General features: G+C 41.3%; 11 protein-coding genes and 3 long non-coding RNA genes across 24 annotated transcripts in view; 2 read left to right on the top strand and 12 right to left on the bottom strand.

Annotated features, from left to right (window-relative positions):
* Positions 1 to 14685: 14685 nt before the first annotated feature.
* Positions 14686 to 25226, bottom strand: LOC147252370 (uncharacterized). Of its 3 annotated transcripts, XR_015118841.1 has the most exons (5): positions 24096 to 25226; positions 21222 to 21334; positions 20354 to 20481; positions 20136 to 20223; positions 16751 to 16791 (listed from the first exon to the last, which is right to left on the bottom strand). It is a non-coding gene; the product is annotated as an uncharacterized LOC147252370 (long non-coding RNA). The 3 variants fall into 3 exon arrangements; XR_015118842.1 differs by lacking the exons at positions 16751 to 16791; positions 24096 to 25226 and adding an exon at positions 14686 to 14762 and having other exon boundaries at positions 21222 to 21651; XR_015118840.1 differs by lacking the exon at positions 24096 to 25226 and having other exon boundaries at positions 21222 to 21651.
* Positions 25227 to 25448: 222 nt separating this feature from the next.
* sp3a (sp3a transcription factor) lies at positions 25449 to 33298 on the bottom strand. The gene is made up of 6 exons (XM_086221300.1): positions 33107 to 33298; positions 32606 to 32700; positions 29813 to 31067; positions 28409 to 28595; positions 28125 to 28321; positions 25449 to 26546 (listed from the first exon to the last, which is right to left on the bottom strand). Exons 1-6 carry the CDS (start codon positions 33111 to 33113, stop codon positions 26254 to 26256), a joined length of 2034 nt encoding a protein of 677 aa, XP_086077426.1. The 5' UTR covers positions 33114 to 33298; the 3' UTR covers positions 25449 to 26253.
* A 6718-nt stretch (positions 33299 to 40016) lies between these two features.
* LOC147252368 (obg-like ATPase 1) lies at positions 40017 to 82562 on the bottom strand. Its single transcript, XM_086221141.1, has 11 exons — positions 82548 to 82562; positions 82306 to 82397; positions 77536 to 77679; positions 75365 to 75492; positions 62492 to 62667; positions 59228 to 59308; positions 58780 to 58877; positions 47196 to 47336; positions 46562 to 46658; positions 42968 to 43090; positions 40017 to 40431 (listed from the first exon to the last, which is right to left on the bottom strand). The coding sequence occupies exons 1-11, from the start codon at positions 82560 to 82562 to the stop codon at positions 40330 to 40332; spliced, it is 1197 nt and encodes a 398-aa protein (XP_086077267.1). The 3' UTR covers positions 40017 to 40329.
* A 3052-nt stretch (positions 82563 to 85614) lies between these two features.
* Positions 85615 to 88096, top strand: sp9 (sp9 transcription factor). 2 transcript variants are annotated; one of them, XM_086220645.1, is made up of 2 exons: positions 85615 to 85751; positions 86226 to 88096. In XM_086220645.1, the coding sequence occupies exons 1-2, from the start codon at positions 85731 to 85733 to the stop codon at positions 87522 to 87524; spliced, it is 1320 nt and encodes a 439-aa protein (XP_086076771.1). In that variant the 5' UTR covers positions 85615 to 85730; the 3' UTR covers positions 87525 to 88096. The 2 variants fall into 2 exon arrangements, with proteins under 2 accessions (XP_086076771.1, XP_086076772.1); XM_086220646.1 differs by having other exon boundaries at positions 85631 to 85774.
* Positions 88097 to 89566: 1470 nt separating this feature from the next.
* On the bottom strand, positions 89567 to 95734 carry cirsr (corepressor of RBPJ and splicing regulator). Its single transcript, XM_086220640.1, has 10 exons — positions 95459 to 95734; positions 94018 to 94112; positions 93813 to 93886; positions 93667 to 93680; positions 93481 to 93533; positions 93306 to 93354; positions 92755 to 92875; positions 91608 to 91714; positions 91235 to 91320; positions 89567 to 90907 (listed from the first exon to the last, which is right to left on the bottom strand). Exons 1-10 carry the CDS (start codon positions 95528 to 95530, stop codon positions 89974 to 89976), a joined length of 1605 nt encoding a protein of 534 aa, XP_086076766.1. The 5' UTR covers positions 95531 to 95734; the 3' UTR covers positions 89567 to 89973.
* scrn3 (secernin 3) lies at positions 95301 to 101412 on the top strand. Of its 4 annotated transcripts, none has more exons than XM_086220643.1 (8): positions 95301 to 95361; positions 97105 to 97305; positions 97410 to 97591; positions 97723 to 97922; positions 99729 to 99941; positions 100022 to 100184; positions 100258 to 100441; positions 100524 to 101411. In XM_086220643.1, the coding sequence occupies exons 2-8, from the start codon at positions 97150 to 97152 to the stop codon at positions 100683 to 100685; spliced, it is 1260 nt and encodes a 419-aa protein (XP_086076769.1). In that variant the 5' UTR covers positions 95301 to 95361; positions 97105 to 97149; the 3' UTR covers positions 100686 to 101411. The 4 variants fall into 4 exon arrangements, with proteins under 4 accessions (XP_086076769.1, XP_086076770.1, XP_086076768.1 ...); XM_086220644.1 differs by having other exon boundaries at positions 95345 to 95361; positions 97133 to 97305; positions 100524 to 101412; XM_086220642.1 differs by lacking the exon at positions 95301 to 95361 and adding an exon at positions 96817 to 96966 and having other exon boundaries at positions 97133 to 97305.
* On the bottom strand, positions 100872 to 111160 carry gpr155a (G protein-coupled receptor 155a). The gene is made up of 16 exons (XM_086220639.1): positions 110928 to 111160; positions 110246 to 110674; positions 108663 to 109062; positions 108164 to 108332; positions 107834 to 107989; positions 106570 to 106653; positions 106345 to 106465; positions 106149 to 106233; positions 105703 to 105793; positions 105413 to 105614; positions 103753 to 103848; positions 103496 to 103626; positions 103084 to 103179; positions 102929 to 102993; positions 102702 to 102842; positions 100872 to 102530 (listed from the first exon to the last, which is right to left on the bottom strand). The coding sequence occupies exons 2-16, from the start codon at positions 110664 to 110666 to the stop codon at positions 102335 to 102337; spliced, it is 2454 nt and encodes an 817-aa protein (XP_086076765.1). The 5' UTR covers positions 110667 to 110674; positions 110928 to 111160; the 3' UTR covers positions 100872 to 102334.
* A 954-nt stretch (positions 111161 to 112114) lies between these two features.
* On the bottom strand, positions 112115 to 122712 carry LOC147252363 (acetylcholine receptor subunit alpha-like). The gene is made up of 9 exons (XM_086221299.1): positions 122587 to 122712; positions 120728 to 120870; positions 120597 to 120641; positions 118672 to 118781; positions 118070 to 118265; positions 116570 to 116807; positions 114065 to 114288; positions 113712 to 113948; positions 112115 to 113602 (listed from the first exon to the last, which is right to left on the bottom strand). The coding sequence occupies exons 1-9, from the start codon at positions 122627 to 122629 to the stop codon at positions 113474 to 113476; spliced, it is 1365 nt and encodes a 454-aa protein (XP_086077425.1). The 5' UTR covers positions 122630 to 122712; the 3' UTR covers positions 112115 to 113473.
* Positions 122713 to 127711: 4999 nt separating this feature from the next.
* chn1 (chimerin 1) lies at positions 127712 to 137133 on the bottom strand. Its single transcript, XM_086220638.1, has 7 exons — positions 136463 to 137133; positions 134967 to 135051; positions 131704 to 131877; positions 130375 to 130452; positions 129598 to 129735; positions 128578 to 128683; positions 127712 to 128476 (listed from the first exon to the last, which is right to left on the bottom strand). Exons 1-7 carry the CDS (start codon positions 136712 to 136714, stop codon positions 128305 to 128307), a joined length of 1005 nt encoding a protein of 334 aa, XP_086076764.1. The 5' UTR covers positions 136715 to 137133; the 3' UTR covers positions 127712 to 128304.
* A 20793-nt stretch (positions 137134 to 157926) lies between these two features.
* Positions 157927 to 164701, bottom strand: LOC147252361 (uncharacterized). Of its 3 annotated transcripts, none has more exons than XM_086221297.1 (6): positions 164633 to 164701; positions 160530 to 160861; positions 159997 to 160080; positions 158677 to 158739; positions 158455 to 158586; positions 157927 to 158370 (listed from the first exon to the last, which is right to left on the bottom strand). In XM_086221297.1, the coding sequence occupies exons 2-6, from the start codon at positions 160792 to 160794 to the stop codon at positions 158093 to 158095; spliced, it is 822 nt and encodes a 273-aa protein (XP_086077423.1). In that variant the 5' UTR covers positions 160795 to 160861; positions 164633 to 164701; the 3' UTR covers positions 157927 to 158092. The 3 variants fall into 3 exon arrangements, with proteins under 3 accessions (XP_086077423.1, XP_086077422.1, XP_086077424.1); XM_086221296.1 differs by lacking the exon at positions 164633 to 164701 and adding an exon at positions 164243 to 164555; XM_086221298.1 differs by lacking the exon at positions 164633 to 164701 and adding an exon at positions 163062 to 163128.
* Positions 164702 to 168767: 4066 nt separating this feature from the next.
* Positions 168768 to 188056, bottom strand: atf2 (activating transcription factor 2). 2 transcript variants are annotated; one of them, XM_086220636.1, is made up of 12 exons: positions 188009 to 188056; positions 187342 to 187414; positions 185233 to 185329; positions 185020 to 185138; positions 184810 to 184935; positions 182301 to 182479; positions 180895 to 181009; positions 178896 to 178988; positions 176514 to 176747; positions 175354 to 175560; positions 172923 to 173028; positions 168768 to 170492 (listed from the first exon to the last, which is right to left on the bottom strand). In XM_086220636.1, the coding sequence occupies exons 2-12, from the start codon at positions 187387 to 187389 to the stop codon at positions 170263 to 170265; spliced, it is 1554 nt and encodes a 517-aa protein (XP_086076762.1). In that variant the 5' UTR covers positions 187390 to 187414; positions 188009 to 188056; the 3' UTR covers positions 168768 to 170262. The 2 variants fall into 2 exon arrangements, with proteins under 2 accessions (XP_086076762.1, XP_086076763.1); XM_086220637.1 differs by lacking the exon at positions 188009 to 188056 and adding an exon at positions 187644 to 187993.
* A 922-nt stretch (positions 188057 to 188978) lies between these two features.
* atp5mc3a (ATP synthase membrane subunit c locus 3a) lies at positions 188979 to 191351 on the bottom strand. Of its 2 annotated transcripts, none has more exons than XM_086220634.1 (5): positions 191298 to 191351; positions 191006 to 191102; positions 190184 to 190258; positions 189649 to 189839; positions 188979 to 189541 (listed from the first exon to the last, which is right to left on the bottom strand). In XM_086220634.1, the coding sequence occupies exons 2-5, from the start codon at positions 191042 to 191044 to the stop codon at positions 189427 to 189429; spliced, it is 420 nt and encodes a 139-aa protein (XP_086076760.1). In that variant the 5' UTR covers positions 191045 to 191102; positions 191298 to 191351; the 3' UTR covers positions 188979 to 189426. The 2 variants fall into 2 exon arrangements, with proteins under 2 accessions (XP_086076760.1, XP_086076761.1); XM_086220635.1 differs by having other exon boundaries at positions 191210 to 191310.
* Positions 191352 to 210019: 18668 nt separating this feature from the next.
* LOC147252357 (uncharacterized) overlaps positions 210020 to 243793 on the bottom strand; it is a 71659-nt gene continuing 37885 nt past the window's right edge. Inside the window, exons 3-4 of the long non-coding RNA XR_015118751.1 lie at positions 213502 to 213632; positions 210020 to 210301 (exon numbers count right to left, since the gene is read on the bottom strand). This is a non-coding gene — a long non-coding RNA (uncharacterized LOC147252357). The remainder of the gene's footprint in view (positions 210302 to 213501; positions 213633 to 243793) is intronic.
* On the bottom strand, positions 227033 to 230904 carry LOC147252358 (uncharacterized). Its single transcript, XR_015118799.1, has 3 exons — positions 230817 to 230904; positions 227769 to 227979; positions 227033 to 227060 (listed from the first exon to the last, which is right to left on the bottom strand). It is a non-coding gene; the product is annotated as an uncharacterized LOC147252358 (long non-coding RNA).

The raw sequence follows: 243793 nt of genomic DNA, 5'->3' as shown, positions 1-243793 counted from the left end.
AAACAACCAACAACAACACTGCGCTTAATTGCATTACTATCTGGAAGGCAGAAAATATGCAGAGCGAAAAAACATATAGCAACGTGAGGGAACTGCTAATTAGTCCGATATTTGGTTCGCATTACCAAAGACCGTATTACGCTGCGCAAAGATAGCAGGCACAAGAGAGAGCGGGCGCTGTGTTCTTGAAACGGTAATCAAACAAAGACAGATGTAGAGACAAACAGTGGAAGGAAAGTTTGGAGTAATTGTTCATCTGTGCCCAGAGCTGTTTCTTCTTCTTCTTCTTCTTCTTCTTCTTCTTCTTCTTCTTCGTCACTCAGGGATTATGATTGTTATATATAGTGATTCACCTCCATAGGTGTCAGGTATCAGATATCTCTGACCACAATGCCTGCTGATAAGGTTAATAAAAACACTCCTACATGTGTAGCAGCTGAAATATCCGTGATGGAGTATTGTGCTGCTTATACAAAAGATCATATTTACAAATCAGCTCAATAGAATGTGGGCCCCAGAAGCCTGCCATTTTCTCTCTCAGCCAGGTTCAAAGCACAATGAGGCTCAGTTTCATCTCACAATTTGAAAGTTTATTCAGACTTTGAAGCAGTCATTATAAAAAGATACCTTTGTCCCACACAATAACACTTAAAATGGCCTTTTGGTTGCAATTTTCACACGACACAATGGGAAATTATGTCAAGGCAGGAAAAGAAAATTCTTTTATAATGAATAATACATTTAGTGATTGCAAATAATTGCCTTTAGTGGCTTATTTGGCTTAGGTCGGGGAGGGTGACTCCTTTACAACTAATATAAGGATCTGAACCCTCACCCTCACTGATGAGGCCTATTCACGGCTCCACGGCCCTGCACCCACCCACCCCGCAAGCTCCTTATGTGATGAGGAGCGTGTTGTTAAAGTTTCAAAGCAATGATTTTACACAATGATATTCTTCCCTCAGCAGGAGGCAGCGGGCCGATGCTGCTTCTGTCCTCAGCATGGAGGGACCCCAGGTGTAGAACCACACTGCTGGGAAAGCGTTCTAAACATTCAAAGAACTCTACTTCTCCCTCGGGGTAGGGGTTGAGCTCTCAGAATTAGCCTGCTTCAGTTTGATTTGGTCAATTGCTTTTTTCTTCACTGACCTTAAACACCTTTCTCCTTCTAACTGGGTGAAAAGCTCCTAAAACCAAAGTGGGACCAGTTGCGTATCAGAATCCCCCTGGATTTAAGCTCATCTTCCTATAATACCAAGTTCTATGTACAGCTGACATTTAGGCCAAGCTTACAATCATCAAGGCTTACTTTTCAGGTTCTCACTCCATATCTCAAACACGGTCCTTCCTGGATGCTGCTTGTCACGTCTCTCTGTGCTGCCTGCAGTTTGAACCCCCCCCCCCCCCCCCGTTATTGTTTTAATGTGTTACACTGAATATTCTGCTTGTACAGCTGGTCCTGGCAGTGGCTAAGTCTAACCTCTGGCTTAACACAACAGTAATACCTGCACTAATATTAATAAAAGTATTGAATTTAACTCTCTGAACAGCCCGTTCCACATAATGTGTACTTTTCATACTTAAAATATATTTGTTGCTACAGCTTTGCTATTTTTACTTGAATAATAATGCAGCACTGTAACAGTTGATGAGGGATTTCAACACAACTAATAATATTTCTTTCCCTATTGCTTGTGAATACAGCCAGGGAAAGATTTCTAATTTAATTCATGGGCATATTGTCATTAGTGGGAAAGGGATCCTCCTGTGGTGTATTTGTTGGATGAATATATGAGGGCCAGGTCAATGAATGAATTCCAACATCTGTCGGGAGGATGCAACTGTTCTCCAGTTTGTTCCACCTCACACTGTGCTGTGTGTGTCTGTCTGAGAGCGAAACACAAACTTCATTCGAACATGAGTTGCTAAAAAAAACAGGACAAAAAAAAAAAACAGGACAAAAAAAAACAACCCAACAACAACCGAGGTTTCCATGCCTCATCAATGTCTGTTTAGCTCAACTGAAAAATTGCAGTGATCTTGAAGCAATTTTTGGAAATAAATAGAGGAGGCACACGCGCACACACACACACACGCGCGCGCGCGCATACACACGCGCGCATACACACACACACACACACACACACACACACACACACACACACACACACACACACACAGCGTAACATGAAGCTTTCTCCAAACAGAGTTTCAAAACAAAAACACTTGATCTGTTTTCGCCTGTTTTGTGGCCTCTTCCCACTCGGCTGTTACAGAGGGAAAAAAAAAGACCTTTATGGATTATTAGCAGTGTTCTGACTGTTGGTGGAAAACAAAAATATAGAAATAATTGTTCACATTGTCTTGCATTTGAAAGGAGATACCAAGGGAAATCATCAAGAGAACAAAAAAGCAAAACAAAAATCAGGATGCTGCAATAATTAGGTGAGGGTATCCAGTACTCTCTCATGGAATCTATCAGTGACCACCATGTCTGGGCTTTGACCTGCTGTTGCTGCAGAAATCTCCAGCAAACAACGCTGGAGAAATGAGACTCCCATTATGGTCAGCTCACCGGTCCCTGGATTCAAAACAAGAAAGCTGACCACCATGCAGAAGCAAAAGCACCTAATTATGGTAGATTAGTCCAAAAATTTATATTCACCATACCATTGTGAGACTTACGGCTTTTTATCCGTTTTAAACAATTATTATCTTTTTTTTTTTTACTTGTTGGTGAATATCATTGTCTGCTAGACTCAGAGGTTCGGGGCCCGTCCACACCAAGAGGGAAAAACACACTCAAGTGGGTTCATCAAGGACGCCACGATCACTTGAGTCAGAACGATTATTAAACCATCAATTCCTAGTTATTGCTCTAGGCGCGGACGGTCCTTTGACTCATGTTTATATCAGTAAGTACACAGCAGGAAGGAAATTTAGCTGGACCAATGGTGATTCTCCTTTTTGACACATTTTCATGATTCGTCAACCATACCATCAGACAAACCTGCGAGGGGAGGCCACCGTGCTGGATAGATTTTTTATTAATGATTAATAATATCCACTAGCTTGCTATTAACCTTGAATTTTTTTTATTGCAAGATTTTTAATTCCATTCTGCAGACGCTCTTTCGGGAGATTGTCTTAACAAAACTTCAAATCGTCACATTGTCCTCTGTAAGGGAGGAGTGTGAGGGGCAGAGAAGAAGGGAAACGATGAGAGGAGCAAATTTTTGTCGTTGCACTTGGAAAAAAACGGGGAAATGTCAAGAAAAAGTGGAAATGATGGGAAAAGTCCAAGTAAATCAGAGGAGGAGGATTTTTTTTCTCCAATTTATTACTTTTTGAGGATAAAGTCGAAACGCAGAAGAAAGCCAACTCCTGCCCATACAGAGAGTCCTGGAGAAACTGACCACATGAGCTGTTCGATGTAGTCACAAAAGGACAACTTTAATCTCAAAATGGCAAATTGATAAAAATTTGATCCTTATTCTTGAAATGCACTATGAAAAAAAAACCTTTCGCCTCTGAATTAGTTTGGCTTCATTCTCAACATTTCCACTTTTTTTTTTTTTTCAAAGCGCAGGATGAAACCCCTGCCTCTCTTTTTTGCTCGTATCCCTCACCCCAATATTATAGTTTTAGCACCCATCCTGCAGTAATTGTTATTTCATGCACATCTCTGTGACTGATGTTACGTACGTTGATGTATGTTAGGAATTTGCCCACATGGACGCTAAGAGGGGTTGCACGGTGGTGCAGTGGTCAGCACTGTGGCCTCACAGCAAGAAGGTTCCGGGTTCGAGTCCCGGCTCGGGCACGGGATCTTTCTGTGTGGAGTCTGCATGTTCTCCCCGTGTCTGCGTGGGTTCTCTCTTGTACTCTGGCTTCTTCCCACCGTCCAAAAACATCAAGAGAGGACGAGGCTGATTGATACTCTAAATTGACCGTAGGTGTGACTGTGAATGGTTGTTCGTCTCTGTATGTTGGCCCTGCGATGGACTGGCGACCTGTCCAGGGTGAACCCCGCCTCTCGCCCGTTGACGCTGGGATAGGCTCCAGCCCCCCACGACCCTTAATGTGTAGGAATAAGCGGAAGATGACGATGGATGGATGGATGGACACTAAGAGCTAACTCCCCACTAGCTGATTAGCATTAGCGTGGCTCAGTGGTTAGTAAGAGGTTGATATCCGAATTCTCAGTTTTAGCAAATCTTTCTTTGAGGGGTTCCAGCCCAGTTAGGATGTTCCGCTGTGTTTGCAGGGATTTTCTGCAGGCACTCATAAGTGGATGACTGAGAGTTGAGAGCTCCAGCTGGTTGCAGGATGGGCGAAACACGGAGGATGAGTTTCGTCAAAATCTACGGTAAAGATCTTCTAATAAACAGAACTCATACAATTATAACATGAGTGGCGTACGCAAGATCTGAAACGACAATTTTGACTCCATAACATAAAGGAGATCATTTCACATTTATCAGGGAATCCTCCATCCTTCATGTCAGACATTCAGCTAGAAACTAGAAGATACTTCACTTGAAATTAAGGAAGAATGTTTTTCTTGAATACCCAGTATGAGGATATTTTTCAACTGATTCGGCCGGGAGATAATTGAAAGATGTCAGTGTTACCTGTTTATAAATCAAGTATATATATATATATATATATGTACACACACACACACACACACATATATATAATTGTGTATATACTTATAGATATTCAGTAATGTTGTAATAAACTTCCAAACATTTAGAAAAGTCCAGTAATCATATATTTTAAACATTGTTTTCTACAACACATACATACACATTAAAAAACTTAATATAAATGAAACTTTCATACATAACAATGACCAATAGCTGCTGATGAATTAATCATTGCATGCATTCCTAGTTGAAACACTGCAGGTACAAATACAACTATAGACAAACGTCACTTCCAATTGTACCAGTGTGTGATGAGAGTGTGATTGGTACTATTTCTGCTGGGGGTCAATAAAATATTTCTGATTGTGATAAAGGTTCCTTGAGGAAATATTAGTGAAGAAGAAATGGTTTCATCTGTTTGTGGATTTACACAAATCAAACATGATTTCTAAGAGGATTAAAATAATGGCTGGTGAGGGTGCAGCAAGGTGGAAAGTTTTGCAGTTCATATACAGTTCATGTCGTCACCATAGGAGCCGGCACTTAGCCTAATAGGACTAGTGCCCCAGCAGCACGCAATTAAATGTCTCCATGCAAAATGAGCACTCAGGTCATGTTTAATGGGCAGAGAGCTAATAAAGGCTGGGCTGAGCAGGCGGAGAGGTAACTCAGCCTACAGCAGCAGCACAAAGGTGTTGCAAAGACAAGAGCGGGGCGAGCTGCCGAACACCATTTAGACCCCATCAGGGACCCTATCATCCTCCTCGACAGAGCTCGCGTCTCACTGGCAGCAATGCAGTTGCACACCAAGTGATTTATGACGACTCAAGTGTGAATACATATCTTTGTAGCCGATGTAAACACGTGCAGTTATGAATGTGTTATTTGCTTTAGCCGCGATGCCACTGATGTTGGTCATCAGCAGGACGTGTGGAACTCGTTTTTTTTTTTTCAGTGACTTATCATAGCAAAGACACAACATGACATAAACCCTTGAGGCGACGCTTTGCTTTTAATGGAGAAAGATGAAAATATCAATACCAGCTCATTTAAAAAAAAAAAGTGTTTTGTTGCCCACTTACTTATACTTAATTGATTTTAACAGCCGCATGGGACACGTAGCAAGAAATCAATGGAGGGGCCAAGTTAAGTGACTGCATGACAGCTCATATTGTGGTCAATTCAACGTAGTCTAATCTGAAAGGACAGTAATCCCAATAGGACAAGCAGGAGAAATTAATAGTACAGCTGACAGACACCTCACCTCCCTCCACAACAGCAATACTGAGCTGTCGAGCAAGAAAACACGAGATGGACTGGAATAAATTCTCCTGGTAAATGTTATTACAAACAATATGACGAGAGAGAGGGAAGAGCAATCGGCGTCGACTGACCATTCTGCGAACCGTTTATCAGCTTGAAATGCTATTTCATGCATTAATACTCCACAAACTGAATCCCCACACACACCCCCTAACCAGTACAGAGCCCTAGGATTTATAATTACCAGTCAACTAAGCAGTAGCCTGTGGCCCCCGCTGACACACCACTTCCTTTTACTTCCCTGACTGTGAGCCCGTCTCAGGGCCCCTGCAGGTTCAGAGACAAGGCTGTCAGGATAATGTGATCAAGGTGAATGCAGCCTGAGAGAAGCTAAATCGTGGCTGGTGGATGACATTCTTTGATTTTTAACCATTACAGAGTTTTCATAAAGCTGCAGTCAATTTATTTTATTTATTCTAATGAAGAGCATTAGGAGTGCCATAGTGTGCTGCACTGCACATTGATCGCCTCGTTAATCACACTTTGCAGACACTCGCAAATCAAGTTCTAACAGCAAGCACTGAATCAAGTGCAATGAAGCATAAGCTCCTTCACAATTTATGATCTTTCAAATTGCATCTTTTCAACCATTAAATTGCAAGATACCATAAATTTTTATCCTCTCTTCTTCAGTCCTGGTATTGATTCTGTCGTGTGAAAAATAGAGGAGTAGTAAATTCAAGGCAGTTAGACAGAATTTAAGCCTCGTCTTCAGAAAGGAAACTGAATGGCACAAGGAAGGTTGTTAATTTGCCGCCGAGAACAAATATCAGGAGTGATCAAAATTTAAAAGTCCAGCAGGGGTTTCGCAGATGTGGCTCCGATGGGTTTCATTCCTCTGCAACCTTGAACTCCTTTACTTTACTGGCTCTGAAATGCCAATGCACCTTCAGGGTCTTTTACCTACCATTCTTTAAGATTAGGTACCTGATGTGCTGAAGAATTAGAATTTAGTCCTTTCTGTAGATGAAAATGACAATATCCCCTAAAGGCGCGCAGGAGAATAAAAAAAAGGAAATTGTGCAAAACTTCACGGAAGTAGAAGAAATCCATATATGATACAACACATATACCATGTCAGTGCTTCACTTTCTTTTCTCACCTTGAAAAACAGCGAAATTTGAAACTGAAATACCCACAAACTCCTCTCCTAAGATGCAGCACTTAGCGAGGTCATTATATTTAACCTGTGGAAATCTAAAACGGGTCTTACGTGCCACATACTGTTTTCAGAAAATGGCATAATTGTTCTTGGATTGCATCTCACTCACACCAAGCTGCAAGGAACACTTGTCAAACAATACAGTCAAATTGGTTCTTTGTGATTGGGCATGTTGAGCGTCTATCCAGTACATTATAAGTCTAGGAAAAGAATCAGACATACCATGAAAGAGTCTCAATTACTCTGATAAGAAGTAAAGGAGAGCCGAGAAAACCAGTCAACAGTTTCCCAAAGTGACGGCTTAACCTCTTCACATCCGTGCGGGGATCAACTCTTAAGTTATGATTGGAAGGCATTCCTGCTGTTACATGTGGAAGTGAAATAATGAGGCTGCAATAAAACAGGAAAGTTCCATGTCAGACACATCTCTATGTCTTACGTGTGTTTTATTGTTGCCCACGCCAGTGTGCATCTTTAATCTGTCCGTCCAAAGATCGAGCCAAAATATTGGGCACTGACATCTTGTGCCGATGATGTCATTAAGAAGCCGAGTTTGCAAAGGGGAGATCAGGTACGGCGGTTATGGAGTTGGCAAAATGAAGTGTGTGCAACATTCCAGTTGAACTTGGAAGTCAGAATTTCAACTGGAACGCCCCCCCCCGATTTCCTGCTGGGAACCTCTGAATTGACAAAAGAACCCCAAGATCCAAATTCATTTTGTGGTGTTTACATGGCGATTACCATTTTGGAATCTTTGAGTCAAATTCTGTTCCATTAAATCAGTCAAGCATTTGGTATTTTAGCTGCAGGCATCTTGCTCTGAAGTTTACGCGTGCAAAATACAGAGTCAAATGTTTTTATTTAACTGCTTTTGCTAACAGCTGAGATGAAAATCACGTCTTGTTTTTTAAAAAAATGTTCCCTACTTCTGCTGGAAGGCAGCCAGCTCGGGTGTGATGCCACTCCCAGTTCTGACCTTGGAGTTCCGAGGTAAATCGAACGCGGTATAAGGATGCACCCATATATCGGCCATGTATCAACCGATAGCTGTCTTACTGTGTCCCACTGGCTAATCTTCAAATAATATAATATTGTTCTGATGACTTTTACCCTGGCAATAAGAACAGCATCAACAATTTAGTCAGAAGAGGCTTCAGCCACCACCTGACACTTGAACATACATCATTGTTGGGCTGAGACTGAAATGCTTCCAAGGGTACCGTCACCTCACACCAAGAAGGTTCCTGGTTCAAGTCCCAGCTCCATCACAGGATCTTTCTGTGTGGAGTCTCCATGTTCTCCCTGTTCCTGTGTGGGTTCTCTCTGGTACTCCAGCTTCCTCCCACAGTCCAAAGACATCAAGAGGGGACGAGGCTGATTGATACTCTAAATTGATCGTAGGTGTGACTGTGAGTGTGAATGGTTGTCTGTCTCTATGTGTTGGCCCTGAGATGGACTGGTGACCTGTCCAGGGTGAACCCCGCCTCTTGCTGAAGGCTGCTGGGATAGGCTCCAGCCCCCCGCGACCCAGAACAGGATTGGCAGAAAATGGATGGATGGATTGGTGGGTACATACTGGGCCACGTCATCCTCTGTATATGGCACTTCTCTGTGGCCATGTGCAATTTCATATGGATTTGACCAACTTGGTCCTGGTGGACTTTGACAAATGGACAAGGATTTCTTCTTTTTACTGTAAGATAAGATGGTTGCCCTTTACAAATGCTGGCATGGACAATGCACTCTCAACATAGCAACAATTCTGGCCTGAGGAGACAGCAGGTTGAACAAAACATAGATTTAAAAACTGAGGTATATACAGTATTTGTTCTATCTTCCAACTTTAGTTCAAATTTTGTTATCATAAAGTTCCAAAAAATGTATTGTTGGTACCACCACAGATCTTGGTTCATAAACAATAAACATTGTTCTAAGAGGGAAGTACCACTTTGGGAAACCTTTATCTTATTTGTACTTTGTCCAAAGGTAAGAAGAGCAGCATGGTCAGTGATTTATCCAAGGCTAACCTGAAGCAGCTTGCTAGCATGCAGGCAGAGCATGCTCGGTGAGTATCCTCCCGGCAGAGCGGATGCCACCACAGTCACAGACTCCACTCAACTCTTGATAAGGAACTTTATCTGGTATCGTCTGTTTGAACTTTCTTGGTTTTCATCCTCATAATTCATCTGTAAGGTTCAGACCTGGTCGGACCCCAGGGCCTTGAGTGAACCTGTGCTGTCTTCCATAATTCTTTCATAATTGTAAATTTGTTGTTAGAACACCTACTGACAGTAAAGCTGACACTCACGGCGCCAGCGTTGTCTATATGCGTAGCTGTGTTTGGACTACGTGAAGGTCACATCTGTGCAGAATGTTCTAATTCAGTGTTACTGGTAGTGCCTGGCATTATGAGGACGTCTGTTTACGAGGGGTCGGACGCAGATGTTGTGGAGGAGCTGACTCAACCTCATCTCACAGCAAACCTTGTACTTTTGTCAGGGACGTCCAGTAAAGTGTAAGTCATCTCTGAGTTGAGATTCTTGCGTCTGATGAATTCCTTCATCACACAAAATTCCTCTACAACTGTGAAATGCTGTACGAGCACTGCAAGAAATAATTTGACTTGAATCGACGGGTAGTTCACTTTATGTGAAAACCTGACGCAGTATAGCTTGAAGCACTGAAAAAACAAATAAAGGTTGATCCATGCAGGTTTTAAGAAGCTAAAAAATGACTAAGAAATGTTTCGAAGAAGCATGTGACATTTAATAACGCCTGAATTAATGTCACTACTTTGAATTGTGTGGAATTCTCTGCACAGACGACCACGGGTCCTTATTAATCGCACACAGGGCTGTAGGCAGACAGCTGCTCTGAAAAGGTGAACAGTGAAACTGCAGCGGCATGTTCGCCAGGCATGGAAGATAATGCTGCTGCTCCAGTCACTTTCATGGGAGGTGTTGCCCAACTCAACACACAAAATGACTCCACATCCTGAGAGAAGTAACGCTGGCCGGGCAGCAAAAGTATCTGTGACACAGACCCTCCCCAGGGGAAGCGAAATCAGCAGAGGAAATAGCATGTAAGGCAAACAAACCATAATAAAAGGCATAAAAGCTCACAAACATTGGATTGATCAGACAATTACAAACCATCTGGCTTGTTAAACTCAATCTGCTATCACACACAGGTTGGCAGTTTGCCTTTTTGCAGTTGGTGGTGCAGTTGGATTGTTCCCAGACCCGCCGAACACTTCAGGGATTAATCTAGTGATATTTATTTATTATGTATGTCTATGTATATATATCTACGTGCAGGAAAATACTTAAACAATGGATAAATCCTGCAATGTCCGACAATGCAAGATGGAGCAGCATAAACTGGTATTTCAGAGGAGCTTAAATATTCTGTTGCCGAGAGACAAGAAACCTCCAGAGATGAAACTGAGCTGGAACCGAAACGCAATACAGGGGAACCCGAATTAAGAACCAGCCCCACCTCCTTGCTTGTATGTCAGCAAGGAACTAAAATGCTTCCTGTTACTGTCGGACCGTGATGTGACGACAGCAGCAGTCTTATGTCCTAAAGCTCAGTAAGGGCCAATCCTGAACAGCTTCGGAAGAGGACTGGACCCCCCAAACTGGTCAAATACATAAAAAGAGGAACAACATGTATAAGTTTTCGTTTATTCAGAGTACTAACCTCCAGGTTCACCACCCCCATGACCCATTTGGTTTATCCCTTCTGTTATTGCTATATCTTAATTACATTCTACGTTATGAAAGGAGTAGCAGTATTTTTCATGTCCTCATTTGCTTTATTGTTCTGATGTTCCCATCTTTTTAAGCAGCAAAAATAATTTCTTCTGGGGGGCAATGACGATCTAAAGCACAAGAGTGCCGTCTGTGTGGTGAAAGCCTGACTCCTCTGTGCCACAGACCTCCTCTGCTGTAGGCAGTTTATTAGAGGCGTCAGCGAGCCACACTGTTGCCCTGGCTTGATATGTTTTCAGTACAGTTATTTTGGGTCAACCACATCATCTTGCTGCAAATAGTAGGGTGGCACAGGAGCACAGACGTTAGTTGTGGAACGTCTGGTTCTCTCGTGTCACAGCCACTCCGCACTTGAGAATTTCGAAGCGTTTACACGTGTTAAAATTTGCAGACGCTAACAAGAGGCTAAACAAGTCTCCAGTCATTATCGTGCCAAAAGCAGAATAATGGTGCAGGGCTCCACAGCGCAGTTGGTTTATTGCATAACTTCATAGCTTTTTACTTCTAACAATCGCATTCATGCTTCAAAAATCATAGAAGGAGTGTGCATTAGTGCCGATTAAACTGCTGAACAAACTCCTAAAATCCCAGTGGCTCGCGGTCCAGAGACTCCAAGGTGATGCTAAATTTCGGGTTTGCCGCCAAAAATACATCATCCCTGCAACACTCTATGATATGACCAAAACAATGCACCAGCTTCTTATAGTAGCTAAACTTCTTATAGTCTGTTGTTCCTTAACTGAAACTCAGTTCAAGTTTCTTGGTATCACTACTAGTAATACAATTAACAGTAGCATCAGCTGTTTGACTGGCAGCCACAACCAGCAGCAGCATCTGAACTTCAGACTCTGGAGAACGAGGCCTCATGAGAGACAGGGACAGGACACACTGATGTCAACTGTCCTGCAAACTTGATAAACAAAAATTTCAGGTTTTTTTTTCAGGTTTTGGTGCAACACCCAGTGAAGTATTTCAAAGTCCGCTGCTGTGCAGTGACAGAAGATACTGAACATCTCAATTCATTCATACAAAGCCCCACATTTCCATCTCAAATTGATGATCCGCGATCGGAGATGTTGTGAATCCTCTGCTCAAATATTAAAAGAACTCATGTTGAATGTTCCTCGTGTGATGACTCAAACAGTTAGCTGGACCAAAACAGTGTGACTCTATAGGCAAGCACTTATCAACAAGCACACAATAGTGCACTCAAAAAGACACTCTCACGAGCCCAACAAAGGGCGAGGCTATGGGGTATGACAACTTCTTGCGAATGACAAAATGCCGCCTGACAAGCTTTCAAGGGATGGTTGAGCTCTGGCAGATTACAGAGATCTTTATCTTTTCATAAAACAGAGTGCAGCATTTAAGTGCCAATGACTGAGAATACAATCTGAATTGTAAAGTGTGTCACAGTCATTACGTGGAGATGTAGGGCCAGTAATGGTGAGAGTAATTGTGTGATGACAGTTTCACTGCACAGTGACATTCTCCAGGGCATTGTCATCATCCCTGCCAGGTAATACGGGTCCACTGGGGATGGGGGTATGTCTTACAATTGAAGTTTCTTCTTCATAAATACCCAGTAAGCCCAAAACTCATCTTTACTTACAGCTTTGTCAAACCCTGGATCTCACCGAGGCTTTTCCATATAGCTGCGGGTCTGTGTGAGGTAATTAGATGTGAAATAATAGATTCATGGTGGGTTGTTACATATAGGGAGAAATGTAGACCTGTGTGATCTCAGAGTGAAAAGCACAATTGCTTAAAAATCAAAACATGCTGTCAGCGGCTCACCTAAGCAGCAGAAAATGCCCCGACTTTGGAATACATTACAATGGTAATTGCTCTGACAAAATTACCTTGTCTAAGATGAGCTCGACTAGACATCTGAGACATGCATGTCGATTGGCTCAATTTCATGATCATTGGGAGGCTGAAATCAGGGCTTTTATGCTGGAAAAAAAATCAACAGGGAATTGACATAAACATCTCATTGGAGAAATTACAATGAAGCATTGTTAGGAATCTATTTAAAGTGGAGCTGTATGTTAGAAAAAAACATTATTGTGGCGGCAACCGCAGGAAAGCATTCAGCTACATGACACTGCAAGACACCAGTATACACTAAGAAACAATGGAAATGCATGAATAATTTGATTTAAAATCAAGAGTGAGTTGCTCCATCTTGTGGAAATGCAGTTTTTGTTGCTATGGAATCATCCTTTTCACTGCTGTCTTATTTACCATCTGTGAGAGTAAAAAAAGAGGGCTTAACAACAGCAGAGCCTGAGTGAAATGACTTAATAAACAAAGTACAGCATCACGCATGGACTCCACCTTTGATTGTTAGATGTGTCCCCCCCCCACAACCACACACACACACACACACACACACACACACACACGGGGACAGTTAAAATCCCTCTCGTGTCTGTGATCTGATGAGGATCACCTTCATCCATTTGAAAGGTGATTTCCGAGCAAAATTGTTTCTCCGAACACATGCTGCTTGAGCCGAGAGCACATTTTTCCAGCATGTTAACAAACATGTAATTTCCATAAACACGTCCAGTAATTGACAGCTTGATTTGGGTTCTGCCAGCAACCTGACAGACAGTTCTTGGCTGCTTTAATGCAAGCAGAACAGGCTTAAGGCCTCACTGGGCTGTAATGAGCCTCTCAGGGCTTTGTCTGGATTAGACCACCAACAACAGACCAAATCTCACTCAAATCCCATCCAGCATTCTTAATCTTGTTAGCTTAGGCCATGTAGTGTACTCAGAATTAGCTGCAAATCATTACAAGACTTGAGATCAAACATCAGCAGCAACAAAGAGGGATTTCAGACTAAACATACATTTAACACTGATTTTGATGTGAGTCTTTTTTATGTGCAGGAATTCATAACGACAGGGCTGGTGGATTAAATCCTCAACATTTGAATGTCGTGCCTTCTGAAAACACTTCTTCAGCACTTTATCCCATAACACACATGAAACTTTACAAAATGGTCCCTCTCAAACCAGCTGATTCAGCTTTTCTACAAGGTCTCTCAATTTAAGACTTAAAAAAAAAACAAAAAAAAAACAGAAACATTTGTTTGACTGCGTAAAACTTTAAATATAGAAAATAGAATGAAATAACTATCTTTTGGCCTCCAATAATGCTACTTCCTGTTGATTGATGATCCAAAAACGCATTTTATGTCTACGCTGGAAAGCTAAGTGACACAACACTACAAAAATAATTTGTTTTTAATCATTTTTCATTATGAAGCGTAATGTTTGTAAGTGGAAGGGATGTGGTTGAACTACTACGTTTTCCAGTGTTCTAGGTATCTTATTTTACAGTTAATAATATGTATCCTATGAGAGTAAGAAAGAACAAGTTCCAGACCCTTTGACTGATAATATATTGAATTACAGAGCTTCTTTCTTGCATATTTCTTGGTGTAAAAGCTGTACATTTGATGTCAAACTGAAACAGGGATAATATCAGGAGGTAGTAGTAGGTTTTAACTGTATAAACTTCTGATCTTGCTGATAGAAATGAAAACATTTTTTCTGTCAACCCGTACGCACGAGATAAAAATGCACATTTTTCAATAGAATAATAAAAACAACTGTTTTTAACTGAACATTGAAAGACTTGTTTTGGTTTGCATATACAGATTCACATTCATTTAACTCAGGAACACACTTCTGTCAACGCTAAAACTACGTCCTGCTACTCGTACTTACATCATGTGTGTAAATGTTCACCAGTGAAGGATGCAGGAACAGAGGCGGAGTCTGTCTGCGTGCTGGAGCCTCAGACTATCAGTGGCGTGTACGCTGAACCCTGCAGTGTCTGCGGGGCAAAGATTTGCTGCTTGAACATCAGCAGCACATTCAGGTCCATTCTTGTTTGTCAAAGAGTGCAGTTCAAGAGCAGCAGAGAGATGATGGCGAGGACAAGAGGGAAAAATAGACTCTGATAAATCTGTATTGAACTGAGTGTGAAGGATGTTAATACATATTAATGGTGACAGGAATATTTGCAAGTGAATACACAGGCAAAGGGGATTAAACATAACTCTCCATAGAAGGGGAGGTATCATCACTCCCATTCTGGCGTGGGACTCGGCCGTATCAGATTCATCCGCATGCACATTGCCAGCAAACACTAAGCCCTTATCTCTTCACTGGGCCTCTCTGGAGAGTTTACAATTTCTCGCTTCGTTGGAGCCTGAGCTGAGCTTGTTACCGGCACAAAGGCTGCGAGGTGGCCTGGTTGAGAGCACAAAGCCGCCCTCACCTCTGGACAGACACATTTCCCTCAGATAACAAATGACATGTTGGACAGCGCCACTAGAGTGTCCCTTTACATTAGTGAAAAAGCCCCACGTCGTCCTCACAGCGGGATTCAAAACAAAGTGAAAGTTAAAAAAAAAAAAAAATACATGAAACACTGTAACGGCTTCAGTGAAGGATCCCTATTAATGAGCTATCGTGAAGCTAGCAGATGTGGCTCGGTCCCTGGGAGACACTTTAGCGTGCTGAAGGGTGCTATTCTCTGAGGGAACCTTCTTCACAGAGAACGTCCCATTTGCTTCTCGACTGTTCACATGAACTCCCAAGGGGATTCATAGCATTTAAAGTAAATGTGCCTTGCAACCACATCAAAATCAGTGTTTGGCCAACTTCGGATGAACGAGACCATTTGGTGCCTAAATGTAGAAGGATGATGTTTACATATATTTTTCTACCCGTTCACACCTGCTGAGGATTCAGCTGGAACAGAAAAAAACAGTTCAGAATACTCTGATAAATAAATAAATAAATAAATGAATAAATAAATAAATACTTAAACAAAATTATGTTTTTTTTTTCCCCCTGAGGCTGCCATTTTTGCAATTCGAAGGGAAATTTTAAAGGCTAAACCAAATATTTTAAAACTTAAGAGGTATATTCTATGCGGCGTAACGACATCGTGTCATTTGTTTCATTATGATGTAAATGTAGATAATTTCAATTAAAACGTGGTTATGATTTAAATGAGGACATACAATTTAAAAAAAAAAATTGATTTAGGGTTTCATTTTGTTGTTTCTTTTGCTTAAATTAAAAGTCCCCCTTCAGCCCAAAGCCTTTTTTCTTCTTGTTATTACAGTTCATGTCTGAGCTTCGGCGCGTTGAATGATGTACAAAGTTCGACACTAGGAGGCTGTTGTCACATTCATTAGCGAACGCATTCATTTTCTCTGAGCTCTGATTTAAGAGGCGGTCCTACGAGCAAGATTTGTGACATCACACATATTTGGAAGCTGATCCAGGCCTGTAATTCGGTGCACACAAGTGCAACGTAAAACTTTGAAGCCTCCAGCTCCCAAATAGTGAGAATGGATTTTCTCGGGAAGTAGGAGACATTTTGTGTCCAGCGGTGAAGTATGTAGATCGAAAACAATTATATATTCGTGTAATCTTGAATTAATTTAATCTAATGTTGGAGAAGAGAGATTGGCACTCAAAAGGATTCAATGTGGTAAAGGCACAAAAAATGTCAGACACACATAGTATCAGTTTTGTATTTTGTATACCTGAATACAAAGAGGGGATCTTTAAAACATTACCATTACCCTTTTTTAGAAATGAATAGATATATCAATATATTCTGCTCATGAGTGATTTAAAAATTGAAGTTACATAAACATATTCATACATTTCCAATATACGGGTGGTAGAAGATTTCTTCATGGAGTTTTAAAAGCAAAAACAGATGCAGACACGGTGAGCCTGCCACTAGTGGGCTGAGAGGTACCACAAAGCTGCACTGGCTGATGACATCAAGTTCAAGTGTCTGAGAAGCAGGGCACTTCCAAAGTGAGTCCTGGTGGTTTCTGTGAGGAGGGTCATCGCACAACAGCAGCGGTGTTAATGAAGCAACGAGTGAATAACGATTCTGTTGCTTTGAAGCAGAAGTGACAAGATGAAAATGACACATTATTCAGCTGTGTTTTATAAAAGGAGAGAAAGTCGATACGGTTTTGGTCGGTCATAAGTTGACATGTAATGTTGGACTGCCGCTTGTTTTACAGTAGGTCTCCCAGTCTTAGCAATTTCAGCAGACGTGTTGCTGAGACAGCTCTGGCATTGTTTTCTGGGACACAGAGAAATTCTATTTTCAGTTTTACTTGGTGCAGTAATTATCTGTATTGTTGGTGAGAATAAAGAAAATAAAGTGCATGAATATGTGCCGGTCAATTGGATTCTGTCAGTTCAGGCAGAATTGGGTACACAAGCGAGCAGCTTGCCAGCTTGTAATAACGATGGTGTTTGCGTGGAACAATTTCCCCTCTAAAACAGCTCATCAACAGCAGAGAGAGTCTGTCACCCCGGGTACGGAGTGACAAGTCTTCTGCATCTCTGTCTGTTATTAACATGTCTCTTACGACAAGCTCAATTATCTGACACTGCCCGTAATTTCCATTCCTTTTTCTGGCACAATGTAAAGTTCCTCTCCTCCATTTTCAAAGCTGGTCGTTTTGGTTCCGGCAAATACTGATATAAGAAATGTGTGGGAGGAGGAAGTGAAAACTGAGGGGAAAACATCTGCATGTCAGAGAGAAGTTGTTTCAGACTTGCTCTGATGAGGCCTTGAACCTTTCTGATATTTACCAAGGCCATACAGTAGGTGTTGGTTTCTACTTCTGAATGACTGCATGTAAAGTGTCAGGGCGTGGATCAGTCGGATAAAGAGGAGCAGAACTGAAAAGGAAATTCAAGAGCCTAATTTAAGCAGAATTAGATCAACTGTGACATCAGTGGTCAGCGGTCTTAGAAAGTTGCGTCTTTAACACGCAACCAACATATGAAAGCTCCATATGCTGATGAGAAACAGGTGAACTTCACCTGTCATGTCTTCCTCATCTGGTTAGACATCACAAACACCAGTAGAGGGCAAAAGATTTGCTTCAAATCAACAGATATCCTCATGTCAGGGTGTCGTGATACATCAGCTTTCATAATAACCTCAGCAAACTGCGTGTAATGCGTTGGCCAAAAAAAGAGACAAAATGCACATTTCGAGAGGAATTTGACTGATATTTTATGTTTGCATTTCGTAAAGATTTCACAATAATGTCCGTTTGTTACCTCTTTAGGCCGCGATTATAACCTCATAAAAATGTGGCACCATGACAGCCCTGTACTGCTTATGGACATAGAGGAAAGTACATTTGAGAGGTCTGTGGTTCTGTGTGGATTTACAGTCCCTGCGGAGAGCTAAAGAGAGGACCACACCTTCTATTGTAGCATTCGTACGTTGGTTGTGAAACAGTACTGTCGAAAACATTGTCTCTCAACTCAGATTTCAATCTCACATCTCAAGTTTCTAATCTGATCGTAAACTCAGGCTGTACATTCACTGGCTGTATATATACGTGTGTGTGTGTGTGTGTGTGTGTTCTTTACTTTCTTAATAATAACAGGGTTATCAAAGATGTTACAACCTTCAGTATTCACATATATAATGTGTGAGACAAAATATTATCCTGAATTAGATGTGTGGCCAATAGCAACTTTGTATTTCATGATTCAAATTTGGGATTTTTTTTTTCATGCTGCACAGAATTAAGTTTTCACAAGAGCAGCCAAACTTGAGAGTGCTCTGGGCTAACCTTTTCCTTGAGGGTGTGTTGAGCCTGAATGCACAGGGTGATGTCACATTATCTCACTCTCAAATGTTTACCTCCCTCTCTCACCCAGATTTGTCACTGAGATCGGAATTCTGTAGTACTGCAAATCAGACGATACCCTCAAAAGTACAGAGTTCGGAGTACCAAAACTTTGGGACCCAGGATTGGTTTTTAACTATCTAAAAATCTGTGTGCGTGTGTGTGTGTGTGTGTGCGCGCGCACGCACCATCGCTGTTTTGACTCCCAATGGTTCTTTGGTGAAGCTGTACTCATTTAAACAATTCTACAAAGCATTAATGATGAAAAAGAACAACGTAAAACACAAATTAAGTTGCTTTCCAACAACACGTCTTGATTAACTAACTAGTCTACAAGATTGTTCCTTTTATGATTCATTTAAATGAACCATTCAAACAGCTTATCTATTTATGTATTTATTTATTTTTTTGACAGAACTGCAGGATGATTATTGTCAGACCTCCCGATCTTGCATCATTATGGGTAATTCAACCAAATCAGAGGAAAAATGCAGTTCAGATGACTCAGTGATAACCTCCCATTACGACACTGATTCTTCGCGGAGAAATACAGGCACCTTTTACAACCTTTCTTATCAAGGGATCCCCCCCCCCTCCCCCGTTTGGAAAGCCTGGCTCTCAATCTGAAAAGTTCAAGTCTGAATCCTACGAGGTAACTGGGTGGTATTTTGGAAACCTTATGTTTTAGCCTGGACCCCGCAGGCCTGTTAGAAGTTACGGGCACTTCACATCTCGAGGCTGGACTGCCTTCACTCATGTACGGGGAGAGACATGATAAAAAGTGAAAATGTTCCGTACCAAAGTGAAGTATTGCTCTAAGTGGGAGTGTCTGGGTTGCTATGGGGGAACGTTAGAGGAAGTGGTAATGATGACAGCTCTAACTCAGTGCAGGTGCAGTAAAGCATGGCCGGTTGGTCAATTGCCCAGAACCCATTACTTCTCCCCCGAGACCAACCTTGTAATGTGTGCGAGCCACCTTCTGTAAAGGACTGACCTATTGTCAACAGAGAAATCTCTCCGTTTTTACGTGAGTATACCACACAAGATTGCACAGGTAATAATAAATGTCTGCGAGCGCTGTTTGAAAACATAATATTCAAGAACAGAAACCCGAAAAACAAGTTTGTCTCATTACTAAACCACTGCAACGTTTTCTTTCTACAGAGAACAAAAGAGTATTGCAGTGCACTGACGAGACATCATGGCCTGAATTTAATGGCTGCTGTTGTTGGACAGGTTTAGAATTGAGCTGTGGGAAACATTTGGAATTTGGTAATACCAAAACACAATGAAAAATTCATGATATTGTTTCTGTCTTTGTGAGAGCTGTTGCAGGGCTTCTACACATTATCAGCTGGACAGGAGATGGGAATGGATTGACCTTGGGTGCCAGTTACATCTCTGTGTCTGTGTCATCTTCAGACAGCCGCTGTTTGACCACTATCTAGCAGATGCATTCTATCCGACACTTGTAACAATAGTGAAAATGGGAAGAAAATTGAGCTCACCTTAAAGGCGGACTTCAGTCCTCTTGAAGGCTGAAAGCCTTGGATGAACCCAGTGCCCAGTGGCAGCTCAGAGTCCTTGTTTTGCTCCCTGAGACGTGTGTAATCAGAGAGAAAGTCCAGCACAGATTACAGTCTTCAATCAGTCAGGGAGGAAAATGATATGTACATCATTGTCTCTGCCGCACATCCCCGGCACTGTCAGCCTGCATGCATATTACCTGTGTCAAAGCTGCCAGGGACATGACGAGAGAAACTGAGAGCCATCACAGAGCCGCCACTCAGGGGGGTGTCGAGTCTTCCAGCGCAGCAGCCAGATACAGTCTCCATGGGGACTCTAGTCTGACCTCTGGAATGTTGTTGACACCATTTAATGTACATTTTCAGATACAAAACGTCTCCTTTCAGAGCTGAAATGGCTTTGAATGGGCTGAATAACACCGAGGGCCAGCTCCTGTCAGAGAGGGAAAATACTGAGCACACACTCCATGACTCGCGTCCGAGGAAGTTTAAGCTATTGTCCTGTTTGACCTTGAGGTGCACAATAAAACCAGAGTTATTTTGAATAGTGGGGAAACTATATGACTGCTGTGAGGACATGGCATATAATGATCCCTTCTAATCTTCTCATCATCTTCTTATACAATTGTCTCCTCACTGAAAGTGGACATACTGTGTGTGAGTACAACGGACGTCATCATGTGGAATATTTGATGGAGATGGTCTCATTGTTGTCGATTCAATTTTCACAGTTGGATGTGGAAAACACACGCGTACAGTAAATTCAAAACAGCATGAGTGGAATTTTACAATAAAGATAGAAGAGATTGGTAAGATCTGAACTCTTAAAGTCAAACCATAATTTGCCTGTGTTTAATTTGAAGCTGCATGTTGAAGCACCTCTGCATGTACAGGATGATAGAAAATGATACACTTGTATATCCTACTTAAATATCAACTCAAACGTAATTGCTGACGGAAAATGTAGGAAAAACTAAATGTGTGTGAGGATATCAGGTTTGCAAATAACACCCCCCCCCCACACACACCCACACACCCACACCCACACACCACCAGGTATCTGTTCACCTTGAGAAGTCCACACCTCAACGCAATGTCAACACGAGCACTTTCTAGCTCGACGATTCTGTTTGTCTCCTCTGGTCCTGCTGGTGCTCGGGAGGGAGGTCACCAAATTGTCTCTGGAATAAAAAAAAAGAAAAGAAAAAAAAAAGGCACTGACCTTCTGCTAAATTGGCCACATTCAGTAGACGGGGAATATCAGGTTATTGAGTTGATCCATGCTGTGTTTCCTTGCCCGGGGAAAATGATCTGTGCTATTGTCTGCTGTCTGCAGTTGATCAAGGGCAAGAATAAGTCAGGAATGTAGCAACAGCAGACACTTTTCAAATATCTAATGATTGAGAGCAATGCTGTAAACAGAGCATTAAACAGGGTGGTGAGTGCTTTTGAAGAGCTGCTCAGTCTATACCCCACAAGTCTTTATACTCTACATTCTGAGAGATGCTTCACAGAAAAGCTTCATTGTACATGAATGCAGCTGCGGAACCCCCAACAATTCATTGCACTGTACTTTCAAGTTGTTCCTTGAGAAAGGCAAATAATAGTCATTTTGCAAAATTGCAGACCCATCTTTCAACAACTGTGGAAAGCATTTAAAACTGGGCAGCGACACAGAGAGGAAACAGCCTTCTCGCTGGAGTATTTTGTATATTTGGGACAGTATAATGAAAGAAGTCATTTCTGCCAACAGTTCACATCACCTCCCGATAGTCAAGAACCATAATCCCAATGGTGTTTTGAATTCTATCGCACATGTAGAGTTGGAAATGTTATTGCATGATTATAGTGTTCCTCTCCCTTGGCGTAGTTGTTGTATTTATTTCTTTTGCACATGAATTGGGAGAGAAATTGAACACTGTGTACAATTACACCTCTGGTACAATAAAACAGCTCATGGTGTAAGAACGGTTGGAAATAATACCTGTCGATCACAAACATGAGATTGGAATAAAAGATTTAATTTACTCTCCAAATAAGATTTGAATTGTGTTTGATTTAATGTTCAAAAGATGTTTTTGTTGCTGAATAAAAGCCAAACAACCATTTACTTGTCTCGCATCAGTGACACAATGCTTTAAAAAAAAAAAAAAAAGTAATAACATCTTGATGGTCCCTCTTCAATTTCATTCACAGGGCTGAAATTTGGTGGCCCATTCTTCTATTCACTCATGCTAACATAAACACACACGAACAAGAGACCGACTGAGGTACTTACACGCTCTGGCAAGTCAAATTCAAGCAATTTTTGAGATTTACAAAGTGAATTTGAAGCATTTCGCTAATTTATGACCGTTGTCTCAACTGTGAATGCCAAAGGTCGTCGATACCAAAAAACGCGATGGGATCTCCATTACTTCTCCTCAAGTTCTTGCTGTCTTATTCTGATATTTTGGAGGGATTTTTGACCGTTTTAACAATTCTATTCAGAAAAATTCTGCATCAAATTTGTGGAAAATTTTTCACCCCCCCCCCCCCCCCCAAAAGTCCTCAACAACGGCCATCATAATATTATTCCCAGTTATCCTGGTGCCACACAGTTGTTCATTTCCTGTGATTTGATTCTTAAATGTGACGGCAGCATGAAATGATTACGGTTGTACGGATGGAGAGGAAAAGTTTTAATAGATATGAAGCATCCGGAAGATTCTTGAATATATGGGCTCCTTTCATTCCTTCCTTAAGAGAAAAACAAGATTTTGCTCAGTCTGGCACCTGTTTACCCTCCGCTACTCATGTACCACCTGTCTAACTTTTAAAAACTGCTTCGTACCGTATAATTATGAGTATTTGGCGGCTGTTTCATTTTTTTCATGCTTTATGGTCCCTATGTTTCTGTTTTGATGAGTGAAAAAAAGAAAAAATTAAAACATTAAAAAAAAAAGTAAGCAAGAGCAAGATACTTAAAAGTACTTACAAGCACGCAATATTGAAGTCAACTTATATTCCCGGCACTTAGCGATAAAGAATTATTAAAGACAATTACAATCGTCAAATCTGCCAAACTGTACAACTTGGGGGGGGGGGGGGGGGGGGGGGGGACCTCACGATTCCCTTTGTAGATTGTCCCAAAGGTGTGTGTATCAGAGACTTCATTCCTGGAGGGGAGCAAAGATTATTACAATATTCAGATTACCGAGCAAGGGAAATTAATTGGACTAATTAACATACAAGTAAATGATGATACCGTTAACACATTTCATTAACTCAAACTGTCATTCTATGTTCCTGCTGCACTTCGTATTGCATTACAATGAATTGGATTCATTAAATTATGCAAATGAAAGGAATGGCAAAATGGACGAGTCTCTTTTTTAACGTTACAGGCCACATTTACAGTCGTTCTCAGTAAAATGACTCAGACTAAAAAAGCATATGCTTCAGCTCTGATTTACCTGATAAAGCTTTAATAGACCACTATTTTAATTATGTTCACAGGAACTAAAAGCAGCTTGGCCATAATAGGTTTCTAATCCCTTCATGCTTCTGTCTTTTTGCTTGACATGAAAGAAAAATAGCAACAGGGCCTAATTAATAAAAAGTTCCATTTAGTCTAAAATGTTTGTGCTCTTATTACACTTACAGATCGCCCACATTTTAAGCAAAAGACGGGAACATGAAAGACTAGATTCTTTAAAATTATGTCCCATTCCTTCACTCAAATATTCATAAATCCAGGCCATAAAGTCAGATGCACCCCTGTAGGGTTTCGGCTCAAAGTCATGAAACAGTTCTTTTTTCTCGGCAGCAGAATATGTTCCTGACATTTCCGTGTGACATTAACTTGTGGTTAATTGAAGGTCCACACCTCCTGTTGGCCTCAGTGACTTCTGTCTTCATCTTAGCGGTGCTACATGGGGAAGGTCAAGGGGTCAAACATACCTCTCATCCTGCTCCCTTGGCTGTAGTGACATCTACTGGACTACACACCCCGAGTGTGAGCCGTGGGGGAGGACGAGGCTCCTGGCTGGCTGGCTGACACGTCTTCAAAGATACAAAAACAAAGGTTTCAAGTGCACAGAATACTTCTAACTTTTCTAACATGTAGTCAGAGCAAAACTCTTCCGATCACGATACATTTAAAAAAAAACAAACAAAAAAAAACCTTACCATAAAGCAAAAATGAAAGGAAATTCAAGTGTAACAGAAATGTTTATATTGATGTTATAGACATATTTATACAGAAGATCTCTGAACGAGAATAAAACTGCTATGTACACAGGAAGTTGCAGCTGCTGCTGTGTGAGTGCGTCAACTGCATTTTGCTATCCGACTCAGAGGGTAAAGAATAACCTCCTCACCAGCACTCGGTGAGGACATAAACAAAAACATCACCATTTCATTATTTGTGACAAAAGGAAAAGAAAGATCAATCATGCCACCAGTTAAGTTACCTTTCAGTGTGTATTCATTTTAACAAAACAACAGTTGGTAGGAGGCAGGTTCAGAAATATTAAAAAAAAAAACACAATTAACAAGGAACAATGATGCAACGTAGGATTAAAAAAAAATCAACATGACAGAAATATCTGCTGACATCGACGTCTCAGTGAGAATGCAGAACAGTTTTTCTTACAACAGGATGAACATGAAGGTGCTGCTAAGAGTACCACTTTCAGAAAACACACACACACACACACACACACACACACCTTTCCAAAAGGACTGATGGGAACACGGTACAAACCTGCTGAACTGCTTCCATACAACAAACAATCATGGGGTGCGTGTGTGTGTGAGAGGGAGGGGGGGGGGGGTCATCCTGATCAATTAAAATAACAACAAATAAGCTGATGTGGTTCAATACACGCAGGAACATGATAGCTTCATTCAGCTCAGCTTTTGGTCCATCAGAACACAGTTGTTAACAGCCACCCGACACGATTCGAGAAGCTCCAGGGGAGATTTATCACTTCTATCACACAGTCACAACTCAACCTGAGTTTTTAGTCAAATTTGGCAAATATCTCCAAAAATGGCTTTATGCCTTTATACACACACACACACACACATTATGTGTGTGTATATATATATATATATATATATATATATATATAAATGTATATATATATAAATGTATATTATATATACACACATATATGTGTATGTATATATATATATATATGTACACACATATATACATACACATATATATGTGTATATATATATATGTACACACACACATATATATACACAGATGTGTATATATGTATGTGTGCATATGTATGTAAATATACACACACATATATATTTTCAGTCCTCCAAAAAAGCCTTTACAAAAAAACCATTTGATTTACATAAATGAAGCCATTTGAGTTTTAATATCACAAGTGTTTGTTTTTTTTGTGTAAAGCCAAATATAAATAGCTGTTCAGTCAAAATATCTACGGAGGAAATACATGTGTCATATCAATAGTACTGTGTTGAAGAGGAATTACAATATAAAAGTTTGATTGTTTTTTTTGTTTTTTCCATCTACACCTACATCCACCGACAAAACAGTAGGTGTGAGCAAACAGACATAATAGAGGAATGAGGAATTGATCATTTGGAAGCACACTGGCTGCACAGAACACAAAAGTTCATGATAGAAAAAACACAACATAAATACATTTGCGTGGACGTTAACATTACTTCAGCTGGATAAAATTAGCACGGCTGTGATTTAGTTGCTAAAACAGACGAGGGAAGGAACCTTGCGTACCAAGGACATCATTTGTATATAGTCAACAAAAGGTGAGGAGAAAACTGTGAAAAATGCATAATTAACAAAGATTTGAAACAAATGGCATCCTATACTTGCAACTACACAATATTGTACAAAATAAGGCATTTCCTTGTGTGTTTACTGCAATGTCTCTTCTGTCTTATTGTCTTCACTGCCAGTTTTTCCTCAGTAAAACCGAGCATTGAACTATTTTTGTGTTAAAATATATATATTTATATATTTCCATAATTTTAGTTTTTCTTCAAAACTTAGATAAAAATGCAGGTAGGAGTATATGAGAAAGGTTGCATTAGTTCATAAGTGGAGTGTAAATCACTCCATGACTTCGCTGGCTGCGACTGTGGTGACGAGCTGCAGAGGGATCTCGGCGTTGGCCAGGATGTCCTGGGCGTTACTGGAGCCCTGCTGGATGTTGGTGAGGATGAGGGTGGTCCCGCCCGCCGTGGTGATGATACTGTCTGAGGACCCCGCCGATTCCATCGAGGCCACCACAGCGCTGCCAGAGTTCACACCTTTTTTGTTCTGATGAGTTTTAATGTGCTTCGCCAGGTGGTCGCTCCGCATGAAGCGTTTGGAACATTCTGGGCAGACAAACTTCTTCTCACCTGCCAAATAGAAAAAAAGTGATGAGAGCGATACGTTTAAAAAAAAAAAAGTCAAAGACATCGTCTTGCCACAGGACATGAGTCATATAAGGAGATACGTTGAAAAAAGTGTCAAATAAATTGATACTATACGACTAATTACAATCATCACTTAGTAATGACTACAATTATTGAATATCCACTGTGGGCGCTAACTGGTCATATTGGAACTTGCAGCCGACAGCATAATGAAACGCTGCTGCCAGAGGCCTCACTCTCACCAATAATGTGTTCAGAAATTGAACAGTGCAGAAGTGCTGAAGCATGTCCCTCTCAAGGTCCTGTCCACGTGTCACGCAGATACCGCAGCTTGCTGTGAGGTACGGCTACCTCTGACTGGAGGGTTTTTTTTGTTTTGTTTTGTTTAATAAATATAGGCGACTCCTTCCTGATTTTACAGGAACAAGCTTTCTTCAGCTGCCTGTTTCACCACATGGCTAAACGTTACGTAAACGGGATGGAAAAAGATTAGGGGATTAAACAAGAGTTGACTTTATCTCAGAGAATTATGAGATGAAAACAAAGGTAAGATCTCAATTCTGGATAGTATAGCATGGCACTGACTTCTATCTTGGTTATATAATATGAGGCTATCAGAGCTGTAGTGCAGAACATTGCATTAGTGGCTCTGCTGTAAGCTACTCCACTACTCTTTCAACTGTAACAGTGGATAAATTGTATTGAGGGTCGCATAACCCTTGCAAAACGACTGTCACCGTCACAATTTGATCCATTTGGTCTAGCAGATTAAATTACTTACAAGCCCTGACCTACTCTGAAATTAATTTTGCAGCAGTAAAACCGAGGATAAATGGTTCCCTCGCAAGATGACGCACCACATTCAAGCGAGCCAACAGCTAACTGGAAGTAGCCAGCTCTGCAGAGCAATTGTTTTCGGGAATGCCGCTACATATGCACCATCTAGTGTTGTGGTGGGGGCTTGAATGGAAGAGAAATTTACACTCATCCTACAATGGAAATGGTCTTCCATCCCAACCCGACATCCATCCATTTTCTACTGTTTATCCTGTTAAGGGTTATGGGGGGCTGGATCCTATCCCAGCAGCCTTCAGGTGAGAGGCAGGGTTCACCCTGGACAGGTCACCAGTCTATCACAGGGCCAACACATAGAGACAGACAACCATTCACACTCACAGTCACACCTACAGTCAATTTAGAGTATCAATCAGCCTCATCCTCTCTTGATGTCTTTGGACTGTGGGAGGAAGCTGGAGTACCAGAGAGAACCCACGCAGGAACAGGGAGGACATGCAGACTCCACACAAAAAGATCCAATGCTGGAGCCGTGACTCAAACCCAGAACCTTCTTGCTGTGAGGCAACAGTGCCGATCACTGCACCACCGTGCCGCTCTCCTAACCTGATATTGTATGTGCAATGGCAGAGGGACAATCACTGGTATTTCTTCTGTGGCTCCTACTGTGCTGGGCCTGAATGAACATTTTACTGATGTTTTCCTGATCTGCAAACACTGTGGGAGCAAAACATAAAGGGAATGTGGGGGGTGGGGGTGAGGCACCTGTGTGTGTTCTTCTGTGTCTCTGCAGCTCATCACTGCGTGTGAACCTCTTTCCACAGAACATCCAGCTGCAAACAAAAGGTCGCTCCCCTGAATGCCAACGCAGGTGTGCTCGCAGGTGTGACGTCTTCCCATACACTTTCCCACAGCCTGCGATGTGGCAGATGTGCTGCTTCTTCTTCCCCATGCTGGATCCTCTGAGAAACACAGGTCTAGACCAGTAAGGACACAGACACACACAGGCACACTGCACCAGCATTTTGAGAACCGTGAGGCCAACTCACCTCCCACCAGACTCTTTACAGTTGGGGCAAGTGCACGCCACTCTGCGTAGCCTCTTGCCCTCCTGGCCCAACTGATCGTCCTCATCAACCAGCCTGACATGCAGGTCGGACAGATCGCTGGTGTTCAGGGTAGAGTCGGTGCTCAGCTGCCAGTCTCCTGTGTCTGGCTCTTCCTTTATCCGGATGTCTAAGCACCAGGGACAGAGAATACAAGGGTTTGTTATAGGGATGCACACTTAACTGGAATTGAATCAAAATTGCAATAATGATCTACTGTAAATCACAAACTCAAACTTCACAAGAAGTTAAGGAACTTGCTAAAGGCTGATCATGTGTCAAAATATATTGATAAACTAAATATTGTGATGCAGCAGACACGTCCCGCCTACACACCATAGTCTGCAGATGTAAGAAAACAGCGTTGATACAGATCCCCATAAAAATCAGACCAAAAATATTCAAATGGTTAAACAATGGAAAAAAGAATAAAGATTCAACTTTATTGATAAAATCACAGGTCATTTTGAAATAGTATATATATTATATATCAACATAATCGCAATCAGAAATATTTTCAAAATTGTGCATCCCTAGCTGGTGAGTAGCTACTCAAGATTTGGTCATAATATTTTGCTGCATCTGAACAAGTAGCAACATGGATAAATGGCAACACTGACCCACTTCTAAAAATGTTGTTCCTGCTGTCAGATGCTTGACCTTCGTTTTACAGAAGGATTTATGAGGGCAGTTTGATTCCAATTCCCAATGCCAGAATATTTCAAAATCACAAAGTTGTGGTTTTGCAACATTACCAAAAATACATAAAATGAAAAAGATCTGGTTTTCCAATGAAAACACAAGGAAATTAAACAAAGTAATTTCTTATTGGGGCTGCATGATTTATGGCATTAAAATAATGATCTGGGGTGTGATATGACTAACTTGCAAGTTAGTGTGTGACCAATGAGGGGAGAGCATGCTAACTCCCCCAGGCCTTGGCCAAAAGGAATACAACCTTCTTGGTTTGAACCCTAACCACTGCACCACACCATGCCGTCCACAAATGTATTTATATAACACTTAATTATGCACATGGCAACTCAAAGTGCTTGAGGAAGTACTCACACTCAAACCAACTCTCTCTCAAAAACATATTGACGTGGATCATAGGCCCGTGTGTTCATAGTTCTGCGTTTTACAAAGGCACATAACAGGTATGTGTAGAGGGCAGTGCCTGAAAAGCATCCCTGTAAGGAAGCAACTCAGCAACACAAGCCAGGAACTGAAAATTGTCTGATCATCCCTGTCAGCCAAATCTATCAGCAATCAGCCTGTAGTAGGCTAGTTGGAACAGTCCAACAAATCAACCCCTGTATATTTGTAATAAAAAACTAGCCACTGTACCTCCAGGGATACCTGTGTCTCCTTCCTGTTGAGCTGCAGAGTTAACCGTCACCGTTTGCAGGTTAGGGATCTGCCCAGTGCTGATGTTGACTGGACTGGAACCCAGAGACAGGGTTTGGACTGGAGCCAGAGTTATCTGCTGTGGTGGTGTGGTGGGCAGTTGAAGGTTCTGCAGGTTCTGCACACCTTGCACCTGGAACGTCTGCCACTGTATCTGGCCTGACGGGGTAACTGTCTGGGCTTGGATGATGAAGGTTCCTGGGTTGATCAACTGCACATTTTGCAGGCCCTGCCCGCCAGTAGCTACAGACTGAACCACCTGACCATTGCTGGTCTGAAGAGGCACCTGCTGAAGCTGGACAATGGGCTGAGTTGAAGACACCTGGATGTTCTGCTCTTGACTCTGCTGGATGAAGCCCTCCTGGAGACCCGAACTTGAGTTGGATTGCTCTGTAGCCACGGATGACAATGATGTGTCTTGTGTCATCAGACCTGATTCATTCGTTGGATCGTGTAGCTGAGAGGAAGACGATGGCACATATATCTCTGGATTTGCATTCGCATCATTTACTGGGAGTGTCTGTGAGAGGTGATCCTCTGTCTTCCCCAGACTCTCTGAGCCATCCACAGGCTGACTTGCCATAATTAACTGGCCATCAGCAGTGACCCCCGTTGCTATAGTCTGAGCTCCAGACAAGCCAAGGGAGTCCAAGTCCACACTGTTAATAGGAACAAAAGTAATGTTCCCCGGCAAACCCACAGGCACATTAGTAACAACCTGACCCTGGTTGTTGAAGGCAGAGCTGCCAATAGAAACCCCCTGGATCTGCTGGACACTACCAGTCTGTGATATGAGGTTCTGATTGTTATTAAGGATGTTTGCAGTTGATGATACACTGAGACTTTGGCTACCATCAGGTAAGATCTGAATCTGCCCCGTGGCGTCCTGACTCAGAGTTGCACCTTCCATGCCAGACGTGGAGAAACTCAGCTGTCCGTCTGCTGTTTGTATCTGAGGAATTACTTGGTACTGAATGTTAGGCACTGAATTGGCAGAAGAGGCGTCTGTTCCGGACGACACAAAGATTGGCTGACTCTGTAAATTCTGGAGAGGAAGAACATACTGTCCGTTTGATGTTAATATTCCTTGACTTTGGATCTGTATCATTCCAGATTCATCCTTCGCTGCAGTTGTTGGGGTTAACACCTCCCACTTATCAGTTGCAGTGAGCTGAGCAGATGATGGATCTGTTGCCTAAGAAACAAAAGAGCAAGGACATTGACAATATGTGACTATTTAACACTGGTCCCCAAAGAGATAGGTAAAACACTTACTTAACCCTAATCTTAAAATGTACAAACCTCTACAGTAGAGTTGAGCACACTAATAAAAAAAAAATGGAATTTACAAAATCAGCGTTAGATATACTGGTACATTGGGGTGGGGATTCACAATAACTTCAGAACATTATTGGTAATAGCAGGTCAGTTTTTTGATGTTTTGTACAGGTCCAATATCTATTTCGGGGGGCGGTTTTGCTGAAGTTTCTTCTTCTTCTTTGTTCTTCCCCACTGATGGAAACAACTAGGGGTGTGCCAATCAAGAGTTTTGGTGCTGATCACCAAAACACACCTGATAAATGTCAAGATGGGATTTACACCGTATCGCAGAAAAATCGTCTAAGGTCTTTTGCATCATCTGATTGGACGTGATAGATCATGGATGAATTGTCTTGCAATATTCCGATTTTTGCAGAGTCGCTGTATCATGACGCTACTGATATTGCCAGCAAAGTATGAAGAGGTTAGAGCAGCTGTATAAAACTGGAAATCAAGCTTGAATGGGGATGTGCTGACCGTGTGACAGTATCGTCACGATACTGGCTGAAATCACAGGATCGGATATCATAAATATGTACAAATACAAGCTGATCCAGTAGCCCACATGTAAATGCTCAAGTAAATATTACCATAGCAGGGCACAGAGAGAAAACAATCAAGAATAACACAGATGGGTGACAGGTGTCAAGTGCATAACTGAGTAATGCTTTATGTATTTCTTTATGGAGGTAGAGAATATCATGATGATTTAGTAATTAAGTAGTTAAAATGAAAACCAGGCCACTGCCTAATCAAAACATTTGAGAGTTAACTTTGAATTAATAACCATAATGTAATTTAATTGTAGTTTCACTGGTTACTTCAGAAAAGAAAAATAAATCCCAGCTGCAGCTGTGAATCAGCTCATTTATCATTTTAAAGCTACAATGCTATGGCTATTTAAGGAAGGGCAAGCTTTACTACAGTTAGCAGCTCAACTATAACTGAAGCCTTCACCTCAGCGGTAGCGCTAACAGAGGTGTTGACTAACCAAGAAGGCGGCAGCACCTCTGAACGAACCTTAGTGCAGGTGGTCGCTAGCAGGTCGAGGAGTGTTGTCTAAGTATCCTGCCCTCAATGAGCAAATTTAATAACAGAGAATTTGAGCGGCCATTAATCAGAGGCACATAGGAAGTGTGACTCATCACTTAAGAGCAAAAGTTTTAAAATTGCAGCCCCCAGCACCTTAGCAATGTTTGTCCCTCCATGCTAACAGTCTGAATCTCCATTCCAAATCTAACAGAGAAGGCGGGATTTGTACGTTACACTGCCTGAGAGGAAGTGTTGCCTGAGGGCTTCAAATCAATGAACAATACCCCTCCTCCACATTTGAACTAGGAGAACTTCACCAAGCAACAGACGGTTACTAAAAACGAAGCAGCAACCAGATACACACCGATAGGAACCTCTTACCTGACTGCCCCTGCCTTCGTGCTGCAAAAAGTCGTTCTGACTGCCGTCCGTGTCCAAGGCAGCCATGTCCTCTGGTTTCATTGGCTGTTCTGGGGCTAGGCAGTGAAAATTACACACGAATGAGAGCGGCCGTTAGCTAAACAAATCTCATCCTCACACTAAGAACATTTTGTTACATCTAATAAAGTTAGAATAGCGTCGTCAGCCTAAGTTAGCCAACAATACAGTCATTAGCACCGTAAAGATCTTCACCTACCTCTATGAACAAACAGCGGTGTAGCAGTAATTACTCTAGGAGAAGCCTGCGACTGATGCGTCCTAAACAAGCTAATCTAGTTAGCCACATTTACGAGCGCACAGTTAGCTGCTAGTGCTAACTTAGCTGATTAGCAGGATCACCAAGAGGCATCACTACTAGCATGCTAGCGAGCTAATTTAGCCAGAGGGTGCCTGCTAGCTTGCTAGCTTACGTGGGTGAAGAATAAGATAAATATTACGTACCAGTCATTGCGTGACTTGCTGTCAAACGGAGAGTTCTGACAGTCACAACCCACCGGACATGATCAGCAAATAATATTGATTGTATGCGCGTAGATATAGGTGATAACTGTCAGAATTTTTTTCTATTTTGATTGACGGGCAGTAGGCAACACAAAGGGTGGGGCCTGCAGTGTTGACTGGGATTGTTTGCGTCACACACCGGAAATCCCGCCGTCCTTCTCAATCTTGATTGGATAAGCGTTTTAACCACCGTGTTGTTATTTGTCAGTCAAATCGTCAATCATCTGTTGCCGTATTCTTTTCCTGTTTATTATGTATTTCACTTTTCAGTGCTGTATGATAAAAGGCCAATAACGAGAGCTCAAATAGGATAGTTGAAATAGGATAGTTGAAGGTTCTTTTTTTCCCTCAATCTCAAATCTTCTGCATTCAACCTTGTTATCAACTGTCACAGGAGCCATATGACCTGCAATTGGGTCTCAATCATGTCAGGCAACTATTCCAAAATGCCAATAAATTTGCAGTGAAAAAACGATCTGATTGTCCCTCAAGTCAAACCACCTCTAATCAGAGCCTGTTTTGCATGCATTGCTACATCCATCTTGGAGCTTCTTTAAACTTATCAGCAAAAATGCACAAAAAGATACCCTCCCCCAAATGTATAAAGAATTTTAGATAATCTGCTGTTATTAATATTTATGTTTGATGATTGCGTATTAGAATCCTTTTTCTCAGTGTTGAAAACAAACTCTATGCATATGCAATTTTCATGTCAAGTTTATCTGCTGAATATAGGGTTCTCCAGTTGCTATAATTCAGTTCTCAGAAGAGTGTGCACTGAAGGTGTCAAGTTTCCACCTCACGTATGTGTAAGTTGTATACAGGACCATGATTGCCTCCAACTACATACAACTGGCAATCATGCTGGTTTGTAAAGACTTAAATGTTAAAAGAGATACACAATAGATGCCGGGAGAAAGGAGTCACAAATACCCATCAGATTTTGCTTCAAGTCTATAGACTAAATTGAGGGTTAAAAAAGAGAACACATTTGTTTTGATGAACACTTTGTGAATGAGGCCCAATCTTTCTGTATCAAACTTGGCACTCATCATTCGGAACATTGAAGCTCAAACAACTGAAAAAAGAAAGGGGTAAACACACATGTTCTAGAGGAGGTACACTTTGGGAAACAATGTAAATACGTGAGATTCTTAAAACCATAATTTTAAATTTGCACAGTATGGTGCTTATGCATAAAAAAATTCTGCTTCAGTTCCACTTGTACTTGCAGGTTTGCTCCTGTGCTTCAGATCACTAAAGCTCTAATGAGTGAATAAGAAATTGATTGGCAGTTGAAGTTACATACATCTGTGTTGATAACTACAAAACCTGTAACCAAAGTCATGAAAAGCAGGGCTAGAATTTGACTGGATTTCACACCAATATCTCTTGTGCACATTTAAACATGGTGAAAGTGCATTGAAATGAGAGTGTGCATGCTCTCGTTGCCGTTCTGTGCCTGTGATGCTATCAGGACCCCACTTCTGAGTATTATTTGTGGTGTGTCAGTTCCTCACAGCGCGCTACCGCGGTGAGGCTATTTCTCTCAACCTTCAATTCAAACTTGGCCCATTACAGCCAGACTACAAAAGCACTTTCCGTGCACTCAGGAGCTCACGGCAGTGAATGGTGGATACTTCCAATCACCCTGCTGTCAATCCAAGTGTCAGGTAAACACAGACCAATGGAAACAGCTTTAGAAAAACCTTGCAGCTATATCTGTCTTACTCCAAGAGTCCTTGGAGACGTGTAAACAATTTTTGCAAATACTTCAAAGGTAAAGGGAGCAGTCAAATATGCTAAAAGCAACACAAATCCTAAACCCTAGTGGATGCAGGGACTTATAAGAGACATCTGCCATGATGTTTGTCTTCAGAGCTGGGAGTGTTGTCTCATGCTCAAGCTTCAAAGGAAATGAGATTGTATTGACAGACTTTGTATGCCCCTCCTGAGAGGAATCTGTGAAGTCAACAATTACCCAGTGGGAGCTTCAGTGCATCTATAAGGATTCTGTGCGATAAATATAACTGTCAATGAAGGCTTATCGCCAGCTCAACATACACACACAGACCCTTTAGCTACAAGTTCATCATTTCGATGGGGAAATACAAATACTGTGCTTTAGCAATAAACTTGCACAGAATTGATAGAAATAATGATTCAAAACATAATGCATTGTGAAAGCCTCTTCTCATTTTTGCTATTGTTGCATCACATATTTGTATTAGAAATATGAGTGATATGTGGATACTGAGTGAATCCACAATGGCTCTGAATTCTTCTTATTAACATACTGACAGTTGTTTTCACGAAGGCCAGTCCGAGAGGGCGCAACCCCACAGAGAGAGAGGCTACCCTGCTGGAGGCACCTTGTGGGACACTGTAAACAGAGAGAAAATTGAAACTGTGCAGCAAAGAGAAGTGTGGATGGAATATCCAATGACTGTTATACACAACTCTGACACATCTGAGATGAGAACAATCACAATGGTTTTGTCTTTGTCACCTAAAACTTACTGTTATACTGAAAGACTGAAACCAGGCTAGTTGCATGAGTTGTTTTTATTGGTTGTTGATGAAAATACTGCATAGAGATGCTCATTATACAAATAAAGCACATCCATCCATCCATTTTCTTCCACTTATCCTGTTAAGGGTCGCGGGGGGGCTGGAGCCTATCCCAGCAACCTTCGGGCGAGAGGCGGGGTTCACCCTGGGCGGGTCGCCAGTCCATCGCAGGACACACACACACACACATATATATTACACATATAGACAGACAACCATTCACTCTCACAGTCACACCTACAGTCAATTTAGAGTATCAATCAGCCTCGTCCTCTCTTGATGTCTTTGGACTGTGGGAGGAAGCTGGAGTACCAGAGAGAACCCACACAGGAACAGGGAGAACATGCAGACTCCACACAGAAAGATACCGTGCCCGAGACGGGACTTGAACCTGGAACCTTCTTGCCGTGAGGTGACAGTGCTGACCACTGCACCACCCTGCCGCTGAGTGCAAATAAAGCCATGGAACCAAATAGGTTTATCAAATGTAAGGAGTGGAGACTTCTCCAGGGGAATCCTGGGTTTGTAGAGGTTAACAGCAAACAAATGAACCAACAAGGTCCATATATGAACTAGCTTCCAAAGTATTTACATTATGCTATGTTTTCCAGCAAATGTAATCAAATTTTTTAACTGAACTAGATGGAAAACAACTACGATGTTGATGTTGATGTTTTTTCAATAGCTACCTGTTTAGTTTTTCTGCTTACATTTAGGAGCGGAGACAGAGCGGTATGTAACTGACCTTCCCTGGAGCCCTCTTGTTTTTCATTACTGATACCCTCAGTGAAAGTAGAAATACCCAGATAAACTAGCAATCTGGTACCAGTGAAAGTCCCCATTCAAAATTCTACCTTAGTAAAAGTAGACCGGTAACTGCGTTTGAGTGGGCTTAAGTACCAAAGTAAAAGTGTACATTCTACATGATGTTTTTGTACTCCAGTGCTTTGGAGCATTCAGTCCTCAAACCACTGTCCTCTAGAGGTCATGTTAAAGTCATGTGTTATAGTTGAGCTGCTGTGACTGTGTCCTCTTGAAGTTGGCAGTCTTCAGTTTTGAAAGCTCATCATCTGGGGGGAGCCTATCCCAGCTGACATTTGTTGAGAGGCTGGGTTCACCCTGGATGGGTCGCCAGTCCGTCTCAGGGCTATCGGGAGCAATTGGGGTTCAGTATCTTGCTCAAGGATACTTTGACATGGTCACCGGGGAAAGCGAGGATCGAACCAGCAACACTTCGGTTTCTAGACAACCGCTCTACCTTTGAGTCTCATCATCTTCATCAGAGTTTGTCATATTGTCTTTAAACAAAAAAAAGTAACAAATAACTGATGGGTTTAGGTAAATATAAGGGAGTAAATAGTGCAATATTTCCTTTGAAATGTAGTCGAGTAAATGATCAAAGTACTCCAAAATGCAGTTATTCAAGTAAAGTACAGATATCTCCACATTTTAAGTACAACACTTGAGTGAAAGTCATTTGCGATGTTTTGCCGCTGGCATAAATACACATAAACCTACAGGCAGTGAGCAACAGTGTGAGAGCAATGAGAGTATTAATACCTAGAGCTCTAAGAAATGATATTTCAATCACTGCATGTGTGGTACACGTGGTTTTCTGACAGATAAAGCAGATTGACAAGAAATAGTCTGTAAAACAGTACAGGACTGGTGAGCATGTGTACTTTCACTGAAAATGAAGAGTGTTGGTAGTTTGAGGTCATGTTTGTTGAATATGAAATGCAGTTTCAGTGCAAAGATCTCTGATTGCAATTGGTCTATTAGTCACTGGAAATATTTTTCATATACCGCGTATGTTTGAAAAGGTAGCCTGAAGTATATACTATGCACATGGTAATAATAACATGTGCTCGTTAGGTTTTGATATGCACATCATTGCGCAAAAGTTGTGTGCTTGTTTCTTCTCTGCATGTTATCGCATGTGGGAAGGGAGATGGTTAAAACATGTTTTGCTGCAATTTAATTTGATAAATAAAGAACCTTCCGTCTGAGACTTCTCTATTTACTCCTTAATGTACAGACAATGGTTTAATCCATCATAAACATAAACAACAGTAACTCAAAGCTGTATCCAAATAGCACAATGAGAATATGTGGAAATGGTTGTATAAACCATCATGAATGAGCATCAGGTGCTATTCTGGTCAAATGCAGCTTCTATATTGATCACATGTCTATTCTCTATAAAATACATGTGACTGATGGAGAAGCCACACAATGGCGATAATTACAACATAGCAACAATTTTACTGTCATCCACAATAAAGGTAATGATATGATACAATACGTATTTGTTATAACTCTTTTTGTCTTCACAGGCCTTTGGTGTGATTTATAGCAGCAGGCTGTGGTTTGTTTTTTGGGGCGTGTGTTTCTGTGTCCGTCTTGGTTTGATGCCACTGCGGTTCCCCTCGGGCCAGAGTGGCACCACTTGACGGATGGTGCTGACAGTTCATTTGTACCAAGAATTTGCCACAGGACTGGTTTCACGTTATGTTATATTTAGGCAGCTTTTGCAATCTACCAACCTCACCTGTTAATGTTTACGAAAACTTAATTTCACCATGTTTGGATTTTTTTCCCATGATGTCGGAACACCCAATGAGTTCGTAATATATTCATTTTTTCGTGTCTTTCCCGTGACAACAACATTATTGCTGTCAAAACTTGAAACATCTGTCGAGGATGCATATGCTTGTTTTGTTTCTATAACATCTGTGTGATTCTAAATAGCTTCATTACTCCTCCAGACAAGATTTATGATCACTTCACAAAAATTCTCCTGTCAACTTGGGAACAACTCATCACTCCTCGAGCCTCAAAAATACAGCAGATGAATGTGATTCTGTGTGGGATTTATGTTGGCCAACACCACCACCACCAATCCTAAAGAATGCAAAAACAGTTTTGTCTCAAGCCCCTGTTGTGCTCTCTGGAGGCTTTGCATGGTTTCACTTAGAAAACAGTTGGCCGATTGCCGTATGCTAATGTATAGAAGTCAGTGTGTACATACACACACAATTTATATATATGTCTATGTATATATGTATACGTATAGGTGTGTGTTGTGTATGTATGTATATATAGATATATAGATATAGATATATGTATACACACACACACACACACACACACACACACAAACATGTTGAAAATGTCTGAGTGCATAAAATCAGCAAAATAAACATATTAATATTGTTTGATACACATGTTGTCATCTGTCTTTCACTGCTTCTAACCACAATAAACACTATCCTATATTTTGCCACTGATCTCAAACCTTGAAGACTATAATCCACCTTATTTCCATGACAAACACTATAGTGCTAGCACAGGCTCCGCTCCATAAAACATCCCATCCAAAACGTGGATATGCAATACTATCTCTGTAAAATTACAATTTTTATTCAATCTTTTTCTTCCCATCAGAAGGCTATTTTGTTCCTGGCAGTCTTAATGGTTACAAGATATTCAGCAAAGCGCTGCGATCTACTGCTCTTTGTTCGGACTCCCACAGAGAATGTAATCTTACTTTTGAGCACTGCGGCTGCAACCATACAATTCCATCAACATAAACGCTTCACAAACACTTACACACAAAGTATAGGGAGGAGAAAAACACTACTTCAACAGGAATCGTTTTCTGGTTGAGCTTGAGGATTGTGTACTTATACTTTACATATATACTCTACAGCACTTCGTAAAATGCTGACTTTTGTTTATATATGTATATAATCACAATGCCAGAGAGGACATTTTACTGTATGTCTGTAGATCTTTTTTGGTGTATTTCTAATATTTTGTCCCTTTCATAAAGACAAGATGGGCAGAATATTGAACACCTTTGCATACATTAAAGAGCATCAGCCATCCACTACACCCTCCTTAAAAATAAACATAAATTATTACCTTTCTGACACTGTCAAATGCTGAAAAATGAAATGCTTCAAAAGACATCAACATAAATAAAATCAGAATGAAAAGGTTAAACCAATCAATTCACAAATAATTATACAAACTGACCACTTCTTTTGGCCAGAGCACCTGCATCCTTGCATCGCCCTTCTAAAATCAGCATCTCTTAACAGATTTAATTGTAATTGTCCCCTTTCGGCTACAGTCAGTGTCAGCTGTGTCTTTTAATTCTCTAATCAGTGGTCGGCAGGACCACTATCACCATCCCCATGCAGCTCCCCACTCAATACAGACATCCCAAAACACACACAGACTGGTTTTGTCAAATGTTTTATTGAGTGTCGACATCTGGGCTACTGTAAAACATGCATTATCTGCAGAAGGGGGAGAGGAGCAGGTGGCATTGTCCCCGCTGTCAGCTGTGACAGTGCTGGCACCCGTGATGGAGATTAATGAAGTATCTGGAGAGTAATATGCTCCTTCAAATGATGTTACAATTTGGAGTGGGGGGCTGATCCTGATCTTAAATAGCAAAGCTGTCAGAGTTTACAGAACCTGAGCTTTGGCAACGAGGGGATTTGATCCTATGGGACAGGAAACAGAAAGAGACAATTCACCTCGGAACAGTCAGCTATGTAAACCGATAAAATGTTATGGAATCACTTTTTCTTTGGTGCGTTTGGTGTATTAAATTTGAAAAAGATGATGTCGCCGTCTTCAACGATGTAGTTTCTACCCTGCTGTCTGTATTTCCCTGCTGCCTGTAAGAAAACAAGAGAAAATAACTATTAAAAGAAAACCATGGAAAAATTATATATACTCTAGTTGCTCATTAATGGTTAAATTAATGGTATATGATGTACAGTATTAACATTGTCATAAATAATACAAGAAAAAATAAGATTGTCTCTTTCATTGATAACAATAACTTTACTCCAATTACAAATGTCTCTCTCTCTCTCCCTCTCCCTCTCTCAATCTCTCTCTGTGTCTCTCTCCCACAGACACACACACACAGAGACACACAGGCACAGACACAGACACGGACACAGACACGGACACACACACACACACACACACACACACATTTTGTTCAAGGGGTGCCTGAATTCCCACTGAGTGAATAATCCTCTCTTCTGCCCATTTAAGTTTCATGTGCACAAGCACAAAATGTTAATAAGTCTTTGATTACAGCACTATCAAACTTCTCAAGGAAACAAATAAGTTCTAACATTTCTTTTGTGTACAGTAAGTATTTGTTCTCCTTCCCGGCAAACTCAAAATAATTGACTTGAAGTGCTAATATGGACAGGTTTATGCATTCTGCCTCTGAACAGCGCACAATTAATTAGAAGAATCAATGTCCCTTTAAAGGCTCAGGAGACCATTTAATCCGAGCTCAATACCGCCAGAAACACTGGATGGAGAGGGAGACAGGAAAAAAAAAATCAATGGCTATTTGTGATTCCTGAGTATGTATTAAACCAGACACGTCTAACTGGTTCATTTGCACTTGAAAGCAGCCATCTGGAGCGGCAAGCTTGGCTTAAGCAGATATGATTACTAATAATGTGATATCCCCATACATGGGCCCTATTCAGAGAGCCTATTCCCACAACTGGCATTAAATAGCACGGACCTTAATGCCACAGTAAGAAACGCTCCATGTTCTTATGAGGCCCAAAAAAGGATTAGTAAAAGAGCATTCAGTAAGGACCTGACACTCAGATCCCAACCTTGGATAACAATAGTGAAAACCCCCCAGAGACACACACATTTCCCTCTTTGTTTGCAGCTTATGAGGGGTGTGGACAGTACACTGCCACTGCATTAAATACATATCTTAGTCTCTCAAAGACTTAAAATATGTACATGATGTCTCCTCTATACTGTGTGTATCATCATAATTCCATTAGCTGAGTCTGATCAGTGGGGCTTAAGGCTGCTGCTCACACAACACACTCTCATCCTGTAATTCACTTCAATACAATTAAAAGGATTTCATACACATTATTTTTGTTGTTGTTGTTCCAAAGGACTACATTTGGCTGCATGGGTGCAATCATTCTACAGCACAAATTAAATTAAATTATATTTTTCCATATTTATCCCAAGTAGGGCTGTACCATATCATGTCAGGTCATTCATGATATGTCACTGGAAATCCTCCCCGTGATAAAGTTTTAATACTGGGCCACTGCAGGTATGTTTGCACGATTAAAACATTATTTACAGTTTCAAATTAGAAAAGTATTATTTACAAAATGTCCAATTGATTATCCAGCAATTACATTATTAATCAGAGTAATACAGTTAGTACTTTCACTTTTGATATATAAGTTTGATTTTTATTGTAATAATTCAGTGTTTGATTATGGTCAGGATTTGGTGTTACTATTTAGACAGTATTATATTATATTATGCTACTTGCATATTGTGCAGTATAGGTTCTCAAAAAAATTCAATGAAATGTTATACGATAATAATAATATAACAGATTTATGCTAACGTTTGCACACTGCCCCATGGCATTATTGACCTTTTTTACTCACATTCTTATGAATATGATCTATATAATGCTCTATATTACATGTCATAGCAGTTTTTGACGTCTGCTGACCTTTGTCCTGTCCTTGTTTTAGCTGTATACGTCTATTCTGATGCTATTAAAGCTGAATCTGGATTAATAGTGGTATTAGGAAGACAAGCATTTGAAAGCTTTAATTCGCTTTTATTGTTTTTCTAAATCCACCATGAAATCAGTCATTACATTTGACAGCAGCGTGCACATGAACGACCCGCTGCCCGGTTAAAGGTCAAAACAAACTGTGGCCACCGTAAAACTAAGATATGCAAGTCACATTTCTGCTCTGTTCATCCTCAAAGCAGCTCTCATTTGAGGAATTTCACACTTTATTTAACTTGCTGTTTTATATCACTGTCACATTCCTGCAGTGACTCGGGGAGCTCTGAGCTAACAGCACACTGTATAGATCTGATGAATGCCTGGTGGGGTGAAGAAGTGCTACCTCTGAGCTACTGCGCTGAGCTGCGAGCAAGAGCTACCATCAGCCAGTTAAGACACATTGTGATAAAGATATGCACAGCTGGAGCAGAATGGCAGTGTTTAGAGCCAGAATCAGTTGGCTTGTCAGGAGTGGTGCAGGAGTGTGTGCAGTAATTTCTTCCCCTGAGTAAAGGTGAAGAGCAGTTTGCAGTCGGAGCTGTGCGGCGACTGTCAGCTCGACTGATCACAGGAGACTTCTCCTCATCTGCTCTGGCACCCTGACTGCTCACCTTGACAAGACTCTCACTGCCTTCCTCTTTAAAATCCAGGAATTTCATTACTTCCGCCATAATGAAGCCCTTCTCAAAGTCTGTGTGGATCTTCCCTGCAGCCTGCGGAGCCTTCGTTCCTTTCTGTCACAAGGAAGGAAAAGAGAGGACAAATGAATTGTTTTGGAGAAGATGGATTACAGCACGTGAACAACATGGTGTTTGATAGGGTGATAGCGTTGTGAGCGTCACACAGAGTGTTTTCACTCCTGATTTCTGGATAGCTTTCCACTCGGCTGTGCCCTGCTAGGGCAGCATGGACACCGATAAGGGCTCAGCACTGCTATCAATGCCTTCTGATTCCCATTCCTTGGTACTATTGATTTCTGTCCAAGTAATCTTGCCTCATTGTGGGGCGCTGCTTGGCTCTCTGGTCATAACAGCGAGAAGAACCAGTGTTGCAGTGAGGGGTCGGGGCGGTGGAGACCACCAGGCCTTGATATTTTGATACACCAGTATCACTTGTTAATTATGTGAATCTGCTTTCAACCTTTTAAAACTGTCATAAAATAAAGACAATATAGGTTCAAAACAGGCTTTAAGATTCCCCCTAAAGTTGTTTCAGATGCCAATTTCTAAAGCATTAAATAAAAATTCTTTTAAATTCTTTGTACCCTGAGTCCTCTTTAGCACTCCCAACTGGTGACTGATGTGCAATTTATATGCACAGGAATAAAGCCGGGGGCAGAAATGACAAACGACCTAAACAAGTGACGTGGCTGCTGTGTATCATCCTGACTCCTGCCTGTCATCCCCCTCGCTCTCTGTGCTCCACAGCTCTGTGCTCAGGAACTGTTGAGCACTTTTAATTATGTATATAATCAGGTTGGGGTCAACATATTTCATGCCAAAAGAATGATGCGTATTTAATGACTCTAATACATTACCACCTCTTTGCAATCTCATTGACGGAGTGCTTGTGAGTTTAACTACCATTAATCAGCATCAAGGTTTGTCTATCTGGAGAGAAATAGATTAAGGGAGGGATTTTTTTTAGAAGGTGCATTACAAGAGGTCCACATTGTCCTAGTTAAGAGCTATGCAGAGCAGGCTGATAGATAATGGTCACCTCGAGGCTGCCTAATAAAGCATGTTAAAGGACTTAGGAGCACGACATTACAGAGTGTAGTTTTTACAATGCAAGATGTATTGGCGTAATATAGTTACCCACTGATGCTTACCTGACTAAATGCCTCTCATACACAATCGAGGCTGGCGGTAATCTGTTATGTCGCAGACAACAAGCGTGTTTTTGAGGATGCCTTTGAAGTGTTTCAGGACTTTTTTAATACCTAGCGAGGTCATCAGTCATGCTGAGATGAGTGTGCAGTGATGTCATCTGACTAAAATGTAATGTGTCCTGTGTAAAAGCAGAGTGAGCTCATCTTCCCCTCTGGCTTCCACAGAGTCAGAGAAGCTTTAATAAAACTGAATCCCTGTTCACAAACGTGTGGACGCTTGCACTCTGCAACGATCTCTGTCAAAAGGTGCTTCAGTGAAACATTTCTCATTTAGGAGTTTGACGTTGATGTTAAGAGCAGCAGTTAAATTATTTTTCTGATTTAAACAACAGTTAAAAGAATCAGGACTTTGTTTGATGCGAGCACATAAAACGGGGGAGGTAAAAACCCGTTCTTCACCAACCATCTAAGGATTCTGTGCACTTGCTTCCTCGCATTCTTTGGTAATTTCTAAATTCAACACAAGTATGAGAAAAAGACATACAGAACCTACGCGGATAAAATCATTACATATTTAGCCGATTATCAGGTATTTTGAGGACAGTTTTGACCTTCTATTTTTAGCAGGCTTAAGAGGTCAGTAGCTAAGACCTCCACTGTAAGAAGCATAGAATAAATAATTAAGGAATAGTAAAGCCACATTCAGATTAATGCCTTTAGATGCCAGTTAATATCCTTGATAAAATAATTCACTCTAATCTTTAGGAAGGCGCAGCCTCCCTTCTCCTAGCAGGTCAGTGGAGGTGGAGTGTGAAGCTCACTCAACCCTTAAATGACATTTCTTCCAGTTAGAGCTAAACTGAAAAAGATCATGCAAGAACAGAAAAGCAGCATGCACACATTTTTGTAACGGCACCTTCTAGAACTACATATCTTAAGTGGTGTGAAGAATCACGCGTGTAATAATGTTGAATATGCAGATGCTTTTTTTTTATTTATTCATTTATCTTCGCACATCACATGAGCTGAGATGAAGAAAATGGTGAGAAAGCAAATGGAGACTTCAAAAACTTCACTTCACTCAAGTTTTTAAACTAATTGTATTCTATAAGAGAGAAATTGTTTACATTGTAGAAGCCAAGATAGAAGTAACCTCACCAAGTTAAAGATAAGATAAGATGAACCTTTAATCGTCCCACAGTGGGGAAATGTAACAAAGGGACAACGTTTTAGTTAAGAAATATCTTCTTCGGGTCTAATATAACATAATAAAGTCTGCTCTATCTATGAGTTTACACAGTTTTGTTTTTGTGATCTCTCTCTGATGCGCCTGTCCTTTATACCACTTATGCATGAGTGCAGAAGTAAAGTACTTTTGCAGCTGAACTACTGCGTCTTATCCAAAATCCTTCATGCACAGCAAAAACACATTCTCGGTCAACAACAATGATCTGAATTCAAACACTCTGTGTGAGACTGCTCTGTTATTAACTTATCGCTACCAAACGCACATGAATTATTGCAGTCAATTCAGAGAATTTACTGATTGCTACTAAAATGTAGACACTTAAGTAGCTCACATTTAATCCATGAAAATATCTGAGTGGATACAGATATTATTCAGGTCTACGATCTTTAATTCTGAAAAAAAAAAAAAAGTTTAGGTTAAACTTACTTGATATATGTTTTAGTGTTCCTGACCAGTAAAACATCTTTTTGCATCATCCAACTTGCTAAAAAAGGAGTTTTAGTCTTTTAACATGTAATACCTGCATGCAAAGCCAACATCTGTATTGATGCAAATCCTGCAATCCCCCTGCACAAAGCTCTGCACCAGCCAGGCTCAGTAAACTGAGACACATAGGGAGGAGGAGCCCCCAGCAAGGCCCACAAACAGTCGAATGAAAAGCGACATCAATTTTGGCACAGACAACCTCCGTCACACAGATTAGGCAGGCACAATACACCGGCTCCTTATCTCAAGCGGCAGGAGGAGGGCAGGCAGATCTGCACAGGATGGAAACATTCTCATGGACGTAATGGGCAAAATCAATTGTTGCCCTCCTCAATCAATGTAGTCCCCACTTTCACTGTTCAGCAGCTCACCAGTAATTGAAGTTATCCTTGGCCTGTAATGACTAGCTAAAGCACAACCATGACAAAGTTGAAAGTGTGTGATATCAGTGAGGGTGCCAGCAGGGTGGAACATGGGGCACTGCTCATTTATGTGTGTGTGTGTGTGTCTGTGTCTGTGTGTGTGCGTGCGTGTGTGTGTGCGGGCGTGCGTGCGTGTGTGTGAGTGTGCGTGTGTTTGTTTGGTTCCACCTCCTCACAATCTGTACATTTACGTTCACAGAGGGATGCTGGCTCTTACCCGAATGGTCCACGCGCGTACCTCATCAGGTCCGGCAGTGAAGAAGTACTCCAGCTGCAGGACTGCGTAGCCGGCCTTGATGATCCTGCTCAGGGCGCTGCAAGACAGACGTAAGAACATATGAGCCAGAACTGGAACTGTTTAAGTATTCCTTATAGCTGCTGATGCCTAGACAACATTCCCTTTGGTGGCAAGTCCCCATTCATTCCAATACAAACTCATTAGGAGAATAAGATGGGTCACTTCGTTTTGCATTCAACTCTCCAATGGTTTCTTTGATTAATTAGACAGCTTGTGGACTCATTTAGCATTTTTAAGAATTCAACCCGATGCCTTCAGTGCTGGGAGAAAAAAAAAATCTGCTGTCACAATTTTTCTCTCCATAGAGGTTTTCACAGGAGAACAATAAACCCAAAATGCCCAAGTTATAATTATACCTACAGATGACAGATGACAGTTAAAAACTTAATTTAGAGGAAAACCCTTTGACTGAGTTGTTCAGTAAGAAGAGGGATCCTTTGCTTTATAATGGTAATTACTCTGCCATTTATTATTCTATCAGCACATGCAATTAAAGGAGTGCATGGAGGACACAGCTGATAATAAAATGTGGGGAGACTGAATGCTAATTAACCTCTGTGTCTTGTGCTCCCTGCAGTACTCCTCACTCTCCTCTTGACTCTTGTCCTGTAGCAGGCTCTCCAGGCCGCCGCTGAAGGGGATGACCATGGCGCCCGGGTCGTGACTGTCCACCCACTCCTTAATTTTCACCAGCCTGGCAAACACGGCAGCCACAAAACAAGTTAGAAGACTTGATTAACATGGAGCTATTTGTTATGGGCTGCCTATGCATATTCATGAGAGCAGCTGAACGTATGAGAGTTGGCAGAGGGCTGCACTCCCAATGTTCCTCTCACAGAGTGACACTTTCTCAACATCAGAGTTGCCTGAGTAAAGGTTTGAGTTGAAATATAAAGATTTTCAATATTTCAAAACGTAACCACACCTCATTGCCATTAAGGGAAAAAAAAAAAGTATATTGAGGCTTTACTGAAAGAAACAGCAACACAACAATGCAAAAAAGCTGCAGTTCTTTTATCAGCAAAGTTAAAATAATGTGGCATGGTGCCGTTACTAATCATTACAAATCATTAATTAATCATTTATGTGGATGTGGAATTTCACCTTTGTGATGTGGGTTATTAAACAACTTCTCTAGCTATAATTGAGTTTTAAACAGCTTAAACAAATGAAAGAAAAACGTAATTTCAAGACGCTTATTTTCAAATGTTCTAGAAATGAATACCTTCATCTCAAAATTACAAACAGTATGGAAGCATTCATTCAATGGTTGCAGTAGAAATTCAGAGACTGATTTGCACTGAAAACAGGAAGAATCAAAACTCTCACGACAAACATGACTTTGTAAGAGGGAGATTTATTTTTCACAAAACAATAAATATATTGGTATAAAAGAATACAGTATTCTCGCTGAAATGCTGAGTTGTGACTGAACATGAGTAAATTCAAAGAGACAAATTCACCCAGGGATTACCGAACTTAACATTTTCCACAAAGACAATAGAAATAGTAGAAAAGGAAACAATGACAATTTAAAGAAAAATTAATGCATCTTTCATCAGGGTGTTGGGCCACAAGAACAAACGTGTCTCTGGAACTCTTCTGGAGGGACAACACCATTCTTCCCAAATATATTAGTTTAATTTTATTTTTCTGTTTTTTTTTAAATGATGGATGTAAAGTTCTGTGTTGGCCCAAAATCTCAAATGCCTCAAATGATTCACCCAATATCCATACACTAAACATTCAGGCACCCTCTCTTCTTCAATTGCATTTATATTTCTGCACTTTCTTCTTTTGTCCTTTATGTTATCATCTGTCTGTATATGTCTTCTCTGATCCAACTGAGGTTTTGTTTTCTTTTTTGTCTTCCAGTGCAGCAGGACACCTGACATTGCAGGGCAAAGATGGACTTAATGGTAACTCTCAGTCAGAACAATATAAGGGGGGTTAAGGCAATTATGAGATTAGCCCCACAAGCTCTAAGGCTGGGATTGGACAGGACTCAAAGAACAGCATCACACAAATCTATTTTCACACGGCGGGCCGACACAGGTCCAAGGATGGATTGATTCTAAAGGGTCCCTGTCATTATCTGTAATCCTAGTTTCCTGTTTAAAGACCATAAGAATCAAAGACTGGGAGGAACCTGAGCACCTCAATACCACATCTATTCTAATAACAATGTCATTGCTTTATCACCTACAGCCCCATATCACTGCTCCTACCTAATGATTATCAATATACATGACAGGATAATGGGCCCACCAAGAGCACAGTTTTGCTTTTACTGGATGTTTCTTCCTGCAACAATCCAGAATAAGACTGCAGGGTAAATTTGAAATGCCAGCTTGCCTGTCCGTTCAGACGCTATTAAGAGTTGTAACCTAATATTTCACTTCCTATTCACATGATATATATGTGGAAATAAGATGTCTCACCATTAAAGCATGCAAAAATACAACACATTTAGTCAAAGCCCAAAACCCTGAAAACATAGGAGATGGCTGCTGTTCCAGGAGGCAAAAAAATCCAATCTGAGATAATAACAGCTGTAGTTTGTCACTTTTAGCAGCACAGCTGTCTGTTTGGTGGCACGTTATTTGCATTCCTCAGGTATGGCGTTCTCTACAGGCGGCTGAATAATGATTCACAAATCACTCTCTCCACACCAGTCAAGGGCTGTGATCCTGTGAATAGACTATTGTACCTGCGACTGTAATTGGTGAAGACTTGACAGAGCCGAGCCAAGTCAGCCAAGTAACAAAGAGGCTCTTGGTCGAGGGCTGAGGGATGATTTTAATAATGTGAAGCCAAGACGGATAACGTGAGCTGCAAATGAGCACAGGGGTCTCTGGGTCTGTGCACTGAGTGACACAGGACCAGGCAAACACCTTGCCACAGCAACACGAAACACCTCCTTCCCGCAACTCCTGAAACAAAGCACTGTCAATTAAGAGCTTTGATGCTCCGTCAGCGTGACTCCGAAAACCATTTCTGTCACCGCTGTCTACCCACGCCATGTTGCAATTTGTATTTATGTCCTTTCCAATTATTTGTGTGAACTTTTGTATGGATTGCATAAATTGGGGAAAATGTTGATTCAAAATATACTGAAATTATTATTATTTTTTTTTTGAGATATTCTTTTTTTTCATGAAATGTAAATTGACATGGAACATTCCTGATAGGGTTCATGTTTTCATGGCGGTATAAATCACTTCAGTGACCTGTTTGGTCTCTTTGCCGCTTATCTTCTGTATCTCTTAAGACAAAAGTGAAAAAGTGGATTTTTGAAATAATGTTTAAAAAAAAAGTCTTAGTTACACAAAAAAAAGACGAGCGATGTGTGTGTGCGTGCGTGCGTGTGTGTGTGTGTGTGTGTGTTTGTGTGTGAGAGAGTGTGTGTGAAGCCTTGTCAGTCTCCCATTATATCCCAACACTGAGTGCCATCTCTCACTGCTCGGTTAATAGAAAGATTCAGCACTTTCTGCTCTTGATATCCTTCTCTGAACAAATGATGCCTGAAATTTTTATTCTTTTTATAATGGAATTCCAATGGCCTTTGCTGCAAATCAAGTGGAAATTTTTGCATATCAAGTGGGAAAAATTAAATGTTAACCACGTTTTAATGTGATTAAGGGTGACAGGGACATTATTTCTGCTAATCATTCAGCAGCTTGAAGGCTCAAACGAGGCCGAGGAACAAGCCGTGTTTGTGCTTCTCCTGATACTCTTCAGTCAAAGAGAGAAAAACAGTTCTCTTACATGTGCTTTCATCCAGCTTTTACAAATTCAAAACACGAGATTCAATTATGTTTTTTTACTCCATGTTAACTGTTAAAAACACATCAAAATGCAAGCGTTCCAATTATTTGTATCTGGAAAACATCTTTAGATTTAACGTCTGCTGCATTCACAACGCGTGATTTAAAGCACAATATATTGTGAAATGACCAGGAAAAAAAAAGAAAAAAAGAAAAAGAAAACAATTGAAGCTTCCACAACAGACTGGATGTGAATAGAGATGTCCCGCAGGGGGCCCACCCTCTGGGGCTAGTCTATTTGTCTTTTTGTGTGGGAATGCTGAGGGGGGGATAATTCCTGTGTTTCCTCATGCCTGGGGCTTCCCTGGGCTTTGTCACAGCTTTGATCTCCTTAAGTGGCTCAGGAGGAGAAAACAATGGGAGTTACTATAATACAAGGGCAGTTACCTGAGACAATGACCTGGGCCTGCGTCTGACATACATTCATACAGGTTGGCCTATTTAAGAAGTGCTTAGCCAGTTAAGCCTGCAAAAGGTGGGCCAACACCTCCAGTTTGAGATGTAATTGAATGCTGGCAGACCTGAGGAGTAATCCACCACCTGTGTCCTCCTCAGCTCCATCACCTACAGGTGGAGTGCCCAGTATCCGGACCTCGGTACGCCGGCGGGATGGTTTACTGAGAGCCATCCTGGCAGCTGGTTTGAACGCCAGACTCATCAAGTAATAAACCCACCCGAGCTGCTGGTCACAGGTTAGAGGGACCAGCATCCTAGGGGGTTTGGATGCAGCGGCACACAGTGCACAAGAACCCCCTCCTCTCTCCTTCCTCTGTGGAGGGAGATAGAAATGAGAAGCATGAGCTCATGGTGGCTTTTGAGGCTGGGAAGTCGGGGGGCTCTGTGGGAAGCTTTTCATCGTCTCAATGGTGAGCTCCAGAGAGACGAGAGTGCAGACGCTCTCTGCTCCCTGTGGCCATGGCTTGATGGAAAGGCATTACACATCTCAGAGAGGAGGAGATCTAACACACGGACACGCTTTCGTCAATATTGTCATCTTCTTTCAGTCTACAAAGCGGCCATGAGGTGGAGGAAACAGGCACAATGGGAGCAGCTTTAATTGAGAACATCATCTCACATCCTAAAACAAACCTGGAGGGAGGGCAGGAAAAAAGCTTTTTTTTCGGAACGACTTTCTTTTCTTTGAGAAATAAACCCATTAAACTTTTGAGAACAAATCTTTCAATATTTGCACAGGATAGATAAACCCAATGGCGAAGCAGTTCCGTTGTTATGATGATTGTCCAGACATTATCAAAGCATTGTTCAAAGGCTATTTGTGAGAGGTGGGTTAACAAGAAATAAAAAAAGAACATTGGAAATTCAAACAGTAAGCCACAGGACTATGTTCTACATCACCCAAAATCATCCTCTATATGGGGTAGCCATGCTGTCATTCACAGCAGTTGACTGGGCGAGAGAAAATAAGGGGGCTGGGGTAGAGCGGGGGAGTCATCAAGATGTGACAATTGTGACAAGAGCAGGCAAAGTGTAGCGCCGAAGAACACCACACGGATTTCTCCATCTCTTCTTTTTTCCAGGATGACAGCTTAATGTCTACCACATGCAATATTTATTCTCATCGTGTGTCAGACTGTCTAGCTGTCCCAGGGAGTACAAAGAATGCCACTTATTAGAATAAAAGCAGAGGGAAGGTAATCAAGGACATATGTAACATCAGCCAATCATGCCCCCTTCCAATATGGCACCCCCACCACAACCCCCACCCCAATTCATAACAGTTCAACAATAATCCCGATAATAAGCGTTGAGGAGCTGTATGTGGCAACACTAAATTCATTTATTTGTCTCATTAGAGCGGGCGAGGCTACAGGCTACTCACTGTGCCGTGTGTTTGCTCTAAACCTTATCAGAAAGATAATAAAAAGCATAGCGCACACAAAGGCAAAGCTATCAAAATGTATCATTAGACGGACTTGAAATCTGCAGATATTTCTTTTTATATCTACAATGCCAAATTGCAGGCTTTACAGGGGAACAATTCCCAGGAGTGTCTTCAGGAGAAAGCAAGCATGCTCCAGAGTTTCTAGTGTCCTCGGGCCAAGGCCTGAGACGAGAGGGAGATGTGATGACTCGGAATGGATTTTTTGGAGAGCAGAATAATATCTTACAGAACAAACAAAAGGCTGTTTCTCAGAAAGAAGACATTTCTATTAAACCCAAGTTTAAGGTATATCTCATTAATTACAACAGCAGCATCACGTCCTGACCACCGGGACACAACAAAGACAACATGGTGACACGACAACAGCGTCCTTTCATTAGGAGAACCTGGGACAGTCACTAAGAGGGCTAAGTGGACCAAGCAGATTTTATTAGTACCATCTGTTTCAGCTTTATTATACAGACTCTCCTGTTGTTTTTTTCTTGTTGAAAACTAGCTAAAGGAGTCTATGCAGTCGTGTTCCATGGGAAAAGCTCCTCAAGATCCCACATGGAGAGTGGACGAAACTAAAATATGATCGTATATCATGCACATGGCTTTGAAAAGTGAACAGTAACTCCCTAGATACTAGCGCCGAAAAACTTGGATGGAGCCAGTGGCTTTGCACTCAATAAAATTTCATTTGTGTTTATGGGAATTATGGTTTAGAGGAGCTGAAGTGGGTTTCAGAAACTGCTTTCATGGAGTGTTTTTTTAAATGAATTATAATGGTCCACCCCGCCAATCTTAGTTTTTCTGCTGTCTCTACGATCTTTAGGGGTAATTATAAATGTCCGTCTGTTTGTCATCATGATCAGACAGCATGAAAACGCAAGCATTTTACCGGAATTCTTTAAAAGAGCAACAAGAAATACATACCAATTAAATAAAACAGAGGAAAGCACAATTGCTGAGAAGATGAAGCATCTTTTCTCCTGTTTGCAGAAGACACAATATGCAGATTTCAAAAAAGAAGATGCACATGTGACATGCTGCAACTCCTGCTGAGGCCTCCTCTTCTTGTAATTATCGAAGCTCCTCCAGCAGGCCAACTGAAGTATATATGCACACACACACACACACACACACACACACACACACACACACACACACACACACACACACAAACTATGTATATATCAATGTATAACTTCCCTACCATTTCTGTGGCACTGCCAAGACCATTTGAAATGAATTGCATCTTTAAAAACTAGTCAGTAATTCAAAGTTCTAACTGACTAACAACTAAAACAGTTGGGTGACATTTATTTTAGCGATAATCAAAAAGAAATAAACTGTGAGTGGATTGTGAATGGAGTATATTTCCAGTCACTTACTCGTGTTCACTTAATTAGAGCTGCCATTCTCAGACTGAAGAATGCCGTGGCCCAAATTTGGTATCGGAAACACGTCTGCAGCCCTCCCAAGAACTTTTAGCACAACTCTGACCAAACGATCAAGCCTGAGATGAATTCACTATCAAACTTCTATTCCATAAACAGATCCATACTATGTGAACACAGACACTACTGCAAAATGTACAAATAAATTTTAAAAAAATTATGCAAAGTAACAAATGATGAGAATGAAATGTAAAAAGTGACTCATTCAGCCTGTTTCCAGGAAGTTTGAGACTGGGTTATATGATAAAACACTTTCATACACAATCTACTTTTTATACTTTTGAAACAATTTAAAATATTCAATAAAATATTAGTATTTTACAATTTGTATTTGGTTAATTCGTATGCGTTTAAGTGAAGCCTTCAAATATGAAAGTATGCAGGAGGTGAAATTCAGCAAAAAAAAAAAAACGTACAGAAGAATTTACATAATTACCACATTAAAGAGTTGTAAGCATTCACGACAAAACTTAATTCATCTTCAAATACTGTCAATAGGAACATGCAGTTTCAGACTTTGACTATAATACAGACTTGTTCAATCAACAGTAATACAGGAGCTACAGGTTCCTCAAGGGTACATGAACAGTACACACTGATGTTACTGAGACACAAAACTACAGAGATAAAAAATGGTATGAAATGGAATTTCTTTCTCTCTTGGAAGGAAGGCTGCAATGACCCTTTGGCTTAGGCGGGGATTTGATCATTTTATATTTATTTTGGCAGCGAGGAATTACTTGGATATAACACACAAGACGCCAAGTGTACAGTTTAAAAGTAAAAGTCGAGGTAAGATTATAAAGAAGACAGATGTTTACACTTGAATTTCTGTAGTGCAAATTCATGCATACACACGCATAGGTAGAAAAACAAACCTCCCTCTCCCCCACACTGCACGCACGCACGCACGCACACACACACACACACACACACACACACACACACACACACACACACATACAGTTAATAAAAGCTTCAAGCAATGGTACCCTGCGGTTCTTACACTCACCAGGAGAACCCACATGGCAGAGGCATTCACAGACAGGTCACGCTCACTGGTTTCCTTAAAGGTCAACTGATCTACTTAAGAGGCACCAATTTACTTTAATGCACATTGTCCAAAAGAAGTGAAAAAAGAGCAAGAAATGACAAGAAAGAAAAATATCACAGCATATTTGGAGTATGCTCCACTGTGTCTCCTGCTTGTGCCACATGTGACTGCTTGTGGTTCTTTGAAGCGAAAAAAGATGAGATAAAAATAAAATTTTGCACTGTTAAAAAAATAAAGATGCCAAGGCAACAAGCTTGTAAAATAAACAACATCTTAACTGATGAGTGAAAACACAGTAACACTGGGAAGGCTGCCGCCACTACATCATCAACAGCGCTTTAATGACCCTCTCTAACATACAAACTACAGTATGTGCAGAGGAGAAAGCTTCCAGGCAGCTTGCTGACGCCGAGGAAAGAGGAGAAAGCCTCTTGATAGACTCTTGTAGATGCCATTCCTTATCACGCAATGCCTCTCAGTCATAAACACATGACAAATGCGGCCTTAATCATTTTTTACAAGCGGGGATGTGCAGGGGGCAGTGCATGGCTAGAGGGGAGAGGGGAGCGCTGAGCAGCAGGCAGCCCCCTCTGCACAGAGGAGAGGGCTGTGCGGTAAAGTCTCCTCTGGAACATCACTCGGCCAGCGCGCCTTTGATCTCCACACCGCAATTACGCCAGCACCCAAATGAGCATGGAGTCGCCTCTGAAACAGACTTCAAACATGCACATGTACGCATTCTCATACACATGCACTGTATAGGATTGGAGCCATGTGCTCCTCTCAACAGTAAATGATGTACTGTCTCCAGCAGAGAACCTGGGGATGAAAGGAGGCCTTGCTCCTCGTCTGATCCTTCCATTAATGATGGTTTGCTAAAGCTAATACTGTGTATTCTTGTCTAAACAAGGGCAGCTTGGTATGTGGTTCCTGTACTCCAAACAGGATGATCTTCGTTAATAGCGGACTGTTTTTGGAGCCTCCAAAATGCGGATCAAAACCACTGTCATCTGTAATGTTTGATAATTACTGACCATGTTTGCAGAAAACTGCTTCCACAACTTGCTATTGGGTCTCTTCGATGATAAAATTGGTTAACTTGATACAAACCCCCCCCCCCTGAAAACAATAACCTGAAGCCTAGCAGACAGGCAGGCAACAAAACATCTCAAATATGTAAAACTTTTAAAAAATGCGTGGGATGCAATCTGGGAAATGGCCCGAATAAGTGTCCTGAGACACACAAATGAAATCGGCTTATTTACCTCATTCTGTGATTTGCCTTCTTCTCCTCCACACATTAAAGCTGAGATTGCAATTTGTCTAGCTGTTTGCTTTGAATAGTCCTTAAACCGTATCATCATCTCAACTGTGCTGGTGGAAAAACACAGGAGCATGGCGACAGCCAAATGGCAGTCTGGCGTCTCCGCTGCAGACTAGCTGCCATTAGGGCTGAGAGCAGCATTTATTGTACAATTAGGGCCAGCTAGATCTACCTGTAATCATCTCCATACAGGTGTGAGCTCCTCTCTGGACAAGGGAAGTGACTCATCACTTGTCAAACATCAACACTTTGATGTCAGCATTGTTCATCGCCGAGCCCTCAGGACACCTGAGCACTACTGTTTGCCTGTTTAAAATGCTCTGATTTATTGCTTTCACACAGTTTAAAAAAAAACACACACACGCAATGTGAAAAATAACACACACACACACACAAAAAAAACCACTCTTCCTACTCATGACGGATGTTCCACATGATGCATGAATCACTTGATTTATGAGTTCGCTCCCTCCTCCCCTGACAGTCATACTTTCGTGTCAGGAACATTTTAGCAAACAGTCGTAGGTAAACAACTTCCCTTGTAATACCATTTTGCCCAGTAAAACAAATGTTGTAAGAACTGACACCACACACCTTGAGGGCAATTGGAAGAGTGCAATAACAATCCACAAGTTGATGTTATTGACCAAAAGGCTGTAGTGAGGAAAAGTAGTCCTTTCAGACATAATGGCTTGGCATTCGCTGTGGCCGCATGAAGATTACAATAAAAACCGATAGTGACAGAAAATCTAAGCTATGGCTAGAAGCACAGAAAAGTTTATCCTTAGAAATAAACTGTGTCGCAGTTGTAACGTAAAAAAGAACAAATCTTGTGTCGCTCTCTACTCAAAAGATCTATTTTCTGCTACTCAAAATCAATGAATACACAAAATGGTCTTTGTGATCTGTGGGAATTTCTTTGCTGTGACATGAAGCTTGTGAAGCATGTTACTAATAGTGTTGGGCAACAACATGTGGAGACAAAACCAAATATCTGGAGCAGAAATAGTTGAAATATGACAGTATTGTAAGAGTGTTTTTCTTGAGATTTATTGAGTGTCTCCACAAGTTATTAATTACTTACTTGGCTTTGAACATCCCTATATTTGCCTATTTTTTTTTAAAAATGTATTTAAAGTTTTCACTGGCTTTAAAGTTTTCACTGTCTTTGATATCATATGGAAATGAGAAAAAAATTTGATGGAAAATGGAGACCATATGTCAGTATGGCACTAATGAAGTGCAGAGTCTGTAGGCTGCTTTGCAAAGCTGGATGTTGTGTTCCAGAAAGCTTAGTGCCACCTCCAGGCAGATCCTCTCAGAGATATGACTGTTTGTGTCAGCAGGAGCCGACTGTCACAAGCACAGACATACACACAGACACACAGACACACACACACACACACACACACACACACTTTTGAAGTATTACATGGACTTACATTCATTTCCTTGAGACTTTCCCTAACTGCTACTTACATAAGCCTAATCTAACTTTAACCATAGACCCAAAAATGAGGTTTTAGTCATACCACCACACACCCACATGTTTACCTAAGTTACAGTTATTTAGTTAGGGGTATTTACATAGACTTCAAGTGCAGACACACTTGGTCTGGTTGCCTTGTAGTGTTCTGAGGCACGATTGCCCTCCTCCACACACCCACGCTAGCCTGCGCTTACATTGCTCCAGGCCGACCTGGCCTAAGCATTCTTATGTAAACACTGTAACAAACACTTTCCTGAAAGCTTGCATGATTGCACCCCTGCAGAATAAGCCTCGATAAGAATTAGCATAGGCTATCATAACGCAGTGCTAATCGAGTTCTCTGGTCATCCATACCGGTGTCTGATGGAGCAGATTCTGTTGTTCTGCAAGCAGACTCCAAAACTGTGGGTTTGCTACTTTTATTTTATTTTGCTAGCAATGTTGTACCCCTGGAAATCATTCTTTTCGTCCACTGAGGTGCCAGATTATGTCACGTCCATGTGCGCACACAGTTGTACAATGTTGAAGCTCACCTCCTTCAACCATGTCATGGCCAAGAAAACATACCGTGCAAAGGCACAGTACACACATTATAGTCAGATGAACTGGACTTTGGGGGACAACTGGATGTTGATATTGATCTCTTGGTGTCAACAGACCCTCTCCTTCCCTGGAGATCTGCCCTAAACACCCCTTGCCTATCCATAACCTTCTCCCCCTTCATAGTTTCTTGGCCCTGGCACTGTTGGAGGAGGTGGGCACCTGTCGGACACTTCAGCAAATGAGAAGGATAAACTCCAGAGGTACAATGCTGTCAACAAAATAGTTAGCCTTAAACCAAGAAGCAAACCAAGAGTTAAGGTGCTCAATTGGGGAACAACGCCATCTGCTCCATTGGATTATTTATGGAAGACCTGAGACCCCACTGAGAGTAACGTTAGCCTATGCTAACTCTTCTTGATTGCTATGTTCTAGGCAAATGAGTGTGTTACAGTGTGTACAGCTGAGTGATGGCGAGGTCAGGCCCAGAGCAAGGTGAGAAGAGGTCAATTGGGGTGGGAAGGAGGCACAATCTTGCTTCCTCTTCACATCACTTACCATTTGTTCTTTCTCCTGATGTAGTCTTTCTCTGAGAGGTTGACGAGGTAAATCATTGGCTTGGATGTCAAAAACAAGTACTTATTCAACACTTCGATCTGTGGCAAAAAAATAGACAAGGCAAAAATTGAGAGCCCAAACTTTCCAGAGTAGCCTTTGAGGACAGCAGAGACAGAGATAAGTGAAGCCAAATCAAATTAGGGTCTGGTATAAAAGCACGGTGGGGAGCAACTATAAAGCCTTGAAATCAGGTTCAGCGCGGCCAGATGCCATTAGCTTGTACAAAAGTCAGTCAAAATACAATCAGCAAAAGACTGTGCATAATATTAGCTTGTGATTTGCACAAAAAGACGTGCTGCTAAAAAAATACACATTGAGGAAATAATAGCAGTTGTTATCACCAGGATAGATTAAATTAATAAATTTGACTGTGACATCAAACGCTTACCTCTTTGTCATTCCAATCGTGGTAGTAGCGTACATGTTTCTTTTCATCCACGACCCAGCTCTTGATTTTGCACATTACGTCCTGTTTGGGGTTAAAAGAGAATGAACAAGAACCCATTAAATGAGATGAAAAAGAATATAAACCCAGCAGGGTATGGGGTAATTATTTCCTAAATGCATGGCATCCTGATGCCAAGCTGAACAATGGCTACGCTTGCATTCAAATAGGAGTGGCCTGGCTTTGACAGGAATAGCATGCACAAGACCCCCTTCCCTCCTTTAAATCATGACTAAATGCCTTCTGGGGTGTCTCGGTTCGAGTTTTGAGCATCAATATTCCATTGGGACTGTTTAATGAAAAGAGGAGATGAAATTGGAAAGAGCATGGAACTAATTGGAAGTTGGTTAGTTAGGTGTAAATTGCTGGTCTTTCCTCAGGCATTTTACAGAGTGTAGTAGTGAATATGCACTAGTGAGGTACAAAACTAATTATTCACTATTTTTTCTGGAGAAAATATTGAGCATTTCCAGCTCTGTATGCCAGATTCATTACAGAGGTACTTGTGGGTTGAGACCACAGGCGAGACTGGGTCTTGACAGGATCTGGAAGCGGAAAAGGGTGGGAAAATGGGAGGGAGGTAGTTATAAAATTTGTAATAAAGAAATTGAGCCTATTATTGTTGATCCAGCCCCGCAGAAATTAGCGGAACACATTCTTTTTGTTCCTGTCAACTTGACCTCCCCCTTCATATAAAAACTCCCCCACCCCCTGAAACACTCCCCCTACCTCCTTTTCCCTCCCCAAACCCTTGCAGCACTTCACAATCATACTCCCTTTTGAAAGAACTGAGGAAAAAATCTTGCCAGAGCCTCAATTACACAATGGCAGAAAAAGCTCCACACACTGACCCCCAGCCAGCTGCATTCACTCTCTGCACATCTCTCTCCACAGGAATTCTAAAGGCCTTTTAGTCAGGCAGCCAGAGTGAAGCCAGCAGGAGAGAGCGCAGGAAGAGCTGCATACACTCCGCCCGCGCCGGCCCAAGTCTTCACAGAGAGATTAATCATCTGTGAAATGGAAACAGCAAACGGCCAGTGACACAGGCTGAACCCGCTCCAGGTTTCCCTCATCAGCTTGCAGCCGCCGTGCAGCGCTCCTCTAACAGGCAGGTGTTAATAAAAGGCATATAGGTCCCACAGGGGTCAAACACATATGCCTGCCACCATGAAGCGCCGCTGGTGGGCTGGCTTCTTATTATTGTTTTGTAAGGATAGGGATTTTGAGGATTCATATGGACAAAAGCAATGAAACATTGTTCTTGTAAACACAACCCCAGCAAAATGGGTTTAAATCTTTATAGCAATGTGTACATATGAGACCTGTTCTGCCTGTACGCATACAAACTACCTTGAAATATTAATGACTTTTTCATTCACACAGCAATTATTTAATAATAACTCACAAATTCCTGATTTGGTTTGAATATCATTTAAACTGCAAACGTTAAACATTGTTCCTCCAGCAACGCATGCATTTCACTATACTGTATAATCATATACTGTTACATACAAAAGAGGTCTCAACATTAAAATTAAATGGTATACTGATCATTTTTAATCCTGCATGGTGTTGAATTTACTATTCTGCATTTCTATACAGACTTTTTGCAGACACAAGAAAGAACAGAAAAAATGCCATTTATTTATTTGTTTGTTCTCTTTTTCAAAATTATTTTTATGTATATTTTTTCCTTTTGCCGGGAAACATCAATTAAGAGAAGTGTTGTTTTTTTTTTATTAAAATGAGGATTACTATTTTCATCTACCTGAGTAGGTAGCTAATTATCCCACTTATATTTTTTAATATGCTGTAACATATTTAAGAGTTGTTCTTGTAAATACAATCAGACTTGTTGGGCAATACAAATTGTGCTAATGTAAATTATATTTTATTTCAATTCCTTTAGTGATGAGGAACATCAAAGGAAGTAATCACCATCTAAATAGTTACACAATTTCCTTTTTGTCTTATAGAATCCAGTGGAATAATAAAAGAGCGAGGCTGATTGTTTCCTCTAAACTGTACATTTATAGATGTGGGGTTGGAGCACACATTCTGCATATAGATGCTGACATAAACATGTGTATAGGTGGCAGCTCGCAGCTGAGGGTGTCGCACACCAGGCTCAGCCGGTGAGACAATCACACAATCCCTCCCATCTAAAAGCTGCACCCTTTGATAAGCACCATTCTTTGCCATCTAAAGAGGTCTTCTATAGATTTCACTTGCCAACGTGTGCACAACCTTTGACAAGTAATGTAGATCATTTTTATTCATTGCCAAAAATTGTTAGCAATTATGTGCGTAAGCGGCCACCTGCCTAGCCTGAATGGCTCCTGTCTGTGGGGCTACAGGGGTGTGGGGAAGAGCGGGTGCCAGTGATGGGGGGGGTTAGTCTGAGGGGGACCAGGCAGGCACGGGGCCTCTGCAGCAGGTGAAATAACCCCTCTCGTTAGTGTAATGAGCGGTCAGAGCCTCAGTGTGTTGGGCCTGAAATAGGCCATGCTGCTCTGAGTGAAATGCCAAATCCTCTTCCATGCTGGCCCGCCCTGTCCTATCAAATACATCATGAGACATTTACAACCACATCATCGCTAAAGTTAGCCGTTCAGCCTCATTACCTTAACAATATGCCCACTGTGTGAGTGTGTGTGTGTGTGTGTGTGTGTGTGTGTATACGCGCACGCATCTTTATACGTCTTGATCTGGCATTTGTCTCTGTTCTAACCCTGCATTTTGGCCTTCACCTCGTTGCACACAAGCCAGGAATACTCGGTCGGATGATATTCTAAACATTCAAGGTATTCATAGCATATAGGCATATGTGTCACCCACTGTATAGCCTTACACAATTTCCTAAGCTGCTGTAGGTGTATAAGCATGAGCGAGAGCTGTGCCATGATTTGAGTATTACTTTAGATGAAAAGAGCTGTGTGGAAACACTTTCATTAGCCCAGTGCTGTGACCCAGGGTCGGCAGCTGAATAAGTAACTCTCTATTAATGATTTCTACAGCAGAAAACCCCTGACCCCTGATCACTTTCAATCTCAGAAAGGGAGAAAATGGGGCAGGGGGAGGAGTGAGACCCATTGGAGGGAGATTAAAAAAAACATACTTTTTTTTCCTTGGCCATGTGTGTGGGAGGGTTATTATTTGTGCCTTGCTGTGAGGGGGAGCAAAGGGCCCGCTGGGACCCTGACTCACGTATTCTGGTTTGAGTTTCTTGTCACCGCCTCTAATGGCCGTCTTCTCCAGCTTGTCAATAATGGGGATGATCATCTCCTCATCCTTCAGCCTCAGCTCCTCATGGATGATCTCCATATCCCGCACGGGGTCCACTGTCCCCTCAACATGGATGATATCCTCATCGTCAAATGCACCTGCAGCACCAGGAAATAGTAACACTTTATTACACACAGCAACCAAAAACAGAAGCACTTCCATTGACTTTAGAATACTGAATAAGAAACAATGACAACCCCCCCCCCCAAAAAAAATTAACTTTTTTATAGAATATAGGAAGAATCCGCAACCAAAAGCCCAGTAGCACTCATGTCAAAGTCACATCAAATCCATGAAATATCCAGGAATGTATGTCATTTTTTTTCAGTGAGGTCAGGAATGTCAGAACTGCAGTTTTTACTGTCAAAGTTACCATAAATTAGAAATCCCATGGCTTTAAGCGCACGGAAACCAGCTTGTCTGCCAACCAACTTGTCTATCTTTGGTTTAAAAACCGTCAGAAATGCATCGACATTAAGCTAAAAATGATCTTTTTTTTTTTTTTAAATCATAAACAAAAGGGGACAGTGTTCCCCTCATCATTTGCGTCTTTAGCATGGCTGCTGGTGATTAGGTAATGAGGCTCTGAAGCAGACCATTTAGCCAGCAGCAGCTCTTATAGGACTCCTTCTGGGGAGGGGAGGGGAGGGGAGGGGAGGGGCGGGGGACGTGTGTACATCTGTCACATAAGAGTGAGAGCCTTTAAAATGACTACGGCCAACTGTAGTAGACAGAATGTTTTACAATATTTTTGTCAATTCAAAAATCCTAAGATTTGCATAACGTTAAAACACCTTGATGGTATTTTGGACTAGCTCCCATTTAACACACTTTACAAGTTTCGTATTTCCATCAACAAGTTTCCTGATGCATTATAATGGGAATGCCATCTCATTCAGCGAGGATGTGTATATTAGATGACGGATGGCTTTAAGTACGGCTGTGTTGAGGGACACTATGTATGGAATGTGCATGGGGGAGTCTGTAAATGTACTCAGGTATTCATATGGTAATTCTGTTGACACCTGAATGGGTGAAGCAGCGCTGACAGGTGAGGCCCTGACAGATGATAACGTCACGTAGTGATCTGTGCTACTCAACACAAAACTGTCACACCATCTCCAAACAGGTTTTAACAGTGCTGCCTGGTAGATGTATTGATGATTCATTGCTGAGTGTATTTGTCATGATGCCTACCTGGGATTCAAACGAGGAACTTGCATCCCCTTCTAAGAGCTCATCAACTCACTGAAGCTACTGCAGAAGATAAGTTAATACTGTAAGAGCAGTAAAGTTGCAGTTTGTCATCAGTCTTGGTTATTTAGCCACGAGACTGACAAAAAATGGCCAATTGGTTTGTCAGTCCTGACTGAAATATCTTTTAACAGGATTCATTTTGTTTTGATACCAATGATCCCCAGAGGATGAACTGCAAGGCCTGTGGTGATTTACTATGAGCACAAAATCCAATGGAAGATGTGGAAAAATCACAATTGTCCTTTAGCTCAAACGCTGTGTCTAAAAGTGCATTCATGCGGCTGCAGGAAGTGGAAAAGTTCCCATTTGGAAAGGTCCCACTGCTTAGTAAGAAGCGACAACAACCAGACAACAGCATCGCTCCTTGAAAATCTGCTCTGTTTCTGCTGTCACAGTACAGAATGGCGGAAAGAAAACATGTAAACATTGAAATGAAAAGAAGGAAACTGAGGAGATATGTGTTTTAACTGATTCATACCTGTTACAGTTGAGGTAGTGTTATTGGCTAACAGGAAGTACACATTTCCTTAGCCACGCAAAAAGAAGTTACACAAAAAAGGCAAATTAACATAATTTGAGGCACCATCACCTGAGCTGACAACAGAAAGATAAACTGAACATATTTTAGGCTCGTAACAAGTACATTTCTAATCTTTCACCACAAATGCTATCAAATCTTCTTTGATTTGAGATTTTTTCGGACACAGGCCCACATTTGGGAGTTTCAAAGTTGACACATCATGTTTTCTTCATATTCTAAGTAAAAAGAGGGTAATAAACATAAATGATCAAAAGTCAAAAGATTATGCTAAATAGCTCAATTTGAGTGTTATGTACTATTACATCATCAATATTGTGTCAAACACAATACATATACGTATAACAAACCGATCATATATTTTACATATAAAATACAGTTCTGAAATGTTCACATCTAATCACACTGGCTATAAAATAAATCTATGAAAGTCTGGTATTGGAAAAATAGAGGCTGATGACAGAGGATAGAGGATGTCAGATCAGAGATGTGAATTATTGCATAATAGAGACATTAAATGGAACTCTGAACAAGTCTGAACCCCCACTTGTCCTCTATATGTCCAAGATCTTGACTCTTTACTTTTATCAGCTTAAACGAACATAATACAACATTTTGGGGAAACACGCTAATTTACCATCTTTCCCAGAGCCAGACAACAAGATAGGTACCCAAATGGAGTCTAGCTGGCCACTCGTCAGTTAAATACTGAGGTATGCTCAAGTTTCCCATCATCAAAACATTGCGCTAAGCTAATTAGCTTGTCTCTGTGGGTCTCAGCTCCCACACACAGAGGAGAGAATGCTCTCTATTTTATTTCTGACTGGTGAGTGGCAAATAAGATTTTTCTACAAGATGGTGTGTGTTTAAGGGTGAATATCAACCTGATCTTTTATTCTCTTTTTTTTCTCCTTCAGACTGAACCACAGGGCCTTTCTGATTCAGCCTCACTCATCAGTCTCAACAGCAACACCGGAGACACCCCAAAATCCTCCACCGGTGGCCTTATTACTTATGCAAGCCACCAGAAGCTGTAGACTTTTGTGCAAGCTGTCATCATGTGCGTTGTCCTCATGGTGAAATGAACTTATCCAATTACTCTTTGCCTAATCAGGCTGTTTTGGTTCCTCTCCTCTTGCAGAGGTACTCCACAGTATAAACAGTTCACTTACGCTACACAGAAAGGGGCTAATCAGTGGAATTATTGTTTTGCTGCTCCAATTTACCAGCTCCCTGTTCAGCACTGATTGGAATGAAAATTTGCTATTGTGTCTGCATGAACTCAGAAAATATAATGCAATGTAATCATTTTGTTAGCTGCAGGAATATACATACATTATAAACAATTATGATGTACAGTTGTGATACAATGTGTTTCAAATGCATAGGAGCCTGTTGTTTGATTTAGCGCATGCAAATTAGGGTGTTTGAAAAGGGTTCACGTGGAAATAAATCAGCCATTACCGATTTAAATCACTGTATGAACAACTACATGTCAGCTTGTGTGTTGAAACCATTAAAAGAACCTTTTTTTTAATCAACAGTCCAACTATTGTTACAATAAAAAGCTGATAAATCAATAATTCAAAGGATCTAAATGAGCAGGAGCAGCTGATCACTTACTATTTAGTCATCAGCTGACACTCTTCTCTCGCTGCCACATATTCCAAAGTAATTTCCTTTAATTAATTTCACCTAATTTAACATTCACATCTACTTTACAGCCGTCCCATTTAAGGCTTAGAGCTGGGGAACAAATGCATGAGGTGAAAAAGAAAAGAGAAATCTGAGGGGGCAATCTCTGCAATTAGTCCTTTAACAACTGGCTTAGTGTAGGGCGTGGAGCTCTTATGAGGCTGCGGCGCCACACAAAGCCACGTGCAAGACTGTAAAAACATACAAAAAAAAGAAGATAGAGATAGGAAAGGCCCAGTTTGAAGAGTCATGACAACCTAAATTTTACTGATTTATTTCAGTGCAGCATGTTTTAAAGAGACTATTAACAGGTGCTCCGTTATTGAACAAAAGGATTCGTCTCTGCAGAGTGAGTGGTGCTCAATGGCCTGATTAGAGGCTAAGCTCTGCTAAATTATGGACTTACAGTGGCTCTGCAAGCTGCTGATGCCTGAGAAGATATAAGTGCATGAACTGACACTTAAAAAAAATGTTTGAAGAGGGAAAAAAAATACATTTAATGAACTGTTTTATGTTGCAAATGTTTTAACCTCATCCTGCAAACCCTCAGTGGAGATGTTTTTTTTTTCTTTTTCAGTCACACTTGAAGCCGACTTGAGCTAACTTATGTCATGTTTTGATGAAGACAGACAAGGCCGTCATCTCAGTCGAGTAAAGATCAATACTGATTGAGCTGATTCCTCTGATGTTCCTACCTGGGAGGATATGTGGTCAACATAATTCAGTCAAATTACAGTATTCATAGACTTCCAACTTCCTGAGCATGTTTTCACATGCAAGATAAGAGCACATCTAAAGAACTTGCATTCCTCTCGCTGCTTTTAAAATGTTCATGCAAACTCAGTGCCGCAATTCTCCTGGTATTCAGAGCAGTAAAAGCTATTTTATGAGTCTGTCAGGGGAAAGCACATTATGGATGTCTTTCCAGCATAAAAACACTAGCAATGCACACAAGGGTTTTTTTTTTTATGGTTATTCAGGAAATATCTTCCTGACAGTCATTTTAGGATACATGAAATTGACAGCAATTTGTAGTGTGCCAGTCCTGTAACAGAGTTTGTGGCGTATTCAGTGTTGTTTCTTTGCATATGTCAATTTTGGCAAATACATTGGCTACTAAAAAAAAAAAAAAACACCTTGACACCAGAAAATGATGTGTTTGAGCCAAACAGATATACATTCATGTTTTCTACATGATCCCATCATTCAAAGTAGATCATGGTGAAATCACAGTGCTCGGTAGAATGAATATCACTATTTCACAGGGTCTCTCCAATTCCTGTGTAATAAGCTCACGGTGAACTGAGCATTACAGGTGTGTCTTCCTACCATGTTTGATATCACTTACAGGAACAGCATCACACCTGATCTCTGTTCACCAGTGACTACAAGGGAAGACTCCAGGTTCCATAACCTAAAAAACAATTCTCCTTACTTCCCTTTTCTTAACCTCTGACATTCAATTTATTTTGTTAAACTGCAGAGCATGAGAGTGCCGTGATTGAAAGGAACCGTCATATGCACACCACTGTTGTCCCACATCATTCAGAGAACAAACCTTTTTAGATCCTTAACTACTATAGTGCTGCTGATTGCACAGGCACCAGCAATTTCCTAACCAACCGCCACCTGAACAATGATGTGTTCAGCTTTCAGGCCCTCCGGCCTTTCAAAGGAGAATCATTTCACAGTTTGGAACGAGATCTCCATAGCAACTCCTCTTTGAAGGGTTTAGAATCACCATCCAATAATTCTATGATCATCGGGCCTTGCCATTCCCAGTGGTTCTTTTCACAGCGGACAGGCAAGGGGGGCGGGAGGAGGAAGCCGGAAGATTCTACAGTCTATTTCAGGCAATTCATCTTGCAGACCCATTAGAATTCAAAATATTGCGACCTTCAATCACCGAGCATGTTATCTGGAGCTGTGGCGATCTCCACTCAAGATGGGTAGGCATTTTGCTCTAATCATCCACGATGAGTGGAGGCTGACAAAAACTCTTCATTCACACTGAAGGAAAATGCTCATTTAAATGCTGTGACAGCACCTCAACACGGCCCCCCAAACACACAAAGGGAGGATGATCCCACCACAGCTAAATGGTCTGAATGTACCATTTCAGCACTGGTTAGGGCAAAGATTCATAAAAAAAAATACATAAGATACAGGAAAACTTATTTTTCTGACATCCTTATGATCTTAAAAAAAATACAATATAGATTCAGGCATAGTAGGGCATTAGACAGCTGGGTATGGTCATTTAGATCGTCTTGTGTGTATTTTTCCACGTAGATCGTAGAGGGTCAAGTGCTCCTCAAACAGCAGGTCTTGGCTCAACTTTCAGAATAATTTTTAAATTCTGAAACAACAATAAAACTAATATCAACATGCCACAGAATAAGTTCTTCAAATTCTAATTGTAGATGTGACACATTCTTGTTTTATTTGTTGTTAAAGCCAATCAAAAGTAAACTGTGCAGTGTATACAGTATATACAGAGAGATTTTACACTGATTCTTCATAAATACCTTTACCCCCTCCTGTGTCCCTTCTTTTTGACTGCAGAAGGCAGGAAGAGCCAGCCACGTATATTTAGCTTGAAGCTAATGGTGCCCTGGAGCCACCAGAGTGATTTGGTTCAACTAAATGCAGCAGCTGCTCACACTCCACACTTGTTCATTGTTGTGCCAAACCACAAGTGTTTGTGGACTACTGAGCATGCAGCCGATATAAAGAAGATGTGGATTATACTGGACAATACTTGGTGGCTATGGAGCATCGTTAGCTTCAAGATAAATAAATGGGGCAGGCTCTTCCTGCATTCTAGAGTCCAAAGAAGTGATGCAGCAGAGGAAAAAAAACAAAAACCTCTATATTAGCTCAGGGCACCTTTTTGTGAGTAACTGAAAGGTGCTTGTGTGAGGTATCATGTTAAAGCCCCAGGTTATTTTAATAATAGCCTGTACAATATTATAAATACTAAGTTTCCTAAAGTTACGGTCCCAAGACGAATGATGGATGGAGAATTAATGAGAGCAAAAAATAATTCAAACCCTGGTGAAGGGACTTTGTTTGCAGTCTTGATCCCACAGACTTCCATTAAGGATGATAAGCTAGGCTCTTCTCAGTGCCTCAATACCTCAGAGTGTTAATCTTTTAATGTTTCTAATTATATTGTCATAAAAGACAAAAAACTAATTAACTTAATTTTTTCCCCTCAAAAATGGCCTGTGCAGGTAAAAGGAACTAAAAAAAATTGCAGTGCAGTGGCCTATGCCCTCAAAATTGACTTGGCACTGGCTGTGCATGTTGGAGGCAACACATTGTTGTGATTGAAATTGTGTGTTGACAACATTTGTTGGTCGTGAGTCCTGTAATTGCGTTTCTTGTTAGGTATAACCCAAACAAATGCCAAATTCCATTGAATACATTGTAAGGCATGGCTAAGCTTTTGGAAAAGTGTGTTTTTACAACGTATTTCTAACAATATACATTAAGAGGCCTTTGCTTCAGTAAAGAATCAATGGACCTTGTAAAAGGATTATACAAAATGTAACAATAAGTCTGATGTTGATGGCTCCTGTTGATTTTTTGATTAAAATGTCAACACAACAACTGATTCAGCAACTAAATTGTTGACACATTCACTCACTGCCTGATCTGTTTAGATGGTGTCACACACACACACACACACACACACACACACACACACACACACACACACACCTACGCACATGTCACTGGGCTGCATTTGGTAGTTTGGATGCTTGTCAAGTTTGAAAATTTGTGAGCTGGTGAGTGATCATGTAAAATTCCTGGAGAGCTGCCATTACTGGCGTCAGTGGGATGGCAGGTTCTGCAATAAATCAGCTCTGTCTTAATAGTCATCCAGTTTGTTGTTGACGCCTGTAGCTAAACAATCAGTTGGCTTTGTTCACTTCAAGCGACTGGTGGTGAGGTGAATCTGATATCTGAGTGATGCACCAAGCGAACAGATACAAAGTCAGCGCAGTAATCACTCACTCACCATCATCTGATCTGAATATTGAACATGCGATTTAGTGATTCAATGAAACTTTTGCAAATGTCCCCTTGGTGGTAGGACCACTCTCCAGAGAGGCATAATTACTGGTGTGTATGATGCTGACTGACATTTCTGATCACATTAGCACAAACACCAAGAGCCAAAAAAGAGGAGTGACAGACAAGTGGAAACTGCCAACAGTGTCTGAAAGGGCTTCTAACATGTAAAACATCATTAGAACTCAGTAGGTTGCATGTGTAACATGTTTAATAGCAATCTAAAACAGTAGTTATGTTTATATCAATGGTATTTGTCCTTACTGTCATTACACTATCATTTAGACCTGCAACACATTTAAAGATAGACACATAAAAGGAATAATATTGATTAATGAGATATAAATAACAAGTTTGCACATTAATGGAGGCTGCACGGTGGTGCAGTGGTCAGCACTGTCACCTCACAGCAAGAAGGTTCCAGGTTCAAGTCCCGGCTCCAGCACAGGATCTTTCTGTGTGAGTCTGCATGTTCTCCCTGTTCCTGTGTGGGTTCTCTCTGGTACTCCAGCTTCCTCCCACAGTCCAAAGACATCAAGAGAGGACGAGGCTGATTGATACTCTAAATTGACCGTAGGTGTGACTGTGAGTGTCAATGGTTGTCTGTCTCTATGTGTTGGCCCTGTGATGGACTGGTGACCTGTCCAAGGTGAACCCCGCCTCTCGCTCGAAAGCTGCTGGGATAGGCTCCACCCCCCCACGACCCTTAACAGGATAAGCAGAAGAAAGTTGGTGGATGGCACATTAATGGTCACCAACTTTGCCCCAACATGGTGCTCATACACTTTTAACTTTAGAACGACCTGTGCTGTTTTTATAAGGTGTTATTTTTAGGTATCTAAGTGTGCAAACTTAAAGGTGTCATCTGAACTAAAAGGCTAGCTCACAGCTACTGGGTTGCATTCCTGAATATAAACTATGCTTCTTGCTAAAGTTTAAAAATGTGTTCATGTTCTCATGTGTTTTCATAGCGTTAGATGCGAAGATCACACCGTGAGTATCGACAGGGATACCTACAGCAGGAGGTGAACTTAGCTTTAGCTTAGCATTAAGGAAGACATGAGGCATCAGATAGTGTTGCCCTGTTCAAAGGTACAACAAAACCCTCCTACAAGTACTTTGCAGGAGTTTCTTCATTGTATATTCTACATTTTATATACATATATCTTCATTGTTGTACAAAAGCAAACATTTCCAAATCTGTGTTTTTTTTAGGGACCTGTGTGTGGGACTATTCAGACAAAACACACAGAATGCCTGTCAAACTCAGAATGTCCTACAAGAGAGCTAAGAGAAGCTTTTGATAGCATTTGTGGTGAAACATAAGAAATTCGACTTGCGATTAGGTCACGCCGAGGTTAATACAGGTTACTCTCATTAGAATAGGCAATTGTTATTAGTATTACTGTAGATTACGGCTTCACCGTGATCATGTGTGTCACTTTAGCACAAAGAACCCGTGGTGGAGCTATAGGTCTGTCCCTCGATTTACAGAGTCACTCTGAAGCTCTTCACCTGGTTGTGGCCACCATATTGGAACAATCCATTCAGCGATGTGGAATTGAGGGTGGCACTGGCCCAATTTACAGAGGAAAGACACCAATCTTATTCTCTGAGTCACTTGTCAAAGCTTGTAACTATTGATGAGTGTTGGAACATAAATTTAAGAGTTTCATCCTTGGATTATGCTAAAGAGATTAAAATTTCCTTGTTCCTTATGGTAGGTTAATATGCTGCCCCCTACTGACTGGGATTGAGGAAAGAAAGAGCAAGCTTGTTCAGTGAACGTACTGTTAACTTCTCCTGTGACGTAAGCAAGGACAAAAGGACAACAAGCAAATCCTCACTTTTGAGACAACCATGAAAAATGTCGTGATGAACACAGCTCATCCTATCAACAAGCCCTCATGCAACTCAGAAAATTATTTTCCCCAAAACTAACCCCAAAATCAAAAGATATTTTAGTATCTAATTTACTCCGTGGAAGAGGAGGGAGGACCCATTAGTTTCAGGTGTTGTAAGCCACAAAATCACAGTAACAGAAGCCAAAAATAACAGCTACTTTCCAGTTGGCTGCCCCCAACCACAGCCAGTCCCCTCCGATCAAACATAAGTATCTTAGGGCTAGATTCTTACTGAGTGTGGTGCGACTGCGGCTAAGCCTTCATTAGAGGTGAACTAGAGGCTTCCTATGGTGATGGGGCCACTGTGTGAGCATTCAAACATCTAATTGCTGGAAACCAAACATCTGGGAATAAGGCCAGGTGAGCTGGCAGAGTAGCTGGCGGGGAACACAAGAGCAGATGAAGTAGAACATGTCTGTGTCTTGTCTCAGACCTCGAGGATCCAGCAGCGTTCCAGTCACTGCAGAAGCACTGGGAACACTTAGCCTGCAAAGCCTTTTTTTTTTTTTGATGAGACCAGGGAACACCGGGCGTTCTGTAGAATCAGCTTTCAGGATGTCATCATGCACCTTAATAGTTTTTGGAAGGTTTTGTTGAAAGCAAATCCACTGTTTACACAAGCTTCTCAAAGCTATTAGAGGTTGAAATGTATTCACAACATGCACACCACTTGAGGAATTTTGTGGAGGCAAATCCAGTCAGACTGCTCTCTGACTGCTCCGGAAGAAGATTCATCTCATCCAAAGATGTCAACATTACACATTGTGTTGAAAATGATTCATGTTTAAAAAAAACAAACAAACAAACATATTTTTTGAAAATTGAAAGACCATACACTGGCAAAAACGAAGACTTCCTGCCTGCCCTGACATCGCTGAGGTCCACTTCCTGGCTGTTTTATGTCACTGAGTCATCTTTCTGTTGCATTAACTTCCTCACAAACACACCAATCCAGTCATGAAAGAGTGTTCTCCCTCACTACTAAACAATTAAGCTGTATAAAAAAACTCTGCCTGGCAACAGATAAGATATAATTATAAACTAAAGCTGCGATGCTAACTTGTGAAACATACCACATTGTCTCTGAGGACATCTTTGCACGAGAGTAGAAACAAGAACTGTCTGATACTTTTGGTCTGCGTTCATAATGATGTGCGTAGAAAATACATACAAGAGTAATCATGGAATTTATGTGATAAATTGTGTAAATTAATGCCTCAAAGGGTGAGAAAATTGCAAGAAAATTAATCCATATATGATAAATACACAGAAAGAAAGAAAGACACATACAATGTGCCCTTCCCCTCATTACTACTGACCAGATGTTATCCTTTTCTAACACCAAAAACATTACAAATCACTGTCTAACAAGTAAAACAGCTCTCTGAACGATCACCACTTTGGTTTTTAGGCACAAAAATGACTTTGTTAGTGCTGGGAAAACATTGCGGTTCGAGTTAAGATTACATCTTCGTTAAAGTCAGGGCCTGGTTTAGGTTACCGTGGTTAGACGGCACCAGCGTTGCACATCAGGAGGCAGGTAGCACACAGCGGTCTGATCTCCCAAGTTAAAAAAATAAAGTTTTCATCTGCCAACCACAACAACCTCTGTCCTCCACAGAGTTTGTGGCTTCATAACGACACCACTCTATTTCCTCGTTTGAATGACTCTCGTATTTCTTTTTCAAGCCTCGAATGTTTATTTGAGTATATACACAGTCCAGATGCTGCGAAAACCCATCACATACACTCAACCTGTTTGTGTTCAAGTTGCAGCACTGCGGATATATTCCACTGCAGCTTTTAAGAAGAACCCAGAGACTCACTGACACTTTGTTTTTGACCTTTTCAATTTGGAGACAATTATTAAGAATTGAACTAGCAACAGTTTATCTCACCTGAGCAAAACTATTAATCATTACTAAGTCATACAGCAGGGGTCTTCCAGTTCTCTCTGATGACGCTGAGTCACTTTGAAGAAGGGCTATTTGAAAACTACACTGGAACAGAAGCAACACACTTGTCAGCAGCACACAGAGACCATTTAGTAACAATATGGGTAAATGGTGGTAATCTTGACCCTTTCTGTCCAGCCGCTCCACCATTGTCTCTCTAATCAGAGCTCCTTTCACGCATTGGGGAAAGTCAATAGCAGCATACAGAGAGTAAACAAATTCATGCTATTTTTAAGTGTCCCTGCATTCATTCTCTGGCTTTAATTTGAATTATTCTAGCATGTAACACTTTAATTGTCTAAGATAAAGGGATGTCACAGACAGTAGATGTTCCCGAGGCGGCCTTACTGAGATAAGAGTGACAAAGTAACAATAGGAAATATTAAGTCCCTATATTTCCAAATGAGGAGACAAACTTTCAAAAAATGAAACCGTTATCAACATTCTAATCATTACTACAATAAATGTAATAGTAGATACAAGGTGTAAAAAGAACAACCAAAAAAACAGAATTATTTGAGTGAGGAAAACCTAATAAAATGCTACTTTAGGAATCCCATTATGATGTGATATGAAAAGCTCTTGCATTGTTTCAACAATCCAGAATATAAAGGCTGGACCAGACTCAGACGCGCTCATTCCGAGTGTCTCACTCAGGCAGCCTCCCAGTAGGAATGTGAGGTTTGGTTTGACTTAATTAACTCTGACAGTTGAGCAGGACAGGAATGACTCCTAAAGCCTGGAAATAAGCTAGCATTGTTGTTGCAAATGGGTTTTTGGTTAAATGACTGCAATAAGCTCTGCGGGTAAAAAAGCTTAAGATATCTTAATGTTTTGTTTCACAACATTAAATATGTCAGTAAATACCGCGCTGGTATATTTTGAAGCTTTTTTGTGTTCGAACAATGCCAAAGGAAAACTACGGAGGTTGCCGTGGATATACGATGTCATCATACTGAAGAAAATAGATAGATGTGTGAGTTGGCTCGGTGGTGTAGAATATTCATAGCATAACGCTATCTTTTCACCTCTAGCAATTGCATTTAAGCCTAAAAAAGAAAAAATAAGATCATAAAAGTGGTCATTTGTGAAGAATGAAAGTAACATAAATTTTCCTTGACGCCTTTCTACACTAATCCAATAACACAGTAGTTTTTGGAAGCCATAGCAATGCTAACATCCAAGCTGGTAAACAAAAACACGCCCGAAGCACTATATTGTGTTAATTCTGGCGCTATGATGACATGACCTGCTTCAGTGCCCAGGAAGATGGTGTCAGCATCATGTGTGCGTAGTTTAAGTGGGTTGTCATGCATGTACAGGGTCAAGGTGATGTGGTGGTGATTTTTTTTAACCTGTCACTCACGTGTCATGTGGAAAATGCCGTCACAGGCGCTGATGTGGGAGAGGAAGGCGTTTCCCAGGCCTTGACCAGCATGAGCACCTTTTACCAGGCCAGCGATGTCGACAACATTGAGGAACGCTGGGATTTTGCTGAATCAAAGACAGACAACAATGACAACAAAAGCATCACTCTAGACTTCAGACATCCTCGCTATTGTTTGAACCAAACACAAAATACATTGTGATGAAACAAAACGTTTGTGCTTCTTGACTGCATCATGTTGCGAGTTGTTTAGAAGAGATTGCTCCCCCTACATGAGTCCAAGAGTTGAGCAAAATATGAAACATCCTTACAGATTCATGAATTGGACTTTTTAAGCCCTCAATTTCATCTTACAGACAGGAAGCAAAGCCCTCCTTGCTCCCGACATCTACTTTGTACCTCTTGTAACTGTCAGTCACTCAGGCTTGCAAAGACTATATGTTACGAGAAGTAGGTGTCAGGAGGACTGAAGGAAGGAGTTACAATAGCTTTGCTTTCCTGTCTTCGGCACTCTGAAGCCGCCGAAGACATAAATCTTTTCTGGAGTAAATTTTAGGCAACAGGATGTTTTTTTTCGTGAGACTGAATCAGAATAAACCACAGAGAACATATTCGTGGTAATGAAGAAAAAATTCAGCCTGTCTGACAGCAAATCATTTTTATCTCCACCAGGGATGTAAAAACCAATCGAGGGGTGGAGCATGAGCCAAAGAAGAAGGAGTGGAATTTAATGACAGGCAGATACATTTTCGCATACATTTTCTTAGGCTTTCAAACGAGTGAATGTTGAGAGTCAACAGCAGGTGACAACACATCCGGAGCGACAGAAGTTTTAAAATTTCTGTCCAACTCGTTTTCTTGGCGATTACTTTAACTCTTGAGGCACGACTTCTCCCAAGAGGTGTCTGTCTTTCTAAGCAAAAAAAAAAGAATCTTGTTTTAACAAGAACCTCCACCTGCCCCACAGACTCCAGTGCTAAAGTGAAGCAGGATTTCAGAAGGAAAACTTAAAAAGGGTACTTGTTCAACTCACTGTAGTTCTCAGATCAGTAAACCATCGAGTCTTTCAGGATATAGTCATTAAAAACAGCACTTGAGTTGTACACCAGCTTATCTACGCTGAATCTCACCTGCTAGAATTCCAATATATGAATTTAGGGTTTTCTCTCTGTAACCTAGATCAATTTAATTGCTGTCACTTCTTTTTCTCTCTCGCGTTTTCGTGTTTTCTTTTGTGTTCTGTAAGTCACCTACAGTTGGCTGTTGGCGTGATATTTTAACATATAAATAAACGTGCATTCCTTTTTACCAAGAAACCAAGCATTTAGTCTCACCATATTTGAACACGCCCAGCTGATTCAGCCCTAAGGTTCAGTCATTAAGTAAATAAATACGTACATATATAAATAGATACAAATAACGATTCGAATCCATGAAAAAGTATTCAAATGTATAATATACTCTGACTTCACTTTATCAATGTTTTATTAGCAGATGCAAGTAAATGACTTGTTTGTGGCCCAGAGGTTATGGATAGTTTCTTGTTGGTTTTGATCAGCTTGAGTCCTTTCCTTTGTCCTGTGTTTTGTTTGCTTTTTAAGATACTGCCTCTTTTTACAATATGGAACATAAAAAATGGTGCCTTTCTTGCCTCTTGAAACAGGTAGTAAAGCAGGACAGGTGGGTATTGCAGGAGGGCTGGCTACCTGGCGTTTAATCTAGTGAAAAGTTTTATTTATCATCATAAGCGCTGAATCTGTTTCTCGTGTATTTGAATCTACAACAGAACTGAGCACGCGTTCGTCTTGTTCCCTGTTCCTGAAAAACTCATAGTGAAACATGTATGTGTAGTGTGCTACTCAACACACGCACTGTTGCGAGATTTCCCACCGTGTGTCAGTAGAGCAGCGAATCTAAATCAAATCTGCTTTAACAGCCTCGGTGAATGTGCGCGACATGCTGGCGTTGAAGGTTTTGTGTTTTTGAAGTACAGCAGCAATCGAACATCATACGACGACTGGTGGCTACATGTCGACAACGTTGTTATATGGTTTTGTCTTCTTCTTTTTTTTTTTTAAACCTATAGTGAGACGACCGTCAGGCAGTGCGGAGCTGAAGAGTGAGTAAGAGTGAATGGCGAGGCCCCATACCTGACTGGTTTGTGGAATTGGCAGAGGAAATCATAGCGTTCATCTGGAATGGGCACTCTGCTTTCATTTGGGTCAATGGTGCAGAAGGGGAAATTTTCAGCTGCTGCCTGACTCTTTGTCAGCACGTTGAAAAAGGTCGACTTCCTGGAAATAAAAACAGCGGAGAGGTCAATCCATCTAAAAGTGCTTGTACGGAACCTGATGGTTTGACAATATAATCCATCCTGAAACATTTCACCACCATATGCAAGTTTTGTTTTTTTTTGTTGTTTTGTTTTGTTTTAATCATTCATCTTTTGCCCAAGAAGACAAGGGTACATCTAATGGAGGTAATACTGAGCACTTGGATTGAAAAAAATTACAAGTCCAGATAATCCCATAATAGATCAATTGTACGTGGAATCAAAGGGCAAATTACATTTCTGATGGATCTCAGCTATTGAACTGGATCAGCCAAACGCTGCCACATGTTGTGCCATATAAAAAACATCTCTCTGGGATCACGAGCACCTTAAGTGCACTTCAAAATGTACCAACTATGGCAAGTGTCCAAGAGTAATAATGGCATATCGTTTAACTGCAATCCAGGACTTTCCGTCTGTATCCCCTTACTTGATTTTCACATTGAAATGCTTGTTTACTGCTCCTATAAAAATGAAATTGCTCAAGATTGCTGAAGTGTGTGTATTAATTCCTTCTATAAAGCAATTTTTTTTAGAACATACTTTAGGGCTTTTTTTTTAGGTCACCTTGAGGAAATAATATAGAGACATATTAACACTACAACCCTGGGCAGGTGCGCAAATGGACAAGTAAATCCATTATTCAGATATTCAATGAATTCAAAAGATGAGTGACCTGCAAGGTGTGAGGTTGTATAAAATATATTGTGGGTAAAAGATGAGTGTGCAAAACCGAAAACCTTGAAGTGGGAACAATAGAAATGTCACAAACAAATATATGTAAAGTATTTGAGTAGCGTAACCTCACCAAATCCTGTGACGACATATTAACTGTCACCATGTCAACTGTCCTTGATGAAAACTTTCAGATGTGGTTGAAAGTTGCAAAGAAAATTTGTAAAGTCTCTGACACACCAGGCAGATGTCAGTGTCGTGTAATGTTTCGGCCAAAAAAGTCACGCTTGAACGCGCCACAAAGATGAAAGCTGACGGTCAAATTGCAGCAATGCTCTACACACCTAGGAGAAGTACCTCTCCAAACCAGCAGGTGGTAGTAGTCTGTATTTGTCACTTGAAAATAGAACTTGGGAAAGGCAGAAGAGGAAAGGGAATACTGATATCACGATATGTAGCCTTTGTTTACAATTACTACTCACTCACAGTATGGGTGAGATGGTTTCGTGACATAGATACCTCTGACGAGACAACTTTGTCTTCTTTTGGGGGGGGGGGGGATAAACACAGTTTTCATTTTGTGCCTTTTTGACTTGTTTGCCTGCTTGTCATGCTCTGACTCTTCAACCTGAACAGCCAGTAAGAGCGCACCTCCCTCAATCAACCACTGGCAAGGACCAACATGAGCCAACAGGCTAACTAGAGCAAACTGAGCAGGAGACAATGCATCACACAATCATGTCAACAGCATTTCGATGGTTTATTGTGAATTAGGAGAATGGTGTCTCTTTCATTCCTTTTCCTGTACGCTATCATGGGTAACAAATCTCCTGCGAGCTTGTGGTGCTGCTATCAGGTATTAGAAGCTAGCTTGAGATGCTCAGTACATACAAGTTCAGGACTTTCTGAAGGAGCTAAGAGGATGAATAGAGAGAAAAAAACAAACTCTCAACAACAGATAGTCACTCAGACTGTGTAACATTGCTACCTGTTCGTAACTGCAGTTTAACACAATTTTATGTAGCTTATATAACTTGAACAGCCCCTGCACAAATCTCCTGCTAGCTCGTGATACTGCGATCAGGCACTGGGAGCTATCTCCGAATACGTAGTACATACAAGTACAGGACTTTTAGGGAGGAAGCTAAAGTAGGACAATAGAAAACCCAGGCCCTTACCCACGCCTAGTGGCTCAGGCAGTGTACTTTGTCTTTGCTAGCTTACACAGCTATTTAGACTTAAACTGTGTGTCTGTATCTGCACTATGTAGCTTGACTGTGCATGTTACTCCTGCTAGCTTGCAGTGCTGCTTTCAGAAATAATGTCAGAAATTGCTCACATGAAGGATGCTGCATTGAAAATATCATCTCCTAAACTCATTGCAGTGTAGGAGGACCTGAGAAGTCAGTAAAGTCATGTTGTAATCTTTGTGCTAATAAGGGGCTGTACTGACAAGACGAGACGCTTAGCTGGGAAAGGGGTAGCAAATGGACCGTTTGCTGGTGTGTGTGGAGCTGAAAGGTTGGTTGAATTCCACTCTCAAGTTTCCTGAATGGTCAGTTACACCCAAAGAACAGCGGGCTAGCATCTAAAAATGTTTAAATCATGAAGAAACCATAGGAGGGTTGACAAGTTGCAGCACTTTGGAATAAATGTGGTGCGACAGCCAACAACCTCAATGAGTTTGACTTCTTAAACCAGGAAGAAGTCTGTGTTTTTTGTGAAGTAAGAAATAAAAATAATGGACAAATACCCATGTAATGTTACTCAAACATCTTCAGGCAGTAAATTTATGTATGTATTAATCTCCTTGGGCAGTATGTAAATATATAATGAAAATAAATCTTCAGCGTGTTTAAGTTTAGCTGAAAGAATATTTGTGAAATCAATTTCTTATGCCAGTCTGCAAACCCAGCTGTGACTCGTCACATTGAACATAATGTTGGATAATGTCTGCATCATTATTTGTTGCTAAGACAACCAGCAGCTCAGATCCCGCAGACATTCGGGGTCATAAGCAAAGTGATAATCAATTTAAAAATTCTTTAACGGGCCTGTCGGCATAATGTTGGAGGACACATCTGTGTGGCCCTTTGTGGCTCAAGGAGAAGTCATAAGCCCTGAAGGCCTCCAGGTGGATGCTGACAAGGTGGTTTCGTCTGACCAAAGTCTGATGTACCAGCAGTGTGTCAGCCTCCTTAACACGCAGCATCCTGCTACGCTACAGTACCGACACTTGTCAACTTGTCTACTTTTCCCATTGCAATCCCTTCCAGGAAAACAGCTGTCTGATTCTTCTTATGACATAAAATAGATGCAATATATCAGAAAAATGTTTGAATTGATGTGCAATCTGTATTTAAACAATCACCTCTGACCTTCTAGTTACTGAGAGTGACAAGAACGAACTCTTGTCCTTCCTTGCCCCTCATGGATTCTCTTTATGATAAACACATCTTTATTTACATGAATTCCTCAAACTCATCACTAACAAAACAGATACATCGGAGGCAACAGCAGGACCATTCTCCATCGAGCGACTAGAAAACAGACTGTGAATGTTCCTCTCATAATGAGTGAAGTTCATCTACACAATAATATGTGGAAATGGTTCATTTTAACATAGTTGAAAATGAATTAATAATCTGAAACTGTAAATCTTGAAGAATTGGATTAAAATACAACAGGAGTTCATTACACTGGTGAGACTGGGAGCTGTTTCGAACGGTCACGGTGAGCTCCGAGACGGACTCACGTTTCATTCCGGAGTCATTAATGAGGTCTGATTCAGCCACTGCAAAACTAAAAGTTGTTGAAATTTTGCAGTTTCAGCAAAAATGCCCTCATCTACTGCTCACTGCCTCCTAAAAATACTTCTTTTCAGGGAGATTTTCCTTTCACTCGACTTTAACTATGGACTGTTTTTTGTTCTAGTAATTGTAAATGGTTTTAGGCACCAAATTGCCCTTGCTGCTGTCTTGTGAAGCGCTTTTGTAACTCGGATTTTGAGTTGATCTTTAAATAATATATTACTATTATCATTCTTATCGCCACCTAGGAGTTTCCAGTTTTTGCCCTCATCTGTTGTTTTGTCTGCGGATCCGTCCCTGTTTGTCAGCGAGAGCCCAACATGCATCCCCATCTTTAAAAAAGTACAGAACAGAGCTGCACTTTTTTTTTTTTTAGCATTTTCACTGACAGAGTTCTTCTGTCTCAAGTGATCTTCCAGTTTACTTTGTGCTGACAGTATAGAGACACGTTTTGTTTTTTTTTACAAATGTGTGAAGAAACTGGCTTGCAAGGATTTTTGGTGGTGAGCACTGCAACTCTGGGGTTTGTTTGCTCTTCTTGTGATCATGTGACTTTCCTCTGGCAGCTCGAATTTTCTTTTTAAGCTGCAGGTCTTGACGTAAGATTCTAGGGACATGAGCGTTTGTTTGTCTACAGTATCTTTTCCCAGTGATTGAATGGATGAACAGTAACTGTCAACCAGTGAATCCAGTCAGGAGTGTTTCAACTGTTTTTTTCCCCCCGACCGTTTTTAACTTTTTCCACACTTTTACTAGAGTGGTTAAAAAAAAAAAAAAATTATAGGTTTATTTTTGCCTGCTGTGTCAAACAGGTGTAGGCGGATCTTGACAACATGTAACACAGAATAGTAAAAAATGAATGAGAAACTGACCATGTTTTTTGTTTTTTTCTAACTCATTCAAGTTTTGACATCAATCTCAAATCCTTTGCAGCAGCAATGGCTGTCTTTACATGTTCAAAATCTTTCAACTTTTCTCTCATGGTAAATTTAACGTCAGCACTTGTACTTTCTGTGACCGTACTCATACAAACGGCACATGGTATTACATGCAGTGTTGTATGAGAACCCTTCAGTATCCATGTAAATGAAACTTGTACTCACCCTACGTTGGGCAAACCGACAATTCCTATTTTCAGTGAAGTACCAAACCTTCCTATCAGTGGCGGTGGCTTTTGTGCATCATCTCCTTTTCCCTGCGAAGACAAAGAAGAGTCGTTGGAATGAGCTCTTGCCATTACATAACCTACAATCCATATTCATTTATTCCTTAACCACACACACGCACATACACACACGCACATACACACACACACGCACATACACACACACACACACACACACACCTTCTTGGGGGCCATTTCTCACACTTCAGTTTTTTACTGACTTCGACAGCAGCAAGCCAAGATTAAAGAAAAAATACATTAATTTACAGAAGAAGGGGGGAAAAAAAGGCTCCGCTAGTTCTCCAGTGTAACCAGTCGACTGCACTTTAGCTGGCTCCCTGCTCTCAAAATAGAATATGCAGCTTCTGGAAATGAAAGTTGACACTGTAAGCTGGCTAGCTGACCTCACGTCCAAATATAGCTGTCGATGCTATCGATGCAGTTTGATGAGCTGCTATGAAATCACTCTCAAAGAGTGGATGTCTTGATTTTCTGCCTGCTTTCCATCAACATTTCAATCATTTGTCTCGACAGCTCTGACATCAAGTCACGTCCCCTTGATTCTGTCTGTCCTGCAGCCCATTATTGATACACACTGCATGCGTCCTTGCAATGATCTCTGGGTAAATGATAGATAAACCAGGACCTGGCAGTTTTTAGACTCTTGCAAGCTGGAAGTAGTTAAAACAAACTCATGGCAAAAAGCAGATGACATGCAGACATTCATTTACTGCCACCCATAACAAAACAAAGACACGAACAGAATAAATGTTACGACCAAAATAATATCTTTAAGAAAAGTTCTAATTATAGGCATCTTGACAAAATCTTCCTTCCTCTGATCTGCTATGTAGTCATCAGATAACAGCCTCAGCACCACAGGAATAATGCATCTTTGTTCTCACAGTTTCCTCCAGTCCCCTTTGAGGGAAACAGGTGTAGCCACATGAGCGAAGTAAATTACAACAATTAGTTAAATGTCCTCAAATAAACTTCCCTCAGCAGAAAAACAGGGGCACAAGCAGGGAAAAAAAAGAAAAACATTACCCAATCCAGCAGTCTATCTAGTTCTACATGCAGAAAATGAGGCTGTAATAATCCGGATTTGAGGGAAGTGGGGCTGCTTTTGTAGCGAGAATCTAAATGAATAGGTCTGAATTAATCATTTATCTTCTGTTGATGGATGCACCCCCACTTAGGCTCATCACAATAGATCCAGAGCATTTTGTTCGACCAAATAAATCATTCCCATTGTTTAAGGTACATTGATCAATCTAATCGCTTGTAATAGGCTCCTAATTGCCACAGAGAAGTGCTCACAAATGGAGTCCAGAATTACTGATTCAACCCAAAAATTCTCACTTGAATGGAGAGGGAAGATCATGATCTTCTCTTTTCTTTCCAGGTAAACATCTTCTTTCAAAAAAAAAATCACTAATATCTTATTATTCTATCTTAACATGACAATTCAATTTTCTTACAAAAAATATTGAAGGTAATGTATCTAATATATATGGATGCAAACACATGCTGATTTCTTTTCTTTTTTTTCTGCAGGAACATCTGAATGGTCACTCTCATTAGGCCCGTAAATACACAAACATATTGATAAAACTGTATATTTATAAATCCAATGAACACTATTTTTAATCAAAATTTTTTTTTTTATAAATATGCAAACCAAACTGAGGGACGGATCGATTTTTTTTTTTATTTTTCCAAGTATGATGACAGCAAACGCTCCTACAGCCTGTTCGTTTTCATTTAACGCTCTAATTAATTCACCTACAAGTGTTTATTTTAAACGCAGACTAGACATTTAATACTGTTAACAGCACTCTGCCAAATTATCGTGATTGCAAAAAAAAAAAAAAAAGATTCCGTTTTCTTGGCAGCGCGCAGTCGCTGATGAGACTGATTTTATTCACCCGTCCAAAGGTGGGGTTTTAAAGAAGAAAAAAAAAAGGGGGGGGTGTTAAAAAAAAACCTGTGCCTGTGTTGACTGGCAGCATTCACACTCTATAATGGAGCATTATTTGCCCGTTGTGAATACTGTAATGCACATCTTTCGGTCAGGCCTTTCTCTGGAAAATTGCTTTAACTTTTAAAGGGGAGATGAGTCACATCAGAGCAGGTCAATTTTACATTATGCCATTATCTCCGAGCGTTTTAACAGGCGACGGAGGACGATGGCTCATTCAGTTCTTATATTACAAGAAATAACAAAAAACGAGTAAAGGACATTTTGGGGAAAACATCTTTTTGATCAAATACATTTTAATACAAATGACTTGGCATTGAATTATATCCTTCATTCCCTGGATGTTGAGATTGTTCACACACACACACACACACACACACACACACACATACATACATACATATATATATATATATATATATATATATATATATATATATGTATATATATGTACATGTATGTGCATTTAAAAAACGCGCTGATGAAGCAAGCTGTCATTTTTGATTAACCCCTCACATGCACGCCCCCCTCAAGTAGCAGCGGGAGCGCGGCATGCACACGCACGAGCATGAGTTCGTTTTTTTGGTTGTTTTTGTTTTTTTCTCTTTGGTTGTTGTTTCGTTTGGTTTCAACAAGCTGAACGATCGGAGTTAATATCTACGGTACCTGCACGCAGTTTAATTCGGACATCTTCGGCGACAAATTTTCGCTGTCCCGTCGCTTTTTCAGCAACAAAAATAACAAACGTTAATCATCAGCTGATTTCTGTCTTGGAACAAACTGTTCCGTCCTAACACAGAGGAACCCTTTTTTTCTTTTCTTTTCTTTTTTTTAAATAAAGCCATCAGCAGTATAGTTTGCGCTCAACAGTTTCTCAATGACGTGTTGCGCATGATCTGAATACTGACAATCAGGATGGAAACACAGAGCAGCGTGTAAGTAGAATCCATTAAAATGAATCAGAATCTTACCTCCTGGAGGACTGGCGACCCAACACAATTCTGCTAGGAAAGGAGACATTGGGTCTTCGTGTGCGGATACATAAAAAATAACCGTATGCATTAAAAAAAAATACCAAATCGTGTCTTGTATGACAGTGGGAGCAGAGGCTGCATAAGCGATGATTGACGGTGGGGTTTTTGGTGTTTCTGTCTGCGGTCTCCTCTCTCATTGGTTGGCTTCAGCACCGACCATGAATACGGCGCGCTGATTGGCTGTGCGTCCTCGCCAGCTGTACTTCAAAGAACACGCTCTCTACAACTAGGTAGTGTTGGGAGCCGCCAGCCAAGAGAGTAACCGTGTGACCCGAGTCAAACACGGACACTCGGAAACATATTGGAGCCGTGAAATCGCGAACACTCATCACAGGACACAACCTGGATATGGCTACCTCGATACTTGGGGTGAGTCTGCTGCTGCTCGGTTGGTGCGTAAAGCTGTTGTGGTCCACCTTCCTCCACTAGGAAAGAGTGTTTGCCGTCACAAACAAACATGTTAATTTAGGCTTGACTTTTCAAGTTTTACATAAAAACTTGCTTGGGCTGTTTGGCCCGATTTCAATGCCAAATAAGCCTCTGATTGCCTGAGAAGTTCATCTTTATTAGATCAAACTTTACTGTTGAAAGTTTCTACTCAGGTCCTCTCTGACGAGTGTGATAGACACTCTAAATGTTGACTGCTTCATTAGATTCGCCTTATTAGAACGGCACTGAATGCAGCTCCCTCTTCTTCTGCGTTTTCACTCCAAACATTTAGAAAAACAGCAAACTGTCAACATTGGAGTTGTTTAGTTGAGCGTCTTTTCTGATGAAGTCCTTTTTCTCGTCGGCCTACGTGTTGTTGCTTGTTTTGAAGTGAAACTTTGTTGTGTTTTTCAGGAAGAGCCGCGGTTTGGAACTACACCTCTAGCGATGCTGGCTGCAACTTGCAACAAAATTGGTAACACCAGCCCTCTTACGACTTTACCAGACTCCAGCGCCTTCTCAAAGGGTGGATTTCATCCGTGGAAGCGGTCCTCCTCCAGCTGTAACTTGGGTTCCAGTCTGCCCGGATTCACAGTGGCGACAAGCCGCGCGTCTACGGGACTAACGCCGACAAGTGGCACGGGCAACAGCGCTTTTTGTTTAGCCTCCACCTCCCCGACCTCGGCTGCGTTTTCAACCGAGTACAGCGGGTTATTTTCCAACACCGCGAGTGTTACATCCCAAGAGTCAGGACAGTCAGCTTTTATCTCCAAAGTCCACACATCGGCAGAGACGCTGTACCCGCGGGTGGGGATGGCGCATCCGTACGAGTCGTGGTACAAGTCCGGTTTCCACTCAACCATTTCTGGTGATGTTGCCAACGGGGCGTCCTCGTGGTGGGATGTCCACACCAACCCCGGGTCGTGGCTCGACGTCCAGAATCCTGCAAGCACCCTCCAGACCTCCCTTCATTCCGGGACACCCCAAGCCATCCACTCCCAGCTAAGCGGTTACAACCCGGACTTCTCCTCCCTGACGCACTCTGCGTTCAGCTCCACTGGAATCAGCCCCTCCGCGTCCCATCTACTGTCCACCAGCCAGCACCTGTTAACACAAGACGGATTCAAAACTGTCCTCCCCACTTACACAGACGCTTCTACGGCCAACGCCATGATTTCCGGGGGCGGTTCAGGAATTAGTAGCTCCACGCGGTCGTCCAGGCGGTACTCCGGTAGAGCAACATGTGACTGTCCCAACTGCCAGGAGGCTGAGCGGCTGGGACCCGCCGGGGCCAGCCTGCGGAGAAAGGGACTGCACAGCTGCCACATCCCCGGCTGTGGCAAAGTGTACGGAAAGACATCTCACCTCAAAGCTCATTTGAGATGGCACACCGGCGAGCGGCCTTTTGTCTGCAACTGGCTTTTCTGTGGCAAAAGGTTCACTCGGTCCGATGAGCTCCAGAGACACTTGCGCACCCACACCGGCGAGAAAAGGTTTGCGTGTCCGGTGTGCAACAAGCGCTTTATGCGGAGTGACCATTTGAGCAAGCACATCAAAACGCACACGGCCGGTGGAGGAGGCAAAAAGGGAAGCGACAGTGACACCGACACCAGTAACCTGGAAACCCCGAGGTCCGAGTCCCCAGATCTTATTTTGGAAGGGGTGAATCCCAGAATCACTGTTAAGGATCCGTCTCCTCATGACGAGCCTTAATGGGATCCCCCGGTAGAAAAAAAAAAATCCAGAATCCAAACTGCTCGGCAGTTAAAAAACAAAACAAACGGGTCTTATTTGACAGACAATAAAGGGAGAAAATATTCCAAGAAGCGATTGCAAAGTCAAAAAACAAAACAAAACAAACACTGCAGGCGTCACAAGTATTTAATTCGTTAATCCATCAAGAGAAAATCCAGAGTGAAAAATACTATATGGAACATTTTTAGGGACGACTTGAAAATGAGACGGATGTGCGACACCTGTTGAACTTGGACAATGTGAGTGACATCTTGTATATGACGACTAAACTCTGTGTTATTTTCATGTAATTGTTAGGCTATGATTGTTTTATTCGTGTTGGTATCCTGGAATTCAGGGAGTTTACTTTCGACGCACTTTGTGGATATGTATGTACACAGCTTTTTAAACTTTGGTTACCCATTTTATTTCTTTGCAAAAAAAAAATATCTATATATAAATGTTTACCTGTATAAAGTCACACGTATAAGACTTTCATTTTAAAGTAATTAAAACATCTTAAAAATCTGTTATGGTGTGATGTAAATTTTTATTTAATTTAAAGAAAAATATTTCAAACTCTGACTTTTGTTCTTGTTATTTTTCTTAGAATTCCATAGAATATCTTGACTTTTGCAATTTTTTCCTATATGGAATAAATCAATGTTTAATGCCCCGTAAAAGACATTTCATGCCCAAATGCAAATCTTGTTAAATGGTATTAATTATGACTTGGAGCACATGGCAGCCCCTTGTGTCTTGTATTTGCGATTAGGGATTCGTGTCTTATCAAATATCTAATTAATCTCCGAGACATCTTTTGTTCAGTTTCACTTTATCGGGGGTTTCCGAGGGGTTTGATGACAAAGCTCCCTGAATATTTATTCTAATTGTCCAATTTAACTGCTTTCATTTGCATACTAATCGCTGAACCGAGAATGAGGATATATCTCCTCTCTTTGCCAGAAGCCACATAGATGTTATGGGAACTGTTTTTAAAAAACTTTACAAAAAAAGGGGGAGGAAAAAAAAAAGGAAGGGGGGGGTGGAGGCGAGGAGTCCCATGCAAATGTTGAATCTGACATGGTCTTTGCTCAGCGCGGTCAAACGGCGTCTGCATGTTATTTGAATATCAGTGGCCCCGCGCTGAAAGGGTTCAAGGATGCTCTCTGACTTCTTTGTGTTTAGCCAGTGCAGCGTCCGACTCTCAGACAGAGAAGCCGGCGAATAATTACAGACAGGCCCGGGAATACGAGCGGAAAAACCGTCTTTGTGAACAAAAAAACAACCAAAAAAAAGCAAAGAAAAAAAAAAGGAAAAGAGGACTTTAAAATGCTCTTGAGGCAAAAGAGGGGAATTTTTTTTTATTTTATTTTGAGTAACAGCGTCTTTAAAACAAAGCCCAATTAGAGGGGGGGGGGGGACACACAAAACGATCCATTTTGATTTAAATATGAAAAAAAGAGGAAACGCTGCAAAGTTGAACATTTCTGACGATTCAGAATTTTTTAAAAAATAGATATAATTAATCGCAGGGAAAAAAAACACATTTTAAATAAACAACCAATAAAAGTGCGTGTACACCTTTTTCAAACGTTAGCTTCAAATTCAATGACAAATAGGCCCAAAATTCTATTTTTAATTCTTCTACTTCTCGTAACAAAAACAATTCATACCGATCTGCGCGGACCAGCACTACCTTGCAGCGTTATTCCGTTCACATTTTGGTTTCTTTCTAATATAAATAGACTGAATTTAGGCGCCGAGCGCTTTAACAGAAGACATTTGTTGCATGATTACAAGAAGAAATGCAAACAGGCATCTGGTGCTGCGCAATTGAGGGGAAGCTCGTGAAAATGGAAAAAAAAAAAAAGAAATTGTTTGCAAAAGATTATTTCTGTCAACGATTCATGTAAGTGCAAATAGTAAAAAAGACGAATCCAACAGATATAGGCTTATTCCGCCACGTTCATTTAATACCCTGTAAATAAGCGTAATAAATCCAAAATTTTACTCAAAAGTTTAAAGTTCTATTATTTTTTTTATTGTTCAGGAATCAACAGTCGTCTTGAGCATTACAGCTTATTTGACAATCCAAAAAAAAAAAGACAATTCAAGCTCATAAAACATTAAAAACGGCAGAAGCAGACATAGACTTTCTAACGGCCCACTGACCATGAAAACCAGCCCACCGTCCCCGTCAACAGATCATCTCTGCACGTTCCCTCCGTCTCTTCATCCCAGTGAGTGGAACGAGCTGAGTCTGCGTCTATCTACTGTCCACTGCTCCCCTCTACTGGACGAAAAAGGAAACCAACCACTATATAATGGAGGGAAGATTTAAAAAAACAACACACTACTGACAAAACAAAACATTTGAAGTTTTTTTTTTTTTTTTTTACATTTTGTTTAAACTCAAAAGCAACATTCAGTTCTTCCTTTTTATTCTGTCATGGCTTCTCTCTCTTCTCTGACTATCACTCCTGCTTCTTCGACTCCGGCTCCTTCCTCCTCTCCTACTCCGGCTCCGGCTCCTTCCTCCTCTTCTACTCTGGCTCCGGCTCCTTCCTCCTCTTCTACTCCGGCTCCGGCTCCTTCCTCCTCTTCCACTCCGGCTCCTGCTCCTTCCTCCTCTTCTACTCCGGCTCCGGCTCCTTCCTCCTCTTCTACTCCGGCTCCTTCCTCCTCTTCCACTGCGGCTCCTGCTTCTATCTCTTCTCCCACTCCTGCTCCTGCTTCTTTTTCTCCCTTCCCTTCCCCTCTTCCCCTCCCTGGTTCTATTCCCATTGCCCTGCCTTCCCTCTGTGCTCCTCTCAGCATCTCCGCTGTCATGTCTGTCTTTACCTCGGTCGTCCCTGCCTCTCTCGCCGCTCCTGTCCACCACCTCCCCAGTTTTGGAGCTGCTAGGTCTCTGTCTGTTCCCGCTGCTGTGCCTCTGCCTCTCTTGACCTCCCTCCAGCTTCATCTTGTTGTCTGGGCTGCCCTTCCGACTCCCGCTCCTTCCTCTCTCTGTCCCTGTTTGTCTATAATCTGCCGACTCCTTTTCAGGTCGCTTCTGTGTGGTGCGAGGGCTCGATGACCTGCTCCGGTGAGATGAGGCCTTTTTCTGACTCTTGACTTTGCTCCCACTCTCTGAGCTGTTATCCCGGCAGGACTCTTTTTTCTTTGACTTATTTCTCTTTTGGCTCTTGAGTTTGCCGTGGCGGTCCGAATCGGAGCCACTGGGGCTGCCGCTTCTGCTGGAGGAGTCACTTGAGCTGTCACTACTCTCCTGCTTCTTCTTGTGTTTTCTTTTGTTTTTACTCTTCTGTTTTTTACTCTTTTTTTTCTTGGCCTTCTTCTTTTCCAGTCGATCAAGTTTTCTGTAAGACGGGAACTGATTACTTTTTTTTACAAAAAGGCAGCAGATGAACATGAAAGGTTAACATTTATCACGTCCAGTTAAATTGTTTGAAAAACTACACTGTATTTCATCCCCCTTTTTTTTTTTTGAAAACAGATATTGTATACAGGCTTAAAATAAACATTTCAATATGTCTGAAAGAAAACACCTCGATCACCATGTTAACCATGCTTAAAAAACAACAACAACGTGCTCTTTGCTTAAAATGAAAAAAAAAATCACAATTCATGTCAGTTTCATTAAGATTTAAATACATTTAAGAATAAAAATAACACTCCATTTTTACCTGAGGAGCTTCTGTTTCTGCTTGGTTGTTAATGATCTCAGAAATTCCACCTCAGGATCTTCCTCTTCATCACTTGCTACATATTCCTATTAAAGCACATCGCAGCTCGTTTTGTTCTCAGTATTTCAACATACACACCCACATTTGAGCCAAGCTATATTTGATTATATCACTTTTAAGCAAATGATAACGTGTTACATCAAATGTGGTCTCTTTTCATCTGTCCTTTCTCAAGGGTAATGGTGTGTGTGTGTGTGTGTGTGTGTGTGTGTGTGTGTGTGCATGCGTGCATGCCTGCGTGTGCGTGTGTGCATGTGTGTGTTCCTATATTGTCCTATGTGTGCAGAAACGAGCGTGTGAGACAGACAATTACCTGCGCTGGATCACAAACAGTAGCATTCCGATCAAGGACACATTTTTTCAGGGCAAACCCACTGTTTCGCATCTCCGCCATTAACTCAGAGGGGTGCATTGACGGACCTGTTAGCACAAATCACAGCATCAGAGTCCCATTGATGTCAGACCGAAGCCAACCACTGTCTCCTCAGTGGGAATTTCAGGGCTGGCTTTGTTAACAGAATGGGACATCAAATCAACTCACTCCACTTCCGGCTGAGCAAATCATACAATATCATTCTCTGCCAAAGCAGCAGTTAAGGGAATCAGAATACACAACAGTAACTTCTTTTTTCTACCAGCGCAGGAGGAGCACCATCCACATCCCGCACTGACGGGACTCTCGGGTAAACGTTATTACTTTACTACTCAACTGACTGATTGCAGAAGTCAGCATCAGCTGAAGCCTGCTGCACGACACCCAAACCTGCTGGACAACTAAGTGTGCCATTTGTATAATCACTACAAACATTTTACAAAAGAAGTATATATATTTTGAAGTCACTTTTCAGCAGCTGACGTATCTACATATTGAATGAATGTATATGATTATAACAGGTATCAGACAAATCTCTGATCCTTTTAAAGAAAATTTAAGACAGATTTTCTTATTCAATCATTGCAAGTAACACACGTGCTTTTATGTAGGAACATGTTTGTAAGAGTGAGTTAGATTCAGCTATATTTTCCTAAACGTTGTGTCACAAATTTACAGTAAAAAGGAGCAGCGTAAGTGCGAGCTTCAAAGATTTTTAACATGAGAAAAATGGACTTGGATGCAGAAGAGCTTTTTGACAAGCAGAGGTTAAAACACGGATCATTGACATTTGATCAAATGTTTTTGGCAGTTAAGACTTCACAAATTCAAATATTAAGACTATTTAATGACATCGGGCCTAAAATTCGAGACATTTCACAGACCTATAGACTCGTTGCTTATGATTATATGATTACCCACTGCACTGATCGCAGGTGGTCCATTAATAACAGGTTACTCTTTGACATTTAAAAAAACAACAACAACATCATCAAGATATTACCTGCATATAAAAAGTGCGGTGTATTTTATGTACAGTTTGATTACATCAACAGAAAAACAACAACAGCGGTGACGTGTTCTGTACCTGCTGCTTCCTCTGAGGCCATGGAGCTGGCGTTGATGCCCGACAGCCCGAAGAGAGGACACTCTCGGTCCGTGTTCACGTGACCCCACTTGTGACATTTGATACATCGAACGTTGCGAACCTGGGAATTCAATCACAAAATCAGGATTGATGTGTGTGTTTGCAATGATACAAAATGTTCACATTGATTCCAATAAGTACTAAATCATGTAATTACAATGAGAACAAGATTCCCTTGGTGTTAATTTTAACAATTCATGACAAGCGCTGGTTTTATTTTAGAAAGTGCATAATGTATCACACAGTGCAGAGGAGGTCCAGACATCTGTGACCCCAAAAAATGATCCAATGTCTTACATTCAACCCAAACAAGTGTTCCAACCAAAGCATAAACATTTCCTTTCAAAATGGCTTCTTTCAAAGACCTGAGGAGTTTGAAATCCTCATGTCATAACTGTATTTACCAAAAAAAATGGTCGTTTGGTGTCATATCCTTGTGACAACTGGGAACAACGCGTTAAAAAATGCAAATAAAACAAATCAGCATTTACCTGGATTCCAAACGGCTGATCTCTGATGTTCATGTCATCCTTAGCATACCTAAATTGGATAGAAAGAATTTTATGTTTTTGACAATTCTGAGTGATCATTGACCAAAAAAAAAGAAAAAAGAAAAGAAAATCAAGATTCATAAAAATAGATAAATTAATAAAAAAAGCTCTTTACTTCTCTCTGGGAGCCGACTTTTGCCACTCAAATTTGTACTCCTCTTCCCCCTCCTGATCAACAAACACATTATTTAATGAGTTCATGCTAATAAACGTGTCTGGTGATAAAGAAAACCCAATAGGAAGAACAGAAATGGATACTGTGAGGAAAATGGATACTTATGAGGAACTTTAGTATATTTACCTCATTCTTTTCCTCTGTAGCACAGATGACAATGGGGGGAGGGCAGATGCAGTTATTAAAATTGTGAAGCATATGTTTCTACAGAGTCAGTTTAGTACCTAAATGTGAGAATATCAACAAAGTTGGTCTAAATTGTTATCGTTTACCTTTGGATGCTCCAGGCGGAGCCTCATACATAAAATTGAGGCCATTTTTAACTCGATCATCCCCCATCAACAACCTAGAGAGGAAAACAACATGAGCTTATTAAGGAGGCCTCCAGTAAACAGGTCGCACTGACTCTATATTAATAACTAAACCTGATTATCTTAGAGATGAATCTGACACACAGGGCCACTCCTCACTAGGTACCTGTTATTGTAGGTTTCCTGCTCTTTCAGGTACGCTTGCATCAGGTCCTCCTGCTTCTTCTTCTCGAAGGTGAGTTTCTGTTCCGCTATCCATACCTGCAAGATTACAATAAAGAATATAACACGTTCCCTCCAATTATCAATGCAATATTATTTTACTAACAAACACTGAAGCACTCTGCTACACTGCAGTAAAGGCTCTACTGTGCTAAACGCAATTATTGACTTGATTCATGAGGACATGTTCTATCAGTAAACTGAATAACTGAGATGTTGATCAGGTCGCTGGGAACAACTTTAACTGTCTGTAAATTCCTCAGACTGTTTTCTACTCCTACGACTAGAGATGAGATATCAGAATCAGGCTCCGATAACGACGTTACTCATAACGGCTGATTTCATGCAGAGATCAGACATCAAGATGAAGGTGTCACTCCACAAACTGATCAATAATCCACACCATTTGTCTTACAGGACCATGAACTCCTCATGAGACATGTCACTTACACATAGATAGTGTTCAAATCAAATGCTTTGGAATACATTCATATTTCATGGATTTGTGTATCATTTGCTCCTTAATAAGAATGGGTCAACAACAACAACAACAATATTGAAGACATACGAGTTCTGGTATCAAAGCCGGTGTCAGTATTGACAGATGGGTTTTGGAATTTGATCAGAACCAAAAAATGATGTGAATCACTGCATCTCTCTATATAACCAAAATTTTTGTGGTCTCAGATGTTTAATGAGATGTTTTACCCTCTGCTCTTTTTTTTAAAGACGTAAAAGTACTAGGGTTTTTGTCTGTTAGTCAAATAGCACAATAATCTGTGTGTGTGTGTGTGTGTGTGGGGGGGGGGGGGTACATGGACTGTTCACAGACAAACCAAGGAAAACACACTGATCTGAGGCAAGCACTATAAACATGTAAACAATCTCTGACCTCATAGAAACGATTCAATCAGGCCAAAAATATTAACGGCCATCTCTATATCTCTCCTTCTTACAAAACGCAACCGTCACGTACGGCATTGTTTTCAAGCATTGGAGAGCAGTATTTTACTCAAGCTAATTACACGACAGCATTTATTTTAACGTACATTAAAATAAATTCTCCTGCTTGGCTCAGGACAATAAAAAGCTGGTCATGACATCATAGCCTTTAACTCTCGGTGAAGCTAACATTTCTGCTAGCTTTCAATTCACGTTTGTAATTATTAAACTAAGACAGTTAGACATCAATATCGTAGACGTTATGTTGTCAATTCGTGTAGGAGAAAGTACCAATCCTGAATGGAACCTTGGAACTATACAGTAGATCATACCAGCTAGATAAGAAGTAAGCTATGCTAACATTTTGCTGTTAAATGCGTCGCAGTCAGTGTAGCTTGTTAGCTAACAGGCTAATGTATCGTTTTCCAGCTTCTAGCACTCACCTTTTTGATATTTGACTTCGACGCAGGATGAAAATCCTTCTTGCACATGAAGTTTGCGAACGACTTCCCCATGGTGAACCCTCTAGAGTATCAGCCAAACGGACAAGTGTGATTTGAACTGCCAGTTTTTAGCTTAGCTTCCTTGTCCGGGTATAAACAAATGCGCCTGAAGTCAGTTAAGCGTTGGTGGTGCAGGCGCCCGCGTCAGAGGTTCCTGTAGGTATGAAACGAGCATCTGCATAAGAACGCGAAAATTCCTCAAATAAGGACTTGTGTGTGTGTGTGTGTGTGTGTGTGTGTGTGTGTGTGTGTGTGTGTGTAGCTTTACTTCACTTGGAAGTTCGTATCTGTTTCAAAGTCTTATTTGTGAAAAATATGTTCCTTTGATGAGATTAAAGAGAAATTGGACTTCTGTGGTTAAATCTCTGAGTTTAGACTTCAACCACTTTGGTCTCTGAGTTCTCACTTGATTTCAGTCTCTGATCCCTGACATCCAAAGACTGTCACGGTGTACGAAAGCTATCCCATCAGAATTCTAAGGGTCATCCTTGACCCTTTCAGACTCCACACTTCAAACTCAGCACTGAGATTTCTTGCATTTTTTTGTGCATCTCTGTCCCGCTGTCATCGCTATCATTTTGTCTGGGACATCATCTGGAAGCCTGAGGGGTCTCAGACTGCCATCCAATCACAATCCACATGTCACTTAGCATCTCCACACTCACTGATGGATTGAGTGGCTTTAAAATGTGGTCTCCTGGTTCTAACCCTGACCTCATGCACCAGGGGCCAGAAAAAAAACATGCGTTTCCCCTTCAGTTATGTTCCACCTATCACAACGTGCAGCGACAATCACACTACAATGCAACAAAGGGTGTAAGGGTCAGCAGTCCGAGACGATGCAATGACAGACAAGCTCATTAGATGATAGTCAGATGAAGTTAAGTGTGTGGCAGCTCCAGGTTGTGATGAGTTTGAAGACCTGAGGTCTGATGGATCCTTTGACACAGCAGGCCGAGATGACAGACAAGTTTCTCCATAGCTTTGATGTTGTCTGTCAGTCTGTATGAAGCTGTCAGAGGTCAAAGATCGCAGGATGACGGACAGAACCGGGGCACTGCACCGACAGAGCTCAAAGTCAGACATTAGTCAAGGTTTTTTGAAATCACTTGAACCCCCCAACAACAGTCGCTGCACTAGTAGTGTTTGTGACATTACCGCTGGTGCGCGATAACACTCTTGTATTTTTATGAAAAGTCTATACACGGTCTATGAGAATGCAGCAATTCATAGAATATATAACAATTAAATTAAACCATGATTCTACATTTAATATCCCAAATAAATGTCACCGACTGACTCGCTTAAAGTGAAATATAAAATTTACTTCAGCGCGGTCACGTGACTGCCGGAAACCGCCCTGTCGCCAAAGGCTTCCCATGAAAACAAACCGAAAGTGACAGAGAGTTTGATGAAGCCAACTAATGTTACAGGCTAACGCACCACCGGTGAGTACGGTGTTACACATTTGCTCGAACATTTTACTTCGAATCTCATCAGAGGGGTCCGTAGAGAGTGTTGTTGCGGTTGCGGCCGTGTGGGGTTGCCATGCTCTGGATATCTAATCATCAATATGGTTGTTTGAGGTCATCGACCTCACTGTTGTACTCCCAGCGAGTTTGGGATTGAATATGCGGCCGTCTTCCTGCGACACCTTCGTGGCTCTGCCCCCCTCCTCCAAGGGAGAACGCATCATCTTTGGGAAGAACTCTGACAGGCCCTGTGATGAAGTTCAGGAGGTGGTGTATTTCCCTGCCAGAGACTGTGACGCAGGGGAAAAGGTGGAGGTAACTGTCAGCTTGTAATCTCTGTTTTCCCATATTGTGACCGTTCTGTGCTCAACCCGCCATTAGATAAACATTTACAGCTTTGACCTTCGTCTTGTGTGAAGTGTACATACATAGAGATCGAGCAGGCTGCCCACACTCACGCAGTTATCCTGAGCCGGCCAGCGTGGCTGTGGGGGGCCGAGATGGGTGCAAATGAGCATCAAGTGTGCATTGGAAATGAAGCAGTGTGGGGAAGAGAGAGCGTGAATGGCGAGGAAGCTCTTCTGGGAATGGATCTTGTCAGGTAAAAAAAACAAATACCAAACAGGAATGATGGCATTCTCATGTTTCTTCTATTTACTTGCCAGAAAACATGTCAGCATCATTCACAAAAAATAGATTAAAAAAAAAAAGCTGACTGAAAAATTCCCCCAGGCTTGGACTTGAGAGAGCCGATACAGCGGAGAAAGCTGTGGGTGTAATAACCGACCTGCTGGAGAAGTACGGACAGGGAGGACAGTGCCTGGAGGACCAGTGTGGCTTCACCTACCACAACAGCTTCCTCATCTCAGACAGGAAGGAGGCATGGGTGCTGGAAACATCTGGGAGGTACTGGGCAGCTGAGAGAGTGCAAGGTAAACAGATATAGACTATTGAACTGTTCACAGTGCAGATGAATGAGTTTGACTTCATTGTTTAGCTCGCAGTCACAGTTGAAATCCATAAAAAAAACAGTGGGGAAGTTGGTTTACCAATACCAGCCAGCAGAAACAATAAGAGATGAGATTAAAAACACATTTACAGAAGCATGTTAAAGGAACACGCCAACCTTTTGTCAAATACCTTTATTTTCATCCTCCCCAGAGCTAAACCAGATGATAGTCTTCTCTCCTCTGTGCTGCACAAAGGAGCTTGGTGCTACAGAGACCCGCTGACTGCTTGCTAGCTTAGCGCAATGAATGGTGGCGGATGGGTATGTTAGTATCACTCTTTTTTTTTTTTTCCTGCTTCAGTTCCAAAGCTGTAGTTCCTTCCCTTTGATTTTCCAGCAGCAATCCTCCTCATCCTCTCTCACAAAGTTGGCCATGATTCGTAACAGCAGTTGCTCTTCTAGTTGTCAGCCAGGGTTTGGTTTTGCAGTGCTGTGTGGAATCACCGCACCAGTACAAGAACATACCTCAGAAATTGTCTGGGATTATAAATTAACACTTTCTGAAATTTTATGTGGTTATGTTATAAATAATATTATGAACAAGCTGAGTTATATCAAGTCAGGCAAAGAAAGTTTTGTATTCGATGATTTGTGACTTAAGAATACCACCCACTTCCATTCATTTTTATCAGCTAACTTTGCTGGTGTGTGTGTGTGTGTGTGTGTGCGCTCGTGTGTATAGACAATATTTATATTCTTGGCTCTGGGAAGGATGTTAAATAACCATATTTCCCAAAAAGATGTGTTTCTGCTGCTTGACTCTCCTCTTCAGGGGGCAACAAGATATTCATGTCTCTATAAATGGGTAAAGACAAAGAAACAATGTGACAACATCATAGCCAGCAAGCAGCAAATGAAAGTTGCATGCTATGCTAACATGAACGGTATTTAATGTTAGGTACACCATGATAAAAGTAGCACTTATACCTTGCATTACATCATCCCCTCTTGAGGATTACAATAGTTTTTTTGTTTGTTTTTTATTCAACCTGTTGGAGAAAGATGTTGATTTATTGCGGTAGTGACTGGGTTATACTAGAGGTTGTTCAGAGCATTTTGTCCTTTATATTTCTATGAATAAGTACTCGTGAAATGGACAGATCTCTCACTGCCCTGGGTTACTCAAATAACAACCTCCAAAATGACCAATAAATCAACCCTGTGGAACAGTTTAAGAAACCCTAGACATTATAAACCTTTTGAGTGGAGCAGTCATATTATACTGTGTTGTTTTATCTTGATGTACCCAATGAGTTGGCGAGTAAGTTTTAGGTGTATTATATTGTTTGTCCACCAGGGAGCACTGTTACGTTAAGGGAACATGTCCTGATGAGGACCTCCTGTATTTCAGGCTAAATTCTTTTTAATTCCTACCCCTCAGGTATTTAATAAAACGAATATGTTGTCACATTTTTGTTTGGAAGTCTAAAACAGAAATAAATCTGTCAGCTTCAAAAATGTGAACTCTGTCTGGGTTTATTGGCAATCGACAATAGTAGGTTCTTCCTGTTCTCGTTTTTTTTCCCTCACTGATCTGCTTTGAACTCCGTTTTATTTGAAACAGCCTTGTTAGTTAAGTCATAGTGGACACAGTACAAAGATACTAAATCCCACAGGTACTGATTCACATACATAACTGGGACCAGTCAGGTAGGTTGCTGTTGGATAAGACCTCACGTCTATAGTTTTTATGCCCTTGTGGCTAATTATCATGTTTACTGTTCTCTAGGTGGACATCGGAACATTTCTAATGAGTACAGCATAAGAACCAAGATAGACAAAGAACATCCAGGCTTGAGGGAATACGCTCAGATGAAGGGCTGGTGGGACGGAAAGTCTCAGTTCAACTTTGCTGCCACCTACTCGTTTATGAACACTGCCAGGATAGAAGACTCCAGGAGCCGATGCTGTGAAGGGAGGAAGCTGTTGGACAAGAGCAGTGGTGAGTTAATGTGAACTTTACTGTGGAGGAAAAGTTGTCTCTAACTCCGCTGATGCATGTGCTATTTTTATTCACTGAAGGCCACATCAGTGCTGAGACCATGATGGATATCCTGAGGGATAAAGACAGTGGCATCAATATGGAGGGCATGTTCATGTCAACAGGCAGCATGGTGTCTGTGATACCCACCAACCCCTTCCTACCCGGGGTTCACTACTTTACAGCCACTCCAGACCCAGAGAGGTGCATCATTTGATCCTACTTTAGCTAAGGCGTTGTTTTAATTAGTTTAATAAGGTTTTCTTTTTTGCAACAGGTCTGTGTTTAAGCCCTTCATCTTTGTGAAAAACATTAAAGGACAACTGAAGGAGACATCTTCTCCCAGTTATGGTCCAGATGACCCTGTCAAGAAGAAGCCCCGCTTCCAGAGCAAGCCGGACCGTAAACACACGTTGTTTACCAAGCATGAGGTGGTGGCAGCCATCATAGACTCCAATAAGGTTAAATAACTCCTAACTTTACCTAAATCTGTCATTGGAATTGAAGAATGTACTTAACTCTTTGAATGTTTGTCCGCTACAGGACAGAGGACAGAAGATCGTCCACAGAATGAGACAACTAGAAAATGAGAAAATGAAAGCGATGGAGGAGATTCTGGCTCATGGGGTTGAGGAGCCGGATTTCTTGGTGGATCTGTTCCCCAGATCTGTGAGGGAGGAGCTGAACCTGTACAGCCAGTGCTGAGAGGCCTACGAGAGAGCAAGTCAACTACAAACGTGCCAGTGTGATGGATCGTTGATCAGATCGTGACTTGAACATTCATCAACTTCATCCTATCAAAATGGAGCCTCCTAGAACACCTCAGCAGTGTGAAATGTTCATTTATGTTAAGAATAATTGACTGTAAAATAATCAATACTGAGCACAGGATTTGAATCTTCACGAAGAAGATTTATTTCAAAAGAAATCAATAAATATGCAGCATTTTACAAAACTTGTGTGTCCCAGTTACAATACTAAGGGTTATGTCATTTAAAACACTTAAATTAATAATAAAACACAAACCTTTGAGCATCAAAAACCATAAAAATCATTAGCCCACTAATTACAGTAGACATACCTGAGAGAAAACACACCAGCTTGCATTTTTCAATCTTGTGTGGCCAGTGTCATCACATCGTTACTGGTGAGTGTATGGTTCATGTTTCCAAATGACAGGCAGCCTCACACACTGGCCTAGTTTGGCGTTTTACTGACACACAGCTAATCAAGTTCTGATAACCAGTCTCAATTCATGTTAACTAGAGCAAAAACAATTGTGCTACATAAATCAGAGTCATAAATGAACCTGAGTAAAAACAACTGAAACTAGATGGTGATTTAACTCCATCTTCCCTTTTTCTTTTGACAACTGGCTTTGGTGGCGGAGGGCTAAATCATTCCGATGTGTCTCAATACAGGACATCACCCAGGACAGGCGCCTGTGCCTGCACCTCATATTTGTTAACGTCTTTGTTCATGTACTCACTTGAAAGTTTCAGTGCATGTTTAGACAAGCAAAAATAAATATATGCAAAAATACCACATTCCGCTTCCATACCGTAAAGTTAGCCACAGCTGTTACGTAGTTGTCAAAACAGAAAATTGTGGCTCTTGTTCATTTTTTACCACCGGTCAAGTTAGCTATGGTGTTACTGATCTATCCAGCAATGTAGCAACATCAGAACAACAGCACAGGTCGTACGAGCTGTCACAGCATCACTGTGCAGAACTGAACACCCATCTAAGGACTCGTTAGTGGGTAGTGACAATGGTTGTGATGGTATTTTCTCCACAATCACAGATTAGAAACACTAATGCCAACATTTAAAGTCATCACTAAACTGGAGGGCATGTCACGGCACTATGATGTCATCAGACTTAGATCTGGGTTATGTTCCTCAAACTTTTAACGGTGACATGAGCTCCCTGTTGGGTTAATTGGTTTGCCACACTTGTTCGTTGTGTTGCAGTTAACTAAATTCTCAACAATAACTGACAAAACAGCCCCGTTTTAAAATGAATTATTAATCATGCACTGTTCAATCGTGGCTTTGTCGGCTCACTCAAAAAATATGCACTCACACACTGAATGTTGTGGTTTTAAAGTTTTTGTGGTATTTTCACAACACAAGCCAGTCAGCTTTGGTCTGTTAGGACTTGTGATGTTTCACTGCATGCAAGAACATTGCTGAGTGCTCACATCACGCAGGAGGTGTGAGCAGACAAGAGCGTGCATCATTGTGCCTCCATGACTGTTGCAAGCAGGATTTTTTTTTTAGTTTGAATGCAAACACCTGTTAAAGGTCAAGAGTTTTTAACCCCAAGATTTAGTATAAAAATCAATTTGAGTCTTATGTTATGAAGCGGTAATAAAGCTGACTGTCCTGAAAATCATATTCCTGCTTGATGTGTTGAAGCACGCCACCCTGCTGCAACCGCGTCCCGTAGAGTACCGCTTCACCGTGATCCTGAGCCAAGCCCACCTGCTGGAGCCACTCCACCAGTTCACAACCCAGAAAACAGTCCACCACAGTCCTTTTCCCACACCTGAAAGTTAGAGGAAGCATTCACCCCAAAGTCTATGAAAATCAAAATTGCAACCGTACAGTAAATACGACGATCATATGTCGTTCACAAACTACAATAATCTGTGAGTGATTGCTGCTTAGTGGATGTAAAGGAGGATGATTACTCAGCAGGAAGACGAGATGCCCTCACCTTCTCCTTTTGACAATGTCTTGAGAGCACTGGTCTTTATGGTATTTGGTGAACTGAGTGCAGGTCATCCTGATTTCCTCAGGTAAATCAGTCTGTTTTTGCTGCTTGTCTTGCTTCAGTCCAACCCACAGCCTTTGCAACCTGAACACCAACAATGGATGATCTTTAAATCTGCTTTACTGTATATTGACGCAAAAGTTTCACCTCATAAGAAAAATGTCCTTCACCTCTTCTTAAATGGCAGTAAAATCAAGTGTTTGTCCAGTCCAAACAGAGCAAAGGAGAGGAAGCCCTAGCAACGAAGAACGTGTGGTATCAGCATTGCATGACATCTTAACAATGCATAATCTTGAAACCAGGAAAAAAAATTGAAAATACCAACCTGCCCAAAGTTGGTCACTGCACAAAAGAACTGCAGCTCCAGGTACAGTCGACCGGGATCTTGGTTAAAGAGCAACCACATGGAGTTGGACAAGTTCTGTCTCAACAGGATACAAAGGGTCACACAGTACCATGTCAGCTTGTTTAGATTAAAAAAAAAAAATCAATTCAAGAGCACAGTTCATTTAATGTCACTGAGTAGAAATATGTCTTATACGAAGTGTTAATCAATGAACCTATGCATTGCTATTTAATATACGATACATTTACACTTGATGGATCAAATATGTGTAATATTTTTCGGAATATTGCTCCTACAACCATTGAGTCCTTTTACATCTGATCTGGTTTGTGACGCATTAAATATAATAATACAGGAAGTGAAGCTGACTCCATGGCGACTGCGAACTCACAGCGAGAAGGTTGACGGTCAGAAGCAGACACAAGAGCACGTGACGGGCCACTTGTTGGTCTGATACCTGTTGGAGTTCCTCCACCTGTACCAGCAGGCAGTCTGTTGACTCACAGCTGTTCTCACACTGACCTGAGGGGGGCAGCAAAGTAGCTTTAAAAATGTAATAAACGGACAGTATTGCATTTCTCACATAGAGTCATGTACAATGATGATGATTGAAATTCTCACAGACAGAAATTGCACACAGATCAATACCTGAGAGTGTGCTTGCTGAGTTGCTCATTTGAGTGCTGGTGATCATGTCAGGCATGTGCTGAGGAGCGGGCCCTGCACATTCACACACGAGGCAGGCTGATAATAAAGTGACAAGATTAGCTTCCTGCTAAATATCTGTGTACACATAATTTCCACATCTATATTCACAGAATCAGGGAATACTATTGCCTCGGCCAAGGAGGTTGTGTTTTAGTGATTGCACAAGAAATGTGTAGCTAAATTTAGTGGAGGGGTGCTGCATGGGCCGAGGAGGAACACATTCGATTTTGGGGGAGAGCTGCTTTAAGTATTAAAAAAAAACAAAAAACAAAAAACATACGACCTTAAGTCTGTCTGGTCCCACGTGATTTGAGTCTGTAATCCATTACTTGGAAAATAATAGACTAGAAGAGAGAACTAACAAGCCAGTTGCAAAACGCATCCGATGCCAGAATGAGCAGAAGCTTGGCCTTGTAGCAAGTAAACTTTTCCTGTAAAACTATGCTACGCAACTCTGATGGCTACAACGCTGTCACCAATATCGAGCTCCTCCAAGGAGAATATGAATTGGATTTTCACCGAGGTGGAAAGTCACTGTTGAGCTCTGTACAATGAAATATAACTAATTATATTTATCTATTTTGTATGTGATGAGTTAAAAAAAAAAATCACAGATTTGTTTGTGGAAAAGTTCAATCCTCCTTCTTATGAGGTCTAAGTGAGCTCACGTTGTTATCTTTATTTTCCAGAGCTGTGGTCATTTTAGTATTTTCGCTGTAGACTTTACCCCATCGAAAAGGAAGACTTACTTCATGTCCAATATCGTCACAAACAGCCAAGAACCAAATAGGTAACAGTATTGTACGCAGACTTAAAAATCCCAGTCACAGAGAGGCTTGACCATTGTTTCATGCACTGACTTGAGACTCAACACCATGCGGCATATTCAAATTTACTGGCCAAGAGGGAAACCAGGATCATTTGAGGAAGATGATGTCTTCATGTTGTATTGTTGTGCTTGAAATAACTAAGTGCTCTCATCAGGAACTTATCATGTTTCCTCAAGATAAAGACATCCTACAGTGTCTTTTCTTCCTTTGGGTTTTTTACTCTTTGTTTTTTGTGCGGTTGTTTCCTACTCATAAAATTATCTGTTGAGGTGTGGCTATCAGACAAACGTGATATTGCCTATGTGGCTGTTCTCTCCAGATAACATGCTGAAAGGAGTTACCAGGAAGCATCGTGTCAGCAATGAGAACATTGACACTGAACCAACTGTCTACGGCAGGTTCCTTCTTGTCTGAGAAATACATATTTACTTGAGAAAATAAAAACACAAAGAGTAAAATGCATGAAGCCAATACAGAGTGAAATAACTAATAGCAACAGCTGCTAGATAGATTGTAGATAGATCTCTAAATTCAATGTTATTTTATTTGCATGTGTGTCCATGGGTTACAGGCTGCGGTTACACCGTGACAGCTGCTCAGACTAATACAAGACACTGCTCTGTAGAAATGTGGTAGCTTTTTTATCTGATTGGTTACAATTTGACTCCTTTTTGGTTTCTGTAACTTTGAAAACCGACCAGAGTCATCAAAGTCAAACAACAGGTTGAAAGCGAACTTTCAAATACTGTATCTGTGAGGAAAAAAAGTACCTCTGCTGGGATCTTCTGAGTGGCTGACTGCTTCACACTCAGACCGGTTTTCTGGTTCTACTTCAGTCAAAAGATCCTCTACAGTCTCAGATGACCCCTCTTGGTTTTGGTCATTCTGGGCCCAACTTTCTCTACTGAGACACATAAATGACGCCACTCCGAGCAGCATACTGAAGGCAGCTACTATTGTGGTGCAGATTATCTGTCAATGAAACACATACAGTACAGTATGAAGATTTGTAAGTACGGGAGGTAGAGAAGAAGAAGATGGTTTCCACAGATGATTTTACCTGCGTTCTGTTGTAGAAGAGGGATGAGTCAATGGTGTCTGACCTTTTTTCACCAGAAATGAGCAGCACAGCAGTGACTAAGACTGGAATTCTGTTATTGAAGATCAAGAGCACCCACACCATCGAAACATGAGCAGAAACCAGACAAGTGATATGAAAAAGCAGATGACATTTACAGGACATTTAAATGTTACATCTTTGTCATGTGTCAGGACGTTTGTAGTCCCTTCAATCTATAGTGCACGACCTTTTTTTTTCCAAATCAGAGAGATGTAACGGTTCTTTATTTTCTTCATCTTGCCACAGATACAAAATTTAATAAAGCATTCACCTGGTGGCAAAAAGTTTGATGTCACTGTGTGAGATTGTGTTCACTGACTGTCTGTTAGTGAACCAGCAGACAAGCAGGAATAGTTTCTTTCATGTTCCTCTTTAGAGTGACTCACCCCCAGCCCAAAATGACGAACACGCCTGACGAAACTTTCAGATCCTCAAATTTTTTCAGGAGCACAAGTGAGAGTGCTATAAGGCCTAAAAAAAACAAAAGAAACATCAAAAAAATTCACAAACTTCATACTTTAAGATACCATTAAGACATACGTACATATATCATAGCAGTGTCACTTAATAAAATGTGCATACTTGGCCAGATGAAGGTGCTGTAGAGTGAGGTACACAACAATGTGAAAGTCAGAACCTGCCCAATGAAGTTGTCTTCCCTCACCACAAATTTCCACAGAATCATTCCAGTGCAAGTCAGCAACTAGAGACCCCAAGATAACAAACAGAGGCATTTGGTGAGGTGGTTCCTTATGCTGCTTTAATTCATGAATAAAATTATTCTTTGAGAGCAAACAAGGTGCTTACCTGCGCCAAGAAAAGGTTGACGGTAAACATTTGAGGCAACCGCTTGAATTTTTTACTTAAAAACATCACTGCAATCGTCCAGACCTGTCAAAGAACATTCAGATGTTAGATGATCGATGTATACTGATATGAGAATTTATGAACAGTTAACAGTACGGAATATGAAACGATGTCTGAGTATCCTCAGTCATGATGGTCACTTTAAGATGCTGTGATACAGACAACTAAACTGAAGAACATCAAACAATGATAATGGTCGAGTAGAAGTAAAATCGATGATATTTAAGCACTTTAGAAGAGAAACAAATGTACAGTTGATGTCACTCTATGGAGCAATAACGCTCGGGTTCCTTAAAACGTACGATGAAAACAAACATAAATGAGGAAACTGATGTGTATTAGTAAAACTATCTGACAGAGCCAAACCAGTAATAAAATCTGACAACACTCCAACTCCCTCGTGCCAGACAATGAAGCCCCAGATCAAAATGAGCAATGTAAAAGTGAAAATTGCTTTTTTAGTGAATGTGCAGTAACTGACATTAAGGAAGATAATGGTATCTTTTCCATTGTAAGTAACAGTATTTCACTCAGTAATGTCATATGAGTGACTATGCATGGGCCTAACTGCTTTCATGCTATATGAAACAGTTTGATCAATCATGTATGAACTCTTAGCCAATAACAGGGCTACACACAATGAATGAAACAGCATATAGAATTTCGGAATTTGGTCTTTTTTCTTCATTTTGCATTGAATGATGGAGACGTGGGATATGCTGATATTAGTATACAGTATATTTTTAATATGTGTTGTTGATCACTTTGGGATCTTGAGACACACAGCCTCTGCATTTACAGCTAGATGCATAACAGCATTAGCTAAATGCTATCATGTACACAGCTAAAAAGGCAATTGAACTCATCTAACTTCCCAAAATAATCATGTAACTTGTCATATTGAAGTAAGGCAAAACTAGAATAACATGTAAAATGACTTTCTTTTCTTACATGAATGCACATTAGGAGAAATCCTAACTTTAAGGTCTCCTGGAGTGTAAGACTCCAACTGGGCGGGGTCGAAAATGACAACAAACTTTAGTTCTACCCTTTGACACTCGGACATCTCTTGCAGTCGGAGTCTGTACAGCTGCATGTAAAGAGGAATACTGGTGGAATATTAATTTCCTTAATGTTGTAAACAGAGCAAAAACAGGAATAATAGTGGAATAGCGACAGCATGTAAACACGGTCATTAACTCACCAGAGCCACTAAGCTCACTATACTTATGTTGAAGGTGACGTTCTGCAGTGAGTTCATCAGAAGCTGAGGATCCATCCAGCGGATCGAAAGAAGCCAGGCAGAAACGTACATTATTGGAGCAGAGAGGAAAGTGCTGATCACCATCCCAGAGGTAATCTGATAGGAAGCACAATGTGAGTTGGCAAAAGAAAAACACTGGAGCTACGGTAAATATGGTCGCCTTCTTAAAAACACGAAAAACTGGAGACATAACATCATAAGGAGTTGTTTTAGGCAATTCTTTTAAAAAAGGTGACGATATGGCAAATAGAAGACTGATAGGAAACTCACCACTTCTAACTCTGCGTTATAATACACAGCATAGATAGCTACACTTGGCGCAGTGGGAAACACTCCATAAAGAAAGGCGTAATTGGAGAGGCTGGAGTGGTTCAAGTCACTGCTGTTGCTGTTGTCCAGAAGCTCGACCATGTCTTTACAAATCAGGGGCATCAACAATCTGCACAGCCGATAAAAACACTGATGTCATGTGACCAGTACTGCAGCAGTTAGTGCACACACTGTGGAATGCAGTACTGCTAAAATATTAACATCTTGCTAAGAGCTGTTGATAAGTCATCCATCCGGTGAAACCTTCATGGTCTGAGAAAGGTCTTGATCATAAACCAACAGTACGAAACAACATGCTGGGGCACCTGACATGGTTCAAACCAGCTGCCTCTACCTACATAGCTCGTTAAAAATAGGTCATCTTAGAACACAAAAACACCATCTTGTTTTTATGAAGTGATGATTACATGCCATTATGGCATTCGTGGTTTTTACTTACAATTTTGCTGTCATGAGTAATATCAGGGTCATGACGGTGGACCTGGTTAATTTCCTCAACTGGCCCACCATGGAGAGACCCAAGTAAAACAGAGCTGCTCCCCCAAAAGAGTTGGCCAAGCCATCCACAAACTCCACCATGAAGGCAGGAATTGTCTGGTGCAGAGCAAAGTGGGCGATGATGCCGATGACAACCATAAACACTATGGGGTTCTTCAGGACCTGTAAAACTACAAGTCCCACAATCAGAACTTTGCTCTGCTGGGGGTTTCCCTGATTCTTCCATATCTGGATCTCACACAAGGCAAAGCCGATGGGATTTAGAAGCATTAGGGACACAGGTGCAACCAGGTAGATGTACTGGAGATACTCTGGGTATGTGCTCCGGTACAGGGCTTCAACTGTGGACAGAAATGTAGACAATTCAGTTTAGAAAGCTGATTTTGCCATGACTGATGGAGTCATAAACCAGCACAACCTAAGGAATGGAATCTGGATCCTATGTGGATCAGCACCATCACTCCTCTATCCAGTCATACATATACAATACCACATCACACTCTTTTTACTGATATAATATTTGCGGTATGATTTGCAATGCTCAACCTTCATACTACGTCACTAAAAGTGAAAGTAAAACTGTTACTAAAAACTATTCACTCGATAATGATGTGATTTCAGCGGGGATCTGTATCAAACAAGGATACAGATCCCCGCTGAAATCACATCATTATCGAGTGATGTGATTTCAGCGGGGATCTGTATCAAACAAGGATGTTTCACAAAGTCTGCAGAACAGGAGAGATATTTCTGCAGTGCCACATTGTTTGACTTAAAATCCTATTTTCACACAGTTGGACTTCAACAAGTATTCTGCAGTTTTTTAAACTACTGTCGGCCATTTTAGGCAATTTTGATTGAATTTTGATAAAACCGTGCAGCTCTAGTCTGCGCTCAGTAAATCAAGCATGCGAGACTTTATCTATATACCTTCAGATTTTTACAACCACAGATTTGAGACGTAAACGGAGCATGTGAAAAATGTTAGTGTATGGAAACAAATATGCAGATATTTTGGATTCCACACTTAAATGTGTAACCAGATAACCTGAGGCCTCCATTTATCAACTCTAAGTGCACAGAAATGGAAAATTTTCCACCCAATTCTTTACACTGACAATTCTAACCTTAAAAACCACAGCGCGAGACACAAAGCTGACCTCATGTGCGTACACGATGGTAAACTTGTTCTTTGTCAGAGCTGCAGGAAATGTGTCTCTCTATTGACTTTCAAACAGCTCGGAGACAAAGAAATCCCAGATACTGGAATGTAAATTTGCAGCCGATTTGATTTATGAAGACTTTTAATATGCAGGAATATTGTTTAAACTACATAGTGCAGGGTCTTCTTTGCAGCTTAACACAGGAAGTTGAGCATGACCTAAGGTCATTTCTGTTAGAATACATAGTTTAGGAACCTGAAATTTGTTATGCCGAATGCTGTGTACGCAGTTTACGGTGTAACAAATGGTTAACAACACTTTTGAATTCAAGTATGTAAAAACGATTGAAATACAGACTTACCAATGGGATAGCCAAGGGCAAAGTCATTACTTTGGGTTGTAAATATTGAGAAGAGCCCTGCTTTGCTAAAACGGCTCTCAGGATTCGCAACTATCAGTGTCAGGATACAAACGAGGAAGAACACGGACACTTTGGCGATGAGGATGCTCCAGAGGAAGGGCCAGATGACATGCCCGAAGTCCAGCAGAACCATGTTCTTAAACAGCAGCGCAGGCAGGGCAAACTTGGACACGAAGTTCCCCAATCCTTTGGCCTGAGTGGACGTGATTATGTTCGCCCTTCCAGCGATGTACCCACACAAGATAATCCCGAAGCACTCCAGGAGAGCTGGGAAGAGCTTGTCGATGGACATGGAGGACGAAAGAGCAGAGAAGTCTCCCTCCACCTGTGAGAGGTTGGCGCCTCCGTTGGGTGATCCCATCGTGCCAGCTGTCAAGCCCGGGTTCAGGTCATATCAACGTCGCAACCGTAATTGGCAGACAGGGGAAAGAAAACACAGTTACAGCAGCGCTCTGGTTCGAAGGTAACGCGACTGATAACACGATACTTAGCCGCGACGCTAACGACTGGCTTCATACTTCAATGACAACCTAAAATAACAATTTTTTGAGAGGTTGTGACGTCCTAAAACAAAGGTCAAGAGGTTTAACGAATAAAAATAGAATATTTAACTGTGCCTCACCTCACTGACTGTGTCTCCATGTGCTAGTCGGAGGTAGCCATTCTAGTTAGCCGGCCAGCTAACGTTAGGCTGCCGAAACACACAGACACACGAGACTCTCTGTGTGATTATGTACAACTGGAGTCGGTTCAGCGTTGCAAAATTCCGAAGATTACATAGCTATCACTTTAATTCCCACCCAGCAAGTTTTGTAAAGGCCAGTTTGGTAATCGTTGAGCTCACCAATCATAGGTTCATCAGTGGGGAGGGGCGGAGCTTAAGACCGATTGTTTTCTAACGCTGCCATGCAGGGCTGCTGCATCAGCCAGTGTGTGTGTGTGTGTGTGTGTTTGTGTGTGTTTGTGTGTGTATGTGTGTGTGTGTGTGTGTTGTTCCTGCAGCATTATAATTAACCTCCTATTCACCTAAAGCTGCATTTTTTTGTTTTTTACACTGACCCCTGATGATATTCCAGCTATACGATGATGACATAAGCATAAACAATTAGTTACATTTAATTTTGGTTATAAATTTTATTTGTGTATTTATTCATGTATTAATACATTTTATTTATTTCTGTATTTCTACTTTTTTTTAAAAAATATTTCAGTTTTGCAACATTTCTACATTTCTTCAATTCTCTCATCGAAGTACATGAGATGCGTGTTTGGGCGCTGAGAGATAGATAAATGTTGGGTCATTTGTTGAATAAAGAAGAAAATGAGCCCTTGTCAATAAGACAATGCACCACTGACATGCACATCCAGCCACCCAAGTTAATTACTCATTAGAAAATTAACATTAATTTCATGATTTATGCTGATTGCCCATTTTTTGATGATGTCAAAGCAACAGCATGGATTCTGAATTATTTCTGTAACATTGTTTGATTTAGCTAACAAAAAAAAACTTTTATTAGCATTTTTCAGTTCAGCCCTGCTCCCTAATTGTTTTCATCCACACCTTTTTTGATGTTATTGCTGGATGGTTACTGCATGTGTTATTATGCACATTGTTATAACAATTTTATGCAGTTGCAGCCAATATCGTGTTTACTGCTTGGTTCACTGCACCTGTGACTGAACAACATCAAAAACTATCACTGCAACTTTAAATATTGATGAATATTTCTGGGAAATAATTTTGAAATTGAATTTAAAACAAAATTCTGATTCAACAGCACTGAGCATAAAATCTGGAGGGAAATTTATTAGCCAGGATGCTGAATATATTCAATATGTTCAAGTACCAAACATGCTCACAACACTATATTTTTTTCATTTCATGTTTTGTAAAATGCTAAAATCGTTTTTAAAAAAAAGACCTCAGCGTCCTCAATGGTAGCCTGTTATAAGTATCTACTGATAGACATCTAACCCTCATTAGCCATGACTCACAAGACCAACAAATGTCTTGGGTTTGTGTTTGAGCTCAGATCAGCTGCTGTTTCACCTGAGCGATCAGTTGATTCATCACTTGTCAGAAGCACATATTTGATTAACGAAGCAACTTGGATAAATGTAAGTATACAACTGGATTTGTGGATTATTGTACTGCAGCTTATCAAGTTTCCATTTTTAGCTTATAGTGAGCCAACCCCTAATTCTTATAAATGGGATGGACTAAATATCAACAACACCACTCAAGAAAACTCAGTACGGTTCAACAGCACCACAAATTACAGCCTTCAAAAAAAAACCAACAACAACCCTTTAACATAAATCAACACCTCAATAGATTCAATTCAAACAGAACATAATATCCATGATGAGAACGCCCAGCTAGAATAGCTTTGTTTGAAAATGTTACAAGAATATCACATGCAATGTTCTGGTAATGTTTTTGTTGGGAATTTTTTAAAAATTTGTTCCCAAAACCCTCCTCCTAAAGGTAAAGTAAAATTCTGTTTAAAAAAAAAAACATTCAAAACTTATTTGTTGAGGAAATTAATTATAGTTTGTTCATTTGTCAGCAACATCTCTGAAACATCCTGAAAATGTTTCCATCAAAATGTTTTGTCTGAGTACATACGCAACCTTATAGGAACAATCTGTACCTGTTTAAATCTCCTTTTTTCAGTTAAAAAAGGCTATCAGACCTTGATACCAAGGCTAGCATTGCATACTTTCTTCTCGCCAAATAGTTTCCTGATGCTCATGTCCAGGAAATTAGGTCATAAGTCATTTACCACTGTTAATTAGGGGTTTATGAAGTGTTAACAACTATGGTAATAACACGCTTAGAACAATGTATCAATCCTTTTTGAGGCAATTCTTGTTGTAAATCCTTGTTGTAAAGTGGAACCAAACATTTTGTTGTCTTTAACTGCATCGAGCAGATTGGTTGGTCATAAAACATGCAGAACATACATCAAATTACATTGCAGGTACGTAAATACAGACTTTCTTTGAGCATTCAAATGAACAAATAAAGACCTCCACAAGTTTTAAAGGCATGAACATGGTAAGAGCTGCAGGTCTGCTAACACCGCTGCAAAAACAGGTAACACCATTCACATTTGGATGTTGTGACTATCTGAGCAGTCTAACTGGTAAAACACGTTGCCTTCAGAGCATGCTCAGCTCAATGAGGCGGCCAGCAAACACGCCCAATGTTCCAATGAGACACACAGCCATGAAGACGCACAGGAGGATGTGGTCTAACACCATAGCCACAAACTTCCACTCCTCAGCAGCCTGGACAGAGAGAGAGAGAGACAGAGAGAGAGAGAGGGGACAGCATGTCACGAGAGCAGGACTCAGTGATGAATCATCTTAGAAACATTGTTTTAATGAGAAGCTTTACATTGTTGGATTCTTCATCTGATTTCATGGTTTCTGCAATGTACTTGACACCTTCAATGGCACTGCGGACATCGGGGTTTTTGGTGATGGGAGACTGGTAGGTAACAGCTGACGTCTGGTTGCCAGAGATGTCTGAGATGTCAAAATCACCACCATAGATATTCTTGCTCTGTTTTTCTTTTCCTGGACGCTTCATTGTTGAGAAGAACATGATGTTGGGGATAGTTTCAATGAAGACCTAAGAGAAGAGACAAGCTAACATGAAGCTAGTCTGCCTGTAACCACTAGATGGCGATACTGTACAAAGAATAAAAGAGAAAGCTCCGACGTGGCTGCTGCGTTCTCTGTGCTCACCTTGCGGACCCAGTCAGGCATCGTGTGAGTGCTCGGAGAGCGGTGGTGGGTGTTGATGACAATGACAGTGATGATGATAGAGGCAATGACGAAGACCATGGTGAAAAGCATGTACTTCCCAATGAGCGGCACAGCACTGGAGGTAGAGGGGATCAGCTCCACGATGACCAGCAGGAAGACAGTCAGAGACAGCAGGACGGAGATACTGAGCGTCATCTTCTCACCTGGGAGACACAACAAACCATCCTCACTGCTCTCATGTCCTCATTTGTCGAAAAATCAGCTTGAGACCCACCAGGAAGCTGCTTGGGAGCCAAAATATCTGCGGCTCCCAGCCTGGGGTGTGCTCACCAGGGTCGCAGGATAAAACACAACGGGGATCAATTCCTCTTAAGGCTAAATTACTTATTCCCCCCCCCCCTGAAACAGAGAGGTGGGGTGACATTGTTTTCTGGTCTCCAAAGTCATCAATTACTTTGAAAACTCAGGGGAAATTAAGTAGACTGACCCATATTGTAGGCCTGACTGATAATATTGGCTGATAGTCTATCACAAATACATTTATTTATTTTGGCGCAACATAATTAAAAGAAGAGATGCAAACTTACAACTAATTAATTCCAGGTTTTTTTTTATTATTATTATTATTTCAATGCGCTGATGCAATTTTGATTGATAAAGTTTCTTTTCAACTGCAAAATATCCTTCATGTCTCTGTCAGAAATTTTTGATAACTCCATTACACAGAAAACATTTTCTGATATGTCAGCTTTAATCATATCCAAAATCCAGTATTATTCAAGCTCTAATGATGTTATTATTCAGTGCACTAATGAAGCTCAACTCAAGGATCAAATTTGCTGTTAAAATGTAACTGATCCAACCTCCGTAATATATTTTAGTAAAGTATCTGATAGCCACACCTGAGGGATGATTGAAAAACGTAATATACTGCCTGTCCTAATCAAAACACTGATATCTTACTCCCTTATTTACTTGATGATTTTGAATGTGTTTGCCTTCATCAAGAGAAATTAATAAAACAAGAGGGTAAAATACTTCAGTTCAATTTGCGACAACATGCATTTACTCAATGCCACGGGGGAGAGCTTGTTCTGTCAGTCTGCGACCATTTGTGTCATTTCATCGCAGGAAGTGCACTGCTCATTTATTCAAATAAATCCTATTTGATAGAACAACTGTTTGGGTCTACAAAACCAACAATAGTACAAGTAAACAGATTTTGACACCATTTCGCAATAAAAATGCCAAACATGTTGTTTTTGTTGCTCAGTGGGAGCAGCTCACCCGGGGAGGGTGTATGTTTGGCACCAGCCTCTCTTTCACACCATTCTGTCAGCAGCCGTATCAGAGACCAGGATCAAGTGATGTATTATACATTAAAGCAAAGGCCTGCTTTCAGACGTGACAGCACAGAGGGACTCTGGGTAATGAGGCAGACCTACGCACTGGGAACGAGGCCAGATGTGCACAGGAGCAGTGCAACTTCAGCACCAACCCATACAGGGACCCCGGATATGAATATCCTGAAGGATTTCTACCAGTATACCAGACACATCACAGCGCTAAAATCTGTCAAATATGCAGACGATATGGACCCTTTTTTTTTTTTTTTTGCAAAACATGTCGCTGGATGCTTTTATAGAGCTGTTTAGAACGAGTCCTAAAACTGAAAGCCGGTTTTGCCTTACGACGTGAAATATATCAGCAAATATAACACTTGAGGAGTATTTATACATCTAAGGGTGGTCGCGAACAAGTTTGAGTACTTGTAGACATTGCTGAGGACATTTAACATCCTCAGAGAAGCAGCCTGATGCTTTTTATGTGTTGAAGTCACTCATCTGTGCTTTAGTTTGCTCATAGCATAACAACACAACTTTGGTGCTCTGAAGATATCATTTACAAAATTATTAAGAGGTTATTCGTTGAACAAAATGTGTAAGTACAAACTAATTCACCAAAAAAAAATTTTTCTAATATAATTCAATACCAGATGTTTAAATCCTTTGGCTTTTGGTTGATGGAACCCAGGGTAATGATATCTCTCAAGTTGGCTTAAAAATACATCATCCTTCAGTACTCCGAGTTATAAGATAGTAATAGTACATGTCTTGATAAAGACGATATTTATCTGGCATCCAGGTTAAATGCAGTTCTTTTCCTCCACTTGAAAGATAATTTGAGAATTTAAAACAAAAAAAGCACAGCAAATAATCAACGACACAAAAAACAATCAGACATCTATACCAAACTAGAAATAGAGCATGCATGCCTATCGCAGTGACCTTGACGCCAAAGTATTTTCAGTTCATTCTCATTATTCCCTCAAGACATTCTTGAGATGATGCCAACACAAAGGGATAAGAAGCAGTTAAGTTTCTTTCATAATGTCCTGATGTTACTTTGCTATTGACAGTTAAACAAATAGACATTCATGACTTTAAGTCCCGTGACAGGATGTGGAAGCAGAATCAAACGTACCAGAGTCTGTAGGGAGATAGAAGACCAGTCCAGTCAGGAAGGAGAAGAGCATGCATGGGATGATTACGTTGACAATGAAATAGAGGGGGAGACGCAGCAGGAGGAAGTGGTAGGTGATGTCCAAGTAGGGGGTTTCGGGGCAGCAAGCATAGAACACCTGGTGCTTCCAGCTGCGGAAATCCTTCATTACCCACTCTCCACTCTCCATGAAGTGACTCAAATCAGGACGATCACTGTCCTAGCGAGAAGACGACAGGGATTTAACGTACTTCTTCTTTTCATGAGCAGGAATTTGAGGAATCCATTCAGATCATATTTCTTGCTTATTTCTTATTAAATAACTGCTAACATACCAATTATAAGCACAAATCAGTATGAGCATGTACCATGTGAGCAAATTACCTCTGTGTTAATTTCAAATTTGTCCAAACCTACTTCACCACACAAGTCAGTTTGGTCGGTTTAAGCTGATTCAGATAAAGTAGAGTCTAGACTCTCAGCCATCACGAAACTTGGATCTGCCATCAGGTACAACCCTGAGAAATGTTGACGTTTTTGACGTTCGATTCAAATAAAATGTTTAGGCCTGTGCTTTCGGTTCTCTAGTCATTGGTTAATTTTGCATTTCAATATGGAGGATTCATCCCTCCGTCATTTTTTTTAAAACTTGGGCTTGTGTTCCGATTAAAGTACCATTGTGTAGTTTTGCTAAGCAACAGTGCCCTCTACAGTTACAAGTGGAAAAATACGTGATGCTGGTGCATTCAAACCTACTTATTTGAGAAGCACCATCAGAGTAACACAGAATTATAAGATTATTTGGAAGAACTGATTTTGAGAACAAGACTAGGACAAGGGAAACAAACTTGTTTGAACATGTAGAAACAAGACTTCTGCTTCTAAACTGACATCTGTCATGATTATGATTTATCTCATTACCATGAATATCAATCAATCACAGCAGTTGTTAATGTACGAAAAAATAGGCATCATACTATTTCAGTGCTCATAAGAGAATATATTTTCTTTTCTAAGCCTGATCCTTACACATTCTGTACTGCACAGAATTCCAAGTTGGCTTCCAGTACCTGAAAAGCAGCAACACAAGCTAGCTGGACATTCCTACCTGATCTATGGGGCAAATTTGCAATAAGATGAGAAATGAAAAGTAGCACCATTCTCCTTTTTGTCAAGTATTCTATCAAAATGTTGTTTCAGCAGTTTGTTTTTTTGCCAAAAACACAGCATAATATTGCTTCAACAAACTACATATCAATTGTCCATTATTGACCTTGAGAGGTGATGGTGGATAATTGTTTTGTAGCCAGAGTTAGACGAGTCCAGTCTTAGCTAAGCTACCCTAAGCTAAGCTAAGCTAAACTAAGCTAGGGTGAATCCATCTATCAATTTGCTCATCTCACTATTGGTAGGAATGTGAGTATGAATCTTAACATGTCGTATTCCAGTGAACCAATGAAGAAAATATTGGAATGCAATTACAGGGTTGACGACCACCAAGTTTCCATCGTAAGTCCAGGTGCCCAGCTTCATGCTGCAGTTCTGGAGGTCAAAGGGGAAATGCAGCACAATGATTTCACAGTAGCTCTTGAAGATGGCAGGTGGGTTCCATGTGATCATGCCATCGTACTCCAGCAACACTTTGGTCTCATGAACTATAGCAAAGTCGCCATCAGCACTGCGGGCAGAGAAGACACAAGCAGCACCAACATTGTAATTTCAACATTGATAAAATGTGACATGAGTGCCTGAGGACGGGTTGTTGCTGCTGCTGCTGCTGCTGCTGCTGCTGCTGCACAGCCCAGGCGCTCAGTTGTTTTGGCAGTGGAGCTGGTTGTCAGGGAAAACAGGAGTGTGTAAGACGCAGCATATGGTGTGTGTGTGCGTGTGTGTGCGTGTGTGTGCGTGTGTGTGTGTCTTAAAGAGTCCATATTTAGCCTGATGAAATCTGAGCTCACTGGAGTATAGGAAAGAGTGAAAACATCACTGACAGGTGTGTCACTTGTTTGTAGAGGCTGACTCTGATGACGGAGAGCACATGAGAGAGGGAAACACTCTGGATCAAATATAGCCTGATAACGTACTTGTTATAGAGAACCAGATCAGGCCGCCAAATGTCAGTGGAGGGAACTCTGATCTTTCTGATGCCACCGTAATCCTCTGGGTTCCACTGCAAGTTCACATCTTTCCATTGCTGGAAAAACAGACAACGGAGGTGATGGGAAGTAGTTCAGCGATTAAAAACCAGTGAAAATTGATTTATTTTCTTAAACCAAAAAAACGTTTCAACGTATTCAAAAGAAGGGATAAGATATACTCATTATTTATCAGCACTTATTTCTGCAGAGGTGTTTGATTATAAGATTTTATTCAGCATATGACTTTTACAGATATTATTCAAAACTATTATTTTTTCAAGTGTTTAATTATTCATAGGGATGAAATCTACTACCAGTTTCAGAACAAACCTCTCCTTTGCTCTTTGACCAAAAAACTTTTTTGTAAATCATGAAATGTGCAGCATGCTTACTACAAAACTTTGTATTTATTGCAGCCAAACAATTAGTCAAACAAGTATTCCTAACTCATATCTTGTGAATGTATTTTTTTTAATCATTTCCATATTGTGAATATTAGTGTATTAGGAGCTGAGACCAACAGAGACCTGCTGACCACTAGCTTAGCACAGCGAATGGCAATAGATGGAAGTGTTAGCATGCCTCTGTTAAGAACCCTCAAATTTAAGATGTTCAGGATCTTGGTTTTCATGCAGAAATCATCCTCTCCTATACAAACACTCGTTTTTATTCATCTAAAAGGAACAGTGCACATTAGTGAACGTTTCAGCTTTTACAGCTTTTTTTTCTGTCGAGATATGCTACGGTTAGCTCAATGCTAATTTTAACTCATGGTCTTTGGTAGGTCATCCACTATACTACGATAATACACTACTTAAACACTACACCCATACAGATCATTAAAAACAGTCATTCTTCAAATCCAAATGTAAGATGTGAGCCAAACACAGGGCATGTACCAGTGTGTGGGCACCTGATCCAAGGGTGTCGAGATGATTCAAGATGCTGGTTGGTGATACTGCACAATAGGTCTCACACATCGCACACAACAATGTAAAACAATACATTGCTAATAAATGTATTTGCATGAAGGAATGTACCAGTATAATGAAAAGGAACTATGTACCGGAAGAATGTAATTATAAAGTAAATTTCTATTTTATGCAGTAGTCAGCCATGATTAGTTGCAGCAGTCACTCCTTGACACATCAACTAACTTTGTACTTTGTGGACTGATGTTATAACTATTATATTAATCTATAAATATTATTATAAATAATGCCAGCAAAGACCACTTCAGAGTAAAGTACTACCGCTGACGTTTGAGGTATGCTAACGCTTCCCATCCACTACCATTCATCGTGCTAAGCCAACTAGCTGTCATCTTCCTGTCTGGCTCCTGGGAAGCTGTCATCTTCCTGTCTGGCTCCTGGGAAGCTGTCAAAGTGACGTATTCACCAAAAACTTGACATGTTCCTTTATATGATAGTTTTCATTACATTTTAGGCCAAGTAATGATGTGTTATAAGTTCTTTATGGACTGGGAATACCACCAATGCATGAAATATCTATCCATCTATCTATCTATATATCTATCTATCTATCTATCTATCTATCTATCTATCTATCTATCTATCTATCTATCTGTCTATCTAGATAGATTGATAGAGAGAGATAGATAGATAGATAGATAGATAGATAGATAGATAGATAGATAGATAGATAGATAGATAGATATAGATAGATAGAGAGAGATAGAAATACAAATATATATACTGTATATAGATGTATGCATAGATATATGATTTATTATGTTAACATGCACATGCTGACTAAGCCCTTTGAGACAAACTGTTTGTGAAAACGGGCTTTACAAATAAATAAATATACAAATACACACTTTACTTCATTCAACAAAAAGTGGATCAAACCTGTTTCAGTCGCACATTGCTGCTGACAATTTGGTTGACTTCATCCTGTGGATCCACATCAATGTGTTTAGACAGATGATGACGGTGATGACAGTGGATCTTAACACAGATTGTGTGACACGAAACCTCACCACACTGATGAGCTGGATGAGCTGGAGACCCACAGTGACAACAACTGGGTCCTTGAAGTGATTGACAGGACGGACCACCTTGTTGTATCCTTTGAAGAGGTTTTTAACCAGGGTAGTTTCATCAGCGGACCCCCACACAGCACCTAGTACAAGCAAGACACCGAGCAAGACACAGACATGTGGCAGTCATTAGCAACTGTCATATTCAAACAGTGTAACAACAGCAAATATGACTCACTCATTGTATAGCAAAAATGATTATGTTTCTTTAAGAACATACGATACTCAGTAGGAGTTAAAAATAGAGAGGTGTAACATGGGTGTGAATATATGTTGTGGATAAACATAGGCTAATATGTTGCTTGTTTCTGAAAGCATTTCAGTATTTGTGAGGTCTGAAAACAGCTTTTGGGGCCCAAATTTAGGACCCTGAAAATTTAAATGAATATTTGCAAAAGAATGTCTTAAAACACTTTAAGAGGGAAGGCGGACTTAAGGGCAAAAGTTGAATGAGTTAATTGGTAAAATGCAGGTTTTGGGTTTTATAGTTAAGGTTTAAATAAACATAGTCAGACCAGAATCAAGATGGTATCTGATGCCAACATCTGTAGGTCTTCATCTTGTACAGTCCAGTAATGTTTCCAAATCCGTTCAACTTTTTGAGATACTTTGAGATATCGCAACTTTGTATTTGTTTTAACTGAATGCTGAGTTATTTTACATCGCTGTTGTATTTGTAAGGGTACGGAGACTCTTAAACTGATGTACACTTTACATACATTTAAACTGAAGTTAAATATCGTAAGGCTTGACAATAGGGTTGTGGTTTTTTGAAGAAGAAGAAGATTATTATTATTTCCAGGAGCTCGGTATCCCTCTGATGAAAATGCAACATATATCATCATGTTGTTCTCATGTTTTTGGAAATATCAACCATTCCATTAAAAATAGGTCTTCAAAATCAATGATCAAGATTATGATCAAGATGATGTCTGGAAGCTAAAATGTTTCTCTCAATAATTTCACATGGACTGAATGAATTTTATGGAAATTTCTCATGTGTCCAGAAAAAAATGTAGTTCAAAGCTTCATCATGTCAGTGGCCTAGTTTTCAGGATTTAGGATCTGCTATTTGATCCACATTAGCTTCAAAAGTTATCTTTAGATACTATCTTTCTACCAGATTAAATCAGAAATTGTTTGTCGTTGTTCGAGATCGCTTGTTACCATCAAAAAAAACGATGGCTGGAATTGAGATCCTCATAAATATGTGCCTGGAATGATCATTGTGTTTGATTTTACAGTGCATTTCTTATATTTTCAGTGTCTGTTTGTAGATTAAAAGTGTCGGTATTGCTTTAAAACATGTAATGGTATCCGGGGTTGTTAACCGAGATATTCCTATGCTATTTCCACTACGTATATGTCACGAGCAAGAGCAGGATCCCCTTTCAATTTCCAGTCGACCTTGAAAGGAAGGACATTTCAGGGTAGAATGTCGGGACGCTTGAACGATCCTCAAGACATTTATTTCACCAACCTATGGAATTGGCTGCTACATAATTATGCAGGGGACACGACATGCTGACTGACAGGCAAAAGATTGGAAAGTAAAAATAAAAGGACTACACATGCCCTTGTCAATCAAAGAGACAAAAAAAAGCAAGAATCACTCATTAATTTTTGTTGTTAGAATTGGATCACGTTAAAAGGAACTGACAACAAGACTTCTCCCAGTGTTTACTTGTTGTTTATTCAGACTCCTTGGGATTTTTAGAAAGACTAATTCAAGTAAAAACACCCATTTTCACAGTTAATCTGCACACACATGATTATTTTTTTTTTAAATAAGCTCTTACCTGCTAGAATTACAAGATGAAAATTTAAAAATACAGTATTCATTCTTGCCAGTGCACCCAAGTCATCCACAGCCAAGATCCAGCTTCAACACGTTGTCCGTTGACCACCGGATAATTAAAAAGGTTTGACCCACCTAAAACATTCTTTCAGCACTGGCGAACAACTCAGTGTACAACCTCCAAGCTCTCCATTGGCAGCCTTGTTGTTATTGTCTGACAGCGGATGTGAGTGAGTAGCTGCCAACCCTTGTCATTTGAGAGGGCCACATTCTTTGTCGTCTGTTATAAGATCAACATACCAGAGTAATCCGTCACTAAAATATACTATCATGATCTTGGCCTCCTAGATGCAGACACACCATATGTCGCTGCTCTCGTGCTGCGCTTGCAGCCATTATTAATTATTAATGCAGCCCCCCCCCCCCACAACATGCTGAATATATAAATCTTTGAAAATCAAGAGGATTTTTTTCCACCTACAGATATGACATTTTCTTTTTATCAATTGAAAGGTTTGGATTGTTGCACATCAAGACTCGGTGTCAGCACACGACCTTGGAAACAGTTGCCGACACCTCATCAGCTCCTCGCATCTCCTTCATTTAGAAACGTTCAGATTTACGTTCCAAACCGGTGCCGTGTGGATCTGCTGAGGAAGATCATGTGATATGACGGGAAGCTCCAGATAAGATACTGACACTAATTTGTTTGAATATTTTTCTTGGTTTGAGAGAGGCAAAGGCAGACTACACACATTTACTTTGTAGAAATCAAAAAAAAAAAAAAAAGTTGAAATGACTTGGTTTTCTTATTTCACAATCAAATCAACCCAAATGTACACGTGAACACATTGAAATCACGAGTCTGATGATTGTATTAAAAAAGAAAGCAACAGCCCCTGGGACATTCTCTGTAAAAACTGAATATTATTGTAAAAAAGTCAGGAACGTAGTTAAACTATGGGTATTTTACAGTACACGTACAGATATAAATCGATGTGAATATCTTGGTTTTTAATCATGATCGTTGGACACAAGTTGTTGTTGTTGTTGTTGTTGTTGTTGTTGAGGCAACGTTGCTATATGGGTGGAGTCATGACACTGCAATTTTCTGTTTTGGTTTCCGCGCTTATCAAACTCTACTATACTTAAAAAAAAAAGTATATGTGTCATAACATTAAAAAGTTGGTGGTGAGGAAGCGTTTGAAATTCAAGATGATGGAACTCGAGATGACAAGTTGAGGTCGTTTTTTTAAGGACTCAAAGCGATAACTTTTTTTCCACACAAAGTCACAGCTGCTTGTCTTTCAAATTCCATCAACTTAATATTCTGTGGCAATCGGGAACCCAAATTTAAGTTATACGAAAAAGGTTTTTTTGTTTTTGTTTTTTTTTTTTACAGTGTAAGACATTTTTAACTACATAATAAAGAAGCTTCAAAAAAAAATTCTACGAGCCATTAAAAGGGAATGATGATGTCTTGTTGTAACGTTTTGAAAGCAGTGCTTTTACGTCACCTCAAAGTGAATGCTAAGCTAATTTTAGATGATTCACACATGTCGGCAGCAGCACTGTGCCTGCTGGAGGCCAGGTGCTACAGCCACGTCTCCCTCCTGGGCTCTGTGACGGGTCAGGCAACTCAATTTCCTCACATCCCTGATCCATTCAATCAGCCAGTCACTCAACCAGCAGCCTCATTCATCTCACTTAAGGACAAATGACCATTTTGGCAATGTCTGAATTAAGAGAGATTTGTCCCAACCCTCCCCCGCTCTCGTTCAATTCACACCGTGTATTTGAACTTTCTCCGAGTCTGTCATGTAACTCCAGACGAGCCATCATTGTATCTGCTCGCTCAACCTCCCGCTGTCCCGCACTGCCACTTTGCTTTCTCTCCCGTGTTGATGACGATGTTTTGAAGTCTCACACTGTGATTCTGCTCTCTGGATAAACGCGAGCTGTGCGTTATATCTTCAAGGATATCAAATAAAATGTTCACTGAATCTGAATGAATGTGTCTATATGTGATATCTGCAGGGCGCAGATGAAAGCTGGACAACATACTCCATGTTTATGCCTCAGTGATGATTAATAAGAGGATTAGAGTTTTCAAAGAAGAGCTTATGATGTGTGAGGGATATGGTTTAGGCGATGGACAGCATTCTATTTAGTCACTGGGAAAAAAAAAATCTCTTTCCTTTATGACTTCACCTTTCTCCAAATTTGAAATATTTCAGACCACTTAAGAATTTGTCAAAATAGAGAGAATAAGTGTTGATATAGATCTTGGAAACATACCGATGTGGTGTTTTAACGTGCACTGAAACCTCACTGCATTTTTACAATATTTTTCAATTCAACTGCTGAAATTGTCATGGTAATGCACTTTCTAAGTAAAATGGTGAAGTGCAATGACTACACAGCCATTTAGTGTGCAAATATACAGAATGAACTCTTCTATTTCACACACTTCACTTAGTATTTCTTTTTATACCCACATTTTGTATTCAGGTCCTGCAGGAGGAAAAACATTACCATTCAGTCAAGAGAGAAAGGTCAGTTATCTCATGGATCACGGCTTCTCAAATTTGGTCTCATTACTGTGAATAAGGCACATCCAGCACAGACAATACATTACTCATGCATGGTCTTATCGTAGCATCTGACTGAGAGATGGAGAGAGGTTGACCGCTTTATTGCTGTGCTTTACCTTCTCTCACATTTGTAGACGATGGTGGGATATATATTTAAAATGGCTGATAATAGCGGGGGAGGCTAAACAGCTGAATGGAAATCCAATTTTGCCACACAATCACCAGAGACAGGTTTGAATTTGGCTCACATTAACTGAATGTGATGTGGTCACAAAACCCAAGTGATTAAATGTCAAGCAGTGATTGTGTTTTGTGTGTGTGTGTGTGTGTGTGTGTGTGTGTGGGGGGGGGGGGGGGGGGTTCAGTTGGAAATTTGAAACTCAAGAACCTAAACGCAAGGAATGGATGGACATGAAGCTACAGGACATGCAACTAGATAAAAACAACAGATTTAACCTGAAATCCGATGGACTAAATATGCTGCAGCTAAGAAACAATCACTTCTTTGAGGTCTAACGGAAAGCGTGAAACAGGGATCGTATGATGAGCAGCCAATGGCTGTGCCTGACTCGTTCTTAGAAAGAAATCCCAGTTGGTAATTAAACCTAAAATTCATTTATTTAACATGACAATACTCACAGAGAGAGCTAGTAATTAACAATCTCCTGAGTGCATACAGCAGCGCTGCCTTAGGTAATGTGAGTTTGGTTTTAGTCTCGCAGAGAATCGGTGTGACGGATGTGTTGTTAAAGGAGTTCCTGCATGGTCACATGATATCGAGCTTTCAGGCACAATCTGTCATAGTGAATGTGAGGGGCTACCATGTCTGCCAGCGTCGTCTCACAGCCGCAAACAAAACGTTCATGTCACATTATTTTGGTTCTAATTTAAGTTTAAATATGGCATCGTTCTGCAGTTCTCTTCTCATCAAAAAGCACAAGTCTCCCTGATTGGTGTGGATTCTGCTGTCAAAACTACATTGGTAACAGTAAATTGACTAAGATGCGATTCAAGACAAAATTTCAATCAAAATCAGCTCCCTAAAAAAAAGAAAAAGAAAAAAAAAAGTACCTAGACTGAAACAGAAGTGCTTTACTCTGACTAAGATCAAACCAATATTCTTTTTTGGTCCAACTCTTGATTAAATAAAAACAGGATGAAGAGGACTAAATATGATACAAAAGGAACAAGAACATTTCACACGATGGACTTAAAAAAGAGACTAGATAAAGAAAGACAACGACAACATCTCCACCATCGTTGCAGCCGTTATAACTACATCTTTAAAATCAGTCTATTAATATGCTGTAACCCGGAACAGACCTTTTTTGTAACTATTATTCATACATTTGTCAGTGGTGGATTTTTAATAGCACCAGGATGGTTTTCTGGGACTGACTAAATATTAACAATGGCGACCGTTATAAGGGAACGTGTCAGCCGGCACGGTGGTGTGACAAATAGATGTGTTTTTGGACAACAATGGAGGTCCACACGAGGGAATAGGCGATATCAGGGTGTTTACACTGGCAACACTGGTTACTGAGGTATATTTAAACATTAGCTTAGGGCTTTTCATGAGATCTGTTGTGAAGAAAAAAAAATATATATATACAGTATAGTATTTCCTGCCTTTTCTCTACAGAATATAGATAAATGGAAGAAGTTCATGTGTGGTTTCAAAGGCAGCATTGCTGCAGATGTGACTGTTTTCTGTAATGAGACACAAGCTTTATAAATAGTAGGTGCTAAAACATGCAATAATTAACATTTTGATATCCATCGGGAATTAACTGACAATTTGTTAAACACAGAGGGCAGCTGTAGAAGCAGTTTTCACCCCAAAAGGTTATTTTTTTCTTTCAAATGCTCACAAAGAGGTTGACAAAGATGTGAGCAGCAAAAGTCTCCAAAAATTGAAGTTTAAAGAGTACATCAACCAGGATAATCTATGTTCATTTAATCTGCTGTGAGCTTGGTAATCCACAATATTTTTCATTTGAGCAGTTTTGCTGTAGTGTAGCCATCAGCTGCTTTTCGTTTCAGGCTAAATATATGTGTCTGGTTCCTTCTGCATTCTGGAGACACAGAAATGGGGGGGGGGGGGGGGGGGGGTATCTCTTAGCCCTGAAGACGGCTACTCATGAGTACTTGAAAGGCAAGAACCCCTTTTTGAGTGACTTATCTCTGTAGCCCAAACGAACGTTTCTGAAAAAAGTAACATTTAAATTTGCTGGTCCTGGGTTTTTATTTATTGATAATCAACCCATTCTTTTTAACATGAATTGCCTATTAAACACATATTGATTGTGGTTTGTAAGCTCTACTGATCTATTCAATTCTGACAAGTGATGTGATTTGTGTGTGTGTGTGTGTGGGGTGGGGGGTATATTGCGTTTTACTGCTGGGTGTGTGAACTGTACATGCATTGGTGCTCCGTGCGAATTAAATTCCTAAATAAACTTCCTTGAATTGAACTTCAGTTTGCACGCTGTTGTTTTTATGACGGTGATACGAGTGAATCATTCAACAGAGTTTTTCTCAGGTTTAATAAATTAAAGTGATCATGCACAAGTTGTGTACAAATCATCACGCTGAAAATCTGAATTCACAAATAATGCTGTTTATCGCACAATAAAAATGTTATGGTCAGGCAAACGCACCAGTGTGTACACATCGACAGGAAAGTCTCAATCAACAAAGTGATAAAAAAATACAGCATCATAAAAAGTACTTGGAGAAAAAAAATCAGTAGCTTATTTTTACTCCCAGCTATACAGAGTTTCACAGAAATAAATGTGCATCAGGCAGCTGGGAAAGTGGACTAGCACTACTACAGCACAGACAAAAGCACAGCGCTACACAAATCTTTCCACATGCTGAGATACAACTACAAAGCAACAAAGACCTGGCACCATGCATGCTGGCCTGTCAGCTCCTGAAAAATCCCCCGACAAAAATGGGGAGACATACGTACAAGTGTAAGGTTCATCTCCACAACGAGTGCATCAGAGGATAGTCCATACACAGGGCTTAAAAACAAAAAAATCAATGTACAAACGATCCTCAAGTCTTTACACAAAAGCATGATTAGAGAGCTTTTCTATAAAAGTCCTGATCTGTGTTTAGAAGAGCACGTCTCCTTTCTTTATGAGCAGCTCCACAACCTGTCTCTGGTAGCGGATGTCGTTGAGTGCTGTCATGGCGTCGAGTTGAGGAGCTCGCATGAGGGTGGGCCCAAAAACAATGGCGAGGTTCTCTGCGTTCATCAGGTTGAATTTCTCATTTTGTGCAACCCTGAAATACGTTAGGAGGTCAGTTTTAGTAGTTTTCGGATGTGGTGACTGAACTCAACAATTAGGCATTCAGGTGCTCATGAGATTAACATTTTTGCTCACCGTCTTAAGTGTGCTATGAGGTACTTGAGAGTTTCATTGTGTGATGGCGGCAGCAGAGCGAGAGCCTCACGGAATGCTTCCAGCTTCTTCTCTGGCTCTGTGAGCTCTGAAAGGAGCATAAATTCAAGAATCAATGAAGGTATTTCCTGAGGGGCGATAAAAGCCATTAGTCTCTGAGAGGAAGTCTGCAGACATGCTGCTTCCTGCAAATTGTAGTTCAATATTCATTCAGGACTGGTTTTAAAAGATATAGGTCGATTCCAAAAAAGTCTGCCCTGTAAGGTCAGATATCGTCGCCTTCTGAAAATAATTGCCCGAGTCATTTTTTAAAGTTTTTCAAACATAAAATACTGGAGACTAAAACATCACGAGGAGTTGTTGAGGCAAAAGAAAATTGTCCAAACAGGATGTTTGTAAGTGGGGCAAATTAAACATCAAAACTGATATCAAAGTCGTACAAAAAACAAGGACAGAGCCTCAATTTCAGCAATTTATTTTGGCCATCAAACAAAGCACGCCAATGTTTGGCAGTAACTCTTCTTCCCAGTCATGTGACTCAACCACTGTATGATCACTTGGCACTACTATGACATTCCTGCCCTGGTGAAGCCAAGAGTGCTGCAGGAATGACATTTTTTTTCAAGGTTAGCATCACCGTCTTTGACCCAAACCCAGTGAGATTTTTACACAGGATTTTGGATTATTGCACTAAAAAGGGCCCTATTGCAGGCAAATGTTCATGAGATTTATGCTTTTTTTTTAAATTTATGCATCACTTTGTGTTGTATGAATTGGGGAAACTGCTATATACGGCATATACTTGCATGCTCTTTTTTTTCCAATCAATTTTTTGGTGGGTGGTGAGTCCAGCTCCTCCTCTTGCTTTTAATAACAACAGAGGATTAATAGGGGATGTGCAGTTCAATAATACTACCCAGGATTGAAATAGATTTTGCAAAAATAATACTGAATGCAAAGTCTCGTTTGGAAACATTTGTGCGTCTGACTAATTTGACTTACTAGCAGCCTCGATGAACCTGGGGTAAGCGTCGTATGAGATGATGGGAACGGGCAAATCCCTGAGGTACAGTTTCAGTGCTCCCGTGATGATATTGATGTCTTCATAGGCGTTCGCTGAGATGTCTGTCTTCTCACCAGCTGTGATGAACAAAAGAAAAGCAGACTGAAAAGGTGGCTCACATCACAACGAGTATAAAGAGATTGTGTTACTCCAGATAGAAAGAAGTTTTTTTTTTTTTTTTCAAAGTAGCTGCTATCATCTGCCTGGCCTGTTTTATTTGGACGTTCCTTCAGTTATGCTGGCCTCTCAGATCAGGTCATGGCCTACTTGTGCTGGCAGACTGAACATCACAGCGCTGTGAGCTGGAATGACACTGTCATGGATGATCTCCCACATGCGGATCTGGGAAAGAGTTTAGCCCACTGCTGCAGGGTTTCTCTTGCAGTTAAAATTCACACTGCACTGGGCCAAGACATTCTCATTCTTATTAAGTCCACCACTGAATCCCAACGAGACAGAGGGTTTCACAGATATATTTAAGATGGAGGGAGTATCTGTCTGTGGTTTGTATTCCCTGAAGTACCTCCTGTCAACACTTCGAAACCCTGCATGACAGGGACACTTCCGACCCCCAGATGGACCTTAATCCTTCATAAATGTGTCAATTCTTATTAATCTGAAATGATCTGCGCTTCTCCTGCATGTTTAATCACGCTATGTCAATCTTGCTGTTTTCAGCTGACAGACCAATGTGAAACATGTACAGGAACAGGAACCTTTGTCAAACGCTATCTTGACATCTTCGACCGAATCACTGAATCCAGATATCCTGTAGAGGCCCTCTGACTTCAGCCCTGGAGGAACAGATGTGAAAGGGAAAAAAAACTTTCAGGCAATGCAAGGGTTGGCAAGAAAAATTCACCTGCATACATAGCTGTGATTAATAAACTCTGTTAAATATGCATAAAGAATTAAGGGTTAAACATGCACACAAAGGAGCAACATGGGCAGATGCAAATAGTTTCATGCATCAGTGGGCAAAATAATAAGACATAAATCAAAGTTACAGACATAGAGGGCAGACAATGAGCTTCCTGCATAGCTGGATGGTTTAACTGAAACGCAATCAACTAAGGCAGCAGGAAACACCAATGTATTCCTCATTACACGTTTACAATTACCAGAAGCCTCATCAGTCCACTCAGTCATACCCCCCAGAAAATCCACTGACACCTCAGCCCGAGCCGTAGTTATGCTATATTGCTTTAAAATGAGAGGACAGCTGTTTTATGACAGGCTTCATAAATACAACAAATGGTATGTTCAGGTTTGAGAGCCTCCCAATCAGACAGGACTGGAGTGGTCCTGTTATGAAATGAACACCAGATGATCTGAAGCACAGTTTTATGTCGTCACTTCCCTACTATAATTTTTTTTTTCCTGCAGATTTGAAAAACCTGACATTATATTTATGGTTTTGCAAATGCAGAGGAAGAATTCAACCCAGGACCGAATGAACCGTTTGATTACGGTTTAAAAGATCCGTGAGGTGAGAAAAAAAATCAATTAATTAGCGAGATTCAAAGTCCAAATATCAAACTGCCACGTGTAATCAATCACACAAGGTCGATCAGATATTTGCCCTGTCAGTCTATTGGTTCTGACAGGCTATTGATCTAAGAAATAATAATTAAAAAAAAAGCATTTACATTTCTAAAATTGTAAGTGCCGCACATCGAGTAGCTTCATCAAGGAAAAATACAAACGTTAAAAATAACTGCTGCATTCGAAATAACATTTTGAAATTACAGAGGAAAACAAACCATAATCATTCAGAAAGGTTCATAAGGAAATAAGAAAATTGCAAAAAATGACTAAATGCTACAAATTCATTAACTCTTGAATGAGATTCAGTTAAGTTTTCGGTTGCTTTTAGGGTTCAGTTTATCTTCACTCAGTGATTTATATATTTATCTATCTTATGATGGCAAATCAGACTCTAATTATTCAATTATTGGCGCATGATTGTTTACTTAGTTTCATTTATATCTTGGAGACTTACTCAGCCCCCCCCCCCCCCCCCCCCCCCACACACACACACTAACCTCTTGACTCAATCTCTCTTATACACATGTCCACCACCATGGGTCGTGCCGTGTTGTAAGCTTTCACCAGGGTCGTGAGGTCACAGCTGTAGACTTTGCGGATGTGTCTCAGGTTCGGCTTGCAGTCGTTGGCCACCAGAGACGAGCACTGCTTGTGGACATTCAGGCCACAGTCTGTATGATGAGAGGGACACAGGAGCGTTAGCTAAGAACTAAGAAACATTTAGCTTTAGCTGTAGCACACTCGTTTGCTGACTTTGCCAACCAGACTATTACAATGAGAAATGGTTTGGCTGCTGTGTGAAGTCACGTTTCAAGATAAACTGTTTTAATGTGACTTTTTGCTTTTGACGAGCAAACAAACAAACAAAGGTAATGAGACCACCTGCTCTTTCTGCCACATGACATTGAAGTCTCCTTGCATGCTATAAATAACAATACACACATCTGGAGTGTATTGTAATCTTGTACAATTATGAACCCAAGTACACATCATGAATAATAACATTTGTGTCTTTGAATTAAAATTTTTAAAATATGTTGGGGATTAAAACAACTCACAGGAGGATTGATGTAATTCCATAGGGGGAAAATCTGATTTTGATGTTTTTTTTTGTTTGTTTGTTTGTTTTTGTGTATGAAAGCTTATTTTAGCTCCTAATGGTCTTTCCGGATGCACCTCACTGGGTGTTTAAATCGCATATTAGTGGGAAATTGCAGTGTTAAGAGGCCCACATGGTGTTTTGTCTTCAGTCACAGTGGATACAGCCGGGAGCACAGCTGTTTGAGGGCAGGATTCACCTTGTTGGGAACACAGGAGCCTGTGGAGAGCAGATGCAGCCACAGAGACTCTGGTCCTGCTGCATGGTGGGAATAAGGGGAAAATACTGAGGCCTGGAGGAGGGACAGCGCTGCGGCGGCGTGCTCTGTTCTTCTTCAAACCCAAGCTCAAACACAATGACTGTGGAGGCAGCAATTCAGTCGCTGCGGGCTACACTAGACCTAGTTTCCCAGACTAAAATGGGGCAGCACTTCTCGCTCTTAGATCTTTTGAGCCTCCTCAAGTTGAAAGGTTTTTATCTTGACAAATACTTTTCTTCCCCGAAACATAAAAAATCTATATTGCAATCCCCCAGAAGAATTGGTACCTTTTAATTTTATATTCAAAATGCTTTTTTTTTTTTTTTTTTTTGCAGAGAACCTCAGCCGTTATTATGATTAATATGGGTCCCAGGAGAAATCCAGGCAGCCTGCATTTGTATGCGTTGATGCAGAAATGTAATTACCTTAAAAGATTATTCTCTTAAGGATATGTGGCAGGCAGAATAATAGAGGACTGTCAGCAGACATGTCTGCTGCATCACGAGTGTCCACCACTGGTCCCAGGTGGGGCGGTGAGGGTGTGGCAGGCATCGAGGGGACACCAGGAGACGGGGGATGCTGCTTTCCTGCACTGTCAGCTCTTTTTCTGTTGCTATGGCGAGGAGGCTGCAGCTCTGCCTCTAAAAGGAGGTTTAATGGTGGCTGGTTGCTAATTTCTGTCACCGTGTCTCACCTCTACTACACTGTCTGGTTTCTCCACCAAGTATTTAAGCTGGATAGAGGTTGAGCCGTGTGACCCAGCTCTCCAGTTGAAGCCACTGAATTTTAATGTGTGCGGAAACAGAGCTCCTTCCCCACGCTCTGAGCTCTGCACCTCATTAAAGAGACATGCCAGCTTTGTTTTCCTTCATGGGCATGATGGGATGAGGCTGGGGGGGTTGTACTCTGATGAGGAAATGTGGCACAACAAGCACAAGCAGGGGCTGGCTCCCTGGCACTGGGCCAAAAACCAGTTCACACATACAAAAAGAAAAAGGGGAGGTGGAAGCGCATTTTTGGTATGCAAATGTGAGCATCATGTGAGACTTCGATGCCCTAGATTCTGGTAGCTGTGGTCGAGTACGAAAGAATGGCAGCACAAGAGTCTATACAGATAGACTCTGAACATATGCGTCTATAATTTGATAGTTGTCAGCTTTCAGAATTGTGATTTATTAATAATTAATGTCTGAACTCCCACGAATATGTGTGACACACTTTGTTTCATCAATAAAATATCAAAGACACACATAAGACTATATTATAGCAACTACTGTGAGTTGGGAGACACATTTTAACAACAGCCACAGGAACAGAAATCTAACAATGAGCAAATAGAACAGAACCATTTAGGTGCTAATTCATTAAAATTAAATATTGTTGTGAATTTTTGTTGGATATTAAAAAAAATATGTCCATGAAATGAAGCATTTAATGTCGTCATGTATTCATAAAACTACAGGCTATATTTGTCAGTTGCTTGATACTGTAGTTAACCTTCCTGCAATACAGTACAGCTAATGTTCATCCATTAAAAGCCTGGAAGTAGAAACACAGACAGCCTTTGTGACTGTAATGACAACAAACCGGATGTGAAGAAGCCCTGAGCAAAAGCACAAGAGAGAAACAAGAATAACTCATATTTCAAACTCCCCCTCCGGTCAAAAATGAATTTTCCTCTCGTTCCCATGTTTGAATTTTGGAGATTCAGCTCTCGAATGATGTTTGTGTGTTTGAGTTCAACAGTAGAAGGCTGATTTCAAATTTATTAAGTTTATTTTTCATTTGAGAAGAGGAGGAAGAAGACGAGGTGGTCCTGTAAACAGGATTTGTGACATCACAAATATTTCTGGAAATGGTTGCTGGTCGAAAATTCAGTTTATACAAATATAATGTAGAACTTTTAAGCCTCCAGTACACAAACAGTAAGAATGGCCTTTATTTAGAAGTAAGAGGCATCTTTTATCTAGCAAGATATTTGTATAGGAATATAATCTGGATTTTCTAATGAGGAAGATGACCTTTGAGGATTTTCGGGTGATTATAATTGTTTTTCTGGATGAGGGCATGAGGCTTGTAGTATTTTTCATGAGTAATTTTACATAGTGTTGACTGTGGCTTTAAAACTCACATTTATGCTGTTTGGATTGATGTCTTCATTCGCTAACCCAATCAAGAAAAAAAGTAGGTCAAAAAAAAAACAAAACGTTGCAATGTTGACCAACAGATCTGTTACATCACAGCTATACAGCCCTGATTTTATTCTGTTATACAACCCCTAATCCAGTGTTGGGATTTTAGATTAAATCCCAATAATCCAGCTCCAGATGCGCTAAAAACCAAGTAACCCATATACACTATTGTTCACTTCAAGCTAATGCTGTGGCAGTAAAGTTGTGTACCTGCACATTTGACCCCCTGAGCCATGAGTCCCCACATGAAGCTGGCACAGTGTTCACACCAGTGAGGCCCCCGGAAGGTATGGACCTACGACAGAGAGGAGGACAGTGACACACATTAGTGATGAAGAGCAGTAGCAGAGAGAGCGAGAACGGCGGGGAGCTGCCGCCACGGATACCCTTTCTTTAACAAAACAGGAGTCTGCCATCTTAAATGAGGCTTAGAAAGAAAGGGATCTTCTGGAGGAAGGATTGTTGATTAAACTGAGGCTGTGGCATCTCGGCGCAGTTGGATGTAACAGAAGGGCAAAGGGACAAGGTGGCAGGGAAGGTTCTAGCAGGTAACAACAGCCCAGCCAATCAGGAAGGCCTCTGGGAGCAAGAGGCAACAACTCTACAGCAGCAGGATCGTAAAGACTCACTTTATAACCCCCAACAATCATCACTATGTTACTGCGACAATCAGGCGCCATTGATGGTTTGCACATTAGCCTGGACTGTTGACATTTCCTGTGGCGTTCAAATCCCAATTTTGTTTGAGACATCACCATCTATTTATGATGAAAACCACCAATGATGCCTGCTTGAATGAAAGCATTTCCCAATGAATAATTTTTGTTTGAAAATGTTCTCACATATTTGAAACGAAGCCTTGCCAAGTACATTTATCTAATATAAGTATCATTAAACTTAATGTAAGTCAGAGTCACTTAACAAGTAGCACCTCATTCCAGTAAAGAGGCTTGTTTTTAAGATGCTATCATATTAAGTCACACTGCAACGGCAGACTGTTTAACTCAATATAAACAATACACACTTTCAGTTATATTTGCTCCTGATGTTGAAAAAAATGGTGAAACTGACTCGTTAAAATCTCTTGAAATGAGACGATGACGCCTGAAAAACAAGCCCATTTAACCAAGATGATATTTGTGAGGTGAGGGTGTTTTATTTTTTAAGAACAATGAGAATTTTTTTTTAATTTCTACAAATTAGGCTACTTTATTCGTCAAGACTGTTTGCGGTAGGAATCGTGCATCACTGCTGTGTAATATCATCCCAGGGTTTGGATTTTGACAGCTTTATCTACTCTGTGATACCTGAAATTTTCAACTACTCCTTTCTCAGGCTGGTGGGGGTTGAAATGCAGGAATATTGAAATGCAACTCTCAGCAATAGAAGAGAACAAAGAGGCAGAAAGAGAGTGGAGAGCATCGTCATTTGCTGGTAATATTCCTCTTCCTGCTCTCAATCCCATTAAACAGCCAAACAAGGGGAGTGGGGGCCAAACAGGCACACACTCCTGCACTGTTTCCCCACTCCATCGTCCTAATCTCTCCATCTGGTGCTCAAGCTAACAGCAGACCACCCAACAGATTTTCTTTTCACTGGATAGAACCTAAACAGGCATCCCATCTCCCTCAAGGGGAGCATCAGAAGCTGCTCTCTGGCCACACAGGATGATACAACACTCGCCAGGGCTCTGTGTTCAGTCTCACCTTGAAGTTGTGGACTTTCTCTGATTTTGTTGTCCGGTCACTCTCCTTCAGTGAGGCTCTGCGGACCAGTGAGGTGAGCTGTGAATAGGCGAAGAGTTTAAGCGGCTGCCAGAAAGTGGCAGAGGGTTTTTCTGGCCCCATCCTCATTCCCAGAGCTGCTGCCAGAATATCCTCCTGATTGGCCTCTCGCTTGGCCTTCTGCACCAGGGACTTCTCTTCCTTGTGGACATCGTAGGATTCTTTAGACGGCATTCTGCTGCTGTGCTCGCCCAGATCAGAAGATGAAACGAACCCAGAAGAAAAGTCCAAACATTAAAGGAAAACTCCTCGATGCTCACTGCAAGTCCACATCAAGCAGCATTGTTCCTATCAAACAGAGACACCACAGCTAATTCAAGAGTGAAAAGGGGAAGAAGAGTCAAAAACAAAATCAACAGTATATCCTCTCTTTCAGCAGTGACAGGAGATCAACTGGAGCCTGTGTAAGTGGAGAGCAAGGTTTTAAACCAAAGAGGAGCGGCGCCAGGTTCTCATGTGGTTCTCTGGGAGCGTGTATGCAGATAAGATGAGTGGTCGCACTAATCCTCTCCTCCCTGTGCAGAGCTGATATCCTCCCTGGAACAGAGACACCACACTGTGTTTGGATGCTGTCAGGGCAGGAAGAGTGAGGAGGGGGAGTACGGGGGCGGACCCTATAGTAGTCACAGCAGATTAAATGGATCCCAGCAGCCAATAGCTGCACGCCTTATAGTGGCAACTGCCCCGCCCCCCACACAACCGTCTCCATCAGATATCCAAGCAGGGGAGCTGAGGAGGGAGTGTCAGAGAGTGGGATGATAATGAGCCATGAATGAGTCATATATTAGGAGTGGGCCACAGTCGGGGGAACGCACGACAGCAGTGGGCCGTTAGAGAGACGGGCTGTTTTCAAATCATGCGCAAAACTGGTCATGACATAACCACAGAAAATAAAGATTTTTTATTTTTTTTTTAATTTGGATCACATTTGAATGAACCCTGTGGAGTAGGTTATACCTTGTGGTCACAAATCAGTCAACTTTTCCTCACAAATCCATCAAATTGTGAGAAAAGGTTATATCTTGTAACTTCAAATCAATCAAAAAGAGACAGAGGATGCAAATCAACCATAAACCTGCATGCATGCCTGTCAAATTAACGTGAAAATGAACCAATAGAAAAAATAAATTAAATAAAATGGAAACAAGATATCAAATAGTGTATAGAACTATTTATATAAGGGTGCAAATTAATCAAATTGAGACAGGAAGGGACATTTTTGGGCTGTAAATTAATGAAATCATGCAGGAATTTTTTTTTTAATCTCCTGGCTACTAATTAATCAAATGAGGGAAAAAAGTTACATCTCAAAGCAAATTTATCAAATTGAGAGAGCAAGTTTTTTTTCTTTCGCTCCCTCCATGGCTGCTCTGGGGCTCAGCACATGAAGCTACAATGATGAAAGAGCTCAAATTTGACCAAAACAGTCAAATTTTGATTCATCAGGAGTTTTACTTTAATGTATTTATGATCACAGATCATGTTGCTGTATCTCATATTATGTAAGGAACTTACATAATGAAAGGCTTTTACAGTATTCACATATAAAGCACTGGTAAATGAAGACTGCAGCAACATGCTGAAATAAAAAAAAATACATTTTAAACAAATATTACACAGTTGATTTGTGTTGCAACTCAGTATTCAGTGTCGCTAGACAGAAATGTATTTCATGCTGTTACACGATTTTAAATTATACGGTAAAAAATTTTAAAAAAGGAGCTGGGAGCCTTTTCTTTCCGTCTGTCTTTGTCTGCTTGTTCTTTTCCTTGAGGTTTACACTGACGCAAGCGTCGTGTTGTGCGTATGCAAATGAAGTATCAAATATAGCATCGCGCTAACAATGTGCCAAAGAACTCGTACTGCAAGTCAAATGTGATTATGCTCCCACGTCTGAGAGCCTGATTCAGCCTCCGCCGTTAATGTTCTCACCTGTATGAAGGCGGGAGGAAACTGTACTGTACAAACTCAGTGGTTCAAGCTTCTGCAGCTCAGCAGGTAGACAGGCCTCAAAATAAGAGTATGAGTGGCAGAAACATGCTTTGAAGATCAGAGCACTTATGCAGAATGGCATCCCAAACTACAGTGTCTGACAGGGACTGGATCATAACACCAAAGACATGAAACGGAGGGCTTCCATCGAAGCTCTCCTCTCGTGCGCTGTGAAAGTCTCGGCTCAGGAGGGTACTTGAAAGTGGTGTAGATAAAAGAGCCTTTCATACGCACTGGTTCATCCTCTCAGACCCTGAGCACTTTACAAGCTGTGCAGTGTAATTGCATGGCCTGCTGTTAAGTGCAGGAGGTGTGTCTGACTCTCAGGATGTGGTTTACTTTGAAAGCAGCTCTAATTGACACTGATTGATTTGCTTGTTTCTAGCAAATGTCCAGTGACGGGACACTCGGGGGATGATGTACACAGTCCAGTATCTTTAACATATCTCAAATGTCCTTCTGTAGCCTATTTAAATATTTGGTCCACACCATAAACAGGTTATTGATGTATTTTCAGTCTCACAGTTGATCCTGATTTGACCTAAAACTCTCACAATCACTCGCTCAGTCTTTAGTCATACTGGTTTGTTTGTTTCCCACCCTCCCACTTCCCTTTTAAGCCATTAAGCAGTTGAAGATATGCTGAGTATTTCTGCTGGGTATAAAGGTTGTTACATAAGGAAATGTTCTAATGCACTGCTGACCCGACAGAGAGACCCATTACAGCAGCATCCGGCACTCTGGTCTGATCGGGATCTCTCACTTCTTAGACGTCTCATTTAATACTTGTTTCAGGTCAGTTACGGTTGTACCAAACTAAATCTGTCATTCTTAACTGAGTGGAAAAAAACACAATCAAACAATGCACATAATTAAAAGACTTCAGCGAGAGGGTGGTGCTGCTGCTGCTGCACCGACCTCATCCTTGAGCAAAGCTGTAGATCATGAAGTTACGTAATGTTACGTAACAAGAACTACATAACCAGAGCAGCACAGTGATGAGCGAGAGCCAGGACATTGAGATATCAAGGCCAAGAAATTAGAGGATTGATGCCTGCACCACTGATGCAGGCGCTCCGTGGCTTTAAACGTGTCAGATCATTACACTTTTGAACCCGATCTTCACGCAAGAGCGGTTTAGCTTTTCAGCTCATTTAAAGTAAAGCAAGTGCTTTCTCCGTGACATGTTCTTGTGCAAATTTTTGTTTTTAAATATTACTTTTTTCCGACGGCAAACAGTTCCATACCTGAATCAAAGCCATGATGTCATCTTTAGAGTGCTGCAGGGGGACATGATTGTTGCAGACCAGCCTTGAAGTGTTTTTTATGGGGTTCCTACATGGGGTTTGCAATTATTGTTGCAAACTTTCATGAGACTTAAACTTTATTTGTCGGCGTGATGAGCACCAGAAATGAACCCCACTTTTAGTGTCAGTGCCATCGGTAAAAGTATTGTAGCGTTCTTCAAATGTTATGTTGTGGAGTTTTGTATTGCGGCCAGTTTGTTGTGTAGGGTCACCATAGGCAGGTTGCCATTTTTTGCATGCCTGGTCAATTTAGTTGGCGGGCCTGGGTTTTTCCGTTTCTGGTACCGAGAGTGTGTTGACAATAAAGGAGACAGTACGGACCAGACTTGCTCCTGTGATTCATTCTATTTACCGTTACACTGGTGTCAGAAGTGTTCTGCGATGTCTTCAGAACGAGAAGTGAAACTCATGATCTCCAGCCTTGAGGCACTTTTGAGGGAGGGTCCCTGGAGAGTTGGTGAAAATGATCCGGAGAGTGCTGCTGCTGGTCGTCCTGACGGAGCTAGTGCGCCCCGACCTTCTGTGCTGTGGCGGGACGAGGGGCAACAGAGGCCCGCTCGCCAAGACCGGGGTGAGAAACGACAGCTTTGCACGGAGGACTTTGCATTAGGCCAGGGGCAGTGTATGGGAGAAGGTACGTGGACGGGGTCCAGTGGACAGAGGCGGGAAGTGATGCTAGACAGCGCGCCGAGGCTGTCTCAGCTGGACCGGGAAGAGAGGAGCCGCTTCCGGGCTAATGAAGTCCCAGCCAAAAGTCAACACATGGGGGCCGCCATAGGACCAGTAAACCAGCCCGTACAGCCTCACGGACAGTCTATGATTAAGCTTCATCGCTACAATGGGGAAGAACCTGCCGACACTTTTCTTTTACAAGTTCAACTGGCTGCACAGATTAATAGATGGTCTGATGAGGAGACAGCCGGACATGTTGCTCTTTCATTAGAGGGGAAGGCATTGCAGATACTGTCAGATCTGCGCCCAGCTGAGCTCCGAGATTGCTTGAAGCTTAAAGGGGCTATCCAGCGTCGATTTGACCGTCACCTTTTTGTAGATGATGCCCGAGACCGGCTAGCAAAGCGCCGTAGAGAGCTGGGAGAAAGCTTAGGTACATACGCTGCAGACCTGCAGAGTTACACTCGCCGTGGGCACCCCGATTTCACCGAGAGTGTCCAGGAGGAGCTCACTGTCTAGGCTTTCCTCCAAGGACTACAACCAGGACGGCTGCGGGAGCACATGCGGTTGTTTTCTCCCTCCACACTTGAAGCTGCACTGAAAGAAGCAGGGCGGGTGGAGCACGTTGTCCTGCTCCAACACCACTAAGTCAACAGCCGGATTTAAACTAGCAGGGGATGGCATCGAGGGGGGGCTACCATGCACTGAAATTACTACCACCCCTAACACATCTATGATGCGCCTTGGCCGCTTGGGACACACTCATGGACTTTATGTGGACTGTGTCATTGAAGGAACCCCATGTCGTGCATTGGTGGATACTGGTTCTACTATTTCCTTAATTAAGCCAGGAACTCTGCCGAGCTCCAGTGGCAAGAGTCCCAAGGGCTGAACATCCACCGACCAGAACATTACAACAGTCACTGGGGACCGGGCAAGGATGTTGGGTACTAGGATGCTGAAGGTTTCTGTGGACCACCTCCAGGTACATCACCAGTTCTGGCTTGTTAACATCCAAGATCCCTGCATTATTGGTCTTGACCTTTTGAGTGAGTGGGGGGCTGTGGTGGATGTGCCCAAAGCCACCCTACTGTTGAACACCGGTACCATAGCTCTTCACCAGTCTTATGATCCTGAGCCATGCCGAGTCGTGAAGCCGCCGAGAGAGCCACCAGCGCCGCAAAAGGAACCGCCAGCGTCGCAGAGAGAGTCGCCAGCGCCGCAGAGAGAGCCGTCGTCGTGGGTGCAGCCGCCAGCGCCGCAGAAGGAGCCACCATCAAGGGTGCAGCCGCTATCCCCGGAAACCAGTGAAGCCATCGCCGACCTCTTTGCTCGGAGTTGCCAGGGACTGGGGACTGAACAGCAATGTCAATTAAAAACACTGTTGGACATGTTTGCTGATGTGTTTGCTGCCAAAGATGAGGACTGTACCCACACCAATCTTGTCCTCCATGACATAGACACTGGGGAGGCCCGTCCTGTACGCCTCCGGCCACGCCGCCTACCCCTTGCCAAGCGGCTAGCAGCACAGGAGAAGATTGAAGAGATGTTGCGAGCGGGCATCATTGAACTGTCCAACAGTCCCTGGGCAGCACCTGTGATTCTCGTTCAGAAAAAGGACGGCACCTGGCGATTCTGTGTGGACTTCCGCAGACTTAATGACATTACTCGCTAAGACTCGTACCCCCTGCCACGCATCGACGATGCCCTGGACTACATCTCTGGCTCATCCTGGTTCAGCTCCCTAGACCTTCGAAGCGGCTACTGGCAGGTGGAGCTGACTCCCGAAGCACGCCCCAAAACAGCTTTTTCCATTGGCCAAGGATTGTGGCAATTCAAGGTCATGCCCTTTGGCTTCTGTAATGCTCCGGCCACCTTTGAGCGGTTAATGGAGAGAGTCCTAGTTGACATCCCTCGGACCCGGTGTGTGGTCTATCTCGATGACCTGCTGGCACATGCTGCAGATTTCGAGAGTGCGCTGAAGAACTTGCAGGATGTTCTCCTGGCTGTCCGCCAAGCTGGGCTCCGCCTCAACCCCAAGAAGTGCCATCTGTTCCGGAGGCAGACCTCCTTCCTTGGTCATGTCGTTAGTGGGGAAGGAGTGTCCACCGATCCAGCAAAGGTGACTGCAGTCCAAGAGTGGCCAACCCCCAAGGACATTGCAGAGCTACGCAGTTTCCTCGGGCTAGCCTCTTATTATCGAAAATTCATCAAGGACTTTGCCTCCATTGCAAGCCCCCTCCACAAGCTGACTCAGAAAGGTCATGTGTTCCAGTGGACAGAGGACTGTGCCGCAGCTTTCAACCATCTGCATGGCGCCCTAGTGAAGGCTCCTGTGTTGGCCTATCCAGACCCAAAGAGGACCTTTTTTGTGGACACTGACGCCAGTAATGTGGGTCTCGGGGCTGTGCTTTCACAGGAGGGGGAGCATGGTGAGCAGGTTGTTGCATACTACAGTTGCTCCCTCAGCAAGCCAGAGAGGAACTATTGCGTCACCCACCGAGAACTGCTGGCGGTTATCTTGGCTGTACGTCATTTCCGGCCTTACTTGTATGGCCAGAGGTTTGTGCTAAGGACTGACCATGCCTCCCTAACCTGGCTGCTGAACTTTAAAGAACCTGAAGGGCAGCTGGCCAGGTGGATAGAGAGTCTACAAGACTATGACTTTGACATCCAGCATCGAGCCGGGCGACTTCATGGTAACGCTGACGCCCTGTCTCATAGACCATGTGAAAAGAGGTGTCGGTTCTGTCAACAAGGAGACGAGGGCCATCTGTGCACCAAGGTAGCGGCACTGCAGTGTTTGGTGGCACCTACCGATCAAGTGACCATCGATCCTCAGCAGCTCCAGCGGGACCAGCAACAGGATCCAGTCCTCTCCCGGGTGTACTCCTGGATGGTGGCAGGACAACGCCCAGACTGGTCAACTGTGTCTGCACTGGATCCTGAAACCAAGGCTCTACATTCACAGTGGCCCAACTTTCATCTCCAGAACGGGCAGCTCTACCGGCGTTGGAGCTCCCCTAATGGACAGCGGGAGATCTTGCAGCTCCTGGTCCCAAAATGTCTGCGGCACAAAGTCCTCCAGTCGGTCCATGGTTCGGTGGGAACTGGGCACTTCGGTGTTACTAAAACTCTATTGCGGCTGCGGCAGAGATTTTACTGGCCGGGGTGCAGGCGCGATGTTGAAATGTTTGTCCACCGGTGTGATTCTTGCACTGCACAGAAAGGCCCCACCCGTCGTTCACACGCCCCATTGCAACAGTACCAAGTGGGGCCACCCATGGAGAGAGTGGGTGTGGACATCTTGGGCCCATTTCCCATCACTGACCAAGGGAACCGATACGTCATTGTGGCTATGGATTATTTCACGAAGTGGCCCGAGGCATACGCAGTTCCAGATCAAAGTGCTGCCACAACTGCCCAGAAATTGGTGGATGAGTTTTTCTGCAGATTTGGAGTTCCAGAGGAACTCCATAGTGATCAGGGACGGAACTTCGAGGCTAAGGTGTTCCAGGAGGTGTGCCAGCGGCTGGGGGTGAAGAAGACCAGGACCACTCCATTGCACCCTCAAAGTGACGGGTTGGTTGAACGCTTCAACCGAACTCTGGCCACACAGCTCGCCATTCTCACCAGCCGTCAGCAGCGGGACTGGGATTGTCACCTCCCTCTGGTCCTTTGGGCGTACAGAACTGCTGTGCAGGAGTCTACGCGGTGTACTCCTGCTGCTATGATGTTCGGTCATGAACTGCGCACCCCGGTGGATCTGGTTTTTGGGTCCCCTCCAATGCCGGAGGTTCAAGGGGAGCCTGGACTAGACTACTTTTTCAACCTAGTTGAGCGCCTGCAGGAGGTCCATGAGCTTTCCCGGGAACACCTAACTAACGCTGGAATCCAACAGAAGAGGGCTTATGACCTCCGCAGTAAGGGACAGGACTTCACTCCCGGCTCCAAAGTGTGGGTCTATAGCCCCATCCGGAAGAAGGGACATTCCCCGAAACTCTCCAGCCACTGGGTGGGGCCTTGTACTGTCCTTGAAAGACTGTCGGATGTGGTGTATAGGGTACGACTGTTGCAAAGGGGCAGGGTGGTAGTTCTCCACAGAGATCGGCTGGCCCCTTACCAACCTTTGGCTCCCCCTGCAGTGCCCCCAGATGATGTGAATCAGTCCTCGTTGAGTCCCTCCCCTGAAACCACCAGCAGGGATCCAGTCCCGCAGCCTCGGTCTCAAAGACAGCGTAGACTTCCACAGCATTTGAGAGACTTTGTTGTGGACGGCTGGATTGCTGGGGACAGCTAATCATGCTAGGTGGGGGCAATGTAGCGTTCTTCAAATGTTATGTTGTGGAGTTTTGTATTGCGGCCAGTTTGTTGTGTAGGGTCACCTTAGGCAGGTTGCCATTTTTTGCATGCCTGGTCAATTTAGTTGGCGGGCCTGGGTTTTTCCGTTTCTGGTACCGAGAGTGTGTTGACAATAAAGGAGACAGTACGGACCAGACTTGCTCCTGTGATTCATTCTATTTACCGTTACAGTATAATTATTCTACGCATGAACCACACATGACTCCAACATCACAACTTGCCTCCATTTGTAATGCTGTTTAGTCAGTTAGTCAGCAAGATAATCTTCACACATCAACACAGCTTTTACGACCCATGTCAGGACCGCGGAGTCATCACAACTAGCTTCATGCTTCCTCTGTTACTGACGCGATGTCCGTGGCAGCCTCTTGTTAGCGCTCGCTATTGTTAAGAGATTTCAATTCTTCCAAATTAATTGGAGGCATTTGGAACAAAACACTGAAGCATTTTAAGTCTGTGTAAGCCACAGGCATTAATCCATTCACTTTGAGACAAGTCAACAGAGCTAACTTGTTTCCATTCCTGCATCATTCTGCACCTCAAGTCTTTGCAAGCCGGGTAAGAGAAATTGTCAGCAGTGAGTAGTCATCAGGCTTTGCCTCCAGTCTGTAAAACTAAATTGAAGGATAAAAAAGCCATGTGGTGTGTAAGAACGAATTTTTGAATAAGAACGTTCCATGAATGAGCCCCAGTGATAATAAAATAGAATTCCAATTATCAGAGCTGTATGGGTGAGCTCAATTTGAATCACATTTACAGAAAACTGCCAGGAAATACCACGAGGCCAAGATGCAGCTCAAATCTTCTTTTTTTTCTTTTTTTTTTGCTGCGCTTGCAAGAAATCTGGAACAAATTACACCATATTTTATGGGGGGGGGGGGGTGGAAATAAATTACCTGCATGTGGCTGGAACAGTCTGCGCTTTGACATTGATGTATGGCGAGCTGCTATCATGGTTTGCTATTCAAAAGCAAGGTCGCAACATGGGTAGGACACTCTTTACAATTCATAGTGTGTTGTTAGAGCCTCAGATGTGGATTCATTCCAGAATGTGACACAGGAGATAAATATCTACATAAGTATGTTACAGACGTCGATTTAAATAGCAGAACATTTGTGCACAGAACCGCTACTGATAGACTGCTTTGTTCTGGCATGTAATAGTGAACTGCTCCCTCTGAAAAATCTAGTGGTAGACTGTGTTCTAGTTAGTGGTAGAAGCTGGATGTAGGAATTCTGGTATCATGCTACCGTCATCATGATAAACAATTTGGTTGCAATGGAACTGCCCACCAGGAAAACCTGGGCTTTACATGGACTGAGACATTGTGCTAATGTGTGTGAGTGTGTGTGTGTGTGTGTGTGTGTGTGCGCGCGTGTGTGTGTGTTTAATGTGATCTCAATGAGACTTTTTTAAATTTAAGGTTTATCTCAGTTTGTCAGTCTATGGAGTGTGCCACTCCCCCAACGGCAGTCAGAGTAAAAGCGCTCTTAGCATGATGAATGGCTCATTGTGGGGTGGCTGGTTTTGGATAGAGGGTGATGATAACGGGGAAGGCTGATGTCGTTAATGCCGGAGCTGTTTAGTCATTATTTAGCTGTTTTAAAGGAATGCAAAAAGAATGCAGGAAAATAAAATTGGCTCCATTACTTTTCTATCGACGCCTGAATTCCCCAAAAGTTACTATGAACATCAAGTTCTGCTCTGTCTGCTCATTGAATAGTGACGCTGACATTTTTTTGACATTTACTGCCTTTAAGATGTCATGTCATCAGACAAGTTATTCACTGTCATTCAGTTTCATCAATTGGGGCTGCAGGATTAAATCGTATTGCAGTCACTATATGATTAATAATATAAGCAGGTATGTTGATTTTTACATAATTAGTTTGATTTTTTTACTGAAAATAAACCCTTAAAATGACGGTGATATTTTTGTGGGGATCTGTGTCAAACAAAGATGTTGTCTTACATTGGTAGACTATGACATGCAGGCAGGACAGCACCACAATATTGAAGTTATATGGTATTTTGACATACAATTAGCCTTCAACAAATATTGCACCTTCCTAGGATGTGAGCACTGCAATGAGTCAAAATGTGATTTTGATTGACTTTGGATTAATTGTGCAGCCCTTGCGTCAAGTGTTTAGGTGGGTTTCACATCTCAATTTACATCTAAAATTTCAAAATTCCATTTTTGATGTTGACGTCTCATCTGAAGGTGATGAACGCATGGATGAGGGTTTCTGCTGATGGGTGGGAAAGAGATGCAGACATGCAGGAAATGCTTTTTTGAACTCAACAGCTAACTTACAGGAAAAAAAACAACATTCAGCGTCTTCATGATATCAAAGTAGATGCAGGCCCTGATCTGACACACTTGACACTATGATTACCTGACATGACCACAGGTTTGGGATAACTTGAGGTCCCAAAGTTGGATAACTTTTGGATGAAGTAGAATGTGAAATATTTATGTATGTTTCCTCCCCAACTTGGAACAGCCAACACTCACATATAAAAGACACGTCGCCAGCTCTGAAACTCACCAGCCTCACACCTCTTAACTCTGTCAGACATGTTCATGGTAAACTAGGAGGAACTAACAATTAAAAAAAAGACCAGGAGGAGAAAAGAGAGGAGGAGGAAGAGGAGGAGGAGGAGGGGCATTCATAACAGCAGCAAACCAAGACTGAGCAGCTGCATATCTTAAAAGACAGCAGAAATGTGAAGAATCGGCAGCTAGAATGTGACTGAGCATGTGTGAGAATGATTAGGGGTGTCACATCGGACGATACACCTGAGTGCAATATACAGAATATGGTCTTTCCCTTACGAACGGTTGCTTCACTTGATTTTACTACTACACAGATCGCCCAGTGTCCGTTAGTCCTCAGTTGCAGCTCACTTCTCTCTCCTAAATTTGACAAAAGAAACTAAAAAGGGGACTGAGAATGGTGAGAAACACAAATTTCACACCAAGCTATCCAACAGTACCCTGAAAAAAGGAAAAGCTGGCAAAATTCAAGGCAACTTACTGCTGTTTCAGTTTTGAGGCCAACTAAAACTAACTTTTGAATAAAACCACAAAAGACTGTGCCAGCTAATTAACTTTGTTCAGACAATTCAACCACCTTTCCCATTTATTAAAAATGAGAATTTACAATTTACAATTCCGAATAAGTGTTTCGCCAGCTAATTCAAATGTATTATTTCAAGTTCAAATTGGAAATCTTTTAAAGATGAAAGACGATCTGAACAAAAGATAATTAGTTAGGGCAGCATGGCTCAGAGGTAGAGTGGCCATCGAGCAACCTAAGGGTTGCTGGTTCAATCCCCACTTCCCCTGGTGACTGTATTGAAGTGCCCTTGAGCAAGATAGTAAACCCCCTAAGTGCTCCTGATGAGTAGGTTGGCCTTGTGTGGAAGCCTCTCTCAATGCTAGCGAAGGCGATGACACTTACAGTAGGTAAAAAGGTGCTAAATAAGAATGAGTAAATTTACTGGGAGTTGGCACGACTGTAGACTTCAAATCTCAGGAGTTGACCTGAAAATTCTAAAATCTGGCGCAGTGAGTTGACTTGAAATTTTGAGTTTCCTCCCATCGTGTCATTTGAACAGTGCAATGCCCCGCAGAAGCAACTCGTTCAGTTGTGCGATATTTCACGCGTACATGTTGACCGCTGACTTGACGCAAACGTCAAACATCTTGCAGTCAGGCGGGAGATTTTCAAATGTGAGCTACAGCTTGTGTTCCAGTGTAGTGTTGTATACCTAATCAAATTACTCATACATCAGCACCTCTAAAATATCTATTAACATTACCTCCTCATGGGAGCAGTCAGCTAATTTCAGCAGCAGCGTATAAAGGATGTCCACTGGCTCAGAAACATTGTTCTCATGGGAACCTGGCGCTCTAAACAGATGCTGTTATTCAACAGCGGGTGAAACATAATCAGATGCAATATGGTCAGCACTCCACAGGTTTGTGTCGTCCTCTGCCAGAGCAGACAGTGAGCAGATTTCTGATCACAAAGTCATGCCCTGCTGCCAAGACATGAGTCTGGACCACCTGTCTCCAAATGCAGCAACACGAAGCTCGAGAGGCAGACATTTTTACACTTAAACACACATTTTTACACTTTTATAACATGATTCTCTACTACCAGTCTCATTGACAGTCCACCTCCATCACCACCAGTGTCAGGACTCCCTGATGGGGGTTTCTAGCTCACAACTGCTCTGGGATGATCCTCATGGAGTCTAAGTGCTTGTAATTTAAGTATAGTTTCTGGATATTAATAAAAAATAATGTTTCTCTTTAAATGTGTCTTGTGATTGAAGTACGTTTGTTTCCTAAATTCAAGATTGTTTGGCTAGTGAGCTCTTGTGTCCTGCCCTGGCATGCTGTTACTTATACATCCATCTATTTTCTATACTACTTATCTGTTGAGGGTTGCGGGGGTGGGGGGGGGGGGGTAGATCCTATATCAGCTGACACTGGGTGAGAGGCGGAGTGCACCCTGGAGAACGGGTGGCTGTTAATTATTGTGAGTTGAAAAAATGGTTCTGTCAAAATGCGAGCACAATTCTTAAATGTTGCTTTAATAAATGACTACAGATGAGGGTGACAGAAGACACCCAGAAACACAAGAATCCTAACATTTTCATCACTGAGTGCTGGTTGATCTTTTTATTAGCATTTTGTGCTAATATGCTGTAACATCGTATTAATCTGACTCATTATGCTGTCTGGCTGGAACGACATGGCTTAACACAGGCTTTTGTATCCAAGTTTAATGAGTTTGTCCATGTTCTCAGTTCAAATTTGCTAGTTTAGAGGGAGGTTCTTTCGTGTTAGCGTTTATGACCCATCCGTGTTCCAGTACACTGCAGCTTTTTTATAAGATTACACTGACGAGTCCGCAGTGATGACAAGAACTGTGCGCAGTTTTCAAGATATTTCATTGAATTCATTTATTCATTCCTTTATTCATTCATACATCGACTGTCCCAGAGTTTGCTAAATTTAATCTGCAGTCCCTGGGAATCTGAGGAGGATTATGGCATCAAATGTTAACATGCCAACATACAGTTGGTACGTAGGTGTAAAACTGAAACAAAAGTGAATAAATCTAACCATCCATCTAGCAGTGGTAAAATGACTGAGACCGTCTGTTGCATAAACAACAAGCCAAGAGAAGTAAATGTGTGTACATGTATTTATATCTGTCCAGAGGCCATTTGGCTGGAGGCAGCTTCAAAATCTGCAGAACATGAATATCAAATCCTTCAAAATTAGGCAAACCGAGGGAGCACTGAACATCTGGCCAACCATTGTGAGTGTGTGTGTGTGTGTGTGTGTGTGTGTGTGTGTTAGGATAACAAAGACAGATACAGAGAAGACTGTAATATTATTATATGGTTTTGTCTTTCTGTACATTTTTGCCCAAATAAAAACCTTACATAATAACCCAGAATAAAACATTACACAACAACATACTCACGATAATGATTGTAATCTGCTGAGATTTACGAACAGAGTTGCTTTTGTTTTTAACTGCTGAGGTTGAACTGTACTCCACCACCACCCCCACCACCATGGTTATTCAACCTCATTTATGAGTTCCCTCAGTTGTGAGAAAACATCACACGCTGCAGAATAAAGGGAAAGTTTGCCGCAGAGGTAATTCAGCAGCAGAGCTTGCCCTGAACCATTCTCCTCCACTCTCTTTTCAAAGCAATGTGAAGTCACCAGTTTGTACATGATGTCTTCCTGCGCCGGAGAGCAAGGACAGTCTCCTTCATTGTCTTGCCGCCTCACTTGCCTCTGGCTTGCTGTCCGTTTTCCCTCCACAGACCCTCTGAGAGTCTGAGCTCATTTGCAATTCTTTCATCCATCAGATGCGTAAACAACTTGAGCTCACAGTAATAATGGACCAGTGTTAAAGTTTAAGTCAATGAATATGCAACAGACTGTTGTTATCTAACTGGTCTCCAGCTCTGTCACTCCCTCAGCCCCATCATGGCCTGCTAGTATTACATCATATAAAAATACTCTTGATCTTAAAAGCGATGTCCGCTGATGATGAAGTTTTTGTGTCAAAATGATTGATAGGGAGCCATCCATCCATTTTCTACCGTTTATCCTGTTAAGGGTTGCGGGGGGGCTGGAGCCTATCCCAGCAGCCTTCGGGTGAGAGGCGGGGTTCACCCTGGACAGGTCACCAGTCCATCACAGGACCAACACATAGAGACAGACAACCATTCACACTCACAGCCACACCTACAGTCAATTTAGAGTATCAATCAGCCTCGTCCTCTCTTGATGTCTTTGGACTGTGGGAGGAAGCTGGAGTACCAGAGAGAACCCACACAGGAACAGGGAGAGCATGCAGACTCACACAGAAAGATCCCGTGCCCGAGCCGGGACTTGAACCTGGAACCTTCTTGGTGTGAGGCAACAGTGCTGACCACTGCGGCTGGTGGTTGATTCATTGGCACCATCAAAAGCTTAAGATGTCTTAAATGTAGGACTCACACAGAAAGATACCGTGCTGGAGCCGGGAACCTTCTTGCTGTGAGGCGACAGTGCTAACCACTGCACCACCATGCCACCCCTCACTCAGAACTGGAATGATTATTTATATATATATATATATATATATAAATATATATAAACTATTAAACATTCAACCCAAAAACATGCAAAAAAATAATGGCCTAGAAGGAAGTCGGTAGTTTCATTAAATTTTAAGGCTTTGTCCTCATTCTGATGCAAAGGCACTGAAAAGGCAGCAATGAAGTAGAGACCACTTTTCATCTTAGCCCATGTTACACACAGATTCTATCATAATACAGTCAACAACTATTCCCTGCTACACTGGTTTTGTTCAGTGACACTGAATCAAACAAAACCACTATTGGGTGTGGAGCTAGAATGCAGCTGATCTTTTTTTTTTTTTAACCCAAAACAAGTTATGTCTGCTTCACCCAAAAAATAAAGCATTTCCGTCAAGGGGCCTACAAGCTATCCTCAGACAATTGCAAGAGCAACAATTCAAAGTTTCCAGCCATATCACCTGTTACTTTTTTATATTTTCAGCAAATGTCATCAAAATCCATCCACTTGCTGTTGAGATATTCTGTTAACAAACACGCGCTTGTAGTCACATGACCTCCTTGGGGAGGTAATAACCTCGAGCCCAACAGCAAGATGCTCATGGATGCTCAAGAGGAAACACAATTCTAACAGAAGGGACATTATTTAATGAGGAAACAGACCTCAACACAACAGGGCCGTGTAAACAACATCGTGCACCGTTGTACATGTTGTGTACAGAGCAACCCAGCAGGATGACAACAACAATCTCACTTTGAAGAATCCGTGTAAAAGAGGTTTTTGAGTCCTTCTTGGATCATTCGTGCACCCCTCTCCTCATCTCACGTTCAGTGTTCTCAGATACAGCATTTGCACAGACCACTGAGGGAGAGCAAGAAAGGCTCAGGTTGTCAGGGCCACCTTGTGATCCGGACTCAGGGATTGTGGATAAAGTCTCCCTAATCCCACATTATTGCTTCCTTGTCTAGGGAACAGTAGCAATTTTAGATTTTACCCACAATGGAATGGCAATATAGTTTGTTTTGACAGACATGTAATAAAACGTGAATGAGTCACCACGTCATACCTGGACTGCTCCCAATCACTGGTGTACCAGAGGTGCATGTTCACACTGGGGCTGTCAGAAGTGAGTAAGGATAACACAATGAACGACTGTGTGTGTTCTACTTCTGTGATTAATGAATCAGTTACTTCAGGGTGAATGAGCGATATAGCTTATCGCTTAGTTCCTGGTTCAAGTGAAATTAATTTTTTAAATACATAAAAAGCCAGAACCACAAATTACAGTTACCTTAAGATGCATTTCAATCCGTACATAGAAAAGCACCTTCTGTCACTGAGAAATAAGCAACCCAAAGAAATTTGTCAGAAACCTCAGGGAGAACAATTAAAGAGGGATGTGTCTCACAGGATGCTACAAATAAATAGCAGAACAAGAATAAACAACATATGATGACAGGTATTTTTGATAGATGTAAATAATAACATACAGCACATGAGATGGATCCTGGTGTTGAGCAACTTTAGATGTCACCGAGTGAGCCTCAAGGATATATGTCCTTGACAAGAGGGTCAAAAGATGTCATGAGCAATGATAGAGCAAAGAAACGCACAGAAAATCACAAGATAAATACATCGGTTTTTACACAAAATATAGCACGCGGTCTCCTCTCAATCATGGTAATGTGGGAGGGGTCAGACCTCGTTAAAACAGAGAGGGACTTAAACAGCTCAAGGAGATGTGGGGAAAAAAACATTACAGTTAGAGAGAAAAGAAGCAGCAATATGGAGGTTTGCAATTTTATTCTTTTTAGCAGAGCAAAAGTAGACTAGGATTCCAAGTATATTCATAGAATCAACCACCAGCCGCCATGGTGACCTCATTTAAATCAAATTTATATAATATATGTTAGGAAATGGGCAGCATGGTGGTGCAGTGGTCAGCGCTGTCGCCTCACAGCAAGAAGTTGCCGGGTTCAAGTCCCGGCTCGGGCACGGGATCTTTCTGTGTGGAGTCTCCATGTTCTCCCTGTTCCTGTGTGGGTTCTCTCTGGTACTCCAGCTTCCTCCCACAGTCCAAAGACATCAAGAGGGGACGAGGCTGATTGATACTCTAAATTGACCGTAGGTGTGACTGTGAGTGTGAATGGTTGTCTGTCTCTATGTGTTGGCCCTGTGATGGACTGGTGACCTGTCCAGGGTTAACCCCGCCTCTCGACCGAAGGCTGCTGGGATAGGCTCCACCCCCCCGCGACGCTTAACAGGATAAACGGTAGAAAATGGATGGAACTAAAGGGCACTCTGAGCTTGCAAACCTTCACCAAGGTAAACTCAGCCAGACTGCATTTAACATCCATCCATCCATTTTCTAGCGCTTATCCTGTTAAGGGTCACGGGTGGGGGGCTGGAGCCTATTCAAGCAGCCTTCAGGCGTGAGGTGGGGTTCACCCTGGATGGGTCACCCATCCCAGGGCCAACACATAGAGACAGACAACCATTCACACTCACAGTCACACCTACGGTCAATTTAGAGTATCAATCAGCCTCGTCCCCTCTTGATGTCTTTGGACTGTGGGAGGAAGCTGGAGTACCAGAGAGAACCCACACAGGAACAGGGAGAACATGCAGACTCCACACAGAAAGATCCCGTGCCCGAGACGGGACTTGAACCTGGAACCTTCTTGCTGTTAGGCGACAGCGCTGACCACTGCACCACCGTGCTGCCCAGTTCCTGACATATATTATATAAATTTGATTTAAATGAGGTCACCATGGCGGCTGGTGGTTGATTCATTGGCACCATCAAAAGCTTAAAACTGGAAAAATAATCTTTTGCGATTGTCCAACTGTATCCGGAATGTCTGGAGGGAATGCTGGAGACTCAAGGATGGAAAGAAAGATTTTGACGGTCAAAGTTCAAATGTCACCTCATAGACAAGGCACATCTCTGTAATATCTCGATGGAATTTCTCCAGATGTACCACAAACGTCCACTGGGACTCAAGAATGAACTTTAAAGATTTAGGAGATCAAAGGTCACTCTTGCATCCCATGAAGACACTTCTCTCATTAATTTGATATGTAACATCTTTAAGGGAATTTTGTCAAATTTGATGTCGGTGGTCAAAGGACAGTCTCACTGTGACAGAAACAGAGGCTATGCAGAATTTCTGATTCAATTTCCTCCCTTGACCTTAGATACACCCTCTGTTAAGTTTTGTGAATATTGGCCTTCTAGTTGTAACATAATCCTGCTGACAGACAGACAACGTCACTGAAAACAAGATGGATTAATTACTTCCCTGTATCTCTCCACACACACACACACATATCTACAAAAAAAAAGATGCTTTCATGGGGGTGAGGTGACTTCAAAGCAACAAAAAAAAAAATCCCATCTTAAAGCATCAACAGTAATTAGCCATCACTTCATTTAATGAGCGAATGTTAGAACACTGATTAGCTTGTCTTTGTTGTCTTGATTAATTCACTGGCTGGTGTGACAACAAGCAGCTGCAAGTCTGCTAATCAGTGACACCAATCATCCCAACACACTCGTCACCACTGAGAGGGAAACGTGTACACAAAACTATCAATCAGAGCAAGACGTTTCACACGTACCAGAAACTGCACAAAGACACTGGATCGCACGCTTAAAACTCCACAATAAAGAAACAAGACGCTGGATTTAATAAACGGTGTGCATATTTTTGTATTCAAATTAATATATTTCATGAAATATTCCAAACAATAAAAAAAAATTAGCATTTGTGCCAACAAAAACAAAAAAAATCTCATGAGCTGTTAAGAAAACGGAGTCTTTGAAACGTTATTTTTTGCAAGCATGGTACATGTTCTGAAGTTTATGTTGCTGGGATGACTTCATGCCGGCTGATTTAATTAACAAAGCTGAGAGAACAGGCGCAGTTTCTTATCGGAACGATCGACAGCGATTAACTGATGGAAATCTCCACAAATAAAGCAGATCGCTACTGTATTTGTAAAATTTGTGTAATTAAGATGATCAATTTGCTTGTCAGTTGTAACACTTTCTTATTGTGAGACTTCATAATGTAGTTTTCTGGAGCGTTTTTAAAGGGGCTGTTAACCACACATGAGACGCATGAATTGTGACGCGTATTTTCAATTGATAAGAGCGTTTAAGAGAAGTGGCGTCCATTTAGTCATTAAAATGTAACGAAGCTGCACTGAATCTCCATATTTCAAAGACAAACTGAGCCGAGCGGCATTGGGAGCATCACTCCTACCTGACAGTACAAACACCAGTGACTGATGAACTCTGTTTGCTTGTCTTGACTTTTGACCTCATCGGATTTCACTGGTGATTAGACTTAATTCAACTGATGCTCTTGTACACCATGTGGGTAAAGGCACCATTATTGGATTAAGATTGTATTTGTTTAAAAAAAGACAATAATGTAGTTAAATTCCTATGAAGTCCCTCAAACAGCAGGGTCCTGTGGTTGTCGCTTCATAAACAATTTCTGAAATCCACTCTGTTCCTCAAACAGCTCCGTGCTGGGAGTCATAACTCGGCACAGCAGAGCCGAGGCCTTAACCGTCTCTGCAGTCTTGTCAGATGCACAGGAAACCTCGATAAAACAGTTTATGAGCACAAGAAGCACAAGACAGAATTTAACACAGCCAATGAAAGCAGTGACCTCACGGTCCCTGGTGTCATCTGATAAACCGCAGTAATCGTGTCGTCCTTCATGTGTGATGAGAAGTGCCCTCATTAGCTCATGCTGCTCTGAAATATTTGATAGTTAAATCCCGGGTTAGCAGCCTCTTCTGTAATCCCATTAAGTTCTCCTGGCTCAGCTCCCACCTAAGCGTTGGAGGAAACGGCTGTGAGACCATGCAGCCGCTCACAGACACAGAACTAATTGTGTCAAACTGTGTGAATCTTGAACGCATTTTCAAAGTCCACATAATTATTGAAATCCACATCAGGGCGACACTGTTTTAAAACCATTTAGAAGATTTACGGAAATCCTATTAAAGGGTAACTGACTTGAGTTGGTGCTGCAGACGCCGGAATATTTTGGGACAAAAAAAGGACACTTTTTTGAGTCTCCAGATGAATGAAGTAATAAAGTAAAAGCACAGTCATTTGAGGGGAGAATGACTGATTGAAAGCACGTGTCATGTTGTTTTGTTGTCTGAGTGGTAGAGAGACACACATGCAGCAATAGCAGCGTGTGGTGTAGGACGTGATGGAGGCTGTTTTGATGTATTGATGTTAAATCAGTGTAACATTCAGATAACCTGGGGGGGGGGGGGGCAGGGGGGGGTACCATTAGCATAGCTGAAGATGCAACAGAGCAGATTCTTTCATTTGGCACATACCAGTGTTTAAAAAGGCCATAACTCTTGAAAAAAATAATTTAAACTTGAAAACAGTGCCGCCATCATAAATTTTATGTTTCATTTTACTCTTACGATGATCTAATGATTCTAATTAGTGGTGTAAACAGATTGGAGAGGACCAATGAACCATCAGTGACTTTTGCATATATACAGTCGTAGTAGTCCTCCACTCCAGTCAAAAAATGACCAAATTTGATCAGTTGGACTAAATTTAGGGGCGGCACGGTGGTGAGGTGGTCAGCACTATCGAGAGAAGTGTCTTAATGGGATGTAAGAGTGACCTTTGATCTCCTAAATCTTTAAAGTTCATTCTTGAGTCCCAGTGGACGTTTGTGGTACATCTGGAGAAATTCCATCGAGATATTACAGAGATGTGCCTTGTCTATGAGGTGACATTTGAACTTTGTCCGTCAAAATCTTTCTTTCCATCCTTGAGTCTCCAGCATTCCCTCCAGACATTCCGGATACAGTTGGACAATCGCAAAAGATTATTTTTCCAGTTTTAAGCTTTTGATGGTGCCAATGAATCAACCACCAGCCGCCATGGTGACCTCATTTAAATCAAATTTATATAATATATGTCAGGAACTGGGCAGCACGGTGGTGCAGTGGTCAGCGCTGTCGCCTAACAGCAAGAAGGTTCCAGGTTCAAGTCCTGTCTCCAGCACGGTATCTTTCTGTGTGAGTCTGCATGTTCTCCCTGTTCCTATGTGGGTTCTCTCTGGTACTCCAGCTTCCTCCCACAGTCCAAAGACATCAAGAGGGGACGAGGCTGATTGATACTCTAAATTGACCGTAGGTGTGACTGTGAGAGTGAATGGTTGTCTGTCTCTATGTGTTGGTCCTTTGATGGACTGGTGACCTGTCCAGGGTGAACCCCGCCTCTCACCTGAAGGCTGCTGGGATAGGCTCCACCCCCCTGCAACCCTTAACAGGATAAATGGATGGATGGATGGATTAAACTTCTAAATCATGTCCTATGACCTGTCAAACATGTAAAAACATCATTCACAACAAATATCGTTTGAAATAAGTCAGATATCCCCAAATAATAGGTAACATACACAACATTTTATTTAGTAGCTCCATCCATCCTCTCTTCCATCATTTAGACTTTACAACAATGTTGAGCCAGGCTTGAACTTGGAGGGATAGTGGTTGAATCGCTTTCAGATTTACACACATTTGGGACACACGCATTGTTACAGTGGTGAGAGGAGGAAGCCGCTGAACGTGCAGTGGTTATTTCCATTGTCAAAGAGAGCCTGCCCAGCTGGGAGAACCAGGTAAACCTGATCTCCTGCCAACAGCTCCAATACCAAAGTTTTGGTGAAGTAGTTATGATAGTTATCATTCCGCTTCACATTATACAGGAGCCTTTGGTTGTTCTTGAACATGTAGACACCCATGTAACCTGGACGCACGCCGCCCGCAGTGAAGTGGAAAACATAGATCCCTTTAACTGGTGCTGTAAAGAAACCTGTGGTAGGAGTGAAACACGAGCATGATTGTCAGCATTGTTTCGAATCTTCAGATTGATGGTGACGACTGTGCGCCTCCTTACCGTTCAGTGGACTGTAAGCTTTGCCGATGTTGGTGTAGACGTTGATGTATTTCAGGTTGACGTCTGTGTCGTAGGGTCCAACGTCAGTCGAACTGGTCAGAGCCGCGTAAAAGGCCACCTTTGAATTACCGGCTGAAATAGCGAGATGAGAGATGTAGGTCATGAGTGCGAAAAGCATGTCAATGAAATACACGCGTGTTGTCAAGCACATCCGTGAATCACCTGCACTTTGTGTCTCTAGCTGAAGAATCCTGGACTCGCTGCTTCCCAGTCTGGTTTGAAAGTCTGGAATTAAATTCAGTCAATTAGTTTGTCTCAACTTGTATATCAAACTAGCAGTACAGTTCCCAAGGAGGCTATACTGTAAGTCTGTACTGAAGAATGATTTGAAGCCATGCAGGTGAGGCTAGGCAATGACAGCATGGATGCAAGCGAGGCGCTTCCAAGTTGTTTCTTTTCGTGAACCCCGTCTGAAGACAGCAGCAGCCTTAACAACTCTATCTTCATCAGTTCCAGGTCTCTTTCACACTGTCCAAAAACCCACTAACATCTGGTTTTAGTGACGCGAACACAAAACCCAGGAGAAACTGGTCATTTGTAATGTGTTTCTGGTGCTTCCAATTTCTGACTAACATTTTAGGAGACGTCGGGGCTCCACTATCATCAATGTTTAATACAGAGGCATGAAACTGTGCTGCCTTCACTGGTAAGTTCACCTACTTTTTGTCATCTCAGCCGCAGTTGCGATCCACCTGCGTCAGAGGCGCTCTAACGTCACACTGAAGAACTTCATTTCCTCGCCCTCTTGCAATGAAGAGGGTTTTCTACTGTAGTTTGAAAGACTGGTGTGTGGAGGGGTGTGTGCGGTGGGCAATGGTGTAAGTAAACACAGGCAAGTCTGCAAAGCTTAAGTGCAACATTCACATCAAAATTCCTACTTGAAGCTGCCATTTGCCTCTCTCCCTGGCTGACGCCTCAACCTTCCGTCATCACATTAATGACTTCAGCCATCAAGCTTAGCGTTCAGTGTGAAATGACCATTTGCCTCCTTCACTCCATAATGACCAAGACGTAATTCAGACAGCCACATGAGGATGCCATTAACCATAATCTACCTTTTAATGTCCTCATTAGACAATTTAAAAGCATTTTTTGGAGTCATTTTAGCCTTCGCTTGATAGCGATGAGACGCAGGAATCGGAATCATTTGGAATCTGGCCGCATCAACGATCTAATATTATGTTCTAATGTATTCTGAGAGACATGGAATCTCTCCATCTTTCAACTTTAAGCCTACAGGGTGACACTTTTGCCTCCGTCTTCTGGCAGTCAGTTATTACAAACGCGCTCATAACGCAGGCTCCGCCGTAGCCTCCCCACAGAAACTGATGCAGCTGTAAAACTTTAGATAAATGTTCTTGTTTTCAAGACTCAGTCATGTGCAATTTTAATTCTGTCGCTACGTGAAATGATTACTCATTAACACAATGTTATCAAAAATGAGCACAAACCGTAAGCCATTATTTTTTGACAGTGAGTTACCTGCGTTGTTTCTTTCAAGGTCACTTGTTTTGCTCTCGGTTGCGGTCAGCCGAGCATCCAACGATATCAGTTCTGCAGTTTGTTCTAGAACATAGAGGACCGTTGATTTATTGATTTTGAAATATGCATTTGATTTCAAGTCATTTGTATTTTCACGCTCTGTCTTAACCACACAAAGATGTTCCCACCCTTTATCTTACGAACTGGTGTCTGCAGAAATTAGAGAGCTCCTGTCAAATATTTGTAGCTTGAACCTGCTGGAGACTAACAACAGCAGTACTACGGTACTTTGTGTAATTCATACATCTCAATTAAAAGTGTTCGTTGGATTATTAAGCATACGGCTGGATAAAAACAAGATTTGGACTCAAGTGGGTGATATATTTGAGAGTTTGTAGAGGCGTTTTGGACAGTTTTAATGATGGTAATCTTCAGTCTCCTTTTGCTCCATGCTAAAAACATGGCTGCTGTTTTCTGACCCCTGGAGTGTCAGAAGAAATGTAAAGGGAAGAAATGTAAGGGGACCAGGGTACCAGCGTAGTTTCTCTGCAGCTGCTCCACTTGCGTTTGGGTGGTGGTTAGCTGGGCTTGCAGCTCACCCACCTGCTGCTGGCTCTCCCTCAGTCTGACCTCCGTGCTTCTCAGCTCCACCTTCAGCTCCACCACCATGTCTCTCAGTTCCCTCAGCTCCCCCCAGATATCAGGAGCTGTTTGCTTCTCATCCTCATGCGGCTCCCCCTGCACCGCCGGTCCACACAGACCAAACAGCAACAGCAGCCGTGCAGCAGTCACCCTCATTGTTGAATACACGTCTTCACTGGAGTGGCAGAGTGTGTTTTATAGTCACCAAACTCCAACCAACACTCTGTGAGAAAAACAACAAGTGTTCTTGTTTGATAGGGAAAAGTTTAAAGACCTCGGTGCCACTGAGAAAATAGAAGCTGCTGCTGGTTAATGAGTCACCTCTAGTATTGATAAGGAATTTCATCTGGTGTCCTCTGATGAACTGTCTTGGTTTTCATCCTCATAATTCATCTGTAAGGTTCAGACCTGGTCGGACCCCAGGGCCTTGAGTGAACCTGTGCTGTCTTCCATAATTCTTTCATAATTGTAAATTTGTTGTTCGAACACCTACTGACAGTAAAGCTGACACTCACGGCGCCAGCGTTGTCTATATGCGTAGCTGTGTTTGGACTACGTGAAGGTCACATCTGTGCAGAATGTTCTAATTCAGTGTTACTGGTAGTGCCTGGCATTATGAGGACGTCTGTTTACGAGGGGTCGGACGCAGATGTTGTGGAGGAGCTGACTCAACCTCATCTCACCGCCAACTTTGTACTTCTGTCAGGGACGTCCAGTAAAGAGTCCAGTGTGAGCCATCAGTCCCCAGCCTGATTCTCTCTCTCTCTCTCTCTCACACACACACACACACATATTTAAACCTAAACTTAACCAGAACCTGATTCTAACCTCGACCTTGACACCAAGTCTTGACCTTCCAATTACCCTTTGAAGATGTGAGGACCGGCTGAAATGTACTCACTTCCCAAAAATGTCCTCACTCTGTCGGTTAAATACATATTCTGTTCCTCACTATGTAGCAAGTACAAGAGCACACACACACACACTCAGAGTTATTCGCTCACAACTGACCCACATTTTAACACTGTTCCTGCACAAGTACAGTTACCTCCTCCCTCTTTTCCTCAGACCTCTCTCTTATTTACCATTTCGGCCTCACAACACCGTACGTATCACAATATATGGGTCACTGTACGACTTCATCACAGTTTATTGCAATACTCCACATAAATCACTGAAAATGTCAAAACTACAGCAGAAAATATGGGGTGCAGTGCCTCACCTGGGTGGTCTGATTTTATTTCTCACATTATAATAAGAACTCACCAGACAAATGAAGTCAAAGATCAAAAACAATTAGGTATCAATACTAGAGACTGGAGTATTGATGCAATATCGGGGGGGGGGGGGGGGAGCAATGTATTGCTGTATGGAGTTTATTCCACAGTCCAGGTCATTACATGTAGTTCCTTCTTTAGAGTGTATTACAGTCCATTAGCATCCACTGCTAGAACACCGTGGCTCTGCTTGTGCCTCATCAGCTGAATTAGCACCGCTCTCAAAGTTGTTTATCGTGTGTTTGATTGGTTTTTATGTTTGTTTGATTTGTTGTTGTTTTTTTCATTTTTGTGTTAATAAATGATTAGATATCACTATATCGTTACTATCGGTCATTATTCGTTGTTATTATTGTAGAAATCTCTTTGGGAGGTAGGGAGGCTAATCTTAATATCAGGTTAAAGGTGGGATGGATTATGTAAAAACCTCATTATCCTCCTTAACGATGGCATTATTCTATATGTACTAATAAGATGACCATGACAACAATGATGCTATTTTTCAATAACAGTATTCGGAATTAAGAAGAATTATCAATATTTTTTCATTCTAATAACAAATTATGACACGCGTGATCTCAAGATGGATGTCAAGCTGCTCACTCTGCTCATGGCATCAAACAGCAAACTAAAACCTCCCTCCGCCCTGTTGGATGACCAAATGTTAGTTGAATAAACACTGAGCCGGATTCAAATATTGAATCCTTGAATCGTCATAAAACCCGAAGAGTTATTTTTCGTATTTTTTTTTATCTGCGTGCCGGCTCCATCAGAGTGTGTGTACGATATCTCCCATCATGAGATGATCGACGGGGTAATGAAGAAGCTAATGAGCGGGCTCAAGATGGCTGCGGAGCCAATAAATCAACACAACTGTGCTTACAATGATACAGGAGCAATCAGTAACACTGGTCAGTGCGCCGAGGGCTGTGGGGGGGGGGGGGGGCATCAGGAACTGGAGAGCGGGGGAGGGGTACAGCCGTGGTGGTCGACATTGTCATGCAAGTCAATGTCACCAGCGCACTGAGGATGTTTTATGGCCTCTGAACGGTTTTATATGCAGAAGGCGGAATGAGGATTTAATCTACAGGATATAATAATTTAATTACAAATTTAATAATGAAAGAATTTAAATATGTTAATTACTGCAGGTAATAAGAATCCCTGTTGACACTGCTGTAGAGGAAATCCATCTGCAGATCCTCGCTGACAATCAATAAGGCTTTACGCTAATCAGCAGTCAGTGAGGAGGATTCCCTGGTGTAAGCACGTTCACGCCAAAGGTCGCATAAGTTAAGAGACACTTTAGGAGGCGTTGTGATGGTCGGTATGGAAAATAATTAAAAGTAATTATTGTCACATTGTGGCGGGAAGACAATTCCACCTTTGTGAATCAATGTTCATGCATTATGAAGCAGAAATAAACGTTAAGGTCAATCGTGATCAAACGCACGACGGTTGCGGTGATGAACCGACAGACGCGAGAAGAGAAAGGCTTGTAAATATTGAAGGAAAAAAAGAGTCAATAACCAAGTCGCCCAACCCAAAAGCAACTCGTCTCTGGTTTTCACCTCTATTGTTTGTTTGCTGGGATCTGAAACAGTTGATTGGGTGGTAAACTGTGAATGTTCTCACACGGCAAACATTTCAAGTGAACCAAAATGCCTCTTCATAATCCCCGAGGGAGCGATCTTGCGCTTCGTGTGTCAGGTGTGCTGCTGTGGGAGCGAGACCCAGCAGGACAGAGGTCCCGTGTTCTTGACTAGTGCATACATCTATTCTTCTCTCTTCCAAACAAACTGGTTCAGTTGAGCTGAAATGCTGTTTAGTTAGAAAATTAACCAAACCAAGAGGGCAAACACTCCCGGATTCAAACAACACTTGGCGAGGTCAGGAGAACATGTAAAACACCGCTGGTCTGAGACCGGGTCAGGCCAGGATGGAGCAAGTCTGATGTCTGAGGTTGGTGGACTCGTTTCTGCCAGAAATTCTTTCCTCAAGAGAGTCAGACAGAAAATTTTTTGCAGTTTGTGTTTAATATTCTATTTTAATCTAGTCTGGTGGGATTACGACTTCTAGCTCAAGAGAAATTTCTGCTGAACCCGTTATTACTGTGGAAAAAAGACCATCCCTGTTTGTGTGCATGTCCTCATAGTCACGGTCAAACTGAGGCCACAGCGACGGCGCCCCTCATAAATACGTCCTGTTAGGGACAATTGTTTGTATATCAATAGGTTTTGTCTTTACAACTATTCTCTAAAATTATCCCTTTTTTCCAGATCCAAATCTTTGTCAAAACTTGGCATTTTTGGTGTGCAGGTTCTTACAAGCTGGCTAGCCTTGAGTTCATCCTCGTTTCTTATTATGAGGAGAAAATGGCAGTATGTTAAACAGGAAATGATGAAATACTCACTGAGTGGCAAGTCTACACCCCCAATGTTCTAGAGTAGATTAATTTGAACAAAAACCGGGATATTGTCTTAAACCCTAGGAAGGAACTTTGCTTGTATGCTAGAAAACTAGCAAACTTTGTGATTTGTTTGCTCTGTTGTTGATTTGTGTTTGCTTTGTTATTTGTGTCCGTCACTATCTTGGCTTTTTGCTGCTGGAAGTATCCAAGTATGGACGTGACGGAGGAGGAGCGGACTGAGGGCTGGATCAGATGGACACTATGACTTGTCAATCATCAATTAGTTAAAACCTAAATTCTATCTTACTTTAATCCGATCTTTTTTGCCCCATGAACCCTCTGTTTTAATCCTTCCCTCCGTATCCTGGTGTCTTGGTAACACTGTCCCAATTCTGTTACGAGTGAGGTTTCAGGTGAAGTGGTGAAGCTGTAGTCATCTCCCACAATGCACTGCGAATCACCAGGCAGATGGTAGCCCCTACTGCACATACGCACAATTGTAGTTTTACATTTTAAAAAATGTTTTAAAGAGAATTTTACATGTCATGTTATGTTTATGATAGTGCCTCTACACAACAATAATGTATCAGGATCTTGACACATTGTCCCGTTCCCGGGGGAACCTGTCAACCACTGCCCCTTGTCCCTCTGTTTTGAGGGGCTACGATTCGCGTCTCACCAACTTATGAATGCACGGTGCAGGAATGAGTCCTAAAACCTGTTTGTATATGAGTTTGGCTTGTTGAACACTGTGGCAAACACCGCTTGGGTGAATTTTCAAGCATTTATGTCAAAGCAGAAAGCAGAGGAAATACAAAGCTAGCTGTGGTGATATGTGTAGCGTAACGTTAGCTTTGTATCTCTACAACTACATTTACATTTTTAAAAAATCAGGGAGGCGGTGTCAATCGTGCCGACTATAATGCTAAGAAAAAAGTTGAAATCTAATCAACTTTTTTTGGCACTGGCCGTATCTTCAACAACGATCAAAATCCAATGTCGACATTCCACTGACTTGGTCGGGGGAATTCACAGTCACGCTAACAGCGGAGGGAATCCACATTGATGCTAACGTCAAGGTTACTGCCCTTTCAAAAAGACACCATCCCACAATAAGCATGCCAAACCAGGAGAGATGGAATATAAGGCACATTTTTGTGACTTGCAAGCTGTACTCAAGATGGCGCAAGGTGTTTTATTGCTATTTTAGTCAATAATCGGATCCCTTGCGCTGTAAAATGCAACCTTACATCATCAGCAGAGTCAGGAGAATGTACCATATTGATATCAATATGGAAAGAAAAAACATTGAAGAGAATTGATAACCATCTGCACACCCAGCAATAATGCTATAAGCAGACCACAGCCTCATGAATACTAATGTGAGCGGCTAATGGAGGAGACGTCCTGGAGCCTCTGCGGTGAGCGGGGAGGGCTTGGCAGACTTGAGCTCCTTCGGTGCACGTGCACTGGCCCTCTGGGGATTTTACTCCACCAGCACACTTGGTGATAACTGATATGATACACTGCTATTAAGGAGCATCTCAACCCTGGCGGCAGAGCCAGACACCTTTCCTCTCACCCTCAGATCAAACGCAGACACTAATGGGGGCTGCGGACTAAAAATAAAGAGTGTTTATCAGTGTTTGGAGACTTGTTTTGTTAACATGCTCACTGTCAGCTCCATGAATGCTCAGATCATGTGAGAAAGAAATAATCTTTCTCCTAAAATCTGCATGACAATGAAAGGCATCTTTACTGCAGGCAGCTTGTGTTTGGTTTGGGACACAACCAGCATATTTACATAATCTGAATTAAATGTAAATCAAGCTGTTTCATCTCCGTCTCCCTGGATTTGAGGGGTTAAAGCATGTGCTCCAAATCGGCACCACTCAGCAGGTCCTCATTGTTGAGAAATCTGGCATTAAAGGCCTGAAGCATCTTCTTTTCAGCAACCTCTGCGCTTTTTAAAATTCACCCTCGATGCCCCCTGAAGGAGAAGGACTAGCCAGTTTGTATTTATGATACAATTCACGTAAATGAGGCTGTTTGGCCTTAATCTTTACCTAATTAAATGCCGGTCTGCTGAGGCAGACTGCTGAGGGCCAAAGCGTAATACCTGTCAAATTATGGGAACAGCTGGAGCCGCCTGCCTGTCAGCAGATCAGCCCCACGCCATTATTCTGCTCATTTAGCCGAAGTGGAAACAAGAGTTTGCTGATGATGCCTTTCATTTCATAGGGCGTTTGGATTGCGTTTAAAACACACTCTTCCTGCTACACAAGTCTCAAAACAAAACCTCTGAGCGTCCATGAATGAAAAACACCGCCACAACACATCCAGATTATTATAGAATGAATAATGAATAACAGCGAGATGTGAGCCAGAGGGGGAATTTATTTAATCAAACAATCAGAATTAATAATCTGCATGTGGAATACAGACAGAAACGGTGAATAGGACTCTGAAGCATTGCCTTGTCCCCTCTGATTTAACTTCAAAGATGCAGCAACATCATTTGGTTTCCAGCTTTGCAAATACGCCGCGTTGAGCCAAAACTGGTGTTATTTGTGAAGGCTGTGACCTACATAGTAACATTTAGAATTCTCCCGTCTGATCAGCAGCTAATCAAGCTGGCCTAGTTAGACCCTGCTGGGGAGCACAGTGTTGTCAGGCAAGATTCAGTCGCTCGGAGACAAAAACCCTCCAAAGTCAGACTTTTTCCTGATGAGAATTTTTTTTTTTTTTTTTTTTTTTTAGGAAATGTCTCATGTTAAAGTAGAATTAGAGAACAAGGAGAAAACAAAAAACAATCAAAACCTGACAGTGGCGTCAGGTCTCAGGAATAACACCAGATGTCGCTTTCATGTTTTTTGTTTTTTTTTGCTCTTGTTTTGAGCGTTAAAATGCTGTGAGCTCCATCATTTCACTCATGAAGGCAGCTACCCCCACCCCCACCCCCCACCATGGGCTCAAGTTTGACTGTACCGCCACCTTCTGGACATTCAGAGCCGGTGCAGGCAGACGAAACCAGCGTGTGTTTTCCTCTGAAAAATGAAACTCTTCTCACCAACATGTTACAGCTGCACGCGCTGATGATGGCTCGTCTTCTATCGGTCACAAATGTGTTGTTGTTGTCCTCTCATTAGAGGAATTACGGTATTTGTTTTTTGTTTTTGTTTTTTTGGGTAGTGATGGTCACTTAATTAATCGGTAAACCAGTGGAATAAAAACTGATCAGAAAATATTTCAATCATTTTTTCAGGTTTTGCTTCGAGTAAAAGAGTGAAATTTCTTGTTCCAGGTTAATGAATACAAAAATTTGGATTAATTGTTTGTTGGTACAAATCAAACAGCTTCAATAAGTTAACAGCACATAGAAACCTTATTGTAAACAATAAAAAGTAGAGAATCACTATTTCTTCAGAGTTCTGGAGTGGCCATAGAGACATTTTGTTTGTTTGTTTTTAATCAAGGTCTCATTGTTTGTGTGTGTGTGTATGTATACATATATATATATATATATATATATATATATATATATATATATATATTCATATATGAAAATTAAGGATCTGTTCTTAAATCACTCCCAAACAGTGGAATACACAAACACGTGAACTTCGTGTGTATGGTATGTACTTTTTTCTGTTGGACCTCAAGTAAATTGTAAATCAGTCAACTGAAAATATCTACTTGTACTTATTTAAAGGAACAGTCTACTTCTTGCAGTTGTACATTTTGGCTGTCAAACATCAAAGCTCGTGAAGAGATAAGACTCCAATCCAAACCCCATTCATAAAAATAATATTTTAAAAGTTGTTTGGCCGCCATATTGTGGAACAAAATGGCAGTCCGAGAATACAGATTTTGCACAAACCGGCGTCGTGATGGAATTAATTCGGCATCATTTTGGTCAGTTTATGACCATAAATCACAGCAAACTGCGGTGGAAGTGTTTCACATCATTTGTATCATTTTAACTGTCACTGACCCAGACAGGCACTAAAGGGTTTATTTACAGATGGGACTGCACCGGTGAGGAGCAGGGACATGGTTGCTTCGGTCACTGGCAGAGAGCAACAGTATAGCTGCAGACTATGAAGATGCTTTAGATCTTTGCTACTTGAACCCGTGGAGCATCTCATCAGATATGCTCAACTCTATATCCTCCACAAGATGGCGCCATACACCACAACAAATGTTTTAGTTCACCAGCTGCAGCTGGTAAGCGTATCCTCCCTGCAAAAGGACGACCTGTAGAGGGGAATGACCTCCACCCCACTGTGACAGCTGCTACAAGAAGCTGTGACTCTGCGTGCAAACGTAATATAATTAAAGAAAGCAGACTCAAAAGCGCCGAGCCTTCAGAATGTCCTCCGTCTATTCTGATAATGCCAAGTCTGTAGAATTAAATGCAGAGATCAGACTTTAAAGAGATAATAAAAGGTTTATTACAACAACTTATCAATTCAAATGTTTTTTTCTTTTACAGAACTTTCAAGTTACAAGTACACATTCAACACAGTATCACACCCCCTTTTAGCAGTTAAGCTGAATAAAAACAACCAACTTGAAGCTACAACTGAAGTTAGAATAACTTGTTTAATGATCATCTATCTGACTGAGACATTAGCGGATAAACGTTTAAATTCTCGCAGAGAATCATTATCTCATGCAGATAGTACAGAGACAGTATCATAAATTCAAAATCATAGTCTTTAAGAAAACAATATGTTAGCATCTTGTACAACTACACAGTAGTAAGCCAGTAGAGAAGCAAAAAAGGCAAGATTGACTTCATGGATGGATTTTACTTCCTACAGTAGAAATCACAGATCATACAAGCCGAGTTACTCTGGCGTACAACCTCTTGTAGAAGTGGAGCAGCGCGTGATTCCAGGACTTTTTGGGCCGTCCTAATCCTCATGACCGTTGTTAACTGCTAACAGAGTTTATATAACCAAAAAGGGCTCAGCTAAAGAAATCCTAGGAAAAACAAAAGTACAGAACACCTAGAAAGATCACGTACGATGTTTACAATGTTTTCTAAAAATGTCGTCTAGTATACCAAACAGCATGTCCTTACAGCTTCTGCAATAAAGCTATAAACACTTAAAAAGCAGAGAGAGAACACCCTTACTGAGACCCTTAATCTGAAAGAACAGCAATCTGTGTTAAAAATGTTCCTAATGTTGTACAAAAAACATTAATGGCATTGAATGAACGTCACCATGATGGAAAACTGCAATCCTACAATCACTGCTTCAGGAACAATCAGACTACAGATGGAATGTCGATGAAACTACACGCGTTTCTACACAGTCGGCCTCCGTACAACTAATTTACAAGCAGAGGTTAGCTCAAACATTCAGACTGCACGATGCGACTACAGCTGATCTCACGCACAGAGAAATTTTAAATTCAGCCATTTACAATTGTGTCATGTGACGTTATTTAAATCTACATCAAAGAGCTGCCACTACTTAACGTGTGTGGACTGTCGGATCGGAAATGTGCAAAATGAAGATGATTAAGAAAACCAGGGCAACATCATAAATATAACGCTTCCATCTAGAGAAAATAAATAACCTAACAAACAAGACAAACTTTGGTAATGTCTCTTAATTCACTGTTCGGCCATCAGGCATCACTTTCTAATAAAAAATAAATATCTGATTAATAAATAAGTCACTCAAATGAAAAACAACAACAACAACAAAAAAAACGTTTGGAACCACGTGTTTTACATCTTTACACCTAAAGTGCCTGTTCTTTTGTCTTCACCAATTCCAGAGAAAACATTGCATTTTCAAAAGAGGGCAAAGTGGACCGAACATAAATAGAGAATAAATTAAAAACAGCACAGTCCCGAGTGAAGCTGAGAGAGAATCCTTCTGAAGAGGCAGCGGCGATTTGGAGCTGGCTTTGGGACGATCAACTCCCCGATGGCTGAGACTGGGTGGCGCCACTCTGAGGCTGGCTCTCCTCTGTGCTCTGGTTGGACGGGGTGGTGGCGCCGGACAGGGTGGAAACAGCTGGGGTGGTGGAAGAGGAGGAGGAGGAGCTGACCCCGTTGGAGGTGCTGACGGAGCTGTGCTGGATGGCCTCGTTCTGGGGGCTGCTGGGGACCGACATCTCCTCGCAGCTCTCCTCTTTATCAGAAACTGCAAAGGTGAGAAAGTTGTATTTAGCTGCTGCTGAACTCCAGAGTGGCTCATGAAAGCACCAGTTCCAGCTAATCGGATGTGTAACGGCTGCTTGCATGTGGTGTTTGTAAAGCGTTCCATTAATCCCCATTATGCTACTTCCTTTAATTAAAGCTCCAATGTCAATTTAAACCTACATCATGAGGCTACGGTACATTCTGGGGCAGTGTTTCCCTTCCCTAACTGCATTCTCATTTGTTTTTTGTTGCCTTGCCAACTACTGCGGCGACAGATGATTACAGCACCTGATTTTAATGATGCTCACACTAGAGAGTAGCGAAGACTTGGAGTCGAAATGCCACCAGCTGTTCGGCAGTTGCATTGAATTAATTGGATCCTGATGGAAAAAAAGGCTCTGATGCGGTTTCATGAAAGAATAAGGAGCAAAATGAACATTAATGTTGCTAATGATATGAAGCCCCTTTGTAATTAATGATTGAAAATGTAAAACACATCTTCCACGTGAAGTGAAGTGGAACACAAATGTCGTCCTGACGCGACTTTGACCGCATGATTCAGCAAGTGAATGTCAAAGTGCTAAACTCCTGAATAAATCAGCTGTGGTTGGTGTTGTTCCATGTTCAAGTGTGCATTATTACTCCTAACGACATAAAGGAGGCGCTTGGTTCGTATCATCGCGATTTTCAAAAATTCTGGCTCCCCGAGCAGCCAGGGCGTCTTTCCGTTCTCTCAGTTAGCTGGAAGCAGATGGACGGCGTGGCGTGCCAAGTCAAAGCATGTCCTCTTGGCTTGGTGGTGTAATTTCCTCCTGCTTGCTGCAGCCATGCTTGGGCAGGACCATGAAGGGTACTTCCAGGTCTGGAGGGCGCTGTGGTCCTATGGGACGTGTAACTTTGAGAAGCTCAATGAGGCTGTCAGAAAACTGGATTATGACTTCTGCCAAGGAGGCCATGTTTCTGGTGGCGTTTGTTTGTCAGCAGGATTCGGAAAAAACTTTGAGGCCAATTGTCGCCAAGCATGGTGGAGGAGCGTAGAATGAGCCTGTTACACAGCAGAGCAGCTATGACAGCAGCAGGTCAGGGAGCCACGGGAACCGGACGGGTAACCCAGAAAAATGTTTTGTTGAGGGATTCAATAAACCAAAAACAATATCGGGTACTGATTGGATAGAAGTGAATATATATGTGTGCATGATTGAAATTAAAATGATTTTGTGTGTGTATGTGTGTGTGTGCTTTTTAAAACATCTAAATCAGAGAGCATCAAGCCTCATCAGCCGGCTGCCTCCAGGATTTCACTTCATTTCACTGTGACAGTCTTCCACCCGTCTGACCCCGCTAAGCTGAGGCTCCGTCACCGACATGTTCCAACAGCGATCAAAACAGACGACAGAAAGGCAACAACAGCCACAGGTGTAAAGCAACTGGGGGTCAATATTTCATCGAAGCCAAGTTGGTTGTTGGGGAAAAATTAGGTGTGAACAACGCTGTCAGTGGCTCTGCTGCTTCTTAAAACGTTTTAGCCTCTGATAGCGGCGAGCTAGAAAGGAAAAACGTGCACACCTGCAGGAGCACTGAAAGTGGGTGACAGTCCCAGGTCAGGTCGCTGGGCTTATATTAACGGGTCGGGACGGGTCCAGATTTGACTTGGAGATTCGGTGACAGTACAGAACTTTGCGGTTGGGTTTACAAAACCGTACCCGTGCAGGACTCTGAGTCATTGCACCAGCTGGTGGTCATTTTGATGTACTCAACCGGATTCATCTCATACTTGGTCAGACACACTCGGTGATGAATGACTGTGAAGAGTACACATTAAGCAGTGTAACCATGGCGACACAGTCAGAGCAGCAAACTGTTATAACTGGACTCCACAGGGTCAGAGCTTTTCCAGACTTCACACTTTTGCTAAGAGTCCCTGAAGAGATCTACAAGCTGCATTTGAGTCATAGCACCACCTTGTGGTAACAGGAAGTAAGTCTGATGTAGCGTACTGTTGGGGCCGGAAGTGATGATTACGCTGCAGCGCTGCATGAGTTTCACCTCCCTCTTGCTTACGTTTGAAGTCAGATTTTAATCAGCTTATGAAGGAAAGGGGCTCATTCTTCTCCTTAACAACTCCAACATTCAGCTTGTGAGCTCCTTCCTGCTTCCACCAAATGTTTATTTATCCGTCAAATGAGGAGAGAACGACGGCTTGCTTGTGAATACCACCTGCGGCCCCTTGAAAGGACTCAAGTGACAACACCTGCCCATAAATATCTCAACTTTTGGAAAGTTTTTCAAAAGAAAAGAGGAGGATCTAATATGTCAATCCCTCTTTCTGTTTGTCCCTAAATGAGACGTGGGCATGTGGTGGTTAGCTAGAGCTCATTTCAGAGGCGTTTCCCTGGAAGCCTCGAGTGGAGAATAATAGAGCATTACTCACTGTGATAGCCAGACTTCTTCTGCATGGCGGTTACAGGGCAATCTTTATGAGCCAGGAGAAGCTGCTTCAGCTGAGCCACTTCATTTCTCAGCAGGGTGACTTCACTCTTTGGGAGAGAGAGAGAGGGAGAGAGACGACACACAACAGCAGCACTCAGTAACACGCTCAGTCTGGATACACAAACGCATACAACAGGTCTGATCTGACCACAGGACAGTCAGAAAGATCACGTTGAAGTACGATTCAAAAACTCTGGCACATACATCCATGCACAGACATGTATTTGAGTAGGATCCCTAAATGTCTGCAGTGACTAAAAAGAGCCGTGGCAAAGGTATTAGGGGTGTAACGATATACCTCCGCCTCACCTCCGCAGACATCTTTATCTATTTATTTCTAAAAATACATATTTTTTATTGTTTTGTTTTCATGAACTCATGCTCACGTATTCAGAGCCTGTGATTCACATCAGAATTGTGGTTGTTCAAATAACAGAGTGTAGAACAAATAACACCAGATATCAACAAAGGGAGACGCTTGAGAGTTCAACTTAAAATATGTGAAATGTATGTTCATGTCTAATACTTCTTCAATAAGCTAGTATCTACAAATATATCAAAATCAAAGCTTGCAGGCTTCAACGTGTACTTTTACTTGAAGTAAATAAACCACCTACACGTAACCAGTAAAAGCTCATTTAATGTGAAAGGCTTGAATGTGGCTTCAGCAGGTTTTATTCTTACAGCATCAGTGGGCTCACACAACCGCCAAATCACTTCAGAGTAAGTCCCACCGTTAACATCAACACCATCATGAAAGAATTCACTTTCAAGCCTGATTCACTTCTTCATTTAAGGTTTTTTTTTTCCCCTGCACAATAATTATAAGCCGTCCTCGGCCTCTGACCAGCACGTTTGTCAGAGCTAATCTGTTCGAATTGTCTGTACAACTTTGTAGATGCGGCTGAGATTTACACTGGTGTGTTGTTACGGCTCCCGAGGGAGCTCAGGATTTCTGCATGTCGTAAAGAGAGAGCCATATTATGCTGAAGGTGACTTTAACTGGATTTAGAGCGACCAGGGGCTCGCCGAACACCCGGTGGCAGATTTAAGCTCCTTCTCGTCTCCTTTAAAGGACTACGGGCGCCTTAATCTATTAGTCTAAAAGCCAATTTATTTGATTCCATCTGTTTAGTCTTGCAGTTGTTGGCAGGACGGCGCTATTGTGAGACAGATTTAAACACAGCTGGAAGGACCATATGTATCAAATGCAGCCAAGGCTATTTTCACTATGCCTCCACCACCACTGCTGCCGTTACAATTTAATATAAACACAGACATTCCTTTAAAACTGGTTCTCCACTCTAAAGAGAAGCAGGTCGAGCAGACCCGTAGACAGAATGAACACAATTTACAAATAGCAGTTTTCATAATTGCTTGTTGAAATCTGCTCGTCTACTCCACAGTGAAACAAATGCTGCATTTTAGAGTGTTTACCCATGAGTCACTGCTCTGGCAACAGTTATGTCAAAGTGCATTACACCTGAGATACTAAACAAGAATAAAACTGGACTTTCTAGCGTTAAAACTTTTTTCTAACTTTGTAATTTAATGGACATTTACCAAATGGGCCTTGGATGATGCTGAGAGCCCTGTGAGCCGCCTGGTCTGACACCTCATTAAAAAGCCAGTTAAGGATGATGTTAAAATAATTGTGCATCATTAGAGGCAGTTTCACTGATCAGCTGGGCCATGTCAGCATGGGGGTTTTTACAAAAACTGCACGACTGATTAATGCTTTCATATAAACCGCCCTTTTATTCTCTGCCACATGTTGTTCACTACTTTGTACTTAGCAGTGATGCTCTCAAATCTCAGATTGTCAACTTCACCCACATATTAACTACATGAATTTATTTCTTATCATGACTCTCTCTCCCATCATCCACCCTCCACAATTCTCTTGGTTTCACAGAAAAATAAATAGCACTTCTAAATTAATTGTGTGGAACAACGATGTGCCGCACCCCCGGCTCAAACTTATCAACAGAGACAGCAGATACATGAACTGTTTCGAACTTGTCAGCATCACATCCTAATTGCTTCCAGTGAAATGAAGGTTCAAAAGACACCTTTCCCTCTGAGATTTTTGAGGCCATTCAGTAAACTGCTGAGACAGAAGCGAGGACACGCTTGTGTGCGGCTGACATCTGGAGGATACGTCTTTATTGACAGGGATGTATTGATGTAAAGGGCTCACACACCGCTGCTGTCACATGGCAGCTCGTCTTAATGGGCTTTAATGACTTCATCACCGCAGAAGGGAAAAGTCTTTGCACACGCGAGTACGCCCACAATGATAAACACACACATGAAAACACAAACGTGAAAATGTGGTTGCCATGTGTAGTGGCTGAGGGGAGGAAGAGCACCTGAAGTTGTCCGTTCATGGAGCTGAGGTCTTCAGCCTTCTTCTCCAGCGACTGGACCCAAACTTTCCTCTTTTGCCTACAGCGTGAAGCTGCAGCCCTGTTACGCTCCAGAAACTTGCGCCGCTTCTCATCTGGGTCTTCACTTGTGGTTCTGCGTCGCCGACCACCTGTGCTTGGAGGGTTTTGTGGAGGGGGCACTGGGGAAGCCTGTACAAAAACAACCATAATTCAGGACAATACCAAGCAGAAACAAAACTATCACTTTTTAATACAAGTGCTGATATGAAACCAACCTTTACTGGTACCTTACGCTTCATTCAAAATTGAAGGCACACTGAACCAGCATGGCTACCACAGCATGCTGCTATGACACGCCATCCCATCCAGTTTGTGTTTGGTTGGACTATCATTATGTTTCAACAGGACAATGATCTCAAACACCTCCAAGCAGTGTAAGGGCTATTTGACCATGAAGGAGAGTGGTGGAGGGCTGCGCCAGATGACCTGGCCTCCACAGTCACCTGACCTAAACCCAATTCAGTTGGTTTGGGATGAGATCGACAGCAGACTGAAGGCAAAAGGGCCAACAAGTGCTCAGCATCTCTGGGAACTCCTTCAAGAATGTGAGAAAACCATTTCAGGAGATGACCTCATGAGGGTAATTGAGAGAATGGTAAGAGTGTGCAAAGCAATAATAAAAGCAAAGGGTGGCCATTTTGAAGAATCTAAAATATAAAACGTATATTTTCTGAGTTATATCACACTTTGGTTTGTTACAAACATTACATTTGTGTTCATTCATAGTTTTGATGCCTTCAGTGAGGATCTACACAGTCATGTCAATAAAGAAAAAACATGAAATGAGAAGGTGTCCAAACTTTTGACTGGTTGCGTATACTTGCGCTTGCTTTTGCAGACTTCAGTTCAAATTTGTGACAATTCGAAGAACATCTAACTGTTGACTATTAAAATTGTGCTGTGGGTCAATATTAAAAGTACACAGGCTTTTGGAAACACCGATAAATTGAATTAAATGAACAGTAAATGGGATACTTTTATTGGATATTATTAGCAAATTATATAATTTTGTCATGCATGTACACTGACAGAGACACCTCTATAGGGTGAGTGTTAACTATTCTGTCCATGTGAATACTCACAGGTGTCTCTGTGGTGGAGGTGGCTGGCTGCTGAAGGGACGGTTCCTCAGTTGTGGCCAGGTTGGAAGCTGCTGGAGCCAGACTCAGGGCTGTCGCTGAGGCTGGGGCTGGAGTTGGGGCTGGAGAGGCGGGAGCAGCAGGAGCAGCAGTATGAGTTACAGCGCTGCTCTGGACTTCACTACCATCTCCATTGGTTATCTGAGGAAGCTGCTGGCTTATGGTGGCTTTCAGTTTCTGGAAAGAGGATTCAGCAGAAACAGCAGTCATAGAAATATTCATGTAAACAAATACTGATTAACAAAAGAAGAAACCTTTATTCAGTAGGTCAAATGCTCCTGAAAAACTACAGGCACTAAGCAAGGGCATACCACTGCGAGCGAGACATGTTGTCATCAGATCTAGTTTAAAATCAAATCCCAAATCTATTTGACTGTACCTCAATCTACCCTTTATCTTCCTACCACATTTAATCCAAATCACACGAACACATTTTGAGTTATCCTGCAAACAGACCCCAGTGCCAGTGATCGCACGACCTCCTGGACAGAGGCAACAAAGCTCAACTGTCTACTTGAAGACACAATACATAGTGGAAAGATGAACCTCATGACAACATCAGACCAACCAGCACGGAGCGACGAGGGATCAGATGGTAACATCTGTGCTGAGAGCAGCCGGTAGTCAAGTAAAAAGAAGCAACACTCGTGGTGCGATCAACTGGGTTTTTTACAAAGCATATATCCACCCTCTGCAAGCTCCATAGAATTCCTTTATCCCCTTAATGAGGTAAAACTTAAAAAAAGAAAAAAAAAATCCCCCAAAAAAGTCAGAAAAAATGAAATGGTAATAAATCCAAAAAGTTCATCTTTGATGAAAAAAAGCAAAAAAATAAATAAAATAAAACACCGCTACATGCATGCTCCCAGGACTCATTTCATATGCAGTTAAGGGATCTAGATACAAAAGGAGAGGGGGATCCCCCCCCCCCCCCCCACTCAAAAATGACCTCTGTGAACTCTTGATGAGTGTCGAACACGCAAACCAAACACAACCCATTCATAGAAACTATCCCTCTACAGATTGGAGTCCATAATTCACAGGCCAATTCCTCTCACATCAAACTGAACAAACAAGGTGAAAGTGAATGAGCCTTTCGAAAGCAATAACAAAGTGAGAAGGGAACACATTTACATGAGAAAACAGAGGACTGCATTATTCTAACAACTACCTTTGCCAGACCAATCTATCTACCAAATTAGTTTATCGTGTAATACCCTTCCAGAAGCTCTTCTGGCAGAAACAAGATATTATTCTCTTGGAATGGCCCGTAGAAAGAGGGAAAAGCCAGTCAGATTCATATTTCATCTCTGCCTAGAAACCTCATCAGTGTAATAACCCTCCCTCTCAGGGGTGTTATTCAACCATCTGCTACTATATTACTTATCTTTATTTTGCAACTAATTAACAGTATAATCTTCTAAATTCAGCAAGTTAATTATCATTATTGTGGTCTTTGCAGCATCATCAGTCCTTGTAAAGTGCCGTCTCTACGCCCCCTGAGATGCGGGTGGGGGTGGGTAGCGGGCAGGTTGAGCAGGGGTCTGTTTTCTTGACGCGGGCTCATTAGGTGTTTGCTGATGAGCTGAGTGCAGTGGGAGGTGCCGGGAGTAAGAGGGGGATGCGGGTCAGGCAGGATTCTGCTGAACAAAAGGTTCCATGCAGGGTGAGGCAGACTTAATGTGCCTCGCTGAGCGTGTGCCAGGATGCCCCCAGCTGGCTTTCGCTGGTAGCCCCCCTCTGATTGGCCCCAGTGAAGGCCTGCTGAGCATGGCGCTGTCTCTGTGTTTGTCATCTCTGCACCCCATGATCCCTAACAACACCCCCCTCTTTCCCTCCTCGTCCTCACTAGTCAGGATCAATCCTGCCCTCCCAACACACACACACGCACACACACGCACACGCACACACCTCCTGTCTGCAGTTTATCTGTTAATTTCCACAGGCGTAGCATGCTGCGAACACTTACAGGTTCTGTGATCCGTGCTTCATCACATTGCCACTGATCGCCCTCACAACACTTCATATCCCTGTTCCTCAACTATCACCTTCTATGCTGAAGGAATTCCTTACCACATTGCAGCCTTTCTCAAGTATCTGAGAAACACAGCCTAAGTAGTTTGATTTATTTAGATGATAATATCCAGATGTTAGGTCCTCTAATTAAAGATTTTAATTACTAATCACAATCACAGCATACCATATGGAGTACTATAAATGCAGTAGCGCCCTCGTCTGGTAAAAATACTCCCTTATTGTCACATCTTTATATCTGTCAGCTACACAGTTAACTCATTGGAAAATACGTGAAATAAGAAGTAATACCAGCTTTGTGTCTGACTGGGCAGGCTGTGGCTGTGGCGAGGGAGGTCCTGGGATCCCGGGGACGTTAGGCACTACGGTGACAGGTCTGACAAGCTGACAGCAGAGACACACAAACACATCAGCACAGAGAAAATTTGACTTTCACCAGTAGATGGCAGGGAATGCCCCCCCCCATGGCATGCGCACGCACACACGCACGCACACACGCACACACATACGGCGGGCTCTCAGAGTTTTCTCATATCTCAGCCTCATTAGGTTGGATGGCCTGTTATTTTGTGGAGGCAGCACCACATGGAGATGCAGCGGCAGCGTGCACGCTAATGAACCTCTGGCTGCCTGTGTGAGAGCATATGGACAGGGAAGGAAGCTACATGGAGGATGGAGGAGATGAGGAGAGAGGGAGGAAATGATGGAGTGAAAGGGAGGTGTCCCACTAGTGGCTTCTATCCTCATCTACGTCTGTCCTCCTTTACTCACGGATGGCTTTCCCAGTCCCCACAGACTGGGAAGATGAAGAGTTTTTCCCTGCTGTGCTGCTATCAGGAGATAATCATCTGCTGCTCAGTGCTCCAAACAGACAATTACCACAACAGAGACGGGGAGTATAAACAAGACCTACATTGACAACATTTGCATCTCTAATATGAGACACTACCACAGGTTGTACTAATAATTCGATTACTAGTGTCATTTATCAGCTCCGGCAGGAACCAAGAATGTTGATTCTAGTAACACAAGGACAAAAGTCGGTTAAATATCCTGGATGAGAGCCGGCTGTGCTTCAGCCAGTTCACCTGTCTATGGATGCAAAGTCCATTACTTCACTCAGTCTCTCCAGATTTGAACTGACTGCCAAATCTGTGGCACCAAAGTAGTAAATGCTAGCTCTGCCCAATTGCACAGCAATAGAATGGAGAGGAGCAGAGGGAATATGTGATATGAAGGAGTCACTACAGTTACTTCACTTTTACTGATGTACACAGTCAACTGTACAGTCTCACATTAAAACCTGAATAATGCAAAAAGAAAAAAGTAGCATCCTCCTCTTCCAAATTAGAGGATTTTTTTTTTTTGCATCATCTTAAAAAAGAAGGATAAAGTTATATAGCTTGAAGAAACTGGTGCTTTGGTTTCACTGACACGTTCTTGTATACGGAAACGACAGTAAAAAAAAAACTGAAATTTGTCACCCCCAAGCTCCATGTCGGAGTTACTGAGCTCCCTGATACAACTGGAAGTTCTGCTACAAGGACCTTGACTGAGGCTGCAATAGTATCAGATTTTCAATGCACGATTATTGTCTCTGGAAGTCTCACCATTTCAGTGTATTTTTTATTATTACCGTCACATTGCTTTAATTAATTTTAATGTGTTTCATTTTTTATTATTATACATATTTTTTAAATTTCATTAATGTATTTATATCATAATTATAAGCAGTTAAATTTGTCTTAAAGGGATGAAACAATAAGATGCTTTTTGGAATGAACAAAGTCTTTATCATTTATTTTCTCAGGGACAAGTCTGTGTGAAATATGTCTCACTGGAAAGTAACGGCTGAGGAGTCAAACAGACATGCATGCATAGGTTAAATTCTTCATCCTCTTGCATTATTTTCAGTAGCTCAGATAAGCAAGTGTACAGGTGGTATGATATGAGGATGACATCACGTTATTTTGTTGTTTTCAAAAATCTCTGAAGCCAAAACGGGGAAGAAATCCTTTAAGTGATAAAAAAAGCCAAATGAGAGGCTCAGGAGAACGATTAAATAGTCCTTGGTGCAACAGATGCGATGCTACTAATGTATTTGTTAATGGCATTTCACATTTGTTAAATCAGTTAAAGACCTTGCATGCACTCTTAATTTGATTATTTAAATCAAATACAGCCACACTGTCAGAACCAGCAATAACATGAGGCTTATTTCAGTTTTCTACTCAGCTTTAAATGTGACACACAGGGAAGAGGAGAAGGAACCAACGTAGGACTCACTCACAGGGATAGTAGTTGGAATATGTACACTTGAGCTTGTAATAGATGCAGGTATAGCGACTGGCATGGTCTGGCCATTAGGCAGCTGTAAGAGCACAGGGAAGGTGCCAGACACTGGTCTGAAAGGGAGGAAAAAGAGAAATCACAGTTGAAAAACAAAACATCAATTCTGTGATGATCACACAAAACTAAATCTGTCACGAACTGATGACACAGATGGGGTGGAAACTAATAAACAACAATTTGTCATATACAGGCAAGAACTGATGGGAGAACAACAAAGAACCAACAGAATACAACTCAAAGAAAACTTCAACTAAATACGCCTGTTACTGGTTCAAACTATATCAATAAAACAACAGGTTTAAATGAGTCTTGCCCACGCATGGACTTCTGTCTACCGTGCGACTTCTCAAGTCGTACGTCTAGGATCTAGCTGATGTAAAATTGTATTTCTTTCAAATTGTTGTGGGTTGTTCAAATTTAAATTTTCAAAGTTATTCCTGCAAAAAGCTTTTTTTTTTATTTTTTTTTTTAAATAGTATTGACTTTCATTTTTACTTTCTTCCACTTAAATTCTGAGGTTCACACTCTTCCTCACACCAGTACTCATCAGCCCATCTAACTCACTAGTGAAACAACAAAATGTCTGAATGCACAATCTAATTTGTAAATCTTGGGGTAGAAGACATTTATTTTTAAGGATATTCAGGGGTATTTGTGAAACACTCCACGGCAAAGATTGTATGTAGAGTCTTGTCCATGCATGCAGACAAAAATGAAGCAGTAACTGAGTTCACCCCTTTATGATGATGCAGGAATTTTAAAGCAAATTAAAACAAAAAACAAAAACAAAAAAAAAACAGTAAAAAAGTCAAGGCACTCTACTGGAACCCAAGACTTGTTTTTTTGTGTGTGTTAAAAACAAATCTTTTTGTCTCTGTGATAACCAAGCTCATTTTGTTGTCACCTAGAAGTGAGGTGAACTGGGGCACGTCACTGTTCAATGGTTATACATCAGTATGGTTCCCCAGCAGCTTTAACACTCAATGGACAACGTAAAATCCTAAAATAATACTGCTTTACACTCAGAACAACAATCAAATGCTAGCTTTTATACTCACTGTGCACACTGAGAGAGAAATCATTGTGTGATCAATTTTCTCCTGCCACTCAAATCTGTATTTGGGGGTGTTTAGCAATGCTGATGCAGTTTTTGAAAATGCACCTTATGACATTTACAGCCAAGGGAAAAAAAAAAAATCCAAAAGAGTGAAAAGTGCATTTAAATCAAAAGTAAAACAAGCACATGCCTTACTAAGACAAAACTGCATGAAAATAATTTGAAAAACAGAAATGATGAGCTGAAAGAACTATGATTTTTAAGAATGGACATTCTGAGTTACTTACACTATAGGCCTATTAGTGGATGGGACTTGGGTAATAACAGAGCTAGATGTTGGCGATGGGAGAGCCTGCTGTATTACAACATTAGCCTCTGAGGTTGCTAGGAGTACATTGGGAACTTGGAGGGATGCAGGATGGACTATAGTGGATGTTGGCAGTGAGGCTGGCTGCAAAGATAAGTCCTGAAAACATCACACAAGATCTTAGCTGCATGACGTGTTGCATTAACACCACATTACTTTTTTCTTTTTTTTTTTACCCAGTCTTTTATTCGCAAGAGAGGGAATGAAAGAGCTTAAGATATGCAAGCTAGCAGTTCAAATCTATCCAACAACTCCTACTCCTCGTTTCCACGTACGTAGGGCTGGAGTGTGTAATTCTGCGTAATATCCAAAGTATGCCCCTGCAAGGCAACAGAAATGCCTGATTATACCCAGCTGAGAGGCTGATTTGGACACCCAGACATGTGGAACATCAGCACGGAACACTACAGAGATACTGCAGATGAAGAAAAAAGATGGTTACAAAGCCTTGTTTTTCAAGCACATTCGAGATGTGTTTCCATTTGATTGTCAAGCAATTTCTAAGCAAACTGCGAATATTTTGCAAAAAGAGCCAGTCGCATTTGATGTGTTTCCATCAACTGGTTTAGAGGAAATGAAATAGGCTTGGTGCACATGGCTGTGGCTGTAACAAACAGTAGAAGAGCCGTTCATCGGCAAGAAATGGAATGAAGTCTTGAGGAAATCCCTTCCTACCTTCAGTTGGACTAGATGCAATCTCATCAGCTGTGTCTGACAACTTAGCCTGTGGAACCAAGTGTCAGTGTTTCGGGGTATTTAGCGTTGCCAGCGCCTATCCAGTCCAAGACTTCCTTATTCCAGCTGCTGCCTATTGTTTACGGCCCGTATTGCAACTTGAGATGTTTGCATGGAGTTAAGGGACGACGAATACAAGTAGAAAGTTTCTGAAGTAACCAGTTTACACTTAGACCCCCTTTGTAAATGGCAGTTAATGCATATCCTGTGATCAGATTGCAACTGAACAGAGCTTGAACACATGAAAGTACAGATGTATAAACATCCGAGACGCATTGAGGACAGGCTGTGATCAGATCAGTCAAACTACCTTTGGAGGTGGTTGGGGAGGGACTGTGACCACATTCAACTGAGGTCTAAATGCATCTCCAATCCACAAATTACTCCTCTACATCATCAATGTTGAAAAAAATACTGGAGGAGGTGGAGGGAGAGGAGCGTCTTACTTTGGGGAGTGATGATGAAACAACTGCTCTGAATGATGGAACATGCTCTGTTCCAGTGCTGTAATATTCCAGGAGCCTGTTTACTCCTTGAAAACTGATGTTGTAGCTCTGCAGTGACATTACCATCCAACAAACCTCCAAAAAAAAGCTTGAACAGTGAAAATAAAGCAGCTATGTAACACCGTGTTCTCCTCTACTTTCATCAGTATTCAGGGTGTTGGGAACAGCATCTTCCTCTACCTCTTTGACTTGGAAAGGCAAGCACAAAGCCCATTCGACAAGCTATCTTCATGGATAACATGATGTTTTTGTTGGATGCCTGAGTCTAAAAGAGGCAGCAGTGTAGCCTGCTGCCAGAATTGCTATGCAGACATCAAGCAGCAGCAGAGGACGATAATGACAATGTGACATTCGGTGTAGCGAGACACAGGCTGATCAGATTGCAACTGGATCACAATGGAGTCACTGGAGACATCTGTTAATAACAGGTGTTAATGTTTGTGGTTAAGTAAAATCCAAATGCAATCCAACCACCAAACATGCATTTCAAAGCCAGGTGTAAAGGGGGCCTCACTTAACAGTTTAAAAACCCCTATAACAGCTTTGTTGAGACTACAGCCACTTTTCGGATCCTTCATTTCAGCCAGTATGGTCCCTCTCTTTTGTACCCCACACGGACAGTTTACATGGATGCAACCACGGCCTGCTCAAATGTGATTGGTCTAAGCTACTCAAACTGAAACCAGAAGCCTCTAGTGGAAGGAGAAAATGTCTGCAAGGCTTCTGCCGAATCTGTTTATCTAGATAAGACAAGATGTAATTATTGTGAAGTGCAAGCGAGTATCAGGCATGTTGTTGCTGGCTGGACACAAGCAAAGTTGGAAATAGAGGAGAAAATGACATTGGTCTGTGACTTGAAATAGAGATTTGCTAGGTTTTGCTTTATCTTTCTTATCATTCGTTCACATTTCTAGCATGATTTTGGCAAATAAAGGGCCAACATAAACAGAAGGAGGAGCTTTGCAAACCCTGGGGACCACTGAGGTTTGCACTGGACTTCTGGTGTATTATAGGGAGTTACAGACTCCAGATGTACGTATATGCAAACGAGGTGTTATCTTTGCGAGTTGAATTAACTACAACACACCAATCACTTATGAGTATTAGTTGTAGTGGTTCTGCGTATTCATGACGACAGACTTCTATGATCAGCAGGATAAAAGAACAGGAATAGCTTTGAGTGTTAACCTTGTCGTCATTTGTCGTAGATTCAGGGTGAGGCAGAGGGCTGTCCCGATGTGCCTCCATAGCTGTGGTCTCCTCCACTTTGTTGCGTATGATAGGTGTAGCAAGAGGTGACAAATCCAGTGGTAACTACAGAAAAATTAGGTAAAAATCCCCCCATTAGAACAGGAATCAAAAGATGTCACATGATCTGCTGAGTTTACTAACAGGAACCTTTTTAATGTCATCTTCAGTTGCTTTTTTGAAGTCGTGGTCGAACGGACTTGCAAGTTCATTGAAGAGTCCGACCTCCTCACAGTTCTTCAAAAAGCGGGTAGGTGTAGGGGTTTGGTCTGCAGTGGAAGGAAACAGTTAGTCCATACACCCACACGTGAACACACACTGGGCGGAAAGTGTCAATAACGTCTCCATTTCAAGAGCTCTCACCAGCAATAATGACACTCTCATTCCTTGCTGGACCAAACTTCAGGGTCATCTCGTGTTTGTGTTTGTGGACAGCCAAGTGGTCTTCATTAGTAAATCTCTTTGAGAGGTCAGAGCAGAAGACAGACAGGACAACGAATAAGAAGCAGAAATCACAGTAAAGCTTTCAATATGGCTACAAAACATGTCTTCTTTGACCTAAAGTAGATGGGCACCTGCCTTTTGATGCCCAAAGTGTCAGTTAGTCAAACTTTTGTCTTTCCTCTGGGCATTTTTTCCAGCCCCCAGTGGCCTTCAGGATACTTCAATGGCTACTTAAATAATCAAAGCTGACTCTACTTTTACTTTACAATGGCTTGAAATGATTTCAATCGTTCCAAAGTGTGGTGTATATCCAAACAAAACAGAGGACTCAAAGTCTTACAGCCTTTTGTTGCACCACACTCCCAGTTTAGACAGAAAAACACTTATCTACGAACAAACCTTGGCCCTGACCTACATAAGCATGGTGAAGCAACTCCAGATGTGGCAGTCTTACCTTCATGTTTTTCATTTCAGCAACAACGTAAATAAATTAGTGCAGCCAGATATTAAAAAAATATCATCAGATATTGAAATATTGACTTCTTTTACTCAATTTAAAATGTCTTCTGTTTTCACAATCAAGCATTTGCTTAATCGTTCACTGCCTACTAACTAATAAATACGACTGAAATGTATAATGGACTGAAAAGTAAGGACATGCACTTCTGAATTTTTTTGTCAATACGCTGATATTTTGGAATTGAGCAGACGGATATCTGACATTATTTATATCAAAACAAGTTTACACAAAATTAAAGGTTTGTTCATATTGAGAAACACATTGAGTATGAAAGATTAATGTTTATATTTATTTCCAAAAATTTGGAAAAGCCTACTGCTCAGCGTTACTTCATCATAAGCAAAAACGAGCAAAATGAAGAAACTATTCTTGATTAAATGGGCTGATATTAATACCAGTCGAAGGACGGATACATTTACAAAGCTTCCAGTATCTGCCAATACCAATGACTTGCTGATATTATCACACATCCCTAATAAGAATAGTAGAAACATTTTATCGTTGATGATAGCAGAGATGCGGAATCTGAAATGGGTGTCAATCCTGAAGGTACGAACAAATCCGCCAACTTCATTCACAGATCAAATATCAAAATGAAAGCCATTCACACACTGAATCCAGATTCCATTCCAGAGCTTCTGCTGGACCATGGACAAGCCATACATATCACCGATCCATCCATCCATCCATCCATCCATCCATCGATTTTCTATACCACGTCACAGGGCCATCAGGAGCAATTAGGGGTTCAGTATCTTGCTCAAGGATATTTAGACATGGTCACCGGGGGAGGTGAGGATTGAACCAGAGACCCTTTGGTTGCTAGACGGCCACTCTACCTCTGAGCCATGCCGCCCCTTTCCAATCCATACAATACAAATAAATTTCTTTGGACTACTTTTAAATTACATGCACTTGCATATATTTTTTTGCTCTTTTAATAAGAAGCACTGTGTGGTTAACTAAAGCCTCATAATGTAATGATTAACATAATGTAAACAAAAACTAAATAAAATAAGGATAATGTCAAGAAAATAGACTGTAGTACCAGAATCACTACCAGGAGATAAGTATCAGAACCAGATCAGTGCACCTCTAATTGACAGCCATGGCCAAAGAAGACAGTGGCTGGTGCAGCAACACTGTCAGGGTGACACCGCAGTTCAGTGACATCACACACAGGTGCAGGTGGGCAGTGTGACCCCAGCATGAGGCTGAGACTGGTTACCCTGAAAAAAACTTTCATTAGGTATCAAGGGATGGTCTTACTATGAACCAATGGCTGTGTTTGATCTTGAGGTCATTCTCATGCCAAAGAGGTGAAAGGAATTAAGCTTGTGATTCTACATAAAGACTTGCCTTAAGTCCCAATACACATAACACATGTCTACGGTTTCCATGTAAACTACCAGTTACTACTATCAAATGTCCATGTGAATGCTGGACCCTTGCCCTGTAGAAACCAAACCAGGGTTTCCCCTTTGTCCTGACATCTCTTATTGACTTACCTGTCCACAGCCAGGAGCAGTACATTGGAAAGGTTTGTCATCACTCATATTAAGGGATTCCTGTGGTGTCAGCCTGAAGTAAACATAGAAAAACACAAGAAAGCTTACAGGCCACGTTTTGGAATTGTCAGCATGTTGTCTGAGTCAAACAAGAGCCGACATTAATTTCAGAGATATTGTGACTAACACCCGGATGGAGTGACCCTGAGGTCCTCCTACAGCAGGACGACTAGAGTGGACAAAGCACAAGGATGATGGGCGGTTGCTTGTTTACACCTTAGTCTCGCCAGAAAAACACTTACTTCTCGGTCTACTTATTATTTTCCAAATACAGGACTTAGGCAGGTAACTGACATCAATGCTGCCTCAACACGTTGACTGAAAAAACTGCTCTTGAGAAAAAAGATATCACAAAAAAACCTATCATGGCATTGCAGAGGTAGCGAGCATCTGTTCCACTCGGTTCCATGAAATAGTCTGAGCCCAGCGTTAACATACTACCGTCGCCATGTTTGGGTCTAAATGTCTCTGTCAACAGAGGTGGCGGCAACATTTACTTCGAGACCATTAAACAGCGCAGGAGTACAAGTCTCCCACTGTCCCAGATATAACATCTTCTACTACACTTTTGTATCCATTCTCCCTCGGTTAATGTGTGGACACTTACCCCTCAGCCACAACCCTTGATTTCCAAAATCCCACGTCTGTGCCAAGTATCGCGAGAGGAGCGCAAACTTCCGTATACCTCATTTATTTACGTTGTGGGAGGACTAAATCGTGTAATTTTAAGCTCCTATACTGTATACTTTGTCTTTCTTGTTATTCTCTATCATTTTTAAATCTATGAATAGCACATGTCTTTTTCAATCATTTACATACGCAAATAAAGAATTTCCCATATCAAATGATTTAAGAAAAATACTTCTCTCCATAGATGTCAAATTCCACAAATCAACCTTAGTCCTACAAAATATACAGAACATAGATCCAATGCAAGAGAATTTGATTTATATATATATATATATATATATATATATATATATATACACACATATATATATATATACACATATACATACATAAGAGGAAAACTATATACCTGTTCAATTTACTAATACTGCAGTATTTTTGTACTTTATAGGGTGAGTTAATTTAAAAAAAAAAAGTAAATCTTAATTTCTGTAATTTAATTCAATGTATCCCCCCCCCCCCCCCCCCAAAAAAAGTTATTCTGGTGCAATTTGAGTTAAGTTTTGAAGGAAAGGATAACCTACAGTAATGGGTTTCTCTACATTTCCTACACTACTGAAATATTTTGAATAAATGACCTCACCATTGGAATGTTAGCTTAAAATAATGCCCATTCATATGTAAAATTTACCTTTATTTAATAAATGTAGACTGTTTTGTGGCTCAATACAAACTGAAGATATTTAGACTAAGTTTTCCAGGTAGCTCACATCCAAGGTTAAAGCTGCAGAATTATTTTTTTTGTCCTGTTCTGCTTAATTGGTCAGTCTCTTTAAACAAACTGACATCAAGACACACTATTTTGTCTTTAAAAAAGGCAAAAAAAGTTTACTAATTCATGGCCTGATGTTAAAGTTCATTCAAAAAGTCACCGCATTTTTTCCATGTCAATTTAACTTTCTAATTTTATTCAATGCCATTTATTTACAGAAGCAATCACTCACTTGTGGCCTAATTACAGTACTATTAAATTGCAGCTCAACCAAAAAAAGCCAGAGGTGGACCCCAAAAAGCCTACAAATAATGCTGAGAAAACAAGGCTGGTTGATGGCAAGTCTACGCAGCTGATTCACAGAGATGACATTCAAGAAAGTTAATTGCCTTCAGTTGTGTTAACATATTCCAGACAAACATCACTGCTGTTGTTTAAATAGTCAAATACATGTATTTTAATCAAGTAATTTCTTACATTTGTACAATACATGTTTTGCTTATTTCGACAGTGTCTGAGAGACTTGAAAATGTACATTTCCATGACACCAACACGGAGCAATTTTGGTAGCCACAATAAAATATGTAGTCACATCTGTAATTAACGTTTTGTCTGACAGAGTTTCACATCGCAAACAGGATAAGGAAAGCAACCATCAAACAGAACAGTCCCATGGCTTCAGACAGGGCAAATCCCAGGATGGCATAAGAGAACAGCTGTTGCTTCAGAGATGGGTTCCTGTGAACAAGAACAAACTGCTTTTAGAACCTCAGATCCCACCCCCACTGTAATCCATGGCATGTCAACACTTTCAGTAAACATGTATGTATTGTCTCTAAGCTAACCTAGCATAGCCGATGATGAGGCTGCCGAACACGGTCCCAATTCCAGCACCGGATCCAGCTACTCCAACTGTGGCAGCTCCAGCACCAATAAACTTGGCAGCAGTGTCAACGTCCCTGCTGACAGCACTGGTCTGGAAGCCCCTCAGTGTGACCTGGGAAAGGGGGCTCTGTGGCATCACAGCAACACTGCTCTGGAACAGGAACAGGCCAAAAATTCCCTCTTAATATTCACTCAATATGATGCTGTTAACTGATGTGCACAGGGGTGACCCCATCAAGTCCAATTTTAATTTCAACTTTGCAATACCAGCAAGAGTATGTTGATTTTCTTTGCGAATGCTGAACTCAACACTAACGCAGTATGGAGCACATTCTTTGACATAAAATCATCATCTTCAGTACTTGCTTTGGAATCGTATCCATTTTTCAAAACCATTAATTTTAGGAAATGTCAAAATTAAGAAAAATCATATAGCATAGGTGTAAAAAATTCTAAAGTGGTAGAGTGATGAGTAGAAAGTCTGTTTCCTCTTACCTCTGACTTGACATCTGGCCTGGACAGCACAGAGGCAGACAGGGGTCTGTAAAGAGCCCGGGAACCAGCACGGACCTACAAAAGAACAAATGCAGTTAAAATTACCTTGCTGACCAGCTCAAGTAACATAGTAGCATTATTTAGTCAGGTTTCTCTAGTGAGGCAGGCACTCAAACAGGTGGAAGGCACCTTGAATGTCATTGCCTGTAGTGAACACAATGTACTGTATGACCTGTGACATTTAGAGATTAGTTGCATGTTGTTATCTATAATTCTTAGATGCATTAGTTCTCTATGGTGCAGTAGGACACTTATCCATAAGTGCTCCTACAGAAACGATCTGAAAAAGACCACTAGCTCAACTTACAAAGAGCAGACACATGACCTTGGAACACCACTAGCAGTCAAGACAACACACAACTTAAGCTCCACAATGCACTAATACATTTAGTTAACTTGGTAGGACAGAATGCTCAAACCTTTTGTAGGTTACAGCGTTGAACTCGGTGCTAACACCAGCTAACAATCACTTGAGATGACCTTAGCTAACGGCCATCAGTGGAGGTGACAGCTGCAAACTAAAACCAAGACAAACGGTGGTTTCTTCCTGCGGCTCGTACTCATTTTGCACTGCAAATGTCATGCAAGTGTTGTCAGGTCCGTGTCATTCACCGCTTTAGCATTAGCAAGATAGCCCGCAGATACCCTTGCCAGTTAGCTGCAGTCAAGTTCATCCAAAGGCCCATTCGGGTTTTAAGATGAAACTGAAACGTCAGGATTCATATTTAAAGTAGGGACATGGAAAAAGGACAAGACACTAACCAGAGCCGGCGTGGAGACGAACTTTGCACAGGCGTACATCTTCTATTTTAGGTAATTTAAACCGGTTCGGTCAATTCTGATTGAAGCCCGGGTCTCTCTGAGAAAGGAAGAAAGAATTAAGGTCAAACAGGTGTTGAAATGCTCCACAGAGAAAATAAAGCGAACTAAATACACATTAGCATCAATTCTGCATGCTATCCTCACTTGAGCGCTGAAATGTGCAATTAACCAAGCGGATGAAAAAGGATTTAGAAATGTAGGCGTCTGATTCAGACTGCCATTACACACTCACCGACTGCAGAGGTCGAACCACAGTGAAGGAGCGCGCATGCGCGAATTTACGTGCGTAAAGACCCGGATGACGACAAGGGAAGGTCATTTCACTCAAACTTTATTTACACAAGCAGAGACAATATTCATTCATAAGCTTCCTTGTCCGCCCGTTCTGATAAATGAAAGACGCACTTAAACTGTTCTTATAACTGACATAATAATTGAAATAAACATTTAATTTATACGAGGCAAAACGAGGACAGGCTGAAATAAATAGCTTCAAAGATAAAGTCACCCACTAGGGGCCCCATTATAAATATAGACTACAAAATAGGCACCTGTTTAAGAATATACAGTTTATGTAAACCTATGTAGACACTGTTGTCAAAAATGATCAAATAATTTTGAACATTTTAAAAGCGTAAAAAAACAGTCAAACGTGTCAAGACATTATGACAGGACAACTGAAAAGAATCCAGAAAAAATGTAAAACACTACAAAACGATGGGACATCAGAGAAACAGACAACTCAAGTCTTATTAACAACAGAAAATAAGTTGGTCTTTGGCTTTGCTTTAAATACATCGCTTGGACATGCCTGCCTTATGTCTACATGTAAAGTGTTCCAAAGCACCATTATATACTATGATTTAATATTAAAAATTCTGACACTTAAATGTTGTTCAACCAATGAACTGACAGTGGGTGGGTAATGTGTGTTATATCTGACAATTATTTCATGTAAATGATGAAAAATTATGTATGTGTCTTTTGTTGTTAATTTTTCAAATTTGGCTTCAGGTTTCTTCTTTGTTCCAACTTCCATAAATTTATGTCACCTTGTATTGAGGATGTCAAAAGTTTAATTTAGCTTAGGGTAAGGTTGCTCTTCAGCTGATGCCAAAGCTCTCAGCTGGTTTGCTCTGCATTCTTAGAGTGCACAATGTTATCATTTATTTCTCCGTTCTGCACAACACTAGTAAACCAGCTACATAAACCTGCAGTGTGAGGTACATCAGTGTAGCGTCAACGGTCGTGTGTAACTTGCAAAAACCTTTTGTGGTGAAGATGGAAATGAGCCTGAAGGCAAAGCTCTCAGAATACATTAAAAACACGAAATCAGAAGTACGTTATTGATCCCTGGGGAAACTCTTTTGTTGCAGGTGCTTCCATTCCAGGACAGAAAATATAGAATAGAGATAAACAGAAAAATAGAAATATGTGAAATAGAAATGTAACCATCTTTTATGTGAAGATTTGTGATGGAGGGAATTATGTCGAATAAACACGCAGACAAAATTACTTATTTTTATCAGTGGGTTGGGCTGAAGCAGCTTTGACCAGACAAGCAATGATGTGGCATCCAGACACCGTGTAATCCACCGAAATCTGGCGAAAAAAAACGCCAGCATATCAGGAATTAGGTAATTACAGAGTTAAACTAGTCTTAACTTTAAGACCAATGGAACATCCAAAAGGATAAAGTAGATGAACACATGATAAAAATGGGAAATGCACGAGATGGTTACCTTAGCAACCGGCGCATGCGATGTCAATGAGCGATAAGCAGCATAGCAACAGGCTACAAGTGAATCAGCTGATACGTGAATGCACCTGTAACACTAGGAGGAAGAGCTCTCAGATGTCAGCTATGAGGCTCACTATCGCCTCTAGTGGAAGACAGCAGCGTTACAAGGTGGGACATGCCAGCCATAGCTTGTCAGCAAATTTACACAAAGCACCTTTAGGTTTTCTTTCATAGATGAATTCATCAAAAGCTACTTTAAATCAAGAGCTAAATTCTGGACTGGTCATGCTCAGTATTTGAAATCTATTTTGCATGACAGTGACAATGAGGGTCATACAGTGTCTCATTAACTCTCCTGTGATAGGCTCCCATGTTTAAGGTATATAATGAACAGTTAAACATTTCTTATTTTGTCATTAAAATGATCAGAATGTAAGACTTTCTGAAAGAATCAAAACAAGTTCTTCATCAACATGGCTGCAAGAAAATTCATTTCCTGATTTCCCCCCCCTAAAAAAACAACCTAAAGTTAATCTTAAAAAAAAATCATGTCTGTTAATCCAACTAATGTTGGTTCTGAACTGTAATAAGAAGTGTGTACAATCAATGTAAGCTGCAATTTTTAGCAAACATTTCAAACATGCCCTAAAATTGTGAGAAATTTCAATTCAATTTGCTTTTCAGGAGTGTATTAGAGAATAAAACTGTGTATCACAATTCCCCATGTTATAAAAGTTTGTGTATGATAACAGCGAGGCGATACTTGAGAGATGGTGGCTACTTGCGAACATTAAGATATGATGTTACAAATAAACATTCGGCCTTAACCGTAACTATGGTAACAAGGAGTCTCTACCTACAATGACTCATTTCCAAGGATATAAATTATTGAATGTGCCAGTCTTGTGTGTGAAGATTCAACACAATAGGCTCCCTCTCTCTGCTCCATATTTGAGATAACTTGAAGTGGAAGTCACAGGGAAATTATGTGTTCTACAACTGAGGTTTTCAACCTTGTGCTTGAGACCCCATTGGTCTCAAGATCTTTTCTGGAATCACAACATTTAAGACTTGAAACCTGTTATCACATTCTACCGTAGGCAACAGTTATGTCAGAGATTTAAAAGAAGTGACATGTATACAGTATACAGTATATATATATATATATAGAGAGAGAGAGAGAGAGAGAGAGATAAACTGTGTTCATACACGTTAACAGGCCCAGTTTCCTGGGTGATGGGAGATTTCCATTATTGTTCTTTGTGATGGTGCAGTTTTGCTTTTAATAAATCTAAAAAAAAAACCAAAAAGGCCAATTTAATTGTTTTTGGGGAAAACAATTGGGAGTTAAAGGCTTCAGGTGGGAGTGAATATTCTGGGAACTGGTGTTCTACAGATTCTACATGACACTGTTATCAGTACGCAGCAGATCTGGACCTGTCTGATATGTTCGCGCACACATTATTGAACCTCTACAAATCTTGTGGCTGCAGACTTCCTTCTCCTCCTAGCAAAACTTCCTGATGCTGCCCACCACCAGCACCTGTTGTGGTGTGACCACTGAGCGCAGAGGGGCTGATGGCTCGGAGCTTATCTGAACATTTCGCTGGCTGACGCTGGAGCTGTCGGCTATCACCACCAGGTGGACATGAAATCGTGAGGAATGATTCCACAGCATCTGGTCTATGATGGAGAGGTAATTAGCACAGGGAGTCAACCTTTCCTGCACGCTGACTTTAGGGGAGGAATTTCCTGGTGGCTCCTAAACTACGATCTTTAGTTTTACAGTGGACACAAGTCTCGGTTCCTCACCTCAGAATCACTCAGAAAGATCAGATGTCTCCAGAATACTGTGATGAACAGCCAGTCTGCCTGTTGTCTCCTTGTCTATTTATTCTTCTTCTGGATTTGCCCATTTTCTTATCTATTTCATTTGATTCCACGCTCCATATGTTTACTTTCTGCTGCACAACAGATAGCAAGTAGTTTTGAGGTCATATTTCTCCCGTGTATCATCCATGGATGAAATATCACTTGCAGCCCTTTGAGGCCAATTTAAGGCTTTCTGCTGCACATTTCTTAAAGCAACTCTACAATTTTACTTTTTAAAAAAGTATATTTCATTCTTTTTTTCATTGCCTGCTAATTGAAATTCTTTGTCCATTTTATGCTATGTACTGTGTTGTATTGTCATTGTTCTCTGTTAACTTGACTTCAACATTCTCTGAACGTCTTTGAAATGTTCTTTTCTTCTTAGCTGTAAATCACTTTGAACCGCAATTTTTGTGTGAAAGAGGCAAAACAAATACAGTTGATTTTTCTCACCCATTCATTTCTATACACGTTGGAATATCAATTACAGTAAAGCCCCAGTAGAGGGAGCAATTGGGTCTAATGTGATCATTGCTCCCACTAAAGCGTTGAGAATCTGATTTGGTAAACATCATAGTACTAAACTCCACTTGCATTCCTTAATCAGAGCGAAATATATTACCCATAAATGATCAGACAGATTCAATACTTCTATGCTATTACAATTCCTCATGTGATGGTCCTGTTAATAATGTGCACGCAGAAGTATAAGCCACATGATAAATATCTTTAAATGTGCGCTGCTAATAGTGTATTCACGCAATCTACAACAGAGATATGGTGTAACGCAGCCATTTATAGGTCAGAGCTGACCATATGATAAAACATGAAATTTACAATGAATTAATTGCAAGACAGCACATATCAAAGTGGCCGTTAACTACCTGGGGTCAATGTCATACTGTCTAATTAACCGGGCAGTGGCTGTGTGGTCCTACATGGCTGTGGAAGGCGGAGAGAGCAGCCCACCTCACTGCTCCCCCTACCACCCTTACCCACCTTCGACTTCCTCCCATTCAGAAGCCAGCACGCACTCGCTGTCTGAGTTCTTGCATAGAACACCCTTAGACATTCCATTTGCATGCCCGCCCCATCAAGCTGGATGCACTCAGACTGGTAATAAAAGGCATTGACCCCCTTAACCTTTATGAATTACAATTTGTGCCTGCAGCACGTCCTGTCAGAGGCCTCAGAAAAGCAGGCACCTCAGCCGGGGTGTGTGCGTGTTGTTTTGCAGTTGTTAAGGAGAGGGGAAAAGGTTTTTACAGCTTCTCGTCGGAGCTCCTGACAAGCAGGGAGGAGGCGGTCTGACAGCAGAAGCAGGGTAGGGAGGGACTGCAGCGCTGCTGATGGCTCCATGCTAATCTCCATCCCCGGATGCTGCGAGAAACTACACAGGCTCTTCTCTTTGTCAAGGATACAATGCCTGTAAGGCTCCAGTTCACCTGTGTTCTTCCTGTGATTTCTTACTTTCTGTCACACAGCAGGTCCTTCTTTTTAAAGCATCAAGTGAACAATAAAGCAGGCAGCCTGTAACGGAAATGTATAGACAATAGATTTAACAGAAGAGGAAATAAAAATATTACTGGATTAGAACACTTGTTGGCTTCTTCAGTAATACAAATAAAGGGAGGAAATTACCACAGTAAAGTAAAGTCTGCGAACAGATCAGGTCTGAAACCAGGCAACGATGAACTGTTTGTTTGTTTTTTAAATCAGCAGGATCGAAAGGCTCTAGGTGGGTGGCCATCAGCCTCGACCAGATGGAGTGAAAGAGAGAGAGAGTGACAGACAGACAGACTGACAGAAAGAACAGCAACTATTGATGCTGTTTTCACAATCACGCGAGTCGAATCGTTCCCTCGCTAAATGGGTTTGTCTTATTCATTCAGGAGGTCTAGTGTAGACGAACTTTTCCTGAGAAGCCATAAGTGATTTCAATTCCACAAAAGAAATCAGTGCGTTGTGCACAGTTGCACAGCGATGAATTTCACTGGGTACATTTACTAGAAACGTAACAAGACATCATGATCTGTTTCTGGAGCGTAAACTCGAAGTGGGGGCGGCCTTGAGAGAAATGGTTTTGTTTTGGGTTTTTCTGCTTGTTTCTGTGATAATAAGAAGAGTTTGAATGAACTGTCTAGACTTTATCTCCATACCCCATTAACCGCGGGACACAGATCAGTCAGAAATAAACCCTCTCAAACATTCATGGGAAAGTCAGTATTGTTCAGTTGATGCTGTGGTATTGATTGCCTCAGTTCATTTTTTTGGAGACCTTAATTGTCGCGGAAGATAAGGATGTGTTTGTGGTTAAGAAATGTTTGAAACTTGAATTTGCTGTGTGTTACCATGACTGAGATGTCTGTGAGTACCAACGGAACAAGGTGTTGAAAAGCCGATTAGTAATAATCAATTCTAACAATCATTACTCTGATCCCTAACATTTAGATAAACTGAGCTATGTGGTGAATTACGGCTTCTTTCTCACTCTGTCTAGTTTCACTCCACTCCATTTCAAAAGGAAATATTGCACTTTCTACTTTACCACAAGTCAGTGAGTTACTTTACTAATAATAGTGGGAAACTGACCTTAGTTACAGTTTTACAACTGGGTTGAGAGCCACATAAGATATTTGTATACACACATCAATCTTGTATAAACTAAAAATGATGTTTGGTGATAAATTCAACTAACAATCGTCTATAAGGAAGTTTTTGAGTTAAACAGCCAGCCGTTTGTAGACTCTGGAGCATGAACTGGGTGAGGAAGACTTGGGGTGTACTGGACGACATGTGTGAGAGTTTGTAAACGGACATTTAGAATAGTTTCGCTGCCATTAACCCCCCATCAGCCTCCACTGGGAAGTGCGAGGTTGACGTTTTCTGAAATGAAACGTCTTCATGAATTTAAGACATCCAAGAGTGAGTGACTGATAAATAATTGATGATATTAGGGTGAGGTATCCCTTCAACAGTTTTCTCCAACATGTGAACGTATACCAAAGTTATCCTGATGGCAGTAGGCTCTGCTGAAGCATTCACAGGCGCGCCGCTGTTTTTATTCCCTGGGCAATTTCATATACGGTGGAAACTTGATTTAAGAACCTGTGCAGGAGCTAAAGCTCAGCAAAAACTCAACTTGATTCTGTAGAACCCTCTTGGCGAACCTGAGAACCCTTTCCATTTAAAGTGTGCATCCTTCAAGGAGCTGGTCCAATAATCCACACAAGGAGGAGACGGAAATTTCCCTGATACTGCTCGAAATAATCCCACAGAAATGCACCAAGCCTTCTTTATGTCTGGAAGATCTGAAAGACATTAGCATTCGCAAAATTGATTTCTCAACAAATCCATAATAACTGATCTTTGCACTGCTGGTGAACAGAGCAGCTGGAAGTGTTCTCGGAAACGCTGAGTATGGCAGAATCATTCCTGACTTTTTCATCTCAATCTGTAATAACTACTGGATAAGCTTCGAGAGTGCTTGGGAGGTTTAAATGAAATTATTCTTTATCAGCCTTACTATAATGTCACCATTGGCTGTTTTTTAACGTTCATTGTGTTCTCTCAAAACACTGAGCTATATTCTTTTTTTCCTTCCTCTGGTTAACATCAGGAAATTCAGGCAGCGAGTGTGTGAACAGGAGCGTGGCTGACAGGGGCAGCTGTGCGATGATTGGTTTACAGATCTGCGCTTTCTCTATTGTCTTCAAGGTCACTAAGATTTACAATCAAATGGCTTATGACACTTCAGTAGGAGCCACCGGATGCTGATGACAGAATAAGAAAACAACACGGCCACTTTAGAGGAATCTTCTTGACCTCATGCTGTGCTCCATAACTAGGATGTTGTCTCATTTTTTTCTGAACTAACAAAGCTAGGCGTGTTAGTTTTAGCAGACAGAAGGTTGTTAGGGATGGCATATGGAGAAGGAGTTTGATAGACAGACTGTGTATGGTGCTAACAGTGTTGGAGATTAGAAGAAACTTCAATCTCCAGTCAGAAAGCAGCAATGGTCGACAACACAAAAACTAGTACTAAAGCGGTTTAAAGGCCAATCTGGAATGAGGGTGTGCTGCCCCCTATTGAACTATTATGGCCCAGCTGTTTACCGTTTTAGACTGTGATTTACTGGAGCGTTCTCTCTTGTTTAGTCATAAAAGTGCAAGGCAACACCTGAGCTTTTTATTTAAAGATTATTTAACAGCTAAACAGGCATAACACTGCATTTGGAGGCTGTCAGCGAGACCAATCCCGATGTCTTTTACAACATTCAGCCAGGATTATTTTCCATCTATATATCACTGTTTAACTAGTGGGAATATCCTTAAAAATCAGTATTCCAGCAGGCTTTGAAACTTGTTACATAAGCTGATATTGAAGGCATGTTTACTTAGCACTCAAATGGAAATGGCTGTTGATTTTTTACGGGAGGCATATGGCTGCATTTTATTGTGCTCAATTAAATCGCTCTAAACATGGATTAACTTTTTTTTCAAGAGGCCATCTATTATATAATATCTCCTTAGGTGGAGCTGCAGCCTTCTCCTAAGCTCAGCTCACAGATCGGGGTGTCAAATATGAGGCTGCCACATCAATATTTAGTGGAGGAGTCCTTCCTGCTTTTAATGGCCTGACCTACATCCCAGTTCAGAGAGCTAATAAAGGCAGTCTGGTGGAGGTCCTGGAGCTGCACAATGTCACTCACAGATGCCCGACTCAGCACGATCTGGAATGCTCAATTAGTTGCTTTTACAGGCTCCATTAATATGCATTAACTCCCTTTGCAGTGTACAAACACAGAGAAGCAGACACTGCCGGTGACCCATCAACCATTTAACACAGATTTTCTTTAACTCTTTCTGTGGAATCATGAAAAAAAGTTAAAAATAAATAAGTAGAAGTAAGCCAGCGTCAGAATGACTATTTTTTTTGGAGACGTATTAAGTTGTTTTCAATCCTGAACACCTAAAACTGTAAAATGCAAACCACATGAGAACGCACAAAAAATAGCAATCCAGTAATGTGATGTTTATTCTATATAGAGCATTTTTAATACCTTAAGAACATTTCAGCGTCCGTTTTATAGGACGGGTTCCCAAACTTTTCAGCTAAGGACCCACAAAAAAAAGTTGCCTGTCACTAATAGACCTTACCAAACAACCTAATTCAAATGTATTGAATTTCAGCTCCTAGCTTTATAGCAGTTTTAGTGCTATTTTATCCTTAGGAACAATTAAGTATTATTAATAATTTGATGACTTTTTTTTTTTTTTATTTCTTGAACTCATCTAATTACCTGGTCCTCCTTTGGGGACCTTGGCTTTACAGTGTTGGCACATGCACTCAATTAAAAGATTTGAATAATTCTTAATTCTTCTTCCACAGCTGTGACAGTAGATTGGAGTTTTGTTATGTTTAGTCTTTCAGGGACTGTGTCCATTAATCTCACTTCATCAGAGAAGATGCGGTGCACCAGATATTAGCTAATTTCCCTGCAGTACAAAAATACAGGAAAAATGTAGAAATGAAACTATGCAGTTCAAAGTTGTGAATAATTCCTCCACAGCTGGAGGTTATGATGAAGGCCTGTGAGAATACAAAAGCATCGGCCACATTAGGACACAACAGAGATCATTACATTTACATAAAAGTCCTCAGCCTGTCTCCACTCTGCTCTTGAAACAAGACAACAGATCGCTGGCCACAGACAGCCACACAATGTGGTAGCTCTCCACCCCCACAATAAACCGATCTGGCACACAGCAAGCCGAATCAATCATGGCACTTTATTATCCTGTCACTAGTGTGCTTCCTGCAAGTGTGTTTACCCTGTCCATGGCCCTGCGATCGGGGCTGTTCAGTGTACATTAAGACAGACATAATTGAGATTGTGGGCGGCCGAAAGTGCAGGGCTCAACCTGTTGTCGTTAATCTGTCATACTGTGGAGAGTCACAGCAGCGGTCACCTATAGGAGGCTCCACCTTGAAGGCACGGCTGATGGCGCTTTGTTGTTCACGGCGGAGGGCCTCACCTATTTTAACTTTATTGGTTTGCCACCAACGGAGAACCCAAAGAAAGTGTGATCTCTAACCTCACCTCTGACTTCAATTTACCAGCTCTGGTTCTAATCCATGGAAGGTGCTTTATGAGTGACTCTCTTAAAACTCATCACCTCTGTATTATTTGCTATTATTCATGATTTGAGTGATTAAAGATCAGCTTTTTATTATGCAAACGTGTTATCATAAAAAATAAGTTGGAAAAGGAGCTCTAACCAGCAACATGAAAGCTTAATAGTACTTTTTGTAATAAGCTAAATTATACAGGCAATCAATTTCAATTAATTGGTAATCCAACAGCTAGCAGCAGTCGCTCTTTAAATTAGATTACTGATGGCTGTGCTGAAAATTCGCCTTCACCTTGTATAAATTAAAGCTCTGCAAAAGCATTTACAAAATAACAAGATACAAATGAATGCAATCGTGCTGTTGGATAAGGTGCTTTTTAGAATCACACATCGTATTAGAAATAATAGCCAAATCTCGCCTTGGCGGCCGGTTATTAATTACCCGGCAAATGGGACCTGTCTGTTTTCAAAGTGAGCTATCGTGGTGGCCAAAGAAAATTAAATAGCAATCAAAGTACTTTTCTATCATCATAATTCGGATTGTCAGGATCACCTTTCCCCAGGATAGCAGAATAACAAATCTTAGGTTTTATTAAGTGGCTCAATTTGCCAGGTTTCATATCGGTGTTGTGTTGCAACAGTGTCACTCATGCATGCTGTGTTCTCATTTCTGGTATGCAGTATGATTTATTAGACATGGAAATATGAGAGTGCTGTCATGAGCCTGAATTTAATTGATAGTTATAGGAGATGTAGCTTCTAAATCTAAAGCACGCTAACATCGAAGCAGCAGCCATAACAGCGAGCGCCTGCCACTGGTTTTTATCACATCATGCACGTCTTTTATCAAAGCCCTGATTTTTTTGCACCGCAAAAATGCACAAAGCAATGACTTAAATCTCAAAGAGGATGTAAGTATCTGGCTCTGTGTCTTCAGAATGGAGCTTCTTTTATAGCAGGCGGTTATATCAGCCTGGAGACCCATAAGTTATGAAATGTCAGGATCCTATGCATTCTAATTGAGTGTGGAACAGTTAATGGCTGTGGAAATTCAGCCGCTTGACGTCTTATTCCCCTGTGTGCCGTTTCACAGCCTGGCCCATGAGCTTCAATTAAATGACAAAATGGGCCCATTCTTGAAAATAACAACAATAAAAAGACCAGCCTGTATGGCAATAATACCAGGTCTCACCTTGAATCAACAATGGTCACAGCTTGCAAATGGCTAAATGGATAAACAGAGACATGATAGGCGAGACGGGAGGAGCTGTACTGTACATTTAGTGTGTGTAAACAGTTTTAGAATACAACAATTAAAATGAGGAAATCATGCTCTCCAACTTCAAACTGACACACATATCAAACTTGGTACCCACAGGACAAGTTTCAGATTCAGGCCTAGTTTTTCTACCAAAGTAGATCACGTCCCCAAATACTGTCTATCCCTCGAAAACTTCAAGTTACCTATGTGTTACTCAGTAAAACTTTTAAAATCCAGAATCAATAAAGCCGAAACCTTTTCCCCATTTTCAGTAGATGTGTGCAATCTATAAATACACATGGAGCATGTCCTATTAAATCCTGTGATATGGTTAGGGGCTAAATATTGACCCAATCCTGATTGGAGTAGATTTTTTCACACCCTTGCTTATTGTTTTTATGACTCTTTGACTTCAAACCCTTTACTGCTTCGCTGATTTCATGCAAAAAACAATAGCTTTTCAATAATTCAATTTATAGCGCGCCATAAATGGAATTCAAAAGACAATGCAGTTGAAAATGAACACGCTTTTGGCTCCAGCAACATGCTGGTTGCCAGAGGAAGAAGTGAATATTTATTTTACGGTTGCCTCACATTCCCATTAAAAGGCAGAAGCTATATTTCCAAGCGTGTTGGATAAATGTAATATACAGAGTTTAAAGAGACAGATGGTGGAGTGAAACCCTCATGTGGCAACACTGTGCAGCGGTACCGTGCCAATGAAGAAATGCTCCCAGCAGCCTCCGAGGCCAGATTACATCTATTAATACATGTTCATGTGCCTGTTCACATGTATGTTCATGTGGCCACATCTCATTCATCATTTATTGTTAACAACATTGTGGGATGGATCTGAGACACAAACACAGGAATGAATTACCATCCCATCTATTTATCCAGGCCTCTCTGTCAATCACAGCAATAATCAGTATAACTGATTCAAATTCTGAGAAAATGAAGGACGCTTTCCCTCCAATTTTCAATTTGGAAGTGGCAACTATGGCCATGATGAATGTCTGAGTAGTCCATCTTCTTCCTCTCATTTCTCCTAACCTTTCCTGACAGCTCTGATATTGCCTACCTGGTAATTTGCTCTACAATAATTGTTACTTTGAGATTTCTCCCAGCTTTTAACAAGGATTCTTAACACCCTCTGTAGGTAAAAAAATGCAATTACAAACACAAGTGGCCTGTCGTGACTGGTCATCAGCAGCTGCCACCCCAATTCCCCGAACTGCTTCCATTAATGAAAAAACAAAAACCAAAACAACACGCGGACAGATTCAGCAAACATTTGCGGCAAATAAAACTTTAATTAAAATATATGAAGCTGTTTTATTGATTAACAACATCAGTGATGAAAGTGTACAGCTGACATTTTTTTCCGGGCGCGCAGTTTTGTTCCCTCTCAGAGATCATTTATCGTTACGCGGCCCCGTTTATTGATAAGTGTGTTTGATGAATGCAGATGCGGCTGCTTGGAGAGAGAGAGAGAGAGAGAGAGAGAGAGAGAGAGAGAGAGAGAGAGAGAGAGAGAGAGAGCGCTGCCTCGCTGATGGAGCGATCATATTGTGCGAAACACCAGGCTTAAGCAAGAACAGCTGTTGCGACTCCATCCACTGGGATGTTGTGTTTCACCACCGCCCCGCGTACACATGCAAGCACGCTGATGTAAAGCAACATAATCACAGCACCCCAACAACTCTATGAATTTTATGACACAAGCTCCCTCATCTCGGTCCAGCACTAAAACCTTAATTATTGGGCTAATTGCTATGGCTATATTCATCTCTCCAGTAATCCTTTGGTGATTACATTTTGTGTTCAATACCGGGCTTATCCTTTAATTAAAAGGATTATTAACCTTTAAAAATGAAGCCACGTGGGATTAAACCGTTAAATGTTGGTGTCAAAACAAGCTGAGAATGAAGTAAAAACTTGTATTATTTCTATCATAATCAAGAGACTCCTGGCTGGTCAGATGGCTGGTACATGTTAGCCAACAGCCATAAGCCATCATCCATATCTCCTTCCAATTAAAGGCTACAGAATGCTGACACATTACACTCGGCGTGCTAACAATCACTACAGCTAGAGCTCTGAACATGGCCAGAACAAGGTGAAACAGCCAAAAAGTCAATGGTCGAGAAGCTAATTACAACACAGCCAAAGCGAGCCTCCGAGGCTTTTCACCTCCAGTTCAAAGTTCAAAGTCAACCTAAGTGGAACGTGATTGAAAATCATTTAGAACCCTGCACCAGTAGTTTGTTGCAATAAGGAGCTAAAGGTACGATGGCGCCTCATTGATCTGAACACCTGCGTGAGAACCAGTAAGGAGGGAGCCGCCCACTGATAAGCACATGAATACATGAATATTAAAGATGCTCTATTGATACAGTCGGTGTCACAGGTGCTGCCGTGGTCATCCAGGGCCGCATCGTTCCGTCTGATCAATACCTGCTCTCGTCAATAACTTAACGGCAAACGTGAGCGCCCTCAGCAGAGTCGGGAGCTGTTCGCCCATGCCAAAGCCACACTGCATTATCCAGAGCAAGTCTTCATTTGAATGTCCTAATTAGTTAATTAGTTGGTGGTTAAGGATGATATGAGCATCTCATCAATCTCTATCTCTAAAAATAAACACCCTGGGATGGCGGTGGTGAGTCATTAGAATGCTGATGACTGTGGGAAGTGTGTGTGAAGATGAGGGGCCTGCTGGTGACACTCCATATTTCCCCACATAAAGGAGCGCCATGGCTGGGAGCGCTGTATGGATGACAGGCCAAGCATGACATAATGAGTTTGCAGACACTCCGAGGAGCTCAATTAACGTCTTCTCATGTGTAGTTTTTGGGATCTATTTCTTTTTTTTTTTTTTATCATTATAGAGGGAAAATTAGAATTAGACATGAGAATGAAAGCTGTTTTCATAATGAAGTGTCGCAAAGATGAGGTACTTTTGAAGGCCAACGTGGAAGTTAGCGTCACGATGGGTTCCCTCGACTTTATGCCAAGGCAGTCTTGTGTTTATTGTGGATTATAGCCGACAATAAACTCCGTGTTAAACAAGAGTTCTAGTCACACGTTTGTCCACCGAGATAATCTCAACCAACGAACACTACTTTTAGGATTTTTGAACCATAAATGCATTCACTAGAATTGTAAAGCTAACATGAGGCTACAAAGAAACTAAACCATGGACCAACAACTCAATTTGTGCTTGCTTCTTTCTTTTTCAAGGTGTTTGGCATTTTAATTTGAATGTCCTTGACAACTTCTTCAGTACTTTTTTGTGCTGTACTTCAGTGTAGTAATTTTAGGCATATTTTATGCCATAGAACAAAACATTAAACTACCTTGTCTCATGTTGAACACAGAGCTTATTTCAGGCATTTATCAAAAATCCTGTTGACCTGAGATGAGGGAAGTGGATGTTCAACAATGCTAACCTATCTCCGGTATGAAGGACTCATTCCTGCACCACTATGCTAAAATGAACAAAGGTGTCTAACCGACAGTAGTTCTGACTATTTTGCCATTCACTCTGCATGCTCACAACTCACTTAGCACAGCTTAACATTTGGTAAATTAGTCTTGATTTAAATTAATCAACCTCACACTCACAATCTTACCAAAAATGTGCTTAGACTGTACATTAACTAAATCGTATTATAACAGCAGCATTCACCTCCTTTTCCTAGAAGATATACTTGCTAATTCCTGTTCTCCAGGGTTGAAAAAAACCACAAATTATTCTGTAGTGGAACTCAAGTGAAGAAAGGTGGCTTAACTGTTTGACATAAAGACTCCCCATCAACTCGAAGGTTTCCTAATTGATGATTCTAAACATCAGCTGTCAGGAGGCAGCTCTAAATAGAAGTTACATTTAGGTTACAGTTTCATTTGTGAAGGAGTTTTGTTTCAGTGTTTCATTTCCGACAGTCTCCTTACATATCATGAGGACCCTTTGCAGTTATTGTATCAGCAGTGGAGTTTTCTCTTCACTCCTGCAGAGGAAGGAAAAAGCAGAAGGCTGCAGAGACGAGGACCAATAATAGGTTAAAAATAGTTAGCATGTGGCAGCCTATGATTGAGTTTCCAGGGCTCTGAAAATTCACTCTAATTATTCAACGGTATCCCTCTGTCATCCTTCCCTATATGCATCCCTTTGCGTGGAAGAACAAGTGACTCCAACTAATATACATAATTCTGCTACTTAATTGGCACGGATCGGGTAGAAGTGGGCTAGGGAATCTCCTTAGAGACTAATAGGGGCACATATCATTGGTTCCATCAGAACAGTAGTCCCATAGGTGATAGAAGTCAGCAAATATTTCATGAGCTGCACTACGGAAGAACCTCACCTGTGTAGTCCTGTGCACTATCCTGCAAAGTACACTTCTGAAACCGTTCTGCTGTCAGGTGTATTTATAGCAGGCAAGCCGATGACTGATGCTAATGCCGTGGAAATTATGCAGCGCACTATTGCTGTCATAACAATATGTTAAACTTAAACAGGAAGGTTAACTAAACTAGTCATTTAAGTTATAAGTGGGCCACTGGCGTACACCCGCAGTGCAGTAACTCCACTTGATTTTCATAGGCGTGGTCCCAGATTTAGCTTGATTTGGATAAGTGGGCAATTTGGGTTCAGGGCTAAGTGGGGGATTAAATTAAATCACCATTGAGGAAGGTTATCCCTGTGAAGATGGATGGATTAAATAATTTAAACTGCCCACATCATACCGTTAAGATAAATAGTTGAAAAAAGTGGCAAAAAAGTGAAACTCAACAGCAATAAATAATAAAGGTGCTTCATACCACGAACCTAAAACCTTGAAGTCAAGGTCTCCTTGTCACTGCTGCTGCATGAGGATGTTGCTGCAAGTGTATATGGAAGATATAAGCACTTAAACATGGCGGAGGAACTCTTGACGGTGAGAGCAGACTTTTGTGGGAGTCATTAGTGCTGATAATTAGAGCTTTATGGTTTCATGTCCCGTAGGGTGTCGGCACTCTTCACCAAAGATGCTCCCGTATGCAATTATGGAATGAAAATACACCCATACATGCTCAGAAATAATAACACATTCAAGAATACTTCCAACGCTGCCAGAGTGATCAGCCTGGCAGCCCAGCACACGGGCCAACATTACATTCCTGATTAGGTGTTTTGTTTCTGCCTTCCTTTAATTACATTTATATTTAAGTTTTGGTCAGTTAATATTGTTTTAATATGAGCAAAATAATACTTGAACAGAGGCTTTGAGCAAATTAAGACGATCTGAACTTTTCCGCTCCCTTATTGTTTTACATAACTGTAGATCTTAATCTTTCTTTCTTTCTTTGTCTTTATCCATCCTGATCTTTATCAAGTATCCACACAATTTCCTCTCGTGTTAATTGCTTTCGAGGTAACAAGTTAGCTACATTATTGCCAGATCAGTGTGTATGAGGTTGAATTAATTGACGGTCTGAAAGAATCCAAGAAAACGCTGTGATAAAAGGCGTACGACGAGTTCACTGCAAAAAACACCAAAATCAGACACGCTGGTCACCTCAGATCTGATCGGGATTTAGTCCATTTACTCAAACACTAATGACTAATGAATACAGCTGCTTTGACCGAGTGCAAATGAAAGCAGCACCAGGGTTGCTGCAGCCAAGTTTGGCACTTAATTAAACTGCTTTGCACACCACTTTACTGGGAGGGTTTTTTTTTCCGTTTTTTTTTTTTTTTTTTTTGGAAAAGCACCTAACAACAAATTTAGAGACTTTTTCTATAAATATTAGCTACTTTACAAAGAAAAGAGTCGTTAAGAAATGAATTGTGTCAAGAGAGCTCTCAGCTCTGTAGCATGGAGGCCATCCACTACTGAAGATAGAGGCATTCCGTCCCCTCTAACATCTCTGATCAAAGTTCGGCATACGGCTGAAATCCCAGTTTTAGTAGCAAGCTTATGAATGGTTGAAAACGCTTGAAAGCTAGCTCTTCTTAACATGAGGTCTTAATGAGCCTGTTTCAGTAGCTATTTCACACTCCTCCCATGTGACCTCTAAACAGGCTGATGTGCAAATGAAAACAACTTTATTGGGAATTCTATTGAATTTAATCAAGTATTCACTCACTTGCCACTGTATTAGTACACCATGATAAAACCACGACAGTATACTAGCATAGCAATTAATGTTCCTTTCATGAGGATCATTAAGCTGGGCTTTTATTGAATCAGTCTGAGAGGAGTTGATTTATTTCTATGTTCATTTTGGAGGCTGTAATTTGAGGCGTACTGGATTACACTGAGAAGTCTTCTTAATATTGTTTTACATCCCATTTATATGATTTAGAGCTGACAAATACTTGTTCCCACATACATTTTTTTAAATGTTAATGTTTAAATTCAAATGAGATAAAAGTCATTTTTAAGAAATAGGACAATTAGAGAAGTTGAAAATGTCTATATAGTGTACACAAATGCATAAATCATGGAACTTAAAATTTGGTCTTCACCAGTGAAAAAACTGTCGGATCAAAAAGCCTACACAGTAAAACAGAACAACAGAATTAGTGAAAATCAGCAGGATATATTTCTACATTTGTATCTCTGACAATCTTTTAACTGTGTATCTGCGCCTCCAGATACATGCTGGCAAATATCGCCTACTATGTGTCCTCCTTTAGAACCCTAGGACCCTTTCACCTGACTGAAATGATTGGTCACTTTTTTGTTCCTGGTTCAATATGATCAGTGAGGACAGCAGTTGGAACAGAAACCTTCAGAACCACGACATTAAACGGTAAAACAGCACCATGATAAAAGCTGAACACTACATCAAAACAAATTGTGGCAACTAAAGGAATCAATTTTTGACATTTCACCTCCATCTATGGAGAGTTCAGTGACCCTGAGCGATAAATTTACAGCTATGTACCGCCTCAATCAGCGTGTTTGTCAGCAGCACATCTTGTTGAAAGTTTTAGTGTAATACCCTGCGCATTATGACACATATGGATTTAACGGACCCTGGAGCCCCTCTTACATATCTCATGTCATTCATACAGGATGAGCATCTTAGCTCTTGCTGTAATAACACGGGAGGAGATTTGTGGATCAGACGGCCATTTCTAATCTTAGATCTATTAAAGTGCCTCTGAATGAATCATCAAAGCTATCGATGTCACTGTGGGCTTGTTAGCTGCATGCAGGAGTCAATAACAATTTCTGATGCGGTTTGTAGGAATCAGGGACTTCCTATGAACATTTGCACTTATACTTGTCTTCTAAAAAAATGATGAGAATTTAAATGATACGGAAGTCAAATTATGTTTTAAGGTTTGATCCGTGAACTTTTCTGTGGATATTATCTCTTATGCTAACAATACCTAGCTTGCTGTTGTTCTCTTTCCAGGAACAAACACAACCCCCTGGCTAGGTTTCATCTGAGAATCAGAGAGAAGAGAATTACTCAAGCTGAGGATTCGCTCTAAGCAGCAGAGATAACTTTCTCCATCGCGGTGAGAGGCTGTTCAGTTAGCCCGGGGAGAGGGATCATGAGTACAATATTGACTTTAAATTACAGCAATAGCTGCTGCTCATGCTGTCTCAGGACCATGCAGCGGATCAAACACAAAGATCAGGCCTGGATTAGGAGAAAGCCACTGACAAGCACTGAGCTGCCTCTCTGCTGCGGCGCCACGCACACTCACACAGCACCTCCCAAATCTCACACTAAGCTTTCCCCCGCCTCTCCACATGTAAGACACATATCCTTTACAGGCGTCTAATTTGGATTTCAAAGCCAAAATTGATCGCAAACTAAATTATCTGAGCACAGGGGGTAAAGGCGGCGAGTGTTGTCGGGACAGATCTATTCTGAGGACTGGAGGATGGCGGTGCTTCCTGAAGGTGAAGAATCTCACGTTTGCTTACAGGATACAGCCGTGTTCTTGCGACGCCTTGTAACTGCGCTTTTATTTTCCCTTTCCTGGCAGTTAAACACAAATAACAGCATGGATGATGTGCTGGGATTTGTCGTCTTCGCTCAGGGAGGGGTGCAGGATATGACTGGCGTGATAAATGATGGTGCCTTGTGCCTGGCGTGACAAAGGAACTGCAGCACAATCTGCATGTGTTCCACCCTTTCGCCATCATTAGGTGTAATTGGGACTCCTGGCGAGGCATGTTCCTTTCCGCTGTGGAAGTCTGGTGGAATGAAGCTGCTATTCCTAGTAGGACAAGATACAGAAAGGGAAACACATCCAGGCCACTGCTCCAGCACGGATCCTCGTATCACAGCGCTGGCCTAAATGGAAGCGTGTCAAGTCTCAGCTATGGTTAAGTCTCTATTATCATGTCAAACTAGCCTTTTTGATGTTGACCTTAAGGGATGCTGCGTTTGTAACTGGCATCTGTCCGGTGTGTTCTGTCACATGCGTAAGAATAAAAACATCCTTATTACAGAGCTGCTCATTAGCTATAATGGGGATGCATGTGGAATTTACAGGTTCAAAACAGACTCATGAATCCTATTCAAGCAGTCTTTTTTTTTCTCTCTCTCTGCAGCACTATTATTCATCATTAAGAAAAGAATATTCAAACATAATTCAGAGGGGTAAATGAGCTCACAAGTTGCCCCTGTTTGTACCCACGTGTGCTCTTTAAATGCAGCAGAGTTGAGTTCCAACAACAGCAGTAACACAAAGTCTTTGTCTCATGACCTCCGCCTGTGTATCCTTTCCCCTCCTTTAAATCAAAGCCCGCTCGCCATCTTTAGCATTTAGAATTAATTGCACAGTTATCCTCAAATTAATTCCTAACTGTTTTACAACACACAGAGAGAAAAGGGCAACCCAATTATTATTCTGTTTTCACCTTACAGAGGGGGATATTATGCAAATGATCGTCTCTACATGAGAAGGAAAAGGGGCTTTATTTTCCCCAGCAGATGCTGCCTAGACAGTCTAGCATTCTGTGGGGGACAGGAAGTGGGGATGCTGTGAAGACCTGATCACTCCACCTGGCTTCCAACTGACTCCGCATCCAGGCTATAATAGAAAACATACTGATTAATTATTTATTTGGAGAGATCATTTCTTTTTCTGTATTTGGTTCTGGACAAGTAAGGTTAAAAGGAATGTTCCAAAGCACTGTCTGGAACTATTTTACAAGTTCCCTTACGAGCTGGAGGTGTTTCTTGATGGAAGACAAAGTCTCTTGGCTATGCAGACCCACAAAATATTTTATTTGCTACTTTCCCAGGAAGAGAATACATATTAAGGCCAAGCAGTGTGTCTGTGAGCCAGACATCAAGATGTGGCTGACAGGATGGACAATGCCCAGCTTCAAGAGAGGACGGGGGGCATCTCACCTCCCTCGGCTGCTCCGCACGTATGACCATGGCGAGTGTTTATTAATCTGAGACCTTGAGACCAAAGAGAAGTTACTAAAAGGAAAACTAAATGATGCACAGCTTCCTAGGTAGCTATCAAACATCCAAAATGCTTTGTTTGCAACAAGCTGATTTCTTCGGAAGTGAAACAAACAAAAGCTTTAATGAGCTGCAATGATGAGTTGAGGTCAAAGCGCTTATCATCTTTACAAATCAGGAGAAGATGTGCTCATGGAAATAAGCTCCCATGAGTATCCATCATCACCTCAAAAAACTGCATGCAGTGGCACAGCTCCAGGTGCTCAAACAAATTGGGCTGTGGATGTGGAATGGATCAAGCGCTGGCTCAATATTCATTATTCTCTCTGACTGTGATGTGCTACAGCTCGGTGAGTGGGTGAGGGTAATTGTGTGCTTCTTTGTGTGCGTGTTTGGGTGAAACTTAATCATGATGTCAGGCTGTTAATAAAAGGTTATTAAAGGAACAAAGATCCAGGTTTTACATATGTTAGGCAGGGGAGGTCTCGGGAAATCCTGTCTCTGAGGTAAACACGGGCCCTTCATGACAAATGATGCTCATGCTGAGATCAGATAGTTAACAAGAGATCCCCTTATTAACCAGGTCTGCATAGATAATTGGCACTTGAGTCTCACGTTTTGAGTCTGGCTTGAGCAGTGTCATTTATCAAGAAGCCGCGCGAGCTGTCAGGGCTCCATAATAAGCTTCAGTAACTGATGAATCAAGATTAAGCAGATAGATGGAGAATGAAGGGAAGGAAAATGGGCCACAGCCACATTGCAGGGGTCTTAGCTTGATATTCATAACGTTAAAGTGGTATTATTCCTTACAGGGAGGGATGTGTTCTGCATTAGGAGCTGGAGCTGTAAAGTAGCTGCAGCCCGACAGCATTATGATGAAGAGTCTCACTGTCGATTGCAACACTTTGTCCTCATCTGCATATACTGGGAGAAAGCTGTTTGTCCTGGAGGAGGAGGATTTGGGATTTGATGGTTCTGTTTATCTTCCTGGGAGCACTTACGAATGAAAAGCATGTGGAATCAACACAAAGCTGAAACGATTGATTGGTTGATCAACGGACTGTATTTATCTGTGACAAATTCTATACTCTGAATATTTCTCAAACTCTGGTTTCATCTTTTAATTATGACGCTGCTTTTTTCTGTTCTAATTGTTAGAAAAGTGAATATTTAGGGCATTTCTACTGAATAATGATGGTTGTGGGAAGCTATAATTGTCATTTTCACATTATTGGACACTTTTTAGATGAATAAGCTAATCAAAGTAATTTAAAAAGAATCAATCAAACTGAAAATAATCTCTAACTCCTAGATGAAAGTGAGATGAAACTGCCGAGGGTAAATAGGATTTATAGGAAACAGTCATAGCTCTCATCTTTTGGCTTCACAGTTTGAGCATATTATAGTTGCTGTTATGCAATATAATTAGAATTAGCCAAACAATGAAGAAGCTTATGATGCCAATTAGTGCTACACAGGCACATCAATCAAAATAATAACAGCATATTCCACTTCCTCATCACAGCAACATAATTAACTCCAAACTCCTTGTTTTGTGCAGTGTTTGCCGATCAACGTGACGATAAATTTGCGTGTGTATGTGCAAGCATGTTTGTGTGTGTGTGTGTGTGTGTGTGTGTGTGTGTGTGTGTGTGTGTGTGTGTGTGTGTGTGTCCAGCCTCTTTGCTTCTATCTCACTGGTATATAAGGGTAGATAATTACAGATGATCAGCTGCAGGTATGGGAGCCACCTCAGGCCTCGCCCAGCCTCGCACCTCCAGCACTCCCCTGCTCTGTCAGGCATGTTTGGCAGCGACTCCGTTCCCCGAGTCTCCAGCTGTCCAGTGGGGTGCGCCAAGTCACAGCAGGAGTGCCTGCCTCTCCATCTATGGCCTATCTTTTGCTTGGAGTGTGAGATGTGTGTGTGTGTGTGTGTGTGTGTGTGTGTGTGTGTGTGTGTGTGTGTGTGTGTTGGTCGTCTGTACTTGCATTACTCACTGGCAGACGGAGCACACTGCCAGCACCCAGCATGTCCGCCCACACGCCCCTGCCCTGCCGCTTAGACCTCACGGTTGGAGGAGATGATGGAGAGAATCTGGGATCGGTGAGGGGGGTGGATCCAGAGGAATCTGAGAGACAGAGAGAGAGAAGTCCAGAAGCTTACCTCCGTCCCACAGGCTGAACCCTGGACAGCCCGACCTGAAATGGTAGTCTCAAGTCTCCTTGTCGGGGTTCTTATGGGGGGTGGGGGGCTAAATGATGTCTGGTTTTGTTTTATCACTTCCCCTTACGACAAATTCTACACACATCTTAGCACAGTAGCTTTACGTTTAGATTGTTGACAGTGTAATTTATTATCTATGACACTTTTCATTAATTTATATTTTTAACAGCGGAATTAACACAACATACTAACACAAAGAATTTGGACTTTTAAGAGATTAAGTAACAAAAAGTTAAATAAGCATCACTGTGTGCTCAATATCACTAGAGTACAATAAGAACATTGCTGGACACAAATAAATCAGGATGATATACAGCTTTTGATCTGTTTAATATGCAGAAAATAATGAAGCTTTCTGCTGAATTTTAGTAGAATAACTCTAAAAACAATCAGATAATGTTCCTCATAGACATTTAGATAAATCATCAGAAACAAAACCTCAACCAGGGCTCATTACGAGGTGGGGCGTTACTTCCATGTGCCCACAGGGGGCTCTAGTGTACCACAGATTTAACCAGCTGGGGTCTGCTGGCTGCTGCTTAGACAGCCAGGCGCTGCTTGTGTTAAGGGGAGACCTTTTGAACCGCACTGCTGTACGACTGATATCAACATTAACCAGACTTAGACGAAAATCAGATACAAGCTGTAGGGGTGCAAAATAATGAAACGCAAAACAGAGTGAAAATAGTTCAAATGACAGAGCAATGTACTCACAGTGTACTGTAGAACTGCAGCAAAAAAAACCACACACACACAAAAAAAAAAACCCGAACTAACTTGAGAGTATAACGGAATACACACACCTTATCTAGTTTCTGATATTTCAAACTGTGCGTGCGTTTGTGTGTGTGTGTGTGTCTGTGTGTCTGTGTGAGTGTGTGTGTGTGATATTCCAAGGTGGTGAACAGTACTTGATGAGCTAGCTCTGGAGACCTCTGAATTTTAATGATGTTGGAGATGATATTGTGTGTCCTTCAGCTTGTTATACTGACACAAGCACTCCATAAATCATCATACCTAGCTATCGTAAAATCAATACCAAACTGCTACCTCAGCGCTAACCTGTAATAAGTTTTTCAGCCATCTAACAGCTTAAACTTTGCTGTAATGCCGTTCGACCTATAGGTTAAGATCAGAGCATGCTTAATTTGTTTTGTAATAGAGACTTTCTAATCCTTAATGAACCCCCTATTAGGGAGGCTTTTGTTGGCACATTGGTGATCAGTTGGTGGAACAGCCACTGCAATTAAGTTGGAATCTTTGTCCTGGAGCAAAAAAAGGAAAAAAAATAAATAAATATAAAAGAAAAAAGGGGGGGGGGGGCCTGGAAAAAAAGAGGAAAGCTTGAACGGTCAATAAATGTTAATCCAGTCAGAACTTGTCTGTGCCTTTGAACAGGACTCATGCTGGGTTTTTTTCACATGCACTTGTTTCATCCTTCCCTAAGAGAGGCCATCCCTGAAGGATACTGCCACTGATCCCGAGACCAGACTTCCACTCGCTAATAAGAGCCCAGGTGTAAGCAATATTGTCCACATTTAACACATTATTACCAGGCTTTGTGAGAAACATAAGCCATAAATATGTTCATTTAAATTACTCCTCCATAGGAAATAACAATTATGGTGATACAGTTATAATAAATTAAATATAGAAGTGCAGTTGTTTTGTTTTATGGCAGAAATGATGTAAAAATCCATTGCTAACTTCATTTTTGTTTGTCCCTTTATGCTGTATCCAAAACTAAGCCTCATGTAACCTTTTTTTTTTGTTTTTTAAAGAATGATAGCTATAACTGGGGCAGCAATTCTGAGACACACAACATATGTAAACGCCCTTTGCACAAGAGAGAAGCCATTGCCACAATTTCTGAAGCGTAAACACCTTATGAAAGTCAAATGGATATATGGCATAATCTGACACGGAGCCTCGCTGCTTCAAAAACATCCCTAACAAACCACGATGCCAGACAACAGCGACAACACTTGCATGTTGTTTTGAACGTTCCACAGGTGAGCGAGCGATTATATCGACCCTTCACCAGTCAGAGAGGAGAAATTAACTAGCTATTTAACATGACAACACAACTCTCAATGACGAGGGTTCAAGTATTTTTAGGAGTACAGGTTTTTAGTGTTACTCTCCAAAAAGATGACATGAGCCAAAATTTAGAGTGTCACTGCTCCGCCATCAGCTTGTAAGTCATTTTTTGTGGCGAGGGGAACACCCTCATCGCTATGGTTTAGTGGGGTACTGACGTTGGCTTTGATTTACACGGAGCAAGAGGTGGTGACCAATTGTTAGAGGTCTTGCTGGTTGACCCCGAAACATCTGTGTTTAGGGCGTGTTGAAAACAGAGAGGGGGCGGCATGGCTCAGAGGTAGAGCGGCCATCCAGCAACCAGAGGGACGCTGGTTCAATCCTCACTTCCTCTGGTGACCATGTCGAAGTATCCTTGAGCAAGATACTGAGCCCCTAATTGCTCCTGATGCCAGCTGGGATAGCCCCCCATGACCCTTAACGGATAGGCGGTATAGAAAATGGATGGATGCAAATAGAGATTGAAAATATCCAGAAAAATATTGAAATGATGTGATTCATAGTTTTGTCCCAAGATGGGTACTCCGAAAATTATTTTGATTATTCTGAGTGAAGGTCAGACAAGCTGGTCTTTTCATCTGAAGATAATCTGTTCACTCTTCTTGACACCAGAGATATGAGTGACTCACCCATCACATGTCGTCGAGTTCACCATTGAATTGGATTTCCGCTGCTCAAGAGGAGATCTGTTGGCAAGTGTTTAAGTTTTAAGTAAGAGACAACGTGACATTTCACCCTCTTTCAGACTTTTTGGGGTTGGTTTGACTGTTGATAGTGTTAAGGTCGTAGTTTTTCCATTTAATGTACTTTTTCCTTCAAGTTTATTTAAGATCTCTCAGGTCTTTGAATATCCCAAATATTAAATAAATATGTTTCTGATTGCTTAACAAAATGATTCATAATTCAGTTCTTAAAATGCTAATTGTTGCCGCCTTTTCCCTCCAGAAGACAAAATCAACTAAACCACGGAGTTTGATGTGATACACCAATAAATTGAATAATTGAGTGTAAACCTGAATCTTTTCTCCAAAGGACTGTGGTTTGTTTGAACCAGATTAACTCATTTCTAGCTTTGTGATTTGAGGTGTCCCAGTTTAAATTTGGTGATTTTTGTCCAGTGTCCCACAACAACATGGAGTAACCAGTAGAGGATCACAGTGACACGATCACGACCTCACTGCTCAACCAGTACTCGATCCTCTGTGGCTGCAGTCAGTATTTTTCTTTTTGTTGACAGGCACTTTCTCTTCTGTATATTCATTTTTTAAAAACTCTACATCAAGGTCACAGGTAAACAAAAACTCAAATTTATCAAGTCAGTGACGAATTAAAATAAGTTTTATTCTACTTGAAGGCATTTATCAGCAGACTGACTCATCTTCGGTCTGAGAGGCACGAAAACGGGTAAATATAAATAATAAGCGATGTTTGTGCCCGGTGCAGATGAGCGAGCACAGGTATATGACAATACCTATCATCTACATTTCCCTTTAACTCAGTGTTTTTTGTTGTTTCTGATCTTTTCCAGCTGTTTGGGAAGATGTCAGAAACCAGAGCATGTGTTAACATGTTTGTTTGTTTGTTTGCTTTTTTTATACAGAAATTGATACAGTAAAGTGATGATCTACGTCTTTGGTGAAGTTTTAATTTTGCAGCATCAGTATCATGATTCTGTTGCTGATAGCAACACTCATGAACGTACAAAAGATGTTGACATGGCTACTTTGTGGAGAAATGCTTTATGTGAACGTGAGTGTAAATTGGAGGAGCTCAGTATCTGATGTGTCTGTCACAAGTCTCCCAGGCGGCACTGATGGGGCTGTTAGGGACCGGTGGGGCCAAACTGGAGCAGGGAGCGAAGGGGTGGAGGAGGATATACTGTTAAGGCCAGAGCTGGAAACCGTCAGTGAGGGTGGGTCAGGTCTTCTTCATCCTGACCTGCCACCTCTGACAGAGATCTGAAAAGTGCAGTCTGACCCTAACGCTGAGCAGTCGTCCCTCACTGTCACCAGCCTGCGTCATCTGAACCAAGCCCACAGCGTGCAATCTAAAAAGAGGCTGATACAAATTTAAAAATGAAAATTGATGCAGCTTTCGATTTTAAAACACAAAATTCCTTCCTGCAAAATAAAAGCATTAAAAACAGAGCAATTAAATCCGCACAGCACAACACATGGATGTAGTTTTTCACAATTGTATGATCTGCCAAAAAGTCCAGTCTCGCCCTTTGTTGAGCATCTAGAAACACGGATAATAAAGGTCTCTTTATGATGAGGCTCCAGCACACACAGCCACAAAAAAAACTTAAGAGAAAAGATCTATCAAGAGGTGGGAATTACACTGCCCTGTGCTGGGGTGGGAAAAATGAAGCAGGCATTTGTGAGCAAGCTGGCAACATAACCTTCAGAAACATCCTATTTTTCATTAGAGTTGTGTCAGGCAGCTATGCCTTTAATAACATTCATCCCCGTAGCAAGGAGAGGATAACTCAAGCTTTAGGCACATAATGAATGGGAGAATAGGCCCTGGTGCTCTACAGAGGAGGAGGCTGAGCTGCACTGCTGCAGCCTTTCACTGCGTCCTCTAGTATTAACGCCATGTAAATGAAGAGTCAGAAGCTCCCTGAGGTGGCTCTCTACTGTGGCCCTGTTAATTACTCTCATTAGGGACCAGGAGAGACTAACAAGCCACCATGCTCATGATTTCTGCATCTTTGGTGATAAAAACATGTCAGTACTCCGGTAAGGAAATTGCAAATTGTCAAATTTGCTGACAGAGCGGAAAAATTTCTGCTGACTGTGAGCAGCCCGTCGATGATGGATGCATTCTTGACACAAGTCTTGGTGTTTAGACTTTAAGAAATAATGAGTATCAATGTCTCAGCCGAGAAATATACAAGGATGAAAGAGCGCTGTGTGTGTTTAATTAAGGGAAGCAGAGGCAGGAGCTGCTTTCAAATCGAGTGACCCGACATAATCAGGTTCTTATCATGGAGATCTCATTGCTCAGGTAAGTTGGAGGCAATGCTTTAATAACGTCAGGCAGCAGGTCTTGGTTGCAGAAACACAGGTTGACATCAAATAGAGTGAGGGAATGTTCTGGATCGGTCGATGCTGTTTTATTTGAGCAGCTGAACTAGTTTCACTGCATCATTACAACTGCTGGGGGGTTGCGAGCAGTCATTGTTTCCACAAGTATTTTGTTTTACAAACGCCCTCCAGTAGTTCCCACTCCTGACATGGGGGCGGGGAGTTCCTCATACTTGAAAGAACAAACCAAAATATCCTCCATTACGTCTGTGATGCATCTAATCCCTGGTGGGGCCTTGAGCTCACTTTCTCCCCATAAAAACCGAAAGAGTGACACGGTCAATCTATTCAGCAAAAAAAGGCCACATCCTGGCAAAAACGCACAACTTTCTCCATCCTTCTTCCTTTATTCTCTTTTACTCAATCCCCTTTGTTTTCCAGATGTCTAAGCTGTTGAGGACAAATCAAAGGCTTTATTTTACTAATGTAACACGGAGCAGACTGTGAGGTGGCTGAGGGGAATAATGAGGGACTGCAGAGACGTGAAACTGACACGCTGAAATGGATAATTAGGACAGAAAGTTTCTGCGATGCCAATGACACTCTCCAGGAAATAGGATCATTAAGTTCTATATAACATCTCGCTATGTATCTATATGCTTTTCATTACAATCGGGCTCCGCTCAACAGAAGGTGCAGCCCTTAGTGCTGTTTTAGGCAAATGTCAGAACCTCAACTTCCTGCAAATATATTTAGTATAATTACTGTTTTGACCTGCTGGAGAAAGATGATTTTCCCTCTACATGATTGTCCATTTTACTGGATTAAGCATCTCTACAGACCTTTGAGGACACCACTCACAGGTCTGGAGTGCTCACCAGTGTTACACTCTGTACCAGAGTTGCAGACAAACTGGATAATGAGCTGCAATGGCTGTTAAAAGGCATTTGAGGGAGATATCACGCTATGCTGCTCTATTATGATTAGATTTCTCCTTGACAATATGAAAAGATCAAATCAATATCTACTGAGATTTTGATGATCCACCGCCACCCCCATCCAGCTCGCCCTCCCCAGGCTCTCGTGAAAGAGCATGATTTGACACGGGCACGCTAGCACCAGCCTCCTCTCCGTTCCTGTGAAAATATGTAACTTCAATTAGTGAAATGTTGAGCAAAATGACCCGTGTTTTGGATTCACTCCCAAACACTGCTGTTTGGGTACTGATGACGGATCCTATTGTGTTCCACTTTAAAGCAATTCAATTAGGAGTCATTAGTCCTCTGAGTGATTACCAGTGGCCTATCGATAGAGAGGAAGGGCACACTAATTAAAAGGTATTTAAATGTTTCTCGGTGTCGAGTAATGGGGAGAAACGCAGCATTTAAAATGCAGTTTGAAGGAAAATATCCTTGCACAGCAAATGACCAACATAACATGTTCACTTTGCTCTCTGCAAATTCCCTTTATAGACGCATATACGGGAATGGACCCCCGAGGAATACTAAAACGTGGTCATACAGCAGTCACCAAGAAGCTACCAGCCCTGCTAAAACGCAGGTAAATATTCAGATGTTATTCCATTAAATGAGACAGATACATGGCAGGACTGATGTAGCATCATAGCAGGTATTTATGGTGTGAAATAAATTATAAGCATTCCACTAAAGAAAAGCAAGGGGTGGATTATTTCCATTTTTAATTGACTGTCAGAGTATGAGAGATGAATAGCTTCGCTCCCTGGCTATCATGAAGTTAACGCCGTTCTCAGATGAATGGGAGTGATTATGTTGAAGGAAGGCAACTTACTCTAAATCCCTTTCTATAATAGGATGCTGCTGCTTTGGATGCAAGCACATTATATATAGAAGAAGGTGATTCTGTATATCAAGAAGAACCGGAATATAGAAATGTATAATCATACATTATCTACTCTGTATATAGGATAATACAGCACTTTCATAGGTCACAAATCATATTTATTTCCACGCGTACTTGATGATACTTATCATCCTCAGTGCAAGGACACAGCACCTCGGTGTAGGGAAGGCTGCTTTGTGTTAACATAGTGAGAAACATATTGATTTAAGAATGATAAGAAGAAGCTCCAGTCCCACGGCGGAGCCTCCGTAGCCATGATTAAATATGAGCTATAGCTCAGAGAGAAGCAAAGCCTATGCATCGCCTCCTGTACGTGGAGGAAATGATCTTCTCCACGAGAAGAGAGTCACATCACTGTCCAAAATAATCCAAACAGAACGGAAAGTGTAGGATTACATCACCATATTAGTCACAGCTTTATGATGCGGCTATTTCAAAGGTGCAAGATGAATCAAAATATAATGCAGTGTAGTGAAGTGGATATTTTAACATGGCAATAAGAAATGAATGGTGAGATTGTGGGAACAACTGGCTTCAAGAGTGTTTTTCTGACTGAAGCGTAATTTGAGTAACGGAGAGAGAACTCTGATGCGGTGCTTTTACAGATAAACCCTCTCAGTGATCAAGAGGAAGTTGTTTTCAAGACGACCAGGATTAAACGACATTAAGGAAGTATCTAAGAAACTGTTTTTGGCATTTAACTTTCCATAATGGCAAAAAAAATGAAGAGCCTTTTATGATCTGTTAATGCCAAGAACCGGTCTATGCATACAAATTTTTAAATCATTTGCACACGAAACCTGGGAACAAAAAAAGTCAGTTTGACGTAGTAATCGTGTGTCTTGTAATGAAGATCCCCTCCAGACAGGAGTTAGCGATATAAAATATTTGCTAATTCCAACTCCCACATGACAAAAAAGGATTCACACATTTTTTGCCCACAAAAATGTTTGATTTTCTTAAAAAAAAAAGAAAAAAAATTCACAATGCATGACTGGAAATTTGAGACCGAATATTGAAGTTAAATGTTTCCACAGTTTAACAGCCTGACATAAGACGCCTCCACTATCGACTAAGATTGGCTTCCAAAATGTTTGAGATATCATAAAATCATATCCTATGAGCACGTTTAAAATGTACTTTCAGGTAAAAAAAAAAAAAGGTTGTTAACTAATTTAAGTGAGCTCAAACATTTTAAGTTACAACACAGCAACATACCTTTGACTAAATAGCTCTTTGTAATCCATTCAATCATTAAGGATTTTTTTTTCGCTCTAAAGCACTGATAAGAAACAGTGTCGTTTTAAGAATGTGCTGTAAACATGTCTGCTATTTTAACAATGAATCAATTAATCGTTGACTCTGTAAAATGTTAAGAAAATTAGGAAAATGGTCCTCAAAATTTCCCAGTATTGACCAAAATGTCATTTTGAAATTGTTTCTGTGGTAAATTCAAACCCTAAAGACTCTTCATTTTCTGTCATGTGACGAAAAAGCAGCAAATTCTTGTATGTTTTTTGAAAGAAGACTGAAAATATGAATGGTTTACCACAGTAGAAGACAACTCATTTTCTTTCAACTGACTGGTTGTTTCACCAAGTGATTGTTGCAGCTTTTATACGAACATGAAATGAAACAACGGTCGATGAAATAAAGCTGGAACATTATACCTTCTCTTAAATTTCTCTTTAAATGATTAAATATTACTGCATATCTGTGTAGGGAAGACGGAATGTATGTGAAATCAAAATGAATAGCTTGTGTTGTAGTTTGTTTATTTATTTTCGATGTTAATGCTCGAGATGTTACAAGGAGAATTTAAAAATTCATGAAATTTAAGATGCCACTAATGAAGAGCAGCAGAAATATTGGATCCAGGTAAGGGAGCATCAGGTCTGCCATGCAGATGAACAGGACTGTAAGAGGAGTGTAATTTACACAGAACACCACACCAACCCTGCTCTCATACCTCCATCTTCTCAGCTCACTTGTTTTTTTCCATAATCACAACAAAGCGCTTGTCCTTGGATAAAAGTGCCTTTCTGCTGAGTTAAAAAACCCTGCTGGGATCATAGTCCAGTTATGGTTTTAAAATGCCAGTACGTCAGTCAAAGAGAGCAGGGCTAAGTTTCTCTGCATCCAGACAGGAAGCCCCGTTTCAGTATAAGCTCATTAGCTAGTTTCCCTTCCAAACTAGATGCCAGCTGCATTCCTGGGTTTTAGCTATGCAGCTGAAACAAGTGTGAGAAATGTCCCCTTGGTCTGACTTTTATTCCTCACCTTATTGCCAATGTCATTCATTTGCCACTGAAGGTAACAAGCCTTTTCCACTCGGTGCTCTGTAACGGCAGACCTTTAATAGCCATTTCCCGGCGTGGCGAGGGGAGAGAGGGGGAACATGTTTATTTGTGCGTCTGCACATGCCTCTCCAGCGATTCTCTCTGCTCCACTCACCCAGCTGCTGGCTGGAGGAGTGATTCATGGGCCTGACAGATGCCTGGTGCAGCTGGATCTGTCCTTGATCATCCCAAAAGCCTGGACAGCACTGTCATTCACCATTGCCCAAATTATCTCTGTATTGACTGCAGAACCCTCTGTGACAGCACCGTAATGGCTAATTACCCAGGATGCTTTGGGTACTTTTAAACCCCAGAGCCTTCCCTTGCTGTCTTGCCATACAGCTGCTGCTGCTGCTACCACGTGGCGTTGGGAGGGCCACCGTTTACTACAGTCCCACCTGAGTACAACGGTTCAAGATCTCGCAGCAAGACGAAATAAAAGGGAATTATTCAGCGATATCAGATCGACGACATGTTTTCCTTGTCATCTCAGCGACATCTACTAATATACTTCATAAGAATCCCTAGTTACGTTTTTCTATTGCTTGCCTCTGTTTGGGGAATTATCTCATAATATCATTAACACTGAAATTTGCTCTTTTGTAAACAAATTGATCATTTTAATCAGAAAAATCGTAAATAGGCAATTTCAGACAAAAGTTGCTTATATTCTCATGCTGAAATGTTACTTTGGACTTCAAGGTGCATTTCAGGAGGAGAGTGACAGAAGAAAGTGAAAGGAAATGAGAGACAGAAAGAAAGGAGACGAAGGTGAGGGAATAGAGGGTACAAAATCCCAGCCTGACTGTTAGAGAAGATGATGAGCTCCCCTGAGGATGGACAGAGCAGAGAGGGAGCAGCTTTTCCTCACAAAGACTCACAGTAATTTGCCTCATCCTGTCCACACACACGGCATGGAAGCCACTCCGCCCTTAATTACCAGGATAACCAACCCATCCCCTCCCTGCTCCTCTGGTCCTGCACCCCTCATGTTACTTTCCCCCGCAGCCAATGCAGCCCACCACCAGGGCTTCCCGCGCTCCTCCTTCCCATCAGTGTCGGTGTAGAAATGGATGGCTTCTGCTGCTGACGGCAGACAGTGGAACGATGGACAGCAAATAAAGTGATAAAAGCAGAGAGAATGGCGCTGCCTCGGTTAGCAGCTCTGATCTTGATGGACAGGAGCACTATAATGACACACAGAGGCCTCACCTGACAGCCCTGTTAGCCGTATACACCGGGGGAGCGCTGCAGACCGGCCCACTACGCCCGATGGTCACCGGCTAATGACACAATTACTCCTAAATGTTGATTGCTCCTAGTTTATCAACACCATGAAGAAGTTACTGTTAGTTTCCATGAATAAAATTCCGTAAACACAACTGGACATTACAAACCTTCTGGCTTGTGACATTTCTGCCGTGAGACAAGCAGAGTATAGAGGCCGTGGCCTTTTCGTCTAGCCGTCGTCTGTCATCTCCAAGATGGCGCTGTGTCTGCCTCGGCTTTATTTGCATTGGCTTTTGCATATGTTGCTGCATGCAATCTGACTGCACAGAATCCAAACAAAAGAGGCAGGGGGAGTGACGCTACGGTAAAGCTCAGGGGCAATGACGAGGCTGAATTAGTGCACTGTTTGTATGCCTCTTACACCGAGCAGGCGGTGGGAGGGTCGGAATATTCCCGGGGGTGAAAGGGTTATAGGGGCGTGTGTGTGTGTGTGTGTGTGTGTGTGTGTGTGTGTGTGTGTGTGTGTGTGTATGTGTATATGTGTTACCAGTCACCTGCTGCTAAATCCTATTAGCAAGGCCTGGGGGTTAAACCAACCATCACCATTAAAAGCCTGTCAGGGGAAAGCCCACAAATAATAGGGCTGATCGCTACAACTCACAAATAATAAGGTGCTTTGATAGAGGATAATCAATTAGTGATAATAGAAGGAGGCTTGACATTCTGAGGGTCTGAGAGGGGAAAGAGAGTGAGATAACAAAAGCTTTCAGAGAAATAAGAGAGCACACATCCATTTAGAGCCTTCTTTTCAAGCAACTGCTGGTTTTATTTTCTCTTTTTTTGTCTTTCAAAACTGATGTTTGCTTCTGTTAACTCCAAATTTTTTTAAACTGTACATTTGTCACTATTAATGTCTCAATGTTTTACCTTTTACCTTTTCAAGGTAAAATAAGGTCTTGTTCATTCAGCTAAACAAATGTCAATGTTCCATTTTGTACTGACTGTTTTTAGTCCTTCATATTTACCACTCCCTACTGTCATATGTTTTTTTCTGCATTAAAAGAGGAATTTGGAGTTTTTAACTGATTATGTGTTTGTCTCTGTATCAGTAGAAGAAACCCTCTTGACTTTTCAACTACCCCAAGGACAAAACTGCGCCCAGTTCAGAGGCCTAATCGCATCTCGGAGAGAATTCACAGAGCAGATATTGTTAGTCAAGGATTAGAGTGTCAGCCTAAACATTACCATATGTTTCCTAAAGCGAGGAAAACGACGTGAGAAAAATTTGGCTAAGCAAGTGTTAAATGAGATGAGAAGTGACAGTTTACATCTCCAGCCACAATTAACACATTGATGGCGTTTTTCGCCGGGCCCCTCACAGTGATAATGCCTGTTGTCAAATCTGTTTAGCACGCCAAATCTCCTGGAGCCTTCAACTAGGCAGCAAGCTTTTGACAGATTGAAGGTTCAGAGATAGGCTATCATGACAGATGGAAGCTGGCATCGATGTTCAGCTCTCGCCAATCACAGGGGACCTGCCCCCCTTATTCTGCGGGGCGCAGCTCCACAACCTTCCCCCCTCTGATGGGAGCAGGGGATGGCATTGTTAAGCAGTGCATCTGTGAGACTCAGTCTCCTCTGATGGAAGCATAAGGCAAAGAGCTCTCAAGCAAAAGACGGCCACTGCTGTAAGCGCATTTCAGATATGATGGGAGGCAACTCAAGGGAATTGTGAGAGAGAAAAAGTTGGAAACATTTTGAGGAGCAGAGGAAGACCCAGGAGAGAAAAGAGCAGCTCACCTCAGCTTTTCACTATGGCCATCAATACATTTGATTATCACCTAAATGCTAGCAAATACAGTCACGCCACTTTGATCGCAATATTTACCTGATGACTCTTTATCTTTGATTTGCAGAGTGACATTTGTCTTTTACCAAGTGAATCTCACCTGATAGTGAGAGGCAAAATCAATTTAGATAGCCTTGGCTTGTGTATAAAGTCCTCCTTATAACTCATACTACAGTATAATTACCTCTAATGAGATCCATCTGAAACGGTAGCACAGGAGAAACTCATTAAACTGAGCTTTTCCTAATCAGCCAGGCTTACATAGATTTTGCAGACATCAGAAATTGTTATGAAAAAGAAAAATACGGCAGGCCCTCTGAAACAGAAGAGGGAATTCGATAATTAAGTATCTGCCATGCGCTGATGATATCACGAGCGTTAATGATCACTGTAATGACAGTTCATGCAGCACACAGTTGATTTACAATACACCTACTGTGAGGCACCGCAGTCACAAACACTGCAGCAAACACAGCCCAGTCAAAACAGTTTCGATTAAAAAGCTAAAAGTTAGACACAACAGGCACTTTTAGGGGAAGGAATTAAATGCTTACTTCTATAAAATGTCTGCAGACAGAAAACTTTGAGATGCAGCATTGCTGGTTTGCTTGCTGGCAGACAGCCCTCTAAGTTGTTTGGTCTCTCCCTCCCTGTTTAGGCGAACACATTGTTGATTCAGACCCATCATGTTGAGGTTTGAGGTCACCCTGTCTCAGGCTTGGCTAGTTAGCAGCAGCCCACCTGATGGCCCAGAGGAAATCACAGCAGCCGCACTCACAGGAGAGGGCCTGACAGCCAGGCCCTGTACCAGAGAGAGGGGTCCAGCCAGGGGGGTGGAGAGTGGAGGGTCAGCATGGGGGGGGGGCAAGAGAGAAAGGGAGAAGGGGCGGGGGTGGGGTTAATGTCTAAAGAGGACAGGGAGGGGAGAGTTGTGTTATGATCAGACTGCATTAAGTGAATGAGAGTCCAGTTAATACAAATATTAAGGCCTCAGTGATGAAAAAGGAGGTTAAGAAAAGAAAGTGAGTGATGCTAACTTAGAGGGAGGTACGTGTTCCTGAGAGGGAAGGTCCACACAGGCCAAGTTCATGCTAAGATGTTTACATTTTAAAATGCAACCTTTGCTCCACTGACACATTGCGTCCCCTCTACTCAAGCATTTTTTAGAATCAGAGGACAGAGAAATTTGAGAATCTGCTGACCCAATATCAGTTGAAAAACTAGAGGGCTACTTTGTTGCGGAGATGGAAACACCACCCACCTCTAAAAAGGTCGACGCCTGATTGGGTTTTAGCTTTAGTTAGCCTTCACTGATTCATCATGCCCCTATTACGTGACTCAACCTTGACCATCTGCGGTTAATTCAACATGGCCAACAAATGACAGAACTTGTCTTAGCTAACATCAGTTCACTGGAGTTGCTGGTCCAGAAGAATGGTGAGAAACTTTTGAGTGTCCAGAGACTGACCCTGTCCAACCTCTGTGAAACCTGAACATGAACAACTATTACTCAAGTTATCACCCAACGTGTCCGAGCCTGAAGTAAAGCATCTTTGTGTCAACCGCTACCAAACACAAGATATACCATAACGCAAACCTTGAGTGGTTTGTACCTTCATGTGTGTGCAGTCCTTCTCCACCACTTCCTCCGGCGATAGATGATGTTCTGATCGGGTGCTACAGTAAGCTGCTGTAGTCTCTGCCAGTTTGTTTTCTGCTGCCTTTCTTGCTGTCTTATACTCCTGTTCTACCTTGTTGTAAGTCTGAGCAACGAGACCTCTGGTCTTATTTTTGAGATCTGCTGTTCTTCCTCCCAAATATTTACTGCAACCAACCACAAAGAAGACTATATTTTTCCTGTATGACACCCGGTGTACTCATGAGATATGCATTTTCAGGAGAGTAAGAAGATGAATAGATTATTGCTGAAATGGTGCTCAAAACCTTGTGAGGACGGGGACTGTATGGGTTTAAAAATGCCAAATTTAAATACAAGTGTAATAGTGCTGCAAAATGTAAATCCTTAGGAGCACAGTACAATTTCCTGTGTATCCTTCACGCTACTCTTTTTCAACAACAAAGAAGAACTGATGTAATATTAGTCAGAGATAACTGAGCTCACTGGGAAGACACAGGATCCAATTGAAGGGCAAATCAACGCATGAACTTTTCCATTTTTGCCCAGTATCAAAGGCATTTCTGTTAATGACATGGGAACATGTCTCCTGGCCTTATTAACATGCTCATGTTTAAAATTTGAGGATTGAAAGCCGCGTTTTTCTTCAGTGGCACACACAGATCTATACATGGGGCTGGTCTAGCGGTCCGGTGGTCTAGTTTCTCCAACACCTAACATCCAATTCTGCTCAAGCAGAAGCAAAACTGCACTGTGTAAATGAAGGCAGGCATCAGTGTGAGTTATCCTGGGGCACTGATGCTACTCTTGCAGAGAAAACGTTGGCTGTAAAATGCTGTGATGAACAGCAGACATTTCCAGTTCACAAGTCTCCCAGTCTCTCCTGAGAGTCTGCTTCATCCCTATTATAGCCAATAATAGCCCATTGTAGTCAAATGCTCCTTCTCCTTACTGTGACTGAATGAGGACACATTATTTACTGAGAGGAGACAATGCTAATACACCCATGCAGGAAACTGCTGACAGGAAGAGGGCAGAAATCATAGGTTTTCCCTCCTCGAGGACATTACACTTCCATATATTTATAGTAGGTTTAATAAAATCTCACAATCTGCCAATACACTGCTAGAAAACCTCCACCGTTGCTCTTACTGCAAGTTCAACTATGAGGTGGGAGACTGGAGGCAGAGAAATCAATGTTTTATTTCCTACTTTAGTAAAATTGTTGATGTATAATACGCATAGATCGATTTTTCTTTGAAATGTTGAGTTGTTGAGACTAGATTACTCGATTGCAATTTCATGATATAAAGACACATTTTCAATGTTTAATTACTGATAATGAGCAATGGCCAGATGAAAGTATGACTAAGTAACTAATTACATGTAAATGAGACCTTTAATAGTCGTTAGTCCCATTGATGAATCTCTTCAGAAGCGTTTCAATGGGGCCATAATCGAGAAATACAAGCCTCTCTGTATCAGCATGCCACTGAACTGTTGTTGTTGTTTTTTTTACCATTTTGTGCTGATGTCCGAAGGCACCCAGAGACAAACGCCTCACAACAAAGTCATACACCATTAAGGCAGCCAGTGGTGCTGCAGCCCCAGAATCTTATTATCTAAGTTGGTTCAGCCTCATTAGCTGTTCTATGCATATTAATGGTTGGGAATGTAAAACTATACCCCATTTAAGAGCAAAACCCGCTCAAAGTACTCACTGCGTCGATGTTACAGGACATAACTCACTCTGCAAATTGCTATCATCGAGCTCCTGGCAGAACCCTGCTGTTTTCTTTACCCAAAAGCCCCTGGTTCCCTTGCAGTGACATAGTTTCATTAACCTGCACTGCATTCAGATGCCATTATGGCTCTAATTATGGCACAGGCTCTTGTGAGGAACTGCCTGGGTTCTCAGAGACTTTTATGTCCAGCTGTCCTGTTGCCAAGGCCAGGGTCGTCCCTGCTGGTGCAGGGTCCAGATGGAGGAGATGTGCTAATCTCAGATGCATTGAAGCTGGATTTGTCGACTTACGCAGGCTTATCTATCATGGTCACGACTTCATTACATATAAGGCCCTAAGTTTGTAGGCACTGGAGTAGAAAGGAGAGCAAATTAAATTCTTCTCATCTACCTCCTCAGCTGTGTCCAGATTGCATCAGTCAAAAAAGCCCTTGCACTCTTGAGGATATTACCCAGTTAAATCTTCATGTTCTGCCTGTTCTCCACCATCAAGAGACAATGCTGTTATAGCGATCCCCGCTCACAGACCAGAAACATTTATTTTCCTTTAATATGAGTGAGGTTATGTGCATTTTGAATAAACCCTAGAACCCCTTTTTTTCCTTGCAAAAAGTGTTGGAAGCCCCTTTTCCAAATCAGCTCTGTAAGGAACATTTACATCATATGGCTGATCAGCTGTTGCTACTATGAAACACAAGAGGAAGTGAAGAAGAAGAAGAGAAGAAGAAGAGAAGAAGAAGAAGAAGAAGAAGAAGCTTTTTCTGAATATATGTCCCCATATAAAACCACTTGGATGAATGGTGGCAAATTATGAGAAGCAGAAGAGTTTGATACCACTTTAGATGAGCAAGTAGCATCAGATGTCTAACAGCAGGTTCATCTTCTTCTGTGGTGGTACAATAGCACCTGACTGGAGAATTAGCGCCACCTAGTATTTACCTTGATGAACCTACAGCTAACATTTTTGTTTAGCGGGATGTAATACACATCAATTTGCCTTCTATTTTGCAGAATAAGAAACACACACACAACATTATGATAGAAACTCTACTTCTGACAGTGTGTTTTCTATTTTAAGCTCTGCACATCTGCCAACAGACCAATGGAGACCTTAGCTTGGGAAACAAATCAAACCTCTGTCCAGTGTCTCATTATCCATGAAAGTATCTCCTTGGCTTCCTCTGTCTAATCAAAGAGAAGGGAAACACAGGAACAAGCTGAAAAATTCCAGCGTGAGGGAGATTGAAACAGCTCCCTCAGCATTGAGCATTGCTCACTCACAGCTGATAGTGAAGGTAAGAAGATCCTTTGGCAGGTGCTGCGGGCTGTCAGAGCTGTAGATGAGCTCTGCTGCAGGATAACATCTTCCAAATGCTCGAAGCTTGTCAGTTAACAGTCTGCCCGAGAAAGGTGGGCAACTACTTAACTCTTGGAGAAAAGACAAAGACTAACGGTGAGTTCCAAGCTATAAAAAGAAAGTTTCAAGTTCCCTGAGTGCAATTAGAGTCACCCTGATAAGGGTCGGCCACTTGTTACTGAAATGTGTTTTGAGGCAATTCAACTGTGGCCTGTCAGCTATAAAAATATTTCCAATATTTCATGATTATACATTAAGTTTTTTTGGGCCGGTGTTTGGCAGAAGAGTTTTTAAATTGCGTTTGTGTGTGTGTGTGTGTGTGCGTTAGCCGTCTATTGAGCCTCTAAACATACAATAAGATTACACACTTAAAAACAAAGATCAAATTTGATTTAGCTTGCAATTTTTGCAAATATTTGTCAATCACAATTCCTAATGCTGTTAATGCAGTATTGTGTAAAAAGCACACAAAACTGCAACATAACGTGTATAAAACCGCATAGCATACTGTATAGATATATGCACTGATGCATGAGTACCAATCAGCAAAAAAGCATATTTAACAATCAAAATGCAAACTTAATTCAGCAAATATCAACGAAATTCAAATCACAACACTCAGTACACCAGCGGGTGCATCTCATTACATCACGTCGCTTTCCAGAGAAAAAGAAATCAGATGAGGAAATGTGAGTTGAAATGTATCGTGAAGATGTTTGACAGTGGAGTTGAAACGCTTAACTAAGACTGCTAATACAGGTTAATTGTCAAGAGGAACAAAACAATATGAGATTCAAAATAAAAGGGATAATGAACTTTGATGTAAGAAATCCTCAGCCGATTGGAAATAAATGTGAAATAACATACATGAAACAACTAAGTCAAACTACTTGAAAGAATGCTCACGGAAAGTTTCGATCCGACACTTGAAAACTCCCCAAATTCAAAGCGAAAATGAAGAAAGGTCCAATTCCAAAATGAGGATGTGGTAGCAAATGGCAAACCGCAGTCACAGGTTTTGGTTTCGCAAAGCAATAAATGACTTCTGGGAAAATCCTATTAAGGATTTGTCAAAAATGTTTGGCATTCCTTATATATATATATATATATATATATATATATATATATATATATATATATATATATATATATATATATATATATATATAAAGTGAGTTATGCTACCTGGGAACATTCCAGAAGAGCAAATGAAGATAGTCATTTGATTTTGACGATAAGTAAAGTAATTATTGTTAAATGGAAGGATCTTGAGAATGAGACGTATGAAATGGAAGAAATGAAAATTAGAAATCAGGTCTGTATTTTTGAAAAAATGTGGGGAAAATGGACAAGACCAACATTTCTGCAAAAGACCCTACATGATAAAACAATCATGAGAGGATACATGGTATTGATGTTTCTTGTCAATTTGCACTGGCATTATAGTTTGTTTTCTTTTTCCTTTTTAAACACAGGAATGTGAGTTATGCATTTATGTTATTGCACCCAAGAGGTTGTTTAACGTATCCTCCAACTTAAATCAATACATTTGTTTAACTATAATTTGAGTTATCAAATGAGTTAAGTGTATTATCGTTTATTTCTTGAATGTGTTCTTGTTTTCTTCTTTTTCTTGTTTGCTGTTTGTTGTCTTGTTTTTTTCAATGGAAATTAAATAATTTACAAAAACATAACAATTAAAGGAAACTAAAGGAAATTTAGGTTTAAGGTTTTAATGTAAATAAAAATATTTTTTCGTATGAATGCATTCATTGATTATTTTTGATTGCCCCAAATGGCACATTAGCGTTCCTTATTTTGTTTGATGAATAAATATAAAAACACTTTAAGCAAGTCCTAAAACGGACAGATTGAAATAATCTATTTATCTTTAATTTGTAATTTCATCTGAAAACAGGAGTGTTCACCTCTTGGGTGAGCTCTTTCATTCTTATTTGTAACATTGGAATAATGAGTTCATGATTTGATACTAATCATAATCAGTCTATTGTGATCATTAATTAATTAATTCATCAAGTTAAAAAAAATTATATGTTACAGTAGATGGCTTTAAGATCGAAACTTGAGAAATCGGAATAATTCATGTTTCTGCTGACAACCACAATTAATCTGACTTACTGAACTATTTTAATATGGCAGGTAAATATACCTCATCGTCATCATACACACACACACACACACACACATACAGTATATATAATATGATGGGTATTACTGAGCGTCCATCAGGAGAAACCATCGTTCATCAGTGATAACACTCAGCTATAGTAAGTAAACCTCTTTCTTTTCATTCCCTCTTCTAACAGAGCCAAACTATATGAATTTAAATATAGAATAGATGTGTATACGCACTCGCAGTGAGAAATTCTAATTCCAATAAAGCCTTTTCCTATCTAAATAATTTTGCTTTAATTATAACCGCCATAACAATGAGCCACAGTGAGATAAATAAATACCGTCTTGGTCCTCCCTGGAATTGTGCTGATGCAGAGGCCTGCCTAAGCATTATAAACCTAATTAGCAGAAGATTACTATGCAGTGTGCAAGGCTGTGGTCCAGAAAGACATCATTAGGTCTTCTGATGGGGATATGCCTTCAGCACATTGATTCTTTTTTGCTCCAAGAACAATGCAGATTGCAGACTTTATAATTGGGTGTTCAGGTCACTTGTGACTTCCCCACCACTATGTGTGGCTGGTGATCTCCATCCCAACACTACAAGACGATGAAACACACATTCCTGCTGAGGTCAAGAAACAGAGAGGACGTTGAGAGGATTGACACACCGACAAGACTTCAATCAAAAATAACAAACAATTCATGTGAGCAATATTAACTGTAAGAGTGCATTGGTATTCAGCAGAAAAAAAGGATCAGATACTGAATAAATAACAGACTGCTTGAATTAATTTAGATAAACAGATTTAAGAATAATTAATCCCTTATGACTATTACATGTCAATAATGGTCTTGATGAAACCTGTTGACAAAAACCTTCTGAACCACTGCACGTGTAAAATCAATACGACTGCAAGTACAACAACTGTTGTTGTCCAAAACTACCATCACATTTGGACTATGAAATACTCTTTCTGGGGGAGTGAAGTTTTGCAGTTTTGTCAACAGCAAGTGCTCTTTAAGGAATGATTAAAAAATTATAGTTATTTCATTTTGAATTTAAATATGAATTATATATATATATATATATATATATATATATATATATATATATATACACACACACACACACACACACACACACACATATATATATATATATCCATTTTCTATCACTTTTTAAAATCTCTGCATTTCACTTGACCTGAAGATATAAACGTAACACATTTCCTCTAAAAAGAACCCCTTTCACTCCCTAGTTTTCCACCATTGACTGCTGCCATGATCATCACCAGTAATGCCTTCAAAGTGGATTTCTCTCTTTGCTCACAGTTGGACTCTTTTGCTGATATCCAACATACTGATATTTTTACAATTGACAGCTGACATCTACTGATGTTGATATCTGTATAAAAACAAGTTAACATGTTATTTATGTACTTAAAAACCTACGTAATCAACGCAAATGTTAAAAAGTTTTTCTTAAATGATTAAATTCTTGGAATGCCCATCAATCTTATATTTATCGCATTCTTTCCTCATCATAAACAACAGGTGATGAGCAAAGATGAAGATGTGAGCAAAACTTGACGAATGAATATCGACAGTGTGCAGATACACTTGGAAAACATGACCGATATCTGCCGATGTTATCGTGCATCCCTAGTGCTTTCGTACTCAAAGGTTCTCAAGTAGACGTATCTGGTTACTGTGCACCACGGTTCACCTCTAAATTCAGGTACATCACTGTCGGCCCCGTACCAATTTTCAGCTACGCACATCATTCTGATGTACTGAAGCAGTTGGTACTTCATTGCTTTGAGCAACAACTCCTGCCACACTGGAACAACATCTATGGGGGGAAACTGAGATGTAATTCTGTGCAGCGTCACCCACAACACCCATAAAGAGTGTGTCTGACCTGCGCAGCTCGGTCTATCATGGAGAGAGCCTGTAGGTGTGGGTTACACAAAATCAATTCAATTCTCATATCTAGGGTTTCTGAACTGATTCACAAATGCTTAACATTTATTTACCCTGTTGAGCGTCCCAAAGATTCTGGACCTTAATGCATTCCACCAATGTCCCTTCCAGTTTTCCCTCCATGCCCCCGGATGACATATGATGGAGGTAGAGAATAACAGTCTCTCATTCCAAAACTAAAATCCACAGAGTTCCTGTTTGATGATTTAACCCCGGTGTAGCTTTTTCTCTGGGATTTTGAGCATTTACACACCTAATTTGGGTCCTTTTTAATCAAGAAAAGAAATAAGAAATAATTCATAGAAAATTCATGTACAAAAGAGGCTCATTCACCAACCAACCCTCTGAGGGCCATGAATCATCTCAGAATTGATTTCACTGTGGTTCTGTCACCGACCCAGCCTCCTTTAGGCTTCAGCTGATATCTGTTCTTCTTAACTGTTTCAAGGTCAATTAAGAACACTCTTGTTTAGCCTTTGGCTGACCTTCTAATTTTCATTCTGACTGGATCCCAGTTAATGCTGAATTTTAGGGAGGTTGCTTATATCCACATTTGAGATATATTAAGAAAATTGTGGGATTTCTACAATAAAAAACGTTTTTTTCTACATTCTCTTAAACCTAAGCTAAGATGTAAAAAAAAAACAGCATTCGCATGTGAAGCAAGCCACTATAGAGTGGAAAAACACACCTGGCAGCCAAACTATGTAAATTTGTGATACACTGTTATAAAATTACATATTTTCTGCAGGGCAATTAGGTCACCGGAAAATTTATTTACATTTATATCATCAAACGGAATGTCAAGATGACATAATTGCAGTCAAATTTACACTTGAGGCTTTCAGCCTTAAAGAATTAAAGCTACTGTAGTCATAAATATTCTTATGCTCTCTTGTGTTTGTCCTGCTTGGCTTGCTTACTTTGCATTCCTCCATGTGCTTTCATGAGAGCCTGGTTAATCAACTTAGTTCGCCTCCTGCCTATCTGGCCTCGTCCTACGCTTGTCTCCTGAACCTCATTCTCTCTGGCTGGCGAATGTAACATAGCACTACAGCCCCATTTGAGGTATGATAATCAGCTGATTAGCCAGCGAAGTCCTTTTCCCAGAGGCTCCTTTGTGTGCAAAATCCTCACACTCAATTGACATGTGGACATCATCAAGCTGATGAAATGCAATTGTAATGAACAAGTGAGGCAGAGCATCTGCAGTGGGACCCGCAACGAAAAGGACCCTTCCCTCCTGACATGCTAATGCTGAAAGCTGCACTCTGCCTGTACTCCCCATGGGTCCCTCATGGAAATGTGAAGAGATGCATATTCAAACCAGCACCTTCTGAGGGGGCTAGATGTACGGTAAAGACACGGGAGAAAAAAAACCCTGTGTGGACTTGGCCAAATGCTAATTCTGAGACAGATTATATTGCATCACGCGCAGTAATGATCTGACAGTTCATTTGTGAGGAGAGTTCAGGATCTGAGGTTTAATGCTTGGGTGGACGCAGGTGCTGAGCCCGAGCTCCTCAGAGCTGTCAGAGGAAGGCAGGGGGCTGCTGTCAAATTATCCCAGTTAAAAAGGCTGAGGCGCCTGCAAATATGAAAGACATTTAAGAAATTAATGCATTCGTATTCAACACATATTTGCAACAGTGTTTCATTAGAGGTGCTCTAGTCATATTAAAACTGACATCTGACCTTTCACATTTCTCCAAGGCACTCAGGAACATTCTTATTACATACATCCTGAAGTCAAAGAGAAGGTAATTGTGATAACTAGCAATAATTAAACAAACTGACATTTCAGCACCAGCATTTTCCCTGTTATTTCTGTACTTTTGGCATCGCAAAGAAGAATGAGTTGTGTGAGTGGGTTCATTTAATAGGAAAAGATATGAAATTATAAAGTACTGCCTATGTATAGCATCATTTCATTTCTTGGTTATCAAGGAGACTTATTCTATTACCACTGCTACTTTGCTACTACATTATCTTGCTGTGATTATGATAAGAATGCATAATAGAGACAAATTCCGCTTCCCAGATGTTTTCATGCATAAAACATTCATCATAAACAGATACAAAGAGGGAAGTCATGAATTTAAGTTAAATCATTTTGCAGCATCAACCCTCGAGCAACATCAATCTGACGGGATCTGGTGTGTATTCACGTGAACACAGTGCAGAGTTGATATGTGAAACAGTTGGTAGGTCAAAGCAGATAAACAAGCCAATGATGCCATACATATTTTTCTATATGGATAGATGTAGGTCAGTACACTTATGGCCTACAGCTGAGCTGCTTTGTGATGACAGGACCTCTGGGCTTGGACCTCAGAGACGGAGCAAATGGGCAGTCAGCAGGCCCCCTGCTTTCTCAGCCTTTTGGGTCATTAAGGTGTCAGGGGGCTGATAGGGTCAAAGACCCTGAAAACTACCTTCACACCTCCACACTATTCCTAACCTGGTGTACGCACTACTAGACCCTAGGCTCTGAGGTGGGCTCCCTCCCACCAGGTGTTCGAGGTGGCATACATGTCTTCAGGGTATGGAGTTCCGCTGGCCGCCCAGGACTACACGTGGTGCTGGGGGTCAAACATGGAGCCATGCTGGACCAGCTGTCGCTTTGCTGTTCACCCCAGTGCTGAGCCAGGCCTGCTGAACAGGGCCAGATGCGCACACGTAGTCACTCCTCTATAGCTCCCCGCAACAAAGGTCTCCAAGTCTGACCTGAGTTCTCTGACATAATCTTGGTAAGATCAGAGCAATAAAGTCAGCAGACAAGCTGTGATCACGGACAAAAATCCCACTTTGTCTACACAACAGCAAAGAAAGTGCATCTTACTATCCCTTCAACAGGGTCACCATTTTCCTCCGGCATACAAGGGTATCCATTAATTTGAAAGAGCTAAGCTACCAAGCTCACACATGTACGCACACAGATCACAGAGTCGGCACTGCTTTGGAAGCCGCAGCACTCTATCCTCTGTCTAACTGTGGCTAAAAGCATGAAAGCAGCAGTGAGATTTCATTTGGCTAACTGACTGAAGGCACTGAGGGAGTAAAGCTCGCCAGAGAGATTTATACACCCAGCCTGATGCCTCCTGCTCCCTATAATAGAACAAAAGCTTGTTGTCTCTTCCAATTACAGATGTCAAAACACTTATTTTGAGGGTTGTGATCTTTTTCCCTTTTAATCTGCAAAGATAAAAGGTCTCAGCTTCATTAGCATGAGTTTTCTCCCCCAAGACTCAGATTCCCTGCAAGCACCCAGCTCAGCCTTACAGCCTATTACCCACTCCGGAGGCCATTAAGGTCTAACATTAATGATGTGTAATTAGCATATGATGACAAATAATAACAATGCACTCCCGCTCAATGTAATGGGGGGTAGAATAATAACACGGAGTCCCACTGTTTCCCCCCCCCATAAAGCTCCCAATATCTATGTTTTATTGTCCGCCCCGTTGTTCAGATATATAATAAAGTGGGATGAGGTACGCGTGCATACATTATTCTAATTAATTTGTTTATCAAGAAATATCACTATTACAATACATCAATGAGTCAAAGTGCTTAATCTGCACAAAGCTTCGCTCTTGCTTAATAATATTCAAGGGCAACAAAAAAATTCAGTGCTGGAGTATTTTAGTGTTTGCATGGAAAGGAAATTTCACCACATTCCGATCCACAGACTGTTTCAGGTTGAGATTTCAGTTTATCAAACCTTTATCAACAATGAAGTAAAGTGCGGCGTGCGCCTGTGTCTTGAGTTATCTGATTGTGTGGGTAAAAATTGTTGACTGTTTTGTTGAACCCTTTAAAATCATCCCATCCACTCAATTAAGCAAAAGGGACAAATGGGTGAAGCTTTTCAGTTCCCTCCAGATTATAGCAATCTGTATTCCTAAATTATGAATTATCTGTGTATGTTAATGAAAGCAGGAAGTCAAGTTAAAAAGAATGTATTAGTAGACAAGTGATCAATTATGCCATAGAAGAGAGGCAAAAGCAATCAGAAGTGACAGACCGTCTTCAAACGGCTCTTCTCATCCATTAAACGGGCTGCCTGTTTATGTCAGCTGTGGGTCTGGAGGAAAACCATACAATTAAAGAGACCCCGCATGTTTACACACACATTCATATGCAGCTCCAACATGGAGCATCTTGTATTGTGTTTTGTGAAAAAGCAGCTCACTCCAATTTTTTTTTGTTTTGGTTTTTTTTTTTTTGTGCGTTTATTTTTCACATCTGTCACAAAACAACCCATCACCAATTATACTGAAGCACAAACACGGTGGGTTTCAAATTTGTTGGTTACCTCCCGTAAAGAAGATGGTGGGGCATCTCGGAATCAAACTAATCAAAGCACCTCAAAAGTAGAAACTGGATACACGTATCGACAAACAGAGAGTGAGTTGCTGTTAAAATAAACAAATGTGAGTTTCTTCACGGTAAAGACAAAGAAAAAGGTGTTCTTTTGTGAAGTATTTATGAATTTAGGTGTTAGATCTTAGCGTGTTAGATCTAGCTGTTAGCAATATTATAAAGATAATGTATTTCCATCCTCACTGTGCCAAATATCTAACGGAATAAGAAAATATAAAAATGTAGTAATGCATGAAAGGAGCAAGTGCAAATAGGAAACCATAAATCTCAGCTGTTTCAAATTCAATTTGCTCTCTGGAAACACAGACATTCTCCTTTTTCAAACGAGCGAAGCAGGGCTATTTGAAACCCTGTTTACAGCACCCAGATCTCAAATTGACTTGCTAATGTTAACTTTTATTCTGTTGCCATGGGTTACCATGTCGCATGATTTGACACCGAGCTACAGACACTGCTGATTAGTAGCATCCAGTTCTGTCCATCTCTGTGCATCACTGAACCATCTGGTCATTTATTCACTAATAAGCCCCTAATGGCCCAAATATTCAGGGGCCTGTCATTGTGACATGGCAGAAAATGCCTACATCTTTCAACTTGCTTTGACATGTTGCTTGTTTCACATCAAAACTCGTCATTTACAGGAGAGAAACTCAGAGGGGTAAAAACTTGACCTAATCTACAGTGTTAACACTGAAGCAGGGAGCTTTGTTATTCACTAGACTGACAGAAAAGATGTTAATGCATTCATCCTTCCCCACTTCAAGATCTGCTTTTCTACCGAGGGGAGAAGGATATGAGTGCTGTCAATAGGAATTTGATTATGCACACATTGATTCGACACTCAAAAGAGAGAGATTATGCACAGCGCCGACTGCGAGGTGCTGTGAGAGAATGCAACACAGGGGCTCACAGTTCTGCAAAGTGTTCACGTCGGACCTGTCATTTGTCGCCAAAACATTGACTTTTTGCCACAGATATTTCCAGATGAACAAAGCCAGCTGGGATTGTAATTGGTGACATGCAACCGTAAATTTAACCTTTCCCGGGACATTGGTGGCAACCAATTAAGTATCCATTCAGTACAAAAAAATCCTCAATTATCTCTCTCATTATGGCTTTGTTGGCCTGCATGTGCAAAGAGCAAAAGAGCAAAGGAGATGAGCTTCATAAACAATTTCTATTTGTACAACTGAACCTGTTAAAAATTCACCAATCACATCCTGAAAAAAGAAAACTGTATCATTTCAGGGGGCTATTTAACAATTAACGAAGGAATAGTTGACATGATGTTAACAGAAAAACTATATATGTAGATAAATGCGAAGAACGTTTTACATCAGTGAGTAGAAATGCTTGAATACTTCTGCCCATAATCATACACATCTTTGGTTGGAGATGTAACAACGTAAGTGGCGTGATGATGGCAGTGATACCTGTTTTTGACCACAAGATGCAGCTTATAGGCGTTAGAGCCATGCAAACACAAACATAAATTACCATTATTTCAAACTTGTCCCTTGATGAGGATTAATGAACAATTATTCGTTTATACATCTCTGACATGGCTTGGACTGCAAAAACGAACTAAAGCTGGAAAAAAACAGACAAGTTAACTGTTAATGGCCGTTTGGTGAATATTTCAAGCAGCTGTTATTGAGGCACAAGTTGCCTGAAATGAAAATGTCAAAACATTGATAAATATTTGGTGAATAAAAAGCTTTCAAAAATGAAAACTGTGAATAGTATCATATAGTATACATATAGTATACATATATACATATATACATATATATATACATATATATATACATATATATGTACATATATATACATATATATATACATATATACACATATATATACACATATATATACATATATATACATATATATATACATATATATACATACATATATATACATATATATACATACATATATATATATATATATATATATATATAAAATCTAATTAATTACCTTGAGCAAGTCAGTTCATTTCCCAACCCTACAAAAAAGTTGCACTTCATCTCGACTCCTATTAGATACTCTCAATGAAGGAAAATTCGATACACATATCAAAACCTTGTGAAATAAGCAGATGGCTTATTTATAATCCATTATCAGGATGAGCACATGTAATAAATACAATTGCGGTGACAAGATATTGAGGATATTAAAACATTTTTATCACATGTGAAGCTACAGTATATGATGGATAAGTTATTGGGCGCCCCAAATGGTTGGTAGCAGAAGTGCTGCGTAAAAGCTAATAAGACTTAATTGGCTGACATGAAACTAACATTTACACTTGATCAGTTTCTTACAGGCACAGCAAGAAACATAAATATTTAGCGAAGCCAATAGATTTAGCTGCTGCTGATCTGATGTTTGGGAATTATTACGGCATCCTAATTTGTTGTAAACAAATAAACACTTTAATACCAAATGGAATCCTGAAGAGGCAGCCCTATTCTCTATCATCGGTCTGACTGGAGTGTGAATGAGCTCCACGTTGGCCAACTGGTTGCAGAACCTCTCTGTCAACTTAACTAGGAACCGAGGATGGTGTGAATGTATACTTAACTCCCTGTCACTTAGTAAGGCATGCAGCCTGAGTCTCCATCAAGACAGGCTAAGTAAGATGGAAGACGAGCAGGCTTCGGCTGGAAAGGAGACGGGAAATGCCACCTTTGGTGAACTCGCCTGGGACCAATACGTCTCAGGACTTATTTGAATGTTGTGCTAAGGGTGAGAGGATACAGAGCCGGTGTCTTTCACACACTTAATATAATTTCTATTGTAGAAATGTTAGGGTTTGGCTGTTTGAGGGTTTAGCTTCATACTTGAAGCATTCACAGGAAAATCTCTTATGTAGCTCTTGTTTAAATCTTCAAGCACTGGCATTGCAATCCAAGCAGTAAGCAGAGGAAATCAAAATCACCTGTATTTTCAGGCTTCATACAAAAATTATATTGGAACTATCTGATACAGGAAAAGAGGGGACGTTTCAGGAGTGTATATGAAGTTGTGCATATTTTAGAGTCCACTTTTTAGCGCCTCTAATTAGCCAAAGTATTCAAATGTCGGATGCGGCAGCAGCTCTGTGGTCTAATTTATGTAAACTTGTTCCATTATATAGGCTGCTGAGAGTATCATTAAGGTTTTGAGACTTTTAAAAGCAAACCTACAATAAAGCACAGCCAGCTCATCTCATTTGCTCTGTGTGTTGGATGTGTATTCTAATGAATGGCTTACAACAATGCGACCTGCCAGTGCAAATAATTAACCTTAAGTGAAACCAATTACATAGTTTTCAACCATAGCTTCTCAAAAAAACTATCATGTGTGGCTTTTTCCTCTTCCAGGAAATGTCCTCATAACGAAAGAGATTCTGGGTTATTCTGCTGCAACAAATGAACACTGAGAATCGTCTTTATGCTCCGAGTGATATCTAAAGAGGAAGAAGATAAACAACAATTATACTGCTCTCCCTGTCAGCACAGCATGCCTCGGGTCAGTCCATTAGAGATCACTGTTTGGTGCACTCTTGTGCTGGAATAAGAAGTGCACCCGTTTATGGCCAGGCTTTTGACTGGCAGTTGGGACCTGGAGACCGTATGTGTGTTGTGAGCTGCCTGTGAATGCAGTCGGGGGATATCCAGACATAAACTTCCGCTGTCAGCATGGGCAATCATGGCACTTCATTGTCCAGCAGCATCATTACAATATGGTTATCATCTGAGCTTGAGTCTGACACCTTCTCCAGGACCTCTCCAATCACCCCCATAGTCGGCTTCAGTACCAGGCAGTCAGGGCAAATCTCTGCTTTGTGCTTGTCTGCCTTAATAGACTGGATGTCACTTCTGCCTGTGGAATGTGCCTGGTCTTCAGCTGTCAGTCAGAGGCACGGGTGTCAGGCCGGAGCGTGGCTGGAGCCGTCTGGATTAGAGGGTAGTTACCATAGCTGTCAGATTACTGACAGCCTGACACCCCCTCTCCCAACTTCCTCTTATTGTTTCTTTGTTTCTCTCAAACATCCTCCAGATGGGAGAATTACCAACCAGAGAGAGAGAGAGAGAGAGAGAGAGAGAGAGAGAGAGAGGGAGGGAGGTGGGAGAAAGATACAAAAAGCCGAGGCGGGTTTTAAAAGTTCTATGGCACGTTAGCTTTGTGATGAAGTAAAGCATGCTCGGTAGCTTCCCATAGAGAGAGAGAGAGGATGAAAGAGAGAGCATTACACCTATTCCCACCTCTCCTTGTTATCTTTGGTATTCGTGTCAAGATAGGTGATTGTGTTGGTCATTAGTGTTCCTATACCCAACAGAGTGTCTTAGTTAGTACCTTTGAGGAAAGCTTCATCTTCATTGAATATTCACCTCTATGGCTGCAC

This window comes from Aulostomus chinensis, chromosome 12 (assembly GCF_037954235.1).
Source record: "Aulostomus chinensis isolate RoL2024-O1b breed Wild chromosome 12, RoL_Achi_v1.0, whole genome shotgun sequence".
NCBI lineage: Eukaryota > Metazoa > Chordata > Actinopteri > Syngnathiformes > Aulostomidae > Aulostomus > Aulostomus chinensis.
This window is presented reverse-complemented; position numbering and strand designations above follow the sequence as displayed.

Excerpts from the sequence above, each read along its gene's own strand:
- sp3a (XM_086221300.1), bottom strand. Across the intron at positions 31,068-32,605 it reads ACGAAGGCAGGGGCAGTCAG|GCAACAGATCCATCATCTGC; the intron begins GTAAGAGGTTCC and ends TTTGTTTCTTAG. Across the intron at positions 26,547-28,124 it reads ACACAGAAGAACACACACAG|GTGAGAAGAAGTTTGTCTGC; the intron begins GTGCCTCACCCC and ends TCTATTTGGCAG.
- LOC147252368 (XM_086221141.1), bottom strand. Across the intron at positions 62,668-75,364 it reads CGGCATTTTCCACATGACAC|GTGCATTTGACGATGAGGAT; the intron begins GTGAGTGACAGG and ends CTGGTGCTGCAG. Across the intron at positions 40,432-42,967 it reads GCAGTGAGAGTCTTGTCAAG|GCAGCAGGGAAATACAGACA; the intron begins GTGAGCAGTCAG and ends GTTTTCTTACAG.
- sp9 (XM_086220645.1), top strand. The coding sequence starts at position 85,731 with ATGGCTACCTCGATACTTGGG. Across the intron at positions 85,752-86,225 it reads TGGCTACCTCGATACTTGGG|GAAGAGCCGCGGTTTGGAAC; the intron begins GTGAGTCTGCTG and ends TGTGTTTTTCAG.
- cirsr (XM_086220640.1), bottom strand. The coding sequence starts at position 95,530 with ATGGGGAAGTCGTTCGCAAACTTCATGTGCAAGAAGGATTTTCATCCT. Across the intron at positions 92,876-93,305 it reads ATCAGCCGTTTGGAATCCAG|GTTCGCAACGTTCGATGTAT; the intron begins GTAAATGCTGAT and ends TTGAATTCCCAG. Across the intron at positions 91,715-92,754 it reads GGCCTCAGAGGAAGCAGCAG|GTCCGTCAATGCACCCCTCT; the intron begins GTACAGAACACG and ends TTGTGCTAACAG.
- scrn3 (XM_086220641.1), top strand. The coding sequence starts at position 96,943 with ATGTTACAGGCTAACGCACCACCG. Across the intron at positions 97,306-97,409 it reads ACGCAGGGGAAAAGGTGGAG|TGTACATACATAGAGATCGA; the intron begins GTAACTGTCAGC and ends TCTTGTGTGAAG. Across the intron at positions 100,185-100,257 it reads GCCACTCCAGACCCAGAGAG|GTCTGTGTTTAAGCCCTTCA; the intron begins GTGCATCATTTG and ends TTTTTGCAACAG.
- gpr155a (XM_086220639.1), bottom strand. The coding sequence starts at position 110,666 with ATGGGATCACCCAACGGAGGCGCCAACCTCTCACAGGTGGAGGGAGAC. Across the intron at positions 106,466-106,569 it reads TCAACCTTTTCTTGGCGCAG|TTGCTGACTTGCACTGGAAT; the intron begins GTAAGCACCTTG and ends TGGGGTCTCTAG. Across the intron at positions 105,615-105,702 it reads TCTTCTACAACAGAACGCAG|ATAATCTGCACCACAATAGT; the intron begins GTAAAATCATCT and ends TTTCATTGACAG.
- LOC147252363 (XM_086221299.1), bottom strand. The coding sequence starts at position 122,629 with ATGAATACTGTATTTTTAAATTTTCATCTTGTAATTCTAGCAG. Across the intron at positions 118,266-118,671 it reads GATCTGGTTCTCTATAACAA|TGCTGATGGCGACTTTGCTA; the intron begins GTACGTTATCAG and ends CTCTGCCCGCAG. Across the intron at positions 114,289-116,569 it reads CTATCTCCCTACAGACTCTG|GTGAGAAGATGACGCTCAGT; the intron begins GTACGTTTGATT and ends TGTGTCTCCCAG.
- chn1 (XM_086220638.1), bottom strand. The coding sequence starts at position 136,714 with ATGCCGTCTAAAGAATCCTACGATGTCCACAAGGAAGAGAAGTCCCTG. Across the intron at positions 131,878-134,966 it reads TCAGGGGGTCAAATGTGCAG|ACTGTGGCCTGAATGTCCAC; the intron begins GTACACAACTTT and ends CTCATCATACAG. Across the intron at positions 129,736-130,374 it reads CAAGATAGCGTTTGACAAAG|CTGGTGAGAAGACAGACATC; the intron begins GTTCCTGTTCCT and ends TGTTCATCACAG.
- LOC147252361 (XM_086221297.1), bottom strand. The coding sequence starts at position 160,794 with ATGAGGGTGACTGCTGCACGGCTGCTGTTGCTGTTTGGTCTGTGTGGA. Across the intron at positions 160,081-160,529 it reads GCTGCAGAGAAACTACGCTG|AACAAACTGCAGAACTGATA; the intron begins GTACCCTGGTCC and ends TCTATGTTCTAG. Across the intron at positions 158,371-158,454 it reads AGCTTACAGTCCACTGAACG|GTTTCTTTACAGCACCAGTT; the intron begins GTAAGGAGGCGC and ends CTCCTACCACAG.
- atf2 (XM_086220636.1), bottom strand. The coding sequence starts at position 187,389 with ATGAGTGATGACAAACCTTTCCAATGTACTGCTCCTGGCTGTGGACAG. Across the intron at positions 185,330-187,341 it reads CTGCTCCTGGCTGTGGACAG|AGATTTACTAATGAAGACCA; the intron begins GTAAGTCAATAA and ends GACCTCTCAAAG. Across the intron at positions 175,561-176,513 it reads CCTCCACCACAGAGACACCT|GCTTCCCCAGTGCCCCCTCC; the intron begins GTGAGTATTCAC and ends GTTTTTGTACAG.
- atp5mc3a (XM_086220634.1), bottom strand. The coding sequence starts at position 191,044 with ATGTACGCCTGTGCAAAGTTCGTCTCCACGCCGGCTCTG. Across the intron at positions 190,259-191,005 it reads TCGTCTCCACGCCGGCTCTG|GTCCGTGCTGGTTCCCGGGC; the intron begins GTTAGTGTCTTG and ends GTTCTTTTGTAG. Across the intron at positions 189,840-190,183 it reads GGCCAGATGTCAAGTCAGAG|AGCAGTGTTGCTGTGATGCC; the intron begins GTAAGAGGAAAC and ends TTCCTGTTCCAG.